This window comes from Heterodontus francisci, chromosome 7, assembly GCF_036365525.1.
Source record: "Heterodontus francisci isolate sHetFra1 chromosome 7, sHetFra1.hap1, whole genome shotgun sequence".
NCBI lineage: Eukaryota > Metazoa > Chordata > Chondrichthyes > Heterodontiformes > Heterodontidae > Heterodontus > Heterodontus francisci.
In genome coordinates this window covers 17,194,081-17,482,438 of record NC_090377.1, presented here as the reverse complement: position 1 = coordinate 17,482,438, position 288,358 = coordinate 17,194,081, and the positions used below count along the sequence as shown (strand labels likewise).

General features: G+C 43.7%; 1 protein-coding gene across 7 annotated transcripts; it reads right to left on the bottom strand.

Moving 5' to 3' along the window:
* Positions 1–64,376: 64,376 nt before the first annotated feature.
* Positions 64,377–229,264, bottom strand: LOC137371879 (myc box-dependent-interacting protein 1). Of its 7 annotated transcripts, XM_068034857.1 has the most exons (21): positions 229,095–229,183; positions 162,979–163,152; positions 162,200–162,280; positions 155,570–155,624; positions 151,957–152,051; positions 151,166–151,261; positions 149,371–149,478; positions 143,434–143,526; positions 136,911–136,996; positions 132,755–132,830; positions 123,781–123,863; positions 107,504–107,645; positions 100,344–100,469; positions 96,570–96,674; positions 94,583–94,606; positions 90,131–90,274; positions 83,132–83,203; positions 75,599–75,664; positions 72,172–72,288; positions 69,211–69,312; positions 64,377–66,909 (listed from the first exon to the last, which is right to left on the bottom strand). In XM_068034857.1, exons 5-21 carry the CDS (start codon positions 152,047–152,049, stop codon positions 66,802–66,804), a joined length of 1,641 nt encoding a protein of 546 aa, XP_067890958.1. In that variant the 5' UTR covers positions 152,050–152,051; positions 155,570–155,624; positions 162,200–162,280; positions 162,979–163,152; positions 229,095–229,183; the 3' UTR covers positions 64,377–66,801. The 7 variants fall into 7 exon arrangements, with proteins under 7 accessions (XP_067890958.1, XP_067890954.1, XP_067890955.1 ...); XM_068034853.1 differs by lacking the exon at positions 162,979–163,152 and having other exon boundaries at positions 229,095–229,264; XM_068034854.1 differs by lacking the exons at positions 143,434–143,526; positions 162,979–163,152 and having other exon boundaries at positions 229,095–229,264.
* Positions 229,265–288,358: the final 59,094 nt, after the last annotated feature.

Here is a 288,358-nt window from a genome sequence, read left to right as displayed (position 1 = left end):
CCCCACCGCATGGGGCAGCTGCCAGCTTCATGGAGGCGGCCTCCCAATGGCTTTCCAGGGGGGCATTGGTACTGGAGGCGCCGTGCCCTGGAGAGTGGGCCATGGCCAGAAAGGGCTGCCCTGCGGCCCGAGGACGCATCCGCAGGAGTTAACTCTCCCTTGAGTGGGGCCTATTCTCCTCGGCCACCTTATTTTTTCCATGTAAATTACTTTTTCGAGGCGCTTCCATGTAAGGTGCCCTCATGTTCCCCAGCCTGCCTCAGCAGTGCCCACTTCTCCCGGTGGCGCTGCTGTCGATCCAAGGTTGGCAACCCTCTGATTGGGCCAGCAGCATCAGCAGCCCACCTGCCACCTTTGGTCGAACGGCGGGCCCAGAGTCGGCCAATTAGGAAGCCACCTCTAGGAAAATTGCTGTTGTGGTCCCACTGCCTGCCCGTGCGGGTTCGGGACCTGCATATGGTCCCAACATTTTGACTGACCCTTCCACCAGGGACTCATTCAAACTAACGTAAGAAAAGTAGCAGTAATAATGAAAATAATGACACTAAAGAGTGACAAATCCCCAGAACCAGATGGATTCCACAGCATTGCAGACGCACTAACTATAATCGTCCAAGAGAGAATGGTGAACCTCTGGAACAGGCTGCCGCTCGTTCAGCGGATACCAATTTATGGAATTTCTTGAAGCAAGAACGAGACCTGTTTCTGGCTGGGGCGGAGATTTTCTTGTACAAAAGGCAGGTACTACATAGAATTATCAGGGTCGGAGTGATCTCACAGAGTTGTTTTGACCGCTTAATGGAGGTCAGAGAGGGATTTCCCAGATTCCTTTTCCCCCAAAACTGGCCTGAGGTTTTTATCTGGTTTCTTCCCTTTCCATGAAGATTATATGGTTTTGGATGGGGTGGGAAGTGTAGATATTGTGAGGCACAGGTATGTGCAACAGGCTGGATGGACCAGAGGGTCTTTTCCTGTCCATCGTTGTCTGAATGTCCATAGTGGTAACTCGCTCCGTGTTCCCCCACTGCCTACATTTCCTCCCATGCCAAGGATTTTTGCTGCTCTTTATTGACAGCTGGAGTGCTTGACACAAACTGTGGTGATGTGCCAAGTTACCTGGTGCCATTTGCCACGACTTCATTGCCTTGGGAAGAACCGAATAGGAAAATTCCAATGGATCCCAGTCTGCTACCTTCCAAGAAAAGTCAGATCATCAGGCAAATGTGCGTCATGTACCTGCTGAGTAAATTTTACCCTGCCACAATGATTTAGGAAGTGAGACAGCGTGTGGGAAGGACAGTTATAAACGGAGGAGATTTGCTGTGTGGTGGAATCACACCTCCGATTTCTACCTAAATGATGCCCTCCACAGATTCCGGGCCAGGGTCATTTCCTCAAATTTCAAACAGCTGCATCAAAAAGAAATCCACCATCTCCTGTCATCTAGTCCACGACTTCCCACATCTGGTCAAAGTCGGACACTGACTCAGTTCACTACTTATGGAATGCATTTCCTCGTCAAAGCAGGACTACCTTTGTGACAGATGTACAGCTCTGTTGAGCTGCAAACCATAAAATCCTGGTCCTGTAGGGGCGAATCCATGATTCAGAGGGAGCGTGAGTTGGAGAGATGCCAGCTGCAGTGTTGTATCCCTAATTCAAACCCAACACTCTGGTCGAGTATGACTCAAAGCTGGAAGGCCGAGTTTGCCAAATCACTGTATCCCTTTCATAGGATATGGACTTTTAAACTGTATTCTTCTAAAAAGTTCCTTTGTTTGTCTGAGGTGAAATAAGGCTATATACAAATCTAGGCAGCTAGTAGTTTCAGGGAGAGGCAGCCATCTCGTTCCTCAAAGGAAACTCATTACAAGCGCCGCTGAATAAATCACATCAGAAATCCTCTCATGTCTTTGAAATGTTAAATGTCTGCCAAAGTTGCCCGATACCTGTTGTGCACTCTCGGTTAGTTCTCATTTGATATGCCACTCAGGTATCAGAAAGAAGCAGACAACCAAGAGGTTGTTTTTCACACTGCCTGAACCCAAAAGGTAAAATTAATTAATAACATGCTTGCCTCTCTACTGGGAAAATACTGCCTTGATCTGGCTCAGTCTGCAAAGAAGCTGTCATTCACTTCAAAGGAAACAATGAGTATTTTTTTTACTCATTTACAGGATGTGGGCGTCACTGACAAGGCCAGCATTTATTGCCCATTTCTCGACAGTGCCCTTAAGATGATTGGTTCCAGAGCTCCTGTTTACCTACATTAGGAGGGCTTTTGTGTAACTGGCAATGAATTTTAAGAGACTGTTAGCTAAAGTTGAAGCTCATGGAACTGAAGGCAAATTATTGTCCTGGTTAGGAAATTAGCTGAGCAGCAGGCGACAGAGAGTAGGGATAATGGGCAGGTACTCTAATTGGCAGGAAGTGACTAGTGCTGTCCCGCAAGGATCTGTCTTGGGATCTCCGCTATTCACCATATTTATTAACGACTAAGATGATGGGATAGAAAGCCATATATCCAAATTTACCGATGACACAAAGATAGGCATCATTGTAAGCAGTGCAGATGAAAGCAAAAAATTACAGAGATATCGATAGATTAAGTGAATGGGTAAAACTGTGGCAAACTGATTTCAATGTAGACAAATGTGAGGTCGTCCACTTTGGGCCTAAAAAGGATAAAACAGGGTACTTTCTAAAGGGTGAGAAGCTAGAAACAGTGGATGCCCAAAGGGACTTGGGAGTCCAGGTATATAAATCATTAAAACGTCATGAACAGGTACAGAAAATTATCAAAAAGGCTAATGGAATGCTGGTCTTTCTATCTGGAAGATTAGAATACAAACGGGTAGAAGTCATGCTTCAACAATACAAAGCTCTGGTTAGACCACACCTGCAGCTGAATTTTACCGACCCCCCCACCCCCCCCAATGTCGGGGGTCATGGGGGTGGGGCTGGAAAATGTCTCCAGGAGTGGCCTCAATGCCAGGAAGGCCAGGCCCCTTATTGCTGGCAGCAGCAAGGCCTTGTGACGGCTGGGCAGCGGAGTCAAAATTTAAATATGCTAATTGATTAAAATTAACGAATTTATCACTTACCTGCTCCCGCTGGCCATCCCGCTCTGATATTGTGGTCGGTGGCCAGCACTCCTGTGTCTCTGGATCTCCGTCCAGAGATCAGATGCGGGACACTGATGGGGAGGGGGGCAGAGGTAAGTATTTCAGTATAGTATTTCAGATGGGGAGGGGGTGAGTGGGGTCAAACTAATATGATTGGTGGCAGGGAATGGTGGGAAGGGTTAAAGATAAAAGTTTGTGAACTTTGTTGTGGGGGGACAGGTCAGGTACATAAGGTGTGGGGGGGAGAGGGCAAGGAATGAGCTGTGTGGGTATTGCAGGAGGTGGGAGAGGGGCTTGAAACGTTTATGCGAGTATTGCTGAAAATAGAGACATGTTGTCGAAGCTTTTCATCTTGCACTCATCAGGACAATCACAAGAATAACCAATCTAAGGGAAAACAACAACGAATACTGCATGAGAAGAGAGTGCTGATTGGTTGGCAAGTGAATTCTGATTGGTAGAGACATTGCCATGGCGAATGCACCAGTTCACAGTGATTGATAGTTAACTGCTAAGCTTTGGATAAAATTTAAACCAGGCATTTTGACTCTGAGTGGTCAAGGCAGTGCCCTGAGGAATGAACCAGCAAATAGCTGTCACTTATTTTGTTCAGCTGAAACAGGCGCAATATGTGTACATGTTCTTTCTGTCTGCAAAGAACAGGGCCCTGTGTATTAATATATGTAGCTTGCAGTAGGCGCAAATGCGCCACACTGTGAGCCCGACTGACAATCTTAAATTGGTTGTCAGCGAAATCCTTAACACACAGGATTATTTAGCAAATGTTGTCCAATCGCGGAATCACATCTAATGTTGGACACTGTGTTTTGAGTTTTGCATGCACGGGCTGGTTGGGTACAGCCCGTACCTTGCCCATTGCGAACAGCAGAAGTGACATGTTGTTTGATACGATCTGCCAGTCTTTGGGACCTACGGCCTAGATACCTAGCATCATGGTGGCCGCTGTGGAGGAGGAGGCATTGGATATTGGCAGGCTGGCACTGTCAATAGGCATAGGGGATGAAGATATGGGAGTCTCAAACATACTCTGTGGCAAAATTAGATATCACATAGTACTTGGGACATAACAGTCATTCATATTGAATTGCTGTCATCACTAACTCAATACAGACTTTGAGTCTTTTCCACATATCAGTTCTAAGTTGTGCCTTTAATCAGTTCCTTCAAGGGATGGTGGAGCTTCAGCGGGAGGAGACCAAGGTTGTCTCTCTGAAGAAAGTGCGCACTCTGAGGGAGCACAAGAACACAAGGAATAGGAGCAGGAGCAGACCACATGGACGATCGAGCCTGCTCCACCATTCAAAACTATCATGACTGATCTCAGGCTTCAACTCCACCTTCCCGCCCACTCCCCATACACCTTGATTCCCTTGAGACCAAAGATCTGTCGATCCCAGCCTTAAATGTATTCAATGATGGAGCATCCACAACCCTCTGGGGTAGAGAATTCCAAAGATTCAAAACCCTTTGAGTGAAGTAATTTCTCCTCATCTCAGTCCTAAATGATCAGCCCCTTATCCTGAGACTGTGCCCCCCTGTTTTAGATTCCATGAGTAGCGGAAATAATCTTTCAGTATCTACCCTATCCAGCCCCTTTAGAATCTTGTATGTTTCAATGAGCTCATCTCTCATTCTTCTAAACTCCAGAGAATATAGACCCGATTTACTCAGCCTCTCATCATAGGACAACCTCTCATTCCAGGGACCAATTTAGTGAACCTTCACTGTACCGCCTCCAATGCAAGTATATCCTTTCTTAACCGTGGAGACGAAAACTGCACACAGCATTTCAGATGTGGTCCCACCAAAACCATGTATAATTTTATTTTGTTTTATTTATTTTATTTATTTAGAGATACAGCACTGAAACAGGCCCTTTGGCCCACCGAGTCTGTGCCGACCATCAACCACCCATTTATACTAACCCTACATTAATCCCATATTCCTTACCACATCCCCACCTTCCCTTAATTCTCCTACCACCTACCTACACTAGGGGCAATTTACAATGGCCAATTTACCTATCAACCTGCAAGTCTTTGGCTGTCGGAGGAAACCAGAGCACCCGGCGGAAACCCACGCGGTCGCAGGGAGAACATGCAAGACTTCTTTATTCCTGTACTCCAATCTCCTTGCAATAAAGGCAAACATGCCATTTGCCTTCCTAATTGCTTGCTGTACCTGCATGCTAACTTTCTGCGTTCCTTGTACAAGCACACCCAAGTCTCCTTGAACATCAACACTTACAAGTTTCACACCTTTTAAAAAAGGCACCATCACATGACTCATGTACACCCTCCAGCAGCTCAGAAAGACACACCTCGATGGGGCCTCCAACGGAGATGGGGAGGTTGGCACATCATGACGCACACATCACGGGTGACAGGAGCAGGTGCTGGAGACAGGGACAGCAGAGGGGAGTCCCCGTGAGACTGTGCAGGATACTCCAAACTCTGCTCAGCTGGTTGCAGATGCTGAGCCTCGGGGGGTGGGGGGGGGGGGGTCGTCCACAAAGAGGACAATTCTGGGGCAGCAACGGGAAATGTCAACATTTCCAGAGGCACTGTGCAGCTTTGGGGAGAGATTGGAGGAGTTTGTCTTTACAATGATTAAAGAGAATTGGAAGAAAGCTCAGATTGTGACAATGCTCTAGATATCAGGATCGTAGTGAAGTGTCAGTCCTTGTCTAGTCTGTTCTCAATAGTTTACGAGAACATACAGCATATTGGTGTAATTTTTGTACAAGGGACGTTTCAAGTGACTTCTTTACACAGAACGGGGTTAGAATGTGTTGATTTTCTGTCAGTGATTGCCACTGAAGCAAAGTCCATAAATTCCTTTCAAAGTGAATTAGACAGTTGCTTCAAAAATGAGCAGGGCTATTAAAGGGTAAGGTAATGGCACAGGGGAGTGAGACTAGACTGGATAATTCATGGAGAAGCAGTTTGAGGCAGACTTCTGCATGTGTATGTTTCTGTATGCGTGTAAGTATCTATGCATAATATACACACAGAATGTTAGCAGTGCAATAACATAATAGACGCCTAGCCTCCAACAGCAGCAGAATTAAAACACAGAAACATACCGCAAAGAAAGAGGCCATTAGTGCCTGTGCTGGCTCTTTGAAAGAGCAGTTATGCTTAGTCTCACACCCTTGCTTTGTGTCTGTAACCCTGTAGGTTCCTCATCCTGAAATATTTGTCCAACCTCCTTTTAAAATTATTTATATAGTCAGCTTCCACCACCTTTTTCAGGTAGAACATTCCATATCCCGACAACTCTCTGGCTGAAATGATTTCTCCTCATCTCACCTCCAGATATCCAGAGCATCAAATGATCTCTGCATTCTGCAGGGGCTGCAATGTAGTTTATTATTGAGATAACATTTTAATATTGAAGCAGCTGTTAGCTGGAGAGAGGGGAACAATTGTCGTAAAACAAGCTAGTAGGCAATGGTTGTGCTCGGTTTCATTCTGTGGTAGCACGCTCAACTTCTACGTCAGAAGGTTGTCAGCAGAAACCCCACTCCAGTGGGACAGAGCTTGACTTTGGCCCGATGGCATAAAACAGCTAATATGTGTTTTAAATCTTTCCTGACTTACTTCAACGGGAATGAAAATGGGAAGAGATGTAAAATAGGCTGTTGACTCACGATCAACTCTTTGATACTATCGGGCAAAGTCAGGCTCTAACTCCAGGCCTTAAGCACATCATCTAGGCTGACACTTCAGTGCAGTACTACAGGAGTGCAGTACTACAGGAGTGCTGAGTTTACAATACCATATCTTCAGAAGAGATGTTAAACCAAGGTTCTGTTCCAAGCATTGAGGCGGGTAGGATGCTAAAATTGACCCACTGACTTACATAGAATTTTACAGCACAGAAAACCATTCTACCCAGCTGGTCTGTCCAGTGTGTATGCTCTTCACGAGCCTCCTCCCAACTTACTTCATCTCAGCCATCAACATATTCTTCTATTCCTTTCTCCCTCATGTGTTTATCTAGTTTTCCCTTAAATGCATCTATTCTATTCACCTGAACTGCTCTTTGTGGTGGTGAGTTACCCCTTCTTAACACTCTCTGGGTAATGATGTTTCTCCTGAATTCCTTGTTAGCTTTATAAGTGACTATCTTGTGCTATTAACAGTCTGCCACGCATCGACATCCCTTGTACAAACAATGATGCCAAATATCAGCACTTTGCACTGTCACTAGAAAGCTTGCTAACCACCAAAGCCTTAACGGGAAGCACCGATGCTGGCATTGATGAAGCTTGGACATCACTAAGCTCAATCATCTATGAAACGACAGAAGCATCATTTGGTAAAGGTAGAACCCACAACAAAGGCTGGTTTGAGACCTGCTCATTGAAATATGTCATTGGTGCAAAAAACAAAGCCTACATGATGTATAACATAAATCCAACAGCTAAGACACTGCATGACCTGAAAGTAGCCAAGATAGCCGTGCAAAGGAGAAGGAGATACTCGCAAAGAAACACTGGATCAACTTATGTCAAGAAATCCAAACTTCATGTGACTGCAGAAATCTACGAGCTGTGTATGAAGGGATCAAGAGGGCGCTTGGCACTGCCATCACCAAAGTTGCTCCCCTGAAGTCGGCAAATGGTGAAGTGCTCACTGACAGAAGTAAACAAATGTCCCGCTGGGCTAACCACTACTGTGAGCTGTACTCCTGTGAGTCAGACATCTCCCAGTCTGCGCTTGAAGCTCTCCTGCAACCTGCTGGCATGGATGAGTTAGATGAAGAACCGTCATCACTGGTGCTCGGGGAGGCCATAGATCGCCTGGCGAACAGAAAGGCAAGGACGGAATCCCAGCCAAACTGTTCAAGCACAGAAAGACTCATCTATTACCACCTTTATGACCTTCTCCTTCTCTGCTGGAATATTAGGCTTTTCCACAGGAGATGCGTGATGCCAAAATCATCACACTGTACAAAAAGGTAACAGAGGAGACTGCATCAACTACAAGGGCATCTCACTATTTAGCATCACAGGGAAGGCCTTTGTTAGGGTCATATTTAAAAGACTCCATTTACTTGCAGATCAAGTGTACCCGGAAGCACAGTGAGGTTTCCATGGCAGCAGATGTACTGTGAACGTGATCCTCTCCATACACCAGCTACAAGAGAAGTGTGGGGAGCAGAGTATACCCCATTACCTGACTTTCATAGATCTCACAAAGGAATTTGACACCATCAGCAGAGCAGGGCTCTACAAGATTTTGGGGAAAATTGGCTGTCTACCAACGCTCCTCAGTCTGATCTGCTACTTCCATGACAACATGCACTGCGCTGTACAGTTTGATGGCTTCACTTCCGATAGTTTCGGAGTGAAGAATGGAGTGAAACAGGGTTGTGTTCCAGCCCCCACTCTGTTTGGCATCTTCTTCTCCATTCTCCTGACCGTCACCTTCCCTGCAGATATAGAAGGAATCTATTTGCACATTAGGTCAGACAGCAAGCTCTACAAATCTATCAAGGCTGAAAGCAAAAACAAAAATACATCATGTCCTGATCAGAGAACTCCTCTACCCTGATGATGCTGCGCTAGTCACTCACACGGAAACTCAGCTGCAAAGACCCATGGACTGTCTCTCCCATGCCTGCAATTTGTTCTCCTTGACTATAAACGTCAAGAAAACCATGGTCATGGGACAAGGTGGTTGCATCTTATCACACTAAATAACACCCCACTGGAAGTGGTTAGCAAATTCTGCTACCTTGGGTCCACGGTGACACATCAATCTGTCTCTTGATGCACAGCTTTGTTATGAAGATGCTTCTATATTTTTAGTTAAGTATTTTTTGAGGGCTCATATTTAAATTGTGGCGATGGATTCATTGGAAGGCTGAAGATTTCATAAATACTGGATTTTGCTTTGTTGTTGACAATTCACTGAATGGCCACGGACATGTTGCTGGAAAACAACCTTTGCTGGAAATCATGTGCTTTGGGCTCAATAAACAACAGAAACCTTGGTGACCCAGGGAAGATGTTTACAGAGAAGCCACATGTCTAGGTTGATGGTGATTAGGAGGTTGACCAGCTGTTGAGGTGTGAACTATTTTGAAGACAGATGGTGTTTTGCCTGCCAAGGAAAAAGAAACCACCCAGCTCACCTCTTTACCTCTGTGAAGAAACCCTGCAAAGATCCAGTGTGGGAGAACTAAAATCTCTGGTGCTGCATCTCTACTGAGAAGCTAGAAACACCTGGTAGATTAATTTTCAACGCTGCCTGAAAAGAATTGCTTTAGTAAAGATTCCAGTGACTTGTCTCCATATACCCGGGCGCCAGACCATCAGGGACAACTGATTTCCTTTCATGTCTTCTCTTTTTTCTCCAAGAATTAGCAAGTATTTGGCCAAAGTATTCTTTTTTTGTCTTTTCTTGTAACAGACAATTTCTGCATTTTTTTCAGAGTGTGTGAGTGTGTGTTTGGGGAATTTAAAAAGGAAACTTTTATATTTCAATCTGTGTGTTAATGCTTTGCTTTGTTACTGGATAAGTCTTAATTGATAATAAACTGATAATGTTGTTGTTTATTAAAGAAACCTGGTTGGTGTATTTTATTCTGGGATAAAGAGTAGAACATATGATTAACCGAATCAGTAAATGGGTAAACGTCTTAAAAAATATATACTGTGGCCTGCGGAGAAGTGGGACTAGAAAAGACAGTGCACTCCTTCCACCTCGGTCATAACAACATACACAGGGAAAGCAGCTACCACCTTTGGCCAACTCATAAAACGACATGGAATAACATCAAGGTTACCAAGCTAGTGGTTTATAAGGCCTGTGTTCGCAGCACCTTGCTGAGAAACATCGGTGACTTACAACTACCAGGAAAAGAAGCTCAATAATTTCCATCTTCGCTGTCTGCTGCACTGGAAAGTGTGGCAGTCCTCTCAAAGGCAGAGCTCCCAAGTGTGTTGGCACTAAGCAAACAGACGCAGATTCGGTGGATCGGACACGTCCACAGAAAAGAAGACGGTCACATACCCAAGGACTTTCTGTATGGTGAGGTAGCCAGGACCAGATGACCAGTGGGGTGTCCAAAGCTCCGCTTCAAAGATGCTTGCAAGCGAGACATGAAGGTCCTAAATGTCGACTATCGTACCTGGGAGTCATGAGCTGGTGAAAGAGAGAAATGGCAACCCATCCTATGGACTGGTGTGTACTACCATGACAATCAGTTGCTACAGCAGCTTGGCAACAGCCGTCAATGTAAACTAAAGCTCATAGCGTCACTTGGCAGTTTCACATGCGCCATTTCTGGCAGAACATGCCTCTCAAGAATTGGCCTTCACAGCCTTTAACAAAGAACATTAGAGCATAAGGACATAAGAAATAGGAACAGAAGTAGACCGTTCAGCCCTTCAAGCCTGCTCCACCACTCAATGAGATCATGGCTGATCTTTGACTTCAACACCATTTACCTGCACTATCCCCGTTATCCCTTCATGTTTTTAATATGTAGAAATCATTTGATCTCAATTTTGAACATACTCAACAATGAGCCTATACAACCCTCTAGCGCGGAGAAACGATGCACCAAGAGAAGACACCCCACCTAAATGGGTTGTTTGCTGTGCGTCCATCATTTTTCATAAATGGAAAGATGCCAAGCAATATCTTGCACATATAGCCCCTAGTTTAAACTCTCTCTGATGTGGAAACATACTCTCTGTCTACTGAACCCCTTCATAATTTTAAAGACCTCTATTAGGTCATCCTTCTGTCTTATCTTTTGTAGAGAAACAGCCCCAACCTGTTTAGTCTTTCTTGATAGCTGCACCATCTCATTCTTGATATCATCCTTGTAAAACATTTTGACACCTTCTATATTCTTTTTCTAATCTCTTCTTTGGCCTCCTTATCTCGAGAGACAATGGATAAGCGCCTGGAGGTGGTCAGTGGTTTGTGAAGCAGTGCCTGGAGTGGCTATAAAGGCCAATTCTAGAGTGACAGGCTCTTCCACAGGTGCTGCAGAGAAATTTGTTTGTCGGGGCTGTTTAACAGTTGGCTCTCCCCTTGCGCCTCTGTCTTTTTTCCTACCAACTACTAAGTCTCTTCGACTCGCCACACTTTAGCCCCGTCTTTATGGCTGCCCGCCAGCTCTGGCGAACGCTGGCAACTGACTCCCACGACTTGTGATCAATGTCACAGGATTTCATGTCGCGTTTGCAGATGTCTTTAAAGCGGAGACATGGACGGCCGGTGGGTCTGATACCAGTGGCGAGCTCGCTGTACAATGTGTCTTTGGGGATCCTGCCATCTTCCATGCGGCTCACATGGCCAAGCCGTCTCAAGCGCCGCTGACTCAGTAGTGTGTATAAGCTGGGGATGTTGGCCGCCTCGAGGAATTCTGTGTTGGAGATACGGTCCTGCCACCTGATGCCAAGTATTCTCCGGAGGCAGCGAAGATGGAATGAATTGAGACGTCTCTCTTGGCTGACATACGTTGTCCAGGCCTCGCTGCCATAGAGCAAGGTACTGAGGACACAGGCCTGATATACTCGGACTTTTGTGTTCCGTGTCAGTGCGCCATTTTCCCACACTCTCTTGGCCAGTCTGGACATAGCAGTGGAAGCCTTTCCCATGCGCTTGTTGATTTCTGCATCTAGAGACAGGTTACTGGTGATAGTTGAGCCTAGGTAGGTGAACTCTTGAACCACTTCCAGAGCGTGGTCGCCAATATTGATGGATGGAGCATTTCTGACGTCCTGCCCCATGATGTTCGTTTTCTTGAGGCTGATGGTTAGGCCAAATTCATTGCAGGCAGCCGCAAACCTGTCGATGAGACTCTGCAGACACTCTTCAGTGTGAGATGTTAAAGCAGCATCGTCAGCAAAGAGGAGTTCCCTGATGAGGACTTTCCATACTTTGGACTTCGCTCTTAGACGGGCAAGGTTGAACAACCTGCCCCCTGATCTTGTGTGGAGGAAAATTCCTTCTTCAGACGACTTGAACGCATGAGAAAGCAGCAGGGAGAAGAAAATCCCAAAAAGTGTGGGTGCGAGAACACAGCCCTGTTTCACGCCACTCAGGATAGGAAAGGGCTCTGATGAGGAGCCACCATGTTGAATTGTGACTTTCATATTGCCATGGAATGAGGTGATGATACTTAGTAGCTTTGGTGGGCATCCAATCTTTTCTAGTAGTCTGAAGAGACCACGTCTGCTGACGAGGTCAAAGGCTTTGGTGAGATCAATGAAAGCAATGTAGAGGGGCATCTGTTGTTCACGGCATTTCTCCTGTATCGGACGAAGGGAGAACAGCATGTCAACGGTCGATCTCTCTGCACGAAAGCCACACTGTGCCTCAGGGTAGACGCGCTCGGCCAGCTTCTGGAGTCTGTTCAGAGTGACTCGAGCAAAGACTTTCCCCACTATGCTGAGCAGGGAGATTCCACGGCAGTTGTTGCAGTATGCAGTATGTTGCAGTATGGAGGCCAGAACTGAGCACCTGACATGTGGTCTAACTAAGATTCTATGCATGTTTAATGCAACTTCATACTTTCCAGCCATTATCCCCTATGGATCATACCATCTTCTATTTTAACCTGCTGTTCTGAACAGGTAGCACAGGCACCTACCTGCAACTGGGTGGGTTCTTCTGAAGTGATTTATGACTTTAACCCCTTATAGGGACGAAACCAAATCAAGCGTACATCCCTATAAGTCTCCCTTAATTAAGTACAGATCAGACAGATTCTTACAGACATTTGCTTGGGTCTGAAGAACCGAACTAACCTTCCCTCAAAGAAAGAAAACCAACAGAGAATATTACTACTTTCGGATAGCCTACTTTTTAATAATTGTAGCCAAGTCATAAATATCCCAGATATTATAAGTGTCTGGGAAACTCTCTTCAATAAGTATCTCCCCACTTAAGGTGACACAGAGAGGGATTCTTGTAGTTATATATAGAATACTACTTGAGATTGTTTATTAACTTTTATATATTTATTAAAGACTTGAACATGCAATACACTTCAAGTGGCTAAGTATACCACAATATCAAAGACTACTAAGAGATCTAAAACATAACCTTATTACTAAAATAGAATCCAAAAGTTTAACCTTGACAATGTTATAGCAAAATATCTTAGAATATCCATCAAAATTTAAAGTAAACTTTTACCTTAAATTCCCCGAGTACCATAGGTTGAGAAGCATTGATGAGGAATTCAATACTTCTGTTTTCTTTAATTAAAAAAGCTCATGTTTATACTGTTTCTAATCTTTCATCCCAGCTTTTTGAATGTGTTCCCTTTCTGTGTGTGTTTTTCCTGCTTTTGAGATCCGTATATGGTAATATTATTAGCTACCATCCCCATTTAATGTATTTGCTGGAAAGTCCCTTCTCTTGAAGTTGTGAGGTTTTATCTGGTCAAGGTGTTTGTAATTGGGTTTACTTGACATCTGTTTTTGTAAGTACCATTTCATGTTGTAAATTATCATCTATAATTGTCTTTTTATGGTACCTTGTACCATCCTTTTGAGTCAGTCTGTCTATATCACTAACACTATCAACGAATTAAGTTAATAGCCATCAGTACTGACTTCACACAGGATGTTTCAATGTATGTCATATTCTAATTCCATTGTGGCAGAGACCTTGGAATGGATTTTTTAACTCTGCGCTTAAAAAGGAATTTCAGTGAGTCTTGAAAATGACCATTTATTCAATCTTTAATTCTAAAAGGTATAATGTATTAATTATATCTAAATTCAACCTAATTAAGCCTACTATACCTATGTTTCATCACAGTTCTACTACGAGTGTGGAAATATTCATCCGTTGACATCATTGAGCCCTGATTATAATTTTAACTCAGATGTGACTGGGGAAGAAGCTGTGGCAATCGGAGACTGAAGCTCCAATTTTAAGTATTGGGTTGACATCTATAACGGGTATACTCACCTTCTCTATGTGACACCCCCAACCCCCTCATGTGAGTTGTGGGAGCCCATAAAACCCTCCCACTATACAGGACTAATCACCTGCCAGCCAAAGATGGAGCATTCCACATGTTTGGTCTCCACATTTAAGAAAGGATACACTTGCATTGAAGATGGTACAGTGAAGGTTTTCTGGAATGAGGGGGTTGTCCTATGATGAGAGGCTGGGTAAATTGGGCCTATATTCTCTGGAGTTCAGAAGAATGAAAGGCGATCTCATTGAAACATACAAGATGCTGAAGGGGCTGGATAGGGTAGACACTGAGAGATTGTTCCGTAGGTTGAGGAATCTAAAACACGGGGGCACAGTCTCAGGATAAGGGGCTGGTCATTTAGGACTGAGATGAGAAGAAATTACTTCACCCAAAGGGCTGTGAATTTTTAAAATTCTCTACCCCAGAGGGTTGTGGATGCTCCATCATTAAATATATTTAAGTTTGGGATAGATAGATTTTTGGTCTCTCAGGGAATCAAGGCGAGCAGGTGGGAAAGTGGAATTGAAGCCTAAAATCAACCATGATTGTATTGAATGGTGGAGCAGGCTCAATGGGCCATACGGTCTACTCTTGCTCCTATTTTTTGTGTTCTTGCGTTCATTCGCATCACCGACCATCAGACAGTTAATCAGCCTTCAAGTCCTTTTACTGCTTCACACTGTTCTCTCTATAGGAATTACCTTTCTATTCTGGTAACCGGTTTGGAAATCTTTCCTGCTCTTTCTCCAGTCTGTGGTTTCTTCCGAAAATTGAACAACATTGAACATACATGACCTTCCTTTCATGCTGGCTATTTTTAATTATAAAAGCTACAAGTTTTGCCATCTGAACGTTTAGAAAAGATTATAGCACTTTTCCTGCCAATTACATTAAGCCAAGTGTCTATAGTTCTCAGGATTACATTTATTGTCCATCTGTCCTCTAGCAATATTCTTTCTTCTATTGATTTTTTATGCACGGATCCTAGCACCTCTGCTATCTCCTCCCTACTTCATTTGAGTATCCATGGGTTCAATCTATCTGGACATGTGTTTTTCTCCTCCTTAAATTTGGTTATTTGTTCAGTATCTCCTTTCTATCTCAATAGATGTAATATCCCTCTTGACTTCTTCAACTGTTATCATTTCCTCTGTTAGCCTCTTCAGCAAAACTGAGGCAAAGTATCTATTCAGTATCCTTGTTGTTTCAGTATCATTTCCTTTTTTTTTAGCTTGCTCATTCATTAGTGGCTCTATCCCTATCTTAAATCTCCTTTTATTTCTTATATGTCGACAGAATACTTTACTATTTCTTTTTACATTCTTTGATATTTTATTTCATATTTTCTCTTTGGGTTCTTAATTGTATTTTAACCTCTTTCCTAACCTCATCCTATTCCATTCTGTCATCCTATCAGCAAGAGGTAGAAAACATTGATGGAATTTGTTTAGAGGCCACCAAACAGAAGAGGTAATGTAAATCATGGTATAAATCACGAAATTAGAGGTGCATGTTAACAGTAATCATGCGGGAATTTCAATCTACATATAGACTGGGTAAACTTTATTAATACTAAAGTTGTGGGGATGAATTCTTGGAATGTATGCAAGATGCTTTTCTAGAGCAGTACATTTCAAAACCAACTAGGGATCTAGTATTGCGAAATGAAAAAGTGCTAATTAATAATCTTGTAGTAAAGGAGCCTTTCGGGAAGAGTGACCATAATATGATAGAATTTTGCATTAAGTTTGAAAGTGATATAGTCCAATCAGAAATTAGGGTCTTAAATCTAAGCCAAGGAATCTATGAAGGTATGGAGAGCAAATTGGCTATGGTGGATTGGGAAACTATATTAAAAGGTATGACTGTAGACAAGCAAAAGCTAGCATTTAAAGAACTAACATTTAAAGAACTAATACACAGTTTAAAACAAAAATACATTCCTTTAATGCACTAAAACTCAGCAAGGAAAGTGTTCCAACCATGGCTAATTAAAGAAATCAAGGATTGCTTTAGATCAAAGGAAGAGGCGTATAAAGTTGCCAAAAAAAATTGGTAAGCTTGAGGATTGGGAGCATTTCAGAGTTCTGCAAAGGAGGACCAAGAAACTGATAAAGAAAGGGAAAATAGAATATGAGAGTAAACTAGTGAGAAACATAAAAAGCTTCCATAGGTATGTGAAAAGGAAAAGATTGGCAAAGACAAATGTGGGTCCATTACAAGTAGAGTCAGGAGAATTATAATGGGGAATAAGGAAATGACAGAAAAACTAAACAAATGCTTTGTGTCTGCCTTCATGGAGGAAAATATCAAATCCTCCCAGAAATAATGGAAAACTAAGTGATTAGTGTAAATGAGGAACTGCAAGATTATTAGTAAAATTAGCATATTAAAATTAGTATATTAAATATTAGTTAAAAATAGTACTGGAGAAATTAATGGGACTTAAAAGTAAATAAATCCCCTGGACCTGATGATCTACATCCCAGAGTGTTGAAAGAGGTGGCTCTAGAGATAGTAGAAGGTCACCTTTCAAAATTCTATAATCTCTGGAATGGTTCCTGCAGATTGGAAGGTGGCAATTGTAACCCTAATATTGAAGAAAGGAGGGAGATAGAAAACATGGAACTAAAGACCTGTTAGTCTAACATCAGTGGTAAGGAAAATGCTAGAATCTATAATAAAGGATGCGATAACAGGACACTTAGAAAATAAAGGTAGGATTGAGAAATTATGTTTAGCAAACCTGTTGGAGTTTTTTGAGGATGTAACTAGCAGAACAGTTCAGGGGGAACCAGTGGATGTGGTATATTTAGATTTTTAGAAAGCTGGCTAGGGAGTCTAGAACCAGGGAACACAGTCTCAGAATAAGGGGCAGGCCATTTAGGACTGAGATGAGGAGGAAATTCTTCACCCAGAGGGTGGTGAATCTTTGGAATTCTCTGCCTCAGAGGGCTGTGGAGGCTCAGTTGTTGAGTATGTTCAAAACTGAGATCAATACATTTCTACATATTAAAAACATCAAGGGATACAGGGATAGTGCAGAAAAATGGTGTTGAAGAGAAGACCAGCCGTGATATTGAATGGCAGAGTGGGCTCGAAGGGATGACTGGCCTACTGCTGATCGTATCTCTTATGTTTTTTTGTTCATTGTTTATGTAAAAAGAGAAACAATGACTTGTATTTATATAGCACCAGGCTGTTCCAAAGTACTTTACAGCCAATGAAGTACTTTTGAAATGCAGTCACTGTTGCAATATAGGAAATGCAGCAGCCAATTTTGCACACAGCAAGATTCCACAAACGGCAATGTGATACTGACCAGATAATCTGTTTTTGTGATGTTGATTGAAGGATAAACATTGGCTGGGACACCAGGGGTAACTCCCCTGCTCTTCTTCAAAATAGTGCCACAGCAAGTTCAAATCCACCTGAGAGGGCATACAGGGCCTCACTTTAACATCTCACCTGAACAACAGCACCTCTGACAGTGCAGCATTCCCTCAATACTGCACTGAAGCAGCAGCCTTGATCTTTGTGCTCAAGCGTCAGGGTGAGCCTTAAACCCACAATCCTCTAACTTAGAGGCAAAAGTGCAACCTACTAAGCCACAGCCGACAGCTGGCTGCTTCTGTTGTCTTTTTATTTAAATTGAGGGTGCCAGCTCTGCCTCTTAGTCAGAAGGTTGTGAGTTCAAGCCCCACTGCAGAGATTTGGGCATCTGAGCTCCTGCTCCTACTGCCAGTACTGAGAGAGTGCCACACTGTCAGGAGTGCTGTCTTTCCGATGAGGTGTTAAATTGAGGGCATCATAAAAGCTAGTCATTGTCGCATTGCTGTTCGTTGGACCTTGCTGTGCGCACATTAGCCGCCTCCCTTTTGAATGATGTTACAAATCAAGAAACATTCTCTGATTCTATGCACTGGTTCTGTCATATAATCAGATTGAACATTACTGGAAATGATCAAAACATGGAAAGGGGATATTGTGGCGGGAACAACTAGGGAGCAGAAAAGGATCTGCAGCCATCTGAGAAATGGGAGAAAAGTAACTTTGGATTTGTGATCATAGAATCATACAGCAGAGAAGGAGGCCATTCAGCCCATCGTGCCTGTGCCAGCCCTCTGAAAGAGCCATCCAATTAGTTTCACCGCTCCCCCCTGCTCTTTCCCGTAGCCCTGAAAATGTTTTCCCTGCAAGTATGTATCCAATTCCCCTTTGAAAGTTCACATCAAATCTGATTCCAGCTCTCTTTCAGTCAGTGTGTTCCAGATCATAATAACAAATCTGTGGAAGAAAAGTATAAATTTATTGACAATTTAAATTCAAATCTCTAGCTCAGGCTAAACGTATAAACGTTGGCCTCTTTTGCTGCAAATTTTCTACCACCTCATCACCGATTGTTTCATCTGGGTTTGAATCTAGGACATTGACAATAGAAAATAGACAATAACTATTGCAGTGAAAAGAATGTTGGCTTGAAGTGTTTTCCAAACCAGTTTTCTCTTGGACAATAACGTGACTGTCTATCCAGCAAACATGGACCTACGACTAAATCAAACAGCATATCTGAGATTAAATACAGAAACCCCTCTGGGTCTAACCGTTTGGCAACACAGGATAGATTGCCTTTCCCCCACAGTGAATAGAGCGAAGAGTTTGATTAATGTCTCCACATTACACACAATTAGTTATTTGCTCTTTCGGCTGCGATGCTTCATCACTTGTAGACTGGCCTCATTCGCATGGAAAGGGATGAGGTATCAGGGAATTGAGAGCAAGTCAAATGAGCAGCTTTGCCTCTGAACTGCAGCTCGGTTCCCAACAATGTGCATTCCACTGATACGCAGTTCAAGTTAACAATCCTCAGGTTGGGCTACTCAAGCCAACAAAGAACCAAAAATGTTGGCTGCATGGCATTGGTGTGACTAGATTAGCAGTAGCCTGCAGAAACTGAATGTGTGCTAGTGGAGGAGGAGGTGGGAGGAAACTGAGTGCAGTTGGCCTGAGATTGTGGAGTCTTCTAATAATAAATCTTCTTCACCTGTATCACACCTGTATTTGTACAGTGTGTGTGTGTGTGTGTGTGTGTGTGTGTGTTTGTGTGTGTGTGTGTGTGTGTGTGTGTGTGTGTGTGTGTGTGTGTGTGTGTGTGTGTGTGTGTGTGTGTGTGTGTGTGTGTGAAAACAGAACAAGAAGAGTCCTATTTCTGGAAAGCTTGTCAGCACTGATTCCGCACTCTGACAACATATGAACAGTTTTTCCCGCAACATGCGATGGTTGGCTTTAACCCAGAATAGATCTTTCCTCTGAGATTTCAAACAAACATTGAAATTGGTTTCTCACTCAACATTGTCTTTCCCCAGCCTGACTGTCGGGGCAACATGCATATCATAGAATGATACAACACAGAAGGAGGCCATTCAGCCCATCGTGCCAGTGCTGGCTCTTTGAAACACCCACCCAATTTGTCCCATGTTTCCCTGCTCTTTCCCCATAGTCCGATAAATTTCTCCTTTTCAAGTTTTTATCCAATTCCCTTTTGAAAGTTATTATTAAATCTGCTTCCACCGTCCTTTCAGGCAGTGAATTCCAAATCATAACAACTGGCTGTGTAAAAATAATACTCCTCATTCCCCCCTTTGGTTCTTTTGCCAGAGTGACAATGTGTGCTGTTAGTCAACGGGCATGCTCAGTTGTATTGGAGTAGTTTGATGAAGAGAGTCCTAACGGAACTCTCAGTAGTGTAAGATAATCACCAATTTGCTTTTCATATTCACAACAAAGGAAGTGATTGATACAGCAATGATTCAATGGGCAATTCATCTCACCCTGCAATATCTTCAGTGTTTTGGATCTTTTCCATCTGAGAGGGCAGACTGAGTCTTAGCTTAATGTCTCATCCAAAACACAACATCACGAAAGTACAGCCTGGATTTTGCATTCATGTCCCTGGAACCATGACCTTCTGAATAGGGTATAGCTCTATGGTTGATGACAGTTTGCTGATTTTCACATCGTGGCCACTCTTTCTGAGTTGAGACTTTTGGACTCAGAGGCAATAGTGCTTTTGACTGAGCCACACTGACAGGACTGTGTTAGCTGTGATGTCCCGCATTGCTTGACTTGCCTGTCAACAATCATTATCTCCTCTCACAGATGAAGAGAGACCCCTAAGTGAGTATCAGTTCATAGTCAACAGTCGTGGATCTACACCCTACTATGAATCAGTGTGCTTGGGAAATGGAGAAGAAAGATTTGCAGATAATTGGAAAAAAGTAAGTGTGTGCTTGAGGGATTCTTCAGGTTGATAAAGGGAATATGTCTCCAGAAGGAACAGAGTTTTAATCCATTGAGTCATACTCATTAAAGGTGATGGGGTGAAAGATACTTGTTTTACTGTAAAATAGTCTGATTGGAGCAGTTGGGAATGTTATCTTGGCCTGTCTCCCAGTTAACAGGCAGTAACAAATTGATCCAACTGTGCTAATGTACTTAGCTAAGGTAGCTTGAAGCTCTTAAAATCAATATGTACGCAACATGGTTTATCATAGATCATAGAAAATGTGCATTTTATGTGAAAATGTCTCGTTCATTTATTAATGATCCCAGCCTAGTGTTACCGATCACTTGTGTCTCATTGGTCATAGTTAAACCCAGCCAAATTCGGTGATAAGTAACAGAGAATAACGTGTTTTTTCATTAAAGAAGCAAATCTTCAAGAGTGTCGAACAAGAATGAAGTCTTGTTTGAAGGGTGCCACAACGTGGATGAAAGATACCTAGGGGCATTAGTAGTCTTGATTGTCAATTTTTTCCATTACTGCACAGCAGCAATCAATAAAGAGAATAGGATGCTAAAGGGTAAAGCTAAACCCATCGAGTGAGAAAAGATGTGCCTTTATATAGGACCTTTCATAACCTCAGGACTTCCCAAAGCTCTTTATAGCCAATGAAGTACTTTTTTTTGAAGTGTAGTCACTGTTGTATTGTAGGTCAGAGAAGTCAAGTTTAACCCAACAATGATGCAGTATCTGATGGCCAATGTCTCAGCTTCCATTGCCGCACAGGCAGCTTCCAACAGAAGTCCCAGTGCCACAGTAGAAGCAAGGCCAGCTTGCTGCCATGCAAACTCAGACTGCTGTTGTCATAGCTGTGGATACCAGTGTTCAGAGGAGTTTGCATGGGTGTCACAGCAGTCCAGCGATTTGTCCTCCAACAGATCACTGAGGATTGCTGAAGCATCACCCCAGGAATCTGTTATCCTCACTTGGAATGTCAGCAGTCGTCCTCCCACCATTGCCATTCCGCCAGTGTCCTTGTTGTTGCCTGCCAGCCAACAAGCGCAGATTGTTACTGCCCATGGTGAGATGATGTACTCTGCAGCCACGTCTTCTAGGCCCTGAGCTGCTCCAGGTTGTTTTCCAAGGCCATCTGTAGTCTCCTCCATTGAAAATCAGCAGCTTTCCATCACGCGTGCTGCAGCCAATGAGGCAGCACTGCAGAGGAGCACTGGGATAGGCAAAGTCACAAGAAAGACAGGCACTAAGGGAAAGCACAAGGGTTATTAGTTGACATTTGTATGCAATGTGGCATGATTTAATTTATTAATTTGGTTTGGAATGCATGTTTTGTATTGCCATCTATTTGTGGCCAAGAGGACAATGTGATGGTCAGTGGCAGAGGAATGGTAAGGAGAGTAGAATGTTGGTCAATAGGGAATTGGTGTTTAGGTTACTGGTATCGCACTTGAATCAGTTCTTCACTACAGCCTGGGCAAAAAAGGGCTGTCTAGGTTACAGAATCTCTTCCTCTTCCTCCTCCTCTTCCTTGTCATTCTCCTCCTTCTCGTGTTCCTGCTCCTCAAATTCTCACCTGATAGGCGGTGGCTGAAGGCCAACTTGCCTCAAGTCTTCTTGGACACTAGAATTACTACTGAGACGCGAGGGAACAAATATAGATTACACAAATTAGATTGGTTCAATCAATATCTAATTTATTGTTCCTTGTTACATAATGCTACTTTTACAATGAAATCAAGTTCCCCTATATATCATATATAGTAAGTTCCCCTTACATATATGTATATACTTACTACCACCTGCTTGGTCAGTCTTCCAGTGATGAAGTAGGTCTGTGAGAGTAGGTGACCAGCCCACTGTCACTTCCTGTCTGCAGACCCGATGTCTTCTTGATGTCTTGTTCTCATTGGTATTTTTCGCTTGTGAGGAGACCAGCTTATGTAGGGGTTTTGTTGCATTACCACATCGTTGTTTTCCAATCTTGCTTTTCTGCCCTCTCAGCAGTTTCTTGTTTCTCAAGTGTCCCTGCACATAGGCAGGGGCTTCTCATGACCACAGTAACATAATTAACTGTCAGAGGACCCAGTAACACAATCAATTGCCACCTGACCCAGTAGCACAATTAATCGTCACAGGACCCAGACTGTTGCAACCACAACCAGGTAATTTACTCCTTGTCGAAGTCCAGATAAGACCACATTGTAGAACCACTGGCTTGCAGATGTTACATGGTGATACTCATGATATCAGTCAGGTCATGGGGCACATTATTTGAACAGCACAAATGCCATCGTTTGGCCATGCCCAGCAATTTAACAATGTTCATTAGCTTGTGTCTCAAAGACCGACTTGCAAGGTCAGTTAATTAATAATCATTTTTGAACATTCCATAAGTTTGCTGAATTCAGTGACCTCCTATAGAAGAGGGTGGGAATGTTGGTCAATAGGGAATTGGTGTTGAGGTTACTGCCCTTGAATCAGTTCTTCACTACAGCCTGGGCAAAAAGGCCTGTCTAGGTTACAGAATCTCTTCCTCTTCCTCCTCCTCTTCCTTGTCATCCTCCTTCTCCTTCTCATGTTCCTGCTCCTCAATTGCTCACCTGATAGGTGGTGACAAGGGCTGTTCCCTCACAATGGTGAAGTTGTGCAGCATGCAGCAGACCACTCCAAATCTTGAGATCCATGCAGCTTAGTACGGCAGGGTTCCTCCAGAGTTCAGCAGTTCAAGCAGTTCAGGTAGCAGAATCATTGCTTCAGCACGCCAATGGTCTGCTCCCACACATTTCCTAATGTCACTTACAGCTCAGAAGGTGGCCATTTGGCCCATTGAGTCCATGCCAGCTCTCCGTAGTTCAATCCAGTCAGTCCCATTCCCCTGCTCTATCCCTGTAGCCCTGTAAGTTTATTTCCTTCAAGTACCCATCCAATTTCCTTTTGAAATTGTTGAGTGTCTCTGCTTCCATCACCTCTGTAGGAAGCAATTTCCAGGTCATTACACTCGCTGCGTAAAAAAGTTCTTCCTCACATCCCCTATGTATTCGTTGCCCAAAACCTTCAATCTGTGTCCCCTAGTCCTTGTACATCAGCTACTGGGAACAGATTTTCCTCGTCTACCTTATCTAAACCTGTCATAATCTTGTACCCCTCTATCAAATCTCCCCTCAATCTCCTTTGCTCCAAGGAGAACAACCCCAGCTTCTCCAACCTAACCTTGTAGCTAAAATCCCTCATCCCTGGAATCATTCTGGTAAATCTCCTCTGCACGCTCTCAAGGATCCTCACATCCTTCCTAAAGTGTGGTGACCAGACTGGACGCAATACTCTAGCTGTGGCCTAAACAGAGCTTTATAAAGGTTCAGAATAACTGCCCTGCTTTTGTACTCTGCCTCTATTTATGAAGCCCAAGATCCCATATGCTTTGCTAACCACTCTCTCACTTGTGGCAGCCTGGCTCTTATTGTAAACCGACTCCAAAACTACTTTACTCAAACAAGACTCCCTGACTTAACTGCTCCCACCCTCTTTGAAGAACAGCCTTTATTAACCATTATCTTTTGATACTACAATTAATGGATCCCTCTACCTATCCTTGTTATTCTAACCACCTAAGTTATACATTAAGCACTCTTGGCTGACGTCACTATTGTCACTTACTTCCTGACACAAGCAATTTTCTATTCAGAAGACAAGCCATGCTTCCCTCTTTGAAACCATCCTGTTTACATTGGGAAGCCTGATGCAAGGAAGTTTTACTATTAACTCTTGTTTGTACATCATTTTCTTTGGGAATTGCAGGCTCAGATCCAATCAGGGTTTTAATAGAGTAAATAGGGAGAACATTTTCCACTAGCTAGAGGGTTGGTAACCAGAGGACACAAATATAAGGTAAATTAGTAAAAGAACCAGCAGGGAGATGAAGATTTTTTAACATACCAAATTAGACCGATCTGGGCTACTGTGCACAGTTCTGGTCTCCATATTACTAAAAGGATGTAGAGGCACTGGAGAAAGTGCAAAAAAGGTTTATAAGGATGATATCAGAACAGAGAGGTTAGACCTATGAAGAAAGGCTAAACAGGTTGGGGTTCCTTTTCTCTAGAAAGCAGAAGGCTGAGAAGTGGCCTGATAGAGGTCTTTATAATTATGAAGGGGATTGATAGGGTAGATGTAGAGAAGATGTTTCCAATTGTGGGGCAGTCCAAAACTAGGGGCCATTCAATGTAAGATATTCACTGATATATCTAACAGGGAGTTCAGGAGAAAATTCATTGCCCAGAGAGTGCCTAGAATGTGGAATTTGCTATCATGTGGAGTGGTTGATGTGAATAGTATGGATTCATTAAAGGGGAACCTAGATAAACATACAAGGAAGAAAGGAACTGAAGAATATTTTGATGGAGTGAGATGAAGAGGGGTGAGAGGAGGTGCATGTGGAGCATAAACACCAGCATGGACCAGGTGGGCCGAATGGCCTGAAACTGTACTGTAGAAATGCTATCAGTTATTATGATCTGGAATGCATTGCCTGAAAGGATGGTGGAAGCAGGTTCAATAGTAACTTTCAAAATTGGATAAATACTAGAGAAGAATTTTTTTTGCAGGGCTATGGGGAAGAGCAGGGAAGTGCAAATAATCGGATAGCTCTTCCAAATGTTGACACAGACACATGGGCCGAATGACCTTCATCTGCCCTGCGTTGTTCTATGATCAGTGGGGCCTGCAAGTATTTAAAATTAGATTAGAAAAGCAGCACTTTTCAAGTGAACTTCGTCTACAAATATATATATATTTAAGTGGTAAGATCTTCAGCTGGTAAGACGCCTCATTACATTGTGGCAAGGTGTGGCCGTGATATCCCTCCCCCACCCCTCCTGTCAGAGGCAGGTCCCTTGAGTTGTGCCAAAAATGACCGTTGGCGCCCACTCAAAATCTGCAAATAACCCTGATGTCGGAGAACGCCTGCGGCTGCCACCTCCTGATTTTAAGCAGCGAGTCCCTGCTGCTCCTGATCGCTCTCCAGAAGGCTACGCCAGGATTTTCCACCTTGATGAAAAGGTTTCCGGCAAATTCTGCCACTTGCACAAGCTGGCAGCGTGACAAAAATGAAAGATGGCTCCTCTGCTTCTGCTCCGTCTCCAAAGCAAATTGTTTAACTAGAGGTGGGGCGTCTTTAAAACACGGCTGTTTGAATATTTATCATGTGGTGTCTGAACGTAAATCATCAATATTAGCAGCATTGGTACATTACTCTTCAATGAATAGCATTTATTGGAGAAGTCTAAAATATGCTGGCATCTTATTCTTTATATGCTAGAGATATTAATCTCTATCATCTTCCAGTTCTAATGAAAGGTCATTGACCTGAAATGTTTCTCTCTCCACAGATCCTTCTGATTAATTTATAGCATTTCCCTGTTTTTATTTCAGATTTCCAGCTTCCGCAGTACTTTTGCATTGGAGTCTTATTCTAATAGGCAGGAGGAAAAAAATCATTCCAGGATAATAGTGCTATTACTTTGTCATGACATCTTATAGTCAAAATGTTACTTTCTCTCTCACAGTACCTTGTAGAATATGTAAAAGTCTGGACACAGCGTTTTACATCAAAGAATAAATACTCTGCTTCTCTGGAACAGTGGTGTGGAAGGTTGTGCCTGCAGTTCCCCATTGGAGGTGCTCCCTTAAGAAAATGGGAGAACAACTTGCATTTCTATAGCACCTTTCACAATCTCAGCACATCCCAAAGTGTTTTACTGCCACAAAGAGCTTTTAAAGTGCAATGTAGACAACGGGGACACCAATTTGCACACAGCAAAATCCCACAAACAGCTATATGATAATGATCAGATAATTTTTTTTACTGATGTTGGTTGAGGGATGGTAACTGGTGCGGAAGCCAGGGAGAACTCCCATGCTCTTCCCAGAATCATGGGATCTTTTACATCCAGCTGAGATGGCAGACGGGTCCTCGGTTTCGTGTTTCATTCAAAAGACAGCACCTCTGACAGTACAGCATTCCTTCAGTATTGCACTGCAGAAACAGTTTAGGTATTGTACTCAAGCATCTGGAGTGCGACTATGACCTGACAACCTTCTGACTCAGAGACGAAAGTGCTACACACCGAGCCATGAAGAATAGCACATGAACAGAGTGCAACTGTATCTCTATTAGGAAGGAAAATTTAGAGGAAGTTCAGTCTTTTGCATCTCCTAATGGCAACTCTGACTGAGGCCTGTGAGGATATTTTGAGCCTGTTTTCCTAGCTGTGGAAATTTCAGGTGTCTTCAGGCTCACATAAAGACACAAGAAAAACTCATCTGTGAACTTATTTTCGCTGATGACTGTGCTGTCCTGGCCCACAGTCAGTCAGACCTGCAACGTATAACAACACGTTTTTCCGAGGTGGTACTAAAAATCAGTTTAAAGAAAACTGAAGCCCAGCACCCCAAGAAGAATATAGACCACCAAGCATAGTCCTCGAGGGAAACGGGCTAAATAGACAAAGAAGTGGACAATAGGCTTTCAAATGAAAACAATACATTCGGCAGACTCTACAAACGAGTGTGGAGCAACCACAGCCTCAGAGCACAGACAAAACTCAAAGTGTACAAAGCCGTAGCCCTCAACACCCTTCTGTATGGCGCTGAGTCATGGGTCCAATACTGACATCATGTACGCCTTCTAGAGCGATTCCATCAGCGCTGCCTCCGCAGCATTCTCAAGATCCGCTAGCAGGACTGGATCACAAACATTGAAGTCCTGGAAACAGCCAACATCACCAGCATCGAGGCCGTTCTCCTGTAAAGTCAACTGCATTGGGCAGGTCACGTTGCCCGAATGGACGACAGTCGCCTGCCCAAGATCGCGTTGTATGAAGAACTGACCACTGATAAAAGGAATTGAGGGGCCCCATGCAAACATTTCAAGGATTCCCTGAAGAAGTCCCTCTCTGTGTGACACATTGCCAGTGGGAAGTGCAGGCCATAGATCATGATACCTGGAGATGCTACATCAGGAGGTGCTACAGACACCTTTGAGACTGAGCGATGAACTGGCATGAAAGAGAGAAGGATGAGAAGGATAGATCCATTTGCCCCCAGGAGCGACTACACCTACACTTGTACCCAATCTGGTCATGGATAGTCCTGACTAGCCACCAGCAGGCCTGCAACCAATGAGTACAACCTTCCCAAACTCTTTGTCCACAAAGAAATGTCAAGAGAGGGAATGAATTTGGGACCTGAAGAGGGGCATGTTTCTTCAGCTACAGCATGAAAGTGTCAACAACTCATCCATGACTTCCCATCTCCTTCATCCGCCACAGTTACATAGTCTAAACTCACACAAGGTCAGTTCATGGAAGGTCACAAGCATCTATGGTACCTCAGTGTGACTCTGTACCTTTAGGAGAACAATATAAGAACATAAGAAATAGGAGCAGGAGTCAGTCATATGGCTCCTCAAGTCAGCCCTGCCTTTCAATAAGACCATGGCTGATCTCCTACATCAACTGCACTTTCTTGCACTATCCCCATATCCCTCGATTCCCTTAGTATCCTGAAGTCTATCATTTCCTACTTGAATATACTTAATGACTAAGCATCCACAACCCTCATTCCAAAGATTCACAACCCTCTGAGTGAAGAAATTGCTCCTATCTCAGTCTTAAATGGCCGACTCCTTACCCTGAGACTATGCTCCTTAGTTCTAGACTCTCCAGCCCAGGGGAAGCAGCCTCAGCATCCACCCTGTCAAGCCTGTAAGAATGTTACACATTTCAATGAGATCACTTCTCATTCTTCTAAACTCCAGAGAATATAGACCCATTCTACTTACTCAGTCTCTCCTCATAGGACAACCCTCTCATGGCAGGAATCAATCTATCGAACTTCTGTTGCACCCCATCTAAGGCAAGTAGATGCTTCCTTATCAGAGTTAACCCGAACTGCAAACAGTACTCCTGGTGCGATCTCAGCAAACCCCTATATAATTGCAGCAAGACTTCCTTATTTTTATTTTCCAACCGCCTTGCAATAAAGGCTAACGTACTATTTGCTTTCCTACGTGATTGCTGTGCCTGCATGTTAACTTTTAGTTATTTGTGTGGAAGGACACCCCAGATCTCATTACATTCCAACAAAGGAGGGAGAACATGGAAGGTTTACCTATATTTTTGTCTTTTAGTTTATTGTATTTATGAGCTCCTCTCTCAGCCTAAGGGTCAGTGACTCAATGACCAAAACATTCTAGACATAACATTAAACAGAAATCTAAACATCCCACTAACCTTACACCAGACTGATTTGTTTTCCATAAAGCACACTGACACTATCTCAATAAGTGGTGCCCAGCTCAGTGAAAAGGACACGTAATTTTCCCTAACACACAGAAACATAAATCAATCAAAGGAGCCAAGAGCTGAATTTTAAATACTAAGCATTAAGCATGTTGAAAACAACTCTTTGGTATTTAAACATTGTCACGATAATTGAATACCAGAGCGTGATTGTAACAATCCATTTGAGTTATTTGTTGCTAAGGTGATAACAATTTGTCTTCTTTTGTTCCGTTTAATTGTGTTGCTGTTATCTGTTACAATTATAAATGTAGCTCATCATAAGTATGGGCAGAGAATGCGACTAATAGAGTCATTTGCATGTGTAATTTGAATCTCTAATCAGATCCCCTGAGTTGGTGTATAGGACACCAGGTCCAAAGTCCGAGTTTGTGTTCGTGCAATGTCTTGCAGTTTGGATTAGTGCCAAAGTGACTTGGGTAACAGCTGTGGTTAGTGAGTAGTACTCTCACATTTTCATTAGAAGGTTCTGGGTTCAGATCCCACTCCAGGTACTTGAGCACAAAAACCTAGGCTGATACGCGAGTGCAATACCGAGGGAGTGTCATACTGTCTGAGGTTTTATTTATTTTTTCATGGGATGTGGGCATCGCTGGCAAGGCCAGTATTTGTTGCCATCCCTAATTTCTCTTGAACTGAGTGGCTTGCTAGGCCACTTCAGAGGGTAGTTCAGAGTCAATCACATTGCTGTGAGTTTGCAGTCACATGTAGGTCAGACCAGGTAAGGAGGGCAGATTTCCTTCCCTAAAGGACATGAATGAACTAGATGCTTTTTTACAACCATTGATGATAGTTTCATGGTGCCATTACTGAGACTAACTTCCAATTCCAGATTTTTTATTTCATTAATCGAATTTAAATTCCACCAGCTGCCATGGTGGGATTTGAACCCGTATTCCCAGGGCATTAGCCTGGGCTTCTGGATTACTAGCCCTTTGACATTATCACTACACCACCATTGTCCCTTAGAACATAGAACATTACAGCGCAGTACAGGCCCTTCGGCCCTCGATGTTGCGCCGACCTGTGAAACCATCTGACCTACACTATTCCATTTTCATCCATATGTCTATCCAATGACCACTTAAATGCCCTTAAAGTTGGCGAGTCTACTACTGTTAAGTAGTGCAGTCTTAACATAGGAAATAGGAGGAGGAGTAGACTGTACAGCCTCGGGCCAGCTCTGCCATTCAATACGATCATGGCTGATCTTCTGCCTCAACTCTGCTTTCCCGTTTGTTCCCCATATACTTTGATTCCCTGAGGGTCCAAAAATCTGCCTATTTCAGCGTTAAAGATATTCAATGATGGAGCATCCACCGCCCTCTTGGGTAGAAAGTTCCAAAGATTCATTACCCTTTGAGTGAATAAGTTTCTCCTCATTTTAGTCCTAAATGATTGGCCCCTTATCCTGAGACTATGCGCCCATGTTCCAGATTCCCCAGCTAGGGGAAACCTCTCAGTGTCTACCCTGTCAAGCCCCTTCAGAATCTTGTATGTTTCAAAGAGATCACCTCTCACTCTTCCAAACACCAGAGAGTAAAGTTCCAATTTACTCAGCTTCTCATCATAGGACAAACGAGGAACCAATCGAGTGAACGTTCGCTGAACTGCCTCCAATGCAAATATATCCTTCCTTAAATATGGAGAACAAAACTGTACACAGTATTCCAGATGTGGTCTCACCAAAGGCCTGTACAATTATAGCAAGACTTCATTATTCTTGTACTCCAATCTCCTTTCAATAAAGGCAATGTGCCGTTTACCTTCCTAATTGCTTGCTGCACCTGCATGCTAACTTTCTGTATTCCTTGTATGAGTACACCTGAGTCTGTCTGAACATCAACATTTAGAAGTTTCATGCCTTTTATAAAATATTCTGCTTTTCTATTCTTACTACCGAAATGAAAAACCTCCCAATTCCCCACATTATACTCCATCTGCCACCTTGTTGCCCACTCACTTAACCTGTCTATATCTCTTTGCAGCCTCTTTTGTATCCTTCTCACAGCTTACATTCCCACCTAATTTTGTATCATCAGCAAACTTAGATACATTACTCTTTCTCTCTTCGTCTAAGTTATTAATATGGATTGTAAATAGCTGAGGCCCCAGCACTGATCCTTGCAGCACTCCACGAGTTACAGCCTGCCATTTTGAAAATGGCTGTGTCTGCTGACAATGCAACCACTAGGCGGTGGTGTACTAGTACATGAGCAAATGCAGCCTGTTCCACTGAAACGTCACTGTCTGTGATGTTCAGGCAGCTGCCAGGATTAAAGATGGCGCTGCTCAATTTATCACAGAAAAGCGACTTCAACCCAAAATTCCCCTCAAAGGTTGCCATCGCTACCTCCATCCCAACCCCGCTTCCTTCTGTGCATGCGCCAGTTATATAGTACCTAGTCATCTGCAGCACTGACTCGTTTCATAAGCAAATATGGCAGCTCACAATGGATATGTTTTGGTTGATACTTGGAGAATGTTGCACTGTTTAAAGTCCCATCAGAAGGACAGAACCTCTAACAGTGCTGCACAACCTCCGTAATTCAATGAGGTTTCAGTGCCATGCCCCGCTTCCCACTCCCCCCATCCCCCTCTCCAGCCACTTGCTTCCCACTTCCCCACCCATCCCTCCAGACACTAGCACTAGGTCGCGGGCCGTGCTGCTTCCCTCCTCTCAGCCACTCTCTCCTACATCACTCTGTCACCTCTGCCTTGCTTCTTCGGGTGGCAGGGCAGAGAACAATCGAACGTGGGAGCGAGTGGCCAAGAGGAGAGAAGCGGCACAGCCTAGAGCTAGCGTCTGTAGGCATGGGTGGGAGAAGCAGGGAGGAGCGGCCAAGAGCAGGGGTGGGGTGGGGAGGAAGCGGGAGAAAAGCAGCCGGAGAGCCGGAGGGTTCGGGGAAATGAGGAGCGGGGAGGGAGCGGCCTGGAGTGAGGGGGAGGGGACGAGAGATTTTCTCCTGCGCATGCACCAGTTGGACCTGGAAAGACGTAGGCTGTGCACACGCAGCATCTCAGAGCGCAGGAGACCGTTTGCGCATGTGCGCATCTTGGAGCGCTCTGATGACATCAGCGGGCTGCTGCATTGTCAGGCGTCACTTTGCTTGAAAATATCCCATTTATCCTGACTCTCTGCTTCCTATCCATTGAACAAATACTTTATCCATATTAATATATTCCCCCAATTCCATGAGCCCTTATCTTGTGTGTTAGCCTTTTGTGTGGCACCCAATTGAATGCCTTTTTGAAATATAGGTATACTACATCTACTGGTTCCCCTTCATCTACCCTACTAGTCATTTCCTCAAAAAACTCTAATAAATTTGTAAAACCATGATGACCTACCTGAGGACCGGAGCAGCGCCAGGCGAACCTGGGAGAAGGCGGATCAGGAGTGGGACCTGTATAAAGAGAGCACGGGGATGGAGGCCCTTACCTACCTGAGGACCGGAGTGATGGCAGGCTGTCTCTCTCTCTCTCCCTCTCTGTGCCGGTGCACACTGAGGTTCAAAAGAGGGAAAAAAAAGAATTAACAGTGATATCACGGGAAATCTGTTAGCTGATTGGTTGGGTAAGTAACAGCTGTTAGTGCCTGTAAATAGCTTAAAAAAGGGGAAAATTCTTTTTTTGAAATAAAAACCTCAAAACCTACCTTATAAGCTATAAGGTTAATACTACTAAAGTCTGTGTTTTTTTAATTAGTGCAATTTATTAAGGATTTTAGATTGTAGTGGGTAGTGTTTGGAGTAGAACAAGGCCCCTAGCATAATTGGTATTTTTTAAATTAAAGTGAGTAACTCAATAATCTAAAGGTAAGTCATGGCAGGAGAGCTCGCACCCGTGATATGCTCCTCCTGCGCTACGTGGGAAATCAGGGACGCTTCCAGTGTCTCTGGCGAGCATGTGTGCAGGAAGTGTATCCCACTGCAGCTACTGGCTATCCACACTACAGAGCTGGAGCTGCGGGTCGATTCACTGTGCAGCATTCGCGATCCTGAGATCGTCGTGGACAGCACGTTTAGCGAGGTGGTCACACCGTAGGCAAAAGCTGCAAAGGCAGAAAGGGAATGCATGACCACCAGGCAGAGTAGAGGAAGGCAAGTAGTGCAGGAGTCCCCTCTGGCAATCCCCCTCTCATAATAGATATACCGCTTTGGATATTGTTGGGGGAGATGGCTTAGGGGAAAGCAGCAAGAGCCAAGTTCATGGCACGATGGGTGGCTCTGCTACACAGGAGGGGAGGAAGAAGAGTGGCAGGGCTATAGTGCTAGGGGATTCAATAAGAGAAACAGACAGGCATTTCTGCGGCCGCAAAAGAGACTCCAGGATGGTATGTTGCCTCCCTGGTGCTAGGGTCAAGGATGTCTCTGAGCGGCTGCAGGGCATTCTGAGGGGGGAGGGCAAGCAGCCAGTTGTTGTGGTACATATCGGTACCAAGAACATTGGTTAAAAAAAGGGATGAGGTCCTACAGGATGAATATAGGGAGTCAGGACGTAAATTAAAAAGTAGGACCTCAAAGGTAGTAATCTCAGGATTACTACCAGTGCCACGTGCTAGCGAGAGCAAAAATAGCAGAATATATCAGATGAATACGTGGCTGGAGAAATGGTGTAGGGGGGAGGGATTCAGATTCCTGGGATATTGGGACTGGTTCTGGGGAAGGTGGGACCAGTACAAGCTGGACGGGTTGCATCTGGGCAGGACCAAGACCAATTTGCTCTGGGGGGTGTTATCTAGTGCTGTCTGGGAGGATTTAAACTAGAATGGCAGGGGGATGGGAATCTGAGCAGGGAGACAGAGGAGAGTGAAAGAAGGATAGAAATGAAAGACAGAAAGGTAAGAAGCAAAAGTGGAAGGCAGAGAAAACAAGGACGAGAAACAAATGGGGCTGTAGTGCAAAATAAAGCTAAGATGACTAACAACGATAAAAAGACATGTCTAAAGGCATTGTGTCTTAATGCGCGGAGCATTCACAATAAGGTAGATGAATTAACAGTGCAAATAGATATAAATGGTTATGAAATAGTAGCGATTACAGAGACATGGCTGCAAGGTGACCAAGGATGGGAACTGAACATCCAGGGGTATTCAATATTTAGGAAGGACAGGCAAAAAGGGAAAGGAGGAGGGGTAGCGTTGTTAGTAAAGGAGGAATAATGAGGAAGGATATTGGCTCGGAAAATCAAGATGTGGAATCCGTATGGGTGGAGCTAAGAAACACTAAGGGGCAGAAAACGTTGCTGGGGGTTGTCTATAGGCCCCCAAACAGTAGTGGAGATTAAGGGATGGCATTAAACAGGAAATTAGAGACGCATGCAATAAGGGTGCAAATGTAATCATGGGTGACATTAATCTACATATAGATTGGTCAAACCAAATTAGCAATAATACTGTGGAGAAGGATTTCCTGGAGTGTGTACATGATTGTTTTTTAGAACAATACATTGAGGAACCAACTAGAGAACAGCCTGTCCTAGAATGGGTATTGTGCAATGGTGGATAGGCAATGGATAATATTGAAAGAATGTGTACATGAATTACAACCATTATTCATTCCTGTCTGGTACAAAATTAAAGCCGGAAAGGTGGCTCAACCATAGCTTACAAAAGAAATTAGGGATAGTATTAGATCCAAAGAGGAGGCATATAAAATTGCCAGAAAAAGCAGCAAGTCTGAGGATTGGGAGCTGTTTAGAATTCAGCAAAGGAGGACAAAGCAGCTGATTAAGAAGGGGAAAATAGAGTATGAGAGTAAATTTGCAGGGAACATAAAAACTGACTGTAAAGGCTTCTATAAATATGTGAAGAGAAAAAGATTAGTGAAGACAAACGTAGGTCCCTTACAGTCAGAAACGGGGGAAATTATAATGGGGAACAAAGAAATGGCAGAACAATTAAACACATACTTTGGTTCTATCTTCACAAAAGAGGACACAAATAACCTCCCAGAAATGTTAGGGAACCAAGGGTCTAATGAGAGGGAGGAACTGAAGGAAATCAGTATTAGTAAAAAAAATAGTGCCAGGGAAATTAATGGGGTTAAAGGTTGACAAATCCCCAGGGCCTGATAATCTACATCCCAGAGTACTAAAGGAAGTGGCCCCTGGAAATAGTGGATGCATTGGTGGTCATCTTCCAAAATCCTATAGATTCTGGAGCAATTCCTACAGATTGGAGGGTGGCAAATGTAACCCCAATATTTAAAAAAGGCGGGAGAGAAAAAACTGGGAATTACAAACCAGTTAGCCTTACATCAGTAGTGGGGAAAATGCTAGAGTCTATTATAAAGGATGTGCTAGCAGAACACCTGGAAAGCATAAATGGGATTGGACAAAGTCAGCATGGATTTACGAAAGGGAAGACATGCTTAACAAATCTACTGGAGATTTTTGAGGATATAACTAGTAGAATAGATAAGGGAGAACCGGTGGACGAGGTGTATTTGGGTTTTCAGAAGGCTTTTGATAAGGTCCCACATAAGAGGTTAGTGTGCAAAATTAAAGCACATGGGATTGGGGGTAATATACTGGCATGGATTGAGAATTGGTTGACAGACAGGAAACAGAGAGTAGGAATAAACAGGTCTTTTTCCGGGTGGCAGGCAGTGACTACTGGGGTACCGTAAGGATCAGTGCTTGGGCCCCAGCTATTCACAATATATATTAATGACTTGGGTGAGGGAATTAAATGTAACATTTCCAAGTTTGCAGACGGCACAAAGCTGGGGGAGGGGGGAGGGGAATGTGAGCTGTGAGGAGGATGCAAAGAGGCTCCAATGTGATTTGGATAAGTTGGGTAAGTGGGCAAATGCATGTCAGATGCAGTATAACATGGATAAATGTGAGGCTATCCACTTTGGTTGTAAAAACAGAAAGGCAGATTATTATCTGAATGGTGATAGTGGGAAAGGGGGAGGTGCAATGGGACCTGGGTGTCCTTGTACACCAGTCGCAAGCAAGCATTCAGGTGCAACAAGCAATTAGGAAGGTGAGTGGTATGTTGGCCTTCATTGCAAGAGGATTTCAGTACAGGAGCAAGAATGTCTTACTGCAGTTATGCAGGACCTTGGTGAGACCACATCTGGAGTACTGTGTGCAGTTTTGGTTTCCTTATCTGAGGAAGGATGTTCTTGCTATGGAGCGTTTGCAGTGAAGGTTCACCAGACTGATTCCTGGCATGGCAGGGTTGACGTATGAGGAGAGATTGGGTCGACTAGGCCTATATTCACTAGAGTTTAGAAGAATGAGAGGGGATCTCATAGAAACCTATAAAATTCTAACAGGACTCGACAGGCTAGATGCAGGGAGGATGTTCCCGATGGCTGGGGAGTCCAGAACCAGGGGTCACAGTCTCAGGATACGGGGTATGACATTTAGAACCGAGATGAGGAGAAATGTCTTCACTCAGAGGGTGGTGAACCTATGGAATTCTCTACCGCAGAAGGCAGTGGAGGCCAAGTCATTAAATATATTCAAGAAGGGGATAGATATATTTATTAATGCCAAAGGGATCAAGGGATATGGGGAGAAAGCAGGAACAGGGTACTGAATTAGACGATCAGCCTTGATCTTTTTTGAATGGCGGAGCAGGCCCGAAGGGCCAAATGGCCTACTCCTGCTCCTATTTTCTATGTTTCTATGACTTTTTCTGATCATACTATGATTTTCTAAGTGCATTGTTAAGACTTCCTTAATAATAGATCCCAGCACTTTCTGGATGAGTGATGTTAGGCTAACTGGCCTGTAGCTCCTTGTTTACTCTCTCCCTCCTTTCTTGAATAGCGGTATTACATTTGCTGACTTCCAATCTGCTGGGACAGTTCTAGAATCTAGGGAATTTTGGAATATCATAACCAGTGCATCCACTACTCAGCAGCTACCTCTTTTAGAACGCTAGGATATGGATATAGGTCATCAGGTCCTGGGGAATTGTCAGCTTTTAGTCCCATAAGTTTCTCTGCTGGCATTAATTACCTTAAGTAATTTGTGTCTTAAAGAAAAAAACAAAAGGAAAGACTTGCATTTATATAGCACCTTTCACAGCCAATGAAGTACTTTTGAAGTGTAGTCACTGTAGGAAACACTACTACTTTAAGTACACAAAATATTTGTTCAACATCACTGCCATTGCCTTGTTCTCCATGTTAATTTCTCCAAACTCTGCCTCTAAGAGACCAACGTTTATTTTAGCTACTCTCCTCCTTGATATACTTGTGAAAGCTCTTACAATCTGTTTTTATATTCATGGCTAGTTTACTGTCATAGTCTATTTTTCCCCTTTTTATCAACTTTTTGGTCACCCTTTGCTGGTTTGTAAAACACTCCCAATCATCAAGCTTCCTCCCACTCTTTGCAGCATTATAAGCCTCTTCTTTTAATTTAATACTATCCTTGACTTTCTAGTAAGACACAAATGGATCTTACTTGCTGAGTTTTTGTTTTTAATGGAATATATTTTTTTGTTGAACATTTTGAATTGTTTCTTTAAGGCTTCCAAATGAAATGTTAAACCAAGGCCCTATCTTCCCTGTTCAGATGGTGTAAAAGAGCTCATGGCACTATTTCAAATAAGAGCGGGGGAGATTTTCTCTAATATCCTGACCAATATTTATCCCTCAACATCAGTAAAACAGATTGCCTCATTGTTTTTTTTTATTCATTCACAGAATAAGGTATCACTGTAGTATTTACTGACCATCCCTATTTGCCATTGAGAAAATGAGACACTTTCTTGAATACAACTGAATGGCTTGCTAGGCCATTTCAGAGACAATTACATTGCTGTGGGTCTGGAATCACATACAGGCTAGACCAGGTAAGGATGGCAGATTTCCTTCTCTAAAGGACATTAGTGAACCAGATGGGTTTTTATGACAATCCGGTAGTTTCATGGTCATCATTACTGAGACTAGCTTTTATTCCAGGTTTATTTAATTTAAGGTCCCCAGCTGCCATGGTGGGAGTTGAACTCACGTCTCTGGGTCATTAGCCCAGGCCTTTGGAATACTAGCCCAGTAACATAACCAATATGGTACCGTGCCTCCAACCATCTGTGGGACCTTGCTGTGCACTAATTGCTGTCACATTTCCTACAGTGAAGGTACTTCATTGGCTGTAAAGAGATGAGGTTGTGACAGGCGCTATATAAATGCAAGCACTTTCTCATTGCAACAAGAGCCAATGGATGTTGTTTCATGTTCGGCCACTGCTGTGATGCAGGCAAATGCAGCAGCCATTTTGCACATAGAAAGATATTATAAACAGCAAATGAATGAAATAACTATTTATTTGAAACCCGGGTGAAGGGCTGAGCACAGGGCATTGAAGTTGATAAGAGTCAGAGAGAGAAGAAGCAGTAAATGATGAAATGATGAAGACATGATTCCAATCTTGGGTTTTAACATCATAGCAGGAAGGAAAGTTTGACCTAGGAAAAGAGGTCATGGGGGAGAGTGAGTTAGATGTTGTGTTGGGTCTTGATTGCAACATAGTGCAGATGTGGAGACCAGAAAATGTGCCTGGGATTGTGTTGGAGGCTAAAGGTCAGAGGGCATCATTTTATCAGACGACAAGCTTTTTTCCCATATTCTGTTTGGGAGTATGAGGCTAGTGTTTAACTGGCATATTTCTTCTGCAATATAATGGATGAATAAATAATCCCCCTCCAATCCTCGCAGGATCCTCAATCTATTACACTAACTTATTCTCCCCTAACCTACTTGAGGTGACTTAATAAATTTGCAACTAAATTGATTTGAAAATGATCCATCACACAACTCCCTCAATCTTTCTGTCAGCAATCAGGTAAAATTCTAATAAATTGATTTTTCTTGGACACCACTTGATGAAATTCCATTTAAAGCATTCCCCTAGACTCCTTCCAGAGTCTCTCCATTAATCCCATCATCAATTCACTCTCCCTTCTCCCCCTGCTCAGACATACTCACCTCAGGTAATAAGTTTATTTCTAGCACATTCACTACAATCGGTTACTGGATAAATGACTCCTACTTGGCTTGATGCAATAAATAATTTGTTTCGCCCCATAGCATAAAGTCAATAAATACTTGAACATCAATTGTCCCCTTGCAATCCAGTTGGGACACAATAAATTATTCAATATAAATATGTTGGTCTTGGGGCTATCTAACAAATGACTGCTGTTGATAAATTAATTTCACTAAATTATTGTTTCCTATCAATTAATCTACTCACATCCCAAACTCTGTATTAATTTGCTTCCTTTTTATTACTGCGATGGACTCATCCTCTCTCCTCCATTTTTCACTTTCAAATTCCTCTTGAAGTTGTTTATTTTTCTCTCATCAACTCACCTGCTCCATCTGACATCCATTCCTACTGTTATTGCTTTGTTTAGCACCATCCTTTTAGGTTTGTCTGGGTCCTTCGGTCAAATTGAACCATGTAAGATCCTGAGGGGTCTTGACAGGGTGGATGCGGAAAGGATGTTTCCCCTTGTGGGAGAATCTAGAACTAGGGATCACTGTTTAAAAATAAGGGGTCGCCCATTTAAGACAGAGATGAGGAGAATTTTTTTCTCTCTGAGGGTCGTGAGTCTTTGGAACTCTCTTCCTCAAAAGGCGGTGGAAGCAGAGTCTTTGAATATTTTTAAGGCAGCGGTAGACAGATTCTTGATAAGCAAGGGGGTGAAAGGTTATTGGGAGTAGGCACGAATGTGGAGTTGAGGTTACAATCAGATCAGCCATGATCTTAGTGAATGGCGGAGCAGGCTCAAGGGGCTTAGTGGCCTACTCCAGCTCCTAGATCATATGTTCATGTGTTCGTTTGTAATTACCTGATCCTTCTCTGCACTAAGTTCTCCTCTCCTTAAAAAGCATTCTTTCTCTGTCTTCTTGCTTTCCTATTGGTCATACCTTTTTGCTCAATTGCCAATCCTTCACTGCCCCACATCAGCAGTTCTTAGTCATAAAATAAAATCAAGAATTGCAGGAAACACTCAGCAGGTCTGGCAGCATCTGTGGAGAGAGAAGCAGAGTTAGCATTTCAGGTCAGTGACCCTTCTTCAGAACTGGCAAATATTAAAAAGGTAAAAGGTTATAAGCAAGTAAAGTGGGGCTGGGGCAAGAGATAACAAAGGAGGTGCAGATAGGACAAGGTCACAGAATAGCTGACCAGAAGGTCATGGAGCAAAGGTATGTTAATGGTGTGTTGAAAGACAAAGCATTAGTACAGAAAGGGTGTTAACGGACTGAAAATTGAACAGCCACAAGTACAAACATGAAAAAAAACAGTGGGTAAGCAAACTGAACAAACTAAGATGAAATAAAATAAAATAAACACAAAAGAATATATATAAAAAAAGGAAAAAGAAAAAAATAACTAAAAAAAAAGTAAAATGGGGGGCCCGTCATGCTCCGGCAGGCTGTAGTGTGCTTAATCGGTAAATGAGATGCCGTTCCTCGAGTTTGCATTTATGTTCACTGGAACACTGCGGCAAGCCCAGGATAGAGATGTGAGCATGAAACCAGGAGGGAGTGTTGAAATGGCAAGCAACCGGAAGCTCAGGGTCCTGCTTTCAGACTGAGCAGAGGTGTTCCACAAAGCGGTCATCCAGTCTGCGTTTGGTCTCCCCAATGTAGAGGAGACCACACTGTGAGCAGCGAATATAGTATTCTACATTGAAAGAAGTACAAGTACATCATTGCTTCACCTGAAAGGAGTGTTTGGGGCCTTGGATAATGAGGAGAGAAGAGGTAAATGGGCAGGTATTACACCTCCTGCAATTGCAGGGGAAGGTGCCGTGGGAAGGGGACGAGGTGGTGGGGGTAATGGAGGAGTGGATCAGGGTGTTGCAGAGGGAACGATCCCTTTGAAATGCTGACAGGGGAGGGAGGGGAAGATGCGTTTGGTAGTGGCATCATGCTGGAGGTGGCGGAAATGGCGGAGGATGATCCTTTGGATGTGGAGGCTGGTGGGGTGGAAAGTGAGGACAAGGGGAACCCTGTCGCGGTTCTGGGAGGGAGGGGGAGGGGTGAGGGTAGAGGTGCGGGAAATGGGCCCGACACGGTTGAGGGCCCTGTCAACCACAGTGGGGGGGAATCCGCGGTTGAGGAAAAAGGAAGAAATATCAGAAGCGCTGTCATGGAAGGTAGCATCATCAGAGCAGATGCGTCGGAGACGGAGTTATCAGTCTTTTGCTTGTGCATCCAGATTTCTTCGATTGAGAAATCATGTATTATATCATCATTATTTAAAATCGTAGGACGCGAGGATGTGGTAAATTAACAAGTAATGGTCAGTCAGCACTGTGCTTGGGTCTTAGCCTTGATTTAATGTCTCTACCAAAAGATGTCACATTCAACAGTATGGCACACCCTCAGTACTGCGCCCAAGTGTCAGGCTAGATTTTGTGCTCAAGGATGTATTCTTATGAGTGCAGAAGCGTTCCTGATGGCAGGACCGGAAGTTGTCATAATTTCCTCTTCAACCGCAAATCCCGTTTCCCACGCGATTTTGTATTTGAATTAGTCATGCAGCGACGGGCATGGGGAACATGTGGGATCATACGGTGGGGGTGGCCTTTAATTGGTGGAACCCGCCATCACTGCCCCAAGCACCATGATCGTCACAGACATAAAACATTCTGTGCTTGCAGCCTCAAGGAGCAGCAGCCCTCCTTTCATGTAAGTATCTTCAGAGTAACTTAACTTGAAGCTTGTACTTAAATCAAAATGTTTTTGCCTTGCCTTCCATACGAAGCTGTCGAATACCCGCCCATTATTCTTGGCCTTCTCCCACATACGGAATCCATTTGCCCTCATTGACTGTGACCGTTCCCTCTGCTAGCCAGTCCCCTCAATTTGCCCCACAGCTCTTCAACTTTGACAGCACTCATTCATCCCTTTAGGCCCTTGCCAAATATCTCCACGCTGTACTGATCTAATCCAGCCACCACAGCAGCTGACAAAATGCATCTTCACCACCAACATCAACCATTTAGCAATCTGGACACTCCATTCCATCTTCCCCACTTCTCTATGCACCTGATTGCCCCACCCTTCGCTCCGCAACTACCCTCCCACCTGCTCCTCCAGGTACCCGATCATTCCCCCCCCTTCCTTCCCCGACTACTTTCCCCTGTTCATCCATGTCGCCCCCACCCATGCCATCACCGCCATTCCCTGAGATGACTCACCCTTGCAGGTGCTGAGCCTAGAGGCAAACATCCATTCCAATGCTGGCGTTAGTTCAGCGAATGAGATAAAGAGAGAAGAACACAAATGTTCAACCGCACAAATCGGATTGCAGCACACCACATTGAAATATTCGTGAACCAGGTGGCACGGGAATATCGCTCGCCGTTCACTTAATCTGGCAGGACTAAATTGTAACTATGCATTTGGTAATGGGTATTCATGTTATTTAAATGAATGCAAAGCTGCAATCAGCCACTGCGCTGGAGAATCCTGGAAAAGCGTAAACCCACCGATGGCTTAATTCCTCTACAGTATCCCACCATCAGGAGTCCGAAAAAACACCTCCTGCCTAATTATATCACCCCGCATGCCACCAAATCTGCCACAGCAGACAGCATAAAATTCACCCCCAAGTCTCTGGGATGAGACTTGAACCCACAACCTTCTGACTCAAGAGGCAAGAGTGCCACCAACAGGAACACCAAAAAGAAAATAGCTCCAAATGGAAGTATATGTTTGAAGGGAGACTGAGAAATAAGGCTTGCCGAACACAGTGCAGGAACAGGGAGTGGTAACAACGTGTGTGACAGTAACCTTGGTGATCAGAAACAGCTGCAAAAGAAAAATGAATAACATCAAGAGACAGAAATCCTGCAAAGGAGAGAGATGTCAGAAAGAAGCATTGCCTAATCAGATCATGATCTGTTTATTGTCGCCTTTTTGGAAAAGCAAGAGATCCTTGAAGAGTGTCCATAAATACAGAAACAAGCTCCAAGTCACTGTCATCCTTTCTGGGGGCAATCTTCAATCATTTTACATCGAATGTTCCTTTTTATTTCTCCATTAGCTTTTCTATATTTTGCTCAATTTATTTTCACATCAGAACTTCTAAAAAATGCACTTTGTTACATTCTTCCTGTATGCCAACTGATTTATCTGACTTTTGAAATCTCATCCTTCCATAGTTTCTCTTAGTTCTTACATCTATTACCCATTTTCCTCAAACTCTTTCCAACCACAAGCCTCTTTCACAAGTACATTGCAGGATGTCTCTCATAATCCAGCAATTCAATGTAATAGTGAGAGATGGTGCAAATTTTAGACCAATTAATTTAATTCTGTTTGTGGGAAAAATACTTTACAGGACACCATCTAAAGAGCTGTAAATACCTTAAGTGAAGTCAGCATTACACTTCCTCATCAATCTAATGTAATTTTTTGTCAGGGTAACTAAATTAGTGAAGGAGGGTAATGAGCTAAAATGTGGAGTCATCTACAGCAAAGAAATTAATGCTATTTGATAAATTCCTTCAGAATGTAAAAACATAATAGGAGCAGGCGTAGTCCATATGGCCCCTTGAGTGTGCTCTGCTCTGCCATTCAATATAATCATGGCTGATTTTCTGCCTCAACTCCACTTTCCTGGCCATTCCCCATATCCCTTGATTCCCTGAGAGATCAAAAATCTATCGATCTCTGCCTTGAGTAAACTCAACAACTGATCACACACAACCCTCTAGGGTAGACATTTCCAAAGGTTCACAACGCTCTGAGTGAAGAAATTTCTCCGCATCTCAGACCTAAATGATCGACTGTGCCCCTGTGTTCCGGATTCCCTGGGCAGGGGAGACAATCTCCCTTAGTGTGCCCTGTCCAGCCCTTTCAAAATCTTGTATGTTTCAATGAGATCACCTCTCATTTTCTAAACTCCAGAGAGTATAGGCCCAATTTACTCAGCCACCCATCATAGGACAACCCTCTCCTCCCAGGACACAATCTAGTGAATCTTCGCTGTACTGGCTCCAAGGCAAGTATATCCTTCCTTAAATATGGAGACCAAAACTGCACACGGTACTCCACAGTACAGCCTCACCAAAGCCCTGTACAATTGTGGAAGTTGCCTTTATAGAACAACGTTGAATGCACAGGTGATGACAAGGCTGCATTTATTGCCCATCCCTAGCTTCCTTGAGAAAATATTGGTGAGCCTTCATCCTGAACCAGTACAGAACCTACGGTGATGGTGCTCCCACAATGGTGCGAAATCATGACTCCCAGAACATTAGCCCAGTGACAAGGAAGGAATAACATTATATATGTCTTGGTCTGGCTGGTGTGTGACCTGCAAGTGTTGGTGCTCCGATGACGTTACTACCCTTGAAGGTCACAGAGTCAGGAGGCACTTTCAAAGTGACCTTTGGTGAATTACTGCAGTGCATCCTGTAGATATCAGGATAAGGATAAACAAGAGAAAACTAACTGCTTTATAGAACGCAACAGTTCTTGCGCTCAGATCATGCAGGTGCCATCTATAGAGTGCATGGCTGATTAGAAACAATTAGCATGAGTTGTAAGGTTGGGTTAGAATCCTGAAGTTTCTCAATTATTTTTGGGGAGGCAGGGAGAAAGTTTATCCTTGTATCTTCTTGGAGATTTTACTTTATTAAGTTATCTCCGTCCTGGATAATGTCAGGGTTGGATAAAGTCCTCAGTCTATGGAGGGAGCAGACTTGATTGGTCAAATATTTGGCTTAAATTTTTTCTACTTCCAAATTTTAGCTTTCTCAGTGAATGTGTTTGAGTTTTTGCAAAGAGGTAACATATTAAACTTCTAAAGAAGGTGGACGATTATGAGATTCATGGCAAATTACCTATCTGAAGATTAATTTAGGAATTGGTAAGCAGAGTGGGATAGAAATGAATCAGATGTAGGACCAATAGATTTCTATGGAGCTGTGCTGATCTATACCTTTCTAATGCAAGGGGACACAGCTTGCTACACAATCAGATTGACAAATAATGCCAAGCTAGATGGTCAGGTGACTAGGGTAAAAGAAATGTTACATTCAAAGGGATCTGGACAGATTAATTGGATGACAAAGTAGAACCAGACAGAGATTTAATGTGGGATGTGTAGGGCAATATCCACTGAAACAGGAAGTATGAAATGTGTGTACACAGTCCCTGGGGGTCTGTTGGCCAAAGTAGCAAGATAGAATTATCAAGCATGCATACTTATTACTGAAGGTGTCTGTGACAGGCTATTGTTCCCAGGTTAATCAGTGCAAATATGTGTTCCATAGGACATTTAATTACAAGTCAAACCAGGTTAATTTAACCTCCGATAACTCCATATTCAAATGTGCCAATGTCACATTTAGGATCAGCTTCAACTTGAGGTACCACGTCTTTGTGTGAATATTGACTAACTGTAAGCAGGACAGAGAAATGGGCAAGGATGGTACTGGAACTTAATGCTTCTCTATATGAGACAGACGTCCATTTATATAACACATTTTACAGAAATATTTGCAGGACTACGGGAAAAAGGCAGGGGAGTGGGACTAGGTGAATTGCTCTTGCAGAGAGCCAGCACTGACATGATGGGCTGAGTGGCCTCTTTCTGTGTTGTAACTATTCTATGATTCTAAATATTTCACAGTACTTAAACTGCAAAGAATTATTTTGAAGAGCAGTGGCAGTTGTTACATGGACAAACATGCAGCCATTTTCTGCAGAGGAAAATCCCACAAACAGAAATTAATTACATAGTATTTACAGCAGAGAAACAGGCCATTCAGCCCAACAAGTCTATGCGTGTGTTTTTACTCCACATGAGCCTTCTCCTTCCCTATTTCAATTCTATGTGGCTGCAAGTTCCACATTCTATCCGCCGGCTGAGTAGATAGGTGAATCCTGAATTCTTTATTGGATTTATTAATAACTTTTTAATATTTAAAACTCCTGGCTTTGAACTCCTGTACAAGTGGAAACATTTTATCTATGTCTAATCTATCACAGCCCTTCATAATTTTAAAGATCTCTATCAGAACACCTCGATCAGGGCTTATATAGATTGAACAGCACAGAAATTGGTCATTAGATCCAACAGGTCCTTGTTTATGTTCTACATGTGCCTCCTCGCACCCCTCTTCATCTAAAACCATCCAGTTAGCCTTCTATTCCTTTCTCCCTCTCTAGCTTTCCCTTAAATGCATCTGTGCTATTCACCTCAACTACTCCCAGTGGGAGTGACTTTCATATTCTTACCACTCTCTGGGTAAAGACGTTTCTCCTGAATTTCCTATTGGATGTATTGGTGACCGTCTTATGTTTATGACGCCTAGTTTGGTCTCCTGTGCAAGTGGAAACATTTTCTCTACGTCTACCCTCTCAAATCCTTTCACAATTTTAAAGACCTCTCAGCCTTCTAGTGAAAAGAACCCCAGCCTATTCAAACACCTCTGATAATTACAACCTCTCATTTCTGGCATCATCCTTGTAAATCCTTTTTTGCACCTTCTACAGTGCCTCTATATCCCTTTTGTAATATGGGGGGATGGGGGGGGGGGGTGGGGGGCAGAGTTGTACACAGTGTGGTCTAACCAAAGTCTGACCAACTTAATCTGGTTTTGACGGCGTTGGTTAAGGGACCAATACAAGGAAAGCAGGGCACTGAGAGACTTTTGCCTAAATACATAACCTGAAAAGGCAGGTTAAAGTCAGTTGTACAGCGAGTGGGGCAAAGCAGAGAGTGAATAATTCTGTAACCTCCATGCAGCCTCCACATTACCTCGATTAACAGGGAGAATCATCAATAGTCTCCATTTCATTATTCATTTCTTAGCTTTTGCACCTTTTTTTAATGAATGTGTTTCACCAGCACACAAGGGAAAGAGAGCGTGTTTATTTTTGTCTCTCTCTGTTTTGCTCTCTCTTCCTTCCCAGTGAATCGCAGACAGTAGAACAAAAAGGGCAAAATCCTGTTAATAAAGATATTACATACAGACTGGATGTTTAATCATTTACCCTGTGCAGTATTCACTCCAAGTCAAACGGATGAACTTAGCCTACTGATCAGCTCTGTAATGCAATTAAAATTCTCTCTCCTAAACTCCTTAGTTAATTAAATCTCTGTAGTAAATAACTCGCACAGGCTTTCTGTAGATGTTTTCAATAATGGCCATTAAACTGCCAGTGTTATTTTTAGCATACATTTCTCATTTTAACTGGCGCAGTGGCACCATCCTAACCTCTGACTCGGGAGGTTGAGAATTCAATCACACTCCAGAATGTCCAGCACAGAAACAGGCCATTCAGCCCAATAGGTTGATGCTGGTATTTATTTTCCACAAGGTCTGCTTTTCCCCCTCATGTGCTTATCTATCTCCCCCTTAAATGCATCTACGCTATTCACCTGAACTCCTTGTGGCAGCAAGTTCCACATTCTCACCACTCTCTGGGTAAAGAAATTTCTCCTGAATTTCTTACTGGATTTATTAGAGACTATCTTATACTTATGTACTAACGTAGGCAGAACTGAATTTTAATACTATCTATAAGTATGGTGAACTAAAATATGGGATGCTCAAACTGCTCCAGTCCAGTTGCTCTCTGAAACTCCACCAGCGATGTGAATGGCCATAAACCACAGACACCACAGGCACAATGGTCTCATATTCAACAACAACATTCTTGCATTTATATAGCACCTTTATAATAAGACATCCCAAGGTGCTTCACAAAGGCATGATCAAACAGAACTTGACACTGAGCCACATAAGGAAATATTTGGACAGGTGATCAACAGCTTGGTCAGGTAGGTTTTAGGCTGCGTCTTAAAGGAGGAGAGAGAGGTAGTGAGGCAGAGAATTGTAGGGAGGAAATGCCAGAACTAAGGGCCCAGCAAACTGTGTTGATCACAATTTGGGGATCATTTTGACAATAGAGTAAAATGGGCCATTTTGGCCCGGACACAGATTAAACACCTCATCCTGGTTTTCACCTTTACTGATTTCAATAGAAACAAAAATTGAGATAGTTTTTTAATGGGTGGCCAAGTATTATTATGATTGGATTCAATGATTTGCAGCAGTGCAACTTTGTATAATAATACAAAAATAACAAAGATGATGCATCACCCCATTTCAATCTTGTTCAAGTGAAATCTAATTTTCTACCGCCTCCTTTCACTATTCCATCCTTCTCTCAGCCCTCTGCTGTTTGACTGCCTCCTGTTTTACAGTGCTTCTTAGTCAAAACTGTATTAGCTTTTCATCAAACTGATTCTCTCCGCGCCAACTCCCCAACCCCCAAACTAGAGCGGAATCCATCCACCTAGTAGGTAGTGACTCCTGTTGAATTCAAGTGAACAGCGGTGAGTTCGAATGATCACTGGAATGTCAAACTATATTTTAGTGCCTACAGGACACTGGTTCAGATGTCTCATCTGAAAGCTAACCTAAAGTTATGTCAACTTTGCAGAGAATTTTAGTTAGAGTACACTTGAAGTACTGTGCGCATTTCTGCTCTCCATATTACAAGAAGGCTTTGGAGGCATTGAAGAAGGTGAAAAAAAAGATTCACAGGGATGATGAGAGGTCATAACTATTGGGAAAGATTGAATAGGCTTGGGTTATTTTGTCTAGAAAAGAAAAGGGTGAGGGGAGACCTGATAGAGGTCCTTAACATTATGTGAAGGGTTTGATAGGTTTGGTGTAGAAAAGGTATTTCCATTTGTGAGGGAGTTCAAAACTGGGGGTCATAAATATAAGATAGTCTAGTAAATTCAATAATGAATTGCAGAGAAACTGCTTTACCCAGAGAATAGTTAGAATGTGGAACTCGCTACCACAAGGACTGGTTGAGGCGAATAGCATAATGCATTTAAGAGGAAGTTAGATAAACAGATGAGGGAAATGGGGATAGAAAGATATGCCGATAAAGTTAGCTGAAGAGGGTTGGGAGGAGGCCAGCTGGAGCATAATATATATTACACCAAGGTCTCCTGTGGTAGCATTGTCAGAAATCCCAGAATGTGACAGTGCTATATAAATGGTAGATGATGCTGTAGTCGGTGGCAGTAGGTATTGGAACCTTGGAGTTAGTAGTTGAGGCAAAAACAATGTCAATTTACAAGATTAGTTTATATAAGTGGATAAATGAATAGGAGTTGAAGAGATTTGGGAACAGGATGAGTCAATATGATTAGAATTATTGCTCATATGGAGGGTAAACAGCAATAAGGGCTAGTTGGGCCTTTTTCCGTGCTGTAATTTACATAGAATCACATCAAATGTACAGCACAACTAGGCCATTCAGCCCAACTAGTCTGGAATTTATGCTCCTCACGAGTCTCCTCCCGTTCTATCTGCCTCATCTTAGCCTTTCAGCATATCTTTTTGTTCCCTTTTCTCTCATGTACTCATCCAGCTCAGTTTTGAAAGGAGCTGAACTATTTTCCTCGATCACTTCCTGTGGTAGCAAATTCGATATGCTAATCACAGAATTCCAATTTTTAAATTAATTCACAGGATGTGGGCATTACTGGCAAGATATAACTGAGTGGCTTGCTAGACCATTTCAGATGGCACTTAAGAGTCAACTATAGGGTCTTGACTTACATGTTTTTTATTATTCATTCGTGGGATGTGGGCATCGCTGGCTAGGCCAGCATTTATTACCCATCCCTAATTGCCCTTCAGAAGGTAGTGGTGAGCTGCCTTCTTGAACCGCTGCAGTCCATGTGGGGTAGGTACACCCACAGTGCTGTTAGGAAGGGAGTTCCAGGATTTTGACCCAGCGACAGTGAAGGAACGGCGATGCAGTTCCAAGTCAGGATGGTGTGGGGCTTGGAGGGGAACTTGCAGGTGGTAGTGTTCCCATTCATCTGCTGCCCTTGTCCTTCTAGGTGGTAGAGGCTGTGGGTTTGGAAGGTGCTGTCGAAGGAGCCTTGGTGCGTTGCTGCAGTACATCTGGTAGATAGTACACACAGCTGCCATTGTGCGTTGCTGGTGGAGGGAGTGAATACTTGTAGGGGTGCCAATCAAATGAGCTTCTTGAGTGTTGTTAGAGCTGCACCCATCTAGGCAAGTGGAGAATATTCCATCACACTCCTGACTTGTGCCTTGTAGATGGTGGACAGGCTTTGGGGAGTCAGGAGGTGAGTTACTCGCTGCAGGATTCCTAGCCTCTGACTTGCTCTTGTAGCCACATTATTTATATGGCTATCCAGTTCAGTTTCTGGTCAATGGTAACCCCCAGGATGTTGATAATGGGGGATTCAGCAATCGTCATGCCATTGAATGGCAAGAGGAGATGGTAAGGTTCTGTCTGGTTGGAAATGGAGTCACAAATTTCTATTTTGTTTTTCTCCTCGGATTAAAAACTTTGGGTGTGCCTTTAAGACTGTTAAAAACAGTGCACCTTTAAGAGGAGAGAAGATTCTAGAAATCTGGAGACACAGTGTACCACAGCTGCATTTTTGATTACCCTGAACAACAGCAGTAGAGAGAGAGTGTCCATTTGACTGTGTGTGGAGCTGGCAAGGACCGGTCTGAACCAGTTAGTTATGAGAGACCTTTCCAGCAAGGCGATCTGAAGAAAGGATAAAAGCAAAATACTGCGGATGCTGGAAATCTGAAACAAAAACAAGAAATGCTGGAATCACTCAGCAGGTCTGGCAGCATCTGTGGAAAGAGAAGCAGAGTTAACGTTTCGGGTCAGTGACCCTTCTTCGGATCTGAAGAAAGGAACTGTTTTATTCTCTCTCAAGAAAACTTCTACAAAGCTACAAGCCAAGTTAATTCCCTGAGTAAGGAAGAAAAGTTTTTCTTTTTCAACAAATTATTTATATTGCTGTGCTCATCTTTGAAAGAACTGTTTAATGCTACTGCAACGGAACTGTTTGAATACCTATCAAGAACAGAATATTTTCATTAAATCTGGATGAAATCTTTCTTGGCCTTCTCTTGCTCTAGATATAACAAAATCCAGAGGCAAGTTTTTCAGTCTGCTCCTGGAACCAGATAAGGAGTCTATATAATAGAACCAGTTGAGAAAGTAACAGGTACCACAGAGATATAATTCCAGTTACTACGCTGGTCTGCAGCACGATAGATGCCAGTGAGCTTTTTTTACTTTTTTTAAATCTTCAAAAATTATGAAGACAACATCCTAAATGAGAATTGTTGGTTGGTTGGTTGGAATCCTTCCATCTAAGAAAGATGATGGACACACAGCAAACAATCCATTTAGATGGGGTGTCGTCTCTTGGTGCACCTTTGTTGATGGCTGTGAAGACCAGTCTTTGTGAGGCAGGTTCTGCCACAAGTGCCACACGTGAAGCTCCCAAGTGACGCTGTGAGTTGTTGTTTTTGACATTGGCGCCTGTTGCCAAGCTGCTGTAGCAACTGGTTATGGTAGTGCACGCCAGTCCACAGCATGTGTCACCATTTGTCTCTTTCGCCAGCTAGTGACTCCCAAGTGTGATAGTCGACATTTAGGGCCTTCATGTCACACTTACAAGCATCCTTGAAGTGGAGCTTTGGGCGTCCCCACTGGTCATCTGGCCCCGGCTACCTTACCATACAGAAGGTCCTTGGGTGTGCGACCGTCTTCAAACCTGCGGATGTGTCCGATCTACCGAAGCCGCCTCTGTTTGATTAGTACCAACACACTTGGGAGCTCTGCCTTTGAGAGGACAGCTGCATTTGTGATTTTGTTCTTCCAGGATATACCCATGATGCATTGCAGTCAGCGAAGATGGAAATCATTGAGCTTTTTCTCCTGGCCCATGTTTCACAGCCAGACAGCAAGGTCCTGAGTACACAGGCCTTATAAACCATCAGCATGGTCCTAAGGGTCAGAGTGATGTTATCCCATGCACATTTCGTGAGTCGGCCAAAGGTGGTAGCTGCTTTCCCAATGCATGTATCGAGCTCTGCATCAAAAGAGAAGCAAAATATAAATAGGGGGTCCTGGCAGCAGTGCCACTACCCTCCTGCTCCTGAGAACAATAAACCTTCATGGGTGCTGCAGCACCACTGCCTGGGGTCTTAGTGATACAGCAGCTATCTGCACCTCAATTTGAGTTCAGTTTAGACAGGGTGAAATCGTACAACCAGAAAAGAATTAAGCTGGCTGCAATATTTCAGAGATTATTCATGACAAGAAGCCATTGGAAAGATATTAACTGCCCATGTAACTACCCTACAGAATAGAGGAAAACACAGGTTGAATCATTTAGTTACTAACTCAATAACTGTGGCCAGCCTGAATTATTACCTTTAATGAGCAGTTAACAGTTTAATATTATGGAGAGCCAAGCCCCCTATTCCTTCTAATAATTCGACTGCATTCATAACAGTGGCAATTGAGATCATTTATGTTTATTCAGGGTGATTGCAGAAGCAGCTTGAAACCTGAAACGAGATCAGTAATAATTATTCACAGACACAATATGTTGTCTAATGAATGTGCTTTGCAACCTGCAGTGAGCTTATGGTGTCTTAGATACTTAGCCGCCTGAGGGAAATGTATCCAGGAATATTCCCTATATTATAATAATGGATATTATTAATAGGATGTTTACAGATTTCCATAGGGACCAGAAGGACTTGCAAACTTTCATTCCCTTTTCCCCTTGCTCATTTGTTTTCTGTGATTCCAAACCACAATAATTACCTCCTAAATTTTCCATTGGGAGAAAAGAAACACATTTGCGGAGGAGTCATGTCCATGTCTCTTCATCTGCATCCCCACAATCGACAAGTTTTTACTGGAGGGTGAAAGGTCAACAAACTGAAATGTTGGGGGGGATTTTATGTTGGCATTGGGGTCTCAGCCACCTGAAGAACTGGCGAGAGTCCTGCGTTACCTTATGTGGACAGCGACCAGCCTTTCCCGGGATTAGGAACTCTGGCAACGGAAGTCCTGCCCGCGAAGAGCTGCTAGCCAATCAGAGGTGCCACCGCGGAGGCAGTGGCCGCTGCCGGTATTGCACGCACCCAAGGCCTGGGATCAGCGAGGGTCCCAGGCCACAGGTGAGTCATGCTGGGAGGGGTTTTGCGGGGTGGGGATCATGGGGAAGGGGGTTGTGGGGGTGGGGTCAGAGGCAAGGGCAGAGGGGTGGCTCTCAGTGGGTCCTCCCTTCCCAATGCCAGGTCTCTCGAATCGGCGCTAAGTACCTTTGAACGAGGGACCCTCCTACCCCTACCCCCCCAGAGATGGAAAGCAACCTGCACGGGTTTGCTTGGCATGCTGCCCACATGGCAACAGGTCTGCCTGCAGCTGGGACTAATACTGACGGAAGGAGGATGAGGCCCTTAATTAGGCATTAATTGTCCACTTAAGGGCCTCAACTGGCGGTGAGCGGAAAGGCAATCCCACGCGGACTTCATTGGGGTGAAGGCGGGAAAGTGACAAGATCCCCATCTGCTACCTTCCTGGATGATTAAATGCCCTCCCCACCTCAAAGTTTGCATCAGGGGAGAGCATAAAATCCCCCCTTTAACTCTATTTTGCTCTCCACATATGCTGCCTGAACTGTTGAGCATTTCTAGAATTCTCTGTGTTTATTTTCTGGGAAGGTTTATCCATTTATCCCATGCAGTGGGAGAGGAGAACCAGAATGATTTCCGCCAGGTTTTCCCTGCTTGTCTGGCATTCCTGGAAAAATCCCAGGAAACATGGCGGGAGAAGCGGCACAGCAGAGGATCAGAACTCTCATGGGAATTCAATCGTAGCGAGTTCCGGGTAAAATACATCCTGCCAGACTAGACTATCAGGAACTGCTAAGAGAATGCTGATCAAAGGGAGGTGCCGTCCTTCAAATGAGATGTTAAACTAAAGCCTTGTCTGCCTTCTCAAATGCATGTAAAAGATCCCATGGCACTATTTGAAGAGCAGGGAAGTCATCCCCAGTGTCCTGGCCAATATTTATCCCTCAATATTACAAAAAACAGAGTATCTGATCATGATCACATTACTGTTTGTGGGATCTTACTGAGCACAAATTGGCTGCTGCATTTCCTACAACAGTTGCTACACATAAAAGGGAATCCAAAAATCTTCTATCTGCATGTAAATAGTAAGCGGGTAGTAAGAAGAGGGGTGGGGCCTATTAAGGACAAAGAGGGTGATATATGATTAGAGGCACAGGGCAAGGCGCGAATACTTAATGAGTACTTTGTATCAGTGTTTACTAAGGAAGAAGATGCTGACAAAATAGCAATAGAAGCGGAGATGGTAGAGGTAATGGATGGGGTGAAAATTGATAAGTAGGATTTACTGGAAAGACAGGTTATGCTTTGAGTATAAGGACATGCCTAGCAACTACAGGCCAGTCAGTTTAACATCAGTGGTGGGTAATGCTTTACAAATAATAATTAGGGAAACAAATCAGCAGGCACTTGGAAAGTTTTGAGTTAATTAAGGAGAGCCAGCACGGATTTATACAAGGCAAAACAATATCCTGGGGGTCACCATTGACCAGAAACTTAACTGGACCAGCCACATAAATACCGTGGCTACAAGAGCAGGTCAGAGGTTGGGAATTCTGCGGTGAGTAACTCACCTCCTATCTCCCCAATGCCTGTCCACCATCTACAAGGCACAGGTCAGGATTGTGATGGAATACTCTCCACTTGCCTGTTTGAGTGCGGCTCCAACAACATTCAAGAAGCACGACACCGTCCAGGACAAAGCAGACCGCTTGATCAGCATCCCATCCACCACTGATGCACAGTGGCAGCAGTGTGTACCATTTACAAGATGTACTGCAGCAACTCACCAAGTCTCCTTTGGCAGCACCTCCCAAAACCACGACCTCTACCTCCTAGAAGGACAAGGGTATGGAAATATATTGGTGTTCCTTCACTGTCGCTGGATCAAAATCCTGGAACTCCCGCCCTAACAGTGTAGTGAGTGTACCCGCATCAGATGGATTGTAATGATTCAAGAAGGCGGCTCACCTTCTCCAGGGCAATTAGGGATGGGCAACAAATGTTGACCTAGCCAGCGATGCCCGTAACCCATGAAACGAATAATAAAAACAATCCTGCATGGCTAATTTAATTGAACTTTTTGATTAAGTAACAGAGAAAGTTGATTAAGGGAATCCAGTGGATGTTGTTTCTATGGATTTTAAGAAAGCATTTGACGAAGGATCACATAAAGGCTGGTTAACAAAATTGAGGCTGATGGAATAGGAGGGTCAGTGACAACTTGGCTAAAAGAAAAATTGGCTTGAGGACAGAAAACAGCAAGTCGTGGTAAATGGTTGTTTTTTTTTTAGACCAGAGGGTGGTAGACAGTGGTCAGTGCGAGGACCACTGCTTTTTTTTTATACATAAATGACTTGGATATTGGAATAGAGAGTAACATTTCAAAATTTGCTGATGATACCAAACTTGAAGGTATGGCAAACAGTAAGGATGATACCAGTCAACTGCAACAAGACCTAGACAGGCTAGCAGAACAAGTGACAGATGGAATTTAATACTGCCAAGTGTGAAGTGATGCATTTTGGCAGAAGGAATAGGGAGAGGCAATATACACTTAAGGGCACAGTTCTAAAGAGTGTGCAGGAACAGAGGGACCTGGGGGTTCATGTGCATCGATCCTTGAAGAGGCAGAACATATTGAGAGAGTGGTTAGTAAAACATATGAGATTGTGGGTTTCACAAATAGAGGTATTGAGTACAAAAGCAGGGAAGTTGTGCTGAATCTTTATAAAGCTTTGGTTAGGCCACAGCTAGAGTATTGTATCCAGTTCCGGTCACCACACTTTAGGAAGGATGAAAGGATCCTTAAGAGCATGCAGAGGAGATTTACCGGAATGGTTCCAGTGATGGGGGGGGGGCGGATTTAACTACAAAGTAGGTTAGAGAAGATGGGGTTGTTCTCCATGGAGCTTGAAACTTGCAGAGCCAAGGGAATACAGTAGGAGAATGGGACTGACAAGATTGTTCTACAGAGAGTCAGCATGGACTCGATGGGCCGAATGGCCCCCTTCTGTGTTGTAATGACTCTATGACTTTAAAAGTACTTCATTGGCTGTAAAGCACTTTGGGACGTCCAGTGGCTATGAAAGGCACTATATAAGTGCAATTCTTTCAAGTCTTTTTCTCATTCAAAACATTTGCTTTGGGTTTTTTTTTTAAATTGTGCTTCTGCCTTCACTCCAGCCTTGATATGTCAGTCATAGCTGAGTGGATAGCACTCTTTCTGAGTTAGAAGGTTCAAGTCCCACTCTAAGTCTTAAGCACAAAAATCAAGGCTGATACTTTAGTGCAGTGCTGAGGGAGTGCTGCACTGTTGGAGGTGTTTGTCTTTTGGGTGAGATGTTAAACTGTGGCCCTATCAGCCCTCTCAGGCGGGTGTAAAAGATCCCATAGCACTGTCTTGAACAACAGCAGGGGTTTCTTCCCAATCTCATGAATAATATTTATTGCTCAACCACCATCACTTAAAGAAAAAGCAAATTATCTGGTCATTACCACATTGCTGTTTGTTAGAGCTTGCTGTATGCAAATTTGCTGCTGTGTTTCCAACATTACAGCAGTGACTACATTTTTTTAAAAATTACTTAATTGGCTGCAAAGCGCTTTGGGGTATTCTGAGATTGTGAAAGGCGCTATATAAATGCAAGTTCTTTCTAATTGGGTAAAATCAGTTAGACAATCATTCTAGATAGGGTCGGTGGACGAAGGAAAAGTGACTGAAGGCATATGGAAACAGGCTGCGGCATTAGAACTAAATGCTGGGGTGGAAGGTAAAGGCCAACAGAGACTGGTTGGGCCGAATGGCCTGTTTCTGTGTTGTAACTTTGATGCATGCCGAAGACACTTCAAAATACGTCATTTGCTGTAAAGTGCTTTGGGATATCCTGTGGGCATATAAATGCAAGTCTGTCTTCCTTTATCTATTCATTCCTGGCCAACATTCATCCCTCAATCAACATCACAAAAATCAGATTATCTGGTCATTATCATTGCTGTTTGTGAGAGCTTGCTGTGCGCAAATTGGCTGCCACATTTCCTACATTACAACAGTGACAACACTTCAAAAAACACTTCATTGGCTGTAAACCACTTTGGAACGCCGAGGTCATGAAAGGCGCTATATAAATGCATATCTTTCTTTTATTTATGTCGGGATATGCGAAAGCAGAGCTTTAACCGGACTTTTATTGTTCAAGTGCTGGCAGAACGTCAAAGTGTTTCCATCATTTGAGCTGAGAACCCTCCATTCACCAGCCACAGTGAACAGGGACTGTCGCCCCCATCCTGAGCAAGTAATCGAACATCTGCAGACATTGCTTTACGCATATGATACAGCAATACCTTCAGCACAGGAATGAAGAAAGATACAACACAATTAATTTGTTTCCGTGAGATTGCTGCTGGCTTTAAGGGACAGTTGGGTTATTGGAGTGCAACAACAACTTACATTTATAGAGGCACTTTAACATCCCAAGGGAATCAGAACAAAAATTGACACCGAATAAAAGGCAGCTATACTGGGACAGGTGGCTAAAAGTTTTGTTAAAGAGGTAGGTTTTAAAAGGAGTTTCTTGGAAGAGAGAGAAAGAGGTAAAGAAACAGAGAGTTTTGGGGAGGGAATTCCAGAGCTTCGGGCCTAGATAACTGAAGGTATGGCCACCAATGGGGTGCAGGTTTTTGGGTCTTTCCTTCACATACCTTACATTAACATTTATAAAGATCGCATTGGTCGAGACTAAAAGAACAGTAATTCATGGGGTAAAGTGCAATCACATTGATATGGGCATGCTACTGTGAGAAAGAAAGCAATCTAGCACCCTCAAGTGGCCGCCATTGCTAGATTCAGTGAACAAACCCATAATGTGCCAAATAGAGTTTAAATCCAATCTTGTAATCCTTTACAGAGTCCCACTAAAAATGGGAGGTGAAATGGAAAGTTCCCTGTTACCCATGACTAAAATTAGAGAATTATACAGCATAGAAGGTCATTGTGGCTATACTAGCTCTCCCCTGTTCTTACCCAATAGGCCTGCAAATTTTTGCTTTTCAAGTATATATTCCCTCACATGGATTAAACAAATACTATTCCTGTACAATTTCCTAGGTAGTGATTTTCTCCGTCTTGCTATAATATATATTATATATATTATAAAATATATATCCTATGTAAGTGCAATTAATAACAGGATAATGATCTAGTACTTGTTACGACCAAGGTAGGAAAAGTGCACTGTAGATTCTAGTCCCACTTCTCCACAGGTCACAACATATATTTAAAATTTTTCTACTTACCAATATGGTTAATCATATACTCTATTTTTCCCAGAATAGAACACACTAACCAGGTTTCTTTAATGAAGAACAAAATTATCAGTTTATTATAAAACCAGTCTTAACTAGCAATGAAGTAAAGCAGAAACACACAGATTGAAATACCTTAGCCACACACACACACACACACACACACACACACACACACAGACACACACACACACACACACAGACACACACACGTTAACTGGAAAAAATAAAAGGGATGTTTTGGTTCAGAGTTCTGTTACAGACAAAAAAAACACTTGGGCTGAACGCTTGCTTATTCCTGAAGAAAACAGATGAGATATATTGTGTTCCAAAACTGGCGTACAGTCTAACTTCCGAGTACAGAGAGACGGGTCACAGATTTTTAGAACAGTTCTTTTTCGGCGGCATTGAGAATTAATTTAGCAGGCTTTTCTTCAAAGTCAGAAGAGATGGATTGACACAGTGGACTTCTCAGGGTCTTTTACAGAGTTGCTGAAAAGCAAGCTGGGTTGTGGTCTTCTCTCCTTCCTTGACACTTCTTCAACAGCAGGAGCTAACTTTATCTCCTTCCAGAAGGTAAAACACACTGACACTACAACCTAAAGCTTGTGAGTTTTCTGCCCTCTCAGGTGCGCGCTGCCGCTCCCAGACTTGTCCTATCAAGGGGTGCCTGTCACTTCTCTGCCCACATCTTCCTCTGTTACCAGGGTTTCTATTCTATTTTTAACTTGAGTCATGTGACAACCAGTAAATATTGTTGCCAAACCAGTTCTTTCAGTGTCCCTTTGATAACTCTCTTGAAAAAAAAACTGGTCCAACATTTCTTCAGTTTGACTATGAATTCCTCAAAAGATATTTTAACAAAATAAAAGCACCTTCATAACATACTGGAGATTCAAAACAAAAATGAAAGCTTGTTTTTATACACTTCATTTCCTTCTGCATTCTTCACCTGATATCATCCATTGAGGTGGAAGCCAAGTCAGGGTTCAGTCTAAAGGGGATAATATATTAGCTTGGATTGAGGATTGGTTAACTGACAGAAAGTAGAGAATAGGGAGAAACGAGACATTTTCAAGTTGGGAGGCCGTAACTATTGGTATATCACAAGGATCAGGGCCTCGGCTATTTATAATTTATATTACTGACTTAGATGAAGGTACCAGGACTAATGCATTCAAGTTTGCTGACGATACAAAGCTAGGTGGGACAGTAAGCTGTGGGGAATCTGAAAGAGCAGAGGGGAGTACTCCCCAGTATCCTGGTCAATGTTTATCCCTCAATCAGCATCACCAAAGTAAATTATCTGGTCATTATCACATTTTTATTTGTGGTGTCATGAAAATCCTATATGCCAAATGGGAAATATTAATTTCATCAGTTGGAACCTTGCATTAGATTTTTACTGGAAATTCTTACAAGTAACTTAAAAAAAAAGTAAACTGGCAGCCAAAAGGGCCACTGCAATTTGCATTTGAAACACAGAGATCAGACTGGAGATAACACGACTGACTCAACCTAGCCAGAACAATGGGGTGCTCCCTGATTAAATTACCTGGAATGGCCTTATCAGCACGGTCATCAGGGGGCCATCTACACCCATTGACTTGGAAAGAGCCAACCCCCTCAAAGTGTGACTGAACAACTTGAGGTGTAACGCCTTGAATCTCAGAGAAGATTCCAGAGAGACCTCATTAAAGCAACAAAGGGGCTTGATAATGTCATGTGACTGCACAGTTCTGCAGAGACTGTAAGCTTTGTCACACAGAAAGCAGATAGGAGTAACTGAAAAGCCATCAATGAAGCAGATCTCTTTCTCCCTCTCTCTAGTAAATATCAAAAGACCCAGCTGCAACATGAAACTCCCCTGCCTCAAGCCTACAGACCCCCACAGCCAGCAATTAGGGGACAAGGATTGAACCCCTTTTCTGTCTTCAGGACCCCTGAGAACAGTGAGCCCACCCCTGTGCACGTGGCCCAGCGAGGACAACTTCAGCTGAGGACTTGAGTTTTAAAACTGTATTTAAATTCAATTTATTTCAGACTTTACTTCAACCACCAAATCTGTTTTAATGTATGTGAATGCATAGTGTATTTTAGTAATTTTAACTGGTTAAGAGTGTTAAGAGTAATAAACTTACATCTTGGTTAAACTCAAGAAAACCTGTCTGATTTGGTTCCTTTGCAATGACATTAGAGGAACAGGAGCAGTCGCTCACTGAGGTGGTAAGTTCAATCAGTTTAAAAAAAGGATAAACCCAGTTGTGCTCAAACCAGAGAAGGTGCGAAAGGGGAGCCGGAGATACCCCCCGCACCCCACACCTGGCCATAACAGTAGGAGCTTGCTTGTGTGCAAATTGGTTGCCACATTTCCTACATTACAACAGTGACTACACTTCAAAAGTACTTTGAGACATTATGAGATTGTAAAAGGTACTATGTCTTTCTTCATGTCATATTACAGTGTTGGGGGAGTGGAAAGGGGAAAAGTGGAAAAGCTGGGAATAGGAAAGCAGAAACATACTCGAGAGGTGCAGCCAGGGTTGTGAGCGGCCAAAGACCAAAAGGTCTGAAAATTAGTGACCAAAAGTCTGATTTTTTATTTGACAAGGAATCATGTAATTATAGCACTGTTAATGATCTGTAATGAATGCAAAGGCTTCCAGGTCACTTCAAATGTGTAGAAACATTAGTTTCCCCCTTTGTTTACCTTTGATTACCATCAAGACAGTGGACCACGTATTTGTACAAAATCACCAAAATGACCTCAGCATTCCAACATTTCAGCCATTTAATACAGTTAGTACATCATGTAATTATGAAGGATGAAGTAAATTTAAACAGCAGAACTGGCAGTTGTGATTTTTTTTTTTAAAGCCCACCGGAAAACCACAAAGCTACCCCAAAGGTTGGACGCAGCAGTTCCTACTCACAGCAACTGTCAGTGAAACTGTCAGTTCTGACTGTTTTTAAAGTCAGTCTTTTGGTTCTGAAGGTCAGAAATCACAGGGCTGCCCAATCTTTGAGTGAAGAGCTACACTACAATTTCTGTCCCATAGTAGACCGATGAGCAAATTTCAGAAAGATAAAAAGGTATTAGAAATATATTACCATTAATCAAAACAAAAATGTGCATTTTTTGAACAAGCTTTAAATGAGAAGACTAATTTATTAACTTACTTTCTCGTCACTATGTTGAACACTGATTTCGTGAAATAACTGCCATTGTTTTTGCTTGCACAGGTAGTCAATGTCTGCCCACACACTTGATGTAGCAATGCAATGTATTCTGGATAGATGTCCACCTGTCAGGAGTGATCTTGATCGCTCTCCGCTCCCCCCCCCCCCCCACCACTCTGTGTCTGCCTGTCTCTCCCTCCCCCCTCTATGTCACTGTCTGTCTCTCTCATGTCTGTGTGTGGCTCTCACTCTCCCCTCCCTCTCTGTATTCTCCAGTGTCTCCCCTCCGTGTCCCCTCCCTCTGCTCCCCCAGCCCGTGCTGGTTTAAAGGGCTGTCTGACCGTGTACTCCCTCAATGCTGCTCTGCCCTGCACCTCTGGCTGTGTACTGGCCCGCTTCCTCCTCTCCCTTCAGCCTCTTTCTCTCTCCCCTACAGCAGTCATTCCAGCTCACTCACCGAACTGCCTGAAAACAGCAGGGGCAGCCAATGTCAGCATGCCTGCGCCATGAAATTCCAATCAGTGCTCACCCTGCCCAGGCAGCTTGCTGTCAGTCACAGACATTGACCAATCACAGACAGGGCCAGATTGAAAGCTTTAGGAGGCCGGAAGAAACCATTAGTGGATTTCCAAAACCCTAATGCTGGAAATCTACCATTTGGTGGAAATCTCTTATCCCTGGGTGCAGCTACAAAACCCACATTTGGTGAAACTTCTTTGCTCAAGAGGATGCTTTAGAAAGAAAGACTTGGATTTCTATAGTGCCTTTCCCAACATCAGGAAGCCCCAAAGTGGCAAATGGAATTCAATTCAGAGAAGTATGAGGTAATGCATTTGGGGAGGGCAAATAAAGCAAGAGAATACACAATAAACAGGAGGATATTAAGAGGCGATAGAAGTGAGAGATCTTGGAGTGCATGTCCACAGGGCCCTGAAGGTGGCAGGACAGGTAGAGTGGTGGAGGCAGCATATGGAATGCTTTCCTTTATTGGCCGAGGTATAGAATACAAAAGCAGGGATGGAATGCTGGAACTGCATAAAACGCTGGTTAGGCCACAGTTGGAGTATTGTGCACAGTTTTGGTTACATCACAGAAAGGACATAGTTGCTCTGGAGAGAGTCCAAAGGAGATTTACAAGAAAGTTGCAAGGGCTCAAAAGTTGAAGCTATGGGGAAATATTGGATAGGCCAAGGTTGTTTTCCTTAGAAGAGAGTAGGCTGAGGGATGACTTAATTGAGGTGTACAAAATTATGAGGGGCCCAGATAGAATAGACAGGAAGGGCCCGTTTCTCCTAGTTGAGAGGTCACTTACCAAGCAGCACAGATTTAAGGTGATTGGTAGAAGGATTAGAGGGGACAGGAGGAAAAACATTTTCACCCAGAGGGTGGTGGGCATCTGCAATTCACTGCCAGGAATGGTGGTGGAGGCAGAAACCCTAGGTACTTTTTAAAAGTACCTAGGCACACACCTGAAGTGCTGCAACCAGCAAAGCTATGGACCAGGTGCTGGAAGGTGGGATGAGATGGGGAGATTTGTTTTGACCAGCACGGACACAACGGGCTGAATGGTCTCCTTCTGTGCTGTAATTTTTCTATGGTCCTATATAGTTTTTTTATAATATGGAAACCAGTGTACCAAGTGTGGTCTAACCAAAGTTCTATATACGTTTAATATAATTAAACTTCCAACAGTACCAACATGATACTTCCCACTTTCATCCCATGGCATGACTTTGAACAGCAGGGAAATTATCCCAGTATAAAAACAGAAACTGCTGGAAATATTCAGCAGGTCCAGTAATATCAATGGAAAGAGAAACAGAGCTAATGTTTCAGGTCTGTATCCTTTCATCAGTTATCCCCAGTGTGCTGGCCACTATTTAACCCTGATCAATATCATAAAAACAGATGATCTGATCATCATTACACTGCTGCCTTTGAGGGTTGGCATGTGCAAGTTGGCTGCTGCATTTGCTACACTACACTTCTAAAGCACTTCATTGGCTGTAAAATTCTTTGGGACATCCTGCGGTCGTGAAAGGTACCATATAAATGCAAGTTTTTCTTTTACGAGCCATGTTCATGAGATTGGACTTGCATTAATAAGTAATCAATTAATGAAAATAGGTATACCACAAGCCATTGGGTTGAGACAGCCCAAATTCATTTGATTTAAGAACTTTTATAAATGGATGAAGGGTCAATGACCTGAAACATTAACTCTGCTTCTCTCTCCACAGCTGCTACAGGCCAGCTGAATATTTCCAGCATTTCTTGTTTTTATTTCAGATTGCCAGCATCTGTAGTATTTTGCTTTTATTTTATAAATGGTCTTTGTTATATATATGAAAATAAAGTTTGTGTTGTCTATTAATAAATATCAGGTTCTCATGCAGCCTTGAGACATTAAGGGGATGCCAGTAATAAGAGCCTGGGAACCTCTACAATAATGGACAGACTATGTGGAATAGCCCAAGTAATTTTGAAGCAGTTTGCAACAAATTAACTTATCTGTAGTTATTCAGAATTTCTGCCATCTACCCTCTCCCATACCAGCAGTGAGCCCTCAGTGAGATTATCAGCCAACTCAATCATCACACAATACCCTTCTCGCTCCTTAGAGTAAGAGGTGTGTGTTCAAGTCTCACTCCTCCAACGTATCAGTCTTAGCTGGTAGTTGCAATGTAGTACCGAAGGAACACTACATGGGCCATGGTTGTCTTTCAGATGAGAGGTTAAACCAAGAAGGATAGAGAAGATCCCATGGTATGTTTTTTGTTAAAATGAAGAGGAGCAGGATGTCCTGCGCACGGGCCCAGCTAATATTTAACCCTCAACTATCATGCCTAAAATAGATTAGCTGGTCATTTACCATATTGCTACGTGTGGGAACTTGCTGTGAGCAAATTGGCTGGCATGTTTCCTACATTGCAACAGTGACAACACTTCAAAAGTACATCATTTGGTAGTCAAGCACTGAGATTGCAAGTGGCACTACGATAAAGGCAAGTTCTTCTTTCCTGCCCCGCTTCTATTTTCTTCAAGATATCCATCTCATGGCCTGGATGGTAAAGCCATTTCGCCAGAGATCTGTGAAATATTTTCCAAACAAACTATCTTTAGAGCCAAGGAAAAAAAAATTTAAAAAAAAACAAGCGACCAGAAGACCAGTTTTATTTTTGTGCACTGGCTATAAACAAAGCAATTCCAACTGCATTGCATACATCACTGGCGAGGAGCGATTTCACAGATCTGCAGTACCAGACAGAAATGAACAGCGACTGCTTGTGACTGAAGAACATGCTTAAAACATTGGATGCTAGCGGAAGACACCATGAAATAATTCAGCAACAGAAAGTTTTCAATTAACCAACTGATGTTGCAGTATTGGGAATTTCACCATAATTTTTAAATAATGCAATACTGAAACAAACCACTTCAAAAATGATCAGACTACTGGGAAACTATATTATATATTTACATACACTCATACTGATGGCAGCAATGACTCACATATCAAACATAAGACCCGAGCCAAGTAGTATACAGATGGCTAGCTTAAAAACCCCTGATTGCATGGTCAACTAATCTCACTCAAGAATAATACATGGTCGCAGGGTTTACAATAATTAAAATACTGCTAAGTCAAAAGGTCCTCACAGTTGGCGACTTACCTGCAGAGGTTACAACAGCATTTAAAATAAACTAAAAGATGATCAACATCTTAATTCAGACTGCTTGCAATGATCAGGGTAGGTTTGCCATTATGTTGACAAAAATCTGAATAGGGCTGATGGGTGCATTTGGCATCAGTTGTCCCTGGGGTAGGGGGCAAGGGGTAGATTGGTAGGGACAAGGGGTAGAATAAAAGTGCAGGCAAGAGTTCCCAATCGAGATTGTTACCCCATGACCCCTGCTGGAAAGTGCATATGTAGGGGCATCAAGGAAAGACTCGATCAGCTCCATCATGTTCATCTGCCCCCTTCCACTGTTCCAAACATAAATGAAAATCCTGCAGTCCCTCACCATCAAGGTTCACTTACAATGGGCCTCTTGGCCAGATTCCACAGGGATTGTGGGAACCATCGCACACTGTACCTCCACAAAGAAGTGGGGACACAAAAAAAAAAAAGAGCGAGAGCGACACAAATGCATAAAGAATACCATGCCTCAAGAATGGAGTGATGGGGGCATTAATGCTCCATGTGAAACACATATTGCAGTCAGAGTTAGAGAACCAGCCAATTTTTCAAACTTAATTGAAGACAAATTAGTCACGACATAGACTAAATGGATAATGCGATTTGGTTTCAACAGGCATAGGGTTGCCAATCATCCAGGACTGTTCTGGAGGCTCCAGGAATTGAAGATTAATCTCTTGACAATCCAGGAGAAAAATAACTTTCTTTCAACACTTGTTTTAGTTATAAAAATTGTTGGGGTTGAGAAGGAAAAGGCTGTTTAAGCGACAGTCAAGAATAATCCAAATCGAGTAACTAAGAGTGGTGGGGGTTGGGGCAGTTGGAGGGAGTTCATGTGATGAAACTTGCAGGAATACATTCAACCCGAGTTGGCAAACTCTATCCAAACAGTAGCTGCAAAATATTCTTACCACTGTGAGCTCGCAAAGAGAACCACCACCACCACACCCCCCACCCCACCCTGTCCGGCCACCACCCACCCAAAAGCTACAACGAAACAACGAAAAACAAGTCTGAACACGAGATGACACAATAGCAACAATCAGACTATCTGCCCTGTAGCACAGAATGGAGGACAATGGAAGGTCATGACTGCCTTCTATTCTCTAGTACAGGAACCTGTCTTCGACACTCACTCAATATTTATTTTATAGATTCATTTACTCTCCAGAGATGGAAAGAATAATTGTGAAAATAGTGAACTGTTGAAAAATCAGAGGACATCCCTTTCTAGAAATTATTGCACAAATGTAAATAAGGTAGGAACACCGGAAAAGAAATCCAATGTAGTTTGAGTGTAAAATAGCTTCATGTAATTCAGTTCCCAACTGCACCCCTCCCCCATCCCAATCCCACTCCAACTAAGCCAACTTGACCAAATGATCTCTAGCTTTAAACTGGCCATTTTCTAAAGGTCATACATGACTGCATTGCACTAAATGACACTGCAGAGTAAAAATTACCTGTTGAAACATTTGGAAGGTAGGCTCGAAGACCCCTAAAAGCAACACCAGTAGCTTTAAAATCAGCTGAGCTTCTCCCACCTCTAACTTGGACATGACATAATACCTTAGATATGTTTGACTTGCCTTTACACTCAAATTGCCACAACAGAATTTCATGCACCAATGTAAAAACAAGAGTAAATTGCCGCTTTAATTTTAGAACTGCTTGAACCTGGGACCAGCTGCACTTTATAAACATTCAAAGCACCATAACCAGAATTGGTAAACATGAATCACATTGAATGTTTCACATTTACAATGGCAACTTCTGCATTCGGGCAAGAGCGAGTGTATTTGAGAAAAATGCTCTGGTGTGGGTCTTCCGTCTCCAGGCCCCATGAGCCTCCTCCCTCCTTGTTGGCCTCCTGTTTAAAACATTATTGAACACGCTCTGTAAAGTTTTCTGGGAACACACTTTTAATGGACTTCAGATCTTTCCGCTGGATCCAGTCACTCTCCTTGATGCCCATGAGCCAGCCCTCATCCTGTGGGGAAAGAAACAATTGCAAATAAAGTGGACCAGCGTTAGCAAAAACTAGCCTTGCCACCTCCACTGATGTGGAGCTCAAATTCCATTTGGTAAAAAGCATTAGGCTCGTCACTCAAGGTACAAGATTCAAGCCATTTATCATCAAGCTTGGGAGTTTTTAAAAAAAGATAAGTAAAATGGATTTTGGAACTCAAGTAATCTGTACCCTGCTAGTTTAGGCTACTTGAGAAAGATGGCAAGCCCAAGATTGCTCAGGAACATGGGAATATATCAAGACTAGGCGACATCAACCTTCTGACTAAACCCAAGTTAAAAGTATATGGATTTAAATAGAACTGTTATAAAAGGACTTCTAAAAGTAATTCATTGGATGTGAAGTGCTTTGGGAAGTGTAGTCACTGCTGTAATGTAGGAAGTGTGGAGGCTAATTTGCACACAGCAAGGTCCTACAAAGATCAAAATTAGATAAATGGGCAGATAATACATTTTAAAACAGAATAATGTTGATTGAGGGATAAAGTGTTATCCAGGAGACCAGGGAAGACTCCCCTATTCTTCAGAACAGCAGCTTGGGATCTTTCACATCCACCCGAGGGAAGGCAGGGCATTGGTTTAAGGTCTCATCTGAAAGGTGAGATCTCAGCACTCCCTTAGTACCGAGTGCATTAACCTAGATTTTGTGCTCCAGGCACTACCTTCTCATACCCTTAAATCATATTCCTTGCCAATTCCAGCTGCTCCTTAATTGAAGACTGCAAAATAAGAACACTGATCTTACAGGATCCAATTATAAAATTTGGGTTTGTAAACATATCTCCACACAAATACAATTCCCATTCCCTCCTCAGCTCCTGAATCAGCAGTTCAAATGAATTTTAACAATTTCTTTCCTACAGAAATTCTGCCTCTGAATCTTACACCAAAGGCATCATTAAGAGTGCAAAAGCAAACTAGTGCAGATACTGGAAATCTGAAATAAAAGCAGTAAAATGTGGGAAACATTCAGCAGGTCTGGCAGCATCAGTGAAGACAGAAACAGTGTTAATGTTTCAGGTCAATGACCTTTCATCATGACCGTTCATCAGAACGGTCACTGACCTGAAATATTAATTCTGTTTCTGATCACAAATGCTGCCAGACCTGCTAAGCATTTGCTGCATTTTCTATTTTTATATCGTTGAGAATAAGTTTTCTTTCGTCTCAATTGATGCAAATTTTTCACCTTTCAATTGCTCTGTGCTGATACAGAAATGTTTACATTGTGGGTGGGTTAAGGTTACTATGCAAAGTGGAGAAGTTTACAATTTGCAAGGGAAGGAATAGAAAAGTTGCTGGGTGCCCATGGCATTGCCGAAGGATTTTGAAGAGTACTTTGAAAGAGAAAGCAAGAATAAGCTGAAGGAGCAGGCACTAATGCTGGAGCAGTAACAAGGATTAGACTGGCGGCAAGAGTTCAGGGTGTGCATAGAGATTATGCGTAGCTGCAGTGGATTACTGAAGTACAGAGGAAGATTAGAAAGCAAGGACAAGGATCTTCAAAGTCCACTTGAAGCTTGGGTAGCTCAAAGATAAGGCAGAGAGGATTGTGGGAATTTGCACAGAGGACAACTTGTCGAAACTCAGGATATTGCAGCCCAAGTGCCAAAAGGAGAATAGGACTCAATTTGACTGTTGAAGATGCTATAGCTAGTAATATTAATTACTGAATTTCATTTTTTTTTTTAAAAAAAAGATAAGCATCTGTACATCTCCACTAACACAAATGCCTTTTCTCAAACGGAGACAAGCATTCTTACCTTAGAATCAAAAAGGTTCTAATTTCAAGCCCCGATACTGGAGCACAAAATCCAGGCCGACACTCCAATGCAATGCCAGAGGCACAGTCTTTCAGATATGTTTAACCGAGGCTCCATTTGTCCTCACAGGTGGACGTAAAAGACCCCACGGCACTAATTTTGAAGAGCAGGAAAGATCTCCCTGGTGACCTTGCAAATATTTATCCCTCAACCAACATAAAAAAAACCATTATCTGGTCATTACGACAATGTTGTTTATGTGGGTTTGCTGTACACAGATTGGCTGCTGTGTTTCCTACATTACAACAGTGTCTACACTTAATGTATTGCACTGGCTGTAAACCACTTTGCAAAATGCAGAGGTCAAAAAGGTTCTGTATAAATGGAAGTCTCTCTCTCCTCCCCATCACTGAACATGATCCCGGGACCGACTGAAATCTTGAAGTTTTAGTTGCATCAGAGGTACTTAAAATGAAAAAAAAAGAGACAAAACTGCTCACCTGTTCCTCTGGGTTTTCATGGGCAACAACAAAAACAACATCGCCTGCTTTAAGGTTTAGTTCATCACTGTCCGTTGCGTTGTAATCATGGAGAGCCCGAACCTGCCACAACAGTGGAAAGTGTTAGCTGAACCATGCATCACACTCAATTCACTAAGAGTTTCTAACCTTTTTATTTCTACGAAGATCCATTCACTTAACCCAACAGCCAATTCACCTCAATTCCAAAGGCTAGAATTGTCTGACTTTGTGGCTCAGCAGCTTGAGTCTAGATTAACCAAAAACCAAGGTAATTCTTCAGGTGGAGGGTTTAGGAAAGGAATTCCAATGCTTAGGGACCAAGCTGAAGGCACAGCTACCAATGATGGAGCAAAGAAAACCAAGGATGTGCGAGAGACCAGAAGCAGAGGAGTGGAGAGAAATCTCAGATTTGCAGGTTAGAAATAAGGAAAGGTGGGCAGCAAGAGGATTTGGGGGAAATTTGAAAACAATGACATTAACATTAAAACTGAGGTGCTGGGGAACAGGAGCCAAGTACATAGCATTCCAAGTTGCAACATTAGTTTCAAGAGACCATAAATACACACTCGATCCACCCTTCCTTCCACCTCCCCAATCCTTCGCCCCACTCAGGCAACTTTCTCAACACCAGCCAAGATCAGAGTTAACAAATCCAACTACAGCTCAAGACCAGTGTAAAAACGGAGGGTTCTACCATGCTTAGAAGGTAGTAAAAATCAGGTAGCTTATATTTCCTGAGCATGTGAGACAGAGAGAGGCCAGTGTTTGATGTGACTGCCGCTTCATCACCTGAAAAGCACCCACGATCACCGATTGCTGGAGGGCCCAAACAGCAATTCTTGCTTGCCAACCGAACCCACGAAGACCAGGCAACTCTTCTGTACTCGTCGCTTTGTCTCATTTCAATTTCACCAGTGTGCAACGAAAGAGTTTCTGGCCCCATTTTGGTTTATTGATTCATTTGGGGTATTGTGGGCATCACTGGCTAGACCAGCATTTAGTGCCCATCCCTAATGGCCCTTGAGAAGGTGGTGGTGAGCGGCCTTCTTGAACTGCTGCAGTCCTTGGGGTGTAGGTACACCAACAGTGCTGTTAGAAAGAGTGTTCCAGGATTTTGACCCAGTGACAGTGAAGGAACAATATAGTTCCAAGTCAGAATGACGTGTTGCTTGGAGGGAACATGCAGGTGGTAATGTTCCCATGCATCTGCTGTCCTTGTCCTTCTAAGTGGTAGAGGTCGCGGGTTTGGAAGGTGCTGTCGAAGGAGCCTTGGTGAGTTGCTGTAGTGCATCTTATAGATGGTACACACTGCAGCCACTGCGCGTTGGTGGTGGAGGGAATGAATGTTGTAGGTGTTGAACGGGGTACCAATCAAGCGGGCTGCTTTGTCCTGGGTGGTGTTGAGCTTCTCGAATGTTGTTGAAGTTGCACTTGTCCAGGCAAATGGAGAGTATTCCATCACACTCCTGACTTGTGCCTTATAGATGATGGGCAGGCTTTGGGGAGTCAGGTGGTGGGTTATGCACCACAGAATTCCCAGCACCTGCCCTGCTCTTGTAGCCACAACATTTATTTGGCTGGTCCAGTTCAGGTTCTGGTCGATGGTGGGGGAACGCAGCAATGGCAATGCCACTGAACATCCAGGGGGGCCGGTTAGACTCTCACCCGTGAGAGTGAAAATCATTGCCTGGCACTTAAGTGGTAATAGCATTTGCACCACACATCAGCCCAGCCTGGATGCTGCCCAAGTATTTCTGCATGTGGGCATCAGCTGCTTCAGTATCTGAGGAGCCGCGAATGGTGCTGAACATTGTGCAGTCATCAGCGAACATCCCCACTTCTAATCTTATGATGGAATGGTCATTGATGAAGCAGCTGAAGATGGTTGGACCGAGAACACTACCGAGGAACTCTTGCAGTGATGTCCTGGGACTGAGATGATTGACCTCCAACAACCACAACCATCTTCCTTTGTGCCAGGTACGACTCCAACCAGTGGAGAATTTTCCCCAATTTGCATAGAGTACAATTTCCAGAATGTTGTCAGGTCCCATAGCCTTTACAGTATCCAGTGCCTTCAGCCATTTCTTGATATCACGTTGAGTGAATCGCATTGGCTGAAAACTGGCAGCAGTAATGCTGGGGACCTCAGGAGGGGGAGAGAGAGATGGATCATCCACTCAGTACTTCTTCCTGAAGATGGATGCAAATGTTTCAGCCTGGTCTTTTGCCTGGTGCGCTGGGCTCCTCCATCATTGAGGATGGGGATATGTGTGGAGCCCCCTCTACCTGTCAGGCAGTTGCTTAATTGTCCATCATCATTCACAACTTGACGTGGCAGGACTGCAGAGCTAAGATCGGATCCATTGGTTGTGCGATTGCTTAGCCTCGTCTATTGCATGCTGCTTCCACTGTTTGGCATTTAAGTAGTTTGGTGTTGTAGTTTCACCAGGTTGACGCCTCATTTTGAGGTATGCCTGGTGCTGCTCCTGGCATGCCCTCCTGTGCTCTTCATTGAACCAGGGTTGGTCCCCTGGCTTGTTGATAATGGCAGAGTGGAGGATATGCCAGGCCACAAGGTTACGGTTTGTGGTAAAGTACAATTCTGCTGCTGCTGATGGTCCGCAGCAACTCATGGATGCCCATTTTTGAGTTGCTAGATCTGTTTGAAAGCTGTTCCATTTAGAACAGTAGTGCCACACCCTCAGTGCGAAGACAGGACTTCATCCCCACACGGACTGTGTGTGGTCACTCCTACCAATTCTGTCATGGACAGATGCATCTGTGACAGGTAGAGTGGTGAGGACGAGGTCAGGTAGGGTTTTTTCCTCTTGTTGGTTCCTTCACCACCTGCCACAGACCAGTAACCTAATAAAGAGGAATAAAATTAAGTACTAGCCGCTTCAATGCATTTTTATCAAAACAAAACTTGACACCCACCTTAAACTGAAATCCAGGGGGCATTTCAATCTCTTCAGAAGGGACTGTATCATATACAGCTCCATTGGTGGTTGCTGGAAGGGTCTCCGTTACCACAGCTGGCAAAGTATCCTTAGACTTAAAGATAAAAAGGCAGTGCTTAGTGTTCTGTAAACTTCAGCACCAGTGAAATAGTGTTGAAAAACTAAAATACATACTCAGCTACTCCAACCTGCATGTATATTGCACCTTTAATGTAGCATATTGTGCCTAGGCACTCTATTGGATTTACCAAATAAAATTTGACAAGAGTTACATCAGGAGATACTGGAACACATGATCAAAAGCTTGGTCAAAGAGGTAGCTTTTTAAAAAGGAGCATCTTAAAGGAGGGGGGTTTAAGGGAGATCATACCAGAGCTTCCGGCCTCAGCAGCTGAAGGCACGGCCTCCAAAAGGTGGAGCAATTAAAAATCAGGGATGCGCAAGAGGCCAGAGTTGGAGCAGCGCAGAGATTGGAGTGCTGTGGGGCTGGAGAAGGTTACAGATCAGGAGCGTGCAAGGCAAGAAAACTGAAAACCAGGATGAGAACTTTTAAATGGAGACACTGCAGGCCAGGAGCCAATTTAGACAGCAAGCACAGGGTGATGAGCGAACAGGACTTGGCACAAGTTAGGATACGGGTAGGAGTGTTTAAGGGGTTTATTTACCCTCACCGCAGGTCAGGAGGTAGTGGGCTTAAACCCCACTTCAGCAGCTGAGCACATAAACTGGGCTGACGCATCAACATGGAGAGGAATGCTACCACATCTTGGATGAGATGTTAAACCGACACCCAGTCTACCTGTTCAAGTGGGTGTTAAAAATTTCCATAGCACTATTCCAAGAAAAGCAGGGGAGTTCTCCTGGTATGCTAGTCACTGATCCCTCAAACCACTCAACCTGCACCAAATCAGATTAACCAGGCCTGCATCTCATTCTGTTCTTGGAACTTGCTGTGTGCAAAATGAATGCCACACTTGCCTACAAAATGACACTTCAAAAAGTAAAATGGGGCGCAAAGCTCAGACATCCTGAGGATGTGAAAGGTGCAATATAAATCCAGGTTTTCCCCCCTTAAATGTGCCCTTCAAGGAGAGGAAGGCTGTGAGATGGAGGGGTTTAAGGAGGGAATTCCAAAACATAGGGCCTAGACCAATAAAAACATGGCCACCAGTGGTGGGGCAAAGAGAATACCTGGTGCAAATGAGGCCAGGCAGAGGAATGCATGACTTTCAGAGCATTGTAGGACTGGGTGTGAGTGGAGGTGGGGGGGGGGGGGGGGGGGGGTGGGTAGCGGAGAGAAGAAAAACAGCGAGAGCTTTGAGGAATTTAAACACTTTTTAAATTTGATGCATTTTGGAGACCAGGAGGCAAATGTAGATCAATCAGCACTGTTTGCACCCTCCTTGTATGGTTCAGTGTCTCTTATTCTGTCAGATGTCAGCAGACCCACTATTTCTTGGAATGAGGAACTGAAGGAAATTATTAGCAAAAAGGTTGTATTGGAGAAATTAAATGGGGCTGAAGGTTGGCAAGTTCCCAGGACCTGATATTCTACATTCCAGAGTGTTGAAAGAGGTAGCTATGGAGATAGTGGATGCATTGATCATCTTCCAAAAGCAAATAGATTCTGGAGCGGTTCCTGCAGATGGCAAGGTAGCAAATGTCACCCCACTATTTAAGAAGGGAGGGAGAGAACACAGGGAACTACAGACCTGTTAGCCTTACATCAAAAGTAGGGAAAATGTTAGAATCTATTCTAAAGGATGTGATAAATGGACACTTGGATAATAATGATCTGATTGGGCATAGTCACATGGATTTATGAATGGGAAATCATGTTTGACAAACCTGTTGGGAGTTTTTTTTTGAGGATGTCATTAAGAGAATTGGAATTGGTGGATGTAGTATACTTGGATTTTCAGAAGGCTTTTGATAAAGTCCCCCACAGGAGGTTGGGTAGCAAAATTAAAGCAAGTGGGATAGGAGGTAATATACTGGCATGGATTAAGGATTGCTTAACAGGCAGAAAGCAGAGAGTATGAATAAACGGGTCATTCTTGCATTGGCAGGCTGTGACTAGTGGGGTACCGCAAGGATGAATGCTTGGGCCCCAGCGGTTCACAATATATATCAATAATTTGGATATGGGGACCAAATGTAATATTTCCAAGTTCGTAGATGACTCAAAACTAGGTGGGAGTGCGTGTGTTATGAGAAAGATGCAAAGCAGATTTGGACAGGCTTCAAGAACGTGGCAGATGGAATACAATGTGGAAAAATGAGAGTTTATCCATTTTGGTAGGAGGAACAGATGTGCCGATTACTTCGTAAATGGCAAGAGATTAGAAAGTGTAGATGTACAAAAGGGACCTGGGTGCTCGTCAATAAGTCACTGAAAGCTAACATGCAGGTGCAGCAAGCAATTAAGAAGGCTAATAGTAAGTTAGCCTTTATCGCAAGAGGATTGGAGTACAGGAGTAGTGAAGTCTTGCATCAATTGTATAGAACCTTGGTTAGACCGGACCCGGAGTACTCTGTAGCTTTGGTCCCTTTACCTTAGAGAGGATATTATTGCCATAGAGGCAGTACAATGAAGGTTCACTAAACTGTTCCCGGGATGGCAGGACTGTCCTATGGAGAGAGATTGGGGAAACTGGGCCTGCATTAGAGTTTCGAAGAACGAGAGGTGATCTCATTGAAACCTACAAAACACTGAAAGGGTCGATGCAGCTATGATGTTTCCCCTAGTTGAGGGGTCTAGAACCAGGGGACAATTTCAAAATAAGGGGGAAGCCACTCAGGACAGAGATGGAGGAGAAATTTCTTTACTCAGAGGGTTATGAATCTTTGGAATTCTGTTTAAAGTACAGATTGACAGATTTTTAAATACCAAGACATAAAGGGATATGGGGATAGCGTGGGAAAAAAGGCACTGAACTGGATGATCAGCCATGATTGTACTGAATGGCGCAGCAGGCTCGATGGGCTGAATGGCCTACTCCTGTTCCTATATCTTTCCAGCATTTCCTGTTTTTAGCTTTTGCACTGCTCAATTCCCAGGACAGAAGAAAGTCCAAAGACAGCAGCAGTGTGGGACTAATCACTGGGCAAGATTTAGTACAGCTGCTCTTAATGGCAGAGGAACGACAGACAAGCAGAAGACCACCAGCTGGGTTGAGCAAGCTACAAGTTTGACCTGCAACTTCATATCAATTCATTCCAATTCCCTGGAAATGTAGCTGGTTTATTTAGTGCAAGTATAAGGATTACAGACCCAAGGCAGGTAGACAGAGCTGAGATACATATCAGCCATGTTGTAATTGAGACTCAGGTGACTGAATGGCCTGCTCCTGCACCTAGGTTAAATTACTGTCTTGGTAAAACAGTGAACTAATTCCCCTTACCTTAGCAATGTCAGCTCCAGTTTCATCGTCCATGATTTCATTCTTTGGTTCTGGTTGTCCCTCTGACTGAAATTCAGGAAAATACTGATTAGATGGAAGACTATCTTCTAAGTGGTGGATAAATGATACAAATCCTATATCTATAAACAAAGTTTTAATGCTTTAGTTACAGAAGTTCTCTTTTTAAATGTAAGTGTTTCTTGGTCTATTGGCCATCTGGTTGTTTCAAAACGTCTGCCAGAAAGTAAACTCATCAGTTTGCACTGAAATCATATGGACCAGGGAGGTCACAGACTTTCTTATTCAGTGCTGAGGCCAGGATACCAACTCTCCAACTGGCCTCAAAATGCTCAGGCTAGGGAGGGGGAGCTCCTGATTAAAGGCCTGTTATCCGACCCAAACCTGACAACGTGTCGGGTTGGGGTCAGCTTGAGCCCCCCTTCTGGATCCAGTTTTAGGGCTCGGGTCAAGCCAGGCCGGGTCCAGGTCGGGCCGGACACACGGTAAGTGCTCTGCTGGTAAGTATCGAAATTTAAAAAAAACTCACCCAAGCTGGGAGTCCGGGACAAAACTGAGTCAGCGCAGCGAGTGAGTCAAGTTACTGTGACATCATCACACATGCACTGCAGCTTCCTGGAGGTTCAGAGTCAGAAGGTAAGTAAAGGGATGGTCGGGCCGGGGCAAAATCGGAGGGACTCGGACCAGGTCAGGCTCAGGTCCGCTGTAGTTTAGTCAGGTTCTTTTTTCCGACCTTAGCAGGCCTTTACTCCTGATAACTGTGGTTCAGTGAGTTAGCACTCCCACCTGTGATTCAGAAGATCACAGGTTCAAGACCCACTCCAGAGACTGGGGCACAATCTAGGCTGACACTCCAAAGGAGTGCTGCACGGTCAGAGGTGCTGTCTTTTCAACGAAACATTAAACCAAGGCCCTGTCTGCCCACTCAGGTGGACGTTAAAGATCCCATAACACTATTAAGAGGAACAGTGTAGTTCACTCCAGTTGGTTGAGTAATATCCATTCCTTAACCAATAATTAAAAGATTTAGTCATTTCTCATTTTTAATGGAGAACTTGCTGTGCACAAACTGGCTGCCATCTCAACAACAGTACCTACACTCCTAAAGTAGCTCATTAGATGTAAAAACACTTTGGGACATCCAGAGGTCATGAAAAGTGCTTATATGAACATGTTTTCTTTCTATCCAGTAAATCCTGCAATAAACTGTAGTGTGTTTATGGACAGCAAGGCTTTCAAAGAGCCAGCACAGGCATGATGGACAGAATGGCCTCCGTCTGTACTACAAAATTCAATGATCAATCTCAACTAATACTGCGCAGAGCGGATTAGCCTGCCAGCACTTGAACATACTTAGGTACTGGACTGCACGATATTAAACACAACCTTCAGTGCAAGATGGGAGAGAATTAAAATTCCCTTCATGTCTGGGCACTTTCTAAAATACTAAGCATCAGTGGCTGCCTTGGGAATTAATTCATCTGGAATTGTAAGTCATTGTTTTAGCAAGACTCAGTTGATTTATTTATTTTTATTATAATAGTCTTCTAAAGTTTTAAACTTAAAGAGTTTAGTCATGGCAGGAAGGCGGAGAGCCATGGTTTGCTCCTCTTGCTGCATGTGGGATTCCGGGAACATTTCCAGTCCCCGGGACCAGCATGTGCGTAGCAAGTGTCCAGCTGCAGCTCCTGGAAGCTCGGGTTTCACAGCTGGAACGGCAGCTGGAAACACTGTGGAGCATCCATGAGTCTGAGAGCATCGTGGATAGCACGTATAGAGAGGTGGTCACACTGCAGCTACTTGAGGAAGGAAGGGAATGGGTGACCACCAGGCAGTCCAAAAGAAACAGGCAGGTAGTTCAGGAATCCCCTGGAGTCCCACTTGCAAATCGGTATTCCTTTTTGGAGGCGGATTCCTCCAGGGAGTGCGGACAGAGCCAAGCTTCTGGCACCACAAGCAGCCTGTCTGCACAGGAAGGGGGAAAAGGGAGAAAGAGCAATAGTAATAGGGGATTCTACAGTCAGGGGAACAGATAGGTGCTACTGTGGCCGTCAACATGACTCCAGGATGGTGTGTTGCCTCCCTAGTGCCAGGGTCTGGGATGTCACTGAACGGCTGCAGGGCATCCTGAAGGGGGAGGGTGATAAGGCAGAGGTCATGGTACATGTTGGTACCAATGACAGAGGTAGAAAGAGGGATGAGGTCTTGCATTAAGAATTCAGGGAGTTAGGCAGTAGACTAAAAAGCAGGACCTCTTGGGTTGCAATCTCCGGATTACTCCCAGTGCCACATGCTTGTGAGTATAGAAATAGGAGAATAGCACAGATGAATGCGTGGCTTAAGAGTTGGTGCAGGAGGGAGGGTTTTAGATACCTGGACCACTGGAACCATTTCTGCGGAAGGTGGGACCTGTACAAGCGGGACAGACTACATCTCAACCAGAGGGGGACTAACATCCTTGCTGGCGGGTTTGCTAGTGCTGTTGGGAGGCGTTTAAATTAATTTGGCAGGGGGAGGGGATGCAGACTTCTAGTAGAATAGGGACACAGCTAAACACAGGAAAGCAAACAAGTCAGGAGAGAATACAGCAGAAGTAAGTTTCAAGAGAGTAAGACCAGGATGGATGGCCTCTAATGCCAGGAGTATTACAGGTAAAACGGATGAGTTAAGGGCAAGGAATGACATGTGGAATTGTGATATAGTAGCCATCATGAAGACATGGTTGAGGGAGGGGCAGGATTGGCAGCTTAATATCCCGGGATATAGAATCTTCAGGCGAGACAGAGGAGGAGGTAAAAGAGGAAGGGGCATTGCAATATTAGTTAAGGAGTCAGTTACTGCAGTAAGGAGAGATGATATCTTGGAGGGGGCATCAAATAAACTCTACCCATAAAGCTTCAGGAATAAAAAAGGGACAGTCACATTGCTAGGTGTTTATTATAGATCCCCAGATAGTCAGTCAGCAGGAAATTGAAGAGCAAATATGTGCGCAATTCGCAGGTGTGTAAAAATAATAATGAGGTGATTTCAACTTTCCCAACATTAATTGGGATAGTCATCGTGTTAAGAGCTTCGATGGAGTGGAGTTCTTAATGTATACAGGAGAACTTTTTAGCTCAATGTAGAGGATCCAACAAGGGAGGGTGCAGTGCTGGAGCTAATTCTGAGGAATGAAGCCAGACAGGTGGTTGATGTGTTGGTGGGGGCGCATTTTGGTGATAGCGACCACAACCTGGTACAATTTAAGCTTGTTATGGAGAAAGAAATAGACAAGTTGCAGAAAAAGGTTTTGGATTGGGGGAGAGCAAATTTTAGTAAAATAAGGCAGGATCTGGCCTAGGTAGACTGGAAAGAGCTACTTGTCAGGAAATCTACAGATGAGCAGTGGGGGGCATTCTAAGAGGAAATGGGGAGGGTACAGGCCCAACATGTCCCCTCTAGGGTAATAGGTAGGAACAACAAGCACAGAGAACCATGGATGACCAGAAACATTCAGGGTACGATGAGTAGGAAAAGAGGCTTTTAGCAAATACAAGGACAGCAAATCAACGGAAGCATTAGTGGAATATAGAAAGCGTAGGATGGAGCTTAAGAAAGCAACTAGGAGAGCAAAGAGGGGATATGAGAAAGCTCTGGCTGGTAAAAGTAGGGAAAATCCCAAGATATTCTATAAGTATATCAATGGGAAGAGGATAACCAGGGAAAGAGTAGGACCCATTAGGGACCAAGGGAGAAATCTGTGGGTGGTGCCAGAGGACATTGGTATGGTGTTGAACGAATACTTCACATCTGACCCAAGAGAATGAGGATGTAGATATGGAACTGAGAGAGAGAGACTGTGAGGATCTTGAGCAAATTGTCATAGGGAGTGACAAGGTAGAGGGTTTTGGCAGGCTTAAAAGTGGACAAATTTTCAGGTCCGGATGATTGGTGTCCCAGGATGCTGTGGGAGGCGAGGGTGGAGATTGCAGGGGCTCTGACCCAAATTTTTAATTTCTCTCCGGCCACGGGGGAGGTGCCAGAGGACTGGAGAACAGCTAATATGGTCCCACTATTTAAGAAAGGTTGTAGAGATAAGCCAGGGAACTATAGACCAGTGAGTCTCACGTCAGTGGCAGAGAAACTATTGGAGAAAATTCTGAAAGAGAGAATCTATCTCCACTTGGACAGGCAAAATTTGATTAGGAATAGTCAGCATGGCTTTGTCAGAGGGAGATCATGCATAACAAATTTGATTGAATTTTTTGAGCATGTGACCAGGTGCGTAGATGAGGGTAGTTTTTGTTTTTAGTTCATTCATGGGATGTAGGAGTCACTGGCCAGGCCAGCATTTATTGCCCATCCCTAATTGCCCTGGGGAAGGTGGTGGTGAGCTGCCTTCCTGAACCACTGCAGTCCATTTGGGGTAGGTATACCCACAGTGTTGTTAGGAAGGGAGTTCCAGGATTTTGACCCAGCGACAGTAAAAGGAACGGCGATATAGTTCCAAGTCAGGATGGTGTGTGACTTGGAGGGGAACTTGCAGGTGGTGGCGTTCCCATGTATTTGCTGCCCTTGTCCTTCTAGTTGGTAGAGGTCACAGGTTTGGAAGGTGCTGTCCAAGGAGCCTTGGTGCAGTGCATCTTGTAGATGGTACACACTGCTTTCACTGAGTCAGTGATGGAGGGAGTGAATGTTTGTAGATGGGGTGCCAATCAAGCGGGCTGCATTGTCCTGGATGGTGGTGTCGAGCTTAGAGTGTTGTTAGAGCTGCACCCATCCAGGCAAGTGGAGAGTATTCCATCACACTCCTGACTTGTGCCTTTTAGATGGTGGACAGGCTTTGAGGAGTCAGGTGGTGAGTTACTCGCCTCAGGATTCCTCGCCTCTCACCTACCCTTGTAGCCATGGTATTTATATGGCTACTCCAGTTCAGTTTCTGGTCAATGGTAGCCCCTAGGATGTTGATAGTAGGGGATTCAGCGATGGTAATGCCATTGAATGTCAAAGGGAGACGGTTAGATTGTCTCTTGTTGGAGATGGTCATTGCCTGGCACTTGTGTGGTGCGAATATTACTTGCCACTTATCAGCCCAAGCCTGGATATTGTCCAGGTCTTGCTGTATTTCTACACGGACTGTCAGTATCTGAGGAGTCACGAATGGTGAACATTATGCAATCAGCAGCGAACATCCCCACTTCTGACCTTATGATTGAAGGAAGATCAGGTAGTGCAGTTGATGTCATTTACATGGATTTCAGCAAAGCCTTTGACAAGGTCCCACATGGAAGACTTATCAAGAAAGCAAATGTACATGGGATACAGGGTAACTTGATAAGGTGGACTCAAAATTGGCTTAGCTATAGGAGACAGAGAGTGATGACAGATGGCTGTTTTAGTGACTGGATGCCAGTGTCCAGTGGCATACCACAGGGATCTGTGCTGGGTCCCCTATTGTTTGTCATTCATATAAACAACTTAGATGACTATATGGGGGGTAGGATCAGTAAGTTCGCGGATGACAAAGATTGGCCGAGTGGTTAACAGTGAGGTTGAGTGTCTTGGGTTACAGGAAGATATACACGGGATGGTCAAATGGGCAGATGAGTGGCAGATGGAATCTAAGCCTGAAAAGTGTGAGGTGATACACTTTGGAAGGAGTAATGTGACATGGAAGTATTCAATGAATGGCCTGACACTGGGAAGTCCCGAGGAACAAAGGGGCCTTGGCGTGCTTGTCCATAGATCTCTGAAGGCAGAAGGGCAGGTTAATAGGGTGGTGAAAAAGGCATATGGGAACACTTGCCTTTATCAATCGAGGCATAGATTACAAAAGCAGGGAGGTCAGTTGGAGTTGTATAGAACTTTGGTAAGGCCACAGCTGGAGTACTGCGTGCAATTCTGGTCGCCACATTATTGGAAGGATGTGATTGCACTGGAGGGGGTGCAGAGACAATTCACCAGGATGTTGCCTGGGATGGAACATTTAAGCTATGAAGAGAGGTTGGATAGGCTTGGGCTGTTTTCGCTGGAGCAGAGAAGACTGAGGGGTAACCTGATCGAGGTGTACAAGATTATGAGGGGCATGGACAGGGTGGAAAGGAAACAGCCCCTTAGTTGAAGGGTCAGTTACGAGGGGACACACGTTTAAGGTGAGGGGCAGGAGGTTTAAGGGGGATTTGAGGAAGAAATTTTTATACCCAGAGGGTGGCGACTGTCTGGAATGCCCTGCCTGGGAGGGTGGTAGAGGCGGGTTGCCTCACATCCTTTAAGAAGTACCTGGATGAGCACTTGGCACGTCATAACATTCAAGGCTATGGGCCAAGTGCTGGCAAATGGGATTAGGTAGACAGGCCAGGTGTCTTTAATGCATCGGTGCAGACTCGATGGGCCGAAGGGCCTCTTCTGCACTATTATTCTGTGATTCTGGTGAATCATGAGTTAACAGTAGTGCTGTAATTGGTGGGGGGAAATGGTGGAAAGTGGTGGGGGAAATGGTGGAGTGGGGTGGGAACTGGAAGATCTGTCCTCAAAAGCCAGCCTTCAGAAAGGTTCTCCATCTGATAGAAGGAATAATCCCACAACCTTCTAATTTCCTTGCATTGAACACATCTGTCCCTCAGCATCTATCCTTCTTGGCTATGTTCATCTCATCAGCAACTTCAAAAAGTGCTGCCTTCTAAGCAACCCTCTGCTTGGCTGCCAAAACAATTTAAAAAAAACTCAGTCAATATTATGGTCTCTGCTTTCTACTCAACATTAACTGACATTATAGAAACATAGAAAATAGGAGCAGTAGGCCATTCGGCCCTTCGAGCCTGCTCCACCATTCATTATGAACATGGCTGATCATCCAACTCAGTAACCAGTTCCTGCTTTCTCCCCATATCCTTTCTTCAGAAGAAAGAACTATATCTAATTCCTTCTTGAAAACAAACAATGTTTTGGCTTCAACTGCTTTCTGTGGTAGCGAATTCCACAGGCTCACCACTCTCTGGGTGAAGAAATTTCTCCTCATCTCAGTCCTGAAAGGTTTTCCCCGTATCCTTAGACTATGACCCCTGGTTCGGGACTCCCCCACCATCGGGAACATCCTTCCTGCATCTACCCTGTCAAGTCTTGTTAGAATTTTATAGGTTTCTACGAGATCTCCAGCGAATATAATCCCAACCGACTCAATCGCTCCTCATACGTCAGACCCGCCATCCCGGGAATCATAATAAATGTCACTAATCCGTAATGGGCTAACGCAGATCCAGTGCCTGCAAGGAGGGCTGTCAAGCACTATAGGCTTTGGTTAGCTAGATCGAGTCAACTCATGATTACAAGGATGATCAAATTAAACGCTTCATAGGTCATTCACCACAAAAAGTCATTCTTCGAGTCGCTCGCCTTACTCAACCCTCAGAGGAAAAAACCCAAGGGGGTTACGATAATAGAAGCAACAAAGTCAAGCACAAAACCAAATAATTAGTTAACAGTCGCAAGATCCACCCCCACACTATCAGACCAATTTTTAAAAATCCCGGTTCCTACAGCAACAGATCCAGCTTTGTCTTCAGCTCCTTTCTCTGCAACTTCACTGCTGACAGTTCCTTGTCCCACTGCCTGCGAGAGAATAACATGTAAAAATTTAGTCAAAGGAATGATCCCTCAATTAAAACTCAGCACACTGACACACTGCAATCAGTTAAGGTCAATGCTATGTAAAGCCTCAAAAGTACCATTAAATCGGGAACAGCTTGCATACTTCCATCTTTTACTTTGTCTATCTGCACTAGGCCTAAGCATTAAAAAGTAACAAGTCATTTAACACGGTCATCTAAAATGCTTTTACAGCAAGAGTATTTTCTGGACATAGCAATATGGAAAATCCCCATAGTAAAAATAAAAATTCAAGCTTTAAAAAAAAAGTCACAGCATTCCATGGACAAGATTAAGATACTTATGGACAATGAAAGTCTAGGAAGATTAAGCCAAAAGACAATATCTGGGCTAGTTTTAGGGGAAATGGTATTAAAGTGTTCATTGTAGAGTTCAAAAAAACCTGAAGAAAATTATGGATGAAGATGATCAAAATCATCCCAAGGTCTTTTTCACTGCAACATCCAACTGGTTCTCAAACAATTCCTGGATTCTCTCAGGAATCTATGCACAGAATGTTCTGCTATCGCTCTGTTTCAACTGCTGGCCCCTTATCGGATTCCAATTTCGTGGATTTACCTTTTCCATACTATTTGCAATTTTGTTTATCCAAGTAAACCAGGCTTTCATTAAGGAGTGAAGAGCCCAGATGTCTCTAGCCTGTCATTACAGGCATCACAAGACTGGGAACATCCTGGCAAATATTCTCTGCAATTCCTCCAATGTTTGAATATTTCCTTTGTGTGTCTCAGTGAACAGAACCAGACAACACTCAAACTTCTTGCACTGACCCAGAAGTCTGCAACATATTCTAAAATGCTAACCATTAGGGTATGCTTTATACTGGCACAATATCTAACTACATCCATTTACAAGCCAAACCTCATCCTTGATCTCAACATATCCTGGAGTTGGGGCAAGTGATTTCAGTCACACTGGAACTATTGCCACCTCCAGGATACACAAATTGATGGCACTTGGGACAAAACTCACAGCCCATGTCACATGTAGAAGTTTGCCAGATCCATTGCACCAAAAAAAAAACACTCAATTTAACCATAGCCTGGATGGTTTGCAACCTCAAGTCACATGATTACTGTATCTCCAGGCTCCAAATAGCAGCCAAATCTGCAGACCCTCCCCCACATCCCCCAAAAATCAGATGAAATGGGCATTTTCCTTTCACAAGCAAGGCTGGCTATCTCAGGTTAAAATTTGAGCAAATATCAAAAGCTCATATAAATGGCACGTATGCTGAACCCAGCCCAGAACACAAGGCTGAGTTTATTTTCTGCTTGCAAACTTAGACTCAACTCAGTTGTAGGATGGAGATGGGGCTGCCACTGCGAACACAACAAATATTTATGCATAATGCTTTTAACGTAATAAAACATCCCAAGGCATTTTATAGGAGCATGTAGGGCGGCACAGTGGCGCAGTGGTTAGCACCGCAGCCTCACAGCTCCAACGACCTGGGTTCGATTCTGGGTACTGCCTGTGTGGAGTTTGCAAGTTCTCCGTGTCTGTGTGGGTTTTCGCCAGGTGAATTGGCCATTATAAATTGCCCCTAGTATAGGTAGGTGGTAGGGGAATAGGGGGATCTGGTGGGATTAGTGTAGGATTAGTATAAATGGGTGGTTGATGGTCGGCACAGACTCGGTGGGCCGAAGGGCCTGCTTCAGGGCTGTATCTCCAAATAAAAAAAATTTTTTTTTAAATAAAAAAAAAACAAAGTACAACAGAGTTACAAAGGGAGATACTAGGTCAGATGAACAAAACCTTGGTCAAAGAGGTAGGTTTTAAGAATGGCCTTAAAAAAGAAAGCAAGGTAGAGAGGCACAGAAGCACAGGGAGGATCTTCCAGAGCCTGGGGCCGAGGCAACAGAAGGCACGGCCACCAATGTTGAAGTGATTAAAATCAGGGATGCACAAGAGGCCAGAATTAAAAGGAGTGCAGATATCTTGAAGGGTTGTAGGACGAGAGGAAATTACAGGACAGGGAGGGGCAAAGCCACAGAGATTTGAAAATAAGGATGAAAATTTTAAAATCAAGGCACTGCTTGACTGGGAAACCAATGTAGTTCAGCGAGCATAGGACTTGGTACAAATTAAGACTCAAAAGGGCAATTGGATAGCACATGCAGTGGAGCTGCAGTTCAGGGGGTTAGAGTTGAAGTGTATTGCTGGGATATTACATCTGGGTGTGCCATATTTAACAATAATGGCAGTGTCTAAGGCAAATGAGAAGGGAAAGCAAAAGAAAGTCCATGATAATACGAATATGTTCAATATGAACAGCCAAATTAGATATTACACAAGGTTAGAGAGATAGTAAATAATGACCCAAACTTTTATTTGCCAACAGCACAGTTCAGGGACCTGTCCTACTTTAGGAATGTTGATATCAGAAGCAGATTCCAATACAAATACCCAACAGATAGGTTGCAGCATTCCTCTGGTCTCTCACAATTTGTTACAATTCAGGACTTTGATCTTCAGACACTAGATGGCACTGCTGAGCAAGTGTCAAAACATGCACAAAACTGAGGAAGATGCAAGGCGGTGCGTAGAACATCAGCGTGAAACATGCAGATCTTATATTCAAAGTAATCACTGGTACCATCCAATGTGGGGAATGGTAGTATAGTGGCTGTTACTGGACTAGAGACCTGGAGATAAGTTCAAATCCCACTACGGCAGCTGGGGAATTTAAACTCAGTTAATTAAATAAACTTGTTTTAAAGCTACAATCAGTAGCAGTAACCATGAAACTACTGTATCTGGCCAAAACCCTCTTCCTACCCTCATCTTAAATCAGTGAGGTATACAAGCAGCAATATACATCACATCAGCCAAGGCCATAACAGTCAACAGGTTATTATGTTCAGAAGTGGGGTTGGGGTGGTGGGCAAGATCCACATTTCAGCAAACTTCACTGGATTGTGGCCACTAGTGCAAAATCTTGGCTGATTTTCCTCTCTCAAATGGTCCAGAACTGCTAAGGATAGTTGTCACAGACTTATTGCCAACCCAATTCTGGGCCCTGCACTTTAGAAAGGATGTGAAGGCATCAGAAAGAGATGGTGTAGAAAATGATTTATAAGTACAGTACCAGGGATGTGTGACTTCAGTTACGTGGATCAATTGAGAACAGACCCAGCTTCTCTAAAAAGAGAAGGTTGAGGGGAAATTTGATATCGGCGTTCAAAACCATGAGGGGTCTGGACACAGTAGATAGGAACAAACTTCCCATTGGCAGAGGATCGAGAACCAGAGTACACAGATTTAAAAAGGTGAATGGGAAAAGCAAAAGTGACATTAGAAAAAAATCTTTTAAAAAAATGTGATTAGGATCTGCAATATACTACCCAAGTGTGTGGAGCCAGAGTCAATCGTGGCTTTCAAATGGTGTCATGGAAGTGTTTTTTCTCTTTAAAAACTTGAGGGGGGGGGGGGGGCTCCTTTCATACTAATAAAAGTTTTAATATTCTCTGGGAACAGTGTGTGCGAGCTACAAGCCTGTTACTAAGCAACAGCGAGATGCAGTCACATGCTATATTGTATCGGTTTGATCTGGCAGACCAGCAAAGCATGCTCTCCCTGAAGGAAGGATTTGTCTCCCTCTCAATAGAAAATCTACATTGGCCTACAGACTGTGTTGCGCATAAAGAGGAAGTGATCCCTGGAAAGGAATATCTGCATTAGCAGAGGTAGCAAATTCCTTTTTACTCCTGTCCAAGTCTCTGCCTCAGGACTGACTTTGTTGTCCTTAGTGTTTCTGGGAGTTCTGGAAACTCAGTAAAGTTTGATAGATTTTGAATTAGCAGTCTAAACAGACCTGTTGTTATACTCCTTGTTGAAAGAACTGTGTGATGCCTACTGCAGCCAAAGTGCTTTGAACACCTATCCATTACTTACCTGGAGACTTGATTTAGTTTATTAATAGTTAATTTGTTGTTTAAACATACCTGGTTTGATGCATTTTATTCTGGGGTTTAATAAAAATGATATATTTGGCTAATTTCTGGTATGCTGTGACCTGTGGAGTAATGGGACTTAATTGACAGTGCATTACTCCCGTCTCAGTCAGAACAATGGGAATTGGATAATTACCTTAAGGAAACAAATTGCAGTCCTACAGGGAAAGGCAGGGGAGTGGACTAGCCAAGTTGCTCTTAAGAGCCAAATGGCCTGCTTCTGTATTGTAACCATTCTATGATTCAAGACTTTTTTTGGACTCAAATTCTACTTCCCCACTTTTGGAGGGAGCAGTTAGGGAAAAGAACTGCAGGATTTTAAAGAGACAGGAATGAAATGAAGCCATCCATAGGTACAGTTAAGGGCGAGGAATGGTTATTCAGCCTAGAATCATAACACTTGTCTATACAAATGCATTCTGAGTTCTGTAAAATAGGCAAGGTAATGCATTACTCAAGGAGGATGCCAAATGTTCGTACTTCCATCTTGATTAGATGTTAAACTAGAACATTGTTTCAAAGCCAAACAATTCAATATTCTTCCATAGGGTTCTGCATTAAATTTATTTATATATCATTCGATTTGCACTTCGGGGTCTGTCGTGTAGCTCTTCACTGCACCCTTTCCTAAAATGGTCTGCAAACACACTGTAAAGTCTCACCTCCCCAATTTAAAGGGGGGGGGGGGTGGATGGGGGAAGCATAGAGACCAAGCATGCGAGCGAGACAATGGAGAGAAAAAGCCACACCAAGTTTACACCACATTCAATTAACAACATTTCATGCAACCTATAAACTTACTTTCCCCTCCTACCCGCAAAGATAAATTTGTTGCTTAAAAAGTTTTACACTGCAAAAATCTAGAGAAAATGTGTTTGAGGGGGCAGGGGAGAATTAAGATAAATTATTTCTCACTGAAAATGGTAGTCAAACGGTTTGCACCAAGTCCATCTAAAAGGACCATCCACAGCTCTCTAGAGTAGAGAATTCCAAAGATCCACAACCTTTTTAATGAAGAACTCTGAGCTAAAGCTGGCACCTTTAAATAGCTCTTCATTTGCTTTCTAACCCGTGCTATACCTGTTCCGTGTATCTATCTAAATCTTACTTGACCAGCAAGAAATAACCTACCCATTGGAGAAATGGGTTCAGGGCCACCTGGAGCAATGCTGGAAGTGTCCTAGCCTCCAACAGGTTTACCCCTCCAGGTTCCACTCATGAGCAAGCCACTCACGGTGTTGACCTACATGGGCTCCCAGTCTGGCAACATCTCAATTTGAAACTCCTCATCTTTGCTTTCAAATTCCCCCCTCCCTAGTTCTATAACGTCCACCAGCTCTACAGTCCGAGATTTCTGCACTCCTCAACTTCTGAGCTCTTGCTTTTTCCCCCGATTTTAATCGCTCCACCATTGGCAGCCTTGCCTTCAGCTTCTTGGGTCCTAAAGTCTGGAATTCCCTCCCTAATCCTCTCCTCCTCTCTACCTCTCTCTCTCCTCCTTTAATACCTCCTTAAAATCTACCTCTTTGACCAAGTCTTTGGTCACCTGTCCTATGTGGCTCTTTCTGTGGCTGTGTTGAAATTGAATGCAGAATGAAGAATACAGGCTTAAAGACAGGATTCTTGGTAGTGTGGAGGAACAGAGGGATCTTGGGGTCCATGTCCATAGATCGCTCAAAGTTGCCACCCAAGTTGATAGGGTTGTTAAGAAGGCGTATGGTGTGTTGGCTTTCATTAACAGGGGGATTGAGTTTAAGAGCCGCGAGGTTATGCTGCAGCTCTATAAGGCCCTGGTTCGACCACACTTGGAATATTGTGTTCAGTTCTGGTCGCCTCATTATAGGAAGGATGTGGAAGCTTTAGAGAGGGTGCAGAGGAGATTTACCAGGATGCTGCCTGGACTGGAGGGCATGTCTTACGAAGAAAGATTGAGGGAGCTAGGGCTTTTCTCATTGGAGCGAAGAAGGATGAGAGGTGACTTGATAGAGGGGTACAAGATGATGAGAGGCATAGATAGAGTGGATAGTCAGAGACTTTTTCCCAGGGTGGAAAGGGCTCTCACAAGGGCGCATAATTTTAAGGTGATTGGAGGAAGGTTTCGGGGAGATGTCAGAGGTAGGTTCTTTACACAGAGAGTGGTGGGTGCATGGAATGCACTGCCAGCGGTGGTAGTAGAAGCAGATACATTAGGGGCATTTAAGCGACTCTTGGATAGGTACATGGATGATAGTAGAATGAAGAGTAGGTAGTTAGTTTGATCTTAGAGTAGGTTAAAGGTTCGGCACAACATCGTGGGCCGAAGGGCCTGTACTGTGCTTTACTGTTCTATGTTCTATGACTTGAATGTCATCATTTTCTGGAATTACACCCAACTCTGATGTTCAGGATCCAAAAGCACTATTGGAACAAGTGCAAACTATAAAAGGTAGTTGGTGTCTTGCACATTTTACTTTAGTGCCAGGAAAATCATGTATTGTGGATGCAACCACAGCCTCACCATGTTGCTCAGCCTGAGCTGCCAACACTCCAGGAATTGAAGAACCATCGCCTGGACACTGCCGCAAGCAAAACCCAGGAGAAACAAATCTAAAGGGTCATTTTATTTTCTTGAAATATTTTTGTGCTAGTTCTAAAAACATTGGGAGATGGGGTTTTTTTTTTGGAGGTGGGGGGGGAAGAGAGGGGAGGAGAAAGAGACACTTTGACCCCAGTTGCAGGCAGGAGGTCTGGACCAGGAGTACGCCCAGAGCTGTCAACCTGAACTCAGCCTGAAGTTATATCAACATCTTTATAAACAATTTTTTTTTTTTTTTTAATTACTCACCTGCCCTCAGTAGGTCTATCTGCAGCAAGCTAAAGTACTGGAAACATATACTACATCTTCTAAATTACACAGCCAATTATTTACACTTACTTCAGCAGTGACACCTTCATTCTCTTCAAGCAGGTTGGGCTGGGCTGACCAGTCCACTGCAAAATTGCTCTCACTAAGACCATCCCCCATAGCCATACTTGGAGAGTGGTCCATAGACATGCTGTTAGATGCACTCTTTTCAGGCTGTACAATCCAGTGAGAAAAGATAAAAAAAAAAGAGAAGCATAGTAAAAAATAAAGACAGGCATGGAGCGAAGAGACCCACACAAATGAGAACGGAATGCAAGAACACCAAGTCGTATCTCTACAGCAGTAGTCAGTGATTTATAGCAGGTCAAAACATCACCAATAAATCTCAAATACCCAATTTTGCTTTTCCATGATGATTCATACTCTACCCGATACCTGGGCTTGGAGTTTTGCACAGACCACATTTGGCCCTAGCCTAATCCTTGTCCACAGTCAATATAAATCCTTCTACTTGAAAAAGGTCCCCATGGTGCAGGAAGCACTCTGCAAAATATATAGCTTCCCACTTCAGTAAAAAGAAACACAATAATTAACAGCCACAGATTCCTGTTGAGTGACTAGAACAGTGATGATCCTTACAGGTTTCTCAAAACTCTCCTGAAGCGCAGGAATGGATTAGGGATACCTTCAGCGAGACACAGATTTCTTCCCCCTGCCCTCGCCACCTCAAAAAAAAGTTTCTTTTGGCAACAAAAAGTCTCATTTTTCTACTGAGGTGTAACATTTTCTCAAGTCTCCCGCACCACCTAATTTGCTAATTGCTAAAGTATCTCACCCAACGTGACAGTATCAGACATTACTGGACTTTGTAATTTTCACACTCTTCACACTGCTGCAGCCACCATGTGATTTAGTGTTAAAGCGATAAAGTGGATTGAAATAAACCTACAAGCATGAAATCAACCCTGGTCCCACTCACCCCACACAACTTCATATGTTGTATGGTTGTAATTTCTCATGATAATTTCTTTGCACAGGTCTGCAGCCTGCTTCATTGGCACCCCGTATACCACCTCAAACATCCACTTCCTCTACCACATGCAGATGTTTACCATCTACACTGCAGCAACTCACCAAGCCTCCTTCGACAGCACCTTCCAAACCCACCACCTCTACCACTTAGAAGGACAAGGGCAGCAGATGCATGGGAACACCACTTGCAAGTTCCCCTCCAAGTCACACATCATCCTGTTTTGATCTGTATCACTGTTCCTTCACGGTCACTAGGTTAAAAACCTGAAACTTGCTTCTTAATAGCACCGTGGGTATACCTACGCCAGATGGACTGTAGTGGTCCAAGGCAGCGGCTCACCCCCATCTTCTCAAGGGCAATTAGGGACAGGCAACAAATGCTGGCCTGGTCAGCGAAGCTCACATCCCATGAATGTTTATTTTGAAAAAATTCTCTCTAGATACACAAGTACCATATCTGATTAGAGAATTGGCATCACAGCAAAGGATCAAAGTCTGCAACAATGGAGTCAGAAAAGGTATCATAAAATCACTAACAAAAAAAAAAATCTCAAGATCCAACTGCCTTGTATCTTGGGAAAGGTAGTGTAGTGGTTATGTTACTGGACTAATAATCCAGAGGCCTGGACTAATTATCCAGAGACTCACATTCATATCCCACCTTGGGAGATAGGAAATTTAAATTCAGTTAATTAAATGAATCTGGAACAGAGTTATCAGTAATGCTGAGCATGAATCTACCAGATTCTTGCAGAAACCGAAGGAAATCTGACGTTATTACACAGTCTGGCCTGCATATGATTCCAGTCCTGCAACAATCTGGTTGACTCTTAACTGCCCTCTGAAATGACCTTGCAAGCCACTCAAAGACAATTAGGGATGGGCAATAAATGCGGGCCTTCTAGTGCCACCCACATCCCAAGAATGAATTACAAACACATTCCAGAGTGAGCTTTCTTCATAACTATTTGGCGGTCTGGGTTTCCAGTGGGTGGAGGATCAAGGCAATTCAGCTTTAAAACCACACAATTAGAATGTTGCTAGGCAGTAGAGGCAAGGCTAGTTCAATATATGCTGAGAATTTCACCTCCTGAGGGTACTGAATCTTGATGGGAACAGTTAGTTCATCAAACAGCAGCCCTCCAATACTTCATCCAAGTGACCATTAGTCATGTGTAAGTCAGGATCCTATCTGATCATTGGGGGAGGGGAAAAACAAATTACCATCTTGTCTTCATCTCATGTCTGAATGAACAGGGGTCACTGTACAGCCATGAGTGGAAACTCGGGCTAAATTTCCTTCCCCATATTCTTTGTCCAGGGTAACTGACACTAGGATAATCATGTCGGCATTTAACTGATAAATCACACTGGGTGCCTGAACGATTTGGAGACACTAAATGACATGAAGGACCTCGGTTCCTCTTCTAGATTTGTGCATGCAAGGGTAATCAAAGTACTAAAACAGGTTTAACCAGATGAACTCAAACTTTCAAAAAGATCGGTTCATTTTTATATCTCATTTACTGATCAAAGCTGCTGACAAGTTCCCATCCACAAAGCCATTGGTGCTGGGCTTCATCTGGAGTCACCGGCAGGGGCTGTGGAACGCAGAGAAACCTTCAGAAATGGTCAACATAACTGGCTCAGTCACAATTCTTTACAGCCATGAGGGGAAATAAAATAAATCTCACTTTGTACAATAAAATCTTAGTGACTCCAATTTTACGATGTGCCAGACCATATGCATGTAAGAGGGTGAGGAAACTATTGTGTAGACAGATCCTATCTGGTTTCTAGTTGTAAGAAATTCTATTTTATAATTTTTTTTTTAAGTAAATAGACAACCATTAAACAAAGTAACAAATTTATGACAGGGCTTCCAATATCTGCACGCTTGCTTTCGATAGAAGGGAAGGGAGTTAAGAACGACAAACCCGGCTGAAATGTAAGCAACTGCATCAAAAAAATGCAACGCATCTGTTTAGACTGATTGCAAGCAGGTCCCAGCCCACGAAAGGAAATCCAGCCTGACTCGGCTGCAGCGGGGGTCTCATTACTTGGCTTATGCACAAAATGCAATATAACTTCAGTGTAGTGTGAAGCCACATTTTACAAGCACCCAGGTGGCCCTACAAACGAGTGTAGAGCAACCACAGCCTCAGAGCACAGACCAAACTCGGTACAGTCATAGTCCTCACCACCTTTCTGTATGGTGCCCAGTCACAGGTCCTATACCGCCATCATGTACACCTTCTACAGTGCTTCCATCAGCGCTGCCTCCACAGCATTCTCAAGATCCGCTGGCAGGACTGCATCATTAAAGTCCTGGAAACAGCCAACATCAGCAGCATCGAGACCATCCTCCTGTAAAGCCAACTGCGTTGGGCGGGTCGCGTTGCCTGAATGGACGGCAGTCACCTGCCCAACTTTTGTACGGAGAGCTGACCATGGGTAAAACAAACAGAGGGGCCCATGCAAACGTTTCAAGGACTCCCTTAAGAAGTCCCTCTGTGCCACGTCGACAATCGCCAGTGGGAAGCGCAGGCCATAGATCGTGATGCCTGGAGATGCTACATCAGGAGGGCTACAGACACCTTTGAGACTGAGCGAAGAACCAGCATGAAAGAGAAAAGGAGAAGGACAGATCCAATTGCCTCCAGCAGCAACTACACCTTCACTTGCATCCACTGTGGGAGAATCTGCCGGTCACAGATAGGTCTAACTAGCCACCAGCGAGGCCTGCAACTGATGAGTACAACCTTCCCAAAATCTTTGTCAACGAAGAAATGCCAAGAAGGCTGTCCACAATGACTCCAAGAAACCATTTTTTTTTTTAAAAATTATGTAAATGCTGTTACAATCCTTTACCCATGTATGTTATCAAAAAAAAAAAGCCCATGGAGGGCAGCACAGCTCCCAAGTGGCAAAGGAAAATAATTGAATGTATATTAACGGAATTGTCTCAAATTACAGAACCAGGATTCTTCAGTCAGCTGCTTAACAAAGAATTCACCTAATTTTAAAAAGTCCTTTCCTGATTTGACTGTATAAACACAAACACAATTATTTAAAAAAATAACTCTATACGAGAGCCATGCTGCAAATTGAGAAGTGAAGAAGCTTGATACACCAGATATAGACAAGATGGACACAGGCACACAGGGTAACGAGTAACACTTATTTATACACATGACAGACTGGACTTAAATGCAAATAACTGTGTGCAAGCTGCAGAGAGTCTGAGACTGGATACAATGGTGTGATTTTAGAAAGGAATAATGAGCAAGTGCATGCTGAGAGCGCATGAAAAAGCGTGTAACCGCTTATTAAAGCCCAGACTCTGCCGACAGCTGCTCAGAGCAATGCATGTATAAACTATGCACACGTAAAAAGGTGCAGACATCAACTGGATGGGTAATGATGCAGGCAAGACTTGTACATGCTGAAGGTTAGGTGAGTTTTGAAATAATGATCCATGTTGCTTACCTCCCATAAATCCCAAGGTAAAGACTAGCATGTTGAACAAAATACACAAAACATGTAAATTGAGCAGGCATTAGTTACACCTTACAGTATTAAATTAACATACCTCCAAATGGGAGAGGGATATTTCACATCAGTAAATACCCAAGTTAATGACAGTTAAATAAAATCCAGCTCTGTGGTGTTAGCTGAAACAATATATTGCCTGGTCTTGATCTAAAATATTTATTGGTGAAAAAGCAATCATAATTTTACAGCACAAAAGGAGGCATTCAGCCCATTGCACCATAGTTGACTCCAAGCCAACTTAGCTCCAATCCCTTTTAAATTTTTCCCGTTTCAATTAGTTGGGTAAATACCTGGAAGGGGAAAATTTGCAGGGATATGAAGAGCCAGGGAGTAGGACTAACTGGATTTCTTTTTGGCTCAATAGGCCAAATGGGCTCCTCCGGTGTTGTATCATTCTAGCTGGACAGCACCATAGCTAATTAGCATTAGCTTAAAAACGATAGCCGCCTCAAATAGTTGGTTACTGATTAGAGGAAAAACAATAACCTTCATATCGTACCACGGGCTTTTAATAAAAAAAAACTGTTCATTTTGTATTAAACAGCTGGTCAGAAAAAGCAATTAGGAGGACTCACTGCACAAGCAGAGATGCAGTGCAGTCGATTGACGGGAAGGGTGGATAAGAAAACAGACATTGGAGGAAGTACAGAGAGGGGGACCGTGCATCGAAACATCAGCGTTGCCTCCAAACCCCAATGTGGGTTGGTTGTGGAGGAGGTTAAAAAGGAAGACAAGGACCCATGGCTGTAACAATGCTGCCTCCACTCCAATTCTGATGGGCAACCAGGAGCATTCGCAACATACCACACACTTGCCTTCAGCCACAGGATGGGGACAACTTGAGGTGGTACATTTAAGAGCAGAGAACAGTGTGTGTGTACATGCATGAGAGAGACAGGAGGTAGGGAGAAAGAGGAAAAATCTTTCACCCCTTCTTTGGAGGCAAGGAGGGAACATCTTCTCAGCCTTGACTGGGTGCAGTGGAGTGTTGGTGGAACAGTTAACATTCAGACTACTCTAGTTATAATTTGAAAAATTCTCTAAACATTTAGAACTGTGAAGATTCATTAAAAATACATGCAGCAGTGAGGGTTAATTTATCATGTTGTCCTTTGGAGTAGTTTTTAAAAACTTCAGGCAATTAGAATTGACAAACTAATTAGTGAATGCTGTTCAACCAATGCTAGTTTGATGGGATCACAATTGCAATGGTTTTAATGGTAGCATAGCGATTATGTTACTAGACTAATGACCTGCAGTCATGAGTTCAAATCCCACCACTGCAGCTATTAAATAACCTTGAATAAAAAGCTAGCACCAATAATGATAACCATGAAACTACTGGATTGTCATGGAAACCAATATGGTTCACTAATGTTGTTTAAGGAAGGAAGTCTCCTGTCCGTATCCAGTCTGGCCAATACGCAACTCCAGACCCACAGGAATGTGTGGTTGACTCTTAACTGCCCTCCAAATGGACTAGCAAGCCATTCAGATGTATAGGGAGGGCAATAAAATGTTGGCCTTGCCACATCCCCATGAATTAAGACAATCCTGCAATTCCCTGCTCTACACCATCGTGGGGAGCACTGGCACCACATGGTCTGCAGTGGCTCAAGGGAAGAAACTTTACTCCTTCTTGGGGCCAATAGGGATGATCAATAAATAAAGCCTCGCCAGAGTCACCCACCTCCAGAGAGCAAAAAAAAACAAATTTAAGGTCTGTCCTTCTCCAAGAAACCAGCAGCTTGAGCAGGTAGTTATCTTCCTCCCCACAACCACTAATAGCCTCGATATGTTCTGCTGTAAAGTATCTGATGGCTTGGTTCAATAGCAATCAATTCTTTCTCTAGACTAATAGAATGTTCTACACCCTGAATGGTTGGGTCACTAACCAGAGAAAAGGCTGAGCTAAACAAACCTGAGACACTGGTGAAGCTGCTCTCACTACTGGACTGGACTCTGGCTTCAGAGGATCAAAGTCCAATAGGCTTCCTTCATCCTGCAGAGGCCCAGGAGCCTCAAACTAGGCAGGAGGGGAGGGAAAGGGGAAGAGAAACAAAGAGAAAGCAGTTTATTTATTTGCTACACCAGTCATGTCACAATGAAGTGTTGAGCAGCTGAAATTGAGGGGGAAAAACAATCACATGTAGACTTTAGAACAGCAAAGATGAGGTAGATAGGATTATACTGAAGGACAATAATGATCTCCAACAAGTGATTTTAAAGAAACTCTGTATGACACACTAAATCACTTATTTACAAATTGTAATTTTGCCTCTATCTCCATGCATAATCCTGAGGAAGCCAAAAACTCAAGTTATTTTTGTTGGACACCAAGGTGGATGCACATTACCTTCTTCAGCTGCAGTGAATTAAAATGAGAGAACATCCCATGTCGATTTTACTGTGTACCTTTATAAAGAAGCAGAGAGGAAAAAAAGTTCCTGCCAATTAGGCAGGGGAAAACAGGAGTCATCAGCTCAGACCATTAGAAGAGCAAGAGGCGACTTGATTGAAACATAAGATCCTGAGAGGTCTTGACAGGGTGGATGTGGAAAGGATGTTTCCTTTTGTGGGAGAATCTAGAACCAGGGATCGCTGTTTAAAAATAAGGGGTCACCCATTTAAGGCAGATGAGGAGAAAGGTTTTCTCGGAGGGCCGTGAGTCTTTGAAACTCTCTTCCTCAAAAAGGTGGTGGAAGCAGAGTCTTTGAATATGTTTAAGGCAGGGGTAGATAGATTCTTGATAAGCAAGGGGGTGAAAGGTTATCGGGGAGTAGGCGGTAATGTGGAGAAATCAGTTCAGCCATGAACTTATTGAATGGCAGAGGAGGCTCGAGGGGCCGAGTGGCCTAGTCCTGCTTCACATGCATGTTCGTATGACCATGCTCATAAGCCTACTAGCCAATGACTACCAATGAAGATTGACACATGATCCATTTACATTTTTTTGGTCCTAGTAGGGTGGAGCAGGGATAACAGCAGTGTAGGGTAGATAAAGTTCCTGTATTTGTTGATGCAACTTCAGTGCACAGGGCTGACTCATAAAAGGAAGACTCAAATTCCATCTGGGCAAGTTAAGGATACTGGCCAGATCAGAGCAACAGGACAGAGAACTTACTCTGATCAGTGAAATGGGCACAGAATAGCATTAGATTATAGCACTACTGCTTAGCATCCATTTATGGTAACTACATGGATATCCTGTTTATCGAGTGGGATAAGGGTCAAGACACAGCTGTTCAGAAATCAGCTATTAATCAAATCCTATTGAATGAGCCTTGAATTAATTAATTAGATGGCAGCTAAACAGTTCTCCAGCAAAAACAAAATTCAACAGAGCCCTTGGAAAATTTAGCTCAACAAGTGCACTTGTTTAAAAGCAGATTAAACAAATTGAACGGATGTGACTACACACCTGGCAAAACTCAATGCTTTGTCAGGATTGGCTTATTTGGATTCATTTCAAATCTTGGCTAAATAACTAGGGGTGTGCTGGACAGAATCAGTAACTCTGGCACTACAGCTGCTCTCTTGTTCAAATCCATATCCATTAGGTTGAATCACTTATCATCTGGAAAAAGGTGAAGTATCACACTCACTCATAACCAAGAGAGGGGCATTTCCCCAAGCATTCTCTCTTCCGGTTACCATGGGAGAAAGCTCGGGAATCAAATCCATCTGTCCTAAAGGACAAGGTACAGCAGTAGAGAAAATAAGACCAGAAGTGTGGGTATTGGGCTCCCTCCCTCTTCCCAAAAGGACAGCCTCTCTTCCCTCTAACTTCCCCTCCCACATGAGAAAGGCAAGACTACATTTTGATTAACGTACGCACATTTTTGTTGAAGTGAACGCTCATGAAACTGGATGAGCACAGGATCTGAAGTTCACATACTGAATAACCTCGCAATTGCTGTCCTGTACTTCAAGAATGTACAAGTGACTTCCTCCAGCCATCAGGAGGCAGTAGCCCAGGGCATGGAGATTTATCACCAAATGCCATCTAAACCCACCCCCCTAAATGGTTAGCTAGCGAATCTGGCAGATGCACTTCCAAAAAAAAGGAGTACCAACCAAACTTCCATCTAACATTCCATTTAATAGCACCCACTAGAAACCAGCAAATTCCTCAGGAAGACCAAATACTCCAATTTACAGCCTTCTGGGCAAAAGCTGAATATTGTCCAAAGTGGGGAGGCAATTATAAATTAAAAGAAAAGGATTGGAGGAAATGGTGCAAGTCTGGTCAGGAACAATGCACAGCCTCCATATTGATGCAGCGTCAGCCTACAGTAATTGAATTCACCATTTCCATCCCTTTACAGTCTATGCACTCAAGAATTAGTAGAATCAGGCCCACCCCTTCATATGAATTTGCAGGAATGGTGTGAAGACCAACACCATTTAGTCAGCTTATCCTTCCCTACAAACACCCACATCCCCATATTACCTCAGAGGCAAAATATCTACACTCAAGTCAGGAAATACTCTTGGAAATTCCCTTGACTTGAGAAGGCCTTCATCTAGGCACCACATAACCCGTATTGCCCATAGTGGTATGCTTCTAATTACGATTGAGCTATCAATCCCATCCTCAAATTCAGGTACCTCGAACTCGGCAAGTTCCATTCTGGAAGACTGCAACAACTGCATACTTACCCTACCTCAGCAGTCTATTCCAGACAGCAAAGGCACTCGAAAATAAACTTCCTACCATTTAACCCAACTCTTTGCCTACAGATTTTTAAATAAAGCATGGTCTCTAGTTCCTAACCATTTCAAACAGTGCATTTAACCAGACTGTATCTAATCTCGGTCATTTTAAAAGCAGTCGTAACATTTTCAAATGGCTAATATAATAAATATCCCAAATGGAGATTAAGCATCACTGGTTAAAAAGTAAATGATTCTATATGCAAAACATTATTGCAAAACAATTCACTCGCATTTGAGCATTGAGTAAAGAAACACAATTAAAAATGACTTCATTCCTCGATCAGTAAAATGAAACTTTTTTTTTTAAATAAACCACAACTTTCCCATTCCTGGGCAGACTCAGCTGTTAAATTGTTGAAATCTATTCAAGTTTAAATGATAACACTGTACAAATGGTTGAGAGAAGAAAAAGCTGCTAGTCAAATACAGCCCATTGGACCCTTGCCTCAGACTACAGCATGTACATGACAACCAGTTTCCTTCAAGTATTTAAGAGCAAACACTCTGAGGAACAGTTAGTATTCTGACTTGGTAATCATCTCCGGTAAGATCCATTAGAAATTTATGTAAGCAGCTACAGACAAGAGAACAAACATTCTATTAGACTCAGGGCTGCCACCACATCATAAGTATCTAAAAATATAAACTAGGCACATATTCTACCACAGTACTGATAGTGATAATTTAGGTTTTCTATGAGTTTTACTCAGCAAAGATCAGAACTGAAACCTTTTAACATAGCCCTATTTTGGTTAGGGCTTGGAAAAAATGTGGCAACCCCAGTCTAGCTGGAACAAAGACAAGTGTTAGGTAGGTAACCAAAGGGAGGAGGTCACACACAAGGAGTCATCAACTATCTCAAAGCATGCTTCATGCACAATGGATAAGTGAAGATTAGATGAAAGTGGTGATGAAGATGAGGGGTGTTAGGATGGTGATGGAGATCATGAGGCTGAGGCCAGGGGGAATGGCTAACCTGCGAAGGTGTTGTCACACTTATCTCAGGGATGAAAGTGTCGAACAGATTGAGGATATTTTCTTGCTTGATGTCTTTTGATGGTGTGACCCTTGGTGGAGGGGGCACTGGAGGGCCTTTCCTTTGCTGCGTATGCACAAAAAAAAGACATAAATAGCAAAAAAGCAGGAAAAAAAAAAAAAGAGCATTGCAGGGCAATAAATGCTAAACTCTAACAATCACTGGAGACCAAGTGGATTGAGGAATAAGAAAAGCAGAGCAGCTGGACCTGGAGGGGCAGGAGAACACAGATCGAGTAGGGAAATAAAGGGAAACTTGCAGTTCTTGAAATTTGTTCAGTTCTGTTTAAACAGATTTACGGCACAGGAGGCCATGCTGTCCATTGTGCTTGGGCTGGCCAAAAAAATAGCTATCCAATCTAATCTCACTTTCCAGCTCTTGGCCCATAGCCCTGAAGGTTACAGAACCTCAAGTACATATACAAGTGTTTTTGTAAATGTGAGGAGGGTTTCTACTTCTACTACCCCTTCAGAAAGAAAAAGTTCTAGATTCCCACCATATGGGTGGAAAAGAATTCCTCAATGTGCCTCTAATCCTTCCACCAATTACTTGAAAATCTATGGTTATTGGCCTCTCTGCTAAGGGAAATAGGTCCAAACTCTTCACTCTGTCTAAGCCCCTCAATTTTATACACCCCAATTAAATCTCCCGTCTGCCTCCTCTGTTCCAAAGAAAGCAAACTCAGCCTAGCCACTCTGTTCTCAGCTAAAACTACTGTAAACCTTCCTAGTATCCATATTAAAAAAGGATATGGAGGCACTGGAGAAGTTGCCCAGGAGATTTACATTGCATACAGTCCCTTCATCATTTTAAAAACATCAGACACATCCCCTCTCAATTTGTACTTCACCAGACTAAATATCCTTCTGCATCAAGTGCTAAGTACCAAAGCCCTATGTAGCCTCCATTACAGCTGAAGTTTCCTCATCTCACCTTTATTTCTTTCGACAATCACCTTCAATCTGTGCCCTCTGATTACCAACATTTTTGCCACTGGAAAAAATTACTCCTTATTCATTCTGTAAAAACCTCAATGGGGAGCACAGCTATCAAACCTCCCATCAACCAAGGGTAGAAAAAAAACAAACTGACTATGGTCAGTTCCACTGATGTCAATCATAGTTCAAAATATGATGAGTGGGTCAGAGCCCAGTCTCTCACTGCGAAACCAGGAGCACAGGCAACACAAACCCTGGTGTTCAGGGTAGGGGAAGGAAGTCAGGGTTCTTAAATGCCATCATAGCAAGATGGAAGAGGAAAGGGAAGTCCAGCTGACTGGAGAACACTTGATACAGTCATTGGCAACAAATCAAGCGAGACAGTACTTCTTTACAGTCATCCTTCAAGTAGATAATTGAAATTGTGGTTTCTCAATATAAAACAATGTACCTCAAGTGCCTTTGAATAGTTAAATAGAAAGATTTATTGATGCTTTGATCATGGGTTATCACTAGATAGAATTACATATTTTACAGCACAGGAACAAGCCATTTGGCCCAACTGATCCATGCTCGTGTTTATGCCGCATAAGAGCCTCTTCCCATTATATTTCATACTAACATAATGTTCTATTCCTTTCTCCTTCATGTACTTATCTAGATTCCCCAATAAATGCATCAAAGCAATTTGCCTCAACTACTGCACGTAGTGGTGCATTCCACATTCTCGCCAGTCTTGGCAGATTGTAAGTTTAACTGGCAAGGAATAAGACACTGGAGTTGAAAAGGTTTTCATTTGAACGGTGTACAAAGGTATGGTTCAGCAGCTGTGCTTGCTGGGATGGGGGAGAAAATTAAAGGAGGTTTTCCTTTCCTGCTTCGACAATGTTCATCCTTCCCAGCCTCTGGCCCAATTAAAATGCGCATTGTGTACTTTTAAGCCCTGGGTTTCAGTGTAGCTTAAAAAAGAAAATCACGAGTCAAACTTTTATCTCAATTTTGCACAATAAAACAGATGGCATCTGACAATAATGCAAACAGGACTACGTTGTCCCCTACAGCTTACATCCCTCCCCATCTCACTCTCTCTTCCAGCTGTAAAAACCTCCAAGATCTTTGCAATCCTCTAATTCTGACCTCTTGTGCATCAAACTTTCTTTGCTCCACCATTGGTGGCCTGGGCCCCAAACTTTGGAATTCCCCTCTCTAAACCACTCTGCCTCCCTCTCTTTTAAGATGCTCCTGAAAACACCCCTGACTAAACTTTGAGTCATCTGTCCCAATGTCGCCTTTGGCTCGATGTCAATTTTTGTCCAATATCACTCGTAAAGCATCTTGGGACATTTTACCATGTCAAGGACACTATATAAACACAAGTTATTACTACAGGATATTATATTTACGAACCTACACACACCCAGCGAGCCTCTCATATTGATTTTCTCCCCCATGGACGAAGTTCTCAGCACCTCGTTCTGGTAGCACAATTGAGCGATGTGACTAAAAGCATTTAGTGTGCGAGAGGTTACAAACACCAGCCTACATTCTAATGCTTGTAGAATCGACACCACAGAAACAGGCCATTCAGTTCAAGTAGTCATGCTGGCATCCACATAAGAATGTTGCCAGGGCTTGAAAGTTGCAGCTATGAGGAAAGATTGGATGGGCTAGGGTTGTTTTCTTTAGAACAGAGGAGGCTGAGGGGGGACTTAATTGAGGTGTACACAATTATGAGGGGACTAGATAGCATTGACAGGAAGGACCTGTTTCCCCTAGTGGAGAGATCAATTACCAAGGGGCACAGATTTAAGGCAGTTGGTAGAAGAATTAGAGGAGACATGAGGAAAAACTTTTTCACCCAGAGGGTGGTAGGTGTCTGGAATTCACTGCCAGGAATGGTGGTGGAAGCAGAAATCTTCAACTCATTTCAAAAGATAGCAGGACATGCACCTGAAGTGCTGTAACCTGCGAGGCTATGGATCAGGTGCTGGAAGGTGGGATTAGATCGTGCAGCTAGGTTTTTGTCCGGCCGGCAAGGACACATTGGGCTGAAGGCCTCCTTTTGTGCTGTAATTTTTCTATGGTTATGCTCCACTTGCACCTTCCTCCTAACTTAGGATAACCTTCCATTCCCTTCTCCCTCATATGCTTATCTAGTTTCCTCTTGAATGCATCCATGCTACTTGCCTTGCCCAACTACTCCTCCTGACAGCAAGTTTCATATTCTCACACTCCGAGCAAAGAAGTTTCTTCTGAGCTCCCTGTTGGATTTCTTGGTGACTATCCTATATTGATGGTCTCTAGCTTGACTCTTCCCCACAAGTGGGAACACGGAGTGCACTCTATCAAAACCTTCCATAATTTTGAAGACCTCTATTCGGTCTTCCTGCAACCTTCTCTCTTTTAAAAAAAAATGGAAACCCAAGCTGTTCATCCTTTCCCAGATAGGTGTAACTTCACAGTTCTCATGTCATCCCTTCAAATTGACGTTGGGATTTACAGCACAGAAATAGGCTTTTGGCCCAACTGGTTCATGCTCCACACAAGCCTCCTCCCATGAAACTTCACAACCCAATCAGCATAACCTTCTATTCCTTTCCCCAAGTACTGCTAAGCTACAGCAATAGTGAAACAGGATCCAAACATGAACTTATTCTGCACACGCATTTTTCTTGCGGAAAATAAAACCTTGGAAGTCATTCTGTAAATACAAAAGGACATTGTCAATATTGCACCAATGTTTGCAACAGGCTTGTGGACATTGTGACTTTAGAAGGGCTTTGCAGTCAATGAATTATTCAAGGACAGTCATTGATTTGAGGAAAATGCTGCAACCAGTAAATCTGTTGTCATTTGGCAGTGATGGTTAACTGCAGGGAGGAATGTATGCCAAGTCGCCAGGCAAATTCTCTGCTCTCCCCAAATAGCATTGTTGGATTTTTACATTAACAGGCAGATGGGACCTGTGGTTATCTTGTCAGATGATGAGATGGGTGAAGGCTGCACCTTGCTAAGTACCATGCCAAAGTGTTAGCCTAGGTTATGTGCTCATGTCCTAGAGTGGGGCTTGAACCCACAGACTTCACATGTGCTTGCATGGAACCAAGCAGACACCATCCTCCTGCTAACAATTTAACAGCAAATGGAATCAGTCTGTCTAAGCTTCATGCACACCAAACATGAGAACAGAAAACTTAGGCACTCAGAATACTTTGTACTTATCTGTATGGCAGCAACATTCACCAAAGAACACTTAGTCACTCAATACTTGAAAATAATAAGAGTTGTTTACTTTGATAGGAAAACGCACCAACATTCCAGGCTGTGAATGCATTGTTACTAAAATAATTCCCATGATAATATACTTTAAGCAGAGGGAAACCCTATTATATTTGCCCTTGGATTTAGAAACAAGAGCCAGCTTGACAGATTCAATTACAGATTGCATACTGGTGTACGAGCACAATTTTATGAATAGTAACATGATTTAGCCCAGTGGCCAGTTCAAATACCAGAGCCATGACAAGTCAGCTATTGGACTCACCAGCAGGATGAGGTCACAACTCACTACCCTCTCAAACACCTGTCACTTTTTCTAGTTGGCTTTGATGGTTCATGTAAATCATAGTCTAATTGTTTTTAAAAAGTTTATGGACAGTGCATTTACAAAAAGGTCACAAATTGTTTTTAAAATTTTGCATTTGTAGAGACTAAAAATTAAACTCTAATTATCTTAATAGACATAAGTGCTGATAATTTGGGGCAATGAGATGACACTCCCATTGCAATTAAGTCATACAGTGGGAGGCAACACATGATGCCTACTCAAGAGGATGGGAGTGTAAACTGATTAGTCACCCTGGGAGGGGCAGCAAAATACTCAGTATTCAGAACAGTTAGTGTAATAGAGACATCATTCTGATTAATTCTTCCTCCTTAGCCTAATCTATAGAAATAGAAGGTCTGACTGTCTAATGTCTTGGTGACTAAAAGTACTGCATGGGATCCTATTGAGCTGCATCATGCCCCATCCCCAGGCTGTCCCAGGTTAACTCATCTTAGTCAGGGCAGTAGTGTCAGAGTGGGAAGAAAAGTCAAGGTTCCCAACCCCATCCATTGCTGCCAAGCAATGAGACTTGTTTACTCAAATTGCCTGCTTACACCACCTAGGTTCATGTGACTAGTGGCCATCAGGTAGTAGAGTGCTATAAGCAATGTGAAACTGTACTGCAGCACAAGTCAGCAGCTTTGGGTGAAAGAGGGTGGGAAAAAGGGGGATATCCTTTCCCATGGGGTAGTAAGGTGGTAAGGATGATTTGGGTTGGATATTATCCTTGCCATTTGGGAGAAGAAATACAAGAGGTGGAGGGGTCAAGAACAAGAGTCACAACCTTAAAATTAGAGCTACGGCATTCAGAGGCAAGACCAGGAAGCACTTCACTCAAAAGGGTGGTGGAAATTTAGAAAATTCTCCCCCCTACTCCCAAGCTGTGGGGGTAGGAGGGAAAAAAAAAAGTGGCGGTCAATTGAAAAACGCAAAATGGAGGTAACTGATTTTTGTTAGGCAAATGTATTCAGGGTTGTGTAATTAAGGTGGGTAGACAGAGTTATGATACACATCAGCATGAACTAACTGGTTAGAGGGGCAGGCTCAAGGGCCTCCTCCTGTTCCTACATGGGTTTAGCAGGTAAGACTCTCCTCCCCCTTTGCTGGCATCCTCCCAAAAAGTGACAGCAAGATGGAAGGCATGAGAGTAAATTCTACAGAGTAGTGGAAGTGGAGAGGAAAAAAAATGTTAAAGATGCATGTTTTTAAACAGCTTTCAACCCTCAGACAGAAGTTTTGAGCACAGCTTGTGATTCAATAACTTGATGAATATTAGCCATTTTTAATTTAAAACAGCAAATCAATCTGTGCAGTACTGCTGTGGAACCAAATGATGCACACCACAACTGCTATTTATACATTTCACATGAATGCTGGGTGAGTAATTCACTATAACCAGCTCAGGCTCCAACTCCATCTAAAATTACCAAAGCCTCACCCATTGCAACAACTGGGACTCGTTCTCAATTTACATTTGTTAAAACCTCTTGCAACCAAAGATGCAAGCTAACCTTCACGAGTGTTTGCTCTCTACTTTTTGTACCATTATACTTAAAACCCCCAACATAAAACTATTAAACACTTACAGGACAGAATTTATGTTCCAAAAGAGACACCTGCCATATTTGCTCGATCTAATGAGATCAACATAACCTTCTATTCCTTACTCCCTCATGCACATATCTAGCTTCAACTTTAAAGTACATCTACATGTTATTCTCCTCAAACACTCCATGTGGCAGTGAGTTCCACTTTCTAACCACTCTGGGTAAACGAGCTTCTCCTACATTCCTTATTGATTCTTAGAGACTACCTCATATTTGTGGCCCCTCATTCACCACCACCCCATTCTACTTTAACAAAGTAGTGACAAAAATCACTAGATTGTAATCAAATGCTTTAAGTTTTTCGCAAATTACAGGTCACAGTCAGTCGTACAGCATAGAAACAGGCCCTTCGGCCCACCGCGTCCACACCGAAAAGCTGGAAACACTCATTTTAGGTATCTTTCCAGTGTGGTGGGGGGGGGGGGGGGGGGAGGGGGGCATTACTTTATAGTCATGCAATAATTTACCAGATAATGGAGAAGACGGAAATAAGTGCAACGTGGGAATATTTCAGTTAAACTGTCCTGAAGTTTACATGCAACTCGCCAACTAACCTCAATTTCCAGTTGCAAACAGTTTGGCAGAATCCTGCCGACACTTCAAGGACAGCAGAGTCACCACTGAAAATCTGGTGCTTATTTAGCACTGCAAATACAGTTAGTGAATGGCTAAAGAATTGGAGGAGACAGTGACTGGCCGTGCACGGACCAGTTTAGAGTAAATGTCAAACACAACCACGCTAAGTAGAGTTTGAATGCTCTCATTACAGCTGCAAAAATCCAATGGCAAACCAGTCTGCCCCCAGCATTCCAGGACTATTCCCAATCACTACGAGAGACAACACACAGAAATAAAGGAAAACAGATTATCTGATTGGAGAATGTAATCAGAAGGCAACATACCATCAGAAAGACAACTGATGACACACCAAGTGACAAACCACATTACCTGGGATGGTGACTTGGGTATAGGAGGGACATGTGGTGTAGGTGAAGCAGCAGGTACATGGTTGTCATTCTTTGCCAATGGACTGCTGGGAGGAGACTCTTCCACTGGTGGTGATGCAGACTTCTCAGGTTTCACAGGGGTACTGTTGGTAGAACATACACAGTTCTTTAAAATTCACGATGCAAAATGTTCAAAATAGAAGATTTCTCTAAAGAAGCAAAAATTTTTAAGATGCTATATAAATACATGGCCCAAGGGCAACATATCCGACTGCTTTCTCCCTCATGTACTAACCTAGCTTCCCTATAAATTTAGGCTATTCAACTACTTCATGGGGCAGCAAGTTCCACATTCCCACACCAAGTCCCGTTCACCCATCCACCTTGTGCTTGCTGGTCTACAATGTTGAAGCCTGGCAATGACTCAAATTTTAAAATTCCTTTGTTTTCAAATCCCTCCGTGGCCTTGCTCCTCTCCATCTCTGACCTCCACCAGCCAACACAACCTTCAGATCTCTGCGCTCCTCCAATTCTAGCCTTGAGCATCCCCGATTTTAATCACTCTACCAATGGTGGCTGTGCCTTCAGCTGCCTGGGTCCCAAGCTCTAGAATTCTCACCTTAATCCCTCTTTGCTTCTCTACCTCTTTAAAACCTACCTCTGGCCATTTTCTCAAATATCTTACATAGCTTGGGGTCAATTTGTTTTAAAACATTGCTGTGAAGTATCTTGGGATGTTTTGCTACATTAAAAGAGTATCGTATAAATAAAAGGCTGCTGGGGAAGGCCTTTAGCCTACTGTAGTGAAGCATTCCTTACCATGGTTGATTTTTCTATTGCAGTTGTGAAAATTATTTTGTTGGGCTCACTGACCTCAATAGTCCATGTGTCAGCCCCAGTAGGTAAAGGAAAAACAATGCTTTCCAACCTAACTAAGTTAATTTACCCTCAAAGTCACCAGCGTTATGAGGTGGGCTAGCCCACCTATCTCCATACACAAAGAGCGATGTAGTTGAGTCCTTTATCCAAAGAACCAGCCCAGAACACAGCAGCTACAGATACATTGGGAGAAGCCAATGCAGTGTTTCCAAGAGAAAGCACTGGCTTTATAGGTTGTATCTCAAGACTCGAGGGGAAAAAAAGTAGCGTGAGGCAGTGGCATAGTGGTAATGACACTGGACTAGTAATCCAGATGCCTAGGCTAATGCTCTGGGGATATAGGTTCGAGTCCCACCACAGCAGATGGTGAAATTTGAATTCAATTAATAAATCTGGAATTAAAGCTAGTCTAATGATAAACATGAAATCATTGTCAATTGTTGCAAAAACCTCTCTGCTTTTCTAATGTCCTTTAGGAAAGGTAATCTGCTGTCCTTACCTGGTCTGGCCTACATGTGACTCCAGACCCACAGCAATGTGGTTGACTCTTAACTGCCCTCTGAAATGGCCTAGCAAGCCACTAAGTTGTATCAAACAGCTACGAAGTGTAGGAAAAACAATGAAAACGGACAGACCACCTAGGCACTGGAAAACAACGGCTAACCCAACCGTGTCAACCCTGCAAAGTCCTCCTTACTAACATCTGGAAGAGTGTGCCAAAATTGAGCGCGCTGGCCCGCAGACTAAACAGCCTGACAGACATAGTCACAATCATACCTCACAGACAATGTCCCAGACACTGCCATCACTATCCCTGCCGGTGAGACAGGACATAACCACCAGAAGTGGTGGCAGAGTCCCGCTGTGCTCAGCAACATCTTCCTGCCTGCTCTTCCTCGTAGTCCTACTGGCCTTATTTACTATGTCCTCATTTATTTCACTAGCTGTCCTACTGCTCTGGTTCCCACCCCCCTGCCACACTAGTTTAAACCCTTCCGAGTGAGCTAGCAAACCTTGCAGCCAGGATATTAGTGCCCTTCCAGTTTAGATTCAACCCGTCCTTCTTGTACAGGTCCCATCTGTCCTTGGAGAGCCCAATGGTCCAGATATCTGAAACCCTCCCTTCTACACCAGCTGCTCAGCCATGTGTTTAGCTGCACTATCTTCCTATTTCTAGCCTCACTGGCACGTGGCACAGGGAGTAATCCAGAGATTACAACCCTAGAGGTCCTGTTTTTTTTAAACTTACTACCTAACTCCCTAAACTCCCCCTGCAGGACCTCATCACTTCCTGCCTATGTCATTGGTAAAGATGTGTACCACAACCTCTGGCTGTTCACCCTCCCCCTTCAGAATGCCCTCTGTCCGTTCAGAGACATCCTTGACCCTGACACCAGGGAGGCAACATACCTTCCTGGAGTCTCTTTCATGTCCACAGAAGTGCCTATCTGTGCCCCTGACTATAGAGTCCCCTATAACTATTGCTCTTCTGCGCTTTGTCCCTCCCTGAACAGTGCCAGCTGTGGTGCCACTGCTCTGGCTGCTGCTGTTTTCCCCTGATAGGCCATCCCCCTCAACAGTATCCAAAACGGTATACTTGTTAGAGAGGGGGATAGCCACAGGGGATTCCTGCACTGACCGCCTGCCCCTTCTAGCAGTCACCCATCTATCTGCCTGCACCTTGGGTGTAACCACTTCTCTAAAACTCCTGTCTATGATGCTCTCTGCCACCTGCATGCTCCTAAGTGCATCCAGTTGCCGCTCCAACCGATCCATGCGGTCGGTGAGCTGCTGCAACTGGGTACACTTCCTGCAGATGTAGTCGTCTGCAACGCTGGAAGCGTCACGGACCTCCCACAACTCACAGGTGAAGCACTTCACCCCTCTGTCATTTCTATCACTAATTAGTTAATGAATATAAAATAAATACTTATTAAATCCTTACTAAATTGTTACAATTAACTATATGGTCCCTAGTGCTAGATTTCTACTATAAATATTAAATGCTATTTAAATACAGTAATCTCCTCCCTCTGGTTTAGTTACTCTACTTAGTGTTTTAATCAATTTTTATCAGTTTTATTTTCAAATTCAGTACAGATTCCCTACCAGCCAATCACGTCACAGCTTTCCTGTGATGTCACTTTTTCAGTTTTTTTTTTCCCACCCAGAGGACATGCCAGGAGCAGCATGAGGCATTCCCAAAAATGAGGAGTCAGCCTAGTGAAGCTATAAAATGGACTACTTGCATGCCAAACAGAAGCCGCATGCGATAGACACAGCTAAGCGAACACAACCAACAGATCAGATCCAAGCTCTGCAGTCCTGCCACATTCAGACATGAATGGTGGTAGGCAATTAAACAACTGACAGGAGGTAGCTCCACAAATATCCCCATCCCCAATGATGGGAGAGCCCAGCAAATCAGTGCAAAAGACAAGGCTGAAGCATTTGCATCCATCTTCAGTCAGAAGTGCTCACTGGATGATCCATCTCTGCCTCCTCCGGAGGTCCCCAGCATTTCAGATGTCAGTCTTCAGCCAACTCGATTCACTCCGCGTGATATCAAGAAACAGCTGAAGACACTGGATACTGCAAAGGCTATGTGCCTGACAACATTCTGGCAATAGTACTAAAGACTTGTGCTCCAGAACCAGCCACACCCCTAGCCAAGCAGTTCCAGTACAGCTACAACACTGGCAACTACCCAGCAATGTGGAAAATTGCCCAGGTATGTCCTGTGCACAAAAAGGACAAATTCAACCCAGCCAATTACCACCCCATCAGTTTACTCCTGATCATCAGCAACGTGATGGAAGGTGTCATCGACAGTGCCATCAAGCGGCACTTGCTTAGCAATAACCTGCTCACTGACACGGTTTGGGTTCCGCCAGGGCCACTCAGCTCCTGAGCTCATTACAGCCTTGGTTCAAACATGGACAAAAGAGCTGAACTCCAGAGATGAGGAGAGAGTGATTGCCCTTGACATCAAGGCAATATTTGACTGCGTATGGAATCCAGGAGCCTAGCAAAACTGGAGTCAATGGGAATCAGGGGGAAAATACTCCGCTGTTTGGAATCATACCTAGCACAAAGGAAGGTGGTTGTTGGAGGACAAAGCATCTCAATCCCAGGACATCACTGCAGGAGCTCCTCAGCGTAGTGACCTAGGCCCAACTATCTTCAGCTGTTTCAATGACCTTCCTTCAAGCATAAGGTTAGAAGTGAGAATGTTCACCAGCTAATTGCACAATGTTCAGCACCATTCGCAACTCCTCAGATTAAGCAAGACATGGACAACATCCAAGGCTGAGAAGTGGCAAGTAACATTTGTGCCACACAAGTGCCAGGCAATGACCATCTCAAACAACAGATGATCTATCTCCCCTTGATGTTCAATGGCATTACCATCACTGAATCCCCGGGGTTACCATTGACCAGAAAATGAATTGGACCACATAAATACCATGGCTACAAGAGCAGATCTAGGCTGGGAATTCTGCAGCAAATAACTCACCTCTGGACTTCCCAAAGCCTGTCCACCATCTACAAGGCACAAGTCAGGAGTGTGATCGAATACTCTCCACTTGCCCTAGATGGGTGCAGCTCCAATCAAGAAGCTTGACACCACCCAGGATAAAGCAGCCTGCTTGATTGGCATTCCCTTCTACCACCTTCAACATTCACTTTCTACACCACTCACGCACAGTGGCAGCAGCGTGCATCATCTACAAGATGCACTGCAGCAAAGCACCAAGGCTTTCGCTAGCACCTTCCAAACCCACAACCTCCGTCACCTAGGTGAAGGGCAGCAGATGCATAGGACCGCCACCTACAAGTTCCCCTCCAAGCCACACACCACCCTGACTTAGAACTATATTGCCATTCCTTCACTGTGACTGGGTCAAAATCCTGGAACTTACTTCCTACACTCAGGACTGCAGCGGTACAAGAAGGCGATTCACCACCAGTTTCAAGAGCAATTAGGGATGGGAAATAAATGCTGGCCTAGCCAGTGACACCCACATCCTATGAATGAATAAAGAAAATCATTTCATTTATCATGTGTGTAACACTTGGCATAGTATTCTCAGGATTCCTCATTTGAGGTTGAGATGGGCAGGGGGGGGGGGGGGGGGGGGGGGGGGTGGTGGTGGAAACAAGCTGATTTATATAGCACCTTTCATAACCTCTGGATGTAAAGCACTTTTGTGACATCCTATGAGGTGTAGTCACTGTTGTAATGAAGGAAATGTGGCAGCCGATTTGTACACAGCAAGCTCCTACAAACAGGAATGGCTAGACAAATCTGTTTAAGTGATTTTGGTTAAGGGATAGATCCTGGCCAGGACACCTGCTGAAGCTGGTCAAAATTAACAATTAAAAAAGGACTGAAGGATTGAAGTCAGAGATAGAGTAATAAACTCCTTAAAAATGATGAGGTTTTCCCAAAAGCACCGACTGAAATCCAAGTAGTAACGCCCTGAGTGACTCAATGGGATGATCATTCACAAATTACATTAACAAAAACAGTTCTGGCAAAACTTGAACTGAATCAATCGGCAGCTCTCAGTCAGACCTAAAAAGGAATAAAGACAGGAAGTGTTGGAAACACACAACAGGTCTGGCAACATCTGTGGAGAGAGAAGCAAAGCAGATCTGATGAAAAGGTCACAGACCTACTGCGTTAACTGCTTCTCTCTCTACAAATGCTGCCAGAGCTGCTGTGCATTACTATCAGTGTTTTTATTTCAGATTTCCAGCAGCTGCGGTTTTTTGATTTAACTCTTAAAAAGGACTTCAGTCAATACAACAGCAAGGACTGAGCAGGTTTAGTGCACAACACCACTGGTAAATTGGCCTACGTCCATATTTGTGAGAAATCTGTGGGATTTGTTGGAATGGAGACAGATACTGATGTGCTACAACAATGAGAAAAAGACTTGATTTATATGCCACCTTACGATCTCAGGACATCTCAAAGTGCTTTACAGCCAAGGAAGTGTCGTCACTGTTGTGATGTAGGAAACACCAACTAATTTGTGCACAGCAAGCTCACAAACAGCAACATGATAAAAGGACCTGACATTGTTTTTGTGATGTCGATTGAGGGATAAATATTGACCAGGATAACAGAGATGACTTCCCTGTTCTTCAAAACACTGTTGTGGGATCTTTCATATCCATCTGAGGGAGCAGACAGGGCCTCGGTTTAACGTCTCATTTGAAAGACAGCACTTATGACAGTATAGCACTCCCTCATTACTACACTGGAGCAGCAGCCTGGATTGTATGCTCAAGTCTCTGAAATGGGGTCTGAACCCACAACTTTGACTCAGACAAGGAGAGCCAATGAGTCATGGCTGACAGTGGGGAAAAAATGCTATAAGCACACAGAACAGCTGAAATTTCCATGCCGTTTCATTTTCCCCCACTCACACACATGTTGGTTCTCTCCATTCTCATCCTGACATCACCAATTGCATTAAAAGTTCTAAAATAAAGCAGATCACTAAAATGTCCAAAAATAATAATAATTCTGAAAGGAACCACAGAGCAAGTCTGAACATCCAACAGAATTGACATTGGGGGTGGAGGAAGAAAATTAATCCAAGCAAGTCAGCTAGCTTTAATTAAACCACTAAAAACACCAGCACAAACCTTCAAGCAGGCCAACGACCTGCTTTCTTCATCTTCATTGAATTGCTCCCAGCAAATCTGCTGGGAGCAGGAAAGAAAAGAAATGAAGTAGACGCGTAGCCTGCAAAAACTGGCAAATTGTCCTAATTTTCGTAAGGCTGTCAAGCTGCTTTTATACAGGCAAGCAACTTACTTTTCCCATCACGCCTTCCCTTCAGCTCATTTGCTGCCCATGTGTGCACAACCAGATATTCCACTGTACAAGTCAACAAAGCTTGCCATTCAGGAATTAAATTACTCCTTTTCCCCCCACTTTTTCCACACAAAGGGCAGTGGAAATCTGGAACGAACTTTTCTTTCCAAAAGGTTGTGAATGCTGGGATCAAATTAATATGTTCACGACTGGATAGATTTTTATTAAATGATATTTGAGAATATCACAGCTGTACTGCGGGAGGACACCTCGGAGGAGTTATGCAGTGAGGCAATATGGGTGGAGCTCAGGAATTGGAAGGGTGCAGTCAAGATGTTGGGGGTTTTCTACAGGCCTCCCAACAGCCAGCGGGAGGTAGAGGAGCAGATATGTAGAAAGATTTTGGAAAGATGTAAAGGTAACAGGGTTGTAGTGGTGGGTGATTTTAACTTCCCCTATATTGACTGGGACTCACTTAGTGCTCGGGGCTTAGATGGGGCAGAATTTGTAAGGAGCATCCAGGAGGCTTCTTGAAACAATACGTAGGTAGTCCAACTAGGGATGGGGCCGTACTGGACCTGGTATTGGGGAATGAGCCCAGCCAGGTGGTCGAAGTTTCAGTAGGGGAGCATTTCAGGAACAGTAACCATATTTAGAAATACAGCACTGAAACAGGCTCTTCAGCCCGAGTCTGTGCCAACCAACAACCACCCATTTATACTAATCCCACAGTAATCCCATATTCCCTATCACCTACCTACACTAGGGGCAATTTACAATGGCCAATTTACCCATCAACCTGCAAGCCTTCGGCTGTGGGAGGAAACCGGAGCACCCAGCGAAAACCCACGCAGTCACAGGGAGAACTTGCAAGCTCCACAGGCAGTACCCAGAATCCAACCCAGGCCCCTGGAGCAGTGAGGCTGCAGTGCTAACCACTGCGCCACCCCTTCCATAAGTTTTAAAAGGTACTTGTGGATAAGGATAAGAGTAGTCCTCGGGTGAAGGAGCTAAATTGGGGGAAGACTAATTATAACAATATTAGGCAGGAACTGAAAAATTAGATTGGGGGCGGCTGTTTGAGGGTAAATCAACATCTGACACGTAGGAGTCTTTCAAATGTCAGTTGATTAGAATCCAGGACCAGCATGTTCCTGTGAGGAAGAAGGATAAGTTTGGCAAGTTTCAGGAACCTTGGATAACACAGGATATTGCGAGCCTAGTCAAAAAGAAAAAGGAGGCATTTGTAAGGGCTGAAGGCTAGGAACAGATGAATCCCTTGAGGAATATAAAGACAGTAGGAAGGAACTTAAGCAGTCAGGAGGGCTAAAAGGGGTCATGAAAAGTCATTAGCAAACAGGATTAAGGATAATACCAAGGCCTTTTATACGTATATAAAGAGCAAGAGGGTAACTAGGAAAAGGGTTGGCCCACTCAAGGACAGAGATGGGAACCTATGTGTGGAGCCAGAGGAAATGGGCAAGGTACTAAATGACTACTTTGCATCAGTATTCACCAAAGAGAAGGACTTGGTGGATGATGAGCCTAGGGGAGTGTAGATAGTCTCAGTCATCTCATTATTAAAAAGGAGGTGGTGTCGGGTGTCTTGCAAAGCATTAAGGTAGATAAGTCCCCAGGGCCTGATGGGATCTACCCCAGAATACTAAGGGAGGCAAGGGAAGAAATGGCTGGGGCCTTGACAGAAATCTTTGCATCCTCATTGGCTACAGGTGAGGTCCCATGGACTGGAGAATAGCCAATGTTGTTCCTTTGTTTTAGGCTGGTGAGCCTTACGTCAGTGGTAGGGAAATTATTAGAGGATTCTTCGGGACAGGATTTACTCCCATTTGGAAACAAACGAACTTATTAGCGAGAGGCAGCATGGTTTTGTGAAGGGGAGGTAGTGTCTCACTAATTTGATTGAGTTTTTTGAGGAAGTGACAAAGATGATTGATGAAGCAAGGGCAGTGGATGTTATCTATATGGACTTCAGTAAAGCCTTTGACAAGGTCCCTCATGGCAGACTGGTACAAAAGGTGAAGTCACACGGGATCAGAGGTGAGCTGGCAAGATGGATACAGAACTGGCTCTGTCATAGAAGACAGAGGGTAGCAGTGGAAGGGTGCTTTTCTGAATGGAGGGATGTGACTAGTGGTGTTCCGCAGTGATCAGTGCTGGGACCTTTGCTGTTTGTAGTATATATAAATGATTTGGAGGAAAATGTAGCTGGTCTGATTAGTAAGTTTGCGGACGACACAAAGGTTGGTGGAGTTGCGGACAGTAATGACGATTGTCAGAGGATACAGCAGGATATAGATCGGTTGGAGACTTGGGCAGAGAAATGGCAGATGGAGTTTAATCCAGACAAATGTGAGGTAATGCATTTTGGAAGGTCTAATGCAGGTGGGAGGTATACAGTAAATGGCAGAACCCTTAGGAGTACTGACAGGCAGAGAGATCTGGGCGTACAGGTCCACAGATCACTGAAAGTGGCAATGCAGGTGGATAAGGTAGTCAAGAAAGCATACGGCATGCTTGCTTTCACCAGTGGGGGCATAGAGTATAAAAATTGGCAAGTCATGTTGCAGCTGTACAGAACTTTATTTAGGCCACACTTAGAATATTGCGTGCAATTCTGGTCGCCACACTACCAGAAGGATGTGGAGGCTTTGGAGAGGGTACAGAAGAGGTTTACCAGGATGTTGCCTGGTCTGGAGGGCATTAGCTATGAGGAGAGGTTGGAAAAACTCGGATTGTTTTCACTGGAATGACGGAGGTGGAGGGGCGATATGATAGAGGTTTACAAAGTTATGAGCGGCATGGACAGGGTGGATAGTCAGAAGCTTTTTCCAAGGGTGGAAGAGTCAGTTACTAGGGGACATAGGTTTAAGGTGCGAGGGGCAAAGTTTAGAGGGGATGTGTGAGGCAAGTTTTTTTTTTTTTTACACGGAGGGTGGTGAGTGCCTGGAACTTGCTGCCGGGGGAGGTGGTGGAAGCAGGTACAATAGCGACGTTTAAGAGGCATCTTGACAAATACATGAATAGGATGGAAATAGAGGGATATGGTCCCCGGAAGTGCAGAAGGTTTTAGTTTAGGCAGGCATCAAGATCGGCACAGGCTTGGAGGGACGAATGGCCTGTTCCTGTACTGTTCTTTGTTCTTTGATATGGAACAAAGGCAGGAAAATGTAATTGAAGTACCTATCAGCCATGATCTAACTGAATGGTAGAACAGGCTCAAAGGGCTAAATGGCCTACACCTGATCCTATGTACTTTGGCAGGAAAAAAGACTTTTATACACAGAGTAAACATTTGCTTCATGACCCAAGTTAAATCTGGTCAGTATGATGGGCAATGTTTGAACCTATTGTAATAAAGTGGATTCACCTAAACTCTTAAGACAAAGTGCAGGCAAAACTAAGAGTATGTGGAATTGAGTTGGTCTATGTGTAATGGTAGAAGTTGATTAAGATTTGCTATAAACCAAACATTAGCTTAGCAATTGTTACAACCAGGTGAGAAAAGGTATCTAGGGGTCTCTTTCAGCCATCACCTGATCTTGTAACAGGGGTTTAAATTTTAAACAGTGTTTTAACCTCCCCCTTTGTGAATCCTTGTTAACCACTTTCCAATTAGAAATTAGTATAAACAGGCTTTTAGGTTTAAGGAAAAGTGAAATTTATTAAAACTTAAATTCTAATTCAATTAACACGTACAAATACATGCCATGCCCCAAGCTAGCATGCGTATGCGATACACATATGCAAATAGAGACAGAAAAGTACAGAGGTTTGAGGCAATATCAAAAGTTTCTTGTTACTGTGCTTCGAGCTCACTGGTCCTTTTGTAGGTAGTCCTGCTTTTCGTTGGAGCCCAGTATTCTTAAACCTTATTCACTGCAGGAGACATTTCTCTTGGGGTTCATGCGTCTTCAATGGGTCTTCTGTTCCGTGAGAAAGAGATGGAGCAGACAGGAGAGGGGTGTTCAGTCCAGGAGCAAAGAGCGTTCAGTTTTAAAACTGTGGCAAGTTCGAATTCAAAAACTCCAACTGCCAGTCATGTGACTAAACTGGTCTGACCAGGTCTTGTGCATTGGGGAAGCAGCGACTGGTTACTTTGTTCCAACACTGTCTGCTAGTATACAAAAAAGGTCTTTCAGCAAGGAGCCTGGCAATTCCTTGTGATAGGCCCTCTTCTCTTCCCAGCAGCAATTTTAAGTTTTAATATTCATGTGGCAAAATAATGTGTGCCTCATTCTTGGCAGGTGGGGGCCTGCATGACAATAAAATGCTAGAAATACAGAGCATTGCACATTCTGGAGAATTGGATATTGGACATTGGAGGGTTGAGGGCTAAAAAAAAAAGTCAAACTTTTCTGTATCTTGGTGCAGTCTTTCCAAGTTAAACAGGATGGCTTTGAAGTGCTGAGGGGAAAGAAAGGCTCATCTTTGGCTTTTAGTGTCGGTTATATATGAGAGAAATACTTGGACAAAGAAATGAGCAACAGTCCTAGGCCCAACCATCTTCAGCTGCTTCAATGACCTTCCCTCAATCATAAGGTGAGAAGTGGGGATGTTCGCCGACGATTGCACAATGTTCAGCACCATTCGCAACTGCTCAAACACTGAAACAGTCCGTGTAGAAATGCAACAAGACTTGGACAATATCCAGGCTTGGGCTGATAAGTGGCAAGTAACATTCGTGCCACACAAGTGCCGGGCAATGACCATCTCCAACGAGAGAATCTAACCACCTCCCCTTGACATTCAATGGTATCACCATTGCTGAATCCCCCACTATCCACATCCTGGGGGTTAGCATTGACCAGAAACTGAACTGGAGTAACCACATAAATGCTGTGGCTAAAAGAGCAGGTCAGAGGCTAGGAATTCTGCTGCAGGTAACTCATCTCCTGTCTCCCCAAAGGCTGCCCACCATCTACAAGGCACAAGTCAGGAGTGTAATGCAATACTCTCCACTTGCCTGGATGGGTGCAGCTCCAACAACTCAAGAAGCTCGACACCATCCAGGACAAAGCAGCCTGCTTGATTGGCATCCCATCCATCACCTTCAACATTCACGCCCTCCACCAGCGACGCACAGTGGCAGCAGTGTGTACCATCTACAAGATGCACGGCAGCAACACATCAAGGCTCCTTAAACAGCACCTTTCAAACCCATGACCTCTACCACCTAGAAAGGACAAGGGCAGCAAATACATGGGAACACCACCACCTGCAAGTTCCCCTCCAAGTCTCACGCCATCCTGACTTGGAACTATACATCCGTTCCTTCACTGTCGCTGGGTCAAAATCCTGGAACTCCCTCCCTAACAGCACCTCATGCTGTACAGGGTGTACCCATCTCGCATGGACTGCAGTGGTTGAAGGCAGCTCACCACCACCTTCTCAAGGGCAATTAGGGATGGGCAATAAATGCCGGCCTAGCCAGCGACACCCACATCCCATGAATACTTTTTTAAATTCAATGGCTTTAGTCACGAGCGATTAAGGTGTAACTTTGCTGGTTAGGATAATAAACATGGGTAGTAGGATCCATTAATAATATAGAAAGATAAACTTAAAACCATTCTTCAAAAGGATAAGAGAAGCAGCTATGAAGTAATCAAGTATAACATGACTGTTTTCAAAGGATTCAGGAACAGGTATGTCATGAGGTCTCATCTATGAGATGTACCACTGATGTATGAAAATATGGTGTACAAAGGAGCACGGGTTTTAACCATTCTTTGGAGGGCTTAAAAGATAGAACTTGAGGCAGAAAGCAACACACTGTACAGTTAGATTGAGCTTATGAATAAAGTCTGTTTCGTATATGCCACACAAAGTGTTGCGTGTTTACTCTGTCGCTGTGAACCACAGTAGGAGGCAGTAGATTAACAGCTGAATGTCAACACAGCAGGTCAATCAGCATTCAGGAGATTTATATGGCAACATCCTGGACGTGCATTTCCATCCCTACCCACCCCACCAAAAAAAGTGACCCTGCTGTGCACCTTCCACCTTTCCCACTTTATTTCAGATTTCCAGGACGAGTTTTCTTTTTGCCTTCAACTGAGTTGCCAAGCAAATACAAGCTTCCCTTTCCTGGTTGAGATCTCATCCAGTAGCTTTCAGAACCAAAAACAAATTTCTTCACTTAGCCAACTTAACAAGCAAACAAACATTGGTTATCGGCACTGCGAAAGTCAACAGGAATGTGGATAAGCTGGCCAACAGCTAGTTTGCTCTGTTCAACAACTTCCTGTAGATAATGGTGGCAAGAAAAAAAAAGCAGTCTTAGAGGCGAAGAACGAAAGAAAACAATTTGGCTCAACGAAAATCATATTACAAGCCATAATTCGCACATTTTAGAGCCTAGTGATGTAATCTTTCTTAGAAAGAATTCTGAAGTACATCTGATGGCAAGTGTGCATGATGTGACATGATATAATAATGCAGCACAACTGGGAAGCAAATCTGTTGAACATGCTGACAGTTCAAAAATAATTTAGAGCTACAAGCAAATTTCCCATGAGGATACTGTAGAACTTCAAAAAAGGACAGACAGGTTGGTGGAATGGGCAGACGAGTGGCAGAGAAATTTAATGCAGAGAAATGTGAAGTGATTTATTTTGGTAGGAAAAACAGACTATAAAATAAGGGTACAATTCTAAAAGGGTTGCAGGAGTAGAGGGACCCAGATGAATACGTGCATAAATCATTCAAAGTGGCAAATAAAGCATACAGCATCCTAGGCTTTATCAATAGGTGCATAGAGTACAAAAGCAAGGAAGTTATGTCAAAGTTGTATAAAGCACTGGTTCAGCCTCAACTGGAGTATTGTGTTCTGTTCCGGGCATGACGCTTTCAGAAGGATATGAAGACATTAGTTAGGGTGGAGAAAAGATTCACAAGAATGGCTCAAGGGATGAGAAACTTCAGTTATGTAGATAGATTAGAGAAGCTACAACCGTTTTCCTTGGAGAAGGTTGAGAGGAGATTTGATAAAGGCATTCAAAATCATGAGGGGTCTGGACAAAGTAGATCGGAAAAACTGTTCCCATTGATGGAAGGATAAAGAACCAGAGGGCACAGAATTAAAAAAGGTAATTGGCAAAAGAAGCAAGGCAATGAGGAAAAACCTTTTCACACAGCAAGTGGTTAGGATCTGGACTGCACTGCCCGAGTGTGGTGAAGGCAGATTCAAAAATCAAGGCATTCAAGAGGGAACTGGATTACCTGAATAAGCAAGAACGTGCAGGGCTATGGAGAGAAGACGGAGTGGTATTGGGTGAACTGCACCTTCAGGGAACCAGCAGACACAACAGGCCGAACGGCCTCCTTCTGTGCTGTAACCATTCTATGAGGATCAGTGTCAGGGGATACACTCAAAGGCAGGAGCATTAAACCACCGAGAGCGCAGTGTTAGTCTGAAGTGTGGGTGTGTCCCCCTTTAGGGACAAATGGTGCAGTGCTTGCAAAGGTTTACATTCTGACTGTTCTTAGCAAATGCACAGGTCAACTGGAGGACAGACTCTCTTATTCTGGCTTCTAAAAGGTTTTTGAGAAGGCAGACAGTTGCGCAGCGGTTAGCACCGCATCCTCACAGCTCCAGGGACCCGGGTTTGATTCTGGGTACTGCCTGTGCGGAGTTTGCAAGTTCTCCCTGTGACCGCGTGGATTTTCACCGGGTGCTCCGGTTTCCTCCCACAGCCAAAGACTTGCAGGTTAATAGATAAATTGGCCATTATAAATTGCCCTGAGTGTAGGTAAGTGGTAGGGAATATGGGATAGTTGCAGGGTTAGTATAAATGGGTGGTTGTTGGTCGGCACAGACTCAGTGGGCCGAAGGGCCTGTTTCAGTGCTGTATCTCTAAAAAATAAATAAAAAATAAATTCCTAATGAATAAAGCTTTTTCTATTCCCGGGTGTTGGGGAAGTGAGGTCCTCTGTACAATCCGAGTGATTGAGAAAAAAAGAGAAAGCATTGTGACCAAATTTGCAAGAAGTGTAATGTGCAAAATGCACACATGATATTAGGTGGTGTGCTTATTGGAGAAAATAATTAAATTCAAATTGAGAGGTTGCAAGCATGGCAGGCTTCAGATCAGTAATGTGCAGCCTTTCAATCAGTGGGCAACTTGGCACAGTACTCAAGTTAGCAGCACTATGCTCCAAAATGGAGCAAGAGTTTGGCAGACATTTCTTTATTGAAGGCACTCCTTCTGCAATGGTTATAACAGTTTAAAAAAGCAAAAATCAATCATGGCTACAAAAGCCTCCTGAGAACAAGCCTCTGACCACACCTTTGATCAGAAACCTCCAACTTCAACACAATATCTGCCAGCCACCTCCTTGGGGTGCTTTGTCATGCCATGCAAGCAACTCTAATCACAGCCTAATAACAGTCATTAAATAGGTTGTAAGGTTATGATTGAACAATCACAAGCCTTTACTGTGGAACAGATTTAAAGTTTGACTTTTAAATTGGTCACATTTCACACTACAAATCAAATTCATGAAGCATTTAAGGCAAGTCCAAAACAGCTGGAAGTGAGAAAGCATGTTTAATGAAAACATGCTGCAATATTTTTAACATTGTTAGAAGTCAGGAAGGAAGGGAGGCATATGGATTACACAAACTTTACTCCCACAGGGATCTGAAACACAATTACAGAATCTATCCTGAATGCTGAAGTAACCAACAGATTTTGTGCATTTATTCACAATTTTCCCATTGTGATAGAAGAGGCTGGCAGAACTTCATCTGGTATTGTCAGAGCACAGACAACATATTAGAGCTAAGACATTACCTGTCTGGTCACAGGAAGCAGCGAGGGAAAGCCAGGTGCTATCTATACCTTCCCCTATTGCCCCCTCAATAAAGTTAAATAGCCAATTGCCAGCAGCCACTCAAATATCCCAGCCAGTTATAGAAGCCTGCACCAACCACAATGCAAAGACAGACTTTTAATTATATAGCACCGTTCACAAGGTCCCAAAACATTTTACAGCTGGTCTTTCAACTGAAACAGGAAATTAAGTCCTGTCTGCCCTCTCATGTGGGCAGACAGATCCATGGCACTATTTTGAACAGCAGGGTAGTTTCTCCCTGGTGCCCTGGCCAATATTTATCCATCAACAACACAGGACAACAGATTATCCAGTCGTCATATTGTCATTTGCAGGACCTTGCTGTGCACAAATTGGTTGCCACGGTTCATGCTTTATAACAGTGACTACACTTCAAAAAAAGTATTTCACCAGCTGTAAAAGGACTTTGGGATGTCCTGAAAGATGCTATATAAACGCAAGTCTTTCTTCAGTAATTAATCATCAGAAGTGGCAGCACCCACATGCAGAATACTGGGACCAAATGTGAAGTGTCTGAAGGAGAGATCAACTACCTCAGTGCAGACCAGGAATTGTACCTAGTGGCAATTTTAGCAACTGAGGCAAAAGAACATCCTGTTAATAAAGATTCAAAATAAAAATCTCCAGCCCAAATGACACCAAAATCAGATTTTTAAAATGAACTCGACATCTCCTTAAATAAAACCAACCTCAGTGCTCCCTTGACTGGTACAGACTTGCCCACATGTTGCTGCTCCAGTTGGCTCATTACTTCACCGCGATTTAGGTTCAGCTGTGAAAGGATTTTAAAAAAACAAGTGATCAGGATGAAGAGCATCACAACTAGGCAGCATAAGATAGTCACTCATAAATCAAACAGAAAATTCAGAAGAAACTTCTTTACTCAAAGAGTGGTTAGAATGTGGAACTTGCTACCACGTGAAGTGATTGAAGTGAACTGCATTGATGCATTTAATGGGAAGCTAGATGAACACAAGGGGTAAAAGAATAGAAGCAAAATACTGCGGATGCTGGAAATCTGAAACAAAAACAAGAAATGCTGGATTCACTCAGCAGGTCTGGCAGCATCTGTGGAAAGAGAAGCAGAGTTAACGTTTCGGGTCAGTGACCCTTCTTCGGAACTGACAAATATTAGAAAAGTCACAGATTATAAACAAGTGAGGTGGGGGTTGGGCAAGAGATAACAAAGGAGAAGGTGCAGATTGGACCAGGCCACATAGCTGACCAAAAGGTCACGGAGCAAAGGCAAACAATATGTTAATGGTGTGTTGAAAGACAAAGCATTAGTACAGATTAGGTGTGAATATACTGAATATTGAACATCAGCAAGTGCAAACCTGAAGAAAAACAACCTGAAAAAGACAGTGGGTAAGCAAACTGAACAAACTAAGATGAAATGAAATAAATGCAAAAAAAGATTGTAAAAAATGTAAAAAGGAATGCAAAAAAAAAAAGGAAGAAAAAATAACTAAAAATGAAAGTAAAGTGGGGGGCTGTCATGCTCTGAAATTATTGAACTCAATGTTCAGTCCGGCAGGCTGTAGTGTGCCTAATCGGTAGATGAGATGCTGTTCCTCGAGCTTGCGTTGATGTTCACTGGAACACTGCAGCAATCCCAGGACAGAGATGTGAGCATGAGAGCAGGGGGGAGTGTTGAAATGGCAAGCAACCGGAAGCTCAGGGTCCTGCTTGCGGACTGAGCGGAGATGTTCCGCAAAGCGGTCACCCAGTCTGCGCTTGGTCTCCCCAATGTAGAGGAGACCACACTGTGAGCAGCGAATACAGTATACTACATTGAAAGAAGTACAAGTAAATCGCTGCTTCACCTGAAAGGAGTGTTTGGGGCCTGGGATAGTGAGGAGAGAGGAGGTAAATGGGCAGGTATTACACCTCCTGCGATTGCAAGGGAAGGTGCCCTGGGACGGGGACGAGGTGGTGGGGGTAATGGAGGAGTGGACCAGGGTGTCGCGGAGGGAACGATCCCTTCGGAATGCTGACAGGGGAAGGGAGGGGAAGATGCGACTGGTAGTGGCATCACGCTGGAGGTGGCGAAAATGGCGGAGGATGATCCTTTGGATATGGAGGCTGGTGGGATGAAAAGTGAGGACAAGGGGAACCCTGTCACGGTTCTGGGAGGGAGGGGAAGGGGTGAGGGTAGAGATGCGGGGAATGGGTCGGACACGGTTGAGGGCCCTGTCAACCACAGTGGGGGGAAATCCTCGGTTGAGGAAAAAGGAGGTCATATCAGAAGCACCGTCATGGAAGGTAGCATCATCAGAGCAGATGCGTCGGAGACGGAGAAACTGGGAGAATGGAATGGAGTCCTTACAGGAGGTAGGGTGTGAAGAAGTGTAGTCGAGGTAGCTGTGGGAGTCGGTGGGCTTATAATGGATATTGGTAGACAACCTATCCCCAGAGATGGAGACAGAGAAGTCGAGGAAGGGAAGGGAAGTGTCAGAGATGGACCATGTAAAGGTGAGAGAAGGGTGGAAATTGGAAGCAAAGTTGATAAAGTTTTCTAGTTCGGGGCGGGAGCAGGAAACGGCACCGATACAGTCATCAATGTACCGGAAAAAGAGTTGGGGGAGGGGGCCTGAGTAGGACTGGAACAAAGAATGCTCGACATATCCCACAAAAAGACAGGCATAACTAGGAACCATGCGGGTACCCATAGCGACACCTTTTACTTGAAGGAAATGCATGGAGTTGAAGGAGAAGTTGTTCAATGTGAGAACAAGTTCAGCCAGGCGGAGGAGGGTGTTGGTGGATGGGGACTGGTTGGGCTAGAGGGTGTTGGTGGATGGGGACTGGTTGGGCCAGAATAGATTATGTTGGCAGGGAGAGATAAAGAGGGTGGGAAAACACCAACACAGACCCATTGGGCTGAATGCCCTATTCACACTGTAAATTTACATGGGAATTTAAAACTAGTACTCTGAGGGAGGTGGTAAGGAGAAAAAAAAAAAAAATGAACATGCAAGCCAGAGAGCCCGTGAGCAAAGCAGAACAACAACTCCAAAAAGGAGACTACTGCCTCAAGTTCTATACTTCCCAGCAACAATATGGCTGCAATGACGTCAACAGGGGAGGCGGAGGGATAGTGATAACGTCACTAGACCAGGCTAATGCTCTGGGGAAACAGGTTAGAATCCCACCACAGCAGAGGGTAGAATACAAATTCAATTAATAAACCTGAAATTAAAAAAAGCTAGTCGAGTAGTGACCATGAAACCATTGTCAATTGTTGCAAAACCCCATCAGGTTCACTGATGCCCTTTAGGTAAGGAAATCTGCCATCTTCACCTGGTCTGGCCTACATATGAATCTAGACACAGAAATGTGGTTGACTCTTACCTGCCCTCTGAAATGGCACAGCAAGCCACTCAGACATTGTAGCAGTTTGATACAACAAAAAAAAAATAAAACTGGACATACCAGCCATCAACCTAGGCACTGGAAACGGCAACAGCAAACCCAGCCGGCGACCCTGCAATGTCCCCTTTACCAACATCTGGGGGCTTGGGCCAAAATTGGGAGAGTTGTCCCACAGACTAGTCAAGCAACAGACTGACAATCATGGAATACTCATGGAATCATACCTTACAATGTCCCTGACACCATCACCATCCCTGGTTATATCCTGCCCCACCGGCAGGATAGACCCACCAGAGGTGGTGGTACAGTGGTATACAGTCGGGAGTCACCCTGGGAGTCCTTAACATTGACTCCAGACTCAATGAAGTCTCATGGCATCAGGTTAAATACTGGCAAGGAAGAGTCCCGATTACCACCTACTGCCCTGCACCACCACCCCTGCTTCAAAGAAGAGCGTAGGAGGGTACGCCAGGTGCAGCAACAGGCATTTCTAAAAATGAGGCGTCGGCCTGGTGAAGCTACACCACAGGATTACTGCGTGCCAAACAACGGAAGCAGCATGCGATAGACAGGGCTAAGCCATTCCACAATGAACGGATCAGATTGAAGCTCTGCAGTCCCACCATATCCAGTCATGAATGGTGGTGGATAATTAAACAACTGACAGGAGGATGCTCCACAAATATCGCCATCCTCAACGATGGGGGAGCCCAGTACATCTGTGCAAAAGACAAGGTTGAAAAATTTGCATCCGTCATCAGCCAGAAGTGCAGAGTGGATGACCCATCTCGGCCCCCTCCTGAGGTCTGCAGCATCACAGATGCCAGTCTTCAGCCAATCTGATTTACTCCACGTGATATCAAGAAAACGAGTGAAGGCACTGGATACTGCAAAGGCTATGAGCTCTGACAACATTCCGGCAATAGTACTGAAGACTTGTTCTCCAGAACTAGCCGCACCCCTAGCCAAGCTGTTCCAGTACAGCTACAACACTGACATCTAGCCAGCAATGTGGAAAATTACCCAGATATGCCCTGTGCACAAAAAGCAGGACAAATCCAACCCAGCCTATTACAACCAGATCAGTCTACTCTCGATCAGCAAAGTGGCGCAGTGGTTAGCACCGCAGCCTCACAGCTCCAGCGACCCAGGTTCAATTCTGGGTACTGCCTGTGTGGAGTTTGCAAGTTCTCCCTGTGTCTGCGTGGGTTTTCTCCGGGTGCTCCGGTTTCCTCCCACAAGCCAAAAGACTTGCAGGTTGGTAGGTAAATTGGCCATTATAAATTGCCCCTAGTTTAGGTAGGTGGTAGGGAAATATGGGGACAGGTGGGGATGTGGTAGGAATGTGGAATTAGTGTAGGATTAGTATAAGTGGGTGGTTGATGGTCAGCACGGACTCAGTGGGCTGAAGGGCCTGTTTCAGTGCTGTATCTGTAAAGAGAAGGGGTCATTGACAGTGCTATCAAGCAGCACTTGCTCAGCAATAACCTGCTGTGACGCTCACTTTGGGTTCCACCAGGGCCACTCAGCTCCTGACCTCATCACAGTCTTGGTGTAAACATGGAAAAAAGCAGCTGAACTCTGAGGTGAGTGACTGCCCTTGACATCAAGGCAGTATTTGATAGAGTACTGCATCAAGGAGCCAGAGCAAAACTGGAGTCAATGGGAATCAGAGGGTAATTTCTCCGCTGCTCAGAGCTGTAATTGGCACAAAGGAAGTTTGTTGTGGTCATTGGAGGTCAATCATCTCAGTGCCTGGACATCACTGCAGGAGTTCCTCAGGGTAGTATCCTAGGCCCAACCATCTTCAGCTGCCTCAATGACCACTCCTCCATCATGAGGTCAGAAATGGGGATGTTCACTGATGATTGCACAATGTTCAGTACTCCTCAGATACTGAAGTAGCCCATGTGCATATGTAGCAAGACTTGAACAATATCCAGGCTTGAGCTGATAAGTGGCAAGTAACATTTGCACCAAACAAGTGCCAGGCAAGGACCATCTCCAACAAGAGAGAATCTAACCATCTCCCCTTGACATTCAATAGCATTACCATCGCTGAATCCTCCACTATCCACATCCTGGGGGTCAGCATTGACCAGAAACTGAACTGGACCAGCCACATAAATGCTGTGGCTACAAGACAGGTCAAAGGCTGAGAATTCTGTGGCAGGTAACTCACCTCCTGTCTCCCCAAAGGCTGTCCACCATCTACAAGTCACGTGTGATAAAATACTCTCCACTTGCCTGAATGGGTGCAGCTCCAATACTACAAGAAGCTCGACACCATCCAGATCAAAGTAGCCCACTTGTTTGGCACCCCATCGCCACCTTCAACATTCATTCCCTCCACCAATGCACAGTAGCAGCAATAAGTACCATCTACAAGATTCACTGCAGCAACTCACCAAGGCTCCTTCCAAACTCACGACCTCTCCCACCTCGAAGGATAAGGGCAGCAGATGCATGGGAACACCAGCACCTGCGAGTTCCCCTCCAAGGCACACACCACCCTGACTTGGAATTATAAATCGCTGTTCCTTCATGGTCACTGGGTCAAAATCCTGGAACAGCACTGTTGGTGTGCCTACACCCCAGGAATGCAGCAGTTCAAGGCGGCAGCTCACAACCACCTTCTCAAGGGTAAACAGGGATGAGCAATATGCTGGCCTAACCAGCCACACCCACATCCCATAAAATTTAAAAAGTTGAGGATTAGCAATGGTCTTAAAGAGGAGAGAGGGGTGAATTTCTCACACTAGGATCACACAAATCATTGAACGATTGTCAATCACATTCAGGATGACTGTATTGCCAACTCTGCAGCTGTACCTCAATTTAAAAAAAAAAGTTAATAAAACAAATCAGGCGAGGATCATGGCCAAATATTGGGAGGCTGCCCAATCACACTGGCATCATTTGCTATCACTTAACCATACCATTCATGCAAACATAACCCAACCTTGCCTTTGTATCCCTGCAGTATCAATGGCAACATATCTTTCAATAAATTATGTTAAAAATCGATTTACAATAATGACCAAATTGAAAAGACAACCCAAGTTTCTGGTCTCCAATTTTAACTATGTTGCTAAGGTCATTGCAGGATCTAAATTTTGTCCGACAGATCCAGAAAACCCATTCTCTATTAGAAATCATAGAACAACACAGGACAGCAGGTGGTCATTTGTCCAATTGCAACAGTGCTGACTCTTTAAAACAGCAATCCAATTAGTCCCACTCCCCTGCTCTTTCCCGATAACCCTGCAAATGTTTTTTCTTTCTCCATTCTACATTGCATTAAAGACTCATCATAAAAGCTGGTGGGAATGAGAGCTGTGAGGAGGATGCAGAGAAGCTCAAGTGTGATTTGGACAGGTTGAGTGAGTGGACAAATACATGATAGATGCAGTACAATGTGGATAAATGTGAGGTTATCCACTTGGGCAGCAAAAACAGAAAGGCAGATTATCTGAACGGCGATAGATTGGGAAAGGGGGAGGTGCAGCAAGCGTGGGTGCCCTTGTGCACCAGTCGCTGAAAGTAGGTACAGCAGGCAGTTAAGGTGGCAAATGGTATGTTGGCCTTCATAGTGGGATTAGAGTACAGGAGCAAGGATGTCTTGCTGCATTATACAAGGCCTTGGTGAGACCACATCTGGAGTGTTGTGTGCAGTTTTATTCTCCTTATCGGAGGAACAAAGAACAAAGAAAATTACAGCACAGGAACAGGCCCTTCGGCCCTCCAAGCCTGTGCCGATCCAGATCCTCTATCTAAACCTGTCGCCTATTTTCTAAGGGTCTGTATCTCTTTGCTTCCTGCCCATTCATGTATCTGTCCAGATACATCTTAAAAGACGCTATCGTGTTCGCATCTACCACCTCCGCTGGCAACGCGTTCCAGACACCCACCACCCTCTGCGTAAAGAACTTTCCACGCATATCCCCCCTAAACTTTTCCCCTCTCACTTTGAACTCGTGACCCCTAGTAATTGAATCCCCCACTCTGGGAAAAAGCTTCTTGCTATCCACCCTGTCTATACCTCTCATGATTTTGTACACCTCAATCAGGTCCCCCCTCAACCTCTGTCTTTCTAATGAAAATAATCCTAATCTGCTCAACCTCTCTTCATAGCTAGCGCCCTCCATACCAGGCAACATCCTGGTGAACCTCCTCTGCACCCTCTCCAAAGCATCTACATCCTTTTGGTAATATGGCGACCAGAACTGCACGCAGTATTCCAAATGTGGCCGAACCAAAGTCTTATACAACTGTAACATGACCTGCCAACTCTTGTACTCAATACCCCGTCCGATGAAGGAAAGCATGCCGTATGCCTTCTTGACCACTCTATTGACCTGCGTTGCCACCTTCAGGGAACAATGGACCTGAACACCCAAATCTCTCTGTACATCAATTTTCCCCAGGACTTTTCCATTTACTGTATAATTCACTCTTGAATTGGATCTTCCAAAATGCATCACCTCGCATTTGCCCTGATTGAACTCCATCTGCCATTTTTCTGCCCAACTCTCCAATCTATTTATATTCTGCTGTATTCTCTGACAGTCCCCTTCACTATCTGCTACTCCACCAATCTTAGTGTCGTCTGCAAACTTGCTAATCAGACTATACTTTCCTCCAAATCATTTACGTATATCACAAACACTGGTCCCAGCACGGATCCCTGTGGAACACCACTGGTCACACGTCTCCATTGAGAAACTCCCTTCCACTGCTACTCTGTCTCCTGTTGCCCAGCCAGTTCTTTATCCATCTAGCGAGTACACCCTGGACCCCATGCGACTTCACTTTCTCCATCAGCCTACCATGGGGAACCTTATCAAACGCCTTACTGAAGTCCATGTATATGACATCTACAGCCCTTCCCTCAATCAACTTGGTCACTTTTTGTTTAGTTTAGTTTAGAGATACAGCACTGAAACAGGCCCTTCGGCCCACCGAGTCCGTGCCGACCATCAACCACCCATTTATACTAATCCTACACTAATTCCATATTCCTACCACATCCCCACCTGTCCCTATATTTCCCTACTACCTACCTATACTAGGGGCAATTTATAATGGCCAATTAACCTATCAACCTGCAAGTCTTTTGGCATGTGGGAGGAAACCGGAGCACCCGGAGGAAACCCACGCAGACACAGGGAGAACCTGCAAACTCCACAGGCAGTACCCAGAATTGAACCCGGGTCGCTGGAGATGTGAGGCTGCAGTGCTAACCACTGCGCCACTGTGCCAATTCTTCCTCAAAGAATTCCATTAAGTTGGTAAGACATGACCTTCCCTGCACAAAACCATGTTGCCTATCACTGATAAGCCCATTTTCTTCCAAATGGGAATAGATCCTATCCCTCAGTATCTTCTCCATAGTTCTTGCTATGGAGGGGAGTGCAGCAAAGGTTCACCGGACTGATTCCTGGGATGGCAGGACTGATGTGTGGAGAGAGATTGGGTCAATTAGGCTTGTATTCGCTAGAGTTAAGAAGAAATGAGAGGGATCTCATAGAAACCTACAAAATTCTAACAGGACAGGACAGACTAGTGCAGGAAGGATGTTCCCGATGGCGGGGGAGTCCAGGACCAGGGGTCACAAATCGAAGGATAAAGGGCTAAGCCATTTAAGACAGATGAGGAGAGATTTCTTCACCCAGAGAGTGGTGAACCTGTGGAATTCTCGACCACAGAAAGTAGTTGAGGCCAAGTCATTAAATGTATTCAAGAGTTAGATATAGTTCTTTGGACTAAAAAGATCAAGGGATATGGGGAGAAAACAGGTACTGAGTTTGGATGATCAGTCATGATCGTATTGAATGGCGGTGCAGGCTCCAAGGGCCGAATGGCCTACTTCTGCTCCTATTTTCTATAGGTTTCTATAACATCCTCAAATCTAAGAATCTCAAAAAGTCCTTGCTTTCTGCAACCCCCCCCCCACCCCATCTACCCTTCCTCCAATATCAGACGGCATTTTAAATCAAACCTTGGGATCCACTGCCCACTACTTACTTTAATTTAAACTTTTACCCAGTCTTATTGCATCTTTCATGTCAGTGATGTCCTGAGGTCTTTGCAACTTCATTGAATATCAATGAAAAAATACAAATTGTTTAAAACTGTAGACAAAAAAATATTCAACTCAGGACTTCAGCATAATGCTTCAGATCATCTTGGACATGGTTTTGTTTTCATTTAGTCACCCAAAGCTTTTTAGAAAAAAAACTGCTTTCACTAGGATCTAAAGCATGAAGCCAAGTAATCATTTCATACCTTACTCATTTCTTTATGAAACGTCTCTTCCAGACCAGCTATACTTTGGAATGTGTTCACATAAAAACCAACACGACTGTAGAAAAAAATAAAATACATCAGAATTCAAATCAAAAAGAATAAATTCATAGTCTACCACTGGACTAAAAACCTAGATCACTACAAAGTTAGATTATTCCTCGAAATCAATCTTTTGGACCCAAAGACGATAGAACTGAGACCTTTCTAAATGGTGAAAGGCTGGAAGCACTGGCGGTCCATAGACAAACTATTAAAATGTTATGGACAGATGCTGAAAAACCCAAAGTGACTAACAGATTGCTGGCCTTCATATCTAGAAGACTAGAACACAAGGGATTAGAAGTCATGCTTCAGTTGTACAATGCCCTGGTTAGACCACACCTACGTGAGTAGTTCTGGGCACCATACCTTCAGACGGATATCGTCCTTCAAAAAAGGAGTGGAGTGTAGATTTACCAAAATGATATCTTGACATCAGAAAAGTTAAAATACAAGAGACGATTACACGAACCAGGGCTGTATTCCTTGGAATTGAGAAGGGGTGATCAGATTGAAGTTAGCGATATTAAGGGCAACTGATAGGTTGGAGTGTCCAGGACTAGGGGGCCCAGTCTAAAAATTGGAGCCAGAACTTTCAAGAGTGAAATTAGGAAACCTTTCTACAAGCAAAAGGATGATAGAAGATTGGAACGCTCTTCTACAAACTGCAGATGATACACGGTCAATTGCTAATTTTAAACCCAAGAGAGACTGATTTTTGTTTACCAGGGGTATTAAGGTTATGGAGCAAAGGAAATATGTGGAGCAAGGTCACAATGGCAGAATGGGTTCCAAGGGTTAAATGGCCTAGTTCTATTCCTATGTTTTAAGCAATGAGGCAAGATATACAAAACAAAGCTCTATAAATGCAGTCATGAACAAATTTCACAGCAGGGCAGTCAACACGTATTAGGTGGTATCCTTTCCATCAGAACTGGCCACACCTTTTAAGAACTAAGGAATAGGAGTAGGCTATGCAGTCTCAATCCTGCTCTGCCTTTCAATATCATGGCTGATGACCTAACCTCAACTCTACTTTCCAACCTATCCACACATCTGATTCCCAAAAAAATAATCTTGAATATACGTGAACTGAAAATTCCAAGATTCACAACAGTGAAGAAATTTCTCTCCATCTGGGGCCTAACTGGCCAATCCCTTATCCTAAGACAATGATCCCTAGTTCTAGATTTTTTAATATCATTTTTTCCATGGCCTGAGTGTCACTGGCAAGGCCAGCATTTGATGATCACGAATTGCCCTCGAGAAGGCAGCAGTGAGCCACCTTCTTGAACCACTGCAGTCCATCTGGTGCAGGTACAACAGTGCTGTTCGCGAGGGAATTCCAGGATTTTGATCCAGCAGTGAAGGAATGGCAAGTCAGGATGGAGTGGCTTTTTTTTTTTAAAAAAAAAAGATACAGCACTGAAACAGGCCCTTCAGCCCACCGAGGCTGTGCTGACCATCAACCACCCATTTATACTAATCCTACATTAATCCTATTACCCTCTCACATCCCCACCTATACTAGGGGCAATTGATAATGGCCAATTTACCTATCAACCTGCAAGTCTTTGGCTGTGGGAGGAAACCGGAGCACCCAGCGAAAACCCACGCGGTCACAGGGAGAACTTGCAAACTCCGCACAGGCAGTACCCAGAATCGAACCCGGGTCGCTGGAGCTGTGAGGCTGCAGTGCTAACCTGTTCCGCTTGGAGGGAACTTGCAGGTGGTGTTCCCATGTATCTGCTGTCCTTCTAGGTGGTAGAAGTCAAGAGTTTGGAAGGTGCTGTTGAAGGAGCCTTGATGCGTTGCTGCAGTGCACCTTGTAGATGGTAACACTGCAGCCACTTTGCGGTGGTAGAAGTAGTGAAGGTTTAGGGTTGCGGATGGGGTGCCGATCAAACTGGCTGCTTTGTGCTGGATGCTGTCGAGCTTCTCAAGTGTTGTTGGAGCTGCACTCATCCAGCCAGGTGGAGAGAACTCCATCACACTCCTAACTTGTACCCTGCAGATGGGCAGGCATTGGGGAGTCAGGAGAGGAGTTACTTGCCGCAGAATTCCCAGCCTCTGACCTGCTCTTGGAGCCACAGTATTTATGTGGCTGGTCCAGTTCAGTTTCTGGTCAATGGTAACCCCCAGGATGTTGATAGTGGGGGATTCAGCAATGGTAATGCCATTGAATGTTAAAGGGATATAGCGAGATTCTCTCTTGTTGGAGTCAGTCATTGCCTGGAAATTGTGGCATGAATGTAACTTGCTACTTATCAGCCCAAGCCTGACTGTTGTTCAGGTCTCGTTGCATATGGACCGCTTCAGTATGAGGAGTTGCAAATGGTACTGAACTTGCAGTGAACATCCCCATTTCTGACCTTATGATGGAGGGATTGTCATTGATGAAGCAGCTGAAGATAGTTGGGCCTAGGACACTACCTTGAGGAACTCCTACAGTAATGCCCTGGGACTAAGATTGGCCTCCAACAACCACAACTATCTTCCTTTGTGCTAGGTATGACTCCAAACAGCAGAGAGATCTCCCCACCACCAAACCACACAATTCTTGATTTCAATGTTGCTCCTTGTCGCCACACAGAATTTTGACTTCAAATTTGCAGCATTTGTGCTCTTTCCCCAGCCACCTGCACCCCCCACCCCCCAATATCTCTTCTGTGGGTTGCAAGCTTTGTGGAAGCCTGTGTTACACCAGGACAAATCTTGGCTGTAAGTGTCCCTTTGCCACCTTTCTCCTGAAAGGAGAGTTTCTAGGAACAGCGAACAGGTGGAAATTAAATGTGGTCTGAAAAACAAGAAATGCTGGAACCACTCAGCAGGTCTGGCAGCATCTGTGGAAAGAGAAGCAGAGTTAACGTTTCGGGTCAGTGACCCTTCTTCGGAGCTTCTGGGTCACTGACCCAAAACGTTAACTCTGCTTCTCTTTCCACAGATGCTGCTAGACCTGCTGAGTGGTTCCAGCATTTCTCGTTTTTATTTCAGATTTCCAGCATCCGCAGTATTTTGCTTTTAATTAAATGTGGTCGTTGGGCTGGGGAAAGAGAAATAGAAAAACTCAAGTAAACATCAATTAGAATAATCCAATTTGGGCAATGCTAGGTTTTAAGCATTTGGAAAAAGCATTAAAATAGTCCTGTGTATTTTTCTTCCCTCAGACTTTCACAGCCTGCATTATTCCTGCACCAATGCTGCCGAGCCAGCAGCAACAGGGAGGGAGGGAATCACAAATGTGACCAAGTATGCGTGTGGCAAAGTGCTCTGTTTCAATTTCCACTCAACAGGCCTACAGAAAAAAAAGTCAGGATTAAAAGAATTCGAAAAAATTGGTATGGAGTGGGCACAAATTCCTACTGACTTCCTCTACGAAAGCAACACCTGAGTAACCACATGCTGTGCAGCCATACTAGTAATCTGGGAAACTAATTCAGACACCTGAACTTTGTCTTTTTTTTTAAGGTGACAGATGTTGCACAGTACATCTTACTTATGGCAGCATTTCTTAACTCCATCTGTGTCCAATTTGGAGGAGAGTAATATTAGCATAAGCAGCTGGAGTTAGATTACAGCACTTCATCCCACTCTCTCTACATTGCCGAAGAAATATCCACAGAATGTGGTCATGGAAACACGTTTTCCCATTTTAAATCAAACCAAACTTAGAAAATTTAAAACTTTTGCATTATTAAAAAAAAAGCAGTCCTTAGGTGATTCCATTCCCGCGTACTGGAGTAAATGCCACACAGGGGCAGAGGAACAGGAGGAGGCCATTCAGCCCCTTGAGCCTGTTCTGCCATTCAAAGAGATCATGACATAACGGACTTAAAATTCCATTGTTAACACTCTCTCCACAGATGCTGCCACACCTGCTGAGTGTTTCCAGCATTTTTTCTGTATTCAAACACGGGAGGATTTAACTCAAAAAACTTACTTAGCTAAAAATCAGGCCCGCTGTTAAATAATGTACAGATTTCATCTTTGCATTATAAGCAAATTAAGACAGACTTCTATTGGCTTCCACAAGCTAGCTCAGCACCAGCCTCCCATTACAGTAGAAAAAGCACTCACCAATACACTTACCACCCACCTGTTCCATAGTGATGGCAACTCTTCCTGCAAGTCAATATTAATTTCCTCAAACACTTTCTGGGCTTTTAAAAATTCTTCTTCTGCCTTTAACACAAAAAACATCCCAAATAAATTAAATCTTCACATCAACTGTCAATTAGAGACAGACTGAAAATCGAAGCCAATTAGTTAATTCACAAACACTGAAGCTTAAATCGCCAGACCACATACCATGTATGTAGGGTGCTGAGTGTTCTGGCATTGTCTATATTTGGACTGTCTACATCTGCCCATATTCCAGAAACTCAAACTGCATTTCCCCAATAATTGCCTCAATCGCCCATTCTCCTCTCCTCCCTTTTTAGTATATGGCTGCTCAGTGAGGTGTTGGATCAGCTGTTCCAGTGACTGCATCACCATCAATCCCAATCCTGTCCACAGCTAACATCCCCACACTTGCTCTGAACCTGGCAAGCACATTATGAGCAAGAACTACAAGACTATTTCTTTTAACCTCCCTGACCCCGAGCCAGCAAGGCCGAATGTTGTACCCTCAATTCATGCACCAGCTGAGATTAACTAAATTGCCACGAAGCATCCATTATCTGCTCTTTGTGGTTCCACACCACATAGCAGTGCTGTCAACTTCAGCGATGTAATCCTAAACTCTTAGCACAGTTTGTTTGCTGGAAAAGGTCAGGGAAAAGCAACCGAAAGCACATCCATATATGGTTTCAATGGGCTCCCGCATCACTGACAGGCTAAGGGTAAATGTTATAGTTGTGTAGATGCCACGTGGAGTGAAAGCAGGGGTATATAAAAAGAATTACCTCCAGGAGGGGTGGGGAAGGACAGAGAAGGAGCTAAAAGGGTTGATGGTTTAAAGACATGGTCGCTTGTTCTGCAAAGGTTTGCAGCGATATCCATCTATTTTGAGTACAGCTTTGTGACTGTGCACCTAATTTGAGAGATTAAATTGGTCACCGTACTGGTTGCCTTCTCAAACTAATCTACAGCCATGAGTTGATAGATTGGGCTTGCTCCCTCAAATGTAGACAGAGGAGAGGGTCATTAGTGAAGCCTGGATGTTGATGTCGAAGTCAAAGCAAACACTCTGATTAGACGCTCACAAGCCCATAGATTCAACCACCACTCAAATGAAAGAAAATGCCCCTTTTCACAAGATACACTGCATACCTGTCGCAACTCCAACCTTGGTTTGTGTACTCAAGGCATCACTATTCAAAATTACTTGTTCTAGGCAACAGTCGAGCATCAGAACTGTCCAGATAGGAGTGATGCTCATAGTTCAAGCCCAAATTCTCATCTATGTCACTCAACCTGCCTAATTGATTTTTTTCCCCAATAATGTAGTTTTTTTTTTAAATTAACTCCTTACAGACTAGATTTCTTTGCTTTAAAAAAAAAAATGATGAGGCTGAGCTAATAGAGCTCAAAATTAAGAAGAGGTTTGATAGGGTAGACGGAGAAAATGTTTCCGCTTGTGGGGGGCCCCAGAACTAGGAGACAAATAAGATAGCAATAAATTCAATAGGGAATTCAGGGGAAATGTCTTTGCCCAGAGAGTGGTTAGAATGAGAAACTCACTGCCACAGGAAGTGATTGAAAAGAATAGTCTAGAAGGAATTAAGAGCAATTCTGATAAACATGAGTGAGAAAGGAATAGAAGGATATGCTGATAAAATTAGATCAAGTAGAGGTGAGAGGAGGCTCATGCAGAGTGTAAACACTGGCATCAGTTTTAGTGCTTTAACCTCTATGCAGTTGCTAGATTTAAAAAGAGAAAAAAAGTTCTCTGGGCCCCAAAGTTGTCTATACTTTCAACTCAATTATTAGTGATACAATTCAGAGGGGCAGCTGTTTTCCAGTTTAGTACAAAATAAAATGTAAACATCTCATGTTACCTCATTTATCCCTCTTCCAATTCTTCACAGATCTAATTTTTATTCAAAGCAAGCTACCTTCTCCTTTCTTTCTAAAAATGAGACTATTGGACAAAACAATCCAGGCCAACACTGCAGTGCCACACTGGGGGAGTGCTACATTTTTGGTGGTGCCAACATTCTGATGAAACATTAAAAGGGAGAGACCCTATTGCTTGTTCAGGTGGACATAATTAAACAAGGATTCAAAAAGGTAGCACGGTATTATTCACAGGTGGGGGGGGTGGGGGAGGAGAAGAGAGACAGAATGGTCTTCCCTGTATCCGGGTGAACATTAAATTTCAACAGGCGCCAGAATAGGTCTCTCATTTGCTGTTCTGTGGGACCTTGCTGTGCACAAACTGACTGCCACATTTCCACCAGCAACCTCCCCCCCCCACATAACAACCAGTGGGAGTCCTACACTGATTTTAAGTGCTTTGGCAATTCCTGAAAAGGCACTATGAATGCAGGTTCTTCTTGGACGGAGGAAGAAAAAAAAATTCTTAGCTTCAGAGGACACAAGTGCAGTCAATAGCTCAATCTGCTTGTACTTAGTGTGCCCGTGGCAACCTAAAAATGCACCAAAGCAGGAAGTGCAGAAAAAAAAATGATATATATATATATCACTTACCGCGACCACTGGAGATCCTCAAGTGCTTTGCAGCCAATGAAATATTTTTGAAGTGTTGACACTGTTGCAATGTAGGAAACATGGCACCAAATATGTGCAAATAGTAATGTGATCATTATGGCTATCAAGGGATAAATACTGGCCAGAACACACGGGAGAAATCCCCTGCTCTTCAAAATAGCACCATGGGATATTTTAGGTCGACCAGAGGGGACAAATGAGACCTTGGTTTATTTACCAACCAAATGCCAGTACCTCCTTCCTCACTGCTGCACTGGAAGGCCAGTTGTTATTTTTGTACTCAAGTGCTGGAGTGGAACTTGAACCACCAACCTTGTGACTTAGAGGCAAGAGTGCTACCAACTGAGACAGGGCTGATACTAAGGGCCATGAATGAACAGATGAAGCAGGTCGAAGTACCTGCTCCAAGCGTAGCTACAAGCTCCCCAATTGCAGAGAAACTGAACTCACTGGCAGGTTTTATTTTAAAATTTCATTTGCATTAATTGGACCTAATTTTTTATTTATTTATTTTTTATTTTTTTTAAGTGAGGGGCAGGGGAAAAATGGGGGCTAGACAGAAAAGCTGCCAATTAAAGTCAAACAGTAGAAGTTTGCAAGAGCAATCAGAAATTGGTAACATTAAGATGTTTCTCCCTCCCCAGCCCCTCATTTACCTGGAGGCTTTTGGCTTCTCAGTTTTAAATTAAAATATGATTCTTTGGCATCCCAGGTATAAACTAACAGAGCTCTTTTTGTCTGCTCCTGAATTATAGGTTCAGGAAGCTCATGCAATTTTACTGGCTTGCAGCCAAGAATCCCAGACACAAAAATTCAATCACCAGTAAACTGATGAGACAGCTTTGGACATTCAGGGCAGCTTGCACTGACAATATTGAGAATTTATAGCACAGAAACAGGCCATTTGGTCTATGCTCCACATGAGCCTCCTCCTACCCCCCCAACCCAAAACATATCCTTCTATTTCTTAGCATAGATGTATTTAAGGGGAAGCTAATAAGTACTTGAAGGGGCTATGTATCTTGACTACTCCCTGTAGTCATGTTTCACATTCTGGGTAGGAACATAGGAACATAGCAGGAACAGGCCATTCAGCCCATCGAGCCTGCCCCACCATTCAATATGATCATGGCTGATCTTCCACTTCAATGCTTCCCCCCCGTCCCCACACTATCCTCATATTCCTTTATGTCATTGGTATTTAGAAATGTCATTCTCTGCTTTAAACATACTCAATGACTGAGCTTCCACAGCCCTCTGGGGTAGAGAATTCCAAAGACTCACAACCCTTTGAGTAAAAAAAAAATTTCTCTTCATCTCGGTCCTAAGCGGCTTCCCCTTATTTTGAAATTGTGCCCCCTAGTTCTAGACTCCCCACTAGGAGAAACATCTTAGCTGCATCTACCCTGTCTATCCCTTTCAATATTTTGTAGGTTTCAATGAGAGCACCTTTCATTCTTCAAAACTCCAAGGAATACAGGCCCAGTTTCCCCAATCTCTCTTCACAGGACAGTTCCGCCATCCCAGGAACAAGTCTGCTGAACCTTCATTGCACTCCCTCTATGGCAACAATATCCTTCCTAAGGTAAGGGGACCAAAACTGCACACAGTACTCCAAGTGCAGTTTAACCAAGCTTCTATACAATTGAAGTAAGACTTCACTACTCCTGTACTCAAATCCTCTGGTGATGAAGGCTAACATACTATTAGCCTTCTTAATTGCTTGCTGCACCTGAAGGTTAACTTTCAGTGACTTATTGACACGGACACCCAGGTCCCTTTGTACATGGGGACTTTTCTAATCTACCATTTTAAAGAAATACTCTGCACATCAGTTCCTTCTACCAAAGTAGGAAACCTCACATTTTTCCACATTATATTCCATCTGCCATGTTCTTGGCCATTCATTAAGTCAGTCCAAATCCCCTTGAAGTAGTTCCTCCTGAATTGCTTATATGATTTATTAGCGACTATATTATGTGGACATGTGGAAACATTTCCTCAGTTTTTAAAAAAAAAAACTTTTCCAGTGCCTTTAATTTTTTTTTGTAATAATGGAGTGCAGAACTGTGCACAGTCCAAGTATGGTCTAGTCACAGGTCTATACAAAGTTTAATAATTTCTCTGCATTTCAATTTTATCACTCCAGAAATGAAATGCATTTTTACAGCCTTAACAATCTGGGCTTTTGGGAAAGATTTAAATAAATCTTTCATTTTAATTTTGCATTTACTGAGTGAGGGATATTGATGCTGGGTAATGGAATACACTCCATTTCAGACACCCAGTGGCAGTGTCAACTGCTGCCAGCACGCGCACAGCAACGTTCCATTTGCTCTGTCCCACCCATATATCACAGACCCAACTTCAAAACAACCAATACATTCCACCCTTTTCCCATACCAACCATCCTCAGGTTAGGGAGCGACCTTGCCAATTAGGGTCAGTTTTGCGCTATAGCTCAATGCCTGCACAAGGCCTTCACAGCCAGGAGACAGATGAGCCATCAATCTGGGCTGGCTTCAAAGCCAATGGCCAGAGATCTAATCCACTGCAGCTTCTAGTTCCCAGCTCACCACATATCTGACTAAAATAGCTCACTGAACAGTAGCAGTTCAGACTGGATATGGTTGTGTGGCTGACCTGTAACCCAGAGGTCTTGACTAAAAGCAGAGAGTTCACGCCCACCGTAGTAGTAATTTTAGAAGTCATTCCATAAAGTAGCCAAGAGGGCGTCAGATGGCCGTAAAAACCCAACTGGTTGACTAATGTCCTTTAAAGGAAGGGAGTCAGTCATCCTTGCCCTACTCTAGTGCCACACCAAAACGCATCTACCTTAAGAACTGAAGATGTCGGAAATATTAAACAAGCCAGGCAGCATCTGTGAAGAGAGTGAAAGAGTTCAATGTTTCAGGTTGGAGCAAAAGGTCATTGACCTGAAAGGTTAACCGTTTCTCTATCTCCAGATGCTCCCTGACCCAAGTACGTACAGCATCTTCGGTTTATAATTTGATTTCCAGCAACCGTAGTATTTTGCTTTTGTGTTACTGCCCTTTAAGTGGCCTAGCAAGTCCTCATTGTGTGAAAACACTACAAATAGCCACAAAGACTCCAGTGCATCAAGAATGCAGCTCACCACCACCTTCTTAGGGCAAGTAAAAATGGATAATAAATGCTGGCCTTGAGGACACCCACATCCACAGAGAGTGTGAATTAAAAAAGTAAATGCTGCTGCAGGACCCAAGTCAGCTAGCACTTTACAATATTTGCTTCTTCGTTTCAACTTTGTAGTTGAACATTTGAATGAAGAACTTGCTCACCAGTTAGTTAGAAGAGCAAAAATATAAAAAAGGTCCCGTAAAACCTCCTCTCTCTACTTGCAATACAACACTTGCCTCTAGTTTGGTAATGGCTGACCCAGCTATGTATGGCCCAGCCATCACTTTCTCCCTCCCCAGAGCAGTTCACATTTGAGGCTGTTCAACAAGTTCATGTGCTCAAAAAGGAAAAAAAGGTGCACACCCAGAACAGAGTCAGTGGCCATTTCTTTAGAGATAAACTCAACAGCAGTTTCCGACCTGGGGATTCAATAGAAGTTGGAGCAAGAAAGGAAAAGTTTATTTTAAAAACTAACTTGCAACTCTGCAGAGTTTACACTTAGCCAGCTGTTGAGATGATCTCAATAAACTCCAATCTCAGGACACAAGTACCAATGAGCTGCACAAAACTGGAGAGCAGGAATCAGCTCATTTTAAGTCTGTTTTCACAAAAAGCCCTTATAATCTACTACCTAATGTAGAGAGCTACACTGCCTGCTGCAGCTTTTTGAAGTGTTCAAGACAGAGACAGAGCTTAAAGCAGTTATCACATCACAAGCACATGGACAGTTAAGCACAGCCACACACGCACCACACCAAGGCAAAAAAAAGGAACAATGTGGTCACCTGATTTCGAAGCAGATTTGACTGGGCAACGATGTGCGCCACAAGTTTTCCCTGGCACCACTGAGGCGCAGCTTTCTCAAGCAACGAGACAGGCTAGGAAGGAAATAAAACAAAAAAAAAAAAAAGCACACAGAAAGATTACAGCGAGAGCTGGTGAGTTGGGGGTAAGGGAATAGAAGGGGAGGGGTGGAATAACATTGTTAATCAACAGCACCGTGCCACAGATATACCAGCTTCTTGTGGTACTTCCCAGCAACAGTTAAAATGAGAGGTCAGCTGCAAAGAACAGTTAATAAGACAGAAGAGCAGTTAGTCACAGCAAGTCATCAATCTCAACAATGCAACGCATGGAAACACTTTAGCACGAGGCAGCAAATTTCAGACTCCCAAATGACCTATAACAGCATGCTGGCAATGTGTGTGGATGAATGAGTGAGGAGCCTCTCAAGTGTTACAAGCAGTCAGGATTGGCTCGGATCGAGGATTTGCATGTAGAGGTTCAACCGCCAGCTACAGGCCCTTGTTATTGTGCTCTTGGTTGACTGAAGGAGGGACAGACAGTTCTGAAGATCTAACATTTGTCAGTACTGAGGATTTTACCTTGTTCACCTTCGTTGCTTTCCATTTCCCTCCTGGTGTTTGATGAGGTGTCCACCAAAACTCACTGTACTAACACTGTCTTTCAGCACACTGTTAACATACCATTTGCCTTTGTTCCATGACCTTCTGGTCAGTTATTCTCTGTGACCTTGTCCTATCAACACCTTCTCTTTTGTTATCACTTGCCCACCCCCTGCTTTACTTGCTTAAAAACCTTTTACATTTCTAATATTTGTCAGTTCTGAAGAAGGGTCACTGACCTGAAATGTTAACTCTGCTTCTCTCCACAGATGCTGCCAGACCTGCTGAGTAGTTCCAGCATTTCTTGTTTTTATTTCATGAGAGTCGGGGTGGCGGGGGTGGAAATAGAGAAGAGTGGCAAGCTCTCCCATACATCCCAACAGTAGATTTAAGAGTAGCCCAGATCTTGAAAGCAACAAGCAACTACTGTACAAGGGAGAGTGCATAAGGAAAAAAAGCCAATAAAACTGCAAATCTAAAAATGAACAAAAAAAAAAAAAAAAGGACCCCTACCCTCTCCTGAAGTTGCTAACCCTTGTTAAGGATAATGTTCCACAAGTGACAATGACTCTCACAGGAATAGCCAGGTATGCACGCAGCAGGGTGGTGGGTATCCTAACCCAGCCAGGACCCCAGCAGAGGGCTGCTGGAAAAAAAAACTACTAGAAGCAAGGAAGCTCTCATCTCTTCCTTCCACCAAACACCCCCCAACTTACCTCCTCCTAGCCCAGTGGCAGAGGTCAACAGTAGCTTCCCCACCACTATTCCAATTAAGAATGGCCATTCACACCAGACCAAATTGATCTGGGACCTTAAAGGTCCACAATCAATCGTCAAGATCCTGAGTTGGCGTTAAAGTGAGGAAAGTTCGGAAGCCTGCAAAGTTGAGTTTACTTTTGAAAGCCCAGTCCCGGTGAGACCCACTGTCAACAAACAAGGGAACAACAATGAACTGCAGCAACACTTTTGGCAGGGACTAAAATAAGGACAAGCAGTCATACAAAATGTTCCAAATAATTTTAAACCCTTGTTACACATAAATGATCACAACTAAGAAAAAAAAAATCACCATTTCAGTGCTGGGGAAGACAACCGAAATATTTCCCTCACACCAAGGCCTTAAAAAAAAACTTCAAAATTTCAGTTTTCAAAGCGAAGACTTGGTGCATTTGAGTGAAAATTAGATTTTGACAGAAAAAAAAAAAAGTGTTGATATTGAGTTTTACATAGCTGGACAAGAGATAAACATGCCAAGACTACCATATGAAGGTTAGTAGCCGCAACAAGTCTCCAACTGTTAAGTGAGTGCTTCTATTTTTTTGTCAAATATGCTTTAAGAGCTGATATTTGAATTGTATCTGGATTTTTTTTTTGAGATTGCTGAACTTTGTGGTTTTGGACTGAGTGAATTGCTCACAGACTGCAAGACACCCGTTTCCAAAAAACTCAGCAGGGGAGTGACAGGCCAAGATTTATGATTGTCATGTGACTTGACTGTTTAAAATGTTTTTCACAATCCAAAAGTGAAACTAAGTCAGCTGCTGTTAGGCCTGCCAGGAGATAAGAAAACCAGACAAGTATTAGTTCTCTGTAAAGAATCTTTGCTCTTGAAAAGATAACATTTGTATGAAGTGATACTGTTGCCATCTGTATTTTAAAAAGTCCTGAATAGTTGCAGAAATCTTGCATAGTTTATTAAAAAAAAGACTGTGCATCAAATGTGTAAGGCCTAAGATGATCCTTGTTGCTACACCCCTGATGGAAGACCTATGTGATGCCTGCTACAGTTGAATTTCTTTTGAACACCTACCCAGACTGTTCATCAACCTTGCCTGGAACATTCTCAGTAGCAGCCAATTATTCAACTTTGGGACACCTTGCCAAACCAAAGGACTCCTTTTCAGACCAAGTTTTTTTATTCACTTGCAACAGCTGGAAACAAAAATCCCTTTTTACTTCCTCCTCTCTTCTTCCCCACCCCCCCCCCCCAAACCACAATTAACCAGTTTTTGAATGTATGGGTATGAGGGTGAGGGAACAAGGAGCTTGAATATATATATATATATATTTACTTCATTATAATAAAACCAAGTCTTAACCAATAAAGAGATAATTTTGTTGTTTATTAAAGAAACTTGGTTGCTGTACTTTATTCTGGGGACAAATAGAGTATTTAATTGGTTAAGTCAGCTGCTGTTAGGCCTGCCAGGAGATAAGAAAACCAGACAAGGATTACCTCTCTGTAAAGAACCTTCGCTCTTGAAAGGATAACATTTGTACGAAGCAGTACTGTTGCCACCTGTATTTTAAGAAGTCCTGAACAGTTCTGAAGGGTCACTGACCTGAAACGTTAACTCTGCTTCTCTCTCCACAGATGCTGCCAGACCTGCTGAGTATTTCCAGTATTTCTTGTTTTTAATTATAGTTAATTGGCTATTTCGGTAAGTGGGAAAATTTATTGATATGCTGTGACCTGTGGAGAAGTGGGACTGAATTAACAGTGCACTCCTCCCACCTCAGTCATACGAAACACTGTCAGCCTCCATCTCCAATGGGGCTGTTGCTGCACTGCACATTTTGGGACTCCCAACTGACAAGACGGTCTCCTGAAGGAGGCTCTTGCACTGCACTGCGTTTGGTAGCCAGAGTTATATTGCCACTTTTGCCTTGATGTGCCCCCACCACTGAAGATCAATTTTTCATTCACAAAAATTAACATTTCTGTAGTTGGGCAGAACTCTTCAGAGATAGTAGAGACGAGAATTTAAAATTTGGAATCCTACACCCCGATTGGCTCACAGTAAGGAATCTGAAGATATTTTGGTTTTCTCCTCTTTCCCAAATGTCCTCCCCCTCCTGAAGATGGGGGCTCATGAAGTATAGTTCCTCCAGTAATTCAGACAAATGAGTCTTTCCCTTGCAAGTATTAACCTTCAGGGACATCAAACACCCCAATTCCATCTTCATCCCAACATCCACACACATGTACCTTGCAGCAGGGATCACTGGATATATCCAGGACAAGAACCTTGGGCTGTTTCCCCACCCTATCAACCCCGCCTCCCACCCACCCCCCCTCACATTTCCCAGCCAGGAGGACTCACTATGCCAAAAAAAAGCAGTTTTGAAAAACTACAAACAGCTCCGTGGGATCTTCCAAATGACATCCTGCCACACCAGCAGTCGAAAGGAGAGTCACCGATAGACTTTAATCCTCTCAACTCCAAGTCACACCTTCCCAGTCAGAAGCACAGTGGACGCAAAGAACACAGACTCAAATACAACCAGGAAAAAGCTGGTGGTCAACAGATGTACCACGAGTTGCAGGCAATAGTTCTTCAAAAATCAAAAAAACAGTCGGGACAAGATTCCACTTCAACATTGCATTCTCATTTTTCTTGCAAAAAATCATGACAAAAAAAAGGAAGTGAATTGGTTATTTAAAAAAGTTTCCTGTTTGGAAGGGGTGGGTGATGAGAGTAGAGAAATAAAATGTATTCAAAACTCCATTTCCTCCAGGGAAGTTCTGCACACAAGGACTGTTCGCTCGCCATCAACAGATGCAGCATGAGTTAGATACACAGTAAAGCTGCCTCCTCACTGTCACACGAAGGGCATGGTTAACAATTGAGACATTTACAAATCACATCCTTTATGCCAAAATGCACTTTCAGCAGTTTCAAGAATGCCTGAAGTACACTTCTAGTAGTCCACTCAGCTCCTCAAGCCTCTTCTGCCATTCACTCATTTATATGATGGTTGATCTGCACTTTAACTCCATCTACCAAGTCTTGAAATTTTCAATTGTCCCCAGCCTCAAAAGCTTTTGAAGGGGGCTAGAGGACCAGATTTCCACTATCCTTTGTATGAAAAAGCATTAGTGGAACGCAGCTTTCAGCATTAATGCAATGCAAACAGGAACAGCATAAAGAAATCAAGGTGGACCGTCTGGTTGATGGGTTACAAAAGCCTTCTCATTCAGACATTCCTTCTTTGCATCACATTGGTCTGTTAGTGGAACTGGTGCAGTGTAGCCACTGTTAGTCATTCCTGATAAATGTTTGAACAAATAAGGCTGAGTAACTTTGAATATTAATACAATGTGGAACTGCAATAGCCTAGCTTAATGACTTCTCCCTAGAGCAGTAAACCAAGTTACTGAGGTTAGAGGATGAGGTGCCGATCAGCCAGGCTTGAAGGGCTGACCTACTCCTATCCCTAGTGCACAAGTTAGATAAACAAGTTAGACAATTTTCATTTACATAGTGCAACATTCCAAGGCACTACACAAGAAAGCAAGTCAGAAGTTGGCAGGTGACAGAGACTGACACCTTGGTGAAAGCAACACTTCAGGTGGAAAAACCACAGAGCTGCCATCTAAGCAGGATGGTTTAGGACTAGAGAGAGTCCATTTTCAGTACGTAACTAAATAGAAATGGAAACACGCCACGTGTATTCTCAGCATTATCCAGCAGTAGCTGTTCTTGGAGTGAAGGGAAATCAAGGAAAGCTTTACTAAACAAATGTGGGACTTTAGAAAAGACCAGCTGACCAATGCAAGAAAAGGATTTCTACTCAAGTTCCAACAGCACCATTACTAGACAACAATTCCATTACCAATATGGCAGATGGCAGCTCAAGTGTCAACCCATTATGTCGATTTAGAAGATCTCCAACAGTCTGTCAATTTGCAATAAGATAATGCAAACAGCAATACACTGGCAATTCAGAGAAAAATAAAATACTGCAGTTCCATCAGGGCAACTCCTAGTGCCTCAGAAACATCACTATACTAGTCATATTGTTCGAAAATTATTTTCCACCCTCCGCTCTGGTAATCATACTAAACATACAAGTAGTGATTCCATCCCTGTGCAATATAATCAGCATAACCTGCGAATTAGCCACTTTTTTTGTACATATTAAATCAGAATTGAGTGAGTATTGGAGAGATGGTGAGCAATTCATGGTAATTTCAAACACATTGAATGTAAGTAAAGGACAGTGTTTCCACTGGCAGGAGGGTTGGTAACCAAAAGAATACAGATTTAAGAATTAGCAAAAGAACCAGAAAGGAGAATTTTTTATTTAAAAATTAAGTTATGATCATCTAGAATGCCCAAAAGGGTGACAGCAGCAAATTCAATAGTAACCTTCAAAGGGGAATTGGATAAATAAAAGGAACAGTTTGCAAGGTTATGGGTAGAGTGTGGTGAGAGTGGGCCCAATTGGATAGCTCACAGCCAGCACAGGCACAATGAACCAAATGACCTCCTTTGATGCTACACAATTCTATGAACATACAGCGCATTTTACCTTGGCTATTTTTACGTCATCTTTCTTTTTTGCACCTTGGAGTGATTCGTAATGATGCCTTGCACTGTCGTAGTCAACAAGCTTCCTTCCACGCTTCGCAATGCGAGTCTACAAGAGAATTTTTTAAATTCAAAAACACACGTCTGTGCAGATAGTAAAAGGAGATTCACAAGATAGATGTTGTTTGTAAAGGTGAATATGCCCAACCCCCCTCTTTCCTGTCTTGAGGCAGTGAAATGTCAAAAAGGTCTTGTCAAATATTGAAGCTGCCAAGTACCACACACTCCTTATTTGGGTATCACTATTTGATATCACACCTACAGCTGTGTATTTCTACCAACAGATGGAAGTTTACAGGCCTCAGATTCCCTTACTGATCACTGGAAACAAAAATTGTTTAATGCTGACAAAAAGTCACAGGATATGCATTATTATTCCCAAAGAAATGTCAAAAACCATCAATATATCAAGCTATAAAATGGCAGAGAGTTATGAAGTCTAATGCTGTGCCTGAAAGGATGGTGGAAGCAGATTTAATGGTAGCATTCAAAGTGGAACTGGATAAATACCTAAAAAGACGAATTTGCAAGATTATGGGTAAAGCATGGGACTAACTGGATTTCATCTTTCAAAGAGCTAACAGGCACTATGGACTGAATAGCCTGCTTCTGCACTGTAGGAGTCTGAACTTAAAACCTTTTTGCAAAATGATTAAGGCTTGTAAATCTATCCTCATGCATCATTCACAAGGCAAATCCAGCCTCTGCAAAGGTTCAATACATTTAGCCAAGGGCCTTTTATAGAGTTTGCAAGTAGCATTTAAGACAATGTCATTTCCTGGGATGCAATTCCTCGCTCACACAAAAGCAAAAGTAGCAAGCCCTGGAAAAGGAAAAAAACTCATGGCCAAGATCCGAATCAAGCAGCACCAAAAGCACAGAATATGTACAGAAACAGAGGACAATGCCAACAGCTCCAAAAGCTTTTCTCCAGAATGAATGAACTAGTCACATTTAACATACTACTAAACTTAAATTATAGAAAGAGTTTTGCATAGGAGGTATATAAATAATGACAATTTCTCAAACTGAAAATAGCACTGCATCCAAGGTGACCAATCAGCAACATAAAATCACCCACTGTATTAATACAAGTCCCTCATCCTGTTCCACCTCTCCAAGATCCTCCTTGTCCACCATCCCTGCAAGCCCCAAGCCTTTCTAAAAAATAAAAAAAGGAACTCAAACTATTTATAGCACAGAAACAGGCCATTTGGCCCAATATGTCTATGCTAGTGCACAGTGCCTTTCATGAACTTGTATGTCGTAAATTGCTTTAGTCATTGAAGTGTGGTCACTGTGGGAATGTTGAAAGCTCCCCTTTGTCCAAGCCACCCAGCTTCCCCTAGATGTGCAGTCTCCTTTTCTTCCCTCAGCCTCACCTCAATCACCATACCCTCCTGCCCCAATGAAGGTTCAACCAGAATATCTGAATTTCATTTGACCCTCCAACCTCATCCTTCCCATTACAAGGAATGACAATAACCTCCATCGCTGCTGTAACAGCTCAAATACACATAGAATCTGCTCCACAAAAACTATTCCCGAGTAACCAACCAACTCCTTTGAAGTACTCCACAGCAACAGAGCAATTAACTGAAGGAAATGTGAAAAATGTTTATCAATAATCAGCCCACACTTGGAATGCTGGCTGCATTTTAAAAGTGAACTGAATGAAACTTGTTCAGTTGTTATCTGAAACTAAAGCAAAGAGAAAAAAAAAGTTTGACTCGTACTTTGATATCTGGAAATTGGCCGAGGTAAGTGTCTAGCGTCAGGAGAGCTTGATCCACCAGCTTCTGGTGATAGTCGGTCCAGAGAAGGTCACCATCCTAAAAGTAAACAAATAGAAGTTATGCAAAAATGAGAAATGTTTGCAAAATCAAATGACTGAACTTCTATGTTAACTCCACTTTCCTATCCCCACATCCCTCAAGTCCTTGGGTGCCCAAAAATTCCTTGATCTCTTGTGAATATGCACAAGAGCTCAGCATGCACATTTCTCTGCACCAGAGAATTCCCAAATTTCACAATCATCTGAATGAAGAAATTTCTCAGTCCTAAATGGCTGACCCCTATTCTGAGACTATGACCCCAAGTTTTAGATTCCCCAACCAAGAGAAACATCTCAGCATCTACTCTGGAAAGCCCCATCAGAATTTTGTGTTTCGATAAGATCACCTCTCATTCTTCTAAATTCCAGTAAAACAGTTGACAAGTAGGTTTCCGCCCACCCCCCACTTATAAAAAGGGAGTCATAATAGGGCAAGAAAGATTAGACAGTCAGAGATAAGATCCTAAAGTAGTTTTACAGTTATCGACTCTGCTACTAAAAAAGAGCCCGAGCCAGCTGTAGTCAGTCATTTTAAGACATAGCTTACTCAGACCAGTTAGTCCCTGATATTTAATTTTCACAGTTGAGTTGGGCTTGTATAGATGGGAGCTGAAGAGAGATACAGCAGAGTTCAAAGCTTCCCTTGACCTGTGAGGCAGCAAGCAGTATTAAAACCAAAAAAAAAAGTCCAACCTCAGAAATTGAATGAATATCTTCTCTGCCGACCCAGTCTGGCTCATAAATTTCTTCCAACAATTCGGACAGCTTCTTGGTGGCTTCGTGCATAGCTTTAAAAGGAAGCAAGTTTTCAATCACATTTTAGCTTAGAACACAAGATCAGAAACAGAAGCAGGAGTAGACTCTTCAGTATGATGATTGATCATCTACCTCAACTCTACCTCCCTGCACTATCCCCATATCATTCATTCCCTTAGAACACAAAAATCTGTCCTGAAAATACTCAACAACTGAGCATCCACAGCTCTTGAGAGGGCTGTGGATCTTTAGATTTATTCCTTCTGGGATGGAGAATTCCAAATCAGTCCTAAATGGCTCAGCCCCTTATTCTGAGGCTAACCTCTAGTTCAAGACTCCCCAGCCAGTGGAAATATCCTCTCAAACAGCTTGACAGAGTGGATGCTAAGAATTTTAAATATTTCAATGAGATCACTACTAATTCTAAATTCCAAAGAATATAGGCCTAGACTACTCAATCTCTCCTCATAAAAGAGTCCCCCTCATGTCAGGACTCAGTCTAGTGAATCTTTATTGCACTCCCTTTAAGCTAAGGAAGGATTAAGCTGCCTAAGAAACCAAAAACAGAGATTTCAGGTCTCACCAAGGCTCTATATAATAGTACCATTTCTTCACTCTTACACTCCAATTCCTTTATAATAAAAAAGGTCAAAATACCATTTGCTTTCCTAATTTCTTGATGTTCCTGCATGTTAAACATTCTACAATTTGTGTACAAGGACACTCCTGTCCCTCAGAATACCAACATTTTCCAGTCTCACCATTTAAAAGCCATTCTGCTTTTCTATTACCAAAGTGGATAACTTCACACTTCCACACATTATATTCCATCTGCCACAATCTCTCTCACTTAACCGGAGATCTGCAACCCATGGCTCCAGAACCGCCAGAGGCTCATTCAGGACTCATGGGGCTCCTAGTCTTGATCCATCAAACCCACTTTTTTAGTAATAAAAGGCTCATTTCTAAAAAAAAAAATCTTTTCATAATTGAATGCACTTGAGAAGGTAACAACTTCCTCAAAAACCTTTTAACATGTTGAAAAACAAGACTGTATTTCATTATTGGTATTTGAGTAACAGCACTGCAGCTCTAAGATATTACATTGACAAAATGTTTTAAAAATGGCTCCTCTGAAGATTACCAACCCAACTTAACCTAATATTCTTAAGAAACTGTCCTCCTCACAGTTTACTTTGCAATTTAAAGTTGCAGTCAATCAAGTCCTTGATATAGGCTGTAAATAGCCAAGATCCAAACATTGACCCTTGCGGTACTGCACTATTGTATAACCTGCCCATTTATTGCTACTGTTAGCCAATCCATGCTATTATCCCCAATCCCAAGAGTCCTAATTTTGTTACTAATGTCTTGTGGGGCACTTTATCAAATGCTTTTTGAAAATTAAAACACACTACAGTGTCATTTACAGGACAGGTGGCCATTTGGCCCATCGTGTCCATGCCAGCTCTCCAAAGAGCAGCATCCAATGGTTTTCCCTGATCCATTTCACTATTTCCATCCTCAAAAATGTTTTGTAAAATACAATTTTCCCCTTCATAAATCTGTGTTGACTCCACCTAATCATACCACATACCCAATAACAAATTTTAACATCTGCCCTACTATTGTATCAGGCTAACTGGCCAATAGTTTCTTTTGCTCTGGTCCTCCTTCCTTGAGTAGCGAGGTATTGGGATCTACTGGGACCATTCTAGAATCCTGGAATTCTAGGGAATTAAGTCCAGGAGATCTGTCGAATTTTAATCCCATTAATTTGACTAGTACTATTTCTTCAAATTCCTCATTCCTGCTAGACTTTCGGTGCCCCATTTCTGGAATGCCTTCATGGAACACAAAAAATGCTAAATATTTAATATCTCTGCCATTTCCTTATTCCCTATTACAATTTATCCAGTCTTTACCTCCAAGGGACCCATGTTTATTCGCTAATCTCTTGCTTTTTATATACCTATAGAAACCTTTACCATCTGTTTCCATGTCGCTTACTAGTCTATCCTCATTCCCCAATTTTTTGGCTCTCTTTTGCTGCATTTAAAATCTTCCCAATCCTCAGGCTTACTACTCCTTTTGGCAACACAAGCCTCTCCCAATCTAATACTTCCTTTAACTTCTCTCTTCAGCCATAGTTAGACCATACTTCCCATGGTGTTTTTTATTCTTCAAATGTATATTTGTTGCAAATTATGAAGCAATTCATATTTTGGGTGAGTGGGTGCACAAGATGGGAAAAACAAAAACATTAAATCTATCAAAAAGCAAGGTGACCTTGTTATCAGTGAGAAAAGCACAATTCAGTAAAGGGTACATGAATATTTCTGCTCCCACTTGGTCAGCAATCTAACAGAAGCAATTAAACAAAAAATGAAAAAATATTCAAATCTTTGTTCTCATTCGGGTTAAGGGATTGTTCTCCTTAGATCAGGAAGGTCAAGGAGAGGTGCTCAAAATTAGGAAGGGTGTTTTCAGGAGAGTTTGCTTCCAGTAGCAGGAGGGTCAGTAACCAGAAGGCAGAGATTTAAAAAGTAATGGCAAAAGGAAAGAAGGGAGCTTGTTTTTTTTAAAAAAAACATACAAGTTATGATCTGGAATACACTGCTTCAAAGGGTGGAGGAAGCTGATTCAATAACAACTTTCAAAAGGGAATTGAAAAGGGGAAAGTTTTATAGAGTTATGGGGAAGAGAGGAGCAGGGGAATGGGAATGGGATTAAATTTCAAAGCTGGCACACAGTCACGATGGGCTACATGGCCTCCTTCTGTTCTGGATCATTCCATGATCCGTACATATTTGGCTTATCTGGAGCTTAAGTGCAAAATTCAGATCAGGCAATGACTGCAGCAGCACCACGTTAAAATCGGTGTATTAAAACAATTTGTATTAAAAAGAAATGTTGCCAGTAATAATCACTGATACCATCAGGATACAGGGGCAAGGGCAGATTGTGTTTGCATGATGTATACATTATATTTTTTAAAAAATATAAATTGAACTACAGCTGCACCAACATGCAAGGTGCCAAAGCTTGCTGCACTGGAGGCAGACAAATGGCATCACCCACTGCAGATATGGCAGCTTCTAAATTCAAGAGAATTTAGAAGGATGTAACCCAAGGTAGAGAGAATTCCTTTTGCATTATTACTATAGGCAAAGGCTGCTGTACCCATTTTATTTATATATATTGTCTTTGTAAAAGGAGGCAACCTTGATCCACAGGAGGCTCCAAAACCTACTCCAGCTAAACTAAAAAGGTGGCAAGCTCTTACAGCAGCACCCTGTCAGGTCTGTCATGGAGTTTGACCAAGTGGCCATGGTGTTTAGTCTCAATCCATTAGGAAGATGAGGAAAAAAAAAAGGGAATAGCCCATTTAGTGCCTCAAGGCTGTCCTGCCATTGAAATACGATCATAGCTGATCAGTGACCTGTCTCCATACATCCCTCAATATCTTGGAATCGACAGCTTTTTTCAATAGCTGCCAATGTTATTGCGTTTCAAAACTATGCTCTGAATATGTTTATGAGCACCCTACCTTTTACAGCAGTCAGATACGTTCGCAGATCTTTCTGCAGTTTGGTTCCTTCGCTCTGCGGCAAAGCAAAAAGATACTTCATTAATTTTCACAAGTGTTCAACATTTATATTATAAATCAAGCAATACAGAGTAAAACTGCACAATATTGGCAAGTGGCTGACTAGCCTTTTGGCAGCATTCACTTGGCAAACTTTCCCTCTTGGGTACAGATTGGCAAGAACAAGGTTCAACAATAACCAAATGTGATCAACTAGAATGACAGGTTTTTTTTTGAGACTGGATTATTAGAAGTGCTTAAAAATAAAAAGGTTTTAGATAGAGTCAAAGAAGAAAGACTGTTTCTGATGGCTGAAGGATTGATAACCAGAGGGCACAGATTTAAAAAGGTGACTGGCAGAGGAACCCAAGCCAACGAGACAAAAACATTTTACACAATGAACGGGAAGATTTGGAATTCACCTGATAAGCCGGTGGATACAGATTCAATAGTAGCCTTTAAAAAGGGAGTTGGATAAATATTTGAAGGGGAAATAAGTTGCGCGACTAAGAAGCCGGACCAACTGGATTGTTCTTCGAAAAAGCCACTGTGGACTCGATGAGCCAAATAGCCTCCCTTCTGTGCCTTATTATTCAGATTCCAGACTTTAATTCACAAGTTCAAGAGTGAAATGAAGAACTAAAAATCTTTTCATTTACAGCCCCACCCACACTGAAGCTTTGTGTGCTTTGAAATTCCCATGGAGTGATGGACAGTACAATAAAGGGAGAAAGAGTTGGGGGGGTTGGTGTACAGTCAGCCCAGCCAGTCCATCGATAGAAGAAATATGCAGGCAAATCTCAGAAGTGCAAAAACAATAGGACAGCAATAGTGAGGGATTTACCCTACCATTAACTGGGATAGAATTAGTGTGAAAGGCAGAGGGAGCAGAATTCCTACCTAAAAAGCATTCTTCAGGAGAACTTCAGCCAGTATGTAGCAAGTCTGGCCTTAGTTTTAGGGAATGAAGCTTAGCAGGGGAAAGTGGTATCAGTTGAGGAGCACTTTGGTGGAAAAGAGAATTCATTTAGATTTAGGAGTAGCTATGGAAATGGACAGAGATGAGGAACAGAAGTTCAACTGGAGAAAAGCTAAATTTTACCTAAGCCAAGATGTTATTTAGCTAAAGTTGACTGGAAACAGCTACTTGAAGTTAAATCAGTGCCAGATCAATGGAAGGCATTCAAGAGATAGTGATGGCTCACAGCAAGTACATTCCCTTAAAGGGCAGAGCTAACAAATCCAGAGCCCCCTGGATGTCAAGAGGCTTAAAAAGGAGAGGATAAAGAAAAAAAAAGGGAAGCTTGACAGATAGAGGGCTCAGTACTGCAGAAAACAGGAGTATAAAAGTGTAGGGGCGAAATTTAAAAAGGAAATTAGGAAAGCAAAAGAGGGAATGAAAAACAAGCGGGACTAGAAAAAAAAGAGAGTGCACTCCTCCGAGTCATAACAATCTGCTCCAGAGTTACTCTTAATATTGCCTCCAGTTTGCAATGGAGCCTCACTCCAGGATGCGGAAAGTACAATCTATGTCAGAGCACCAAATCTAGCACAGAATACGACCCAAATTAACAAAAGATTTTCATGTTGAAGATAAAACTGCCATTGTTAAAAATTAAACCTAAAATTCCAGGGCAGCAAAGGGAAAAATACTTCAATGAAAATTACTCCCTTAGACTTTCATTTCCATGAAAAGCACTTTGGATTGGAGCAAAGCATGGCTCTGCAGCTACTAAACAGACACTATCAATACAACACAGGAGGAGCTCATTCAGCCCATTGTGCCTGTACTGGTTCCAATTAGTCCCTTCCACAGAGCTTTGCAATAAATCACAGATCATTCACACCAGCAAGTGCGACAAGATGATCACATCCAAGTTGTGTGTAGTGAAACCTCCTGTTTTGTCAATTCACTGATCTGCATGGTCTATGTGTGGGCAGTAACAGATGGGGAGCTAACATTCTGCACCAGCAGCAAAATGTGAAATAGCAGCTGAATCACCAGCTCCACTAATGCCAATCTGTTCCTGGCCTATCAGAGATGTACAAGGGAACTTACCTGTGGATGCAGATGATGTGGGCAGGGCTCTTAATGACTTTTTTGTCTGTCTTCACAAAGGAGAGAGACGATGCAAACATTGTAGTAAAAGAGGAGGAGTGTGAAATATTAGATACGATAAGTATAATGAGAGAGGAAGTACTAGAGTGTCTGACATCCTTGAAAGTAGATAAATCACCAGGGCCAGATGGATTGCATCCCAGGTTGTTAAAGGAAGCAAGGGAGGAAACAGTGGATGCACTGAGGATCATTTTCAAATCCTCACTGGATGTGGGCCAGGTGCCAGAAGACCGGAGGTCTGCGAACATTGTACCATCATTTAAAAAGGGTGTGAGGGATAGGCCAAATAAATTATAGGCCTGTCAGTCTGACCTCAGTGGTGGGTAAATTATTAGAATCAATTGAGGGACATGATAAACTGCCTCTTAGAAAGGCACAGATTGATCAGGGATAGTCAGCATAGATTTGTTAAGGGAAGGTCATGTCTTACTAAATTGAATTCTTTGAGCAAGTAAGGAGGATTGATGAGGGTAGTGCAGTGGATGTGTTCTACATGGATTTTAGTAAGGCATTTGACAAGGTCCCATATGGGAGACTGGTCATGAAAGCCCATGGGATACACAGGAATGGCAGGTTGGATCCAAAATTGGCTGACAGGAAGCAAAGGGTAGTAGTCGACAGATGCTTTTGTGAATGGAAAGCTGTTTCCAGTGGGTTTCCACAGGGCTGTGTTGGGTCCCTTGCTGTTTGTGGTATATATTAATGATTTGGTCTTAAATGTGGGAGGCATGATTTGGAAATTTGCTGATGACAAAAATTGGTGTAGTTGATAGTGAAGAGGATGGCTGTAGACTCCAGAATGACAACGATTTGGCTGAGTGGGCAGAAAAGTGGCAAATGGATTTCAAACCGGAGAAGTGTGAGGTAATGCACGGGGGGGGGGGGGGGGGGTGCAAATAAAGTGAGGGAATACACAATAAACTGGAGGATATTGAGAGATAGAAGTGACAGACCTTGGAGTGCATGTCCACAGGTCCCTAAAAAGGTGGCAAAACAGGTAGATAGAGTGGTAATGGAGGCATATGGAATGCTTTCCTTTATTGGCAGAGGTCTAGAATACAAAAGAAGGGATGTAATGTTAGAACTGTATAAAACTTTGGTTCGGCCACAGTTGGAGTATTGCGTACAGTTCTGGTCGCCACATTACAGGAAGGACATAATTGCTCTGGAGTGTGCAGAGGAGATTTACAAGAATTTGCTCAGGCTTGAAAGTTGCAGTTATGAGGGAAGATTGGATAGGCTAGGGTTGTTTTCCTTAGAACAGAGGAGGCTGAGTGGTGACTTAATTGAGGTGTACAAAATTATGAGGGGTCTAGATAGAGTAGACAGGAAGGATCCATTTACCCTAGCGGAGAGGTCAATTACCAGGGGGCACAGATTTAAGGTGATTGGTAGAAGGATTAGAGGGGAGAAGAGGAAAAACTTTTTCACCCAGAGGGTGGTGGGTGTCTGGAATTCACTGCCAGGAATGGTGGTGGAGGCAGAAACCCTCAATTCTTTTAAAACATAGCTGGACATCCACCTGAAGTGCTGTAACCTGCAAGGCTATGGACCAAGTACTGGAAGGTGGAATTAGATTTTTCAGCTGGTACAGACAACAGGCTGAATGGCCTCCTTCTGTGCTATAATTTTTCTAATCGCCCTATGTCAAGCTCTGGAATTCCAAACATGTTTCTCCAACACCTACACAAATGTTCTCAACCTATTATTCAGAACAGGATGTTAAAAATAATGTGGTTTTAAACAAAATGATGCTGTCAAAAACAAGAGACTCCCCCTTTGTATTTCATTCTGCACAGCACTGCCTTAAGCTCCACCGCAGAACTTAAGTCTAAGCAATACAACCATGTCTGAATGGAGAACAAAAAAAAAAAAGGTTGGGGTTAGGGAACTCACCATAACGAAATAGAGAAAGAGGAGGAGGAGAAAACTATTCCCTCTGCGAGCCCAGAACAAGGGAGCACAACCTTAGAAGTAGAGCTAGGATGTTCAGGGGTGATGTCAGGAAACACTTCAAAGTGCAGTGGAAATCTTCCCAAAAAGCTATTGAGGCTAGGGGTCAACTGAAAATGTTGAGACCAAGATTGACAGGCAGGGTATTAAGGGTCATAGAACCAAGGTGGGTAGATGGCATTAACATACAGATCAGCGAGTATGAAACGGAATGGTAAGATCGACTCAAGAGCTGAACAGCCTCCTCCACCATGAAACAGAGGGTCAAAGGTGGTCGACCCAATCATGGGGTTAAACTGAAAATGTTCATCTATTTATTCGTACTACCCATGGTCAATTGCACAAGCTTGTATATTACCAGCTTGTTAGAGATAACCAGACACATACAGGATGTTCAATTATAGACATTCCTGGCTATAAAAAGGTAGAATACTTGACCAACATTCTCATTCCCTCGGACAGACAACACAATGTAATTATACGCAGAAGGTGCTTTTCACCTCAAAGCAATGAATCCTTTTACTTATTTAAAAGTTCATTTCACAATGCCAGAGAGAAATTATGTACCTAATTGATTTACACAGACACCTCTTAAAATTTCACAGAATGAGTGCGTCACCAGCAAGGCTAGCATTTGTTGCCTATCCTGAATTGCCCTCAAGAAGTTGGTGGCAAGCTGCCTTGAACCAAAGCAGTCCATCTGGTGTGGGTACACCCAGTGGTGTTGGGGAGGGAGTTCCAGGATTTTGATCCAGTGACAATGAAGGAATGGCAATATATTTCCAAGTCAGGATAGTGTGTGGCTTGGAGGGGAACCTGCAGGTGATGTTCCCATGCATCTACTGTCCTCCTAGGTGGAAGGAGTCATGGGTTTGGAAAGTGCTGTTGAAGGATCCTTGATGAGTTGCTGCAGTGCATCTTGTAGATGATGCACACTGCTGCCACTGTGCATCAGTGGTGGATGCAGTGATGTTGAATGTGGTGCTAATCAAGCAGGCTGCTTTGTCCTGGATGTCCATGTAAATAACTCATCCAACTTGCACCAGCTCCAAATCCACTACAAAGAACAACCTCCATTGTAAATACAATGCAAAAAAATATACATCATTCTCCACTCAGATGCATAGAGCCACATCACTAGCAGTGCTTCTAGATTGTCACACTACTTTCCAAGTCTGATGATTCGAATTGACCCTCAGACAGCAAGTCTAATGAAAGTGTCAAGTGAGACAGTAGGAATGAGATAGGCATACCGTTTGGGTAACTGCTGCCCCATATTCAGCAAACTGTTACCGTACAACTTTCAGTATGCTGTTTTAGAGCAGTTTCATTAACTGGCAAGCTCAGTACAGCATTCTCACTTCATAGTCAGAAGGTTCTGGGTTCAAGTCCCACTCCAAGCTTGAGTACCTATCTAGGCTGGCACATCAGTGCAGTGCTGAGGGAGTGCTGCAATGTCAAAAGTGCCATTTTCGGGGATTAGGTGTTTAGCAGAGTCCCTTTCGACAGAAAACATCCCATAAGAGTATGGAGCTCTTCCCAGTGTCTTGTTCCTCAACCAGTGAAAGGCTACTGTTTGTGGGAGCTTATAGTGCACAAATTGAGTGCCAAGTTTCCTACAATGCTGACTACACCTCAAAAGTACTTCATCGGTTGCAAGCCATTTCATGAAAGACAGCACATAAATGCAAGCTCTTTCTTTCTAGTTCCATTAACACTGGCCCCACATCTTTAATATGACTCAGTCAGTAGCTCTCTTGCCCTCAAGTTAGGTTACATACAAGCATATGAATTAGGAGCAGAAGGCGGCTATTCGGCCCCTCTAGTCTGCTCTGCCATTCAACAAGATCATGGCTGATGTGTGTCTCGAATTCCACACTCCCATCTACCCGATGGCCTTTGATTCCCTTTCCTAACAAGAATCTACCTCTGCCTTAACAATATTCAATGACCTTGCCTCCACCACCACCTGAAGCAGAAAGTTCCAAAGTTGCACAACTTAGAGAAAAAATTTCTTCTCATCTGTCCTAAAAGGGCGACCCCTAACTTTAACAGTGCCCCAAGTTCTGGACTCACCCACAAGAGGAAATATCCTCTCCACATCCACCCTGTCAAGACCATTCAAGCTGTGGATTCAAGTCCTACTCTAGGACTTGAGCACAAAAATCAAGGCTGATACTCCAGTGCAGTACTGAGTTAGCACTGCACTAGGTGCCTTTCAGATGAGACGTTACACAGAGGACAGATCAGCCCCCACAAGTAGATGTAAAAGATCCGACTGAGTTACTTCGAAGAGCAGCAAGGAAGTTATTCTCAGGATCCTGGCTGATATTTTCCCCCTCAAATCAATATGTCTGAAATAGATAACTTTATGGGAGCTTGCTGTGTGTGCACACAACATGGCTGCCATGTTTCCCCACACAAGTGACTACATTTGAAAAGTACCTAACTCACTATAAAACACTGGGATATAGTTGTGAAAGGCACCATATCAATTCATGAATTGAAACACATCTTACCAGCTGTCTGTTGAAGTTCTGCACACACTGCTCAAATTGTTCATCTTTTGTTTCGTCAGCCTTGCCCAGTTTCTGGAGGACCTGCAAATTTGAGAGGATAATAGTGAACATAGGCAGGACAAAGATGCCAGCACAATCATGGACTCGTCTAGATAGGATAGCATGCACCTTTGGTCAGGACAAAAGAAATAAACATCAACACAGCAACAGGTAACACTATACCAATTCTGACATCAGGGTGCAGGTTGGTGTTAACCCACTTGGATGAAAGCCATGTCTAAAGCTCACAGGTTGAACACATTTAGAAGAGGTATGGCTACAGGACATTGCACTAGTGAAAACACTTCGAGAATAGGCAACAAAGAAGTAATCAGTGCACATACAGGTAGAAGGCCAAAGGCATGACCTAGTTAGTAATGAACATCTGGGCAGCCCCAGGAAGGGCCAGTTTTCTACCCAACTTTAACGATGTACGGACAAGAGATGAAGATTTTGTTATAACCAATGGATCACTTGGTACAGGCACTGGAAAGGTGAAACCAAGCTGTAGGGAGCAGGAAATCCCCAGGGCGAATTCTCGATCAACTCAAAACAGCAGCAAGAATCCTGCAGCACCACCACAGCCTTGGCTGGAGTTGAGGCAGTGTGTTTTGTGCACTTACATTTAAAGTCACTTCATCACCCATAGTCCGATTCAATCTTGAACAGAAGCATCTGACTGTCTCTCAAACTCAACGTTATGACTGCACATGACTATTAGTTGAAAAATAGACACTGACCTTTATAGTCAACTATAGCTCAGTTGGTAGCACACTACCCTCAGGACAGAAGGTTGTGAGTTCGGATCTCGCTCCAGAGGGGTGTAAAAAAAAAAATCACAGCTGATGCTTCCCGTACAGTACCAAAGTGCCATTTTTCCAATGGAGACACGAAACAGAGGCGCCATCTTCTCACTCAGGTGGTTGTAAAAAAAAAAAAAAGATTCTTATTTTGTTACCTCCAGTGCCCTGGCCATATTTACCCCTTGATCAACATTACTGAAATAGATTATCTGGTCATTACCACACTGCCTTTAGTGGAAGGTTGCTGTGTGAAAATTGGTTGCTGCGATTCCTACATTACAACAGCAACTACACTTCAAAAAGTAGTTCATTGGTTGCAAAACACAGACATCCTGTGGTCATGAAATATGCTATAAAATGCAAGACTGGCTTTAATTTGTTGGCCACCCCTCTCCTGCTGGGAAATAGGACAGGGCGCAACTATAATATCCCCCTCCATGATCAACTTATCCACCAAACTTTGCTGTCCTGGCTTACAGGTGACAAACGGCCACTGGAAGAAATGCTGGAGAGATTATCTTTATCTATATTCAGCACAAGGCAACATCTCCCAAAAAACAACTTTTATACAGCACTTTTCATGATCACAAGACGTTCCAAAGCACTTCACAGCCAATTAAGTACTGTCAAAATGTAGTCACTGTTTAATGTAAGTAGTGCAACAGCCAATTTGCACACAGCAAGCTCCCACAATCAGCAATGGGATAGTGACCAGAATTTTTTTTGATGTTGGTTGAGGGATACATATTGGCCAACTCACTAGGAATAATTCCCCTGCTCTTTGAAATAGCATTGAGATCTTTTACACACCTCCCCCCACCCCCAAGGGGACAAATGCAGTCTCTGTTTAATGCCTCATCTGAAAGACAGCACCTTCAATAATGCAGCACTCCCTCAGTACTACACTAGAGTGTCAGCCTAGATTTTTGTACTAGTCTCTGGTGTAAGACTTGAACGTACAACCTTCTGACTTAGGCGAGTGCTATGCACTTGAGTCACAGCTGACAAATAGCAAAGTAGCAACATCCAGCAGACATTATGTAGGATTCAGACCAGAGATGGTGCATGTCACAATATACAGCATGAGGATATGAGACACTGGAGAACATGCATAAATAAGACCTAAAAATGATACCAGAACAGAGAAAGACTGAACAGGTGGAGGCAGAAGAAAAAAAAAAGAGAAAAGGTGACTCAGCACAGATTTAAGATCAAGAAAGGGTTTGAAAGAATATGAACCATAAAGATGGTCACCGATAAATCCAATAGAGAATTCAAGAGAAATTTTTTTACCCAGAGTGATTGGAATGTGGAACTCACTACAAGAGTAGCTGAAGCAAATAGCAAATGCATTTGAGGGGAAGCTAGATAAAACACATGAAAATGGAATAAGATATGCTGATAGGGTCGGAAGGGCCGGGACGTGCACCAAAACCTGGGGAGGAGCGAGTAGCCAAGGTACAACAAAAGCTGAGCGTGTGGGGGCAGCGATCTCTCTCCATTGTGGGTAAGAACCTGGTCATCAGGTACGAGGCGCTCACGTTGTTGCTGTACGTGGCGCAGGTCTGGCCCATACCCCACTCCTGCGCTGTGGCGGTCACCCGAGCCATTTTCCACTTCATCTGGGGATCCAAAATGGACCGGGTCCGGAGGGACACGATGTTCAAACCTCTGGATAAGGGCGGGAAGAATGTACCCAACATGGCCCTTATCCTGATGACCACCTTAGTCTGCGGCTGCATCAAGCTGCGTGTAGACCTCCAGTACGCAAACTCCATGTGTCACGATGTGCTGAGGTTCTATCTGTCCCCGGTGTCGCGAAGGATGGGCCTGGTCACACTGCCACAGAACGCTCCATGCAGTTGGACCGTGCCGTACCACCTATTCTACATGGAGCAGTTTCTGCAGGAAAACACCTTTGACCACCGATCCATCAGGCAGTGGTCTGCACGGAATGTCCTCAAGGCCCAATGGGAAAAGACTGTGGATCCCGTCAGATGGTTCCCCGAGCAGACCGCCAAAGTCATCTGGCGGAATGCCTCATCACCAGAACTTCCAAACAAGCACCAAGATGTAGCTTGGCTGGTGGTGAGAAGAGCCCTCCCCGCCAGATCCTTCCTGCACGCCCGAAGTCTCGCCCCCTCCGCACAATGCCCCCGCGGTGGCTGTGGTGGGGAAGAGACGGTCGCCCACCTCCTCTTGGAATGTGTCTTTGCAAAGCAGGTGTGGAAAGAGATGCAGTGGTTTTTGTCGAGGTTCATCCCAAGCAGCTCTGTAACACAGGAGTCTGTGCTCTATGGGCTGTTCCCAGGGAAGCACACAGAGACAAACATCAATTGCTGCTGGAGGACTATCAATTCGGTGAAAGACACCCTTTGGGCTGCCCGAAACTTGCTGGTCTTCCAGCGCAAAGAGTTGTCCACGAACAAATGTTGCAGACTGGCACATTCCAAGGTCCAGGACTACGTGCTGAGGGACGCACTAAAGCTTGGGGCAGCCGCAGCAAAGGCTCAATGGGGAAAGACCACAGTGTAAGGTCCCCCCACCAAGCTGAACTGAGGGGCTGGATCCATGGGAAACCCCTCAAACTGTATCAGGAAAATTTTCATTTGCTGTAAAGTGTAAAAATGTAATTGGCATGACAAATGTGAAATGGAAGGGTTGTGAGGCATCTCATGATTGTAATGAAGCAAATGGACCTCCTTTGAACGGTTTGTATTTTTTGACTTGGTGCTGTTTGAAACTGGTAATGTAATTTTTACAGATTTTTATGAATAAAGTATATTTTGGAAATAAAAAAAAAATGCTGATAGGGTATGAAGCAGGATGGGAGGACACTCGGAGTATAAACACCAGCTGTTGTGCCAAATAGCCCGATTTGGTGCTGTACATTCTCTAGATCTGACATGGAATCAAGCTGCACATTGAGGCGATGAATGTTCAGCTGTGCCATTCTGGGATTCTTCAATTCACCTCTCCCTTAAAAACACTTTAAAAACTACCTTCCTCTGTCATCACATCTCCTTATATGGCTTAGCGGTAAATTTGACCACTCCCGTAAAGCACCTTGGGATGTTTTACTACTGTAAAGGCACTATATAAATGCAGATTGTTGAAATAAAACAAGCTCAAGGAACGAGATAGTGTTTATAGGGTCTCCAGTCACATGACAAGTTATGATTGGTAATGCACTGCCTGAAAGGGTGGTAGAAGCTGTTTCAGTGTAACTTTCAATCTGGCACTGGATATATAGTTGGAGAATCTCGGCACAGGAAGCCACCATCCGGCCCATCATGTCTACCAACCAAAAAAAGCTATTCAGCCCAATCACACTTCCCAGCTCTTCGTCGGTAGCCCCATAGGTTATAGCACTTTAGCTTTATAAAAAGGTGTATATCAAAGTATTTTTAAATACAGAGGATTTCTGCCTCCACTGCCTTCAGACAGCAAGTTCCAGGCCCCCACCACCCACTCGGTGAAAAAAAAAAGACTTAACGCCCCTCTAATTCTTCCAATTACTTTAAATCTATGCCACCAGTTATTAACTTCTCTAAAGGGAATGAAGTCCTTCCTATCCACTATCTAGACCCTTCAATTTTATACACGCCAAATAAATCACCCTTTAGCCTCCTGTTTAAAACAAACCCAGTCTATTCAATTTTTCTTCCCAGCTTAATTCTCCATTCCTGACAACATCCACACAATTCTCTTCAGTGCCCTCTCTAGTGCAATCACATCCTTCCTATATTGACCAGAACTGTACATAGTGCTCTAGCTGTGACCTAACCAGTGCTTTATACAGTTCTAGCATAACCTCCCTGCTGTTATAGTTCATGTCATAGCTTGAAAAAAAAAAGAAATAATTTGCAGGGTTATAAGACTGGATAAGAAATAGGAGCAGAACATTCAGCCCCTCAACCTAGCTCCACTATTCAATATGACTCTGGCTGATCTACTTCAACTCCAGTTTCTGCCCAATCCCCACATCCCTAGATTGATGAGAGATTAAAAATTTCTCAGCATTGAACATGCTTAATGGAGCATCTACAACCCTGAGGGAGACAATTCAAAGATTCATAGCACACTAGGTGAAGGAATTTCTCCTCAGTCCTAACTGATCAACTCCTTATCCTGAGGTTCTGCCCCCATGTTCTAGATTCCCCAACCATCAGAAAACAACCTCAGTGTCTACTCTCTCAAGCCCCTTCAGAATCTTGTATGTTTCAATGAGATCACCTCACATTCTTCTAAACTCCAGTGAGTATAGGCCCAATTTATTCAGCTACTCATCATAGGGCAAACCACTCATCCTAGGCACCAATCTAGTGAAACCATGGATATACTACCTCCAAAGCAAATATCTCCTTCCATAAATATGGAGACCAAAACTGCACAGTACTGCAGGTGTGGTCTCAGGAGAAAAAAAAACTAGTTGTAGCAAGACATCCTTAGCTTGCACTCCAGTCCCCTTGCAATAAAGGCAAAGATGCCATTTGCCTTCTTAATTGTGTGCTGTACATGCATAACTTTGTGTTCCTTGTATGGGTACACCCAATTCTCAACATTTACAAGTTAAACACCTTTTGAAAAATATTATGCTTTTCTATCCTTAGTACCAAAGTGGATAACCTCATACTTCCCTGCAATATACTCCATCTGCCACCTTGCTGCACACTCACTTAACCTCTCTTTCAGCCAACATTCCCACCTAACTTTACAAACTCAAGATAGATACATCTTTGGCTTACTAGGAAAGTTGAAGCTAGTATAATCTTAAAGATGCTTATAATGTTGTAACGAATAAGTAAGAAGATTGAGAGTATTTTAGAAACCAGCAAAGGGCAACCAAAACATTAAGCGGAAAAACAGAATAAGAGTAAACTAGCCAGGGATATAAAAAGATTGTTAGAGCTTTTACAAGTACATGAAAAGGAAAATAGCTAAAATAAAAGTTGGTCCCTTTAAAAGGCAAACAGGAGGAAATCATGGGGATTGAGGAAACTCCAGAGACACTGAAGACAGACCACAAAATATTTCGACAGTAGAAGACAAACTACATACCAGAAATAGAGGATAATCAAGGGGCTGATAAAGAGTAAGGAACTTAAGGTAATTAATATGAGAAAAAGTATGAGAAACTTAAGGGACCAAAAACAGACCAATCCCCAGGACTTGATTGCCTACATCCTTGGGTTCTAAAAGAGATCGCTTCAGGGATATTCGATGTACTGGTTATGATTTTCCAAAATTCCCTTGATTTTAGACAGACCCAGCAGACTGCAAGTCCGCAGAAAGGATGAGAGAAAAACGGGAACTACCGGCTAGTTAACCTGACATCAGTTGTCTGGAAAATGTTGGAATCAGTTATGTAACTCTTAATACACTTAAAAAATGATAGTATGATCAAAGAGAGTGTTGACATACTTTTATGAAATGGAAAGAGCGTTTGACAAACTTAGATACACAACTCTCAAATCGCTTACTCCAAGTCATTAACATAGATTGTAAACAGCCGAAGCACTGATCCTTGTGGCACTCCCACTAGCTGTAGCCTGCCAACTTGAAAATGCTCCATTTACCCCTACTTTCTGCTTCCTGTCCATTAAGCATTCCTCAATCCACACGAATATATTACCCCCAACTCCCAAGCCCTTATCTTGTGTATTAACCTTGTGTGGCACCTTATCGAATACCTTTTGGAAATCCAAATAAAAGTACATCTAATGGTTCCCCTTTATCTACCCTACTTGTTACATCCTCAAAAATTTATCAAACACTATTCCATTTCTTTAAGAAGCCCCGAGAAGCAAGTGCAAGAAACAGACTGAAACTGTTGCCACATTTCTCCTGAAAGGCCTACCAAACTGATCCTCAACGTCACCCAAAAAGAACTGTTTGAGGAAGATCCCAGTGACAGCTGTCTACGCATTACTGGGTCACCAGACAACAAAAATCTTTCCATAGTTTCTCTTTTTGGCTTCAATTGGCAAATATTTGGCCAAAGTAATTTTTTGATTTTTTTTTAAACAAACCTCTAGAGAGAATCTGTATCTTTTCTCCCCCAGAGCGAGCGTGTGAGGGGCTAATTTAAAAAAGGAAACTTTAATATTTAAATCTGTTACTAGATAGGTCTTGTTTTGATAATAAACTGATAATTGTGTTGTTTATTAAAGAACCCTGGTTAGTGTATTTTATTCTGGGATAAAGAGTAGAGAATGATTGACCGATTCGGTATCTGGGTAAACATTCATATATGTCTGACCTGTGGAGAAGTGGAACTAGAAATGACAGTGCATCTCCTCCCACCTCAGTCGTAACAATCTCCAAGTCTCTTTGGGCCTCGGTTTCTAGCTTTACCAATTAGAAAGTATCCTGTTCTACCCTTTTTAGATCCAAAGTGACCACAGTTCAATCTGTGCCACAGTTTTGCCTATTCACTTAGTCTATCAATATCTTTGTAATGTTATGCTTCCATCTACACTGCTTACATCACCACCTGTCATTGGCAAACACATATGTGGCTTCTTATCCCATCATCTAAATAGTTAGCGAATACAGTGAATAGCGAGGCCCCAACACATCCTCGCAGGACACCACTAGCCACATCCTGTCAGTTAAGAGTACCTGCCCATTATCCCTACTGTCTCCTGCCACTCCACCAATTTCAGGACCGTTGTTTTACAGAAGAATTTATACGTGAACTGGACATAGGTATAGGAGTACTATTTTGAAGTTTGTGGAGAATACAAAACTTAGCAATGTAGTAAACAGTGAGCAGTTGCAAAGTTCAGGAGGACAGACTGGCAAAATGGACAGTTACAGCATATGCAATTTACTGCATACCAGCATGAAGTGATGCACATTGGAACATGGAGAGCAGTATAATCTCAATGGTACTATATTGAGCGAGTGCAAGAGCAGATGGATCTGGGGGTGCATATTCACAAATCTTTGAAGGTTGATAAAGCAGTTAAGAACGCAAATGGGATACTTGGCTTTCTAAGTAGCAGCGTTGAGCGTGAGAGCGATTCCATAGGAAGTGTTAAAAGGTAACTGGACATGTACTTGAAGCAGACTAATGTGCAGGATTATGGGGAAAAGCTGGGGCGTGGGACTAACTAGATAGCTTTCAAAGAGCTGGCATAGACACTATGGGCTGAATGGTCCCTGTAGTAGGCTTCTATGACCCGTGTACTATCCAATGGACAGACAAATCTGTATACTACAGATTTCCCCTTTAGATGGGTCAGTTTGGTGCAGATAGCAACACTGACTTTAGTCCAACAAAGACCATATAAAAAGGGAAAAACAATGACAGATGGTACAGAATGAGATGATTAAAAAGGAGGTTGAAGCAGAGGCTTGGAGAGTTAAAACCACTGATGCCAGAGTAAAAATGTCTATTTCATCCAGTCCAAGGGCTCCCAATATATCTATTTAGAGATACAGCACTGAAACAGGCCCTTTGGCCCGAGTCTGGGCTGACCAACAACCACCCATTTTATACTAATCCCACATTAATCCCATATTCCCACCACCTACCTATACTAGGGGCAATTTATAAACGCCAATTTACCTATCAACCTGCAAGTCTTTGGCTGTGGGAGGAAACCAGAGAACCTGGCGAAAACCCACACGAGCACAGAGAGAAATTGCAAACTCCGCACAGGCAGTACCTAGAATCGAACCCAGGTCACTGGAGCTGTGAGGCTGTGGTGCTAACCACTGCACCGCCCCAAAGTATAGTTAGGATAATCTTACAAAAGGACTAGTGGACCTACCAGTCACATACCAGCTGGGCAAGAAAGATCCCCCGGCACTATTTCAAAGGGTAGAGGAGTTCTCCCAGTATTGTGCCTAGTAATTATCCCTCAACCAACATGACAAAAAAATTCTGATCATGACCACATTGCTGTTTCTGGGAGCTTGCTGTATGCAAATTGCAGGCTACATTTACTATATTACAGGTTTGACTATACTTTAAAAAAAAAAAAAATACTTTAGAACATCCACGTCATGTAAGGTGTACAAATTCAAGTTCTTCCTATACTGAAAAACTGATATTCACTTCAGGAATACAAGAGAGAGATGTGCAAAGAGGGGCCCTCTAATCTGAGCACTTTATTCTGTAGACATCTCTTCCACACGACTAGAATTTTAATTAAAGGATTGGGGCTGTGTATTAAGCAGCTATCTGGATTCAGCTCCTGACAGTAATCTGTTGTTTGCTGACAGTTTTCTTCAGATGCCTCATGTCTAATCTTCCAGCTCAGTGTCACAAGGGATGACCCTCAAATCTGGTCAAGTTTTAGAAGTGTTCCCCATCTTGCAGTGAGCATGTTTTTGTGCCAAACAGCATTAAAAGCAAAGATTAATAATCCAGCTTTAGCTGCAGTACGCCACCATGCTCATAGCTTAAGAGCAAGTTGCGCCTTGCTACAGCAATTCAGCAAAATAATTCGCCCAGTTCAATGACAAGTAAATGCACCATCCTGTGCAGCAGCCAGCCAGCAAGGTCCCCACTTCAATCTCAATCTTACAGAAAACAGAAGGGGTAAGTCAAGAGGAGAATTAAATTCCAGGAGAATTGCTGTGTGCAAATTGGCTGTCACATTTCCTATAACAATGACGAACTTCAAAAGTACTTCCATTGGTTATAAAGTACTTTGGGACATCCAGTGGTCATGAAAAAGGTGCTGTATAAATGCAAGTTTGTTTTAAAAACTCTATCAAAACCCGTTAATTTAAATCGATCAACCTTCTCTGCTCTAAAAATAATCCCAACTTCTCTAGTCCCTTCACATAGCTGATGCCCTCATCCCAGATTTAATTCCAGTAAATCTCCTTTGCACCCTCTCAATTAATGGACCTCAGCACATGGACCTATGGGCAAAATTTACAAAGATGGCACTCTGCCAGTCCTTCCTCCTAGTGTTTTGTTCCAATAAAACCTCAGCAGGTGTGATGCTGTTGCTACTTGAATCAATGCTAAACTTGAGTATTAGTTGAGTGAAGTTTCAAATTCTAAGCGAACTATCTTCACCACCAAGTTTGCCTCCTCTCAGTCGCACCCTTTCCAGATTAAATGACAAGGATAGAAGACAACAGAAGCCAATACTGTGGGCTCAACCCTGGAGCTTTTGAATTTGCATGGCTTGACAACTCGCTGCATTTGCCAGATGGAAAACAAGGATCAGCACTTATCAATACTTTTGTAAAAACTAACATTTGGATGATATCCAATGCCCACTCCCCATGGAAGTTGAGGGAGGGACACAGGGAATGTATATTGTACTATTAGTATCTGCAGTTTTATAATCTACCATGCCATCTGGTATTACTCTTGAAATGCTTTTGAGCCTAGTAGAGAACAAAAATTAAAAGCCCAATCTTAATGCACAATGTAAAAATACTCTTGGCTGCTAAGGGGAATATCTAGGTCAATGCTGCAACCCAGAAAAAAAATATACATCTGTTATAGCCACAAACAACAAACATTCACTTCAACTATAATGTATGGTTTTGCCTATAAAATGGCCCACCTTTTTGGACCCTGCAATAGTCATTTCCCACAGCATCGGAATGTGTGGGAAACAACAAGGCCAAATCCTATCAAACCAGCACACACCACCCCCACCGCCACAAAGACTAGCCAGACAAGACATCTCAAACACTACACTTACACCGCTACATTCCAATTCATTTCCTCACATTACATTTCTGGCAAGATTAGAGACACCAGGTTTCCTGTCCTCATAGGTTGTGGCCGTTCGCAGTCAACAATCCCAGCACTTCAAGTTCAAAATACAGCAGCATTTTGTTGAACAGATGGGCCTTGCATGGTATTATACACAGATGGACCATGACAAAGCCCAGAGCATGGCCATCCTACGCAGCGAGCCCCAGGCTGCATCCAGATGTCCACGACTTGAGCATCGGCCAATAACCCCAGTAAGGGAACCACTGCATGAAAGGTTGCCCACAATTAGGATTCAGATTTCCCCAAAATATTTTCCCAATTGAATTTGCAAACGATATAAAAGTTTGCACCATTAAAAAAAAAACAGCATCAAAAGTGAAAATCCATTCCAAGGCGTGGAGCAAATAATCACAATGTGATTCTATCTCATGGCATTAATCTTCAACACAACTAAAACAGAGATTACAAATAAGGAACACATTAAAGTGGTTGGTTACCACTCCAGTCAACACAACTCCCTCATTCCCCAACCCAAAGCACTGTCGCCTAAACTAGTACGCCATCTCCTATTGCAACCAAAGATCAGCACATCATAGGCTATGCTCGAAGACTTTTCCCTACAACAGTGATTATATTTCGGGGAAATAAAATGCTCAACAGGCTGTGAAGGACTTGGGATATTCCAAAGGTCATGAAGGGTGTTTAAATGCAAGCCGTCTTTGCCCAGTTTAACTGATGTTGCGTACCTTTCAGTGAAGGTGTTAAATTTGAACGACTGTTTTTGCAAGATGACTAGGTTGCTGGCCGATTGCAAATTCTAAAAATAGCTTACCCACCTACCCAGTCACTCCAGCTTTCATCTGCAGCTTGTGATCTAATTCATTCCAATAACACTGCCAATAATCACCAAGTTCAGCCAGAGTTAGAACTAGTATATGAGCTTTTACTTCTCACTTTCAAAAGGCTAGTGCTGGGATATGGGTGGGATGGAGGGGGGAGGCAGGAGGGTGGGGGGAAATGGCATGGCTGCTTTTTGACCCAAATGAGGTTTGAGAATGGCGGGGAGAAAAGAGTAGTAGTACAACTGCCTGGGATCCAATCCTTACCCTGACATCCAGATACACATTCCACGGTCACTGGACAACATTTGGGATTGGCAATTACAATTAGATTACCCCTCAAATCCCTTTATTACCAATCACTAGTTGCCAGAGAAGGCGGTGGTGAGTCGCTGCAGTCAGTGTAGTGAAGGTACTCAGCCCACGCTATCAAGTAGGGAGTTCCAGGATTTTGATGCATTTCCAAATCACAAGTCATCCAGATTTGAACAGGACATGAGGTGATTGAATTCCCATCCACTCACTGCCTTTGTCTTTCTAAATTATGGGACTCATTAGGTCCAAAGGCAATACTGAAAGAGCCTTGGCACTTGCTGCCAGGCATCTTGTAAATGGTACACAATGCAGCCATGGTGGAGATAGTGAATGTTTAAAGGTGGTGGATACAGTGATCAAGCAGGCTGCTTCATTCTAGATCATGTCGATCTTAAGTATGGCTCCCATTCAGGCAAGGGGAGTGCATTACTTCTGACTTGTGGGTGGTGAAGAGGCTCTGGTGATATTTACCTTCATGAACCCAGGGGTGCTGTGGAACTGTACAGCCCCACCCAAGATCAGCTAATTAAACAGAGACTAGGAAATATTCCTGAAACCTGACTGGTTTGCAATATTTCACATTATAATAAGCAGTGCACATTGCCAACAACCATAACAGCCCTTCAGAGCTTTACACGTCCCAGTGTACAAAACAGTTGCATCAGATACCCTTGGTGTGAGGGTGAAAGGAAGATCACAGGCACAAGCCCAGTGTGTTGAGTTGACCAATCTCTCATGTGGTGAGTTGATGCAACTGACCTTGGTAATACCAGCACTTGGGGGTGGAAATCCAGAGTTTGGTAGTCTTGGAATCACCCTCTATACCCATCCTTGTTCAATCCAACAACTTCAGAATCTTTGCTTTCATTGAATGAAAATACAATGGCCCCAACTGGCAGAGGTACCCACACAATCACAGAATTATGACTCTTCACTATGGCTTCACTTGAGAGGAGAGAGCAAGGAAAAGTAATGGGCAGGGCAATTTGTGCCCAGAGTGTGGCATTTCACACTTTGCCATTTAGCAGCACAAGGCACGTCAGGTTTAGGAGAAAGTGAACAAGGGGAGGGGAAAAAGGGAGACTGATTGCATCTTGCCAAGGTAGCCTTGTGCCAATCAGGTTTCTAAGGCAGCTCTTTGGTGCAAAGTTTACTCCATAAACAAAGTTTACACATTTAAAACTATAAAAGTTAGTGTTGCCAATTCTGGGCACCACACTTCAGGATATCCATACCTTGGAGATATATTGGAAAAGGTAACATGGATGAAATGTGAAGGGACTAGAGAAGCTGGGATTGTTCTCCTTGGATCAAAGGAGGTTAAGATCAACTATGAACAGCTTTGACAAGAGTGAATAGGGAGAAACTTTCCACTGGCAGGGTCAGTAACCAGAGGTTACAGATTTAAAGTAATCAGCAAAGAAAAAAATTCTATGTAGCAAGTTATTAGCTGGAACACACTGCTTGAAAGTATGGTGGAAAGAAATTTAATCATAACTGAAGGAAATTGGATACATGCTTGGAAAAAGAAACTGCTGGGCAATGGGGGAAATTGGACAGGTCTTTCAAAAAGCCAGCAGAGAGACACAATGGACCAAATAGCCTCCTTCTATGCTGCAAGATTTTAGGCAACCAATGAACATGAAGCTAATAGAAAAGTTTAAAGCTGCAGTGCTGGTGAATGCTTGTGTTAGCTTTGCAATGGCAGATGGCACAGTGCAGAGGTAGGGCACAGATTTGATTTGCCACATTAATGTGACCATTTTAGGAGTATTTAAATTAGCATGCTTCCTTCTGTGTCGCAGGCTTCTATAATTCTAAGTACTAACAGTTAGGCACAAACTAACAAGCTCGCTTAGAAAGGCCACAATATGGGCTGCAGAGTGAAGTGCAAAAAAAAAGCCCCATTCACACAATAATGAGTGCTCGCATAACAGGGGGTGGTGCACGTACTTCAACCTTGTCACAAGGTCATTGGCCTTGTACTGCAATAACCTGGTTGGTGTGCAATAGCTCAACTACTGCAGAGGTACTTTTATACTTGCTCCATCAATGCAAACTGTTTGAGAATGATTGATATTATACTACTGCATAGAAACAGGCTTTTCAGCTCAAATTTGTGCTCAATGTTTTCTATCTGATGTTTAAACAATAGGTTTAGTTAGGTGGCGGAAGCAAACGGAAATAGCGTGGGCACTTGCAGCTGAGCAATAGCCCATTCAGCCCAACTGGTCTATACCACTGTTAATGCTCCACAGGAGTCTCCTCCCACCCTACTTCATCTGACCCCCCCATCAGCATATCCTTCTCTTCCTTTCTCCCTCATGAGAGGATTTAGCTTCCCCTGCTTGCATGAAGGATAATCAACCCCAACTGTTGTGGAAATGGGAATTTTAGATGAAAATGAAGTGGACAAAATGATTAACTTGGGGTCATGGATAAATACACTCAGACAAGCAACCTAACTAAACAAAAACAACTGAAAAAAAGTCACGACCCAAAACATTAATTCTTTCCTTCTCCACAGTAGATGCATGACCTGTTGAGTCTTTCTAGCATTTGGTTTCAGATTTCCAGCATCTGCAGTATTTTGCTTTTGTGCAAATACAAGATAAACTGAAAGAAATGTTCACAGAATAGTTACAATGTAGAAGGAAGCCATTCTGACCATCATGTCTGCACTGGCTCACTGAAAGAGCAATTCACTCTGTTCCATTCCCCTGCTTTCTCCCCATAACTCTGCACATTCTTCCTTTTCATACAAGTCTAATTCCCTTTTGAATGCTTCAATTGAACCTGCCTCCACCACATTCTCAGGCTGCGCATTCCAAACATTAAGCACTCTCCAAGAGGTTTTTCTTCATGTCACTTTTGCTTCTCTTACCAATTACTTTAAATCCGTGCCCTCTTATTCTCGATCCTTTCACAAGTGGGAACAGTTTTCCTCTGTCTAGACCCATGATTTTGAATACCTCTATCAAATCACCTCAGCCTTCTCTTCTCCAAGGAGAGAAGAAAAAAAAAAAAGAGTCCCAACGTCTCCAATCTATCTTCATAACTGAAGTTACTCATCCCTGGAACCATTCTTGTGAATCTTGTCTGTACTCTCTCCAATGCCCTCACACCTTTCCTAAAGTGTGGCACCGAGAGCTGGAATGTAATACTCCAGCTGGGCTAAACTAGTGTTTTATACAAGTTCAGCATAACTTAATTGGTTTTGTACTCTATGCCCCTACTAATAAAGCCCAGGATACTACATGCTTTATTGACCACTCTCAACCTTCTGGAATTTGACACTATTCACCTCACCGTTCACAATGCTGCCAAGTTTCGTATCATCTGCAAACTTTGAAATGGTGCCCCGCACACAAAGGTGTAGGTCATTTATATCAGGAAAAGTAAGGGTCTCAACACTGACCCCTGGGGAACTGCACCACAAACCTTCCTCCAGCCCGAAAAACATCCATTAACCACTACTTTGTTTCCTGTCACAGCCAATTTCATATCCATGTTGCTACTGTCCCTTTTATTCCATGAGCTAGAAGTTTGCTCACAAGTCTGTTGTGTGGAACTATCTAAAACACCTTTTGAAAGTCCATGTACACCACATCAACAGCATTGCCATCAACCCTGTTACCTCAAAAAACTCGAGCAAGTTAAACATGATTTTCCCTCAAGTCAATGCTGGCCTTCCTTAATTAATCCACATTTATCCATGTGACTATTAAATTTTGTCCCAAATTATTTTTTCTACAAACTTCCCCACCACCGAAGTTAAACTGACTGGCCTGTAGTAGCTTGGCTTATCATTACACTATTTTTTGAAAAAGGGTGTAACGTTAGCAATTCTCCAGTCCTCTGGCACTACCCCCATGTCGAAGCAAGACTGAAAAATTATGGCCAGTGCCTCTGCAATTTCCACCCTCAAAGCAAAGCTGGAGAGAAAAGGTGTCTTGGTAGCAGCCTTAGTTCACACTTTCTCTATCCACCCATGGGAATTATTCTTGCTGTAGAAATATTTTTGCTAGTTATTTCACACTAAATATCTAGAAGGTACAGAGAAAGGTTTTGAAAAGGAGAACACTCATGAAATCAAGGCATCTAAGAAAAAAAAGTACCCAACATGTCCTGGTGTGAACAAATACAACAGAACTTAAAATGTTCCTGAACTGGGGTGCCAACTGTGGTTCACTGGGTGGTTCTCTTGAGTTCACAGCTGCCTGACTCGCACAAGACCCATTGCAGGAGATTTGGAAGCAAAATCTCAGCTGGCAGCCCCAATGTAGCAACAAGCAAATGTTACACTGGCCGACATTTCGGATGAGACATTAAAAACAGAGGCTCTGTCTGCCCTCTAGGGTGGGCATAAAAAGATCCTGCGCTTCAAATTTATCCCCTCAATGACCAGGTAATCTGTTATTGAAGTTGGTTATCAGCTTGTATGCTAATTAAATGCCACATTTCTTACACTAGGGACTACTATTCAAAAAGTAGTTCAGGGCTGCAAAGCACTTTGGGATGTCCTGACGTCATGGAACTCACGATACAAATGCAAGCCTTCCTTTGCCACAGCTATGTGCACATTGTGCAGCAACCCCACATATGTTAGCATTTTAAGCCACTTCAAAAACATTGCAGATCCCTCGGATATCACCACATTCAGAATGTTAGATGTGAATGCCACTCCAATTATGAAACTCAGCTACAGCAAACACTGGGCAGGGGGGGTAGAAATCCTGCTTCCCAGACAAGAAAATGCTGAACGGCAAAAATAAAACACCTACAAAATAAGGTCCCATTCTCTTCCCCACCCACTCCCACCACCACCCCAGCTTGATCGAGCAGTTCTCACTAACGTCTGAACCACAACAGAAACCAGACTGACAGGCTTGCCACTCCTGACAGATAGCTAGTGCGGGAACTCGAGTTACAAGCCATGCAAGCTCAAGAGATCGAGCAAGATAAGTGGAAAAAAAGTGCAAATGCTCAAAATACAAAAGTTGACAAGGATTAAGAAAAAAAAAAGTGACCACACTCTAGTATGGTGCACAGTTTTGATCTCCATTACAAAAAGGGATGTTGAAGCACTAAAGTGCAAAAGACATACAAGTTGATATCAGAACTGAGAGGTTATAACCATCAGGAAAGACTGGTCAGGCTGGGGCTCTTTAAGGGAAAAAAAAAAGAGAAGGCCAAGATGTGGCCTGTTGGAATTTTCAATGGTGAAAGGGTTTGATAAAGTAGATTCTGATGAAAGGTCACAGACCTGAAAAAGTTAACTGTTTCTTTCTCCACAGATGCTGCCAGACCTGCTGAGTATTGCCAGCACTTTGTTTTTCCAGCATCTGCAGCATTTTGCTCTTATTCGATTGATAGGGTAGATGTTTGCACTATGTGGGGCAGTCTGAAACTAGGGGCCATAAATACAAGAAAGTCACTAATAAATCTAAGAATTTAGGACACCGGAGCTTGCTACCACAAGGAGTAGCTGGGCCAAATAGCATGGACTTAAAAGGGAAACTAGGATAAAGGGAGGAGGAAAGACATAGAAGGATATGTTGCCAAGATGAGGTTCATGTGCAGCATAAACACTGGCATGGAGCAGTTGGGCTGAATGCACAGAATTAACAACCAATGTATTTAATCGGACAACTGCCACTAGGCTCCAGCTCCAAACCAAATGAAAACTGGAAAACACCCACTAAATTTAAAAAAAAGTAAGGTCCTCCCAGCAACAGACTTACAATTAGCTGCAAATGTGAAATTCTGTGATGCCAGTGTTTCAGCAGCCCAGAGGCACAAGCACAAATCTCAAGTTTCAAAAAAAAAAGAGCATTGAGGGGGGTGGTGATCAGCATTTCAACTGCATACCTGACCCTGCCATCAGATTTTTTTTTGTTAAAAACCTCGCACCAGCAGAGTCACTTCGGTGCAACCACCCCCAACATTTCACACTTGGTGGAGAGAAAAAGCAAGTTAACAGCACTTTTGTTGTTACACGAATCTCACTCCAGAAACTAAACTGGACTGGCTCCTTTGGCTTATGTAATTAAAACCAATTCCCTTATCTAGACAGCAAAAACATAGCTGTACAAGTTTTCTGGGTTTGCAACACTTAGACCTTTGAAGTCAGGCTTACTGACAATATTTCATTGCAACCATTGGTGGGAAACCCCACTGGCAAAATCAGTCATACAGCAGACAGACTTGAATTTATGTAGTGCCTTTTATAACCTCAAGACACCGCTCCTCCCTTTAAAAAAAAAACACTTTACAGCCAACTCCTGGACGGTGTAGAATCATCCCATTTGGTTAGTTTTAAAAAAGTCAAACCACGTGCAAATAAATTCCCAGGAAGATTTTTTTTTGCCAGAAGATAGTTGGATAATATGGCTTTGGTCAACAGTCCCAGTTGGAAAGCCAACAGCTGCAAAACTGGGAGCAGAGAAGTCTTCGGAGGGCCTGATTTTTGATTTGTTAAATTCTTTTTGGGCCTCCTTATCTCGAGAGACAATGGATACGCGCCTGGAGGTGGTCAGTGGTTTGTGAAGCAGCGCCTGGAGTGGCTATAAAGGCCAATTCTGGAGTGACAGGCTCTTCCACAGGTGCTGCAGAGAAATTTGTTTGTTGGGGCTGTTGCACAGTTGGCTCTCCCCTTGCGCCTCTGTCTTTTTTCCTGCCAACTACTAAGTCTCTTCGACTCCCCACAATTTAGCCCTGTCTTTATGGCTGCCCGCCAGCTCTGGCGAATGCTGGCAACTGACTCCCACGACTTGTGATCAATGTCACACGATTTCATGTCACGTTTGCAGACGTCTTTATAACGGAGACATGGACGGCCGGTGGGTCTGATACCAGTGGCGAGCTCGCTGTACAATGTGTCTTTGGGGATCCTGCCATCTTCCATGCGGCTCACATGGCCAAGCCATCTCAAGCGCCGCTGACTCAGTAGTGTGTATAAGCTGGGGGTGTTGGCCGCTTCAAGGACTTCTGTGTTGGAGATATAGTCCTGCCACCTGATGCCAAGTATCTTCCGTGTTGTTTTAGTCGCTGTGAGGCAACTATGGAGTGACCTCTCCATGACGCATGCCTGGGCAAATTTATGGAGGTTGAGAGTTGCCCAGTCGTCAAAACCCCCCTCTCGGCCTTTCTGGTGGGGTCCAAAGGAGTGCAGGACACGACGTTTGGCACCAGTATGGCTGCAGGAACTGCCGGAAACATGCCAAAGGTGACACATGACCGCCTACGGGGTTCCGCTCCGGATTTTCTGTTAGGGTTTACTCCCTTAGCCTTGGTCTCTCCCGAGACGCCCACAAGGCAGTGGGGTTGTTGGGGCCCCTACACAGGTGTAGGATGGTGCCGGTGGGAGGAGGGGATGCAAGGGGGAGGGGTAGAGGGAGGGGGTGGGGGGGGGGTGCAGGGGAAGGGGGTGCGGGGTGAAGATGGTGCGAGGGGGGGGCGGGCTGGGACGGGGTTGTGAGGGGGTGAGCTGAGAGGGTGGAGCAGGGAAGGGGGTGGGGGGGGGTGGTGGAAGGGGGGTAAAGGGGGGGGGGGGGGGGGGAGGGGGGGTGGAATCTGGTGCAGGTAATAAGCCATTTCCTCAGTGCCCACCATCGACGTCCGGAAAGCTCATCCATGTCCTTCGGGAGGTGAAGCATCATTTGGCAGACTTAGAGGTGATTACATTTGCTAAGGGTTTTTTTTTCTGCAGTGGTTTAAATAAAGGCATGCAGCATTGCCGACAGTGCGCTGCAGATGCTCTCCGAGCCATCTCCCGCAAAGTCCATTAAAATGAGATATTGTCTGCCTCCACAAATGCCAAACACTGGCAGCCTGCCTCAGAGTCTGTTCCCTCCTGAAGGAGTTTTAAAACGGAACGAAAACATTGACAGTCCAAAAACTCAAAAGTAAAGGAAACAGATGGTGAGCACTTCCAGCCATGTAAGTAAGTGTATTGGCTGGCATCCTTCCAGATACAAAGATGGACACACAAACATACAATCCATTTAGGTGGGGTGTCTTCTCTTGGTGCACCTTTGTTGATGGCTGTGAAGGCAAATCCTGGAGAGGCAGGTTCTGCCACTAGTGCAGGACATGAAGCAGCCAAGTGATGCAGAGAGTTGCTTTTGATGTTGGCGCCTGTTGCCAAGCTGCTGTAGCAACTGGTCATCGGGATGAGTCGCCATTCCCCTCTTTTGCTCATGACTCCCAAGTACAACAGTCGACATTTAGGGCCTTCATGTCACACTTACAAGTATCCTTGAAGCAGAGCTTTGGGCGCCCCACTGGTCATCTGGCCCCTGCCACCTCACCATACAGAATGTCCTTGGATACGTGGCAGTCTTCCATCCTGTGGACATGTCTGATCCACTGAAGTCACCTCTGCTTGATTAGTGCCATCACGCTTGGAGTGCCACCTTTGAAAGAATTGCCACGTTTGATTTTGTCCTGCTAGGATATACCCATAACGTGCCACAGATAGCAAAGGAAACTGAGATTTTCCTGACAGCTGTAAGTCGTTCACGTTTCACAGCCATTCGGCAAGCTAAGAACAGAGCTTATAAACCATCAGCTTGGTCCCAAGGGTCAGCTGGTGTTATTTCATGCACATTTCACAAGTTGGCCAAAGATGGTAGATGTTTTCCTTACAGGTGTGTCATGCTCTGCATCAAGGAACAGACTGCCCGTCACTGTGGACCCAAGATACCAGAATTTGCTAACCACTTCCATTGGGGCATTTAGTGCAATGAGAGGCGGAGATGCAACACCTCGTCAAGGAGAACAAGCTACAGGCACGGGAGAGACAGACAGTCCATGGGTCTTTGTAGCCGAGTTCCCATGTTAGCAACTAGCACAGAATCAGCAGCTTCGGGGAGTTCTCTGCACAGGACGTGATGTGTTTTTGGCTTTGCTTTCAGCCTTGATATATTGTAGCTTGCCGTCTGACTTAGTGTGCAAGTAAACTCCTTCCATATCTATATATGGAGGCGAAGGTCAGAGCATGGAAAAGATGCCAAAGAAAAATGGGGTCTAGGACACAACCTTGTTTCACTCCATTCTTCACTCAGTCACGCAAGGTCTGGCATCAACTAGATCTGGTCATCACAAGGAGACATAATCTGCCCAGTGTTCTTCACACCTGCACCTACCATAGTAGTAAGTGTGTAGAACACTGCATATATGTACACACAGCATCATTGTGTATAGTTTTTGTGTGGATAGGAACTCAGCATCTCATGGCCTCCTCATCCCAAAACTGCCAAAAAAAAGGTAGATAATAAGCATGCAGCCCATCAAAATTACAGCAGCAACATGTACAGTTTTATGACCTTCCAGGTCTCCAGTACCAAAGCCATTGATCCAGTCAAAACCACTTGGCAAACAGCCAAGATGGAAGTCAGGCCATGGTCATTTTTGTGGAGCCAGCCAGTCTGCATAGAATCAGCACGAACTTGGGTTAACGATTTTTTTTTTTTAATTACCAAAATGCTGGCATACAATATTGCTGTCACTCCCTAGTTTTGTCTCCCTTCTTGGCAAAGAAGGAAAAACTATTGACTGGGCCCACTGCAAAATGGAGATTCAAATCTCAAACACATCTCCAATATGCCTCAGAATAAAGATTAGTAATAGTCAGATATGCGAAGTACAGGGGCCACAGAGTAGATTTCTGCTCAGCTGAAACTATGTTCAAAACAGAGATGAAGGCTTTGAATCAGTACCCACCTCATCTAAAAAAAAAGTCATATCTTCGATTCATTTTTTATTCTTTAATGGAATGCAAGTGTCATTGGCAAGACCAGCATTTGTTCTCATCCCTACTTGCCCTCGAGGAGGTGGTCAGTTGCCTTCCTGAACCGTTGCAGTCCATGTGGTGTAGGTACATCCAATGGGGAAAAACAGTTTTGGTAATAGCTTTAAAAAAAAATATTTGTCAATACTTGGCCAATTGTCTGTCCCATTACCCACAAAAAGATTGCATAGTCACTATAGAAAGTATTCCGACACACCAAGGCTGGTGATCCAAATCAAATGTTACCTCGCAACACAACACACTATCCCCCCAATCTTGAAAAATTACACAAGTCAACTTATCAGAAGGAAATTCAACATTTGTATTAAACGGTGAACTTTTGCATTACACAAAATTAAGACTCAAGTCTGCTCTTGCATCGATGGAAAGGGTTGGGGAAATTATCTTGACAAAAAAAAACTCAATTTCTACACAAAAACAATAATCACCACAATGACCATGAAGCTGGGCTATTGTTGCGGCAGTGACTTAAGGTGAAGTTCTCCCTTCCCCCAACCAGTCGTGATCTCTAGGACCACCCTGCACTTCCAAACCACCAGAGTGGGGAGTGGAAGCAGTGCAATGAAATATTAGCCTAAATCTCACTACCAGACAGCATGTAAAGTGACAGAGCGTTGGAGGAATCAGGAGCTTGCATCCATTGGGAGTTTAGAAGAGCAAGAGGCAACTTCATTGAAACATAACTGAGGGGTCTTGACAGGGTGGATGTGGAAATGATATTTCCTCTTCTGGGAGAATCTAGAACTTGGGGTCACTCATTTAAGACACAGATGATGATAGCTTTTTTTTTTGAGGTTCGTAAGTCTTTGGAACTCACTCTCAAAAGGCAGTGGAAGCAGAGTCTTTGAATATTTTTAAGGCAGTGGTAGCTAGATTCTTGATAAACAAGTGGGCGAAATGTTGTGTTATGGAGGAGGGGGGGGGGGGGGATGGGGTGGGTAGGCAGGAATGTGGGGTTGAGGTTACAATCGGATTGCCCCGATCTTGTTGAATGACACAGCAGGCTCAAGGGGCCGAGTGGCCTACTCCTGCTCCTAATTCGTATGTTTGCATCTTTGTCGCCTTGTAGTTTAAATTATTGCTACATCAAATACAAACTCAATCAGGTAGCCTACACCACAAGAACAAAATTTGAACAGTTAGTGAAATCATTAGATATGTCTTTATACAACAAAATGAGTGCGTATTTTTTTTTAAAAAAGTTAATAGAAAAAATATTTGAGGATGATTGAAGTGCAAGACAATTCAATGCTGGTTCAGAAGATGGCAATTCTGGTCAAAGAGCTTAAGATGGCTCCCTTCAGTCATGCCCAGCGTCCTTGCTGCATTTTCAATGCAGTGCACTTCAAGTGCTGCACTGGCTCGATCAAAACTGAGCAAATGACATTCATCCAAAAAAAGTCACAGTTCTCCTCACACCCCTCTCTGCCACAGGCTTGTACTTGGGGTCGATTACGGAAAAAGCTTGGGTCACATTTGTCTTCACCAGCATGTAAATTGTGCACAGATTACTGTACTTAAGATTCCACTATAAATCATAGTAATTTCCTGTTGGCAATTTAGTCAATATACCAAAAACAGCAGCAACGGAAAGGCAAAAGCACAACAAAATTAAGAGCAGGAAAATATTGGATCAAGGACAAGAGGAACCATCTTTGCCGCAACCTTAAATAAAACTGCAGCGTTGCCCGAAATTTAAGAGAGGACTTTCTATACCAACGGAAGCCCTTGATTGGGCCCACTTCCTCCTTCACTCTGTTAGATGTCATTCCCACCCAACAATAACTTGCATTTACAATTCCTAAAACAGAGTCATCACATCATCTTAGTACTACCCATGGAAGAAAGCAGAAATCAGAGCTCTGGCCAGTTGGCATGCCCTGTATAACAGGCAACCACCTACTATACCCAATTAGGTTCATGTCTAGGAAAAAAAAAACAATACTGCATCCTAGTTTTAGATTGAATTACCAGGAACATCCTGTCAGAGGGAAGTGGGGATTGGATGTTGAGAATATTGTCCCTTCACACATTGTGCTCCCAAAATCTCATTTCACTACAATAACGATACCAAGAAAACTCAGACCAGGCGAGAGACATTTGCTTTCATGTTGCCATAAAGGACTTCACTTCTCATTGCAAAAAGGCCATGCAGCATGTTGCCTTGGTTTATTTAGGAAGGCTAGGTCATGTTGCTGGTGGCCTCCTCACAAAAATGCAACTAGATTACAGCATGGTGGATAGGGTAGTCTCGATGAACAACAAACAAAATGCTGGAAATACTCAGGACTGGCAGCATCTGTGTGGAGAGAGAAGCAGAGTTCATATTTCAGGTCAGTGATCTTTCATCAGAACCTGTCCTAACTGATGAAAGGTCACTGACCTGAAACCGTAACTCTGCTTCTTCCTCCACAGATGCTACCAGACCTGCTGAGTATTTCCAACATTTTATTTTAATTTCAGATTTCCAGCATTTGCAGTATTTTGCTTTTATTTTAGTCTCTATGGATGTTGTTCTGAACAAGAGATTAGTAAAAGTGATAGCACAGGGAATGGGAGGTAACCTTGCAACATGGATAGGAAATTGGCTGGGTGTTGAGAGAGTAGGAATAAAGAGAATGTTCTGAGATTGCCGAAATGCATTCCCAGGGATCTAAACTGTGTTCAGCTTTTCACCCTATATATTAATGACTTGGGTGAAGGATGATAAAGTTGTTTGTCCAATTTTTCAAATGTTTTATCTGACTGAGCTGAGCTTCTGACCCCATACCATCTCCATCACAAAGACGGACTACTTCCAGTTATGTAACAGTCGTTGTTATGGTCCTTGGAAATCTGGAACACTCTAGATGTTTGATGAATTGAAACTTTGAAGACAGATGGATAGATTTTTGTTGGGCAAGGGGAGTGAGCTCTATGGTACTAAATGTGGGCTAAAAAAATGAAGTACAGATAGTTATGATTTAATTAAAATCAGGCTCACGAGGCCAAATGCTCTACTCTTGCTTTTATGTTTTAATTGATGCAGCAAAGTTAGTGGCGAGGGAGAGAGTCTAATTTCACCTAGGACTCTTTACAATCAGAAAGCAAGATTCAATACTGGCCTGAAGATAACAAAATGACAAGTCCAGAATGCAGCAAGTGTATGGTTAATTTCTGTACCTATAGTGTCAATAGTTCAGACTGTTGGCTTCACTCTGGAGTCCAAATCAGAGATCAGCATATCTGCAGTATACTGCAAGAGCATCTCTGTTGGCATTGAAGAATGACCTCACATTTATATAACCACCTTTCACATCCTAAGGAAGTCCCAAATAGCTTAATAGAAATAAATTACTTTGGAAATGCTGTTACGTAGGCAAACTAATTTGCATACAGCAAGGTCTTCCAAACAAAATGGTATAGGTAGGCAAGAGGAATCTCACCCAGAAGACTGGAAGAACCTGCTGCTTTTCAAACAGTGCAAAGGAACATCTTAACAGTGTCAGACAATGCAGCATCCCTTTAGTGCTGCACGGAAACAGGTGTAAGGTTAAGTGCTTAAATCCTAGAATGAAGCTTAAACCATAATCTAACTGAAGAGTTTACTACGAACTAAAACGTGACTCAATAATGGGTTTGGGTGAGCTGTCATCTTGCTCTTCCCTACAATAGCGATACCGATACACTGACTATGTCTAGTCACAATACCATGACGGCACTGAGAAAAAAAAAACAATTTTCATTTATATAGCACCTTCCACACCCTTGGGACATCCCAAAGCACTTAACAGATAATGAAGTACTTTTGAAGCTTCAGCACTATTGTAAAGTAGGAAACATAGCCAATATTTTTTTATTCATTCATGGGATGTGGGCATCACTGGCAAGAGGTCAGTATTTACTGCCCATCACTAATTGCCCTTGAGAAGGTGGTGGTGAGCTGCCTTTGTGAACCACTGCAGTCCATGTGGGGTAGGGACACCCACAGTGCTGTTAGGAAGGAAGTTCCAGGATTTTGACCAGTGACATTGAAGGAATGGCGATATAGTTCCAAGGTCAGGATGGTGTGTGGCGTTCCCAACCATTTTCTGCCCTTGTCCTTCTAGTTGGTAGAGGTCGCGGGTTTGGAAGGTGCTGTCGAAGGACCCTTGGTGCATTGCTGCAGTGCATCTTGTAGATGGTGCACCAGCGGTGGAGGGTGTGAATGTTTGTGAATGGGGTGCAAGAGGGCTGTTTTGTCCTGGATGGGGTCGAGCTTTGAGTGTTGTTGGAGCTAAAGGCCGGCTCAGGTCTGCAAATGAAACCTGACCCAAGCCTGACAGAAATCACATCCGACCCGTGTCCTTCCATTTTTTTCCCGCCCCCGACCATCAGTTAACCTACCTTCCATTTTTCACTTTGTTGCTGATCTGCACAAGCTTAAAACAAAACCACCTTTCTAATCCAAAAATTAGATTAACACTGGAGCCACTTACCAGAGGTTGCAATGCAGCGTATCCGACCCGGCCCCAAATGCCGGATCCGGAAGCGCGACCCAATCAGGCAGGTCTCGTCGGGTTCGGGTCGGGTAACCGGCTTTTAGTTGGAGCTGCACCCATCCAGGCAAGTGGAGAGTATTCCATCACACTCCTGACTTGTGCCTTGTAGATGGTGGGTAGGCTTTGGGGAGCCAGGTGGGTTACTTGCCACAAGATTCCTAGCCTCTGACCTGCTCTTGTAGCCATGGTATTTATATGGCTTCTTCAATTCAGTTTCTGGTCAATGGTAACCCCTAGGATGTTGATAGTGGGGATTCAGCAATGGTAATGCCATTTAATGTCAAGGAGAGATAGTTAGATTCTCTCTTGTTGGAGATGGTCATTGCCTGGCACTTGTGTGGCAAATAACATTCGCGCCACACATCAGCCCAAGCCTGGATATTGTCCAGGTCTTGCTACATTTCTACTCAGACTGCTCCTGTATCTGAGGAGTCACGAATGGTGCAATCAGCGAACATCCCCACTTTTGACCTAATGATTGAAGGAAGGTCATTGATGAAGCAGCTGAAGATGGTTGGGCCTAGGACACTACCCAGAGGACCTCCTGTAGTGTTGTCCTGGGACCGAGATGATTGACCAACAACCACATCCATCTTCCTTTGAGCTTGCTATGACTTCAACCAGCAGAGAGTTTCCCCCAGATTCCCATTGACTTCAGTTTTGCTAGGGCTCCTTGATGCCATACTCGGTCAAATGCTGCCTTGATGTCAAGGGCAGTCGCTCTCACCTCGAGTTCAGCTCTTTTGTCCACGTTTGGACCAAGGCTGTAATGAGGTCAGGAGTTGTGGGGCTCTGGCGGAACCCAAACTTGTTCTTTGAGCAGGGTTATTGTTAAGCAAGTGCCACTTGATAACGCTGTTGATGACACCTTCCATCATTTCACTGATGATTGAGTAGACTGATGTGGCTGGCCAGGTTGTATTTGTCCTGCTGTGTGTGTACAGGCCACACCTAGGCAATTTTCCACATTGCAGGGTAGATACCAGTGTTGCAGCTGTACTGGAACAGCTTCGCTAGGGGTGCAGCAAGCTCTGGAGCACAGGCACACCTCAATGAGTTGTCAACCTGGTGAAGCTTCAAGCCAGGACTACTTCAGTTAGTATTTTTTTTTTTATAAATTGTCCACCACCATTCACGACTGGATGTGGCAGGATTGCAGAGCTCGCTCTGTCTATTGTATGCTGCCTACGCAGTTTGGCATGCAAGTAGTCTTTCAGTCGTTTCTTGATTTTACTCCGCGTGAATCGAATTGGCTGAAGTCTGGCATCTGTGATGCTGGGGACTTCAGGAGGGGGCCCGAGATGGATCATCAACTTGGCACTTCTGGCTGAAGATTGTTGCAAATGCTTCAGCCTTATCTTTCGCGCTGATGTGCTGGGCTCCCCCATCATTGAGGATGGGGATATTTGTGGAGCCACCTCCTTCAGTTAGTTCACAACTGGATGTGGCAGGACTGCAGAGCTTAGATCAGTCTATCGTATGCTGCCTACGCAGTTTGGCATGCAAGTAGTCCTGGCTTGCAGCTTCACCAGGTTGACAACTCATTGACGTGTGCCTGGTGATGCTCCTGGCATGCCCTCCTGCACTCTTCATTGAACCAAGGCTGGTCTCCTGGCCTGATGGCAATGATAGAGTCAGGGATATGCCAGGCCTTGAGGTTCCAGATAGTGGTAGAGTACAATTCTGCTGATGGCCCACAGCATGGATGCCCAGTTTTGCATTGCTATATCTGTTTGAAATCTATCCCATTAGCACAGTGGTAATGCCACACGATGGAGGGTATCCTCAATGTGAAGGCGGGACTTAGTCTCCACAAGGACTGTGGAGTGGTCACTCCTACCAATATGGTCATGGACAGATGCATCTGTGGCAGGTAGATTACTGAGGATGAGGTCAAGTATGTTGGTTTCCTCACCACCTGCCGCAGACCCAGTCTAGCAGCTAGGTCCTTTAGGACTCTGCCAGCACGGTCAGTTGTGGTGCTATCGAGCCACTCTTGGTGATGGACATTGAAGTCCCCCACCCAGAGTACATTCTGCACCCTTGCCACCCTCAGTGCTTCCTCCAAGTGGTGTTCAACATGGAGGAGTACTGATTCATCAGCTGGGGGGGGGGGGGGGGGGGGGCAGTAGGTTGTAAAATCAGCAGGAAGTTTCTTTGCCCATGTTTAACCTGATGCCATGAGATGTCATGGGGTCCGGAGGTGATGTTGAGGACTCCCAGGGCAACTCCCACCTGACTGTATAACACTGTGCTGCCACCTCTGCACACAGCAAGTTCATACAAACAGTAATTAATAATGACTAGATCATCTGTTTTAGTGATCTTAGTTGTGGGATAAAACATTGGCCAGTACAACAGGAGAATTTCCTTGCTCTGACATCATGCCATGGGATCTTTTATATATATACCAGAGGGGGAAAATTGGACTTCATGTTTAACATCACATCTGAAAAGCAGCAGAATATTTCACAAATTAGAAAGCCAAGTATCAGACAAGTTAGCCTCATGAAAGGAAATAAGTGCAACCTTAACACTTGGAAACAGTCCCATTACATGCAGCAATCCACAAGGGTCACAGCACAAAGTTGGGAAATGCTCAGTATTCATGGTCAAAACCCAATATTCAAATCAAAGCTCAGGACAAACAGACATCTAAGAAAGCATCCACTTAAATGAAATCATGTGGCTTAGCAAGTGATCTTCGGTGTCAAGAACCACTCTGGAAGCTGAAGGTTGCATTTGAAGCAGAGACTTGTTTTTTTAAATGGGGAGCTGAGGGGGTGGAAATATAAGCTTATCCATCAACTTCCCATAGTGAGACTCATTATGAAGTACTAGAGGATCATAACGTGTATTCCACTCAACCAAGTGGTGAATATCTGGTGTACTGGGTTCAATTCTGGTCACTATACTATAACAGGTACAGAGGCACTGGACAGGGAGCAAAAAAGATTTACAAGGATGATAGCAGGAATGTGAGGGGTAGATCCATCAGGTGAGAAAGAACAGGCTAGGTCTTTTTACTCTTGAAAAAAGGTTGAGGGGTTAGGTAATAGAGGTCTTTAAAAATTAAGATTTTGATTTTTGTTCTTCCCCCACAAGTAGAAATGACACAAAGATATAATTGAAGAAATCCAGTACAGGAATTAAGAAACTTCTTTACCCAAAGAGTGGTGAGAATGTGGAACTCATTACAATGGTTGAAGAGAATAGTACAGATGCATTTAAGGAGGTTAGAAAAGCATGAAGCAGAAAAAAGTGTTATGTTGATAGCATTAGTGAGGAAAAGCAGGAGGAGACAAGAATGCAACATAAACAGCCTGGAATGATCTGAATGGCCTGTTTCGGTGCTGTACAATGCAATTGCAAACCCACCTTAAAAAGGTATCAGCTGTGGCTCAGTGGGTAGCACAGTCACCCGAGTCAGAAGGTTGTGGGTTCAAGTCTCACTCCAAAGACTTGACGGCAAAATCTAGTCAGACAGTACTGAATAAAAAGAAGAACAGTACAGCACAGGAACAGGCCATTCAGCCCTCCAAGCCTGCGCCGATCCTGATGCCTGCCTAAACTAAAACCTTCTGCACTTCCAGGGACCGTATCCCTCTATTCCCATCCTATTCATGTAATTGTCAAGATGCCTCTTAAACGTTGCTATTGTACCTGCTTCCACCACCTCCCCCGGCAGCAAGTTCCAGGCACTCACCACCCTCTGTAAAAAAAAAAAAAAAAACTTGCCTCGCACATCCCCTCTAAACTTTGCCCCTCGCACCTTCAACCTATGTCCCCTAGTAACTGACTCTTCCACCCTGGGAAAAAGCTTCTGACTATCCACTCTGTCCATGCTGCTTATAACTTTGTAAACCTCTATCATGTCGCCCCTCCACCTCCGTCGTTCCAGTGAAAATAATCCGAGTTTTTCCAACCTCTCCTCATAGCTAATGCCTTAGAGACCAGGCAACAACCTGGTAAACCTCCTCTGTACCCTCTCCACAGCTTCTACGTCCTTCTGGTAGTGTGGCGACCAGAACTGCACACAATATTCTAAGTGTGGCCTAACTAAAGTTCTGTACAGCTGCAGCATGACTTGCCAATTTTTATACTCTATGCCCCAACTGGTGAAGGCAAGCATGCCGTATGCTTTCTTGACTACCTTATCCACCTGCGTTGCCACTTTCAGTGACTTGTGGACCTGTACGCCCAGATCTCTCTGCCTGTCAATACTCCTGAGGGTTCTGCCATTTACTGTATACTTCCCACCTGCATTAGATCTTCCAAAATGCATTACCTCACATTTGTCCGGATTAAACTCCATCTGCCATTTCTCCGCCCAAGTCTCCAATGAGATAGGTGCATATAGAAGATCCAATGGCATTATTGTGCAGAGTTCTCCCTGGTGGCCTAGCCAATGTTTATCCCTAAACTAACATTAAATCACATTGCTGTTTGTGGGAATTTGCAATATAGGAAACATGGCCAATTTGCACACGAGTAACTGCATTAGCTGTAAAGCACTTTGGAACATCCTGAGCTCATGAAAGGTGCTACAGAAATGCAAGTTCTTTCTCGCTATACTCCTATTTTGAACATTGCCAACTGAGACAATATTCAGACTGGAAGTGGTCTACTGTAACACAATTTAAAATATACAAACAAGGCTAATGGAATGCTATCCTTTTATTCAAGAGGAATTGAAAATAAAAGTAGAGATGTTATGCTTCAGTTATGCAGGGCATTGGTGAGACCACATCTCTAATACGGTGCAGTTTTGGTCTCCTTATTTAAGGAAGGATGTAATTGCATTGGAGGCAGTTCAGAGGAGATTTACTAGACTGATATCTGGAATGAGTGGGTTGTCTTAGGAGGAAAGGGTGGACAGACTGGCTTGTTTTCACTGGAGTTTAGAAGAGTGAGGGGAGACTTGATTGAAGTATAAAAGATCCTAACAGTCTTCACAAGGTGGATGTGGAAAGGTATTTCCTCTTGTGGGTGAGTCCAGAACTAGTGGCCAAAGTTTTAAAATCAGGGGTTGCCCTTTCAGGACAGAGAAGAGAAATTGTTGTGTGACTTTGGAGGTAGGGGTGGGGGTTATTAAAAGGTGGAGGTAGATAGATTTGCTTGCCTAACAAGAATCTAAGGTTATTGGGGGTAGGTGGGAGTGTGGAATTTGAAACAAACAGATCAGCCATGATCTTACTGAATGGTAGAGCAGGCAAGAGGGGCCAAATGGCCTACCTTTGCTCTTAATTTGTATGTAACCAGGATATTACAGGGGAGACAGTGGCATAGTGGAAATGTCACTACTAGAAATCCAGAGACTCAGGCTAATGCGCTGAGGGCACATGTTCAAATCCCACCATGGCAGCTGGTGGAATTTAAATTCAATTCATTATAATTTAAAAATCTGGAATTGAAAGCTACCGTCAGTAATGGTGCTATGAAGCCATCGATTGTCAGAAATACCCATCTGGTTCACAAATGTCCTTTAGGGAAGGAAATCTGTCATCCTTACCTGGTCTGACCCACATGCGACTCCAAACAGAGTAATGCAGTTGACTCTTAACTGCCCTCTGAAATGGCCTAGCAAGGCACTCAGTTGCCAAGGGCAATTACAATGGGCAACAAATACTGGCCTTGCCAGTGATACCCAAATCCCATGAAAAAAAGTTAAAATAACTGTCTGGCTTGACCAAAGACTAATGTTAGCATGAGGTACTTAAATTAACAAATTTGCTGTTGAAACAGTCTGCTCACTATTGAATTTAGCTAGGGAACAACATGAATGTTCAACCCACATCCTCAATAGCAGACAACCTCAAGTTTTACCAGTGAATTCGGCTTTTTTTTTTAAAAAAGCCTATTACTTCATGCAAATAACTGATCTCTTTAGAAACAAAGTAGCATCAAATGATCAAAAAAAATGGAAAATTCTAGACTTATAAAAAGCTGATATTAATTGAAACCAGCCGAAGATGACGAGGGGAACAAAAGTTTCAACTTCCTAATCACTAGGAGCTTCTCCTCAACCTGGTTTACAAATCCCTCCATATCTCTAATCTCCCCCAGTCCTACAAGCTTCAACATCTCTGCTCTCCAATTCTGGCCTCGTGCACATTCCCAATTTTAATTGTTCCAACACTGATGGTCATGCCTTCAGCTGCTTAGGCCCTCAGAATTTCCTTCCTAAAAGGAGGCCAGAGGTTTAACATGTTCCTTACAACCTAGCACTGACCAAGCTTTTGGCTATTTGTCCTAATTTCATGTTGCTCAATGTCAAATTTTGTTTTGATTGCAGTCCAGTGCAACACTTCCGGATGTTTTATTGCATTCAAGGCATTATATAAATGTAGTTGTCATTGGTCATTGCCCAGAGTTTATTACCCAACTTCATCCTCGTTTCCAGAATGAGTCACAGTCCAAAACTAGCAGGCTCAAAAAGAAAGGTCATGAAGGATGTTCCACTTGCAACTCACCCCAATGAGCAAAACTCAGCAGAATCTCCTATGGCTGACTGACCCTTCAGCAAGGCAGATTCAAAAATCAGAAATAAAACTAGCAGATAACCATTAGTGTTCAAGAACTTGCATGTGGGGAGAAGGTTTGATAAACCACAGACAGCTTTGCTCTTATGGATTTGGAGCAGCACTGCAATTATGTTATACGCTTTGAAAACACCAGTATAGTAAACACCAGTATTTTTTTTTTTTAAATGTTATATAAATGCAAGCGGTTGGTGCACATGTTCTATATCCAGACAGCTCAATAACTGCAAGGCAAAATGACAAAGTACTGACGTACAGAATGTAAATTTGATTAGCAGGTTGCTGAAAATTCCATCAGCTCAAATGGGTTGGAGAAAGACTGCAACTAACTCAAATTAAGGATTTAAAAGCTCATTAAAATGCCATAGTAGGCATACGACTGACAGAAATGAGACTTTGAGGTCTGCTGTTAGGCAAGGCTGCAAGTTAATTGATAGTACATGCAAAACTAATTATAAACTTCTGGAAACAAAAACAAACTGTCACATGCACAACACTGAAGTGTCTCAATTGTCAAAGTCTTTCAAGATTTTGATTTGTGTAGAATGCAGTAACCATTTTACACAGCAAAATCCAACAAACACTAATATTTTTGCCTTTGAAAAGGAATTTGAGAGGACACGGTTCTCAATTCTTCCAGTAGCACTGTGGAATCCTTGGCAAAGATGTAGGAGGGGTTTGGTCAAATTTCTTCCTCTTCAATACCCCACCCGCCCACCCCAGCTACCTTAGCACATCTACCATGGTTACTGGCTTGCTGGGCTAGAGGCCAGCCAAGAGTCAAATATGTTGAAGGACTGCAGTCACATTGGCCCAGACTGGGGTAAAGGACAACGGGTAATCTTCCCTTAAAAAAGGGAGGGAAAATACACAAAAGCAAGAGGGACTGCTCTCTTCAACCATAGCGTATTACAAGCCCCCCAAAAAAAAAAAAATAGCATCCAGCCAGCTTTTGCATTTTTGTTCCTTCTGGCTGTTGCAAGCAACTTCAAGTGAAAATATATACCTCCCTCTGCAGCAGTTGGGATGTGGGCAGTGCAAACAGTGCCATACTTTATCACTAGGGGTACAAGTTAGGCCCATGCCCATATCAGAAGAAGCATCTCAGATTAAAAATAGGGAAAGGAGTACCCGCTGCTCAGTTACCACAGCTGTTGAAGTAAATGGAATAGATGTATTTATGGGAAAGCTAGATAAACACAGGAAGGAGAAAGGAATAGGAGACTGATGAGTTAGGTGAAGTAAATAGTTTGAAGAGGTTCATGTGGAGCACAAAGACAGAGTGCCCTCTTTGCACTATAATTTCTAAACCTTCAGCACTAGTACAAGAAAGTCATTTAATGGCTTCTAGCTAGGTCAAGATTGGCCTCACTTAGCTTTTATACAATGGTCAGGCTCCCCTTAGACAGGGGAAAGCATGAGCACATTTCACAACTATGGACAAAGTACAAATCATTCAAATCACTCAGCACAGGGAGGCGGCCTTTACTTGAATGTCGAATGGTTTAATGGTTATCTTGAATTCTGATACACACCGTTGCGGAGGAGCGCATGTGTGACAGAGAGCACACTGTGGGTGGAGCTGGAATGTTGGTGCCATTACACCAAGTCTACAGTTCTTCGTAGATGTGGGAATAATTTATGGTTGAGTATATATTAGTGCCAATAGTCTATTATATAGTAGAATTCCAGAATTTTTATTGAGGGGTTGGTTGAAAAAGAATCTACATTCCTATCCCTTACCCTGCCCGCTACTTAAACCAAGTTCTGTAATAAGATTGTAAAAAATGGTGGAGCTAATCATATTTAGGTTATTTGCCAGCGTATTTCCTCCACAACCTCACTTTGAAGAGATGAAACCAGTCATAGCTGCTGAGCACACTGCACTGCTGAACTACAAGAAAGCCCCCCAGCAAGTTAACATCTTTAGCACTTAAAGCCGCCAGACGCACCGCACAAAGAACAGCCAGACGCTGTGCAAGTGAGCATATATGCCCGACTGAGCCAGCGGCGCTTGAGATGGCTTGGCCATGTGAGCCGCATGAAAGATGGGAGGATCTCCAAGGATGCATTGCACAGCGAGCTAGTCACTGGTATCAGACCCACCAGCCATCCATGCCTCCGCTTTAAAGACGTCTGCAAACGCGACATGAAGTCCTGTGACACCAACCACGAGTCGCAGGAGTCAGTTGCCAGCGATCGCCAGAGCTGGCTGACAGCTATAAAAGGTAGGGCTGAAGAGAGGAGAGTCGAAGAGACTTAGCAGTTGGCAGGGAAAGAGAGAGACAGAAATGTAAGGAGAGCACCAACTGTGTAACAGCCCGACCACCAATTTTATCTGCAACGCCTGTGGAAGAGTCGGTCACTCTAGACTTGGCCTTTATTGCCACCCTAGGCGCTGCTCCACAAACTGACCACCTCTAGGCGCTTACCCATTGTCTCGAGACAAGGAGGCCAAAGAAGATTTCCTCCACTTGCTTAGAATTTACAGCACAGAAACAGGCCATTTGGCCCAACAGGTCTATGTAGTTTATGTTCCACACAAGCCTCCAAACCCCTCCCCCCCCACCCCTCTTCATCTAACCCTATCAGTATAACCTATTTTCTCCCTCATGTGCCAGTCATCTGGCACTAGGCCCTTGTCTAATGCATTTTTATATATTTATATTCAATAGTGCCTCTTCCCTAAGTTTTCAACATGCGTGGGTGCAATCCATCTAGACCCAGGCGTTTTATCCTCAGTTCAATTTGGTTACTATCTCCCCTTTCAATCTTAAAACATCTATTTTCTTTTTAAATCTGTGTCATGTCCACCTTCTGACAGACCCTGGTAAATACTAAGGCAAAAAAATGCATCTATAATGATACTCAGTTTTTGTCTGTCCGGACTGTTTTGGACTGGCCAGTTTAAGGGGCATGCCTGGTGCACAGAGGCACATGGGGTGCTTGTGACTGCCAACAATTGGTGGCAGGTGATGGGCAACAAAAACAGCAGAGGCAAGGGAAGCCCAAAGTTACCCTGGCTGGAAATTGCAATGAATGGGAAGGATGGAAGAAATAATGGAATTGGTTAAGTGTGGCAAAATGGCAGGGACAATTGATATAAAATTTGAAAGTTATTTTGTGCTAAAAATGAAAATTGACTTGATTTAAATTAAAAAGTGTTTTAGAAAAGCTGTCAGGTGCATTAAAAGAATACCTCAGTGTTGATTCTATAGACGAAGATGATAGTCTATACCCTGCAGAGTTTCTACAGACTAACTCCAATGGACATGCCACCACAGACTTGGACTTGAAGGAGCAATTATAATGTTGCTCCAAAACTTCAATCCTAAATAAGGACCGTCATGGAATAAGATTGACAGTTACGAAGTTGATTTCTTCAATGATATCTGCCTGTTATTTCCTTGAAAGATGCTGAAATTGAGTGTTTATTCCTCAAATAATATTGAGCCCATCAGATCTAAACCTGCCTTTTCAACTCAGGAGGAAACAAAAAAAAAGTTCCCAAATGGACTTTCATATTCGATGACTATAAACAAGTCAAGACCAGACTCAACAAATTTTGTATTTATATTCCTCGGCCAATTTTTACACATTGACAGCTTTATGTAGCTTTTTTCAGAGTGAAGTTTTGGTGAAAGTATAATTAGAAAATGTATTTAAAGTACTGTTGCAACAAAGATACTAATTTGATTACAAATGTTTTGCAGGTCTGTACCAGTTATTCAATATTTCTGCCGTTTTGCTGTCATTACCTGCAGCTCGTCATGTGCATCCCTTAACCCTTAAACTGATTTTCCTTAATTCAAATTCCAAACACATCACGTACTGCTTTATTACAGCAGTGTGGCTCAGAGGGCTTGGAGTGCGGCTCAGAGGGCTTGGAGTGCGAACTGTAAAATGAATGCATTGAATGCTAATTCAAAGTTTCAAGTGCTGACAGCCTGAACACAAAATGGAAAAGTGCTGGAAATTCACAGCAGGTTAAAATCAGCGCACTGTAGAATTGTGACCAAATTCTGGACCTGCCCTGAGACCATCAGCGATGAAGCAGCTGAAAAACAGTAAGGCCATGAAAATGGTACAGCACAGGAGGCTATTCAGCTCATGTTCTTTGTAAGCTATCCTATTAGTCCCACTTCCCCATAGCCCTAAAAACTTCCACTTTTCAAGTATTTTTATTCTGAATGGGACTATTGACCTGCTTCCCCCACCCTTTTAGTCATGCATTGCAGATTACTTTCTGCATTTTTTTGCCATTACCTTAAATTTTATTCAAGAACCTTTCCCCTCAGATATTGCGCAAGTGCAAAGATGGACTTGGCATGGATACGCAAGGACGTTGGCACTGTGCGATGATGTCATCTGCGCATGTGCCACTATATCCTGGCAAGATGTAACTTGCATTTGCGCAGCTTGGCACATTCTGATGACGTCAGCGGGCCGATGCGTTGTCAGGAATCACGTTTTACGAACATACAAACTAGGAGCATGAGTAGGCCACTCGACCCCTTGAGCCTGCTCCACCATTCAATAAGTTCATGGTGGAACTGATTACTCCACACTTCCACCGACCCCCGATAACCTTCCACCCCCTTGCTCATCAAGAATCTATCTACCTCTGCCTTAAAAATATTCAATGACTTTGCTTCCACTGCCTTTTGAGGAAGAGACTTCCAAACACTCTCAACCCTCAAAGAATTTCTCCTCATCTCGGTCTTAAATGGTCGACCTCATTTTTTAAACAGTGACCCCTAGTTCTAGATTCTCCCACAAGGGGGATCATCCTTTCCACATCCACCCTGTCAAGACCCCTCAGGATCTTATGTTTCAATCAAGTCACCTCTTGCTTTAAATTCCAACAGCTACAAGCCTAGCCTATCCAATCTTTCTTCCTAAGACAGCCCACCCATTCTAGATATATTAGTCTAGTAAACCTTCTCTGTACTGCCTCCAATGCATTTAAATAAGCAGACCAGTATTGTATTTAATCACTGTCACAATGAACACCATCAAGCCTCCACAGCATCTGGAAAAAATCTTCAGGGGCCAAGGGTAGTCATTAGACAGTTTCATCAGAGCCTTCATACAGCCAGCTCAACTCATCTTCCCACCCACACTGGATTACATAAAGTCACAATAATGCTCCAACATTTATTGCCTCATTGTAATCTATTGTATGCTACCTCATCAACATGTTTGTTAGAGAGCCACAGGCAGCAACACAGCTGAAGAGATTAAATTATTTCATCTATTTTATTTTGCATGTACCCTGCAAAGTATATTCCTGCATCCAAGGGTGTCCATTTTATTCCCCCACAAAAGTTAGACAGGAGTAAAACACCCTCATTTCAGCCCAAAGAATCTACCATTGCAATGTGCAACATCACAGTGCACATCAGCCATCCCTGCAATTGGTCACTGGGTCAGAATCTTGGAACTCCCTCACGAACAGCACTGTGAATGTACCTTCACCACATGGACTGCAGCAATTCAAGGCAGAAGCTCAACAGCACCTTCTCATCGGCAATTAGGGATGGGCAACAAATGCTGGCCTTGCCAGTGATGTCCAGATCACGTGAAATGAAAATCTGTTTTAAAATTCATTAATCCAAGTAGTAAGGTTTCAAATTGGGATCCATGGGGGTGGAAAACTTTTTTTCATCCACAGGAGTGGTTGAGTTGAATAGCTAGGTGAAACTAGATAAACACAAGGGTAAAAAGGAACAGAGGGTTATGTGGATAGCGTGAAATGAAGAGGGATGGGAGGTGGTTTGTTGGAGCATAAACATAGTATGAACCACATCACAGGAGGGAGAGAGGAATGGAATTAGAGAGATTAAAATGAAATAGATAAAGAGCTGAGTCAGGCTCAAAGAATCACAGAATACTAAAAAAAGTAAAGTACAGAGAACTGAAAAAGTAGTAAAGGGCAAGAAAAGTATGAAAATAGATTACTGGGCAACAGAAAAGGGAACCATGAAAAGTATTTTGTGACCTTTACACGGGGTCTCTTGGTCCAATAATGAAGGAACTCCATTAGATGAACGGAGAGCAGTTTGTACGAAACCAGAATGGGGAACTCACGGCAAGATTACAAACTGGCGCAACCATGGAATTAAATTTACTTCAAGCTCTGGGATTCCGCATTCCGTTCCCTCCCTACCGCCAACGCCTCAGCCATGAGCAATGATTAAGGCATTTACAGGGCTCTCCTCTAACTTCGTCGCGCAAGCAGTTTAGCCTAACAGATTAGGAAGGTCTCAGGTTCCCTCCCCAGAGGGTAAGTTAACTGATCTGTCAGGGTGGAGCCCTGGGGTGAGGGAGGCTCCTGATACGGGATCTCCTGTGACTGGTGTTGGACACACGAACAGATCTGGACCGAACAGATCTGGACCGAACAGATCTGGACCGAACAGATCTGGACCGAACAGATCTGGACCGAACAGATCTGGACCGAACAGATCTGGACCGAACAGATCTGGACCGAACAGATCTGGACCGAACAGATCTGGACCGAACAGATCTGGACCGAACAGATCTGGACCGAACAGATCTGGACCGAACAGATCTGGACCGAACAGATCTGGACCGAACAGATCTGGACCGAACAGATCTGGACCGAACAGATCTGGACCGAACAGATCTGGACCGAACAGATCTGGACCGAACAGATCTGGACCGAACAGATCTGGACCGAACAGATCTGGACCGAACAGATCTGGACCGAACAGATCTGGACCGAACAGATCTGGACCGAACAGATCTGGACCGAACAGATCTGGACCGAACAGATCTGGACCGAACAGATCTGGACCGAACAGACTCTTATTTTCAAATAACCCATTATACTATCTAGGTCCCAACATGTAAAATGGATAAAATCACCAAGCAAATGGACAATGTGGCAGGGAGGGGCACAGAAAGGTATGTTCCAGGTTTTAATGCCCTCGCTGCCTGATCTCAGCCAGGCAGTAGTGTAAAAGGTCAGGTATACGTCACCTATTGATGCCTCTTGCTAAGAGGCCATTCTACATGCACCATTCTAGGATATCCTCTCATTTCCTTACACAACCAAACTTCAGACACACTGCTCCTGCCTTGCAGTCTTGTGTACTCAGCATTTATAATGCAAGGCTTCTCCTTCACCCACTGCTCACACACTTGTGCTCCTGTCCTTTGGAACACCCTGCCTAGTTAGAGACTTCATTCCCCCTTTAATTGACTTTAAAGATCATCCTCAAAAACAGTTTGTTCCCCATCTTAAAGTTTCTCCATTAACCCTCCCCACATGCACGGTTTTATCCTCAATATAGAGGAAATGGAGACATGTTCCCGCTCACAGTTGTCATTGTGTAGCAGTCCCCATGAGCAACAGAATGAGCTCTCCACATCAGGGAGGATAGTTAAGTGGTTACCTGAGAAATTTGGTTTAGTACTATTATCGTGTTGGGTTCACACGTGTCAGAGACCCACATAACCCAAAAAGAGATCCCGATATCATCCACTCTCCAATGTGAAAAAATGAATATTATTGAATAAGCACTGCACCAAAAACATTATGATACTACACTAATTGTCCAGGCTACATTACCAAAATCTTTTATACATGGCCCTCACATTGGGTTGAATTTCAGGACAAGTTTAGTATGTTAAAAATATGCACACTCAGGAAGAGTTTGGAAAAAGTGAGTTACCTGCCAAGACATACAGTACAAAACGAGTGTACACTTCAATCTTACAGGTTCACTCAATAATAGCTGATCAATAATGATCACCCCTGCTTTGCACAGTGCATCAGGAGTACCCTTTTTCAGCAATCTTGATTACAGAACCATCAGTGCAGCCCCAAGACTATCCTGCAGGAGTTGCACAAGGCAACCATGCTCAGCTGCTTTGCCAGTTCTGAACTGTCACTGACCTGAAACGTTAACTCTGCTTCTCGCTCCACAGATGCTGCCAGACCTGCTGAGTATTTCCAGCATTTCTTTATTTATCTTATTTTTATTTATTTAAAGATACAGCACTGAAACAGGCCCTTTCGCCCTCCAAGTCTATGCTGACCATTAACCACCCATTTATACTAATCCCACATCCCCACCTTCCCTCAATTCCCCTACCACCTACCTATACTAGGGGCAATTTATAGTGGCCAATTTACCTATCAACCAGCAAGTTTTTGGCTGTGGGAGGAAACCGGAGCACCCGGCGAAAACCCACACGGTCACAGGGAGAACTTGCAAACTCTGCACAGGTAGTACCCAGAATTGAACCCGGGTCGCTGGAGCTGTGAGGCTGTGGTGCTAACAACTGCACCACCCTCTTGTTTTCACTTCAATAATGAAGCAGCTCCTGGGCAACACATGTTACTGGCTGCTCATCAGCCACAAGTGTCCAGTAATCACCCTCCCCTCCTGATCTTCAACAGCATCAACATCTGCAGGTTCACACTAACCAGAAGCTTAACATGACCAGTCATCAAGATTTTGGCTACAAGATCAGAGAAGAGATTGGGTATTCTTTGAGTAGCTTCCCTCAAAGCTTCTCCACCACCATCTACAAAGACTCAAGTTGAAACATTTATACAGCACATTTAATGTTGTAAAGCGGCCCAAAGCGCTTGACCAGAGTGTTGACAAAATTTGACACTGAGCCATATTAAGACTAGTGACCAAAAGCTTAGTTATAGATAGGTTTTAAGATGATCACTTGCTTGGGTGATGTCACAAGACTCAAGCAGCTTGGTTGCCATCCAAGATGGTGGTGCAGTGGTAATGTCATTGAACTAGTAATCCAAAGGCCCAGGCCAATGCCCTGGGGACATGGGTTCAAATCCCACCAAGGCAGCAGGTGGAATTTAAATTCAAATTAATAAAAACTTGGAATTGAAGACTAGTCTCAGTAACAGTGCCATAAAACTTTTGGTCATTAAAAACCCATCTGGTTAACTAATGTCTTTACCTACATGTGATTTTTTTGACCCTTTGAAATGAAACTGCGCTCTGAAATCGCCGAGCAAGCCACTCAATTGTCAAGGGCAATTTGGGATGGGCAACAAATGCTGGCCTTTGCACTGATGCCTGCATTCCATGAAAGAATAAAAAATTCACTTGATTGGTCGTGTGCTATGGACTGCAATATCAACAACAGAGTACCATGCAATCTACAGAATGTGCTGCAGTAGCTCAAACTTAACTTCTGACAATACCTCACAGCCCCATGCATCACAGAGAAGGACAAGAGCAACAGCATTATAGCATGACCTCCCATCACACACCATCTTGAGTTGGACATGTCCCTGGCATTCCTTAATTATCTCCGAATCAAAATGCAACAATGCCCTATCATGTGATCACAAGAACTGATCAATTGTTCCAGTTAAACAGACAAGGACGAGGCTAGATCAGGTTCAGCTATGCAAGAGCAAAAACAGTCAGAACCATACAGGAGGCCATTCAGTCCATCACGTCATGCCTGCTCTAGAGAAATCCAATCAGTCCTATTCCCCCACTCTACCCACAGCTTTGTAAATTTCTCTCAAGTGCCCATCCAATTTCCTTTTGAAATCATGCAGCACCACTTCCACCACACTTGTAAGCAGTGAGTTTCAGGTCATTATGCAAAAAGTAGTAAAAAGTTTACCCTCATCTCTTGCCCAAAACCTTCAACCTGTGCTCCCTAGTCTTTGTAACAGTTAATAGGAACAGGTTTTGTCTACTTTATCTAAGCATGTCATAATCTTGTAAACCTCCCCTCAATCTCCTTTGCTCCAAGGAGCAGCTTCTCCAACTGAAGCTTGTAGCTAAAATACCTCATCCCTGGACTAGACTGGATATTAAGCAGTTATTTTCTCCCCCGCATTGCTAGCTATTGAGACAGATGCTGACTCTCCATAGTGTTCTCGGCACCAGTTCCTGACTGGGGTAGAGAATGCATCAGAGAAGGCAAATGTTTTTTTTATAGGCAGTACTGGTCAGTGAGATGTCCTGGACTGGGTTCCACTTCCCGAGAACAGGGAGGGGATGGCGGTCAGAGGAATCTTCCTGTGTATTATTTCCCTTTATTGACCCTGGTATTTTGGGGTTTTTTTTGCCCCTCCTGGAGATTACATGGCTGTGGCCAGGGGAGGTTGGGGGGCTAGTAGTGGGGGCAGTATTTATTCACGATCCTCCAGCCATCATGTTGTGCGGAGGCCTTGATGAACCAGCTGGATTTTTCCTGCCTGAAAATTTTTGTATGTTTGCAGGACTGCAAGGTGGAAGGCATTCCACCATGACCTTCCTCAGGCACGCAAGAACGATCGATGAACACAATTACCTTGCAAGTATCATTCAAATCCAGAGGACAAATATATTCTTTAAAAATTGAAGCTTGGAGAGCTTCCAATTGTAGAAATTTCACATCTGGCAGATTTGCTGGATCAAAGTCTCATAGGACAACATTTAGACAATACAGTATCTCATTACCAAGGTGAGGGCCATCCACACTGTTTCAAGCCAGTTACACAAAACGCACACGTCACCAGAACAGTGAATATAGAAAGAGCTTCAGGCTTCCTATTGTTCTGTGCCTCAACCTCAGAAGGGCAAACAGCTTGCATTTATATAGAACCTTTAATGTAGTCCGTTGCAAGACACTTCATAGGAGCATTAAAAAACATTCGACACTAAGCTACTTATGGAGATGTTAGGACAGGTGGCCAAAAGTTTGATTAAAGTAGATGATTTTAAAGAGGTAGATTTTAAAAAGGAGGGTATAGGAAGGGAATTCCAGAGCTTAGGGCCTAGACAGCTGAAGGTACAGGGTACAGCTGCTAAGGATGGAATGATTTAAATGGGGAAGGGGGGGGGAAAAAGGGGTGAGGGGCAATGAACAAGAGTCCAGAATTGGAGCACAGGGACCGGAGGGTGGACGTGTTGAAGGAGGTAACAGAGAGGGGCAGAGCCATGGAGGGATCGGAAAACAATGAATGAAAAATGTTCAAATTGAGCACCAATCCTTCACTTCACGACAACAGGCTTTAAGCCCCACACCAGCCTGTTGAAATGGGCCTATTTTCTGCTGTGGGACTGACCCCAGTTAGACTGGATGTACACAACCAACATTCACAGGCAGCACTGTTTGAAACCAAGTACTGGAAGTGAAAACATTTAGCTCAATGTTATCTGGCTCTCCTCACTATTGAGGTAGAACAGGCTATATTCTCTGGAGCTTGGAAGAAATCTCATTGAAACAAAGTTAAGATAGTTTTACAGGGTAAATGCCGAGAGGCAGTTTCCCTGGCTGATGTCTATAATTAGGGGTCACAGCCTCAGAATAAAGGGGGTGATCATTCAGGACAGAGATGAGGAGAAATTTAACTCAGCCGTTTGTGAATCTTCGGAATTCTCTAATTCGGAGCTGTGGATGCTCACCGAGTATATTCAAGACTGAAATTGACAGACATTTGGGTACTAAAGGAATCAGCAGATATGGGGATAGGTTGGAAAATGGAGTTGAGGTCAAAGATCAGCCATGGTCTCACTGAATGGTGAAGCAGATGAGGAGCTAAACAGCCTGCTCCTGCTTGTTTGCTTGAGGACATTCAGCCCATTGTACTCCATCTCAGAGCTTTCCAATTAGTTCAACTCCGCCTGCAATTTTTAAAGAATATACATGTACAGTCGGATGCCAATACAAAATCTATTGCATGGAAAGAAAAATGCAAAATTGAAAATCAGCACATGGAGCAAACACTCATGGAAAATAAACTAGACTTTTATTCATGCAAGTTCTGTAGGAGCTTAAAAGCCAGGAGCCCACACCTTGGAGAATGGTGGCAACATGAATGTTCATTATCCAAGCTAATGGATTATCCAAAGAGTCAGACATCAAGGTTTTGGCTCCCTGTACTGCTAAGGACGACACACAGGGTCAATTTCTATATTTACAACACATCGGGCTGACGATATATGTAGTGATTGCATTGCCTGCCCGATGACAACAGGGAAAACCCAGTCTGCTTTAAATTGAGCTCAGAGTTGATAGTGTTATGCAAGTTTCCATATTTTTGCTAAAACTTGAGAATTTATATTTTAAAAACTGAAAAGGATTTCATGGACATTGAATCAACTGGAGATGATGCTCCAGTTGCTAAACTTAGTGGGTCTTTTTTTTTAAAAAAAGGTCAAAAGGTTGACCAGTAAACAAGTACTGGAAAGCATTGGATTTCATGTAAATACAGCAGGGGTGTTCTAATCTGGAGGGACAAACATTTACAAGGAAATGACAGACCATGATATGTAGCTGTCAAAGGATTGTTGATCTGTTTAGTTTCATTTTGAACTGTTTAAGCCAGCTGATTTTTGGACTGAACAGGCAGTTGGAATTTGCTTATGGAATTGCCAGGAGATCAGGAGAAAATCCAGATAACTTAAATCGCTGAAGAATCCCTGCTCTTGAAAAGCAAAAGACTATATGAAGTTGTGCTGTTGCCTCCTGTATTTTGCAGAATTCCTGAAAGTTTGCAGAAGCCTTGCATCTTCAAAAGAACTTTGCATCGAATGGGAAAGCTGAAGCCTTTGTTGCTGCACACCTGATGGAAGACTTATGTGAAGCCGTCTGTAGTTGAATTTCTTTGAACGCCTACCCAAACAGACTGCTCAGCATCACCTGGAAAGATTCCTAGTGGCAGCCATCAATTTAACTTTGGGACACCTTGCCAAACAAAAGACTTCCTTCCATATCTTCTCTGCAGTCTAACTTTCCTTTAGACCTCGATTTTGTTTATAGCTGTTACAAAGAAAATCTCCCCCGCCCCGCTCCCAGTTAACAGGTTGTGAATGCATGAGGGCTAGGATAAAAAAAAAAGGGGCTTTAATATTTCAATTCGCATAAATGTTTACTTCATTATTGGTTAAGACTTGATTTATAATAAACTGATGATTTTGTTGTTTAAAGAAACCTGGTTGGTATGCTTTATTCTGGGGACAAATCAAGCATCTAATTGACTGTTTCAGTAAGTGGCTGAATTAACAGTGCACTCCTCTCGCTTAGGTCATAATAGGCAGCTTGCTGATAGGGGCTAGCACATTTCCCCACCCAGTGGGCAGCTGAGTCTGAAGTCAAACCTTAAGAGGTTAAGCCTTACAGTTCCCAAGATAAATATAAACAGGAAGCTGTAATTTGCCTAAAAAGCCTCACTGCGCCTAAAAATGAGAGGAGATATAATCGCATTCAGTGCATGATGAGGGGAGGGACTCAATATCTTTTGCACAGTGAGTGCATTTACAAGTATGAGAAAAGAGTAGGAGATGCTGATAGAGTTATACAAAAAGAGGGGTGGGAGGTGGTTTGAAATATAAACATGGGTATAGACCAGTTGGGTCAAATGGCCTACTTCTGTGCTGCAATTTCTATGTAATTCTTTGATTCCTTTCAACAAGATAGATTTAAATCAATTCATCTTCAGCCTCTGGGGAAACAATTTCTCCTGTGTAAACTAAATATCAAAGTATTAAAAGAGATTTACAACTACAGTCCTATCTTGTTTAGATAACCAGGACTGCTGCTACTTGCACACATGGATCTGCACAGGAGATTAAAATTCATCCACTTTCCTGGCTACTGTGTCATGGAAGATTCATGATTGGTTAGTCATCAGTGATGGGATTGTCAGGTTTGGTTTATTACTAAAATTAAAAAAACTCTCAACTTCTTCCATTAGAAACATGCACAATTACATGAATCACACAAAGCTCCTGGAGAGGATCGCAGTGCCACACTGGATAGTGTAATTACAGAGCCAGATCCCATTAGAAGTGCAGACACAAGAATTTATACTGCCAAATGCATTAAGGACAGGATGAAAAGGACAAAAAAAAAAGAGCAATTACCCCCTGCCTTCTAACCCAACCTCACCTGAAGACTATACTTTGACACTGTTCAATGCCACACAAGATCACCTCATGATTGTGTTGAACACTTGATATTTAACGAATGCCACTTTTATTGTTCAAATAGCAGTGAAGCAGCATTACAAAGCAACAGACAGACAACCAAGCCCAATGACCATGCTTGAGATCAAGAGGCAGATTCATGTCAGCAACCAGACTTCCTCCATTTGCTCAGTCTGCTTGGGCTCAGAGGGGTAACACTGCTGCCTCCTGACTCAACATCATGGGTTCATGATCCACTAAAGACACTTGAGCACATGATCCATGTTGACACTCCAGTGCAGTAGTAAACCAATGCCCCATCTGCCCTCTCCGGTGGATGTAAAAGACCCCATGCCACTATTTCGAAGCACAGGAAAGTCTCCCAAGTCTTTTGGCCAACATTTATCCCTTGCCAATCACAAAAATTCACTAGCCATCACGGTTTGGGGGAATCTTGCTGTGCACAAAATGGCTGCTGAGATTCCCTGTACAACAGTGATCACACTTCAGTACTTTGTTTGTAAAGCAGTTTGGCATGTTCAAAGATTGTAACAGGCTGCATACAAGTCCAAGTCCTCTGACCCTCTCCCAACCCCCACTCTCCTTCTGCTACAAATAATACTGCCAAGCAATGCACAGTTCACTTGCCAGGGGCTGCTATTGTAAGTGCAAAACAGGAGAAACATCACACTGGAAACTCTAAATTTAAGTCTACTAACTAGACACGTAAACATGTTCCATCACAAAGTCTGAACTTTGTTTAAAAAAAGGTAACAACTGAAACCTGAAAGAATTTTAGATTGCCACTTTTAGACCATAATCTTTGGAACAAATGCAACACAAGTCTGGTCCACTTAATACTGGTCACAACTGGTGGGATTAAAATAACTACATGACCCTTGCATATTAGAAAAACAGCTCAGCAACAGATGCACACCAAGATCAGATAGCTGTATAGAGCAGCAGCAGAAAACACAATCTCAACTCAGAGCTACACTAATTGATCAGACTGGCCGCTCCTAATAAAGTGAAACCAAAAAAATAAATTCAATTCAGATCATGGTGTTTTCAATGCTTGATCCTATTTAGCCAGCCAGAATTATGTTCATCTCTCGATTCCTAGACATGATGTTAAGTACACAACCAGCACCGATTGATGCCAGTCTGTAGCTATCCGCTCTGCAGTTTCACAGCCGTTCTCCCCAAACTTTCCACTCCCTCATTGAGGGGAGCCTGGCTTCCATTCAGCTCCTCTTCTGGCACAAAAAAAAACAGAACCTCCCCATTGTGGAGGAAATCACTCATGCCAAGACTCGTGTTCTACTGCTGTGTAGCCAAGCACCAATAATGTAAGCAGCTGTTGCTTTGGAACACACATGCATGCACTTGGGAGCATCCTACAATGGTTGCAGCTCAAGGAAAACAGGCAAGAAACATTTTGAAAAAGATCAAAATTACAAATTTTAAACTTCATTACACCAGTGACACCACTTCAAAAGTATTTGATTGTAAAACACTTTTGAGACATCCTGAGAAAGGTGTTATATAAATGCAAGTCAATTTCAAGCAGTGACAAGACAACTCCTGGTGAGGTCTAGCACAATTAGAACTTTTAGATTGATAGGGAGAGATGAAGGAAGGTGGGACAGGAACCATGAAAAACTAGCATGGGCCAGAAATAAAAACAAAGTGCTGGAAAAACTTAGCAGGTCTGGCAGCATCTGTGCAGAGAGAGCAGATTTAACATTTCAGGTCAGTTCTGATGAAAAGGTCAATGACCTGAAATGTTAACTCTGCTTCTCTCTCCACAGCTGCTGCCAGAGCTGCTGAGTTTTTCCAGCACTTTGTTTTTATTTGAGATTTCCAGCAACCACAGTATTTTGCTTTTATACTAGCATGAGCCTATTGGGCCGAATGGCCTTTTCCTGGGCTGTAAACTCTAGAAAGTAAAGTTCCTGTTATTCTACTTCAACAGGATACCTCAGCAAATCGATGCCACCACCTGCATTCATGTTACCTTTTCATTTCCCGCACACCAGTCAACTGTTTTTTTAATTCATTCATGGGAAGAGGGCAATTGCCAGCTATGCCAGCATTTATTGCCCATCCCCAATTGCCCTCGAGAAGGTGGTGGTGAGTCGCCTTCTTGAACCGCTGCAGTCCATGTGAGGCAGGTACACCCACAGTGTGGTTAGGAAGGGAGCTCCAGGATTTTGACCTAGCGAAGTGAAAGAATGGTAATATAGTTCCATGTCAGGATGGCGTGTGACTTGGAGGGGAATTTGCAGATGGTGGGGTTCCCATGCATCTGCTGCCCTTGTCCTTCTAGTTGGTAGAGGTCATGAGTTTGGAAGATGCTGTTTAAAGGAGCCTTGGTGCATTGCTGCAGTGCATCTTGTAGATGGTACACACTGCTGCCACTGTGCGTTAGTGGTGGAGGGAGTGAATGTTTGTGGGTGGGGTGCTGATCAAGCAGGCTGCTGTGCCCTGGATGGCATCAAGCTTGAGTGGTGTTGAAGTTGCACCCATCCTGGCAAGTGGAGAATATTCCATCACACTTGTGCCTTGTAAATGGTGGACAGGCTTTGGGGAGTCAGGTGGTGAGTTACTCGCCACAGGATTCCTAGCCCCTGACCTGCGCTTGTAGCCACGGTATTTATACGGTTACTCCAGTTGAGTTTCCAGTCAGTGGTAACCCCTAGAATGTCGATAGTGGGGGATTCAACGATCGTAATGCCATTGAATGTCAACGGGAGATGTTAGATTCTCTTGTTGGAAATGGTCATTGCCTGGCACTTGTGTGATCTGTGCACTCTTGTGCCCAAACCAGAATGGTTTTGCACTACAGACACAGGAACCTGGGATTACCTCAAACCTCATTAAGACCCTTAAACAATAGCAAAATACTGCAGATGCTGGAAATCGGAAATAAAGACAATTCGCGCTGGAAATACTCAGCAGGTCTGGCAGTATTTGTGCAGAGTGAAGCAGAATTAATGTTTCAGGTCAGTGAGCTTTCATCAGAACACCTTTACAGCCAGACAAATTTTCACCCTAAAGGTCTGGGCTGGGATCAAATCCTAATCCTAGCAACAGGATAGCAAGTAAATTGTTGTACCACCCAAAGCAACTCAGCATTTACCATACTACAGTCATCTTCACCAGCATGCAACATGAGTGACCTAATATGCATTTATCCAAAGGGAGCCAAGACTCAGTCATGCAAGTTGCTGCAAGGATTATGTCTGAAAAAGGAAAAGCTGAATCACTCACTTTTAGTAATGGGAATTGCAAGTTTGCAGCATCCAACACACAAGGTAGACAGGAGTTGTGTAGAAAAGCCACGTGATGTGTTTCAGAACCCCAGAAAGAGTCTTCAAATTTGAGTATTGCTGAAAATAGACATTATGTCAAAGCCTTTTGTCTTGCACTCATTAGGACATTCCACAAGAATGCCAATGTAAGGCAAAACAAATTGATATTGTATGAGAAGAGTGTGCTGATTGGTTGGCAAGTGAAATCTGATTAGTAGAGGCATTGCCACGGAGAATGCACCAGTTAACTGTGATCAATAGTTAACTGCCACTGTCTACCTCAAGTTACCCTTAAAGGGTAATATATCCCAAAAATTTGAACAGGTGAAGCTAGCTGCCTCACACTACTATGCAGTAGCAACACACGTGGTGTTCAACAGGATGCTGCCATCAAGCCAATACGATGTCCTGCCTATCACACAAATGAGTAATGTGGTGTATGAATTTCAATGCTAGTGTGACACTAGGCTGTACATGCCAAAGACTGACAGATCACATCAAATAACATGTCCTTTCTGCTGTTCACAATGGGCAAGATACAGGCCGTACCCAACCAGTCCGTACTTGCAAAACTCAAAACAGTGTCCAACATTAGATGTGATTCTGCGATTGGACAACGTTTGATAAATAATCCTCAGTGTGCTAAGAATTACACTGACAACCAATTTAAGATTGTCAGTAGGGTTCACAGTGTGGTGCATATGCATGTACTGGAAGCTACATATATTAATACACAGGGCCCTGTTCTTTGCAAACAGAAAGAATATGTACACACATTGCGCCTGTTTCAGCTAAACAAAATAAGTGAAAGCCATTCGCTGGTTCATTCCTCGTGGCAATGCCTTGACCAGAGTCAAGCTGCCTGGTTTAAATTTCAACAAAGCTTGGCTATTAACTGTCAGTCACAATTAACTGGTGCATGCTCATGACAATACCTCTACCAATCAGAATTCACTTGCCAACCAATCAGCACTTTCTTCTCATACAGCATAAAGTTGTTGTTTTCCCTTACATTGGTATTCTTGCGGAATATCCTGATGAGTGCAAAACCAAAAGCTTCAACAACAGGTCTCTATTTCAGCAATACTCAAGTTCTGTACTACCAACCAGTCTTCAAATTCTTGAATATATGCAAGTGGATTTTTTTTCCTCCCCTCTTTTCCCTCCTCCCCACCCCCACATTAATCCTGAAAATTTACTCATTATCTCCACTAGTTCTCAGTGAAATGTAATTCAATATGTTAGCGTCATTAGATAATCAAGGAGAAATGAGCCCTCTTTATAGGATGGTTTGTATAAAGACAACCCTGCGGTTTATTTGATCTCATTCTACTACACCAAATGTTTTCAGAACACGAGTCTCAATAATCTTCCTGACAATCTATTCTAGCTTTTGATTATCCTGGAGCTCAAATTCCCCCTCGGCCTCACCCCTCCCACCTGCGCAACTCCCAACAGCCTTACAACCCTCCAAATCTCTGCGCTGTTCCAATTTTGGTCCCTTGTACACCGCCAACTTCCTTTGCCCCAACATTGGTAGCCATGCCTTCAGCTGTCTCAGCCCCAATCTCTGAAATTCCCTCTCATCTCTTCCTTTAAGACCCTCTTTGGTCACCCTTTTCCCAATGTCATCTCCTTTGGCTTGGTGTCAATTTTTGTCTGATTTAAACATCCGAGAAGCTCCTTGGCACATTTTATTACATTGAAAAGGGAACTATGCTGTAAAGCATTTGGATATCTCCTTTATTTTTTTATTCTGGGAGGCATTTGTTAATATCTCTACATTTTATTTATGAACAGAAATGCAAATCAGTTGTGGTGTGGACCAGCATGTGGGGCTCGCCAGCTGTCAAGAATATGGAGGCAGAGGACATCAGGACTAAGGAAGAAATCTGACTGAAGTCACGACTGGGGTTCATATTGAATCTTTTCAAAAAAAAAAAAGTGTAACTGAACAACGACCCCCACATACATACACCCAGCCGAGTCAGGACATGCCACTGATGTGATAGCCTGGGCTGTTACAAACAGCCTGCCCACAACCACTCTCATGGACAATGGCCTTTTGAAATGAGAGAATGATTTCCTTCTTGCCTCATCAAGATGCATACATCACATCCATGGGTGATGTGCACCCAAGCTCCTACCCGCACCCACCCCACCCGAGAGCAGATATGACCACATGCAGGTGGCCTTGCCTAGCCATGGTAGGATTGATAAGGCACTGAAACCCAATTCTAGACATTACCTTATGTCACTGGACCAGGGTCAGAAAGCAGTATAAAGCCACAGCTCACAAAGGACATTGTTGCTGCAGCCAGGAAGTGTGACTTGATCAGACACAGGAAATCATGCAGAAGAACTCAGTGGACCTGACCACCCGGGAACAAGCTTCTGTACGCAGGTGTTGTAAGTATATACTATTGCTCGGTAAGTTAATAAAGGTGTTCCACAGAAAGTGTTATCCAAAGTCTGTTTCATGCGATTGATTTTCAAAACAGGGTCAGGACCTTAGAGAGAAGCAAGGCCCCCTTTAAAGGGTCTTACAATATAAAATGGAAGTTGATGAGTCACCCAACTCCAAGGATTATCTTTTTGCATCTGTGAAATTACTCATCGTACCACCTTTGGGTTTACCTTCACAATCCCATTAAGCATTTCATCCCCAAGTCTCCTCATTACTCAGTTTTTTTTCCCCCCTCTCTGTACCTGCTTCATGTCTCCCCTTTACATCACTGAGGGGCTGGGTGACATCACTAGATCATCAAAAAGTCACAACCATTGAAGGTAGAAACAACAGCTACATTAAGAGAGCAAGTCCACCCAAGCACAAGATACAGCCAATCCTTCTGGTAAATGCCCTTACTCTTAAATATTACAGTAACTGAAAGGAACAAGGAAAGAAGCTCAAGTACACACAAACTAACTTCCAGAACCACCCATTTTGTGTGTCTATGCTTGGTTACACAGAGAATTGCTGTTAGCACAAGGTCTCCTCCCACCATTAGATGGCCAGATCCAAGAATGAATTGCATTTTGTCCAATTTCCATCAGTAATAGAGCATCAACATCCTTTTGTGGACTAGAGCAATGCATTTTTTTTTATTATTTCATCAGATGTGGGCATTGTTCGCAAGGCCAGCATTATTGCTCATCCCTAATTTCCCTGGACAACTGAGTGGCTTGCTGGGCTACTTCAGAGGTCAGTTAAGAATCAACCACATTCCTGTGGGTTTGGAGTCACATGTAGGCCAGACCAGGTAAGGACAGCAGATTTCTTTCCCAAAAGGACACTGGCAAATCAGTTTTTATGGCAATGGATGATGGTTTCATGGCACCACTACCAAGACTAGCTTTTAATGCCAGGTGATTTTTATTAATTGAATTTAAATTCCACCAACTGCCATGGCGAGATCGGAGCCAGTGTCCCCAGTGCATTAGCCTAGGCCTCTGGATTACTAGTTCCGTGACATTACCACTACGTCACCGTCTCCCACAAAAAACAATTTTATTCCCCCTCCCTTTAGGCAAAAGGATACCAGTAATAAAATACACAAGAATTGCTAGACGTGGAAAGACTAAGATGCACCTACTTTGCCTACCATCTTGGTAGTTGAATGATACAACGATAATGGGGTTCTTGACTAAACAAAGCAACCAATCTCCATTAGACTACATTAACCTATACAAAGCTCTAGTTAGATCACACCTGGGAGTACTGTGAGCAGTTCTGGGTGCCACACCTTGTGAAGGATATATGGCCCTTGGAAGGAGTGCAGTATAACACTTAGACTCCAAGGATTAAATTACAATCTTGGGCTGTATTCCCTGGAATTTAGAAGGTTAAAGAGGTGATTCCATGTGAGCCGCATGGAAGATGGCAGGATCCCCAAAGACACATTGTACAGCGAGCTCGCCACTGGTATCAGACCCATCGGCCGTCCATGTCTCCGTTATAAAGACGTCTGCAAACGCGACATGAAATCGTGTGACATTGATCACAAGTCGTGGGAGTCAGTTGCCAGCATTCGCCAGAGCTGGCGGGCAGCCATAAAGACAGGGCTAAATTGTGGCGAGTCGAAGAGACTTAGTAGTTGGCAGGAAAAAAGACAGAGGCGCAAGGGGAGAGCCAACTGTGCAACAGCCCCAACAAACAAATTTCTCTGCAGCACCTGTGGAAGAGCCTGTCACTCCAGAATTGGCCTTTATAGCCACTCCAGGCGCTGCTTCACAAACCACTGACCACCTCCAGGCGCGTATCCATTGTCTCTCGAGATAAGGAGGCCCAAAAAGAAAAAAAAAAAAAGAGGTGATTTGATTGAAGTTCAAGATATTAAGGGGAAAACAAAGTCCGTCTCTCCTTACCCCATTTCGGTTGGGGAGTCTAGGACTAAAGGAGCATAGTCTAAAAACTAGAGTCAGAACATTCAAGAATGAAAATTAGGAAACATTTATACATACAAAAGGGTGTTAGAAGTTTGCAACTCTTCCACAAATAGCAGTCGATATCAGTTCAACTGTTAATTTTAAATCTGAGCTGGTTGATTATTATTCTTTAACCCAATGTATTAAGGGATATGGGGCAAAGACAGATATATGTTAGGTCACAGATCAACTGTGATCTCACTGAATGGTAGAAAAGGCTTGAAAGGCTAAATGGCCTCCTACTGTTCGTACAACAGACCTAGACAGAAAGGTCAGAAATCCCAGTGGTGGAAAGCTTTTGGAATTGTGGGTCTAAAGTCACATGTTCCTCCAAGCATGCTACACTTACCACATCATCTCAAATTATTCACATACTGTATCAAATGTTATTTCCCTAATCTATCGCGAACAGTCTAAGATTGTTGTAGAGGTTATGCTTCACATTCCAGTGGTCTTGCTAAGATTTCAGTAAACTGTTAAAACACTCAGCAATTACAGATATTCCTGAATTACATCTGAAGAGTGTGTGTAAAACTACAAGCACACTAGGGTAAAATATTGGTGCTAGAATCAACTCAAGATGGTACGTTTCACAAGAAAAATACTGCTGAAAATGTTTTGCCCATGGCATATACTGGAATCAATATGCAAAATAAACCCAGTGACAACACTGCATTTAACTTATAAATCTAAGGCACATCTGGTCAACATCACTTCAGGATGGGTTCATTGTTGGCAATGAGGAAAATTAGTCTTTTTGCAAGACTATTAAAAGGGAAGCTTAGTAATGATTTTCTAAGCGATTCTGCCCATTAATTCCCTGAGGCACCGAGGCAGAGCCCCACCACTCGCCTGCATTTATACAGCACCTTTCATTGGCTGTAAAGCACTTTGGGAGTTCCTGACGCAATGAGCTGCTTTTGAAGTGTAGTCAGTGTTACGCAAGATAATACAGCAGCCAGATAATCTTAATCATGGACTGATACAGCTGAGGAAACTGTTCAGCCCATTGTGCCTGTGTCAGATCCTCAAAAGAGCTATCCAATTAGTCCCACTCCTTTGCCTTTTCCCTACAGCCCAGCAATTTTTTTTTCACCTTCAAACTTGCATCCTATTCCTTCTGAAAGGAACTATTGAATCTGTTTCAACAACCCTTTCAGACAAAGCATTCTGAATCAGAACTCACTGCCGGAAAAAAAAACCCACCACACCTCTGTTTCTATTACCAATCATTGTAATAATGTGTCCCATCTAAAATTCCACAAGGAGAAACACTCTAGACCAGGGGTCAGCAACCTGCAACATCACATTTGCAGCTCCCAATCTTTTCCAGTTAGATCACATTAACTGGAAAACAGCCTAAAAAAAATTCAGGATTAGTGTTTTATTGTGGGGATAAAAAGCTAATTATGCTGCACTTCACAGTTTGAAATCATTATTTTTAACAGAAAACCTCATGCTCCAAATAAACCTGTTCAAGTGGTACAACTACACCTTGGTTACAGATAATGCTTTTGATGCGATGAACAGGGTTTATGGTTCTGACGATTATTGTTTCTAATATAACAGATGATAAATTCTGAATGTGCAATTAGAAGCTATTTTTTATTAATCAATAGCTGAAAAAATCTTAATCCTATGCATCTCAAGTTAGTTTATTTGTTTGTTTTAAAGATGGCTTTACAGACAAAATTAAAGTTTAAAGTCAAAAAAGTGATAATTCAGTTAGGTCTATTTTAATCAACTTTTTTCCCCCCCTGTTGACAAGTTCAATACATGTATTTTATGTATTGTATTTTCAACTAAATTGAAACACAGGTGAGGAGTATAAAAGACACTGAAGTCATCCTTGGAGCAAGCCCCTCAGGTGCAAATGGTGCACAAGGAGACGAGACAAAAAACAAAAAAAAAAGTGTCCCTGGTGGTAAATAGGTCCAGACATTGGTAAACAAGTTTGGATCAGGAGTCAGCCATTGAGCCCCTTCAGCCTTCTCCTCCATTCAATTAGATCACGACTGCTCTGCACCTCAACTCCATAACCCCTTGATACCCTTACCTAACAGAAATACATCAACAGCCTTTTGGGGAAAGAGAGTTCCTAGCTTTCCACCATCCTTGGAGGAAAAAAAGCGCTTCCCGATTTCTCTCCTGAATGGCCTAGCACTAAATCTATGGATGTTCCCTACTCACCCCCCCAGAGGAAATAGTTTCTTTACAACGACCTTACCAAAGCCTCAAAAACACCTATCAGATTATGCCTCAATCCCTATACTCAAGGGAATACAAGCCAAGTTTAGCCCCTCACGAGGGCTTACAGCTTTGTGTTGGTTATGGCACATAATGCAAACCATTTATACTACAAGCAGATTTAGTAAAAAAAATCATATGTTTTAATTAGACAATTAGTGCTCATTACAAACAGCCAATAAATTTGCAACAAATTGTTCAGTTCCTTCAAATGACTGGTGGGCTGGAACCAAATGGATCTGATGGCAGAGTGAGCAACTGAAAGAGCGAGAGAGAAAGGAATGATGGCCAGGATACCCCATGTTAGCCATGGTTCAGCGGGTAGCACTCTTGTCCGAGTCTGAAGGTTGTGGGTTGAAGTCCCACTCCAGGACTTGAGCACATAATCTAGGCCGACATACCCGGTGCAGTACTGAGGGGAGCCCTGCACCATTTTTGAGATGTGATGTTAAACTAGATGGTTGTGAAAGATCCCATGATACTAGTCAAAGAGCAGGTGAGTTCTCCCCAGTATCATGACTCATTCATTCCTCAAATCAACACCAAGTGTTACCTGGTTATGACACAAGTGCTTGTGGGAGCTTGCTGTGTGCAAATTGGCTGCACCTTTCCTGCCCAAGTGACGATACTTCAAGATAATATTTCATTGGCTGTAAAGTACATTGGGATGTCTAAAAGTCATGAAAGACAGTATATAAATGCAAGTTTTTCAAGCATATTTAATGCAAGAACTTGATCGCAGAAATCAACTGCAACCTGCAGTGAAAGCTTGAAACAGCTGTAATTTTTTGTGTCTACTGCCTGGAGTGGTGAGTCAGACATGTACAACTAACATCCATACGGCTAGAAGGCATTGCGCTGAATTCAAATTGTACAAAGATGAGCACAAACAAACTCTTTATTTTACATTTCTATCCATTGCCAATTTGTACTACAAAAATCCTTTCAATTCAGCTTCAACTCTAACATCCTAAAGGAATTTAAGATCAGGAGACCACCTTGACTCAGTGGTAGCAATCTCACCCGAGTCAGCAGGGAATGGGTTCAACTTCAACTCCTAATACTTGAGCACATAATCTAGGGCGACACTTCAGTGCAGTGCTGAGGGAGTGTGTCACTGTTAGATAAAGACACTAATCTTCGGTCCTGTCTGCTCTCCCAAGTGGAGATGAAATATCCCAGGGTGCTAATTTATAAGAGCAGGGGAGCTCTGCTGGTACCATGGCCAATGATTATCCCTCAACCAACCTGGTTTAGACAGAATATCTTATTTCTTACTGTTTTCTGGGACCATGCTGTGTGAAACTTTCCAGCTCAAGAGGACTTTGTTGAAGTGCTTTGGAAGTCTTAAGGACACAAAAAGGTGCTATTGTGGTCTTAATTATGCTTCTATGAAGCACCTATTAAAGCAGTTATATAAATCTAAGTCTCTTTCTTGGACAGACATACCCATTTCAAATATCACGCGAGACTTAGAAACTCTATGTTTAGTACTTTATGTTACCAATTACCCAAAATTCTACTGCTAACAGAAATTTCTGCAAGTGCATACAACACAAATCTCATTTCCACAAAAAAATATTTCATTTGCTACAGTACTTATTCCCCTCATTAAAATCCCTCACACCCACGAAGCTTCAGGAAAGATTTTCCAAACAGTCATTATCTTAGATCACGTTCCTGAGCTTAAGGCAATACAAAAAGAAAAAGAATTGCAGTTGGGAGCCACTGGGCTTTGTAGAAATCATCTTTGCATTTGCAATAGTTTTATGTACATGTTATGCCTTTAACTTCAGGCTGCATTCAGTATCAAGTTCTGACCAGAATGGATATGTTGGGGAATTCCCCCAATCACACCTGACTGGGATTTATTTTACACAATTTTTGTTACACAACTATCCTCCACTCACTGCATTTTCCTTGCTGTGCTCAGGAGACTGTTTGCTGTAATTCTTGAGTAAATTAAAAGCACAAGTCCTACCCTGTCTCCAACTCACTGGCTGACTCAGTAGCATTACTATGCATTGTTATTTTTATTGGGTAGGTCAGATCATTCATGTTGTATTATATAGCAACATTATTCATAACTAGAGCAACAGTTACAATCCCTCCACCTAAAATATCCAATCAACAGAGAGCACAGGGAAACAAACAGCTGACCAGGGTGAGTATACCAGTAAGCTTTTAATTTAATCTAAAACAAATCAAAAATAAAGACTTGATTGATTCATTAGTTTAAAACTAAAACTAAGGCAGATTTTATAATTTATGTGAGCGAGCACGAGAGCAGGGAGGGTACTGGTTCAAATTAGGAGCTGGGAAATTAAAAATATTCAATCAGGCTACTGTAACAGTAAGTGTTGTAATAAGAGTACAAGTACAGAGCAGGACTAGAGGTATTAATTAAAACTGATAGCACCCTGTTTAAACTAATTAGATTGTTAAAAACTGGAATAGTTTTTTTTTTAAGACCTGGATGGGCAGCTGCCATGCGAGAACTTCAGGACACTTCATGTATGTGTGTAGAAAGTGTCTTCAGCTCAAACTCGGGATTTGCAAGCTTGAGGGGCATCTGGAGTCACGATGGAGCATTAGGGAGCAGGAGAATTTCCTGGATCGTACGTTCAGGAAGTGGTCACCCCATAGTCGGTAGGACTTCAGGATAGTAGGTGTGTGGCCATTTGGAAGAGTAGAAAGAGGCAGGAAGTACAGGAGTCTTGGGGTATGTGCCAAACAGGTACTCAGCTTTGGAAACTGCTGGGAGTGACGACACCTGGATGGAGTGCAGTCCAGACCATGGCACAAATGGGTGTGGGACCACACAGGAGGGAGCAAAGTGCAGAAATGCAGTTGTTATAGGTGTTTCCATAGTCAGGAGGCCAGACAGGCATTTCTGTCACCATCATCATGAGTCCCGCAGGGTGTGTTGCCTCCCTGGTGCCAGGGTAAAGGACATCCTGGAGAGGGTGCAGGATATTCTACAGGGGATGGGAGTGAGCCAGAAGTTGTGGAACACATTGGTACCAACTACATAGCAAGCACAGGTATTAAGATCCAGACTTACAGGAGCTAGGAAGGAAGTTAAAGAGTAGGACCTCAAAGATGGTATTTTCTGGATTATTCCCAGTGCCACACACTAGAGGTAGTAGAAATAGGAAGGTGGGAAAATCAATGCATGGCTTGAAGCATGGTGCTAGAGGGAGGGCTTCAGATTCTTGGGGCACTGGGACCAGTTTGGGGACAGAAGGCACATACCTATTCAAAAACAAAAACAGGTTGCATTTCAACAGAACTGAAACCAATGTACTCGTGGGGAGATTCACTAGTGTGGTTGGGGTGGGGGGTTTAAACACAATTGGTAGGGGGACAGGCACCAGCATATAGAAGTAGAAAAGAATAAGGTACAGAAGGTGGGAATGTTGGACAGTACTAGAGAAGGGAGTAGTTCCGTATTAGATGGGAGTGGACTGAGAAGTACCACAAGGAATGCAAAGACAAGATTACAATGCATGCGTGTAAATGCACAAAGTGTGGTGAATAAGGTTGGTGAGCTACAGGCACAAATAGCAGTATGGGAATATGATGTAGTGGCATTAACGAAAAAGTGGCTTAAAATGGAAAGGACTGGGTGCTTAATATTCAAGGATAAAAAAATGTTCAGAAAATAGAGAAGGAAAAGGGAGGTGAGGTGGCAGCACTGATTAGGGAATATATTGCAGAGTTGGAAAGGGAGGATGTCCTCAAGGGGGCAAGGACAAAATTCATTTGTTTAGAGTTCAGAAGCAAAAAAGGGAATGATCACATTACTAGGGGTATTCTATAGGCCTCCAGATTATCAAAGAGATAGAGGAGCAAAATCTGCAGGGAAAATCACAGATGTGCAAGAACTATATAGCATGGTGATTTTGGGGGCCTTGAATTACCCAAATATCAATTGAGATAATTTGAGTCAACAGTAAAGAGGTGGAGGAATTACTGAAATGCGTTCAGGAGACCTTCCTCGATCAGTCTGTTCCCAGCCCAACTAGAAAGGAGGTATTGCAGGGGAATGAGGTGGAACAAGTGTCTGTGGGGGAACACTTGGGTAAGAGTGATAATTGTGTATGGTTTAGAATAATAATGCAAAAAAGCAAGGAACAAAATAAGGTAGAACGTCCAGATTGGAAGGGGCTAATTTCAACACAATGAGAAATAATCTATACAGGGTAGAATTGAACCAAAGATTGACAGGAAAAGCTGTATTCGAACAATGGGTTATCTTTAAAGGAAGAGATGCTTCAGGTACAGGCAAGGAACATTCCAACAAGGACAAAAGATAAGGGAACCAAGAATAGGGATCCTTGGATGACTAGGGAGATAGAGATTATGATGAAATTAAATAAAAGGGTGTATGATGCATGTCATGTGAATTCTTCAAGTGAAATCTAGGCCTTATACAGTAAGTTGAGAGCAAAGAGGAGGAAAAAAAGACTGGCAAATCAAACCCATAAATCTTCTACCAGCATGTAAATAGTAATCAGGTAGTAAGAGGTGGAGTGGTACCTATTAGGGCCAAAGAGGGTAATGTATGCTTAGAGGGCAGGGTAAGTACTTTGAGTACTTGTATCAGTGTTCACTAAAATTGGAATCTGAAAATATCAGTATAAGTAGAGAGGGAGGAAAGGCAACGGATAGGATAATTGAGGGGAAAGAACTAAAAAGGCTGGCTATGCTTAGGGTAGATAAGTCACCTGCTCCAGATGACTTGCATCCCAGGTTGTTAAAGGAATTGGGGATGGAGTTAGCAGAAGGGTTTGCCATAATCTTCCAATCTTCCCATCTTCCCTGGATACAGGGCAAGTACCAGAGGATTGGCGAGTGGCAAATGTGACACCCTTACTCAAGGAAGGGTGCAAGGACAATCCTAGCAAATGCAGGCCAGTTAGTTTATCAGTGGTGGGTAAGGTTTTAGAAACAATAATCAGGGGGGAAAAAAAATTCAGACACTTGGAGAGGTGAGTTAATTAAGGATAGCCAGCACAGATTTGTAAAAGGGCAAGCTAATGGAGCTAAGGATTGATAAGTCTCCTGGCCCTGATGGAATGTATCCCAGGGTACTAAAAGATGGCGGGAGAAATAGCAGGTGCACTGGCAGTAATTTTCCAAAATTCGCTGGACTCTGGGGTAGTCCCAGCAGATTGGAAAACAGAAGTGACGCCACTGTTTAAAAAGGGAGGTAGACAAAAGATGGGGAATTATAGACCGGTTAGCTTAACCTCTAGTGGGGAAGATGCTTGAGTCTATTATCAAGGAAGAAATAGCAGGGCATCTCGATAGAAATTGTCCCGTTGAGCAGATGCAGCACTTTGAGCTGGGAGGAGACAAGAGGAGGAAGGGCCAAGTCATCCAATTCTAAGCTGCAGTCTTTGCATTTTGGAGTACAGATTCACAATAAAAATAATTAAAATCTAAAAAACCAAAAAAAAGGGTTCATGAAGGGCAGGTCATGCTTGACAAATCGTTTGGAATTCTATGATGACATTACGAGCAAGGTGGACAATGGGGACCCAGTGGATGCAGTGTACCTAGATTTCCAAAAGGCCTTCGACAAGGTGCCGCACAAGAGGCTGCTGCATAAGATAAGGATGCATGGCGTTAGGGGTAAAGTATTAGCATGGATAGAGGATTGGTTGACTAACAGGAAGCAGAGAGTAGGGATAAATGAGTGCTATTCTGGTTGGCAGTCACTAGTGGTGTGCCTCAGGGATCGGTGTTGGGACCGCAATTATTCACAATTTATATAGATGATTTGGAGTTGGGGACCACGTGTAGGGTGTCAAAGTTTGCAGATGACACTAAGATGAGTGGCAGAGCAAAGTGTGCAGATGACTGAAACTTTGCAGAGGAACATAGATACATTGAGTGAGTGGGCAAAGGTCTGGCAGATGGAATACAATGTTAATAAATGTGAAGTCATTCATTTCAGTAGGAGTAACAGTAAAAATGATTATTACTTGAATGGTAAAAAGTTACATCATGCTGCTATGCAGAGGGACCTTGGTGTCCTTGTGCATGAATCGCAGAAGGTTGGTCTGCAGGTACAGCAAGTAATTAAGAAGGCAAATGGAATTTTGTCCTTCATTGGTAAAGGGATTGAGTTTAAAAGCAGAGAGGTTATGTTGCAGCTGTATAAGGTACTGGTGAGGCCGCACCTGGAGTACTGCGTGCAGTTTTGGTCTCCTTACTTGAGAAAGGATATACTGGCACTGGAGAGAGTGCAGAGGAGGTTCACTAGGTTGATTCCGGAGCTGAGGGGGTTGGTTTATGAGGAGAGACTGAGTAGATTGGGATTATATTCATTGGAATTCAGAAGAATGAGGGGGGATCTTATAGAAACATATAAAATCATGAAGGGAATAGATACGATAAGAGTAGAGAGGATGTTTCCACTGGCAGGTGAAGCTAGGACAAGAGGGCATAGCCTCAAGATTAGAGGGAGCAGATTTAGGACTGAATTAAGAAGGAACTTCTTCACCCAGAGGGTTGTTAATCTATGGAATTCCTTGCCCAGTGAAGTAGTTGACGCTTCTTCAGTAAACGTTTTTAAAGCTAAGGTAGATATCTTTTTGAACAATAAAGGAATTAAGGGATACGGTGAGAGCGCAGGTAAGTGGATCTGAGTCCACGAAAAGATCAGCCATGATCTTATTGAATGGCGGAGCAGGCTTGAGGGGCCGGACGGCCTACTCCTGCTCCTAGTTCTCATGATCTTATGCTTGCCTAATCAAATTGAATTTTTTGTTAAAGTAACAGGAAAGATTGATGAAGGGAACACAGTGGGTGTTGTCTATGTGGATTTTAAGAGACCCTTTGATAATATACCACATAAAAAGCTGGTCAACAAAATTGAGGCAGTGTCCAATTGGACAAAAAATTTGGCTTAAGGACAGAAAACAGCGAGTCATAGTAAATGGTTGTTTTTCCAGTCAGGAGGACCATAGACAGTGGCGTTCCCCAGAGGTGTGGGAAAAGTGAGGAGGATATGCCTGCAATAGGACATAGATAGGCTAGTGGAATGCGCAGACAGGTAGCAGATGGAATTGAATACTAACAAGTGTGAGGTGATGCATTTTGGCAGAAGGAATAGGGAGAGGCAACATATACTTAATGGCACAGTTCTAAAGAATGTTCAGGAACAGAGGTACCTGGGGATACATATGCATAGATCTTTGAAGGTGGCAGGACATATTGAGAGTGGTTAGAAAAGCATATGGGATCTTGGGCTTCATAAACAGAGGCATTGAGTACAAAAGCAAGGAAGTTATGCTGAACTTTTATAAAGCTCTTAGATCCCAACTGAAGTATTGGGTCCCATTCAGGTCACCACACTTTAGGAAGGATATGCGAGTCCTTGAGAGGGTGCAGAGATTTACAAGAATTGTTCCAGGGATGTTGGGGGTGGCGAATTTACTTACAAGGTTCGGTTGGAAAAGATAGGTTTGTTCTCCTTGGAGCAAAGGAGAATGAGGGGAAATTTAACAGAAGATTATGACAGGCTTAGTTATGTTTGACAAGGAAAAACTGTTCCCATTAATGAAATGATACAAGGACTAGGAGATACATATTGAAGGTTTTGGATGAAGAGATGCAGGAGGGAAATATGACCTGGAATTCGCTGCCCACGAGGGTGGTGGAAGCAGAGACAATCAATGCCTTCAAAAGGAAACTGGATGGCCACTTGAAGGAAATAAACTTCCAGCACGACAGGGATCAAGTGGGGGAGTGGAACTGACTGGACAGTTCCATGGAGAGCAGACATTGACTTGATGAGCCAAATGACCTCCTCCTTCTGTGCTGTAAATGAATGACTATAATCTTTTGGGAAGTTACAACTGCCCTCTCCAAAATCCAAACCCCCTCCCTAAATCACCACGCTCTCAAAAGGCAGTTGCTTTTGTCAGGGCATCAACAAGTCTTGTTACTATATCCCACTGACCAATCTTTCTAAGCAATCCTGGATTGTGGAATTTGACTAAACTATTCAACTACAGGTGGTATCATGGCCCAAGTCCAATCGAATCTATTATCAATTTTCGAGTAGAGAGGGTCACTGCTCCCACTAGGCATCAAGAGAAAGAACCCTGGCAGATTTTGTACACCTCCATACTCTAGGCCAAGTCAACAAGGTGAATTGTAGTACTCCACCATGTCCCAGCTAAGATTAGATTAACTGGACAACTTAAACTGTGGATATTCATGGCTTATGTGGTTCAGGGTCACACCATGAACACCTGCAAACAGTTGGCTAGGTCCAAATTTAGTTTCCATCTATTATATAGATGGAGGCGCAGTGTGGGTCGGCACACGCGTCAAAGAGAACATTTAGGGCTACCAATTCACAAACTAGCAGTACTCATTTTACTTGGTAAAAACGACTAATCTGAAGGCTAGATTCAAATATTAACTACTTTCAGACAAATGTCTGTCAGCAATCCAAAAAAAAAAAACTTATTCACGGATACCACCACCCCACAAGGGCTGCTATAAAACAGGAGCATACATTTCGCAATATTCGGCATTACACAATTTTAAACTGAATGAGCATTCTTCGATTTTACTGGAACAATGTCAAGACTTTTTTTTTTAAAACGCAGGAGCTATGCAGTCACCATTCCAACTACAGGAGAGGGGATGCAACTTTATTTTAAAATAAGTTAATTTATGCCTCAAAGTAGGATGGGCCAGTGAAACCGTCACATGCACATAACCATTTATGGCTAGTACATACCCACAGAACTGCCTGCAGCATTGAACAACCCAAATCAAAAAAGCTCTAATAACGGTACTTAAATCGAGAATGTCTTGCAAAGAGAACTGATTGTATAATTACTGAACAGAATAGGCAAAAAACTCTTTTCAAAAATAAGAAATACAACAAAAAAACCCTCCAAGGTAACACAATGATGGGCATCACAGTGCCACCTACAGCAGTCTGGGAGATACAAATTGCAGCACCCTAGGCAATTTCATTCCCCCGCACACCAATCACAAATGCAGTAATATAAATTCCAGGCGAGATGAAGCACAAGCAGGATTTACCCCAAACTCAGATTAAAATGGAACAGGGGATTTGGGACCGTAAAACCTGGAGATTTAAGATTCTAGAATAGGAAACATAAAAACATATAGAAGCATTACAAAAGGTAACAGAAATATTCCAGCAGCAGTACCAGTGTGGAGTAAGAACTGGGGAAGATATGGATCAAGACCAAATCCAGGGAGGGTGAAGAGGCACTCCACAGCCAAAAAAAAGTTAAAGGTTGTTCTAGGAGAGGGTCCAAAGGGGATTTACAAGGATGTTGCCAGGACTAGTGAATTTTAATTATGATGAAAGATTGCATAGGCTAGGGTTGTTTTCTTTGAAAGAGGAAGCTGAGGGGAGATTTAATTGAAGCACATAAAATTTGAGGGGCCTAGACAGAATGGAGAGGAAGGACCTAATCCCCTCAGCAAAGAGATCAATAACCAGACAGCAAAGATTTGAAGCTAAAGGATTTGAGCAGTATTTTTTTGCCCAGAGGGTGGTGGGTGGTTTAACGCACTGCCTGAAAGAGCAGATAGAGGTAGAAATCCACATCGTAAGGTGAGATGCTGTAACTTACAGGGCTACAGGAACCAAGAGCTGGAAGGTGGGATTAGGCTGGATTCCTCTTATTTCAGACAACACAGAGTGAGCCAAAAGGTCTCATTCTGTGCCGTGAACATATCCCATTTCGATCAAAGATCTATGACATTAGAACTAGAAAGATTCTATCGAATAGGACATCACCTCTCCCTCCCCCCTCCCATGCCCTTTAACAGGGGGAGGGGGGGGAAACCCACACTCCCTCCCATGCCCTCTAAAGGGAGGACCCCCACTCCTCCTCTCTCCCCCCATGCCCTCTAACACCAGGGGGGGGGAGAAAAAAAACCCCACTCGCCCCCCATGCCCTCTAACAGGGAGGGGAGGGGAGGGGAGGAGTGACCCCCACTCCCCCACCCCCTCTAACGGGGAGGGGAAGAGAGACCCCCACTCCCCACTTTCTTCCCCACCCCCCAGGCCCCCACGGAATATTAACCCGACAATGATGCTATTGAATGGACCCAGTTTCTCCCCCCGGGAAGGTCAGAGCTTCTGAACCATTGTAAAAAACTCCGGCGTGGGGCCCATTCATTACAATCACTCGGCGGCTGCAGTCACTGACAGAGAGCCGGACAGCGGGAACCGCGACTCCGCGGCCCCAACCCACTCCCCCTCCCAACAAAACCCCCATTTCCCCTCCCCTCAGCCCGGATCCCGGGAAACCCTCTTCGCGCCTCTCACTTGGCGGCATTAATCCGCATTTAGCGCAGTGCCGCACCGGCGGAACCGCCTCAGAAACCCCTCAACCTCCCCTCACCTTCTCCTGCGCCCGGTTAATCTTCTTCTGGACGTTTTTGGCGATCACTCCGGCGCTCACTCCCTTCCCCGGTTCAGCCATTTCAGCCTCCTGTTTACCGGGGGGGAGGGAGGGGCAATGGGAATGCTGGGAGCGCGGAGCAGGGTTTAAAGAGACCGCACCACAAGCGGGGGATGGGAGGGGGGGGAGCACTGGCAAGCTGGAGCAGCCCTTAAAGGGGAGGAGCTATAGGAGCTTGCAGCAACTCTTAAAGGGACCACACTGCAAGAAGGGAGTGCATGGGGGAACCTGGAGCAACTCTTAAAGGGACCACACTACAAGAAGGGAGTGCACGGGGGAACCTGGAGCAACTCTTAAAGGGACCACACTACAAGCAGGGAGTGCATGGGGGAACCTAGAGCAACTCTTAAAGGGACCACACTGCAAAAAGAGGGTGCATGAAGGAACCTGGAGCAACTCTTAAAGGGACCACACTACAAGAAGGGAGTGGATGGGGGAACCTGGAGCAACTCTTAAAGGGACCACACTGCAAAAAGAAGGTGCATGAAGGAACCTGGAGCAACTCTTAAAGGGACCACACTACAAGAAGAGGGTGCATGAGGGAACCTGGAGAAACTCTTAAAGGGACCACACTACAAGAAGGGAGTGCATGGGGGAACCTGGAGCAACTCTTAAAGGGACCACACTACAAGAAGAGGGTGCATGAGGGAACCTGGAACAACTCTTAAAGGGACCACACTACAAGAAGAGAGTGCATGGGGGAACCTAGAGCAACTCTTAAAGGGACCACACTACAAGAAGGGAGTACATGGGGGAACCTGGAGCAACTCTTAAAGGGACCACACTACAAGAAGAGGGTGCATGAGGGAACCTGGAGAAACTCTTAAAGGGACCACACTACAAGAAGGGAGTGCATGGGGGAACCTGGAGCAACTCTTAAAGGGACCACACTACAAGAAGAGGGTGCATGAGGGAACCTGGAACAACTCTTAAAGGGACCACACTACAAGAAGAGAGTGCATGGGGGAACCTCGAGCAACTCTTAAAGGGACCACACTGCAAGAAGAGGGTGCATGAAGGAACCTGGAACAACTCTTAAAGGGACCACACTACAAGAAGAGGGTGCATGAGGGAACCTGGAGCAACTCTTAAAGGGACCATACTACAAGAAGTGGCTGCATGGGGGAAGCTGCAGCAACTGTTAGAGGAACAGCCTACAGGGGGTGGCATTTTTTTTATTCATTCGCTCTTGGGATGTGGGCGTCGCTGGCTAGACCAGCATTTATTGCCCATCCCTAATTGGCCTTGAGAAGGTGGTGGTGAGCTGCCTTCTTGAACCGCTGCAGTCCTTGTGTAGTAGGTACACCCACAGTGCTGTTAGGAAGGATTTTGACCCAACGACAGTGAAGGAATGGCGATAAAGTTCCAAGTCAGGATGGTGTGTGGCTTGGAGAGGAACTTGCAAGTGGTGCTGTTCCCATGCATCTGCTGCCCTTGTCCTCCTAGGTGGTAGAGGCCATGGGTTTGGAAACACAGAGCAGCTCTTAAAGGGACTGCACTGCACAAGGGGAGGGGCATTGCAAAACTGCAGCCGCCCTTAAAGGGACCACATCACACAGGGGTTAGGGAATTAGAAACATTCACCAACCCTTAAAGGGACTGCACTACACAGAGGGAAGGACATTGGAAACTTGCAGCAAATCTTGAAGAAGGAGGTGCATTGGGGACATAGAGCAACTTTTAAAGGGACCACACTACACAGGGGGAAGGGGCATTGGGAACCTGGAACATTCCTTAAAGGGACCACCCCATATAAGGGGAGGAGAATTGGGATCATGGAGCAGCCCTTATAGTGACCACACAACACGGAGGGGCGGGTGGCATTAGGAACTGGCAACAGCCCTTAAAAGGATCACATTACACATGGGGAGGGACATTGGAAATGTGGAGCAACCCTTAAAGGGACAACACTACACAGGGGGAGGGACATTGGGAACCTGGTGCAGCCCTTAAAGTGACCACATCACACAGTGGGAGGACCATTGCAAACCCAGAACACTCCTTCAGGTGATCACACTGCACAGGGGAAGGGACATTAGGAACCTGGAATAGCCTTTAAGGGAGCAACACTGCACAAGAGTAGGGGCATTTGGAACCTGGAGTAGCCCTTAAAGGGACTGCACTGCACAAGGGGAGGGGCATTGGGAACCAGGAGCATCCCTTAAAGGGACCACATCACACAGGAGGAGGGACATTGGAAACCACAGTACCACATGGGTGGTGGGAGGGAGAGACAGTGGAAATTTGGTGTAGTGCTTAAAGGGACCGCACCATACAGGGTATTGGGAACCACACACAGTAAAGGACAGGGGGAGAAACATTGAGAATCTGTGCAGTGCTTAAAGGGACCACACCATACAGGCAGAAGGACTTACAGGTGCCACACTACACAGTGTGAGAAATATTGGGAACCATGCACGGTCCATAAAGGGACAGCATCACACTGGTAGAGGCATATTTGGAATCTGGCACTGTGCTGAATTAATGCACAGCAGGAGAAACACTAAGATGCTTGAGGAATGTTTCAAAGACTCATACACAGGAATATGGTAAATAGGAATCTGGAGCAGGGCTTAAAGGAACCCCATCAGATAGGGGAGGAACAATGGGAATGCAGCATGGCTTAAAGAGACCAGTCTACATGCAACCTCCCAGTCCAATGGGAGGTGGCATTGGGAAGCTAGAACTGTCCTTAAAGGAATTGTACATCACTGGAGGAAGGGCCAATGGGGACCTTTGGCAGGTCTTAAAGGAACTGCACTACAGAGGAAGGAGGACACTGGGAACCCAGAGCAGTCCTTAAAGGGGCTGACTACACAGAGATGGGACATTGGGCAACTGGAGCAGGGGTTAAAGGGAATGGAGTACACAGGGAAGAGCCAATGGAAAGTACAAAGGGAGAAGGAAATTGGAATCCTGGAGGAACACTTAATGGGATCGCACTACATTAGGGGATGGACATTGGGAACCTGGAGCATGCCTTAAAGGGACCGCTCGAAAGTGAAAAGTGACAATATGATCATAGAAACTTGGAGCAGGGCTTAAAGGGACTGCACTACGTATGGACAGCAGGAAACGGCAGCAGGGCTTAAAGGGACCGTGACAGTAGGACAATGGACACATAGAACAACACTTAATAAGATCACACAATGCAATGGCTTGACAAAGCCTTCATAGGAACCAGAAATCTTGCTTAACGGGACTGCTGCAAATAAAATGGGAATTAATTGGAGTTGGGAACCAGAATTAATAGAAATATATATGAAAATCGACCTCATTATACACATTTATTGCCCTTTCCTGTGAAGGGTCAGTGAAGCTCTGAAAGGCCGTTTCCTTTTAAAGTTTCACCAACACTACAAAGGAAAAGATGATAAATATACACAGTAAAATAAAGTTTCTAAGCGGCTCTGCCCAATTAAAGATTGTAAACTGGATGTTAGTCATCAAATAAATGGGCAATAGTCCACATCGATAGAGTTGTACCACATACAATTACCTAGTCAGGTTTTGTACTGGTTCCCAAATCATCCACCAGATGCAGTTAATTATATCAAAATTGGTGTTTACGCCAGACAAGGCTTTACTTGTCTGCCTGCCCATATAAAATGCGTGTCCAGGACTACTAATGTGTGAACTTTAACAAGAACATTTTGAAAGGTTTACGCTAAACAGCCCTTTTTTCTTGTGACATCAAAATATTGGGACAATTTACAATGGAAATATGTCTGTGCATATGCTTTGTTTGGAGGAAGAAGAGAAGGAGCAATGGAGGCATATCAGGAACAATGGAGGCATATCAGGAAGGTCAGGCTGTATCAAAGGCAGACTGTGGTGATACACTGCCCCTGACTGGAAATAACTGCTGGACTGGGTACGCAAGTCCTCAGACAGCACCCTAGGACTGTAAAGTTCAAATGTGTACTCACGTTTGTTTCTTTGCCTTCTTTTAGATTCTGCTGAAATGTTTCACAATCTCAGGATGTCCCAAAGTGCTTTAAAGATAATGAAGTACTTTCGAAGTGTAGTGACTGTCGGAATGTAGGAAACGCAGCAGCTCGAAACCCAAAGTACTCCATGAAAAAATTCACAAATATAAGATCAGAAGTGGGAGGTTATAACCAACAGGAAAGACTGAACAGGCCGGGTCTCTTTTCCCTAGAAAAGAGAAGACTCAGAGGTGACCTGATAGAGATCTTTAACATAATAAAAGGGTTTGATAGGGTAGGGGTAGAGAAACTGTTTTCACTTGTGGTGGCGACCAAATTAGGGCACTTAAATATAAAATAGTCACTAATAAACCCAATAAGAAATTCAGGGGAAACTTCTTTACCCAGAGAGTGGTGAGAATGTGGAACCCACTACCACAGGGAGTAGTTGAGGTGAATAGTATAGATGCCTTTAAGGGGAAGCTAGATAAACACATGACGGAGAAAGGAATAGAAGGTTCTGCTGATAGGGTTAGATGAAGAGGGATGGGACAAGGCTCATGTGGCTTTTAAACACCTTCATAGACCTGATGGGCTGAATGGCCTGTTTCTGTGTTGTAGACTGTATGTAATTCTATGCAATGACATTTAAATAATTAAGGGTGTAATTGAAAGAGATGGAAGGATTTTAGAAAACTGAACACTCAACAAGTTCAATCAATACAGAGCAGCAATCAACAAGTCATGTAGAACACTGAACTGAACAGCCTAAAACAGTAGCATGTCCGTGGAGGGAAGTCATGCTTCAACTACACAGTGTGCTGCACTGACACACTTTGAGTATTGTGTCCATTTCTGATCATCAATACATAAGCCCAGAAGATGCCTCAGAGAGGAGCTTGCATCAGAGGACTGAATTATGAGAAAACTCTGGAGCAACTTGGGCTTTTCAACCTTGAAGTGAGGGAACCAAAAGGAGGCCTTGTAGAAACCTGAACACTACTGAAAATAAATCTTGAAAATAACACAAGGATTCACAGAATTAACTAGTTAAAGAAAGAATTAGAACTTACTGAAGGATGTGTTTCTTCATAAACAGTGAGCAAACATACAAAGGACATCATATAGGGTAAAATAGTGGAGAAAAAAAACTTTCCAATCATTTAAGAAACAGAGGGATGTTGTGAAATGGAGACTGGATGGATGACTTAAGCTGAGTTAAACAATTTTCCTCAATATATTGTGGGGGGAGGGGAGCTGGGGACAGGGACTTTATGTTTGTGAAGAGGAAATGAGTCATACTGAATGACTAAACAATGTAAGATAGTAGTATCTACAAAAAAAACTTGCATTTATATAGCTCCTTTAACCTAGTAAAATGTCCCAAGGTGCTTCACAGGAGCCGGGGAGGTGGGGGCATAGTGGTAATGTCACTGGACTAGTAATCCAGAGCCCCAGGCTAATGCTATTGGCAGGTTGCGGAATTTGAATTCAATTAATAAATCTGGAATTAAAAAGCTAGCCAAGTGGTGACCATGAAACCATTGTCAATTGTTGTAAAAACCCATCTGGTTCACTGTCCTTTAGGGAAGAAAATCTGCCATCCTTACTGGTTTGGCCTACATGTAACTCCAGACCCACAGCAATGTGGTGGACTCTTACTGCCCTCTGAAATGGCCAAGCAAGCCACTCAGTTGTATCAACTCTCTACAAAGCATAAGAAAAGGAACAAAACCGGACAGACCACTCGGCATCGACCTAGACACCAGAAATGACAACGGCAAACCCAGCCCTGTCGACCCTGTAAAGTCCTCCTTACTATCAAATGGGGGCTTGTGTTAAAATTAGGAGAGCTGTCCCATGGACTAGACAAGCAACAGCTTACACAGTCTTACTCACAGAATCATACCTTGCAGACAATGTCCCAGACACCACCATCGCCATCCCTGGGTATGTCCTGTCCCACCGACAGGACAGAACCAGCAGAGGTGGTGGCACAGTGGTATATAGTCGGGAGGGAGTGACCTTGGGAGTCCTCAATATTGACTCCGGACCCCATGAAGTCTCATGGCATCAGATCAAATATGGGCAAGGAAACCTCCTGTTGATTACCACCTACCACCCCTCCTCAGCTGATGAATCAGTACTCCTCCATGTTGAACACCAATTAGAAGAAGCACTGAAGATGGCAAGGGCACAAAGTGTACCCTGGGTGGGGGACTTCAATGTCCATCACCAAGAGTGGCTCTGTAGCACCACTACTGACGGAGCTGGCCGAATCGTAAAGGACATAGCTCCTAGACTGAGTCTGCAGCAGGTGGTGAGGGAAAAAACTACTTGACATCGTCCTCACCAATCTACTGTCACAGATGTATCTGTCCATGACAGTATTGGTAGGAGTGACCACTTAACAGCCCTTGTGGAGACCAAGTCCCCTTTTCACACTGAGGGTACCCACCATCGTGTTGTGTGGCATTGTGCTAAATTGGTAGATTTTAAACGGATCTAGCAACTCAAAACTGGGCATCCAAGAGGCACTGTGGGCCATCAGCAGCAGCAGAATTGTATTCAACCACAATCTGTAACCTCATGGTCCGGCATATTCCCCACTCTACCATTACCATCAAACCAGGGGACCAAACCTGGTTCAATGAAGAGTGCAGGAAGACAATCCAGGAGCAGCACCATGCATACCTAAAAATGAGCAGTCAGCCTGGTGAAGCTACAACACAGGACTACTTGAATGCCAAACAGCAGAAGCAGCTCGCAATAGACAGGGCTAAGCGATCCCACAACCAACGGATCAGATCTAATGTAAATAAATAAAAGCAAGTTATGATGAAGGATCACTGACCGGAAATGTTAATTCTGCTTCTCTCTCCACAGATGCTGTCAGACCTGCTGAGTATCTCCAGCGTTTCTTGTTTTTATTTGGATCAGATCTAATGCCTGCGGTCCTGCCACATCCAGTCGTGAATAGTGGTGGACAATTAAACAACTGACAGGAGGAGGAGGCTCCACAAATATCCCCATCCTCAATGATGGGGGAGCCCAGCATCAGTGCAAAAGACAATGTTGAAGCATTTGCATCCATCTGCAGCCAGAAGTGCTGAGTTGATGATCCATCTCGGAGTCCTCCTGAGGTCCCCAGCATCACAGATGCCAGTATTCAGCCAATCTGATTCTCTCCTCGTGATATCAAGAAACGGCTGAAGGCACTAGATACTGCAAAGGCTATGGGCTCTGACAGGATTTCTGGCAATAGTACTGAAGACTGTGCTCCAGAACTAGCCACGCCCCTAGCCAAGCTGTTCCAGTATAGCTACAACACTGGCATCTACGCAGCAATGTGGAAAATTGCACAGATATGTCCTGTGCACAAAAAGAAGGACAAATCCAACCCGACCAGTTACCATATCAGTCTACTCCCGCTCATCAGCAAAGTGAAGGAAGGGGTCGTCGACTTTGCTGTCAAGCAGCACTTGCTTAGCAATAACCTGATCACCGACGCTCAGTTGGGTTCCGCCAGAGCCACACAACTCCTGACCTCATTACAGCCTTGGTCCAAACATGGACAAAAGAGCTGAACTCCAGAAGTGAGGTGAGAGCAACTGCCCTTGACATCAAGGCAGCATTTGACTGAGTATGGCATCAAGGACCCCTAACAAAACTGGAGTCAATGGGAATCAGGGGGGAAACCCTCCGCTGATTGGAGTCATATCTAGCACAAAGGAAGATGGTTGTGGTTGTTGGAGGTCAATCATCTCAGTCCCAGGACATTACTGCAGGAGTTCCTCAGGGTAGGTTCCTAGGCCTAACCATCTTCAGCTACTTCATCAATGACCTTCCCTCCATCAAAAGGTCAGAAGTGAGGATGTTTACTGATGATCGCAAAATGTTCAGCACCGTTCAAAAACGACTGCTCAGATACTGAAGCAACCCATGGCCATATGCAGCAAGACCTGGACAACAAAAGACTTGCAGGTTGATAGGTAAATTGGTCATTATAAATTGCCCCTAGTATAGGTAGGTGGTAGGGGAATATAGAGACAGGTGAGGATGTGGTAGGAATATGGGATTAGTGTAGGATTAGTATAAATGGGTGGTTAATGGTCGGCACAGACTCGGTGGGCTGAAGGGCCTGTTTCAGTGCTGTATCTCCAAATCTAAAAAATCTAAATAAAAAAATCTGAACATCCAGCTTCTCTGATAAGTGGCAAGCAAGTGTGAGGCAATGACCATCTCAAACAAGAGAGAATCTAACCATCTCCCCTTGACGTTCAATGGCATGAACATCGCTGAATTCCCCGACTATCAACATCCTGGGAGTCACCATTGACCAAAACCTGAACTGGACCAGCCACATAAATGTTGTGGATACAAGAGCAGGTCAGATGCTGGGAATCCTGCGGCGAGTAACTCACTGCCTGACTCCCCAATGCCTGTCCACCATCAACAAGGCACAAGTCAGGAGTGTGATGGAATACTTTCCACTTGCCTGGATGGGTGCAGCTCCAACAACACTCAAGAAGCTCGACACCATCCAGGACAAAGCAGCCTGCTCAATTGGCACTCCATCCATCACCTTCAACATTCACCCCCTCCACCACCGATGCACAGTGGCAGCAGTGTGTACCATCTACAAGATGCACTGCAGCAACTCATATCTCTTAGTACCTTTGCCTAACAAAAATTTATAAATCTCAGTTTGAAATATACAAATGTTCCCTATTTCTATTAGCATTAATGTGAAGAAGTGGTTCTTAATTGGGACCTGACCATATTGACTCCAATTGTTCTGCCTTAGGCTGTGAAATTGACAGAAAACATCAGTTTTGTGTCCATAATACCATCCAAGATTTTTAATAGCACCTCACGTTCATAAAGCTGGCATGTTATCTCATTTGTCCAGGAATGCAGATAGCAAATGATTCAATCATTGCTGAATTCCACAGTGTGCTAGTGAGATGGACTCTGCTACATGGAGACAATGGCGTTATCACACAATACAATGACGTGCATCAACTATGCCCCAGTGAATAGCACTCTCACCACTGAATCAAAAGGTCATAGGTTCAAGCTCCACTCCAGAGGTTTGAGCACAAATACGGACTACACTATCAGATACTGTCGTTCAGATAAGATGCTAAACTAAGGCACCATCTGCCTTCTCAGGTGGAGGTGAATGATTCCATGGCACTATTTCAATGAAGAGGAGGGGAGTTCTCTGATGTTATCTGGCCAGTATTTATCATTAAAAACAGACTATCTTCTCATTCTCACGTGATTATTGCTGTGTGTAAATTGGCTGCTGCATTTTCCACATTACAACAGTGACTATGTTAAAAAAGAAGTACTTCAGAGGCTGTAAAGCTTTTTGGGTTGCTCTGAGGTTGTGAAATATGCAGTAAAATGTAATATAGTGGACATTGGGTTGTTACTGGGCAAATTATGTAAATAGACTGTGTGCATCATCACAGGACGTGATCTAATCTGACCTGCATAGAACCTGGTGGAGAGTTGTAGAGGAAATATTGGATGCAAGACATGTTCAATAAGGTCCCGTTATTTCAACTGTCAGACTCTTATATATTCTGTACAAAGCCTTAATAGTTATCAGAATATTACAAAAGGCACTATATAAGTTCTTTTTTCTTTTGCCTGAAAAGGACAAAATCAGTCTTGAAGAATCAATAATGTAGAAACAGATTCACTAGACTATTGCTTGACTAACTAACTAACTACTCCTCACTGTTATTTTGGCTCATTTGGTAACAGTCTCAGCTCCTGAGTCAGAAGGTCTTGAGTCAGAAATGGCTCTAAACTAAACAGGGAAGGGGGTGAAGGATCAAGCTTGGGTTGATGTAGCAAATCAAGGGGTAGAGTCAAGGCAGGAGAGCAGAATAGTAATATGGGAAATGAAGGTCAGAAAATGGCAGGCAGGGACAGAGAGAAAAAACCCAATAACACGCCAACAGTCGAGACTAGATGTTACAAAGATAACAAAAAGATAAAGCTAAAGGCTCTGTATCTGAATGCATGTAGCATTCATAACAAAGTAGATGAACTGATAGCACACATTGAAGTAAATAAATATGACCTGATAGCCATTACGGAGACATGGTTGCAGGATGACAAGGATTTGGTCCTGAATATTGAGGTGCATATGACATTCAAGAAGAATAGGAAGCTAGGTAAAGGTGGAGAGATAGCACTATTAATCAAAAATGGCATTGGTGCAATAGTTAGAGATGACCTTGGTTCAGGAGATCAAGATGTAGAGTTGGTTTGGTTGGAGATGAGGAATAGTACGGGAAAGAAATCAGTAGTGGGAGTAGTGGACTGGGAGCAGCTACTTGTAGGAATGTCTACATCAGACCAGTGGGAGTCATTCAAAAAAGAAGTAGTGAGAGTTCAGGGCCAACATGTTCCCGCAAAGGTGAAGGGTAGGACCAATACGTCCAGGGAACCCTGGATGTCAAGGGATATAGAAGATTGGATAAGGAAAAAAAGGAGGCTTATGGCAGATTCAAATGGCTGGAAACAGTGGAGGCCTGAGAGGAGTATAGAAAGTGTACGGGGGTACTTAAAAAAGTAATAAGGAGAGCGAAGAGGAGGCATGAAAAAACATTGGTGAGCAAGATAAAGGAAAATCCCAAGGCATCTTGTAAGTATATTAAAGGCAAGAGGATAACCAGGGAAAGAGTAGGGCCCATTATGAACCAAAGTGGCAATCTGTGTGTGGAGCCGGAGGACACAGATGAGGTTTTAAATGATTACTTTTGTCTGTGTTCACAATGGAGAAGGACGTGTAGGTGTAGAGAGCAGGGAGGGGGATTGTAATATACTTGAACATATCAGTATTGAAAGGAAGGAGGTATTAGCTGTTCCAGCGGGCTTAAAAGTGAATAAATCCCCAGGCCCAGATGAGATGTATCCCAGGCTGTTATGTAAGGCAAGGGAGGAGATTGCAGGGGCTCTGACACAAATTTTCAAATCCTCTCTGGCCACAGAAGAAGTGCCAAAGGACTGGAGGACAGTGAATGTGGTACCATTATTCAAGAAGGGTAGCAGGGATAAACCAGGTAATTACAGGCTAGCGAGTCTAACATCAGTGGTAGGGAAATTATTGGAAAAATTTCTGAAGGACAGAATTAATCTCCACTTGGAGAGGCAGGGATTAATCAAGGATAATCAGCATGGCTTTGTCAGGGGGAGATCATGTCTAACAAATTTGATTGAATTTTTCGAGGAGGTGACCAGGTGTGTAGATGAGGGTAAAGCAGCTGATGTAGTCTACATGGACTTCAATAAGGCTTTTGATAAGGTCCCGCATGGGAGATTGGTCAAGAAGGTAAGAGCCCATGGGATCCAGGGCAATTTGGCAAATTGGATCCAAAATTGGCTTAGTGGCAGGAGGCAGAGAGTGATGGCTGAGGGTTGTTTTTGCGATTGGAAGCCTGTGACCAGCGGTGTGCCGTAGGGTTCGGTGCTGGGACCCTTGCTCTTCGTAGTGTACATTAATGATTTATACGTGAATATAGGAAGTATGATCAGTAAGTCCACAGATGACATGAAAATTGGTGCTTTCGTAAATAGTGAGGAGGAAAGTCTTAGATTACAGGACCATATAGATGGGCTGGTAAGATGGGCGGAGCTGTGGCAAATGGTATTTAATCCTGAGAAGTGTGAGATGATGCATTTTGGGAGGACTAACAAGGCAAGGGAATATACAATGGATGGTGGGACCATAGGAAGTACAGAAGGTCAGAGGTACCTTGATGTACTTGTCCATAGATCACTGAAGGCAGCAGCACAGATAGATAAGGTGGTTAGGAAGGCATATGAGATACTTTCCTTTATTAGCCGAGGCATAGAATATAAGAGCAGGGAGGTTATGAGGGAGCTGTATAAAATGCTAGTTAGGCCACAGCTGGAGTACTGTGTACAGTTCTGATCACCACACTATAGGAAGGATGAGATTGCACTGGAGAGGGTGTAGAGGACATTTACCAGGATGTTGCCTGGGCTGGAGCATTTCAGCTATGAAGAGACACTGGATAGGCTAGGGTTGTTTTCCTCAGAGCACAGAAGACTGAGGGGGGACCTGATTGAGGTATACAAAATTATGAAGGGCATAGATAGGGTAGATAGGAAGAAACTTTTTCCCATAGCGGAGGTGTCAATAACCAGGGGGCATAGATTTAAAGTAAGGGGTAGGAGGTTTAGAGGGGATTTGAGGAAAAATATTTTCACCCAGAGGGTGGTTGGAATCTGGAACACACTGCCTGAAGAGGTGGTAGAGGCAGGAACCCTCACAACATTTAAGAGATATTTAGATGAGCACTTGAAATGCCATAGCATACAAGGCTACGGGCCAAATGCTGAAAAATGGGATTACAATAGATATGCTTGATGGCCAGTGCGGACATAATGGGCCGAAGGGCCGGTTTCTGTGCTGTATAACACTATGACTCAATGGTCCCCTAACAGTAAGCACAATGTAGGACGAAGTATACAAGAAAAAATATTGGGTACTTGTGATAAAGGGACGGCAATAATCATGGGTGATTTTAATCTACACATAAACTGGGAAAATCAGATTGGCAATTGTAGCCTGGATGAGGAGTTCATAGAATGCTTTTGAGAGAGTTTCTTAGAGCAGCACGTTCTGGAACAAACCAGAGAGCAGGTTATATTAGACTTGGTATTGTGTAATGTGATAGGATTAATTAATGACCTCAGAGTAAAAGCACCTCTAGGTAGCAGTGACCACAATGTGATTGAATTTTACATCCAGTTTGAAAGAGAGAGGAGTGGGTCTAAGACTAGTATTTTAAACTTAAATAAGGGAAACTATGTGGGCATGAAAGCTGAGCTAGCTGAAGTGAACTGGGTTATCAGGCTAGGAGATAGATCAATAGAGAAGCAGTGGCAGACATTTAAGGGGATATTTCAGAAGACTCAGAATAAGTATAGTCCTACTAAAAAGAAAAATTCTAACGGGAGGGCCCACCATCTGTGGTTAACTAAAGAAGTTAAGGAAAGCATTAAACTTAAAGAAAAAGCATACAATTATGCAAAGATGAGTGGCAGGTCATATGATTGATCAGAATATAAAGAACAGCAGAGAATGTCTAAAAGGTTAATCAGGAGAAAGATATTAGAGTATGAGGAAGCTAGCTAGAAATGTAAAAACGGATAGCAAGAGTTTCTACAGGTATTTAAAAAGGAAAAGAATAAGTAAACTGTGTGTTGATCCTCTAGAGAGTGAGAATGGGGAGCTAATAGTAGATAATAAGGAAATGACAGATGAAATGAACAAATATTTTGCTTCTGTCTTCCCTATAGAGGATACAAAAAACATTCCAGTAATAGCTATAAATCGGGAGGTGGAAGGAAGAGAGGAACTTGGTGAAATTACAATCACCAGGGAAGCGGTACTGAGCAAACAGATGGAGCTGCGGGCTAACAAGTCCACGGGTCTTGATGGGCTTCGTCCTAGGGTCTTAAAAGAGGTGGCTAATGAGATAGTAGATGCTTGGGGTTAATTTTTCAAAATTCGCTAGATTCTGGAAAGGTTCCATCAGACTGGAAAGTAGGAAATATAACCCCTCTATTCAAGAAAGGGGAGAGTCAGAAAACAAGTAACTATAGGCCAGTTAGCTTGACGTCTGTCATGGGGAAGGTGTTAGAATCGATCATTAAGGAGGCTATAACTGGGCACTTAGAAAAGCTCAAAGTAATCGGGAATAGTCAGCATAGTTTTGTGAAAGGAAAATCATGTTTAACCAATTTATTGGAGTTCTTTGAAGGAGTAACATGCGCGGTGGATAAAAGGGAGCCCGTTGGCGTACTGCACTTGGATTTGCAGAAGGCAGTTGACTAGGTGCCACATGAAAGGTTATTGCGCAAAGTAGGAGCTCATGGTGTAGGGGGTAACACATTAGCATGGATAGAAGATTGGCTGCCTGGCAGAAAACAGAGAGTATGCATAAACGAGTCCTTTTCTAAGTGGCAGGATGTGATGAGTGGAGTCCCGCAGGGGTCTTTGCTGGGGCCTCAACCTTTTACAATTTATATCAACGACTTAGATGAGGGGAGCGATGGCATGGTAGCTAAATTTGCAGATGACACAAAGGTAGGTAGGAAAGTATGTTGTGAAGAGGACATAAAGAGCTTGCAGACCGACATAGATAGGTTGAGCGAGTGGGTAAAAATCTGGCAAATGGAGTATAATGTGGGAAAATGTGAAGTTGTTCACTTTGGCAGGAAGAATAAAAAAGCAGAGTATTACTTAAATGGAGAATGACTGCGGAATTCTGAGGTGCAGGGGGATCTAGGTGTTCTAGTGCGTGAGTCACAAAAAGTTAGTATGCAGGTACAGCAAGTAATAAAGAAGGCTAATGATTAAAGTTTATAAGATCCTGAACGGTCTTGACAAGGTGGATGTGGAAAGGATGTGGGTGAGTCCAGAACTAGGGGGCACTGTTTTAAAATTTGAGGTCGGCCTTTTAGGACAGAGATGAGGAAAAATGTTTTCTCTCAGAGGGTTGTGCGACTTTGGAACTCTCTGCCTCAGAAGGTGGTGGAGGCGGGGTCATTGAATATTTTTAAGGCAGAGATAGATAGAGTCATGCTAGGCAAGGGAATCAAAGGTTATCAGGGGTAGATGGGAGTGTGGAATTTGAGACACAAACAGATCAGCCATGATCTTATTGAATGGCGGAGCAGGCGAGAGGGGCTGATTGGCCTACTTCTGCTCTTAATTCATATGTTGTGAGTTCAAGTCACTCCAGGGTTTGAGTACATAATCGAGGCTTTAACTTCAGTCCAGTTCTGAGGGAGGTCTGCTTTGCCAGAGCTGCTGTCTATCAAAAGAAACATTAAACCAGGCCTCATCTGTCTGTTCAGATGGGTACAAAACATCCCATGGCACTTTTTCAAAGAATGGTGAGAAATTCTTCCTTAGCCACTAAATAACTTAACCTGTCATTCATCTCATAGCTGTCTAGGGTCTAGAAGCCCGTCCCTAAACCTCTCTGCCTTTCTACCTCTCTCTTCCTTCTTTACGATGCTTCTTAAAACCTCCCTCTTTTGACCAAGCTTTTGGTCATTTATCTTAATACCTTTTTACATTGTTCAGTGTGAAGTTCTTCTTGATAACGCTCCTATAAGGCTCCTTGGGAAGTTTTTACTGCATTAAAAATACTATATAAATGAAAATTGCTCTTATCAATGGCAGAACTTGGATCTCTTCCCCCAAAAAGCTGTTGAGGTTGGGTCCATTTAAAAAGCCAATATAAATGCAAGTTTTTGTTCTTGTTATTAGTTGGATCTTGCTTTGTGCAAATTATCTGATGTGCCTACAAAAACACGAATGGGATGTGAAAAGTGCTATTTAAATGCGAATCTTATTTTTTTCAGATGCTTTCACTGATAGCTTGTCTGAGTTTAAAGTACAGGCCATACAGGAGCATGCTATAGCTGAGGCCTCACCTGGTATGACAAGGGGCAACTTTTCAGAGTGTCAGTGTCCAGCACTACTATGCACGTAAATGCCTTCCATTTCTGCTGTAGCGTTTGAATATGAAAGATTATTGCACAAGGCCCTTGCTCCTTGATTTAGCATTTACAAAGGAGAGCTTGAAGACAGAAGGCAAACTCAGCTGGAGTGTGGTCCAGTCCTCTCCCAGCTCAAGTGCTGGCTTAGATTAGTCGCAAAGATCTTATCTGCCGCTTGCATTCGCCATCACTCTCTTGCATGAGTGCTATTCACTCATCTCTTTTTAGCTCGAACAACCAGTAATAACTGCATGTGCTATTGTGAAAGGCTTGCATCACATAGGAAACATTTCTGTTTGTTTACATACACAGGCACCACGGAAATCTTCCGCATATGAAAGGCAGCAAAAAATAAATCTTCTGCATGATAAAGAACATCTCAGCACCCAACTGTGTTTGCAGCTGTTGTTCTTCAAAAATGCTAGTGATGGGTTTTCATATGATATCAGTATTCTGAATTAACAGATAATAATGGGTTTGGGAAGTGAGTGGGAGAGCTGCACCATGTCTCAAAAGAGCAAACTTGATGGAACAAATAAAAACGTTGTATTTCCAAGGCACCTTTCAGGACCACAGGACGTCCCAAAGCCCTTTACAGCCCGATGAAGTACTTTTGAAGTGTAGCCATGGTTCTAATGTAGAAAACACAGCAAGTTCCCACAAACAGCAATGAGATCATAACCATCTAATCTGTTTTAGCGATGTTGGTCGAAGCACCTCCAACACTGAGGCACTCTCAGTGTCGCATTGAAGTGTTGGTCCAGTTTGAGTGTGCCATTGCTATAAAATGAGGTTGAGTGTCCGTGGTGGTTGGTCAGATGGGAATGTAAGGGGGTGCCTCGGTAGAGAGGGGATGAGTGCAACTGCAAGGAGGAATGTGTCGTGTGATTGCCTTTAGGAGTAATGTACCTTTAAGATCTTAGTTTGCTAATAAGTTAAGTGCCAGTATGTAATCATGTGACTACAAGCTAGCTCACTCTGTAACTGTAACACCAAGAGGCAGGTCCTGTAAATAGTTAGCTCTGTACTGTGCAAAGTAGTTTAACTGTAAATAAACCTGTTTGAGATCTTCAACCAACTGAACTGCACGCATCTCAGCCATGTTGCGTCAGACAACATAAAAAGCCTCTCATTACAGAGTGATGTGCAGGAGAAGGCTGCGCAAGTCAGAGTGAGGAGCATCGTGCTTGAATGTGCCATGCCACCCACCTTTCTTGCCTTGGTCAGGTCATTAAACTCTTGGCCACTTGCAGCCATGCTTGTTATGTGAGGCTGCCTTCTTCTTCCTGTCTACAGGGAATTGAATCTCCCTGCGGGTCCTGACAACCCTCAGCATGATGAGCAGGGATCCGTCTGAGAAGTGCGGTGCTGCCTTTCCATGTTGAGCTTCTATCTGTGAAGCTCCTGACTCTGTCATCACAACACATTGACAGGACTGCGGGAAAACACCTTTGACCACCAATCCATCAGGCGGTGGTCTGCACGGAATGTCCTCAAGGCCCTACGGGAAAAGGAGACGGTGGATCCTGTCGGATGGTTCCCCGAGCAGACCGCCAAAGTCATCTGGCGGAATGCCTCATCACCAGAACTTCCAAACAAGCACCAAGATGTAGCTTGGCTGGTGGTGAGAAGAGCCCTCCCCGTTAGATCCTTCCTGCGTGCCCGAAGTCTTGCCCCCTCCGCACAATGCCCCCGCGGTGGCTGTTGTGGGGAAGAGACGGTTGCCCACCTCCTCCTGGAATGTGTCTTTGCAAAGCAGGTGTGGAAAGAGATGCAGTGGTTTTTGTCGAGGTTCATCCCAAGCAGCTCTGTAACACAGGAGTCTGTGCTCTATGGGCTGTTCCCAGGGAAGCACACCGAGACAAACATCAACTGCTGCTGGAGGACTATCAATTCGGTGAAAGACGCCGTTTGGTCTGCCCGAAACTTGCTGGTCTTCCAGCGTAAAGAGTTGTCCACCACCGAATGTTGCAGACTGGCACATTCCAAGGTCCAGGACTACGTGCTGAGGGACGCACTAAAGCTTGGGGCAGCCGCAGCAAAGGCTCAATGGGGAAAGACCACAGTGTAAGGTCCTCCCCACCAAGCTGAACTGAGGGGCTGGATCCATGGGAAACCCCTCGAACTGTATCGGGAAAATTTTCATTTGCTGTAAAATGTAAAAATGTAATTGGCATGAGAAATGTGAAATGGAAGGGTTGTGAGGCAACTCATGATTGTATTGAAGCAAACGGACCTCCTTTGCACTGTTTGTATTTTTTGACTTGGTGCTGTTTGAAACTGGTAATGTAGTTTTTAGAGATTTTTATGAAAAAGTATCTGTCTTCTTCTGTCTTTTGGGCCTCCTTATCTCGAGAGACAATGGATACGCGCCTGGAGGTGGTCAGTGGTTTGTGAAGCAGCGCCTGGAGTGGCTATAAAGGCCAATTCTGGAGTGACAGGCTCTTCCACAGGTGCTGCAGAGAAATTTGTTTGTTGGGGCTGTTGCACAGTTGGCTCTCCCCTTGCGCCTCTGTCTTTTTTCCTGCCAACTACTAAGTCTCTTCGACTGAAAAAGTATATTTGGGGAAAAAAAACACATTGACAGGGCTGCAGTTTTACATCACGTTGAACAGACAGCACCCCCAATGGTGCAGCACTCCCCCGGTACTGCATTGAAGTGTGAGCCTTGATTATGTGCTCAAGGCTCTGGAATGGAAGTATGATCCCATTCGTTGCTAACTCAGAGATGAGAGTGCAGCCAAATGAGCTACAGCTTGACAACATAAGTAAAATGAGTTATGAGTTGGTGATACCACAAAGCTTTCGATTCTATTAGTCTCAAACACCTCAAACTTCCAAGAATGTGCCTCGACACAGATAGCTGCGATTCATTACAAAGCCATAATCTATTCTAAAGATGCAGATAACGCCAGAAGCTGCATGAGCAAGCCTCAAGCACTTTATAACTGTTACCCAAACCCAACAGATTAGATAATAGCCTTGAAATCATTTTCTGCCATCTGTTCCTCCTAATTATATGTGCTGTTTAATCTTATATCTGCGTGTTTCTGATAATTCTAGTTTGTGTTGTGTTCCTTGCAAACTTGGAATAAATTCCTCTCCTTCAGATCAACATTCTATTAAAAAGGATGCAGCATTCATACGTAAGGTTGCCAACCCCCCAGGATTACGCTAGAGTTTCCAGAAATTAAAGATTAATATCCAGGATGCTGCTACAACCAACCCAGGAGAAAAAGCAGAATGCGATTCATCAAAATTGTGATGTTATCTTCATTTCCTTTGAACACTTTCATTAATTATTTATTGGTGCTGGAGCAGAAAGGGTGTTTGACCAATGGCCAAGTCAGTCCGTGAGGATCACGGAGTCTGTTTCCCTTTCCAATTGGCCATGGGAAGGTAATGTGCCTGGAGGATGGACCAACTGCAGGACCTTGGGGGCAGGGGGGTGGGGGGGGGGGGGTGGGGGGAGGTCAAGATGGGTGGTCAGGTGATGAAATCTCCAGGAATACACCCAACCAGAGTTGGCACTTGTACAGAGCATTGGTTGGCCGTGTTATTGTGCAGCAGGAGGTGTAGATTGTGCTGTCCTGATTCCTGATATGTCAATACAATTCACATTAGGCTACAGCCCCCCTCTCCTCTCCCCCCACAACACCCCCCCCCCACCCCGGTGATGAAAGAGATCTGAACCAAATTGGAAAACTAGGATCAACCCAATTGCCCCTCATTCTGTTTTTTATGGCTTCGACACCCTTCACATTCAATTGACCTTTAGATGAGGGGAGGGGGAACAGAGATATGATTAGTCAGCAGTCTAATGGAGGTCCTGCTTTCCCTTTGTAATGGGGCTGAAGCGAAACTGTAGGCTTTCAGGGCCCCTGTTCCCCCAACATTCAGTATCCCGAGCATGAAGGTGCCCTGCTTCCAGGCTGCAGGGAGACACTGGAGGAGTATGAGCTAGGGTGTATTTCATCTCGATCAAGATCGGGAAGGCAGTGCACATAAGACTGTGGGTGCAAAATGAGAGCCTACTGCACGTGATGCAGCAACACGTGGGGGTTCTGATGCACTTCCTCACCATGCCGTGTATTTCCAATCATAGCTAAATTAAAGCACATTCACTGTCAACAAAGCAGGAGCTTTAGTTTTGGTTGAAATCAGGAGGAGTCCAAAATAAAAGGGACTATGTATGGTCTGTTCGACAACTCAGCTGAATGGCATCTTCTCACTCAATGCTCTGTTAGTTTCTTATATACCGCAGTGTTCGAAAGCTTAGCAGTCGATTTGATGCTGAGATGAGCTTCTGACCACATAGTCACTCCAAACCAAAACCATCTATTTACGTCCCTGCCTCAGCTCAACTGCTACTGAAAATCTCATCTATGTTTTTGTTAGCTCTAAACTTGACTGTTCCAATGCCAGCCTCTCATCTTCTACCTTCCACAAACCTAAGTTCCATCCAAAAGTCTGCTGCCCATTTCCTGAATCACAGTAAGTCCCGTTCACCCATCATACCTGTCCTTGCTGAACTACATTGGTTCCTGGTCTGGCAAATTCTCATCCTTGTTTTCAAATCCCTCCAGTGCCTCGCCCTTCCCAATCTCTGTAACCTCTTCTCGTCATACAGAACTTTGAGACCTCTGCGTATCATTGATCTTAAAGTTCCACCATTGGCAGGCGTGCCTTCAGATGCCTTGTTACTAAGCTCTGGAATTCCCTCCCTAAACCTCTCCGTCTCTCTCTCGTCCTTTAAGACGCTCCTTAAAACCTACCTCTTTGACCAAGCTTTTGGTCCTCTGTCCTCATGGCTGGAATTTTACACTCCCCCCCAACACTCCATAGGAGCGGGCTAGTGGCAGGATGGGTCATAAAACTGAGTGGGAGGCAGGGGGAGGGTGCAATTCCTGTTGCCCTTCCGTCCCCGCTGCAATTTTATGAGGGGGGGGGGGCGGCAGCAAGAAACGTCCCACCCGCTTAGGCCAATCAATGCCCTTAAGTGGACACATAACAGCCACTTAAGGGCCTCTGCCCGCCGCCACGGGGAATTTACCCTTGGCTGGACAGGCAGCCCATGCCTGAGAAAAGCCGCCTGACAAAAGCAGGTGGCTTTCGGATGGCCTGAGGGTGGGTGGGCCCACCTGGTCAGGCACCCTGTGCCTGATGGAGGGCCACCTCTCATGCCCCAACCACCCCCAATGCTCAGCACCCCCCCACCCCGTACTCCCAATCAACCCCCCTTGCCTCGCCAGGGCCCAACCGATTACCCCGGCCGAGGCCTCAAAAACTCACCTTTGAATCAGGGACATCCTTCCTCTTCTTGTGGAAGCTGGGTTGCAGTCCCAGCAGTGACCACCACTCCCGGTAGCGCTGCTGGCACAGAGAGCTGCCGGCCCGCTGATTGGGACTTCCTGCCTCAATGAGGTGGAAGTCCCTCTTCAGACCAATTAAGGGCCCGGGAACCGCAAAATGCGGTCTGGATCCCCAGGCCAGGCGGAGGCAGGATCGCCACCGACTTTTAGGTCAGTGGACAGCTCCCGTCCGCCGAGGGTAAAATTCTGGCCTAAGAGTCTGGTCCATCCTGGCAGGAACCAAAGCCTGGGAAATTTAAGGGAACTGCCTGCTCCCATTAGCAAGGCATCAAGACTATCACTTGAACAATGGGACCCTGGTTGTGAGAAAGGGATCCCCAGATATGGGCTGTTTTATTTGCATAGTTGCAAGAAGAAATACATTGCTAACTACCATGCTTGAATCACGGGGTGACTGTCATATGATAAGCACCCCATCTTTGTTTTTTTAAGCTGGTGTTTCTCTGCAGCATGCTGACAAGCACCTGGACTCTGATAAGTACAGTCCCAAGTGGGGGTCCCTCCTTTCTCTCTCTTTCCATCCCAGCTTGCAAGCTTCGAACCCTGCCTGCTGACTGACCACCAGTGTATACTCCAGCTGTAACCAGAGACCCCTTGAAGGAAATAATCCGCATTGCTGTCTCCAACAGACCCACCGAATCAGCTATCTATCTCTTCTAACCAGAAGTCTCAGGACCACTGAATTCAGCTAGAAGCCAGCCAAATCACCAAGCCCCACAGACTGTATATCCCTTTTTTCCTATGGACTCTAACTCATGCAATCTACCCTTCCCCACTCTGTAACCTATTTGTGTGTGCGTGTGAACCTCGAGTGTTTGTGTGTGTGTCTGTGAAAGTTGGAGCGTAGTTTATTATTTTACTTAGATCGGTTTAAGTACAATAAAGCTAACCTCTTTCTTTGTTAAACTCAAGATAACCTGTCTAATTGGTTCCTTTTATAATCATAGCACTTAAATAAACAAAAGCTCACTGAATTGGCAAGTAAAAAAGAATTAAACCAATTGGTATGAAACAAGAGGGACAAGAGGGGAGCCCTTTGACCCCTCCTCACCTGCCCGGAGCAATAGTTAAAAAGGAAAGATTTTGCAGGGCTGTAGGGAAAGAACGAAGGAGTGGGACTAACTGATAGCTCCATCAGACAACCAGCCAACACATGATGGGCTGAATGGTCCCCTTCTATGCTGTATAATTCTCTAGCTTTTTACCCCTTCCAGTCTTGCAAGTTTTCTCATGCCCAGCTTGACCAGGATAGTGAGAAACATCCTGCTCCAAGGGGGGAAAATTTTCTCAGGAACTTGGAAGCGCATTTGGAGGTGGGGGCCCAGGAAAATCGCTGTGAAAGAGGTCATGCCACTTCCGCAACGTTTTCCCGCCTCTTTGCAGCTTCAGTGAGGTGACGCACTCGCCCAACAGTGGTGGGAGGCCAATCAAGGCTCATCAGCAACCAATTAGCAGCAATTTTCCAGTGTTAATGAGATTTTATTGGTGTCGTTTGGGACCCCCACTGTGTCGGTAGTTCGTCAGGTAACTGAAGGTGTATGCAGAGCAAGAGGTCGTAGCCCCATGCCTTAAGATGCAAATTTGAAAGGCTGAGATCCTTCACAGGGAGATGCTTTGCAATCTCCATCTGATCTCCTGGAGTCTGCAGTAAGGAATAATGCTGGTGACGAGGAAGTAGCGGCCGTTTCACTCCTCCATTTTGTCTCAACCACCCCCCCCCACCCCCCCCGCACACCCTGTGCACCAGCAGCACTCTCACTGCACACACAATGAAGGCTGGCCTTGCAGTCTCATACGCTGACCCGCCCTCCCACCTCCACAACCTGCTCACCGTCCCTAAATGGGCGGCGATCCTGGAGTCAGCCTCTTAATGGGGCACCTCCTGTAAAAATTACAGGGGAGGCACGCTGCCTCTGCGAATGGGATCGGAGCCCAAAAATGGTCCTGACCCGAAAATTTTCAAAGTCTGGAAAGTTCAGCCCCAAGTTTCTGCCAGAGCCACTTTCTAATCATCCACCAGGGGGTGCCAACGAGCTTCTGCAGGAGAAAAAGAAAGACTTGATTTCTATAGTGCAGCAGGATGTCCCAGAGAGCTTTGCAGCCAATGAATTGCAGCCAACTTGTGCACAGCAAGATCCCATAAAAAAAACAATGTGATCATGCAGATTATCTATTTTAGTGATATTGATTGTGAGATAAATATTGACCAGGACACTGGGGATAGCTCCCTTGCTCTTCTTCGGAATAGGATCTTTTTATGTCTGAGAGAGAATATGGGGGCTCTGGTTTAATAACCTATCCAAAAGATGGCACCTCCGACAGTGCAGCACTTTCTCAATACTGCACAGGGAGTGTCAGCATGGCGTTGGGGGAGAGGATGGTAAGAAGCACCCTACTCCTTCCTTATGGGAATTTCACAATGATCCATGGAACAGCTCCTTGTGAAGGAATATCTGAGATTCAGGAAACACCTCTTATTTGTCGATGGCACATGGGGATGAATTTTCGGGCATCCCCAAGGTTCAGAACTGTGGGGGGAGTGGGGGTGGGGTGCAAGGGTATGGTCCAAAAATACTGCCACTAGCCAACATGTCAGTTTTCCGATGCCGCTCCTGGTGTCAGCCTCCTGGTTGAGACCAATTAAAGTACTTGAGAAGATCATTAAGAGCTTTTTAGTGGTGATGGCTGCAATTTTGAAGGGGGGAGCTGGGGCATGGGTTACCCATGTTGTCTGTGCTGATCAGCTGAAGTGAGGCGGGTACAGAGTGGAGACGCCAGTCATGGCTGCCCCAGGGCATCACCCCAGCCCTATAAGAGGTGCAGCAGGGCAGAGGGGGACTTGGCATTTGGAAAGGAGGTGCCCTAGGCGCTCTGCAGGTGGTGGGGAGAGTGGGCACTCAGCGCTTGGGGCATTGAATGCGGTCGTCAACCCCTGGCATTGTGTGGGCAGAAGAGCAGGGGGGAAAGGCTGTCCATCACAATAGGGAGACTGCCTGTCCAAAAGGAAGGCTGCAGCTGGCAATGGGGCACAACTGTTAGATTTTGGGCCCAGTGGCGATGAGGGGTAACACCCTCCGCAGGAAAGGCAGCACCCCGAGCATCGGGAGGGTATGGGAGAGGAAAGAGGTACAGGAAAGACACAGAGCCTAAACCCTCACCAGAGGATCTACTGCTGAAGATGGAGCTATATGGAGATGACCGGGACCCAGTGCCGCGTGACACTGCAACACTCCAGGCAGATGGTCCTAGATATCTGTGACCTCATTGGTGAAGACCTCACACCTCACAGCAGTGGTCACACCGTCACCAGAAATAGACCTAGTGATCCAGGAAACTAAAGCCCTCCCTCCTGCGCATTCTCCTCAGCCACGCATTCATCTGCTCTATCCTCCTATTCCTATACTCATTAGAATGTGGCACCTGGAGTAATCCAGAGATTACAACCTTTGAGGTCCTGCTTTTTAATCTGCTACCTAGCTCCCTAAATTCTTGTTGCAGGACCTCATCCCTCTTTCTATCTATGTTGTTGGTACCAATGTGAACCACGACCTCTGACTGTTCACCCTCCCCCCTCAGAATGTCCTGCAGCTGCTCCATGACATCCTTGACCCTAGCACCAGGGAGGCAACATACCATCCTGGAGTCATGTTTGTGGCCACAGAAATGCCTATCTGTACCCCTTACGACAGAATCCCCTTTCACTATAGCTCTCCCACTCCTTTTCCTCCCCTCCCGTGCAGCTGAGCCACCCATGGTGCCACAGACTTGGCTCTTGCTGCATTCCCCTGAGAAGCTATGTCCCCCAACAGTATCCAAAGTGGAAAATCTGTTAGAGAGGGAGATGGATCCAGGGGGCTCCTGCACTACCTGCCTAGTTCTTTTACTCTGCCTGACGGTCACCCATTCCCTTTCTGCCTGTGCAGTCTTTACCTGCGTTGTGACCATCTCCCTGTACGGGCTATCCACAATGATCTCAGCCTCACGGATGCTTCACAGTGTCCCCAGCCGCTGCTCCACATCCAAAACGCGGATTTCGAGTAGCTGCAGCTGGAGACATTTCCTGCATACTAGTTCGCCCTGGACACTGGAGGTCCCTGACTTCCCACATTGTACAGGAGGAGCACTCCACTCTGCCGAGCTGCCCTGCCATGACTTACTTTTAATTTACTCCCTTAAATTACTCAAAAATTAGAGATTATTTACATTAGATATCTTTGCAGCATCCTTAAACACGGGTGAGGTCCCGGAGGACTGGAGAATTGCTAATGTTGTCCCCTTGTTTAAGAAGGGTAGCAGGGAAAATCCAGGTAATTATAGACCGGTGAGCCTGACGTCAGTGGTAGGGAAGCTGCTGGAGAAGATACTGAGGGATAGGATCTATTCCCATTTGGAGGAAAATGGGCTTATCAGTGATAGGCAACATGGTTTTGTGCAGGGAAGGTCATGTCTTACCAACTTAATAGAATTCTTTGAGGAAGTGACAAAGTTGATTGATGAGGGAAGGGCTGTAGATGTCATATACATGGACTTCAGTAAGGCGTTTGATAAGGTTCCCCATGGTAGGCTGATGGAGAAAGTGAAGTCGCATGGGGTCCAGGGTGTACTAGCTAGATGGATAAAGAACTGGCTGGGCAACAGGAGACAGAGAGTAGCAGTGGAAGGGAGTTTCTCAAAATGGAGACGTGTGACCAGTGGTGTTCCACAGGGATCCGTGCTGGGACCACTGTTGTTTGTGATATACATAAATGATCTGGAGGAAAGTATAGGTGGTCTGATTAGCAAGTTTGCAGACGACACTAAGATTGGTGGAGTAGCAGATAGTGAAGGGGACTGTCAGAGAATACAGCAGAATATAAATAGAATGGAGAGTTGGGCAGAGAAATGGCAGATGGAGTTCAATCAGGGCAAATGCGAGGTGATGCATTTTGGAAGATCCAATTCAAGAGTGAATTATACAGTAAATGGAAAAGTCCTGGGGAAAATTGATGTACAGAGAGACTTGGGTGTTTAGGTCCATTGTTCCCTGAAGGTGGCAACGCAGGTCAATAGAGTGGTCAAGAAGGCATACGGCATGCTTTCCTTCATCGGACGGGGTATTGAGTACAAGAGCTGGCAGGTCATGTTGCAGTTGTATAGGACTTTGGTTCGGCCACATTTGGAATACTGCGTGCAGTTCTGGTCGCCACATTACCAAAAGGATGTAGTTGCTTTGGAGAGAGTGCAGAGGAGGTTCACCAGGATGTTGCCTGGTATGGAGGGCACTAGCTATGAAGAGAGGTTGAGCAGATTAGGATTATTTTCATTAGAAAGACGGAGGTTGAGGGGGGACCTGATTGAGGTGTACAAAATCATGAGAGGTATAGACAGGGTGGATAGCAAGAAGCTTTTTCCCAGAGTGGGGGATTCAATTACTAGGGGTCACGAGTTCAAAGTGAGAGGGGAAACGTTTAGGGGGATATGCGTGGAAAGTTCTTTACGCAGAGGGTGGTGGGTGCCTGGAACGCGTTGCCAGCGGAGGTGGTAGACGCGGGCACGATAGCGTCTTTTAAGATGTATCTGGACAGATACATGAATGGGCAGGAAGCAAAGAGATACAGACCCTTAGAAAATAGGCGACATGTTTAGATAGAGGATCTGGATCGGCGCAGGCTTGGAGGGCCGAAGGGCCTGTTCCTGTGCTGTAATTTTCTTTGTTCTTTGTTCTTTGTATTAGGGACCTTGATTCCCTAAAAAACACTACTTACTATATAAAAAAACTGTAGACCTTACCTTTCTCTTTACTTTAGTTGTGAACACAGGATAGATGTAGAGAAGATATTTTCACTTGAGGGTGAGACCAGAACTAGGAGCCATAAATATAAAATAGTCACTGATAAATCCAGTGGGGAATTCAGAAGAAACTTCTTTACCCAGAGATGGTGAGAATGGGGAACTGGCTACCACAGGGTGTAGCTGGGGAAAATAGCAGAGATGCATTTAAGCGGCAGCTGGACAAACACATGAGGGAGAAAGGAAGAGAAGGATAGGCTGATGGGGTTGGATGAAGAGGGTTGGGAGGAGTCTTGTGGAGAACATAAAGACTGGGATGGACCTGATGGACCAAATGGCCTGTTTCTGTGCTAGAAAATCTATGTAATGTTGTGTAATGTAATAAGGCTAGGCCGTTCAGATGTAATATCAGGAAGTAGTTCTTCACACAAGGGACAGTGGATATCTGGAACTTTCACCCCAAAAAGACGTTGAGACTGTGATCCAATTGAAAACTTCAAAACTAAGATTGATAGAATTTTGTTAGGTAAGGCAATAATGGTTATGGAACCAAGGCAGATAAGTGGAGGTAAGATAGAGAACGACCATGATCAAATTGACTGACAGACCCGATTCAAGCAGCTGAATGGCCTTCTCCTATTCCTATGTTCTTTCCTCGTCTTAGATTGCCCTGAGGCAGCCAGTGCCCTAAAAAAAAGTCTGTTTGAAAATTGAAGCAGGCTGGAGATGCAGCAGGTATTAGGTAGAAATGACACGGAATTTACAGCATTGAAACAGGCCATTCAGTCCAATTGGTCTGTGTTGGTGTTTATGCTCCACACGAGCCTTTTCCCACTCTGCTTCATCGAGCCCTATCAACATATACTTTTATTCCTTTCGCCATGTGTTTATCTAGCTTCCCTTTAAAGACATCTATGCTATTTGCTTAACTGCTCCCTGTGATAGCAAGTTCCGCATTCTAACCATATTGGTTAAAGGAGCTCTCCTAAATTTGTTATTGGATTTACTAGTGACTATCTCATATTTGAATACTCCCCACAAATGGAAACATCTTCTCTACTTTTACCCTATCAAGCCCCTTCATAATTTGAAAGATCTTTATCAGATCAGCCATAGGCATATGGAATCCTTTCCTTTATGAGCCAAGGCATAGACTATAAGAGTAGGGAGGTTATGCTGGAACTGTATAAGGCCACAACTTGAGTATAGTGTGCAGTTCTGGTCACCTCATTACAGAAAGGATGTAACTGTGCTAGAGAGGGTACAGAGGAGATTTACGAGGATGTTGCCAGGACTGGAAAATTGCAGCTATGAGGAAAGATTGTTCTCCTTGGAACAGAGGAGACTGAGGGGAGATTTAATTGAGATGTACAAAACTGTGAGGGGCTTGGATAGAGTGGAGGGGAAGGGCCCTATGTAACTTAGCAAAGAGGTCAGTGACTAGGGGGCATAGATTTAAAGAGACTGGTGGAAGAATTAGAGGAGAGATGAGGATAAGTTTTTCACCCAGAGGGTGGTGGGGGTCTGGAACTCACTGCCTGAACAGGTGGTAGAGACAGAAAACCTCAACTCATTTAAAAGGTGCCTGGATGCACCTGAAGTTCTGTAACCTGCAGGGCTACGGGCCAAATGCTGGACAGTGGGCGTAGGCTGGGTGGCCCTTTTTATTTTCGGCAGGTGCAAACACGATAGGCCAAGTAGCCTCTTTCTGCGCCGTCAACTTTTATTCTACCCCTTGGTCTTCTCTTTTCTCACAAAAGAACCCCAGCCTGTTCAGTCTTTCCTGGTGGCTATAACTTCTCAGTTCAGGTGTTACCCTTTTTTGCACCTTCTCCAAATGCCTCTGTATCGTTTTTGTAATATGGAGATCAGAATTGTGCACAGTGCTCCAAGTACAGACAAGTAGGAGATTGTTGTGCTCATTGGGCTGATTGTCTGGTAGCTGCACTGAATGGCATGTACGTGATTTTGTGCCACTCAAAAAGAATATCATTCTCTGGAGGGCTTAGCAGAGGCAATCAAAGCAGGGAGAAGAGCACTACAGAAACAAAGAGACCACTATTTTCGTAAGACTGACCAAAAAACTCTCATTGACGAGATTCAGCACAGGAGAGAGAGATTGCTGGGACCCCATTGGAGGATGTAACATAACAAAGTGTTGTGTGCCATGTATTAGTGCCATGTGCCATTGGTCGCAATGGAGTGCCACCTCTCTCATCCACACTGATGCAAGATTTTCAATAACCTGCCCAGCTCAAGCAAGGTAACACACTGGCCAGTCTCCCTCTTCTTCCTTGGGCACTAACGTATTGCTCACCTTCTAGAATTAACAACTGCACAACTAACCTTTCACAATGTATTCTGGTCAAGTGACGCAGTAAATAAGAAACTTATAGTATGTGTTGCCATCTCCCTTTAACAACAATTACTTGCATGCTCTTAAATCTGAATCTTAAAACCCCTTCCTCCACTTCATCAACAACAGCACAAAGAGCTTGCACTTATATAGCGTCTTTAACAGAGTAAAATGCCCCAAGGTGCTTCACAGGAACATCATCAAACAAAATTTGACACCAAAACACTAAAGAGATATTAGGACATGCAGCCAAAATCTTGGTCAAAGAGGTAGATTTTGAGAAGCAACCTATCGGAGCAGGGAGAGGTAGAGGTGCCAAGAGGTTTAGGGAGGCTTTGGATCTAGGTGGCTGCTGAAGGCATGGTCACCAATGTTGGAGCAATGGAAATCGGGGATGCGCAAGAGGACAGAATTGGAGGAACAAGGAGACCTCAGAGAGTTGTAGAGCTAGAGGAGTTTACAGAGATTGGGAGGAGAGAGGCCATGGAGGGATTTGATAACAAGGATGAGAATTTTAAAATCGGGGCATGGCCGGACTGGGAACCAATGTCAGGCACTACCACCAAATCTCTTGATCTCTGCAGCTCTCTCTGTCACCTGGAAGACATTGTTAGTCTTTGCCTAATTCACTCAGACTTGTGGCAGCACAAACTTCACAGAATCATATAATTGTTACAATGCAGAAGGAGGCCATTCGGCCCATCGTGTCCGCACCGGCTCTCCAAATGACCAATTCACCTAGTGCCACTACCCTGCCCCCAACCCCCCACTCCCCGTAACCCTGCACATTCTTTCTTTTCATATAACTGTCTAATTTTCTTTTGACTGCTTCAATTGAACCTACCTCCACCACACTCTAAGGCAGTGCATTCGAGACGTTAACCACTCGCTGCGTGAAAAAGATTTTCCTCATGTCACTTTTGCTTCTTTTAACAAATACTTTAAATCTGTGCCCTCTCGTTCTTGATCCTTTCACAAGTGGAAACAGTTTCTCTCTATCTACTCTGCCCAGACACCTCATGATTTTGAATACCTCTATCAAATCTCCTCTCAGCCGTCTCTTCTCCAAGAAAACTGTCCCAACTTCTCCAATATATCTTCATAACTGAAGTTCCCAATCTCGGGAACCATTCTCGTGAATCTTTTCTGCACCCTCTCTAACGCCTTCACATTTTTCCTAAATTGTGGTGCCCAAAACTGGCCGAACTAGTGGCTGATACAAGTTCAACATAACCTACTTGCTCTTGTACTCTATGCCCCTATTAATAAAGCTCAGGACACTGTATGCTTTATAAACCACTCTCAACCTGTCCTGCCACCTTTAGTGACTTATGCACATATACACCCAGGTCCCTCTGCTCTGAGAGAGGCAGATCATGAAGAGGGAACATTGAGGAGCTCACTCCCTTTGATATGCAGTTCGTGGTACAATTAGGAGATCACTTCGCTACAGATGTGGGAGATGGCGAGGTCAGTAGCATATTGTTGGCATCAAGGTAGTTGATAATCACCTGGGCAACCCTGCAAAACAGCACACAGCCACACTGCCTTCAACACCCCCCTCTGTCTACCCATTATCCGAGGGTGTAATGGTCACCCATGCTTAGCTTATACCCTCATTTCCTGTAAAATTGATCACAAGGGGTGCAGACAATGAAGAAGAGGAGAAAAGTGATGAAAGGTAGCAGAAGGGGCAGAAGGCAGAGGAACCGAGACAAGGAAAATCATCCTGGCCGGCCACAACGATCACTATGATAAGAAGGATGATAATGATGAAGACAATGTGGGGGTCAAACCCACCCACTAGTCCCTCAGCTAAGACCCTTCCCCATGTTATTTGGCCACAAGCCCCTCTAAGTTACTTTTTCACTGCCATGCACCGGTTCAGATTCTTTCACCCAGAGTAGGGAGAGGAAATTAGCTAGTGTTATTGAGGATATAGCTTGGACAATTTACAGTGATTGAGGAATAAGCAGTGGATCTTTCCAGTGAAGACCACGAACAAGGTTTCCCAACAGCTTTGGATCCAGAACTCATGGGCACTCCCTTGAAAATGAAGGAACGTCAGGCCTACGCGTAGGCTCCAAGGTGAGGATGTGTGGCAGCTGACAGTTGCGACTCTCAAGCCTACAGCTCTCCTTCATGGCAACACCAAGGAAGAGGATTTTTTTCTTTCATTCCAGGTCATCAATGGATCTTGTTGCAACTGCACAGGAATCTGCCGCAGCCCCTCCCACAACAGACACCAGTCAGTGGGTCCATCTCCATGGAAATGTGAACTGAGGCTCTAGTTTCAGTAGAGGACACCCTGCATTCAAGCTCCCAGATTCTGGGGGACCGAGACACAGGTTCCTTAGAGTTGCCAACTCTGGCTGGATGTATTCTTGGAGGTGTTATCACATGACCTTCTCCCTCCAACTACCCAGCCCATGCTCCCCCACCACTGGTCGCCCATTAGTCCCTCCTCATGTCGCAATGCTTTTCCACGGCCAATTGAAAAAACAAACAGGATCTTCATTACTCGATTGGATGATGCTTAACTGTCAGGCAAACAGCCTTTTCTTTCCTATTACCAACATCTTTATAATTAATTCACAAAAATGTTGAAAGAACATTATTATTTTTAATTCCCCTATGATTTCTGTCCAGGGTTTTACTCGCAGCAATGTTCAGCAGATAATGTTCAATTTCTGGAGATGCCAGCTCACTACCACCTGTCTCCCCAAAGCCTGTCCACCATCTACAAGGTACAAGTCAGGATGGAATACTCTCCACTTGCCTGGATGGGTGCAACTCCAACAACACTTAGGAAGCTTGACGCCATCCAGGACAAAGCAGCCCGCTTGATCGGCATCCCATCCACCACCTTCCCTATCCACCACCTTCAACATTCTCTCCCTCCACCACCAACACACAGTGGCAGCCGTGTGTACCATCTAAAAGATGCACTGCAACAATTCATAACACCTCCTTCGACAGCACCTTCCAAACCCATGACCTCTACCACCTAGAAGGACAAGGGCAGTAGTCGCATGGGAATACCACCACCTGCAAGTTCCCCTCCAAGGCACACACCATCCTGACTTCGAACTATATCACTGTTCCTTCACTGTCGCTGGGTAAAATTCCTGGAACTCCCTTCCTGACAGCACTGTGGGTGTACTCGCACCAGATGGACTGTAGTGGTTCAAGAAGGCGATTCACCACCACCTGTCAAGGGCAATTAGGTTTGGGCAACAAATGCTGGCCTGGCCAGTGATGCTAATATCCCATGAAGGAATGTTAAAAAACCTTGGAGGGTTGATAACCCGAACTGGCTGGTGCATATCGGGACTTTCAGGATCTGATTACTGCCACTAAGCCTGATTGTTACTACTGATTAATGAAGACACAGGTTCAGATGCCCAGTGACACTAATTGTAAAGCCCTTGGCAAACCATTAAACAGCAAGTCAAGTTAAGGCTGGCATATGTAAACAAGAAGTATTAGCAAGCTGCAGTTTTCCAAATTAACACTAGATGAAGCCAAATGTTAACAAATCTCAATCTTCACTTCAAATCTGTCGTGGCTCTTAAAAGTAGCAACGCTGGTGTTGTGTTTTGAGATTGTTTTGAGATTGCAATGTGCATTGTGTACACTAGAGGCTGCTATAGAACACGCATGCTCGCAAAGTGAAAGTAAAACAGAGAATAAAATAAGCCTTTATGTTCAACAGCCTGCTGCTGTGTCTCGTCGTGCTGTTTCAGTCTGAGCTTCACATTTTATACTAAACTCGGTCAGACCTCACTAAAGGTCTCACAGGGAGTGGAACTAATTAGGTAGTTCTTTCAAAGAGCTGGCACTATGAGGAGGGGCTGAGTGGCCTCCCTGTGTGTAGTACAATTCTATGAAATAAAATATATATCGTCAGTTCTTCAAACTGAAGCATTTGGCCCACCAAGTCTGCCTTAATGTTTTCGCCACATGAGTTACCTAGTCCAATCCCACTCTGCATGAAGAACTTCCTGACATTGATTATAAATTTGTTTGCCCACAGTTGAGTAGTTCGACCGTGTGGTAATTGGCCAGATTGGATTTGTCCTGCTTTTTGTGGACAGTATGTACTTGGGCAATTTTCCATATCGTCAGGTAGATGCCAGTGTTGTAGCAATACTTAGCTTGGTTAAGGACGCTGCTGGTTCTGGAACACAAGCCTTCAGCACTACAGTCAGGATGTTGTCAGGGCTCATAGCATTTGATGATCTTTTAATGTCATGTTAAAATATCTGAAGACTTTGCATCTGATGGTGGGGTCCTCAGGAGGAGGCCAAGAAGGATTAGCCACTTCTGGCTGAAGATGTTCCTTTGCAGTGATATTCTGTGCTCTGCCATCATTGAGGATAGGGATGTTCATGAAGACTCCTCCTCCTATTAGTTGTTTAATTGTCCACTGCTATTCGGGATTCGATGTTGCAGGTTTACAGAGCTCTGGCTAGGTAGTTGTGGGATCGCTTCAGACTGTTTATAACATCTTACTTCTACTGCTAAGAATGCATGTAGTCCTGTGTTGTAGCTTCAGCAGACTGGCACCTCATTTTCAGGCATGCCTGATACTGCCAGCATGCTCTTCTACAATCTTCATTGAACTGGGATTGGTAATCTAATTTGAAGGTGATGGAGGATATGCCGGGCCATGAGGTCACAGATTCCACTATATAACTCTGCTGATGATGATGGCCCACAGCGCCTCACAGGTGTCCAGTTTTGAGCTGCTACATTTGTGCTGAATCTATCCCATTTAGCATGATGGCCGTGCCACTGTCATGGACAGACACATCTGTGATGGGTAGATTGGTGATGACAAGGGTAAGTAGATTTTCCCCTTGTGTTGCTTCTCTTAGCACCTGCCACAAGCCCAGTCTGGCAGCTATGTCCTTTGGACTCAGCCAGCTCGGTCAGTGATGGCACTACCGAGCCACTCTTGATGATGGATATTGAATTCTCCTAACCGGAGTACGTTCAGTGCCCTTGCTACCGTCAGTTATTCTTCCAAGTCATGTTCAACATGGAGGAGCACTGATCAGCTGAGGGGGAGTAGTTGGTGGTAATCAATAGGAGGTTTTCTTGTCAATTCTTGACTTGAAGTCATGAGACTTGTTGAAATCTCGAGTCAATGTTGAGGACTCCCGACTGTATACCACTGTATCCCCACCTCTGCTGGCTCTGTTTATCAGTGGGACATGACATACTCAAAAATGGTGATGGAAGGCTCTGAGACATTGACTGATAGCATGATTATGTGAGTATGACTATCATACACTGGGGTGGAAATTAGTCTGGTCTCAAAAATTGAGAACCACGCAAGCAATTCCTACCTCACCGCCTCCCCCCACCCCTCCACCAAAGACTTGCTTGAGGCATCTACATTGTCAATCCTCTCAGTGCTTTAAAAACCATGATCATGTCCCTCCTCAAACTCCTTTGTTACACCAAAAACAAACAAAATTCCTCTCCCTGCAACCTACAACATTAAGTCCCTTCTCTAACACATTGATCGGGAATTTATGCTGGCGACAGGGGTCTCAACGCCTAGAGAAGGCAACACCGAGATTCCTGCGTTGCCTCTTCTCCGGAAAGCCCACCAAATCTAGTGCCAATCAGGCATTTAAGTGCACGGCGGCGGGCCTTCCACAGGATCATGGACCCTGTCGCCAGAAGTCCTGCCCTTGGAGAGCATCTGGTCAATCAAAGGCTGGCAGCTCTTCCGCTGAGCAGCGCCACCATGGAGATGGTGGCTGCTGCCAGAACAGCACCTACCAGAGCCCCAGGAGCAGCGCTGGGCCCAGGCCACAGGTAGGTCAGGGCTGGAGGGGTCTCGCGGGGTGGGGGTCACGGGGGACGGGGTGTAAAGGAGCCGGTAGCATGGGCAGGAGGGGTGTCTCTCAGCGGTCCCCCATCCCTTCCTGATTCCGGGTCCCTCGTTCAGGCACTAAGTGCCTTTTAGTGAGGGGCACCCCACTCTTCATCCAGAGCTGGGAAGCAGCCTGCACGGTTTTTTTCTGCCATGCTTCCCTTGTGGTGATAGAGCCGCCCGCCACAGGGCTAATTGGGGTTGCGGTGGGGTGAGGCCCTTAATTGGGATTAATTGCCCAGTTAAGGGTCTCAGTTGGCGGCGAGGCGGGAAGGTCCTTCACAGGCCCTGGACAACATTTTGGCAGAGACAGATGATGGTGTGAATCCATCCCCCCCCCGCCACCATTCCACCCAAATTTATGCTCTCCCCCCCTCCAAACCCGCCGCAGGGGAGACCATAAAATTCCCCCCATTGATAGTGGCACTTCACTATTGCTTAACTTGAAACTAAACTCTCCCTTAAAGGAACGAGGAGGGGACACTCAGCAACATCGGCGGACCCAGCTGCATTTCTGCTGCAACAGCGAAATGGGAAGAGAGGCCAGACATAGAGACACACAGGAAACAGGAAGCTGGCAAGTTCACTGATGAGTCTGGTAGAAAGTTAAAGCCAGCACCAGCAATTCATTGAAGGTGAAAGCAATTATAATTTGGCTCATAAATACTGCCAGAGAAAAAAGATACACTGTATCTACAGCGATAATCTGTCTGTGAGCTCGATGGGATATCTATTGCTATTAAAGATAAAGCTGCAGGCAATCACAAAAGGTGCATTGCCAAAATCTTGTTTATGGTGCTGCAGTTATCTGATGGAATAGCAACCCGCTAAAATAGTAAACAAGTGACATTTGGTGCCAGGATTCCAAAAGCCGAATGATGTGAATACAGGAGGCAATTATCCCCTTTCCCATCCCCTCCCCAAACTCCTAATGGCCTATTTGTTGAATGGACTGCCCAGTGCAAAGCTGACCTCTACAAACTGGACAAGTTCCAGGTTGGATTCTCCAGGCAGGAATTTTGGGCCCCGCCAAGATTAGGAACAGAGGTGGACGGGGACCCGAAGATACCAGCGGTGCCAGTGTGCTGTTTTCCTGGCCCTGTTCCCGGCATCGGCCATTTTTGCTGAGGAAGGGTCTGTTTTAACAGGGTTGGGCTGGTAAGACTGCCCATCCCCACAAGGCGGGCAGCCAATTAGGCTTGTTAGGAGCCTTTCTCACAGTTAGTTAAGGATGTTCCAGTCGGCCTCCAGTTTTCCGACGCGACAGGGGGCAGCTCAAATGCCTGAAGGCGGGGACCCAGCGGCAGGCTGAGGTGCTAATGCTCCAGGTAGGCCTACAGGCCCTCCTTGCCTGTCTGGGTGGGGGTACAGCCAAAAGCTGCTCTGTAGAGGGATTTCCCCCACTCCCCCACCCTAACATCCCCATCCCCACACTGGTGGCCTGGCTGCTTTTCCTATTCTTTAATTGAATTTTTAAAAAAGGTTGCTGAGAGTGCACCTTCACCTTGAAGAACCCTCCCAGTTACTTACCATTCATTGCAGCCAACTGCTTCTCTGAAGCTGGAAGGCCTCTGATTGGCCCACCAGCTTGGAGAGCCCACCCTTAATTGGAAAGAGAACCTGTCTCCACGCCAATTAAGGGGGCATCCCAGGCAAAATCTCAATGTTTCCCCCCTCAGTGAGGCCAGGTTCAGGACCTGGAAACAGTCCCAGCTACTGTTTGCTGCCCCCAAAGTGAAAATGCAGCCCCCTTTGTCTGTTCACTGAGTTCACTGATCTTGGCTGGGTGGCTATATTTTTTTAGGGGGTCTGAGGCAGGGGAAGTCTATAAGGCTATAATTAGTGCCTGGACCTATGGGAAGGAGCCAGGCTCCCTGTTCCCAATCGCTATCCAGCGACCTTGTCTAGACAGGGCACAGGCTGGGACATTGGGTCTCGGCTTGTCACTGTATTTATAAATGACTTAGTTCAACAAAAAAAATACTTACATTTATTTGGCACTTTTCATAACCATAGGACATCTGAAAGCATTTTGCAGCTAATTAAGTGCTTTTGAAGTGTAGTCAACTGTTGAAATGTAGCAAATGAGGCAGCCAGTTTGTGCACAGCAAGCTCCCACAAAGAGCAATGTGCTAATGACCAGGCAATCTGTTATAAATATCGGCCAGGACACCGGAGATATAAGGAATAGGGAGCCACATATCCAAGTTTGCTGATGACACACAGTAAACAGTATAGCTGGGAGCACAAATTTGCAAAAGGACATTGATAGATTAAGTGAGTGGGCAAAACTATGGCAGATGCAGTTTAGTGTGGGGAACTGTGAGATCATTCACTTTGCACTTAAGAAAGGTAGAACAGAGCATTTACTAAATGATGAGCAGCTAGGAAGTGTGGAGGAGCAACAAGATTTCAGAGTCCAAGCTCAGGAATTAATAAAAGCTAGTGAACAGGTGCAAAATACTAATGTGGAAGGTTAATGGAATGTTGACGTTATCGCAAGGGGACTGGAGTACAAAGTGGTAACATTTCTGTTACAGTTGTACAAAACTCTGGTTCGACCACATTTAGAGAATTGCAAGAAGAAGGGTGCCGATTCATCAGAATGATACCAGGGCAAATATGGTTAAATTATGAAAGGTTGCATAGACTATATCTGTATTCTTTGAGTAAAGAAGATTAAGGGGTGATCTAATTAAGGTGTTTGAAATGATTAAAGGTTTTTTTTAGGGTATTTGGAGAGAAATTGGGGGCGGCACAGTGGCGCAGTGGTTAGCACCGCAGCCTCACAGCTCCAGTGACCCGGGTTCAATTCTGGGTACTGCCTGTGTGGAGTTTGCAAGTTCTCCCTGTGTTTGCGTTGGTTTCCTCCGGGTGCTCCGGTTTCCTCCCACATGCCAAAGACTTGCAGGTTGATAGGTAAATTGGCCATTAGCAATTGCCCCTAGTGTAGGTAGGTGGTAGGGAAATATAGGGACAGGTGGGGATGTGGTAGGAATATGGGATTAGTGTAGGATTAGCATAAAATGGGTGGTTGATGGTCGGCACAGACTCGGTGGGCCGAAGGGCCTGTTTCAGTGCTGTATCTCTAAAAAAAAACTATTTCCTCTGTTTGGGGTGGTGGTGAGGGGAGGGAGTCCAATAAAAGAAAACTAAGTTAGAACTAAGTCATTCAGGGTTGATCGTGAAATGATAGTGAAAATCTGGTATTCTCTCTGCCAGACAGCTGTTGTGGCTAGAGGTTAATTGAAAGTATCAAAACTGAGATTGATAGATTTTTGTTAGGCAAAGATTTAAGGGGTTATGGAACCAAGGCAAGTAGTTGGACTTAAGATGCAATCAGCTATGATGTAATTGAATGGTGGAATGGGCTTGAGGGGGTAAATGGCCTCCTCCAGTTCCTATGTTCCTCAGATGATTAAAAGATTTGATAGGGTCATAAGAATATAAGTAGGAACAGGATTAGGCCACTTGGCCCCTCGAGCCTGCTCCACTATTCAATAAAATCATGGCTGATCTGATTGTGGCCTTAACTCTACTTTCCTGCCTGCCCTAATAACCCTTTACTCCCTTGTAGATCAATAATCTGACTGGCTCAGCCTTGAATATATTCAATGACCCAGCCTCCACTGCTCTCTGGGGTAGAGAATTCCAAAGATTAATGACCCCCTGAGAGAAGAAAATCCTCCTCATCTCCATCTTAAATGGGAGACCCTTATTTTGAAACTGTGCCCACTTGTTCTAGATTCCTCCATGAGGGGAAACATCCTCTCAGCATCTACCCTGTCAAGCCCCCTCAAAATTATATATGTTTCAATAAGATCACCTCTCATTCTTCTAAACTCCAACCTACACAACCTTTCCACACAAGACAACCCCGTCATCCCAGGAATCAGCCGAGTGAACCTTCTCTGAACTATCTCCAATACAGGTATATCCTTCCTTAAATATGGAGACCAAAACTGTACACAGTATTCTAGGTGTGGTCTCACTAACACCCTGTACAGCTGTAGTAAGGCTGGCCTACTTTTATATTCCATCTCCCTTGCAATAACGGCCAACTTTCCATTTGCCTTCCTAATTATTTGGTGTACCTGCATTCTAGCCTTTTGTGATTCTTGTACAAGGACACCCAGATCCCTCTGTATCACAGAATTCTGCAGTCTTTCTCTGTTTAAATAATATTATGTTTTTGTTTTCTCATATTTTCCCATATTATACTCCATCTGCCAAATTTTTGCCCACTCACTTAACCTATCTATATCCCTTTGCAGACTCTTTGTGTCTTCACAACTTGCTTTCCTACCTATCTTTGTATCATCAGCAAATTTGGCTACAACACACTCGGTCCCTTCATCCAAGTCATTTATATAGATTGTAAATAGTTGAGGCCCAGTACTGATCCCTGTTGCACTCCACTAGTTAGAGTTTGCCAACCTGATAATGATCCATTTATCCCGATTCTGTTTCCTGTTAGTTAGCCAATCCTCTATCCATGCTAATATATTAATCCCAACACCATGAGCTCTTATCTTGTGCAGTCACCTTATTAAATGCCTTTGGAAATCAAAATACACTACACCTACTGGTTCCCTTTATCCACCCTGTTTGTTACATCCTCAAAGAACTCCAATAAATTTGTCAAACACGATTATCATTTCATAAAACCATGTTGACTCTCCCTGATTGCATTATGATTTTCTAAATGTCCTGCCACAACTTCATTAATAATGAATTCCAGCATTTTCCCAATGTCAGATGTTAAGCTAACTGGTATATCGTTTCCTGCTTTCTGTCTCCCTCCTTTCTTGAATAGAGCTGTTACATTTGCTGTTTTTCATTCCACTGAGACCTTTCCAGAATCTAGGAAATTTTGGAAAATGACAACCAATGAATCCACTATCTCTACAGCCACTTCTTTTAAAACCATCGGATGCAGGCCATCAGATCCAGGTGACTTGGCAGACCTTAGTCCCATTAGTTTTTCTAGTACTTTTTCTCTAGTAATAGTAATCATTTCAAGTTCCTCCCTCCCTTTTTCCTCTTGATTTTCAACTATTCTTGGGATTTCTTTTGTGTCTTCTTCTTTGCAGACAGTCACAAATACTTGTTCAAAGTCCCGGCCATTTCCTTGTTTCCCATTATTCATTAATTCCCCAGTCTCATCCTCTAAGGGACCAATGTTTACTTTAGCTACTCTCTTCCTTTTTATACACTTGTAGAATCTCTTATTTTCTGTTTTTATACTTCTTGCTAGTTTACTCAATCTTTTTTTTAGTCATCTTTTGCTGGTTTCTAAAATTTTCCCAATCTTCCAGCCTATCATTAATCTTCACAACGTTGTATGCCTTTCCTTTCAATTTGATACCATCCTTAACTTCCTTTGTTATTCACAGATGGTGCATCCTTCTCATAGAGTTTTTCTTTCTCAATGGTATATATCTCTGTTAAGGGTTCTGAAATATCTATTTAAATGTATGCCACTGCTTATACCATTTAACCTTTTAACTTATTTTCCCAGTCCACTATAGCCAATTCTGTCCTCATACCTTTGTAATTGCCTTTATTTAAGTTTAAGACACTAGTTTCAGACACAAGTTTCTCATCTTCAAACGGAATGTGAATTTCTATCATGTTATGATCACTCTTGCCTAGAGGATCCTTTACTATGAGATAATTAATTAATCCTGTCTCATTACACATTACCGGTCTAAAATAGCCTGTTTCCCTGTTTGGTTCCAGAATGTATTGTTCTAAGAAACTGTCCTGGATACACTCTATGAATTCATCCCCCAGGTTATCTTTGCAATTTTGATTAGTCCAATCGATATGAAGATTCAAATCGTCCATGATTATTGCAGTACCTTTCCCACAAGACCCAAATTTCTTAATTTATATTCCATCCTACAGTGTAGCTATTGTTAGATGGCCTATAAACTATACCCATCAGTGACTTCTTTCTCTTGCTATTTCTTATCTCCACTCAAACTGATTCTACATCTTGATCTTCTAAGCCGAGATCATTTCTCACTACTGTACTGATCTCGTCCTTTATTAACAGAGCTACAACCCTTCCTTTTCCTTTCTTCATATCCTTCCGAAGTGTCAAATACCCTTGAATAGTCAGTTCCCAGCTTCGGTCTCTCTGCGACCACGTCTCTATAATGGTTATCATATATACTTAATTATTTATATTTGTGCTATCAATTCATCCATCTTGTTATGAATGCTGCATGTATTCAGATAAAGAACCTTTAGTTCTGTTTTTTTATCATTTTTCCCCAGTCTGACTCTATTTGCTGGTGCACTCTTATGTTTGTACCCTCTGACCATTCTGTCATGCTCTGATTATCATTTCTCAATTTACTACCCTGCACTGTTGCCTTGTCCGTTCTGGTTAACTTTCTGAATCTCTCCTCATTCGAACTCCCCCCCCCCCCCCACCCCCCCAACTATTTCGCTTAAAGCCCTCGCTACAGCCCTAGTTATACAATTTGCCAGGACACTGGTCCCAGCGTTGTTCAGGTGAAGCCTGTCCCAATGGTACAATTCCCTCTTTCCCCAGTACTGGTGCCAGTGCCCAATGAATCAAAACCCATTTCTCCCAAACTAATCTTTGACCCATGTATTTAACTCTCTGATCTTATTTGCCCTATGCCAATTTGTTCATGGCTCAGGTAGTAATGCAGGGAATATTACCTTTGTGGTTCTGCTTTTAAATTTAGCCACCAGCTGCTCATACTCCCTGAGCAGAACCTCTTTCTTACTCCTACCCATGTCATTGGTACCTATGTGGACCATGACAACTGGATCCTTCCCTTCCCACTCCAAGTTCCTCTCTAACCCCGCCTTAACCCTGGCACCGGGCAGGAAACAGAGCCTTAGGGACTCACGCTCGCAGCTGCAGAGAGCAGTATCTATCCCCCTAACTATACTGTCCCCGACGACTACCACATTCCTTTTTACTCCCTCCACTTGAATGGCACCCTGCACCACGGTGCTGTAGTCAGTTTGCTCATCCTCCCTGTCATCTCTGCTCTCAGCCACACAGGTTGCAAGAACCTCAAACTTTTTGGACAAGTACAAGGGCTGAGGCTCCTCCAGTGATACCTTCTGGATCCCCATTTCTGCCTCACTCATAGTCACAAAAAAACTATTTCCTCTGCTGGGGGTGTCCAGAACAAGGGGGCATAACTTTAAAATGAGAGCTAGGCCAATCAGGGGTGATATCAGGAAGCACTTCTTCATGCAAAGGGTGGTGGAAATCTGGAACTCTCTGCTCCAAAAATCTGTTGAGACTGGGGGTGAATGAGAAATTTCCAAACTGAGATTGATAGATTTTTGGATCAAGTTTTAAGGGTTATGGAACAAAGGTGGGCAAATGTAGATAAGATACAGATTAGCCATGGTTTAAGGGCTCAAAGGGATGAATGGGCTACTCCTGCTTCTATGTGCCTCTGTTAACCAACATGCAAACATAAAGGTGAGATAATATTCAGAAAATTCATTAGACAGGGACACCTCATGCATCTTCTACCCCAGCCATTAATAATGATAACTCCAAGGGGAGGCAACAATCTTCACGTGCCAACTTAGATGGTGAGCATTGGCAAGCTATTTGACTGTAGGGGGCATCACTGCCAAGCCCTGAAGTCCACAGACAAACTGCAGCAGTCGTTGGACGGTGATGAGGAGCAGCAATCCTAGCTGATAGATATTTCCCACCACTCCTAACTCCCATCATTCCTGTCTAAGACTTGCTTCAGGTTTTCTTGGATCATTACCAGATCTTTATTTACATCTGAAATGGGTTTTTAAAACAACATCTCCCGAATCACAAGACGGGAGGTAGCACAGCTTGTTCCTCAGCCTCTGCCAATGTGCGTCTTGACCCTGGTACTCAGTGATCGACATAGGTGACTCAATGTGATCGCTTTGCCAATTAGCCTTTGAGGGAAGAAAGACTTCCATTTCATGGCATCAGGACGTCCCAAAGCACTTTACAGCCCATGAGGGACTTTTGAAGTATCGTCACTGCTGCAATGTAGGAAACACCACAGTCAATTTGTGCACAGCAAGCTCCCACAAACAACAATGGCCACACGCACAGGTTCTTCAGATAGTGCAGTAGCCCACAAGGCATTTCAACATCAAATCTGTGTGACATGGGTGGAAGGAGCCTGAGAGGTGAATAAATGGTTGTCCAGTGCCAGTCATGGCTCAATGGATAACACTGCCACTTCTGATTCCAAAGGTTATAGGTTCAGTCCTACTCTCAAGTCTTGAGCACAAAAGCTAGGCTGATAGTTCAGTACTGCATGACCAGAGTTGGGATGTTAAACCACAGACCTGTCTACCCTCTTGGCTTGTTATTTCCCAAAATGTAAATTAATTGTTGTAAAATGTCAAGCAGGCCTGTCCGAGAGGGTCCTCGCTATCACGGTGAAGTTAGCCTAAAAAGTGCACAGAGCATAGTCAGCAAATAATTGCCTGAATTAAGCAGTGCGAACCCTACTCCAGTTCGTCTTCAGTCATGCTGTGATGTCACTGGGACTGCTGCAAATTAATGATTTGGTTTGATCTTTACCAACCTTAACAAAAAGTCAACTTCTCTTTCAGCACAGTGCCAACACTAAGATGCTAGCAGAACTCCTATGGCATTACTCATGACACACAGTTTTACACTGTGCCTCTTGCCTCTGAGTCAGAAGCTTGTGGGTTCACATCGTCAGCTTATAATCTAAACTGACACTGCCAGTGCAGCACTGAGGGAGTGCTGCACTGTCGTAAGTGCCAACGTTTAGATGAGACTTTAAACCCCAAGGCCCTGTCTTCCCTCTCAGGTGGACATAAAGGTGCATGGCACTATTTTTGAAGAAGAGCAGAGGTATCCTGGCCAACATATATCACTCAATCAACATCACTAAAACAGATTATCTGTCAATATCACATTGTTGTTGGGGGGAGCTTGTTGTGTGCAAATTGGCTGTCACTTTTCCTACTCTACAATAGTGTTAGAAGACTTTCTTTCATTCTGTATAATGACTATGAGTACTCTACCAGGAGCACACAAACTGTAACATTCTACTGTGACAAATGTTGCATGGTGTAATTGCAGCTCTGTTAAACTTTTCTATCCCTTTAGAGTAACAGAAGGTTGCCAATGGTCTATGAGAAAGAAAGAACTTGCATTTATATAGCAACTTTCACAAACAAGACATCCCAAAATGCTTTGCAACCAATAAAGTATTTTTGAAGTGTAATTGCTGCCGTACTCCAGAGAAAGGTGGCAGTGACTAAATAATCTGTTTCAGTGTTGTTGGCTGAGGGATCAACATTAATACTTCTCTTGTTATTCTTTGAAATATCTGCATGGGATCTTTTAAGTTCACCTGAGAGAGCAGATGAGATCGTGACTTAATGTTTTCAACTGCCAGTCAGCACCTCTGACAGGGCTGCATGGAACTGTCAGCCTAGGTTTTGTGCTCAGGTTTCTGGAGTGAGACTTGAACCCATGACTATTTGACTCAGAGACAGGAGTGTCATGCCGACACCTGACGATGCAATAACAAGAGTTTAATTACTTTGTGGTGTTGAGATTTACAAGTTGGAAAATGCTTGAAAATTACAGATCCAATTCCAAAATCAACCTGAAATGACTGTCTGTGTTTCTGTGTATTTTTATATGTCTAATACTTTGAAGCCTTGTAAATGATGTTTGATGAACGTTAAGATAGATAATAATTGACTGCATTAATGTGTCGAGCCAACAGACCTGTCTAAGCAGGTACAAGTTTGAAACCTGAACCTGTAACACAATCACACACATAAGGATTTTTGTTTAGTTTCCATGGAAAACTAGGCTTTCATTTCATAAAGCTGTAAATATTGATTTTTATCAGTTTGAAAGTACAGTAATTCAAGGGCGAAGCTCTGGCAGTCTCCGCGGTTTAATAGTTTAACTGTCGAGAGTGCTTCTGAAAATATTTCCTCTATCATACCAAGCACGTGGATTGCAATGGCTCTATAAATCTCCAAATTTCTCAGCAGGGAGGAGTCCAGTGGTAAAAACATATTGTGAAGGATCAGTAGTCAAGGGATTCCTGGTAATAGCCTTTGAACCAGAATTTGCAGTCACTTAAAATCTGACAATAAAGCAACTCCATGGAAAAATAACTTTCTTTAGTTTTATATTGCACCTTTAAATATTTAGCATTTCTGTTCTCCAGGCAATAGGAGCAGAATTTGATCCAAAGGTGTGAGGGGGAGGGTTTTAGACTCTTGGGACATTGGGACTAGTTCTGGGGGAAGTACAAACTGGACGGGTTACACCTGGGCAGGACCGGGACTGATGTCCTCGGGGGAGTATTTGCGAGAGTGATTGGGGAGGGTTTAAACTAAAATGGAAGGGGGATGGGAACCTTTGCAAGGAGTCAGAGGAGGGGAGATCAAAGACAAGAACAAAAGACAGTAAGGGGAATAAGAAAAGTGATAGGCAGAGAAATCAAGGACCAGAATCAAACAGGACCACAGTGAAAAATAGTGGGAAGGGGACAAGTAATGGTAAAAAGACAAGCCTTAAGGCTTTGTGCCTTAACGCGCGGAGCATTCGTAAAAAAGTGGATGAATTAATCGCGCAAATAGATGTAAATGGGTATGATATAGTCGGGATTACGGAGACACGGCTGTAGGGTGACCAGAGATGGGAAATGAACATCCAGGAGTATTCAGTATTTAGGAAGGACAAACAAAAAGTAAAAGGCGGTGGAGTTGCATTGCTGGTTAAAGAGGAAATTAATGCAATAGTGAGGAAGGATATTAGCTCTGACGATGTGGAATCTGTATGGGTAGAGCTGAGAAACACTAAGGGGCAAAAAACGTTAGTGGGGGTTGTATATAGACCCCCAAATTATAGTGGTGATGTTGGGATGGCATTAAACAGGAAATTAGAGATGCATGTGTTAAAGGAACATCTGTAATTATGGGTGATTTTAATCTGCATATAGATTGGGCAAATCAAATTAGTCACAATACCGTAGAGGAGGAATTCATGGAGTGTATACGGGATGGTTTTCTGGACCAATATATTGAGGAACCAACTAGGGAACAGGCCATCCGAGACTAGGTATTGTGTAACGAGAGAGGAATAATTGACGGTCTAGTTGTGCGAGACCCCTTGAGGATGAGCGACCATAATATGATAGAATGCTTCATCAAGATGGAGAGTGACGTAGTTGATTCTGAGACGAGGGTCCTGAATCTTAATAAAGGAAACTATGAAGGTATGATGCGCGAGTTGGCTATGATGGATTGGGAAACGTTACTTAAAGGGATGACAGTGGATAAGCAATGGCAAACATTCAAAGAGTGCATGGATGAACTGCAACAATTGTTTATTCCTGTCTGGCGCAAAAGTAAAACAGGAAAGGTAGACAAACTATGGCTTACAAGGGAAATTAGAGATAGCATTAGATCCAAGGAAGAGGCATATAAATTTGCCAGAAAAAAACAACAGACCTGAGGATTGGGAGCAGTTTAGAATTCAGCAAAGGAGGAACAAGGGATTGATTAAGAAGGGGGAAATAGAGTACGAGAGCAAGCTTGTGGGGAACATAAAAACTGACTGTAAAAGTTTCTATAGGTATGTGAAGAGAAAAAGATTGGTGAAGACAAATGTCCGTCCCTTACAGTCAGAAACGGGGAAATTTATTATGGGGAACAAAGAAATGGCTGACCACCTAAATGTATACTTTGGTTCTGTCTTCAATAGGAGCCACAAATATCATACCAGAAATGTTGGGGAACACAGGGTTTAGTGACAGGGAGCAACTGAAGGAAACCAGTATTAGTAGAAAAATGGTGTTGGGGAAATTGATGGGATTGAAGGTCAATAAATCCCCAGGACCTGATAATCTACAGCCCAGAGTACTTAAGGAAGTGGCCCTAGAAATAGTGGATGTATTGGTGGTCATCTTCCAAGATTCTATAGACTCTGGAACAGTTCCTACAGATTGGAGGGCAGCTAATGTAACCCCACTATTTAAAAAGGGAGGTAGAGAGAAAACAGAGAATTATAGACCAGTCAGCCTGACGTCAGTAGTGGGGAAAATTCTAGAGTCCATTATCAAAGATTTTATAGCAGAGCACTTGGAGAACAGTGGTAGAATCGGACAGAGTCAGCACGGATTTACAAAAGGGAAATCATGCTTGACAAATCTACCAGAATTCTTTGAGGATGTAACTATTAGAGTTGATGAGGGACAGCCAGTGGATGTGGTTTATTTGGACTTTCAGAAGGCTTTCGACAAAGTCCCACATAAGAGATTAGCTAAAAAAGTAAAGCGCATGGGATTGGGGGTAGTGTATTGCAATGGTAGAAAATTGGTTGGCAGACAGGAAACAAAGAATAGGAATAAACAGATCTTTTTCCGAATGGCAGGCAGTGACTAGTGGGGTACTGCAGGGATCGGTGCTGGGACCCCAGCTACTCACAATATATATTAATTATTTAGATGAGGGAACTAAATGTAATATCCCCAAATTTGTAGATGACACAAAACTGGGTGGGAGGGTGAGTTGTGAGGAGGATGCAGAGAGGCTTCAGGGTGATTTGAACAAATTGAGTGAGTGGGCAAATGCATGGCAGATGCAGTATAATGTGGATAAATGTAAGGTTATCCACTTTGGTAGCAACAAGAGGAAGGCAGATTATTATCTGAACGGCTATAAACTGAGAGAAGGGAATATGCAACGAGACCTGGGTGTTCTCGTACACAAGTCGCTGAAGGTAAGCATGCAGGTGCAACAGACGGTAAAAAAGGCAAATGGTATGTTGGCCTTCATAGCGAGAGGATTCGAGTACAGGAGCAGGGATGTCTTACGACAGGGCCTTGGTGAGGCCACATCTGAAATATTGTCATAGAGTCATAGAGTTGTACAGCATAGAAACAGGCCCTTCGGCCCACCGTGTCCATGCCGACCATAATGCCTATCTATACTAATCCCACCTGCCTGCATTAATTCCATATCCCTCTATGCCTTGCTCATTCAAGTACCTGTCCAGATGCTTCTTAAATGTTGCTACTGTTCCTGCCTCCACCACCTCCTCTGGCAGCTCATTCCAGTTACCCACTATTCTTTGTGTGAAAAATATACCCCTTTGATCCCCTTTAAACCTCCTCCCTCTCACCTTAAATCTATGCCCTCTAGTTTTAGTAACCCCTACCATGGGAAACAGACTCTGGCTATCTACCCTATCTATGCCTCTCATAATTTTATATACCTCTATCATGTCCCCTCTCAGCCTCCTTCACTCCAGGGAAAACAGACCCAGCCTATCCAATCTCTCTTTATAACTCAAGCCCTCCAAACAGGGCAACATCCTTGTGAATCTTTTCTGCACCCTCTCTAGCTTAATCACATCTTTCCTGTAGTGCGGCGACCAGAACTGCACACAGTACTCCAAATGCGGCCTAACCAACGTTATGTACAACTGTAACATGACGTCCCAACTCTTGTACTTAGTGCCTCGGCCGATGAAGGCAAGCATGCCATATGCCTTCTTCACCACCCTTTCTACCTGTGTTGCCACTTTCAGGGAACTATGTACTTGCACCCCAAGGTCTTACTGCTCAACAACACTCCCCAGGGCCCTGCCATTCACTGTATATGTCCTGCCCTGGTTTAACTTCCCAAAATGCATCACTTCGCACTGGTCTGTGTTAAATTCCATTTGCCAATCCCTTGTCCACTTCCCCACTTGATCGATATCCTGTTGTAACCTTAGACAACCTTCTTCACTGTCCACTATACCACCAATTTTGGTGTCATCTGCAAACTTACTAATTCATGCCCCCTACATTCACATCCAAGTCATTAATATATATGACAAACAACAGAAGGCCCAGCACCGATCCCTGCGGCACACCACTGATCACCGGCCTCCAATCTGAAAAACAACCCTCCACTATCACCTCTACCAATTTTGTATCCAATTTGCTAGCTCACTCTGGATCCCATGTGTTCGAACCTTCTGGACCAGCCTACCATGCGGGACCTTGTCAAAGGCCTTGCTAAAGTCCATATAGACAACGTCCACCGCCCTGCCCTCGTCAATCCTCTTGGTCACCTCCTCAAAAAACTCAATCAAATTCGTGAGACATGATTTCCCATGCACAAAGCCATGCTAATTATCCCTAATCAGACCTTGCATTTCCAAATGCATATAAATCCTGTCTCTCAGAATCCCTTCCAATAGCTTTCCCACCACTGATGTAAGGCTCACCGGCCTGTAGTTCCCTGGCTTATCCCTGCCGCCCTTCTTAAATAAAGGCACAACATTAGCTATCCTCCAGTCTTCTGGTACCTCACCCGTGGCTAACAATGATACAAAAACCTCTGCCAGGACCCCAGCAATCTCCTCCCTTGCTTCCCATAGCATCCTAGGATACACCTAGTCAGGCCCTGGGGATATATCCACCTTAATGCACTTCAAAGCCTCCAACATCTTCTCCTTTGTAATGTTGATATGCTCCAGGATATCGCTGTTCCCTCCCTTCAACTCATTAGCTTCCATGACCTTCTCCATGGCAAATACAGACGAGAAGTATTCATTTAAGACCTGGCCCATTTCCCGTGGCTCCGCACATAGATTACCACACTGATCCTTAAGGGAACCTACTCTTTCCCTAGCTACCCTTTTACTCTTAATATACTTATCGAATCTTTTAGGATTGTCTTTTATCTTATCTGCCAGGGAAATCTCATGGCCCCTTTTGGCCCTCCTAATTTCCTTCTTAAGTGTACTCCTACATCCCCTATACTCCTCAAGGGACTCGCTTGATCCCAGCTGCCTATACTTGACATATGCCTCCTTCTTTGTCCTGACCAGACCCTCAATATCCCTCGTCAACCAAGGTTCCTTAAACTTGCCAGCCTTGCCCTTCAATCTAGCAGGAACATACCGGCCCTGAACTCTTCCTATCTCACTTTTAAAAACCTCCCACTTGCCAGACATCCCTTTACCTGTAAACAGCCTCTCCCATTCAACTTTTGAGAGTTCCTATCTGATGCCATCAAAATTAGCCTTCCCCCAATTTAGGACTTCAACTTGAGGACCAGTCCTATCCTTTTCCATAACTATCTTGAAGCTAATAGAATTATGGTCACGGGTTCCAAAGTGCTCCCCCACTGACACATCAACCACCTGCCCAGCCTCATTTCCTAAGAGGAGGTCGAGTGTAGCCCCTTCTCGAGTAGGGTCATCCACATACTAATTCAGAAAACTATCCTGGACACACTTAACAAATTCTTCCCCATCTGATCCCTTAGCAGTCCCAGTCAATATTAGGGAAGTTAAAATCACCTACTATTACAACCCTATAATTCCTACACCTATCTGTGATTTCCCTACATATCTGCTCCTCCAATTCCCTCTGACTATTGGGGGACCTATAGAATAATTCCATCAAAGTGATCACCCCTTTCTTATTTCTAAGTTCTACCCATATGGCCTCGCTGGACATTCCCCCCGGGATATCCTCTCTAAGTACTGCCGTGATGTCCTCCCTAATCAATAGTGCAACTCCCCCTCCTCTCTTACCTCCACCTCTGTCACGCCGGAGGCATCGGTACCCCGGAACATTGAGCTGCCAGTCCTGCCCATCCCTCAATCACGTTTCCGTAATAGCTATAATAGCACAATCCCATGTACTGATCCATGCTCTGAGTCCATCTGCCTTACCTGTAAGGCTTCTTGCATTAAAGTAAATGCAGTTTAGCCTACCAGACCTTCCATGCTCCATGTCCTGCCCCTGCCTGGCCTGCCTACTGGACTTGCTTGCTTTAACCTCTATATTTGCCTCAACTATCTCATCAGAGAGACTACTACTTTGGATCCCACCCCCCTACAATACTAGTTTAAACCTTCCCGAGTAGTGCTAGAAAACCTGCCCACAAGGATATTGGTCCCCTTCCAGTTTGGATGCAACCCGTCCTTCTTGTACAGGTCACCTCTGCACCAGAAGAGATCCCAATGCTCCAAGTAACTGAACCCTCCCGCTTACACCAGCTCTTCAGCCACGCAGTCATTTGCCTTATCCTCCTATTCCTACCCTCACTAGCACGTGGCACAGGGAGTAATCCTGAGATTACAACCCTAGAGGTCCTGCTTTTTAACCTTCTGCCTAACTCCCTATATTCACTTTACAGGAGCTCATCTCTCTTCCTGCCTATGTCGTTAGTACCAATATGGACCACGATCTCTGGCTGCTCACCCTCCCCTTTCAGAATGTCCTGCAGCCTCTCCGAGACATCCTTGATCCTAGCCCCAGGAAGGCAACATACCATCCTGGAGCCTTGTTTGCGGCCACAGAAACACCTATCTGTGTGCAGTTTTGGTCTCCTTATTTGAGGAAGGATGTTCTTGCTATAGAGGGAGTGCAGCAAAGGTTTACCAGACTGATTCCTGGGATGGCGGGACTGACGTATGAGGAGAGATTGAGTCGGTTAGGATTGTATTTGCTGGAGTTCAGAAGAGTGAGGGGGGATCTCATAGAAACCTATAAAATTCTAACAGGACTTGACAGGGTAGATGCAGGAAGGATGTTCCCGATGGTGGGGGAGTCCAGAGCCAGGGGTCATAGTCTAAGGATACGGGGTAAACCTTTCAGGACTGAGATGAGGAGAAATTACTTCACCCAGAGAGTGGTGAACCTGTGGAATTCACTACCACAGAAATCAGTTGAGGCCAAAACATTGTATGTTTTCAAGAAGGAGTTAGATATAGTTCTTGGGGCGAAAGGGATCAAGGGATATGGGGCGAAAGCGAGAACAGATTACTGAGTTGGATGATCAGCCATGATCATAATGAATGACGGAGCAGGCTTGAAGGGCCGAATAGCCTACTCCTGCTCCTATTTTCTACGTTTCTATGTTTCTGTCCGAATGCTGGAAGTGTCACATGATAACCCCATTCCTCCACTGCTTTCAACTCTGACTGTCAAAAACATAGGGCCCAATCCGAAAGGTTGTCCAAATCAGCAACAACTTGCATTTCTCTGGCACCTATAATGTAATAAAACATCCCAAGCAGCTTCCGAGGAGCAATTATCAAACCAAACTTCACACCAAGCCACATAAGGAGATACTAGGACAGGTGACCAAAAGCATAGTCAAAGAGGTAGCCTTTCAGGAGCATCTTCAAAGAGAGGTAGACATGTGGGGAAGTTTAGGGAAGTAATTTTAAAGCTCAGGGCCTAGATATCTGAAAGTACGGTCGCCAATGGTAGAAAGATTAAAATCATTGCTGAGCAAGAGGCCAGAATCGCAGGAACACAGAAATCTTGGAGGTTTGCTGGACTGGAAAGGTTACTTCTGACAAATGTTCCCATTTTTAATTGCACAGTATTTCCAGCTCTGGGGACTATTGTTATTCTTAGGTCGAAGGAATCACTTATGGAAAACGTATTTTTTTTAAAAAAACCTTTTGCACTCATCGGCGTCACAATGTTATTGTGAATCCCGCAGAGTGTGTTGCCGCCCTGGTGCCAGGATAAAGAACATCAGAATATCTGCAGGGTGAAGTAAGTGAGCCAGCAGTTGTGGTACACATCGGCACAACAACATAGAGAGAGCAGGTATTGAGGTCCTACGGTCAGACTTTTAGGCTCTAGGGAGGAAGTTGAAAAGTAGGACCTTGAATGTAGTAATTTTTGGGTTACTCCCACAGCCACATACTGGTGAGAGTAGAAACAAGAAGATAGGAAGGATCAATATGTATAATGCAGGAGGGAGGGCTTCAGATTCTTGGGACATTGTGACCTGTTCTGGGGCAAGAGGCACCAATTCAAAAGGAACGGGTTGCACCTCAACAGGACTGAGGCAAATGTTCTCGCAGGGGGTTTCATTGGTATAGTTGGGGAAGGTTTAAACTAAATTGGCAAGGGGATGGGCATCAGCATATACAAGTAGAAAAGAGGAATAAGGTGCAAAAAGGGTGAGAGTGTTGGATAGTACTAGAGAAGGAAGTGGTACCATATTAGATAAGAGCAAACTAAGAAGCACTGCGAGGAATACAAAGACAGATTTACAATGCATGTAAGTAAACACACAACGTTTGATGAATAAGGTTAGTGAGTTACAAGCACAAATAGCTATGTGGGAATATGATATAGTGGCAATAACAAACGTGGCTTAAAAATGATGATGACTGACACTTAATAGTCAAGGATACAAAGTTTTCAGAAAAGATAGGGAAGGAAAAAAGGAAGGTGGGGTGGCATTACTGATTAGGGAAAACATTGTAGTATTGGAAAGAGAGGATATCCATGAGGGAATCCATTTGCTTCGAGTTGAGAAGCAAAAAGGGTATGATCACACTACTGGGGATGTTCTATTGGCCTCCAAATAGTGAGAGAGAGAGAGATAGAGGACAAATCTGTAGGGAAATCACAGAGATGTGCAAGAACTATAGAGTGGTAATATTGGGGGACTTTAATTACCCAAATATTGATAAGGCACAATGTTAGAGTAAAGTGTAATGAGGGGGAGGAATTTCTGAAATGTGTTCAAGAGAACTTGCTTGACCAGTATGTTTTCAGTCCAACTAGGAAGGAGGCATTGCTGGAGAATAAGGTGGGCCAAGTGGACCTAGTGTCTGTAGGGTAACACTTGGGTAACATCGACCATCGTTTCATAAGATTTAGATTAGTCATGGAGAAGAGCAAGGAACAATCTGAAGTATAACTTCTAAATTGGAAGAGGGCGAACTTCAATGGGATGAGAGGGGATTTAGCCAGGGTAAAATGGAAAGGAAGATTATTAGGAAAATCTGTAATGGAGCAATGGGTTATATTTAAGGAGGAGATATTTCAGGTACAGGCCAGGTACATTCCAATAAGGGTAAAAGGTAAGGGAACCAAAGCCTGGGTTCCTTGCATGACAAGGGAGATAGAGAATGTGATAAACAAAAAAAGAGTGTTTGATGCATGTCAGATGAATGTTTCAAGCAAGAACCAAGCCAAATGCAATAAGTTGAGAGGAGAAGTGAAGAGGAAGATAAGACTGGCAAAAAGGGAATATGAAAATAGAATGACTTAACATAACAGGGAACCCAAAAATCTTCTGCCAGCATGCAAATAGTAATCAGGTAGTAAGAGGCGGGGTGGGTCCCATGAGGGATAAAGACGGTGATATATGCTTAGAGGCACAGGACAAGGCTAGAATGCTTAATAAGTACTTTGTATTAGTGTTCACTAGGAGGACGGTGCGGGCAAAATATTGGTAGAAGTGGAAACGGTAGAGGCAATGGATGGGGTGAATATTGATAGGCAGGATGCACTTGAAAGGCTGGCTATTTTTAGAGTGGATAAGTCACCTGGTCCAGATGGCTTGCACACCATAATAAAAGCAAAATATTGCAGATGCTGGAAATCTGAAATAAAAACAAAAAATGCTGGAAATACTCGGCAGGTCTGGCAGCATCTGTGGAGATACTAGCAGAGTTAACGTTTCAGGTCAGTGACCTTTCATCAGAACGGGCAAAGGTTAGAAATGTAATAGGTTTTAAGCAAATAAAACGGGGGTGGAGCAAAAAATAACAAAAGGGAAGGTGTTGATTGGACAGAGGGTCACATAGAATAACTGACCAGGAGGTCATGGGAGCAAAGGCAAAGGGTGTGTTAATGGTGTGTGAAAGACAAAGTGTTAGTGCAGAGAGGCTGTTAAAGGACCGAATAATGAACAGCCCTGGCCAAAAGCACAAACATGAAAAAAACAGTGGGCAGGCAAATGGTAAAAAAATGAATGATGAAACAAACTAAGATAAAATAAAAATAAACAAGAAAAAATAAAAAAATAAAATTAAAAAGTGGGGGGTGCAGTCATGCTCTGAAATTATTGACCTCAATGGTCAGTCCGGCAGGCTGTAGCGTGCCTAATTGGTAAATGAGATGCTGTAACTCGAGTTTGTGTTGATGTTCACTGGAACATTGCGACAAGCCCAGGAGAGAGATTTGGGCATGAAAGAGGGGGCGTTGTTGAAGTAGCAAGTGACAGGAAGCTTGGGGTCATGTTTTCGCACTGAGCGAAGGTGTTCCGCAAAGCGGTCACCCAGTCTGCGTTTGGTCTCCCCAATGTAGAGGAGACCACATTGTGAGCAGTGAATACAATATACTACATTGAAAGAAGTACAAGTAAATCACTGCTTCACCTGAAAGGAGTGTTTCAGGCCTTGGATAGTGAGGAGAGAGGAGGTAAAAGGGCAGGTATTACACCTCCTGCAATTGCATGGGAAGGTGCCGTGGGAAGGGGACGAGGTGTCAGGGGTAATGGAGGAGTGGACCAGGTTGTCGCAGAGGGAATGATCCCTTTGGAATGCTGACAGGGGAAGGGAGGGGAAGATGTGTTTGGTAGTGGCATCACACTGTACATGGCGGAAATGGCGGAGGATGATCCTTTGGATGTGGAGGCTGGTGGGGTGGAAAGTGAGGACAAGGGGAACCCTGTCGCAGTTCTGGGAGGGTGGGGAAGGGGTGAGGGTTGAGGTGCGGGAAATGGGACGGACACAGTTGAGGGCCCTGTCAACAACAGTGGGGGGGAATCCTCGGTTGAGAAGAAAGGAAGACATATCCAAAGCGCTGTTGTGGAAGGTTGCATCATCAGAGCAGATGCGTCGGAGATGGAGAAACTGGGAGAATGGAATGGAGTCCTTACAGGAGGCAGGGTGTGAAGAAGTGTACTCGAAGTAGCTGTGGGAGTCGGTGGGTTTGTAATCAATATTAGTAGACAGCCTATCCCCAGAGATGGAGACAGAGAAGTCAAGGAAGGGAAGAGACGTGTCGGAGATGGACCATGTAAAGGTGAGCGAAGGGTGGAAATTGGAAGCAAAGTCGATAAAGTTTTCGAGTTCGGGGCGGAAGCAGGAAACGGCACCAATACAGTCATCAATGTACCGGAAAAAGAGTTGGGGGGTGGGGGCCTGAGTAGGACTGGAACAAGGAATGTTTGAGATATCCCACAAAAAGACAAGCATAACTCGGACCCATGCAGGTACCCATAGCAAGACCTTTTACTTGAGGGAAGTGAGTGGAGTTGCAGGAGAAGTTGTTCAATGTGAGAACAAGTTCAGCCAGGCAGAGGAGGGTGGTGGTGGATGGGGACTGGTTGGGCCTCTGTTCATGGAAAAAGCAGAGAGCCCTCAAAATGTCCTGGTGGGGGATGGAGGTGTAGCGAGATTGAACGTCCATAGTGAAGAGCAGGCGGTTAGGGCCAGGAAACTGGAAATTGTCAAAATGATGTAGGGCATCAGAAGAGTCACGGATGTAGGTGGGAAGAGATTGGACCAGGGGATAAAAGATAGAGTCAAGATAGGAAAAAATAAGTTCAGTGGGGCAGGAACAGGCTGAAACGATGGGTCTGCTGGGACAGTCCTGTTTGTGGAATAGTGGCTTGCATATCAGGTTACTAAAGAAAGTGGAAGTGGAGATAGTGGAAGGGCTTGTCATAATCTTCCCTTGATATGGGGGAGGTGCCAGACGATTGGAGAGCAGCACATGTGGCACCCTAATTAAAGAAAGGGTGTAAGGACTTTCTTAATAACTACAGGAGAGTCAGTTTAACATTAGTGATGACTTAAGGTTTTAGAAACAATAATCAGGGGAAAAAAATCAACAGGCATTGGAGAGGTTTGAGTTAATTAAGCCGAGCCAGTACGGATTTGTAAAAGGAAGATCATGCTTGACTCATCTAATTGATGTAACAGAGAGGATTGATGAAGGTAAAGCAATGGATGATATCCATATGGATTTTAAGAAAATGTTTGACAAAGTACCACATAAAAGGCTGATTAACAAAATTGAGGCTTATGGAATAGTGCAGTCAGTGTCAGCTTGGATAAAAAATTGTCTTAAGGACAGAAAACAGCAGGCCTGAAAAATGGTTATTTATCAGACTGGAGGATATATATATATATATATCTATAGAAATGACTTGGATGTTTGAACACAGAACAAAATTTCAAAATTTGCTGATGATACCAAACTTGGAGATGTGGCAGTGAGGATGATACCAATCAACTGCAACAGGACATAGATAGACTAGCAGAATATACAGACAAATGACAGATGTAATTTAATGCAGAAAAGTGTGAGGGTGATGCATTGGATAGGGAGAGGCAACATAGACTGAATGGCACAATTCTAAAGAGTGTACATAGGGACCTGGGGGTTCATGTGGATCGATCTTTGAAGGTGGCAGGACATACTGAGAGAGTGGTTAGTAAAGCATATGGGATTTTGGGCTTCATAAATAGAGGCATAGAGTACAAAAGCAGGGAAGTTATGCTGAGCCTTCATGAAGCTCTGGTTAGGCCACAACTAGAGTACTAGCGCCCATTTCCAGTCACCATATGTTACGACCAGGTGAGAAAGGTGTCAAGGGGTCCCTTTTAGCCTTCACCTGGTCTTAGTGTAACAGGATTTATGTTTTAAACACACTGTGTTTTGAGCTCCCCCTTGGTGAATCCTTGTTCATTGCTTTCCAATTATACGGCAAAGAAATGAGCACAAACAGGCCTCCTTAGTTTTAAAGAAGAAAAGTGAAAATTAATAAAACTTAAACTTAACTCTAATCGGTTAACGCCTACAGATACACACCACGCCCCACACTAGCATGCATACACGATACGCATATGCAAATAGAAACAGAAAATAGCAGAAGATAAAATAGAAAGGTTTGACGCAATATCAAAAGGGTTTCTTGTTACTGTGCTTCAAGCTCACTGCAGTCCTTTTGTAGGTAGTTCTTGCTTTTCGTTGGAGCCCAGGTTTCTTCTTAAGCCTTGTTCACTGTAGGACAATTTTCTCTCTTGGGGTTCCTGTGTCTTCAATGGTTTCCGAAGCTGGTGAGAGTGAGATGAGAGCAGACAGGAGAGAGGTCTTTTCAGTCCAGCAGCAAACAGCTTTTCTGAGTTCAAATTCTCTGTGGTAAATTCAAATTCAAAAAACTCCAAAAGTCAGTTAGTCATGTGACTAAACTGGTCTGACCACGTCTGTTTGTGTATTCGGCCATTTTAGCAGTTAATCTGGAATGCTAGCCTCTCCACCTTCAATGTCTGGCAATCAAAAGTCCATTGTGGATTAAATTGGAGCAGGGAGTGGCCCCTTTGTCCGTTCCAAGTACTGTCTGTTACTATGCAAATGTTGTTCCAGTCAGGGGCTTGGCAACCTCTTGTAATAGGCCTGCTTTTCTTCCCAGCAGCAATTTTAAGTTTTAATGTTCATGTGGTGAAATAATGCGTGCCTCTTTCTTGGCAGGTGGATGTGTGCCTCATTCTTGGCAGGTGGGGGCCTGCATGACAGCTCCACACTCAGGGTAATGAAATGCAATTTGAAAAAAAAAGGTGCATTTCATTACAAGGTTTGAGAGAAATATAAGATACAGAAAGAAAAAACATGCATTTCTCTCACTCATTTCTATTCATTCATCAATCTTAAAGCTTATTAAAATTGTCTTTTCTGGGTGCCAGTGCTGCTTTAATTTCCCCTTTTTTGGCATCCCAGTAGGCCATGTGGTTCTTTGGGGAAGCTTTTCTTCAGTTTGCCCATTGCCATGTCTGCCTAGGGTTTTTGTTCCTGTTGAAATCATTTTTTTTTGGAGAGTTAGTAGTGGGTGGGTCTATCTTGAACCCTCTGAGTCATACAAAGATTTTTGACTTCGGGGATGGGTGGTTACCTTTTCCTCTGCCTGTGGGGGAGCATTCATTGTTAATCTCCCCTTTGTTCTCTGGGACACTTATACTCGCAGGTATTTGTGCAGCCCTGACTGCACTCTCCTACGGTACTTCAACTAGGTGAGGCATCAACCTCACAGTTTCTGTGCCCCCTAGAGGTCTCTCTTTGTCTCTGCAGATTCTTGTAAATGCTGTTAACAACACTGATGGGGTGCTTCTAGAGTCTGCATTTACATAGGAGGATGTGGGGTCTAACTTTTCACATTTTTCGGAGTTGGCTGACTGGACAATAGGGGTTTTCATCTGGGATTCCTCCCGGACTTCCTTTAATCCGCCTTCTTGGTCAATTTTTCCCCTTCTGTTTCCGTCTCCTGCCACTTAACATTTGCCAGCTGTGTGCCTGCCTGTCCCCTTTTGTTCTCGGTGAGGTCCCTTACAGTTCATCAGCCCTCTGCTGGAGGGTCCTCCTAACACCGGTAGAGGACTTAGGGGTGCAGGTTTCAATGTAGGTTGGGATTTCCCTTCAAACTGGCACATGTGGCAACTCCTGCAGTACTCCATCACATCTTTGTGGAGATTTGGCCAGTCAAACTGC

Coding starts and splice junctions, on each gene's coding strand:
- LOC137371879 (XM_068034853.1), bottom strand. CDS start 229,175: ATGGCTGAACCGGGGAAGGGAGTGAGCGCCGGAGTGATCGCCAAAAAC. Junction 136,997..143,433: donor CAAATCTGCTTCGAAATCAG/GTGACCACATTG, acceptor TTTGTGTTAAAG/GCAGAAGAAGAATTTTTAAA. Junction 123,864..132,754: donor TTCATAAAGAAATGAGTAAG/GTATGAAATGAT, acceptor ATCCTTTCACAG/CTGAACCTAAATCGCGGTGA.